This window comes from Lutra lutra, chromosome 12 (assembly GCF_902655055.1).
Source record: "Lutra lutra chromosome 12, mLutLut1.2, whole genome shotgun sequence".
NCBI lineage: Eukaryota > Metazoa > Chordata > Mammalia > Carnivora > Mustelidae > Lutra > Lutra lutra.
In genome coordinates, this window is record NC_062289.1 from 31,542,031 (window position 1) to 31,830,388 (window position 288,358).

A 288,358-nucleotide genomic window follows, 5' to 3' on the forward strand; every position below is an offset into this window, starting at 1 on the left:
GTTCAGCACTAAGTATTCTCAACTAAGCAGAAACACGTGGAAGTGGGAATTCCATGTCGGTTAACTTTAGGAAGACTGAGAATGGGGAGGGTGAGTGGGATGTCTTTTATATTGTAAGATTCCCACAAAGCACAAAATGAACTTTTATTTTGAAGTCCAAAGGGAAATTAAGATGTAGGAACAAGAGCACCATGTGTGCAAACCACAGTTACAACTCCTTTCCTTTTTACGAGAATGGGTAGGAATGGGGTTGCAAAATGAGGTCATTAGAAAAGTTGAAAAGATTACAAGTCGGCATTTCCTTGGCTAAGCTCAATTCTTCCAGTGCCAAGAAAATGCACTGCCTGGGCTCGTGAGCAGAACTGCTTGCTTTCTGACTGACTGAAATGCTCAAGAGGGCCAGCTACCCTGGCTGAACATTTAAAGGACAGGAGGGCTAAAGTAAAATTTAAAAAGATATTTGAAAAAGAAGAAGGAATGTTTGATCATGAGAGGCACCTTTCAGACCATCCCCCATGCCAAGAGGAAAGAACCCATGTCTCCTTTCCTCAGCAACCTGCATATCCCCAAGAGGAGAGTTTGGGAATTTGTTCGATGGCTGTGATTTGGAATCAGGGAAAGTAGCTTCCAGCAATAAGTTCTTGACACCAGATTTCAAAAATCCTTCAATCCTGAAGACTTCAGTGACACATATCCTAACACAAGACTACCAAATGTTTTCACTCCAAGACATTCTAGGTTCCTTGTCTTCCAGTAAAATGTTTAAGTCTAGAGGACAAAGATATCAAACAAATCAAACCAGACAATGCTAAGAAAATAACTTCAGGGGCACCTGGATGGCTCAGTGTGTTGAGCCTCTGCCTTCGGCTCTGGTCATGATCTCAGGGTCCTGGGATTGAGCCCCGGCACTGGGCTCTCTGCTCAGCAGGGAGCTTACTTCCCCCCACTCCCCACCTGCCTCTGTGCCTACTTGTGTTCTCTGTCAAATAAATAAATTTTAAAAATCTTAAAAAAAAAAAAAAAAAAAAAAAAGAAAAGAACTTCAAAAGTAATATTTTTAAATGAATCTGGGCAGGTCTAGTGATGTCAATAAGACAAAAACATGTGACCATTAGGACCTTCAGTTCCTAATGGTGGATCATAAAGCATTTATTAATATACACACCACAAACTTCACCAGCACAAGAGAATTACACAGCTGATATATAAGAAGTGACCATACTGTGTACACTACTCTACCATCTGTCACACCAGGAGCTCTAGGGAGGGGGGTCAGCTCTAGAGCTTGTGCCCCAGAACTTGCAGTCCCAGCACATTCCTGATACAAAGCATCCAAGGACTAAGAATTTTTCCAATGAATAAACAGACAAATTAGAAAAATATAGAACTAGAGAGGCCCACAGAGCAATGAAATGTCCTTTCGGATATGGATTAATAAAACTGTCCCACAAAGAAAACCTTTTAAGATTTTTCTAAGTTTTAAATGAGAGTGTATAACGATCCTTGGTACACACTTAGACATGACCACCAAAAATGATTTCCCATGTGCAAATGAGTGACAGTGATTCTCTTTAGATAGATGTTGCAAAGTGTTCTCTATTCAAGTCACACTGAGGTGTCATTATAAAGTAGATTTTGAAAGCAAAACCAACTACTACTACCATGAGTAGTTTAGGGGACCATCATTTTCACTCTCTTCTATATGCACACAGGACAGTCCATCCAATGCCAGGCCTCTCAACTGAATATTTTTAACTTTTTTTTTTTTAATATTTTACTTATTTATTTGACAGACAGATCACAAGTAGGCAGAGAGGCAGGCAGTGGGGTGGGGAAGGAGGCTGCCCGCTGAGCAGACAGCCCTATGCAGGGCTTGATCCCAGGGACCGTGAGATCATGACCTAAGCCGAAGGCAGAGGCTTAACCCACTGAGCCACCCAGGTGCTCCTACCATTTTTACCTTTTTTTTCCTCATCTCTTTCTTAGCTATACACTCGCACTGCCCTGTTAGCATAGACTACGTCAACATCAGAAATTCCATTATCTACAAAATCTCAGCGTCAGCTGTCCCACTTGGTGACTATCACCACTTAACCTTTCTATCTTACTTGCTCACCCCATGCCTACCACATTTTTCAGTCTCCTAAAGACCTCCAATGCACTGCCTCTATCATGTGTCACAATCTACCTCCTTCTCTGTCTTCACATCTCTGTGTGGAGCATGGATGTCATGCCTCATCAACTCAAGCTTCCCTGAAAAAGTTGTAACATCTTCACATTTGTGGAGCCAAAACCCAAGCTCTGGATACCTCCAATAATCTCACTTTTCCAAGCCTGAAAATGAAGACTGTTAAGAAAAAAGAAATTACCAACTCTCTTCACTTCATTTCATGATCACAAATCTTGAAGTGGCCAACCATATTGTCAATTATTTACTGGGGTAATCTCCTAGCCAGAGCGATGAAGCGAGAAAAAGAAATTAAAAGGATCTGAAATAGAAAGGAAAATTGTCTCTGTTTACAGATGACATAATCTTATATATAAAAAATCTTAAAAACTTCACCAAAAAGCCATTAGAGCTAGTAGGCAAATTCAGGGAAGCTGCAGGATAAAAATGCAACATACAGAAATCAACTGTGACTCTTTATACTAACAACAAATTATCTGAAAAAAAAAATAAAACAATCTAATTTATGATAGCACCAAAACAATAAAATACTGAAAAATAAATTCAGCCAAAGAGGTAAAAAAAAATCTATACACTGAGAACTATAAGACAGTCATAAGAAAAATTAAAGAAGACACAAATAAATAGAAAGACATCCTGTTTTCAAGAATTGGAAGAGTTAATATTGTTAAACTCTCCATACTATCCAAAGCCATCTACAGATTCAATGTAATCACAATCAAAAGTCGAAAGGCACTTTTTCTCAGAAATAGAAAAAAATCCTAAAATTCATATGGAGGCCACAAAGGACCCTGAATAGCTAACGTGATCTTGAGAAAGAACAAAGCTGGAGGCATTTTACTTCTTGATTTCACACTATAGTACAAAATTATGATGATCAAAATAGTACGGTACTTGAGTAAGAACAAGTAGGAACAGAATCGGGGGCCCAGAAATAAACCCACAGAGATATGCTCAACAAATATTTGCCAAGCAATTAAGGAACACTCAATGGAGAAAAGGCAGTCTGTTCAATCAATGGTGCTGGGGAAACGGGACATTTACATGCAAAAGAATGAAACTGGACCCCTACCTATACCACTCCTACAAATTAACTTAGAATGGATTAAAGAATTAAATATAAAACCTGAAGCCATAAAACTCAGAGAAGAAACATAGGGAAAAAGCTCCTTGACATTGGTCTTGACACTGATTTTCTGGATATGACCAAAAGTGCAAGCAACACAAGCACAAATAAACAAAAGGGACTAAAACAAACTGAAAAACCTTGCATAGAAAAGAAATGATCAAAAAACTAAAAAGGCAACCTACAGAGTGGGAGAAAATATTGCAAATCAGATATCTGGTTAATCAGATCAATTAATAAAATTCTTAATGTATAAATGTATTAGTTATTATATTTGTTATTATATTTGTTGATTATGGGATTAATATGCAAAAATATATTAAAAGTTCACACATTAGCAAAATAACAAATAATCTGATTTTAAAAGGACAAAAGACCTGAACATTTTCCCAAAAACATCCAGATGGCCAGGAGACACATGAAAGATGCTCAACATCAGTAATCATCAGGGAAATGCAAATCAAAGCCACAATGAGATATCTCCTCACATCTGTTACAAAGTCTATTCTCCAAAAGACAAGAGATAGTGCTGCTCAGGATGTGGAGAAAGGAAATTCTTGTGTACACAGAAACCCTTATGTTGAGAATGTAAATTGGTGCCATCACTATGGAAAAATAGTATGGAGGTTTCTCAGAAAGTTAAAAATGGAACTAATAATATGATCCAGCAAATTCCACTTCTGGTATATATCCAAACCAAATGAGATCACTACCTTGTAGAGGTATCTTCACCTCCATGTTCACTGCAGCATTATTTACAACAGCCAAGACAAGGAAAAACTTACACGACTGTGGATGGGTAAACGTATAAAGAGAACCTCTCTCTCTCTCTTTTCTTTCTCTCTCTCTCTCTCAAACACACACACACAGGAATGTAATTCAGCCATAGAAAGGAAATATTACCATTTGCAACAACATGGATGGACCCTGACAGGCATTATGCTAAGTAAAATAAGTCAGAAAAAGACAAATACTGTATGGTCTCATTTATATGTGGAATCTAAAAAAAAATAATAAAGAATAAAAAAAAAAGAACTAGAAATAGGGAGTAGGTTTGTTATTGGCAGAGGTGAGGGAACCCATGAAGTTAGTCAAAAGATACAAACTTCCAGTTATAAGATGACGAACTTCTAGGAATGCAACATGATGACTATAGTTAACAATATTGTATATTTGAAAGTTGCTAGGAGAGCATATGTTAAATGTTCTCAACACACACACATACAAAACCATAATTAATTGAGGTGATGAATATATTAAGTAATCTTATTGTAGTATTCATTTCTCAATATAATCTCTCCCACCAAACCTCCTACACTTTCCTCTTCTATCACTCTCAACTAATAACGTTTCCTACCATTGCACTGTACAGTTGAAAACTCAAATTAAAACTCCCTCATATTTATCAACTTTCTTATATCTCCCCAGGTCCCACCACTGCCTCCCACCCTTTACAATGGGAAAATCACTCTCCTGCCATCTAAAACCAATTTCTCCACCTGCCTGTGGGATGACATGCCTCCTCACTTTCCTGGGAACGTCACTCTTTTACTTACAGCCTCCTTTCCATAATCAGCTTCCTTCCTCTGACTCATCACCATCTTCTTATGGCTCTATTATCTAGTTCTGTGCTTTTTTTTTTTTTTTCTTTTTAAATCATCCCTTCCCCAATATCCTCTTCCATCTCTCTCCTCACCTACTTGCTCCATCAGTAGTCTGGAAAGAATTGTCTGCAATTATTGCTTCCTGTCCTTCACCTGCCTTCCCTCTACATTCCACTCCAGCTGGCCCTGGCTCTGCTGTCCCATACAAATTGATGGTCTTATCAGCTTGCCTTCAAGGTACTTACAGTCTAATGAGACAAAGATATTGCTGCTTGGTCAGACATAGTGGCCGTTTCCTCATACTCAATTTGCTCGCCTCTCAGTAACATTCTAAGACACTCTTCTAATTGGCCTGTGTCACCCCACACACTCATTTCTCTTACTTCTTGGGCCATTCCATCTCAGTCTCCTTGGCCCGTTCCTCCTCCCCTCCCCAATCTCTGAACATGGAAGTTCCTCACAAATCAGGCTGTGTACTTTCTGTTACCCTTTTATATTTTTTTTTTCAACATTTTCTCCGTAGGTAATCTCACCAAATTTTACAGCAGTTTTATTGAAATATAACTCACAGACAATAATACAGAGTTGTACAATCCTGACCACTACCTACTTGTGGAGTAGTTTCATCATCCACAAAAGAAATCGCATACCCGCTAGCACTCACTCCCCATCCCCTCCTCCACCCATCCCTTGGCAACCAGTAATCCGTTTTCTGTTTCTAAAGATTTGCCTATGCTGAATATTTCTTTTTTTTTTTTCAATTTTTTTATTTACTTATTTGACAGAAATCACAAGTAGGCAGAGAGGCAGGCAGAGAAAGAGAGGGGAAACAGAGAGCCCGATGTGGGGCCTGGGATCATGACCTGAGCTGAACGTGGAGGCTTTAGCCCACTGAGCCACCCAGGCGCCCTAAATATTTCATATAAATGGAACCATACAATATGTGGTGTTTGTGGCTGGCTTCTTTCATCTAGCACATTCTCAAGGTTTTTCCATGTTGTAGCATGTATCAGAATTTCAATGTTTTTGAAGATTTTATTTATTTGACAGAGAGAGATCACAAGTGGACAGAGAGGCAAGCAGAGAGAGAGAGAGGAGGAAGCAGGCTCCCTGCAGAGCAGAGAGCCCGATGTGGGACTCGATCCCAGGACCCTGAGATCATGACCTGAGCTGAAGGCAGAGGCTTAACCCACTGAGCCACCCAGGTGCCCTCAATGTTTTTGATTGATAGATAATTTCCACTGTACTATATACCACAATGTTTTATCCATTTGTCAGTTCATGGGTTTTGGGGATGTTCCTACTTTTTGGCTATCATCAATGACGCTGTTATGAACATGTGTGTACCGGTTTTTGTGTGGACGTATGTTTTCGTTTATCTCGGATATATCTAGGAGCAAAACTGCTAGGTCATATGGTACCCCTGTGCAACATTTCAAGGAAATGCTAAACTGCTTTCCAAAGTTGCCGAACTATCTTACAATCCTACCACCAGTGCATGAGGGTTCTGCTCTTCCTACATCCTTATCCACAATTATTGTTTATTATTACACCTACCCTGGGGGGTTTGAAGTGGCATCTCCTGAGTGACTAATAAGGTTGAGCATCTTTTCATATGCTTAGTGGCCATTTGTGTACATTCTCTGGAGAAATGTCTATTCAGATCCCTTCCCATTTTTCAATTGAGTTATCTGTCTTTTTATTGCTGAACTCTAAGTGTTCTTTATATTTATATTTATTTATATTCTAGATACAAGGCCATCATCAAATATATGATTTGCAAATATTTTCTACCATTAAGGGAGCTATGTTTTCATTTTTTCAATGGTATATTTATAAGTGCAAAAGTTTTTTCATTTTTATTTAATCCAATTTATTTTTTTCTTTTGTTTATGGTTTTGGTGTCAGCTAAAAAAGCCCTGGACTAACCCAAGGTCACAAAGATCCCTCCTATGTTTTTTTCTAAGCATTTTAAATAGGTTTAGCTCTTCCATCAAGGTCTATATCTATTTTGAATTGATTTTTTGTGTGTAATGTGAGGGGACAGCTACAACTTCATCCTTTTGCACAAGCACTATCCAACTGTCACAGCAACATCTGTTGAAACGACTCTTCTCCCCAGTCCCCACCGCCAATTGGATTTTCTTGTCAAAAATCAATTGACCATAAATTAATGATTAATATCTGTATCCTGAATTAGATTCCATTGACCTGTATGTCCTTATGGTAATACTATATTGTCTTGATTACTAGAGCTTTGTGGTAAGTTTTGAAACCAGAAGATTGAGTCCTCTAAATTTGTTCTTTTCCAAGACTGTTCTGGGCATCTTTGGTCACTTACACTTCATCAATTCTTATTCCTTAAATATCATTTACTAATAGAAAACCCATGAGATTATTTCCCCCAAATCCTTCACTGCAGCCGTGGCTCATAATGAAGCTGAGCCTTTGATGGGGAGCCCCAGCTGACTGTCTCACAGCTATCTCCAAGTGTGCAAACTACACTGAAAATTCACCCTCATAACTCCCCGCCAAATCCCATTTCTTCTTCTGTTTCCTATACTTAATCACTACAGGTGTCCACATAATTCATCCCATGCTCAGGCCAGAAACTGTTCTTCATCCCCACCCCCTTCCCAGGCACTCTATCAGTAAGTCCCATCTGTTCTTCCTCCAAACTAAACTTCAAATTCATTCATTTGTCTCTATATTCACTTTCAAAACCTTAATCCAAACCACAATAATTATCTCCTATGATAATTATTATGATAATAATAAATATAATTATAATAATTATGACCACCTGCTCTCTGATTTTTCCCCAAAGGTCCATTTTTTATACCAGAAACTAAGTAATAATTTAATAACTTCAAGGAGACCACTTTGGTCCCCTTCCTAAAAGTTTTAACTGATAGACTTTACACTTCAAATGAAATCTCCAATCTTCCCCATGGCTTATAAGGCACTGCAGGATTGGATTCCCACCTGCCTCATCTTTTGCTGTTTCCCCTTGCTCAAAGGTCCTAGACATACCAACTTTCAGAGTCTTGCACAAAGCAACCTTTTCTCCTGGCTTGAGGTCTTTGCACATGCTGTTCCCTCTGACTATAATGCTCCTCCTGACATACTGACACCACACTCTTCCATGGAGAGTTCCTTTGGTCCACCTTTTCTTGGCTTAAGTATTATCTGCTCAAAAAAAACACTTCTTTGGTGACTATATCTAAATTAGGTCTTTCTCCTGTATCCTCTTTCACTGCATACAGTTGTTTTTTTAAAAATATTTATTCCATTTTAGGCATTCATTTAATAGCCTATATGCTTGCTTATGGTTTGTCTCGAAGATCCATGCAGTAGGAACCTGATCTGCTCCGTCTAATACTGCATCTTCAGTGCTAAGCATACAATAAGTCCTGGTCAAATAAATCATCACTTGAGTAAGTATCTCCTTTTTAGCCATTTTGGAAAAATTAAGAATACAGAAGAATTTTATAATGCTTAGTTTAAGCCAAGCAGTATTACACAAGCTTCACATAGAAAATTTATTTAAACCTCACAACAATTTAATGAGGTAATTCTATTCTTTTTTTTTTTTTAAGATTTTTTTTTTTTTTTCACAGAGATCACAAGCAGGGAGAGAGCCAGGCAGAGAGAGGAGGAAGCAAGCTCCCCGCTGAGCAGAGAGCTCGATGCAGGGCTCAACCCCAGGACCCTGGGATCATGACCTGAGCTGAAGGCAGAGGCTTTAACACACTGAGCCACCCAGGTGCCCCGAGGTAATTCTATTCTTATCCCATTTTTTTTCTTTTGGAAAAGGCAATTATGGCACAGAGAAGATGAGCAACTTCCTCAGTGTCACCCAGGAACATATAAGCATCTGTGGAATTAGAACCCAGGCACTTGGGCTCTGGCGCCTATGTTTGTAACTGCCGTGCTACACTGATGTATGTACATCGAGAAGGCACAAGACCTATAGAAAAGGGGGAAGTGGGCTTTTGGTTTGACTTAGGGAAGGTAGCATCTTGTCCCTAGCCCTCACTGTGTGCAGACTTTGGAGACAGGATGGAACAGCTTGCTCAACAATCCCAAAGGACTGTGAGGTAGGAAAAAAAGCACCTGTTGCAACTCTGAAATTCTGAGATCATGGGAGTGTCACAGGATGAAAGTAGGTGCCTCCTAAAAGCCGCATGGCAGGGAGGGTAGCAAGAACCTCAGAGTAAAGTAGATTTGAAGGAATCAGAAATCTAGGCTGGTAACCTAGGATCAGTGCACAATACAGGTCAGGTGGCTGAAACAGTGAGCTCTTTCAGGGGAAGCTGTTGGTCTTAGGAGAAAATGACTGAGCCCGCCCAGAAGTACAGGAAATTATGAGTTGCAGGTGAATCAACACCACAATTAGCTATCACCTCACACTTGTTGGATGGCTTTTATCAAAAACACAAGATAACAAATGTTGATGAAGATGTGGAGAAACAGGAACCATGGGAAAGTAAATTGGAAAACTTTATAAAACATTATGGAAAACTGTATAACAGTTCCTCAAACAATTAAAAACTGAACTACCATATGATTCAATGATCCCATTTCTGGGTAAATGTCCAAAGGAACTGAAATGAGTATCACGAAGGGATACCTATACATCCATGTTCATCACAGCCAAGATACTGATAGAATCTAGAAACATATTATTCACGATAGCGCAGATAGGGAAACAATTTAAGTGTCCATCAGCTGATGAGTAGATAAAGAAAACATGGTATGTCTATATACTTATATATAATGGAACACTATTCAGCCTTAAAAAGAAGGAAATCCTGTCATTTGCAACAACATGAATCAACTTGGAGGGTATGAAGCTAAGTAAGGTAAGTCAAACAAAGAAGGATAAATACATCACTTTTTTGTGGAATCTTAAAAAAAAGAAAGAATTTATACAAGACAGAGCAGAATGGTGATGACCAGAGGCTTGGGTATGGAGGAATTGGGAAGATGTTGTTTACGGGTACAAATTGGTTACTGATCAACCCATAAGATCTGGAGAGCTAATGTACAACAGGGTGATTAGGGTCAACAATACTATATTATAAATTTCAAAGTTACTAAGAGACTAACTGTTCTCAACACAAAAAGATTGATGGAGACATGAAAAGAGTGTTAGCTAATGTCACTGTGGTACTCACATTGCAAACAGATGAATGTACCAAACCAACACATTATACATCTTAAATTTACAGTGTCATATGTCACTTTTATCTCAATTTAAAAATATTTTTTTAAAGAGTTGCAGATGGAGGTGCCTGGATGGTTCAGTCAGTTAAGCCTCTGACTCCGTTTTGGCTCAGGTCATGATCTCAGGGTCTTAAGATCAAGCCCCATGCTGGGCTCTGCACTAGGCATGGAGGTGCTTAAGACTATCTCTCCCTCTCCCTCTGCCCTTCCACCCCCGCTCCCCAACATGCACTCTCTCTCTCCAAAAAAAAAAAAAAGAAAAGAGGTAGAGATGGAAAGCTCCTAACAAGTACCACTGTGCTGGACCTTAACCTTCACACTATCATCCTCACGTCCCACAGGGTGCACACACACAGAGTTCCCTGACCTTTCAGGATGTACATAGGGTTTCTTGGTTAGAACACCACTGTTTTCTTAGAACACTACTGTTTTCTCTCTGCTTCCAAAGTAGGTTTCTGGTTCAAATGAAAGTGTGGTCTCTTAAAGCTGTCAGTGTCCCCACTTTCAGTCACAGACACCAACACAATTATCTTGTTCACTCTTTGAGCTTCCCTGGATCTCCCCGCCATGGCCCGTGGGCCTCCCAGTGTTCTGTGCTCACCGAGCACTGTAAATGCTGATGGAGTGGCATGGGCATGGGACAGTGAGAGATGCACAGATAACCTATCTCCTCTGCTCCTGCGCAGGCGCCCCCATCTCAATGGACTTCAGTTAAACAACACCAGCTCCAAGAGGAAATTACTAAGGCTCTTACCACAGCAACAGCAGAGCATTCAACTAGCCCGCGGCCCTTCTGAACGTGGAGTTTTGTGCAGCTGCAGAACTGACACACCCACCAAGCCGGCCCCAAGCATCAGCACATCACTCGTGTCTAACTCCACGGGATTGGATGGGACGCGGAAGTGCAGACAGAAAGCACAAAGGGTCCCAGACATAAGCACTGTGGTGCTTCAACATCTAGAGGTTGTTCAGAGGAGAAAGCACCCACAAAGGATGCTGAGAAAGAGCAGACAGGAAGAAGGACATGATAGTTAGAAATATCTGGACTTGATGCTATTAACTGTGTTTTCTGGGCCTTTCGTTCTGTGACAGACTAAATAGGACGACACTGATGTCTGAGGGGCTCACTACTGAGTTTCTGGTGTAAGGACCAGTACTGTGGTTGGGTATGGAGGAAGTGAGCCATTGCCTTGCAGTGGGGCTGGCGTACAAATGCTCTCGCAGGAAAGTGCAGTGACATTGGAGAACAAGTTCTAAGCAGGTTTTGGATTCAGAGAGAGGCTCATGAGGAAATTTGAGTTAGGTGCCTGTACACATGCACCAGATATTTGAGGATTAATTTTGCTGGCTCAGTGGCAGCAAGGTATATGTGGGGGGGGGTTTTCCTAAGGAAAGACAAGCCAAACCTCTACCTGTCAGTGGATGTAGCTACTGCAGCAGCAACCCTAGGAAATGGATTCGAACGGCTGAAAATTCCCAGCATGTATTTTGGGAAGGGAGAGAAATACCCCGGCTCCCAGAATACCAACTTGGGGTTCTCGTCTCATCACTTAAGCATCAGTTTGCAGGGATGCCCGGGTGGCTCAGTCTGTTAAGCGTCTAACTCTTGGGTTTTGGCTTAGGTCATGATTTCAGGGTCATGAGATTGAGCCCATGACCAGGTCGCACACTCAGCAAAGAGTCGGCTTGAGATTATCTCCCTCTCCCTCTTCCCCTCCTCTCTCAAATAGATAAATTTATTAAAGAAGCAGCAGCACCAATTTACAGAACTGAAGTTGCCACTCACCAGGAACTCACCACCCACACTTGCCGTCTATAAAAGGACTAACAGGAGTTACCTTTTTTGAAGGGAGTGCACTGCTCAAAGGTTATTCTCCTCGTTGTGGCAAAAGAGGTGGTGCTTCCTCGCTCCAGACCAAGGCAGCAAGGCCCCCAGAGAACTGCGTGGAAGTTTGGAGGTGTCTGCTTCCATCCCCTGCTTTGCCTCTCAATCTGACGGTCTCCTACCCTATTCTCCAGTCTCAAGGGTTTTCTGAACTGAAGATTCTCCATATCAAATAACGTATAGACTTAAAGCACCCCACTGTGTTTCAAGATCTCAGTCTCCTTAGCAAAGCGAATGTGTCATCTTGCACGGACTTGGGCCAGCTGGTCGGGACCCGGCGACCTCGCACCCAGGCCTCGGTTTCCTCCATCGCTTCCGCCGAGGCAGCCTGGGCTGCTCCTTCCCACCGGCCGTGCTGGAAAGCTGGAAATATGCAACCTGCCTGTTTCCGGGACTCGGAGAGCGGAGCTGGAAGAGGTGGCGTCTGCCAGGCTCTTGGAGGCTTATGACCTGCAACGACAGCCTGGGCGAAATCCGAGACCAAGGCTAGGTGCGGGTAGACGGGTGCTGGGAGCCGCGGGCTGGGGAGGAGTCGCTGCGGAACCGCCTTCTTCCGCCGCCCAGCGGGTGCGGAGGCGGAGCTTCCCACCCCATCCCCCATCTGCAGCCTCCCGTGAACTGGAAAGCCGGTGTCACCTTATCGTAGACCTTGAGTTGCCTTGGATCTCTTAAGGCAGGTTTCACGGAGGTGCCACTTAACGTAATTCTGTGGATTTTAGTAAACATAGTTGTGCAACCGTCACCAAAATCGTTTTAGAACATCGTCATTGCACGAAGTTTCCCCTCACTCTCCCTTTGTAGTCGGTTCCCGTTTTTATCCCCAGTGCCTGGAAACCTCTGATCTGCTTTCTGCCTCTGAAGACTTACTGTTTGTGGAAATGGAAGCTTATACTAGGTGGTATTTCGTGTCTGGCTTCTTGCACTTAATGGAACATTTCTGAGGTTTGTCCATATTGTTGCCCTGGGAGTAGGGTTTTTGTTTGTTGCTTAATAGTATTCCCGCCCTTGTATGAATGTATCATGTTCTGTTTAGATCTAGTCATCAGTGGATGGACCTTTGAGTTGTTCTACTTTGGGAGTTATTATGAATCATACTAGGGACATGTATTTACTTGTATGTAAATACAAGTCCTTGGGTAGACATGTTTTCAATTCTCTTGTATACGTTTAAGGGTGGGATTGCAGTTTTGTAAGCTAAGTTTATGTCCAGCTTTTTTTTTTTTTTTTTAATGCTAAGCTCCCATCTCTTTGTATTAGATTTAAATGAGAGATCAAGAATCTAAATGAAATTAAAGTTGGTGTTGGAAGTTCTACTATCTTGTTAACTGAGAACCATTATTTTACTCACTTTTGAAACACAGAGCTATAGACATTGTACTAACCATTCAGTACTCACTATAGTTAACTAAACATGACTCTTTTCTTTGATGACTTGTAATCTTATGAAAGATCATGATTATGAACGTAGCAGTCATGGTTCAGTGCCATGTGAAGAGAGTGAAGCTGAAGGTACATACAAACTTGGATATGCTCAGATTTTTTTCTTTACTTTTTACTGAATTCCTGAAACTTGGTTTTTTTTTTCTTCTAAAAAAAGAAAAAATATATACATCATCAGTATCTAGTTATACAGCACATAGGTAAACTTTGATGCTCATAGATTAATTTTGTTGACGACGGACCAAGGAAGTCCAAAGCTTTAGGAGATGGGATTGTCTAAAGCTGTATGGAAACGACAGACTCTGGTATAAGGAAATGACTTTAGGGAGGTCTGAGTGTCTTGTGGTGACTAACATCATCAAAGATAAAGAGCATAATAATAAGACTAGTCCTCATGGTCTCAAGGCAGATGGTGATGATCTAAAGCTGAGAACTGAAAATACAGCTAAATTCAAGTTAAATTCTATGGTTCATTCATATATGGATTACACTATTCTGAGCTTATTTATATCCATATCACCCTATTCAAACTCGAGTTTTAGAATGGCAATACGGGGCTGCTAAATTCACTTCTATTTTAGAAAAATCAGATATTTTATTTGGGGAGTTATCTGCTAAAATCAGATCAGGAAAGAACCAGCGCTCCTTGGAGAAGTGGCTGACTTCAGGGCTGAGGCAGAGAAGCTAGATGATGAGCCTGGAACATCTTGTGCAAAAAGTAAAAAAGGACTCAGAGAATATTGGGGCTATGTCAGGAGACACAGGCGCCAGCTTGAAGACAAGTCAGTTCTGGGGGAACTTTACCATCAAAATAAATAATATAGGAATGCACTGTATAATAGATAAAAATCCATTTTTAATATAAGCAAATGAATGCATAACTAATGCAGAAAGGAGAATTCTGTCTTACAGTAGAACACTAAACAAGTGTAGAAGCACAAGAAAGTTTAAAAAAAAACTATTTGGTTTTCACCATAATAATAAATTCAGGCAGGGATTATCAATCCATGCTACATTTGGTGGGTAAAAGTGTGGTAAAGAACAGGATATTTACATAGTTTCAAAATGCTTCCTCATAAAATTTACAAATTATTTTATGTGTCAAATACAAGTTAACTTCAGAATGGAGAAAGCTGGAAACTATCTTAACCAAGGGATAAAAGTTACCACCACCAGAAACAGACCAAATTAACGTCTTGTGCCTGCTGGTAAGATGCCTTGAGAAGAACTTGGCACTATTTAAGTATCTTACCAAAAATGAGTCAACCTTGAGGAAAATTAATATCACAAGTATCTGCTTTGTACTTTTAAAAATGTCAAGGTCAGAAAAGATGAGAGGGCTGAGGAATAATTTCAGGTGGAAGATTACCTTCTGATGCAGTTCACTTTCTCTGGTGGTCACCCAGGTGGGACATTCACTACCTTCTGAAGCTACTCATTCCTTTTTTTATTTTTTTAAACTACTACTTTATATTCTTTTAGTTTTTAGCTAATGTCCTTTCTCTTTTCCAGGATTCCATCCCAGTCCAGTAGTATGTATTTTTTATGGTGAAATGTTAATATATCAAATTATTCATTTTGGCAAACCAATATACTTTCTGTATTTAATTAAAGATAGTCCATGCTGTTTTTGCAATTTATTTTTTTTTTAAATCCTTTTAAGTCTCAATCTGGCTTTTTTTTTTTTAATTGCAATGTTAGGTCTATGCGCAAAGATATAAAGTACATCATGATTGTAGGTTAACAGTTGCATGGTTAAGATTTATATAACCTTATGTTTTTACTGAATGATATATGCCAAGGCAAGTATGAATATGTGGTGTGATGATACAACTCCATTTTTATAAATTTGAAATTCACTTCAATTTACTTTCTCAGGAATTTTTAATTTATTTTATTGATTACTGCCTATATCTTTGGTAACCCTGTTCAGGAAAGTAAACAAAATCAATAAATGAACAAACAAATAAATAGAATTTTGTTTGAGGGGATCCCAGTCTAATGGGCCACATTCACACACGTGCACATAATAAAAGACAGGGCTGTCACTACTGACTCAGTGAGAAATGAAGGCCAAGAGAATTTGATGGTCAAAAGTGTGGTCACTGGAATCTGAGTAATTCAACTTCAGATCCCAATTCTGCTCTCAAGTACAGCCTAACTTTGGGTTGATGGTTCAGTTGTCTTAAAATTCTGGAAAACGGGACACAATTCTATCTCATAGGACTGTTATATAGAATAATGGGATAAACACATGAAGCAATTGGCAGAGTCCTAATATGTAACAGTAAGGCCTTATAATGTCGACATTTGTTAGTACATTACATACTCAACTGAAAACTCTGTAATATAAGTGAGCTGGGGAACATCAAACCCTGGTGTATAGAGAATGGCAGAAATCGGGTGGTATCAACACTTTATTTAGGAATGTGAATCACATTTTACTTCCTTCCTCACCTTTGCAGCCCTACTCTCAGCGGCTGCCATCAACATTTTTTTCTCCCCCATTCAGAACTGTCACTCTGAATACTTAAAAGTATATGACTAGGGTACACACACTTCTGAATTAAAGCACCATGTCCTCACAAACATAGTTCTCAAAGTCAAACATTGACAGAATGTGAAAGGCAATGACAATTAAGAGACATAAAGACCACATGGTAAAGAAAGATCCCTGAACAAGAAAAACAATGGAGTTTGGGGAAAACAGTAGGAGGAAAGAGGTTGCTTTGAGCAATAGAAATTGGGACTGATAAATCACTTTTGTTTCTGATGTAGGCTCACCACCCGCATCCAAAATGCTCTCAGCAAAACGATGGCCACTATCTTCAAAGATGGTCTTTCTTTAGCCAATACTCATCTTCCTCCTTAGAAAACGTCGTCTCCCGTATAATTCTTACCAAGTTTGCACTGAATACAAGGTTATTCATGATCAACTCTCCTTAACAACTGTGTTGGCCCTTATAGAATTTTGTATTAGTCCAAAATAATTCAGAGAGGCATATTATAAACATACTACTATCTATGCAAACTGCAGTGGAGATTTATAAAGAGTAAGATGATAGTTTTTGCCTTATACTTAGTTCAAATGGATCAACAGATTAAGGCCCAAGGGTCAGATCTGACCAGGCCCATTTGCTTATAGGTTGTCTCTGGCTGCTTTTTCTTCTCTAACAGCAGAGTTGAATCGTTGTGATAAAGATTATATGATTTCCAAAGGTTAACATATTTACTACCTTGTTCCTTTATAGAAGAAGTTTGCCAAACCTCTGAAATTAAGATGCAAGTATAACAAAAACACCCACCTTTACTAAATGCCAATTAAAAAACTGTAAACAATTATAAGACGGATGCCAGGCTGGCACAGTCAGTTGATCATTGGAGTCTTGGTTTTAGCTCAGGTTGTGATCTCAAGGTACTGAAATCGAGCCCCAAGTCAGGCTCCACGTTCAGCATGGAGCCTGCTTGGGTCTCTCTCTCCCTCTCCCTCCACACGTCCCTCTTCATGGGCATGTGTGCGTTGTTTCTCTCTTTCAAATAAAAAATACATCTTTAAAAAAAGGAATTGTAAGAGTTCAGAAGGTTGGGGGCGCCTGGGTGGCTCAGTGGGTTAGGCCGCTGCCTTCGGCTCAGGTCATGATCTCAGAGTCCTGGGATCGAGCCCCACGTTGGGCTCTCTGCTCAGCGGGGAGCCTGCTTCCTCCTCTCTCTCTGCCTGCCTCTCTGCCTGCTTGTGATCTCTCTGTCAAATAAATAAATAAAATCTTAAAAAAAAAAAAAAGAGTTCAGAAGGTTGGCCACTTTCAATATGGCCATTTCAGGAAAATTTTTCAGAGCCAACAGAAATAGAGAAATAGGACTCAAAGAATGAGAATGCAGATGGGTTCAGAACTTCTTGGCAACAGAAAGTGATATAAACACGTCAAGCACAGAAAAAGCAAGATAGAAAATGGAGCTTCCAGCTCATGTGGGCATCACTCTCTTATGATGCTTTGCAGAGATCTTTTCATCTCTTCTGGTTTTCAAATCGGCATGTATGTTTCACACAAACCATACTCCATGAGCCTCTAGGTCGTCTCCTAATTATGCGCTTTCTACCCAGCTGGGAACCCCACTCTAAAAAGGGCCAAACTCCCAGATACAAGGATGTGGTAACAAACAAACACTGCAATTAAGGGCATTCTTTGAAACCGTGCCTCCATTTAACTTTCTAATCTTTTTTGTTATTGGATATTAATATTCAGCACCAAAAGAATGAGATACTGTTTTTCTTCCAAAACAAAATCACATGACTATGCCACACATTAATATGCAAGGATTATGATAGTGTTACTCTTCTATTTTTGTATGTGCTCTTTTCCTAATGTTCCATGAGGCAAGGAGGCTAGATGAATTAGCAGGACTTTTAGTCTTAAAAGATAAGAAATCATTTTGCTTAAATCAGAAAGGATGTATTACATTAACAGGTCTAGTAAAGCTATTTCAAAAACCTTTTGAAAAGTTTGCATCAAAAATGTATTTATTGCAGAAAGAGAATTTATGCTTACATGTATGTGTAAAATTATCTTGGGCTCAACAGTAGAAGCTGCTGTCATTATGACCTTTTGGCAAGTAATTCAGATTGCTACATTTACATATCCTGCTTTATGTACTTACAAGGTAGGAGAACTGTAAACTAACCATAGTTTTCAAATAAGATTTATATTTAAAAGTGAGAGAAAATGACTGTCTTATTTGACGTACATGTAGTAATTGTTGAACTGTAAAAGAATGAGCCACAATATGTAAAATTTCAAGTATTACAACTTAAGCAAAAACAAACGTGAGTGGGGAGAGAGAGGGAAATGGCGGAGGGAAAGACAAACCAAAAAAGTCTTCTTGACTGAGATAATCCAAATTCATAACTACTATTCTGATGTGAAGAGATTATTTTTTTTTAAAAAAAGGACATTCCAAACTCAAAGACTAAAATATTTTACTATTTCAACATAAAATTCTTCCAGAACTCTTATAATATGTACATGATCCTGGAATAAATTTCTCACTTCTTAGCTTATTAATAATGTGTATATTTGAAAATAAATATATACAATATTTCAAAACAAACCCTTTGAGACCATATTTAAGCAATGACATCCAAAGAAACTGAATTCAGGCACCATGTAACATTTAGGATATATGGTATCTTGAATATCAAATGTTCTCTTGTTACTCTGAAGTCTTCCTTATACAGAGGTTCCTTCTAAAGCAGTTTTCTTACAGAGCCAAGCATCCTGATGTGCCAAGCCCAATTTCATTTTCTCCAGTACTATAAAAAAAAGATAAACAAGTAGAAAGTAATTAACTTCAATTTCACAAAGAAAGACAAACAACAGAGTCTATAGTTCTAAAAAATGCTTAGTTCTTGGCATGACATTTTTAGCTACTGAAAAGCTGTTAACTTATTCCACAGAGTGCACCCACTTCATTCCAGAACTGATCTGGAATCAAATCAAAGACAGTAGTCCTGAAAGAACAAGGAGGCCCAGTCATGGATTGTGTGGTGGCCAACACATTAACAGTGTTTGATATTAAAATATCAAGTGGAAATGAAAGAAACCAATGTTTGTAGTACCTATTTTATGCTAGGCACCCCCACAGTTACCTCAGATATTGCTTATAAAGAGATGTGTAACACTGTACCTCTCTTCATTATTTCTCAAAATTAGCATTCAGTGAATTTCAGAGAATGCTACCCATTACTTCTGAGAACTGGCTAATATAAATTTAATCTGCAACAGTTAAAGGTTGTCTTTAACCTGTACGGATGCTGCCAGTCACCACTCTCAGTACGGACAACTCTTAATTGTTTGCGTGAACATAACTGAGTCATCCATAACTCATGCGCCACCTTGTTCAATAAAATATATGCTGGCAACATCTTGGAGGAAATAAGAATGCTGGACATGGGCAACATAATTTTGTTTCCATTAACTTTACCTCATTATTACTCTAAGAAAAAACAATGAAGGAGAAAAAAAAACTCACTGACAAATATTTGTGGGTATATGTGCATATTCATGTATATGTGTAAAAATGTGACAGATGTTGACTGATTTTAATCTGATACAATTTAAAGTGGTGATTCTAGCAATAATATGGTAAGATTCAGCTTTAATGCTTTTAAAAGGAATGTAATTTCTGATTTAAGAAGTTGTTTAAATATCTTCTAGAAGACAACAGAGAAAATAAAAATAAACTTCTCAAATGGTTGTTGGCATTTATATAAAATCACATACATTTATTTGGTGCCTACTTTGTGCCAGGAATGGCTCAGGTTTTTTGAGAGTCCCTGTGATACTCAAGACAAAAAAAGCCTGAAGACATATACAGCTCATATACAGGGTCACACTCATACACACACAAGTACATCCAAAAGTTGGGCAACGGGTGGGGAACTCAATCCAGGCCACAAGCAGAGGTGGACTGTTTGTGGGGGGTTGAGGGAAATATTGGGTATGAGAAAGAGCCATGGGGGTAAATCATCAGAGCTACAAAGAAGACTCTTTTTGAAGGCTGGTGGAAGATTACTGAAGTTGAAAATGCGGGTTAGAGCCAAACTGTGGAGGGTTCTCACAGACATGCTAGGAAGTCTAAATATCCTGGAAACAAGGAAATCCACACATGTGGATGCGTGTGTTTGTATGTGTGGGAGAAACACTACTACTGAACACTCTAACAGGTCACCTAAATACTTGTAAGCGTCTGTCTGCGGGGGGAAAAAAATCAGTAATACTATGTACAGAGTCGGTCCCAAAACATTCAACTCCCTAATGAATTTATATAAAAGAGTTTGATTCAACAGAGGGGCAGGGAAACAACAGCATGACAACTAACTTTCCTAAAAGCAGTTAATGAAGCAAACAGACAAATCTTACCACGGATTATACTCAAGTGTTTGAAAACTTGCCCCACAGAAGACAAGGAAATTAAATCTCTACAGATAAAAAATAAACTGCAGGGCATTTTAGCTGAAAATTATGGGGCACTCTACCGACTACTGCTATTACAGTAATTATTCTTAAGAATTTAAAACATTTGTAATGTCGCAAGTGCCTGTATGCTGTTTTTTAAACATGGCGGGTTCTGACGGCTACTGGCGCAGCAGGGCTGCCTACACAGCCACCCCAGAGCATGTGGGGGGCAATAAAATTCAGGACCAGCTTATGGCCAATGTGCAAAATAAACGTTACCCCACATTTATCTTATTTATCTGGGATTAACTAGTTCCAATGACTCCTTTTTATCGCACACTCTCTTAGCTGTTTGCATAGCTGTTTGGTTTTGTTTTTTTCCTTTTGAGGGGCAATGAAACATTAAGGAGAGAAAAGTTAAAGATCATTTTCTTAAATTTACAAGTATATTTTTTAAAGATTTTATTTATTTGTCATAGAGAGAGAAGCGAGAGTGAGCACAGGCAGACAGAGTGGCAGGCAGAGGCAGAGGGAGAAGCAGGCTCCCTGCCAAGCAAGGAGCCCGATGTGGGACTCGATCCCAGGACGCTGGGATCATGACCTGAGCCGAAGGCAGCTGCTTAACCAACTGAGCCACCCAGGAGTCCCTACAAGTATATTTTTTAAATCTCACAACTCACAACAAAATCCACTCATCTCTAATAAATTAAAGCTTAAATATACGTATCAAGAAAAACATGATACAGAAACTACTATTTCTACAACCTAGGGTCTGGGTTTGAATCTGAACTTTTGTCCCACATTAACCCTGAGACCATGAGTTATTTAATCTCAGCCTTGGTTTTTCTCTTCTGTAAAACAGGCCTGGTGATACACGCACAGGTGTGAGGATTAAACAAGGTTATACAGAGAAAGTTCTTTATGTAATTTCTCATACTTCTACGTGTACAGTAGGCTGTAATTATTACTATTATTATTGTTTCTTTGTTGTTAATTTTTATTCCTCCCAGCATAATTCAGATAAATGAGGAATAGATCTGGGACACAAAATGATACAAAATACTTTTGTATGATATAATGGTATTATGTTAGTTATTTACTTAAGCCACTGGTCTGGGAATCATCTATGTCTTTAGAAAGTTATTAACTAAATTAAAAAGAAAAGCTTGGTTTTTGAGAAAAATTTCTCTTTGGCTAAAGCATTCAATACTTTTTGTTTTGTTCAATTAAATATTTTACATTGTTGTTTTTTATTCCTAATGATAAAATAAGGTACATAACATAAACTCAGAAATAATGCTCTATTCTCTTCTCCTAGGTTATTTTTTGCATCTCTGCACTCTCAAAGTAGATCAGAGAGTAGAGCAGTTACAGACCAAACATCCTACACGGGGCTGAGGTGTTAGGGTCAGCACATAAAGGTAAAACAGGAACATAAACAAACAAAATTACTCAAACAAAACAAAATTAAAAAAACTCCTCAGAAGGCAACACATTACATATAGTCATCTCTCCAAAAGTTTAGAACAGGAAGCTTTTCCCTTACTACTAATGCAAAAAAAAAAAAAAAAAAAAAACCAACTAGGGTTTTTTTGAGCAGCAGAAGGGGCAGATGGATGGCCTGCACTTAGAAGCCCCCTTGTACAAAAAAACGAGAATCCCCAGTAACTGGAATCACACTCAGCATGGCAAGATGTCTTTTCATAGGAGACACCTGAGATCTGAAACATCCCTGAAGAAACTTTTCTCACCTTTATTAGGACATATGCTGTTCAAGAAAAACATCAGGCAGAATAACCACACTGTCTCCTTTCACTGTCTTTTAAATCACCACAAATATATATAGTTGAATTCTCTTCAGTTAAAGGCACATAATATATGACTGCACATTCATGTGCCTCTCTGGATCTGAGCTTTTCTCCCCTTGAACACCACGGGGGCTAATTAAGGATTCTCACCAAATGTAAAGCAGTAAGTGCTCCCAGTATCTTGAGCTGGAACTTCAGTAAACTTTCTGAATGCCGTCTGTTCTTACTGTTTTACTCTGTCTACAAAAAATACATCTTTAACCCTGGTTAATCTACCAAGATTCAATTAATTAGATCAGTATGTACTAAGATGAATGGAAACCACACCTCGCTCTTCAGCCTTCTCTCATCAATCAGTGGAGAGAGAGAGAGACAGGACAAAGCAGAAACAGAGAAGAAACGGGCTGTCATGTGAGAGATTACCAACCAAAGGCTAGTTTTAGAGCAGTAAATGACACAAACTAAGTGACCTCTACCTTTCTGTGCAGACAAGAGTAGAAAGCCCTTTAAAGATCATTTCAGTGGGGACAAGAGTTCTGATGATGCAATCTCAAAGACAATGACCTAAATAAAAGTGTTTTTCAGTGGAAAATTTGTATCACTAATAGGTGGGTGTTGCTAGGCAACAAATATTGCAGTGTTTAATCTCTACCCTTCCCAGGGAATGGTATGATGGAAGAAAATAAGCCTTTTCAGCATGCAACATAATAGTTGTATGTGGCAATTTTATAGTCTTCTTTTAGACTATAATTTCTTTTATGCTGAAACAACTACAATTTTTGTTAACATGTATCAATTACTTTACCTCCATTTTTAGAAAAATGTCCTACAATCCACAGTGATTAAGAGAAATACAGTAAAATTAGCCTAAATCAATTAGCAGTATACATCCTTATAAAAGTTATGAGTGACTAAAAAAATAGATGTTGATCATCCAGATTTGCACGTGCATGTCATTTATTCTAAGTATTACTTAGAATATATAGTCACTACTTAGAAAATATACAGCATCTAGAAGTGTCAGTTCAAAGAAAAAATAAACTGCAGAGATTCATTAAGAAATAGCTACGCTTCAGGGTGCCTGGAATGCTCAGTCAGTTAATCAATTCTTGATTTTGACTCAGGTCATGATCTCAGGGTCCTGAGGGTCTTATTGGGCTCTGTGTTCTGGACAGAGTCTGCTTTTCCCTCTCCCTCTGCCCTTCCCCTCATGCTCCCTTGCTTGTTCACTATCTTTAAAATAAAATAATAAATAAAATCTTTAAAAAAAGAAATAGCTATGCTTTGTAATTTCTTAATTTGAAAAGACTTACATGAGGTTAAAAACCATATTTAGTATCTCTTGTAATCTTCAATGCCTAAACAAATTCCAATGAAATTAAACACCCTTGGGTTACTCTGATTTTGATATTGTTTCAGCTGCACAAGAGTGTAAGCACAGGTAATGAGTACAGGCAGTGGTGACTTATTTAAGGAAACCCAAGCATTGTCAAGTTCATTTTTTAGGATGTAGAATATTGTGGGTATTCTGGTAAAGACTTGAATTTGGTAAGCTAGGAAACAACTTTTTATGTGGGTCAGCCCACCCATCTTTAAGCAGGGAAAATGTTAAAACTCACTTTTGTGGTTACAGTAGAGCTTATATAATGTTAAAAAAATAGTGAAGTACTGTATGAAATACACAGCTCAAATAAATAAGGTTATTGTCCCAGATACGATTATCTCTCACTGTAAAATGGAGCGCTGAGATATGATGATGTAAAAAATTTTGTCTATATAAATAGTCATGCTGTATTAAGTCTCCACTATTACCTATCTAGGTTGACACTGGTGGTCTCTACATTGCTGGCATCATCCAGATGGTTGCTCTTAATTCATATTCATGCTGCTACAGCCTTGATTTTTTTTCTTTTTTTAAAGATTTTATTTATTTATTTGACAGAGCGAGCACAAGCCGGGGAAATGGCAGGCAAAGGGAGAGGCGGAAGCAGGTTGCCTGTTGAGCAAGAAGCCCGATGCAGGACTCAACCCCAGGACCTTGGGATCATGACCTGAGCCGAAGGCAGATGCTTAACTAACTGAGCCACCCAGGCACCCCTTTATGTTCTTGATTTTAGATAAAAGTACTATTTTGTTATTAAGAATCTATCCTAGTCTGAGAGAATTTGTAATGACGAAGGCCAAAGTAATTTAAAATAACTATTTATCCAAGATTACTACATCTTATCTACCATATTAATGAAGAACTAAAAAACAGAAACCTAAGAAAGACTTAATATTTCTTTCCAGTAAATATAATCCTGTTAGTTCATGCTTATAAAATTATCTTTCCCAAGTCTAAGTTAAGAGTATATCCACCTCTATTACCAATTTATTAGCCATATTCATATTTTCTCTATGAATAGAAAAGGTATATGCGTTAACTCTTGGTTCTGAACAATCTTCGTAATTTAACCATCGGTGCTGAGGGTTTCATTTACTTTCAGTCTTGGCAATAGTCAAGATCAGCTTTATATGTGGAAAGCAATTAACCTTTGTGTATATCTCTGACAATAGATCAACTTTAGTTTCTATCTCAATGCCAATCACTTTACAGATGTGGAAACTGAGGCCCAGAGACATTGGTAAAGAAAGGTCCTTCTGTTACTACCTCTTTCAAATAAGATGTGGTCCCTTTTTTATCTAGCTTTTTCTCTCCTGTATTTTTAATACAAGGAATTTTAAAAAATAGTCCTTCTGGGGCACCTGAGTGGCTCAGTCAGTTAATCCATCGGACTCTTGATTCTGGCTCAGGTCATGGTCTCAGGTATGAGATCAAGCTCCACATCAGGCTCCCTTCTCACCAGGGAGTCCGCTTTAGATTCTTTCTCTCCCTCTCCCTCTGGCTATCCCGTCTCAGTCCCAGGCACACACTCTCTCTTTCTCATAAATTGACAAAACAATTTCAAAACTAAACTAAAGTATACCACTAATTCAGGGGCACCTGGGTGCCTCAGTCAGTTAACCATCTGCCTTCAGCTTGGGTCATGACTTCAGGGTCCTGGCATCAAGCTCCATGTCAGGCTCCCTACTCAGTGGTGAGTCTCCTTCTTCCATTCCTCCTCCCCCCTACTCATGCTCACTCTCTCTCTCTCTCACTCGCTCGCTCACTTTCTCTCTCTCAGATTAGTAAATAAAATCTTAAAATAAATAAATAAATAAAGTATACCACAAGTTCATTCACAGACCTTGCATGAAAGCTCAAACTTCAAGCTAGAATGTATTAGATGAGTGGCAGTTAAGTTTTCAAGGATGCCATACTTAATCCCTCACCAGAGTACACACTTCTCTTGTCCCTGAGAGCCAGGGCTGGCCTACTGACTTACTCTAAGAGGCCTGCTGCCCCTGCTTTCACATTCCTTGGGGGGACAGCCATCATCATGCAGGAGAAGAGCAGCCCTGGCTAGAGTAGGGAACAGTGAGAGAAGCAGAGACAGACCATCTAGAGCAGCTCCAAAGTGAAGGTATGTGAAACCTATTGGATCCTTCAGAAAAACCCAATTACCAGCTGAAAACCGCTAAATGAGTGAACCTACCTGACGTAACAGGAAACAAAAGAGTCATATAGGTGGGATCTGGCTGAAATCCTGACTGAAGAATCATAAATAGTAAATAATTATTGTTTTTTGAGCTAGTGAGTCCAGGTTTGTTATACAGCTACAGATAATCTGAAATGAGGTGTTAGGCAGCAGCATTAATTTTAAGTGTGGAGTTTTAGCTCTATTATACAATAAATGCTGAGGAACTAAAGGAGAAAATTGAGAAACTTGAAGTATGCAAGAATAAAAATTCTTGAAGGAGAGAAATTTGTTCAGCTGTAATAAGGACCGAGCAAAAATGAAATATAAATGACCAACTCTGATGGAAATGCGAAGACACAGAAGTTAGCTAACCTCAAGCATGTTAAAACTATCTGAGTTTTAAAAAAGAAAAAAAAAGCGTGTACATACAAAAAGGGAGAGGGAAAGTAAGTGGATTATGAGGGCTATGCCAGGGAAAGTTTCAGTAACTCCTAACATAATACAGCAGTAAGCAAGACACTGACAAGAAAACAAGTTTCAAAAAAACTAGCTATGGGAGTCAAAAGATTTGGGTTCACGTCTTGATTCTGTCCCTTGTTAGACACATGACGTTAGCAAAGTCATTATCTCATTCTTGGTTTCTATCCCCGATTGCTCCAAAATACCCTGCTGTGCTATATGGAGACTCAGATCTACCATTAGCTAGACAAATCACTTACCATCTGAATCAGTTTATTCCTTTGAGAGGCGACCGGTTAGGATTAATAACCTGGGAAGCAATCCCTGATTGGTCCCTATAATATGACAGGACCCAAACTGGTGTTCTGGGAGAAGAAACTTTTGTTAAGTCAACAAATGCTAACATTTACAGGAAGAAACTCCTTTACATTCCTTGGATATTTTTAAGTAGATAAAGCACTGTGCTAATATGTAAGTAACAGATAGAGCCCCGTCTTCAAGAAGTTTGTAATTTTAGGAGTTATAAAAAAAAAAGTATCCAAGTATCTATAATAGAAAGCAAAATATAAGTTCAACTCATAATAAAGATAAAAGTCCTATAAATATCCAGAGGAAGATCAAAGTGTCATTAAGAATAGATCTTAGACAACAGCTTGGATTTGGTAGGCAGAAGTTTACCAAAGATTCACTGAAGAAGATGGATATTCTATGCTGAATAAATGGCAGCTGCAAAGTAATCACAGAGACAGAAAAGAACAAAATATTCAGAGAGGTTATTAGGGAAACACCTTGGAGAGTAGCTTGGAATACAATATCCTAGAAAGCCTTGAGCTGCCAGAGAATGGACTTCAGTTAAGCAATGGGGAAACACTGTATACCTTGAAATTTAAAAAGAAAGAAAAAAAAAAAAAAGACATTATTTTGTGAAAATATATCTGACTGGGATATTTAGAAGGATAAAAAATGCTTAGAGAAAAAAACTACTACAGAAGAATTACAAAGGGTTTTAGTTATCCAAGGTATCTTAAAGAACAAAAAATGGATTAAGATGTTAGTCGGAGGGCTCCTGGGTGGCTCAGTGGGTTAAGCCTCTGCCTTCGGCTCAGGTCATGATCTCAGGGTCCTGGGATCAAGCCCCGTATTGGGCTCTCTGCTCAGCAGGGAGCGTGCTTCCTCCTCTCTCTCTGCCTGCTTCTCTGCCTACCTATGATCTCCTCTCTCTGTCAAATAAGTAAATAAAATCTTGAACAAAAAATTTTAGTCAGAAAATGACAGAAAAGGATAATTAAAGAAATGGTTAAACTACAAAAGAAACGTTGAACTGAAAAGGCTTAGTGACAGTAGTACTGGGTGAGGAAGAAGGCAAAGTAGACAGGCGATTAGTAAAATTAGATGATTAGTAAAATTATTAACAGAATAAGCAAAGTCAGGAAGGAGTGTGCAAGAAGAAGAGTGTGAGTGTGTGGGAGGGAAAGAGGCCTAATTTTTCTGTTTGCTTACCATTTTCATAATCATCCTCATTAGGAAATTCATAATAAAACCAGGTTTTAAACCTGGGGTTTACCATCACAAGCTAGTGTGAAAAGGTCTCCCTCAGACATCTGCATGCAAGATTCTACTAACAGTAAGTCTACAGATAGACTTTTTCAGTGTGTGGTATGCACTACTTTTCTCAGCTTCTATACTCCTTTCCTAGCACTTCTCCGTTTGTCAAAACGCAACAAGAGTTCAAGTCTCACTTGCCAAGGCCTCTGCTAGACTCAAGATCATTTTCAAGAAAGATTTACAATCACCATCGACTACAAAGGACAAATACCTATGCCGATACTCCACAGCCCAGTTAACAACCATGAAAATTTAAGTGGGATGATTCAGAGTTAATAATGTATGCAACACATTCACATCAGCTGGCTGATGTCAAAAAGTCTTGACAAAACGCAGAGAAGACATCACTAGCAGGAGAAAAGCATGACTCCCTAAGAACTCTGGGGTAGGACACAGAGAAGCTAAGATCAATTGCACTGCCTTCAGAGAACTTACCTGGGCAAACTTGTGAATCTGTTCTACCACTGCAGCAAAGAGAGCATGGACACTTTCGTCGATCAGACTCTGCATGTAATGCACCGCCTCTTCATCAGACAGGTCCAGTCGGAATTTATCCTGAACCTATGAGGTCACAGTAAGTTAGTCTTTTGAATGAAAAAAAAGGACTCAATTTAAAGAGACAGCATCAGATTGATATAGATGTTGTTACAATACATTATGACCTATTTCCATGACAAAGAAGTAATCCATAACTTACAAGAAGTTCTGAATATTATTATTCTTTTGAGTGAAGTTTATTGTTTTTGCTATATGCTCTTTAATCACCCTTTCTTTATTGGTTGTTAGTTTTATTTTAAGAAAAAATAAACAGTAAACATGATTCTGCCAGGTGCTGCAGATATAAGAAAATAAACATCAATTGTTCTTTTAATTCAAAAGTGTGCTTTATTTTCTTGCATTTTTTTTTCTCAAGTTTTATTATTTAAATAATTTCTATACCCCAGGTGGGGCTTGAACACACGACTGAGATCAGAGTCCTATGCTCTACTGACTGAGCCAGCTAGGGGCCCCTATTTTTTTTTTTCTTTGCACTTCAAAGCTAGAACTATTGTATAAAATTTAAAATGAGGCATATTTGTTAATAATCTCCTTCACTTTATCCCTGTTACTTATTATTAAATGGATATACCAAGGTGAGATTATAGTAATATTCTCCCACACCGTTTCAATGCCTCTACAAGAACAGGAATCATGTCAATCACTGGCAAAATTAAGATATTCCAGAATGCCTCCTTTCCTGCAGCAATTCCTTATACTTCTGCCAAGAACTACTTCAATTGGGTCTGCAATTTCCAAAGAGAGAAGAATTTTCCTTTAGACATACATGAGAATGGATTCTAAAAAATAAAAGCCAATGTAATTGAATGACTACTCTGTGCAAAACACTTCACATGCAGTATTTCACCTGACTCTGAGGTAGATAGTATCTCTACCTCTAAGATGCAGAAACAAAGGCAGAGAGAGTTTATGAAGCCAACCAACCCAGAGCCCCTTCCTTCACTGATGGCAAGGGTCTCCTGCTGCCAGACAATCTCATGCCACCGCACATAACCATTATAACTCTACCCCTTTCTCCTCTTGTAAGTGACCCAAATATACTTTTGAAAAAGCAGGTAAGGAGAAAATGTCTCTATGCAAATAAAAAGTAGTCACATTTAGTACTTCCTTTTAAGTACAGAATTTAACTACTAGGAAACTAAGAAGGACACAGTAGGACAACCCACGGCCCCGATTCGCACTTATTTCTTCACTAGCTTGGAAGTATGCCAGATGATCCAATAGCTCTGCAGCTTCAGGATGGGGAAGTAAAAAAGATGTGGATAAAAAAGATGTGTCCTTCACTAAAAAGTGAAGGACAGTTCAATGGAGGGATGTCTTAAGAAATATCTTGAATGAACTAGCTCTCCCACTTCTGAATCCCAATGGTGTATCAGTTCCTTGAGTTTAATCCTTTATTTTCTTTGATTTAAGATGTCTGACAATGGGGCGCCTGGGTGGCTCAGCAGGTTAAAGCCTCTGCCTTTGGCTCAGGTCATGATCCCAGGGTCCTGGGATTGAGCCCCACATCGGGCTCTCTGCTCAGCAGGGAGCCTGCTTCCCTTCCTCTCTCTCTGCCTACTTGTGATCTCTGTCTGTCAAATAAATAAATAAAATCTTTAAAAAAAAAAAAGATGTCTGACAAGTCTGGAACTATTTTTAAGGACATGAAAAAACTATAGGGCAGGAAAATCAAAACTTTAGCTTAATTTGTCAAAACTTACATGCTTCTATAAGTGCTGCAACACAGACTATGTATTTGCATAGAATATTTATATTTATATTTCATATTTACCAAATATGAAAAAACCATCCTTAACTGCATATAAATGGCTGATTTAGCATCATATATACTGACCAGGCTACTTGTTACTGTCCCATAGATCCTTAAGGTTCTAATCCTTTTCTTCAAGCTACCTTCTCTCTGCTCTTCAGGTTAGTTTAAGGTCTATTCATGTGTGTGCACACACGCATACACACACACAGAGTCTAACATTCCAATTAGTACTAAATATTAAATTTTGTCTTTAATAGCATTTTGATGTATATTCTTCTTGCATCCACATTCTCAGATGTGTAGAGCTATGGCCCATACAAAATCCTGCAACACATGTCTAGACTAAACTATACTGTCTTTCCTAAGGAACACAGAGATTTCATTTATACGTAATCTTTACCCTTTGTCTTTCAAAGCTCAAAATACATCATTACAAGACTAATTTAACATTCATTAATAAAGAAGACTCTTGCTTAAAATAATTTAGTATTTAGCATCTCTGAAATAAGAGTAACTTTCATTAAAACAATAAAGCAGACATTCCTTATTAAATATTTTTAATTCCAATTAGAATTTTAAATTTTTTCCTTGTACTCATTTCCTAATAATTTAATCACAGAAGTGATTACAACAAAGGAAAAATTTTCACTCATCAGAGAAAAAGGAAGAGTTTTAATGTAAACATTATTTCCTTGCTGAGTTCATTTGATTATATGAGCTGCAACAGAACAAAAAAATTCCATTACTTGAATAAAAACGAGAATTTAAAATAAAGAATAAGGGGTGCCTGGGTGGTTCAGTTGGTTAAGGGTCTGCCTTTGGCTCAAGTCACGATCCCCGGGTCCTGGGATCAAGCCCCGCATTGGGCTCCCTGCTCAGCAGGAAGCCTGCTTCTCCCTCTCCCACTCCCCTTGCTTGTGTTGTCTCTCTCTGTCAAATAAATAAAATCTTTAAAAAAAAGGAGGAGTCAAGATGGCGGAGAAGTAGCAGGCTGAGACTACTTCGGGTAGCGGGAGATCAGCTAAATAGCTTATCTAAAGATTGTAAACACCTACAAATCCAACGGGAAATTGAAGAGAAGAAGAACAGCAATTCCAGAAACAGAAAATCAACCACTTTCTGCAAGGTAGGACTGGCGGAGAAGTGAATCCAAAGCGACGGGAAGATAGACCGCGGGGGGAGGGGCCGGCTCCCGGCGAGCGGCGGAGCAACGGAGCAAAATCAGGACTTTTAAAAGTCTGTTCCGCTGAGGGACATCGCTCCAGAGGCTTAACTGGAAGCCCAGGCCGGGTCAGCGCGGCCTCAGGTCCCGCAGGGTCGCAGAAGGATCGGGGGTGTCTGAGTGTCGCAGAGCTTACCGGTATTAGAACGGGGAAGCCGGCTGCAGAGACAGAGCTGAGGAGTGACTCTCAGCTCGGGGTTGCCTTGAACCGGTCTCAGGCTCGGTCAGCTCGGAGCGTGGCCGGAGGCCAGGGTGGCGGGAGTCTTTGGGCGCTGTTCTCTGAGGGCGCACTGAGGAGTGGGGCCCCGGGCTCTCGGCTCCTCCGGGCCGGAGACCGGGAGGCCGCCATCTTTATTCCCGTCCTCCGTACTCTACGGAAAGCGCTCAGGGAACAAAAGCTCCCGAAAGCGAACCCCAGCGGATTACTCAGCACGGCCCCGGGTAAGGGCGGTGCAACTCCGCCTGGGGCAAAGACGCTTGAGAATCACTACAACGGGCCCCTCCCCCAGAAGATCAACGGGAAACCCAGCCAGGACCAAGTTCACCTACCAAGGAGAGCGGCGGAATTCCAGAGGAGAAGAAAGCAAAGCACGGAACTCATGGCTTTCTCCCCATGATTTTTTAGCCTTGCAGTTAATTTAATTTTTTTTTCTTTTTCAATTTTTTTTTCTTTTTCTCTTCTTCTGCTGAATTTTTTTTAACTTTTACCGTTTTCTTTTTTTAACGTTTTTTAAATAGTTTATCTAATATATATATTTTTTTCCTCTTTTTATATTTTTTCTTTATCGGCTTTCTTTTTTTTAATAGTTTCTTTTTTTTTTTTTTTTTCTTTCTTTCTGAACCCCTTTTTTCCCCTTTCTCCCCCCTCACAATTCGGGATCTCTTCTGATTTCGCTAAAGCATATTTTCCTGGGGTTGTTGCCACCCTTTTAGTATTTTACTTGCTCCTTCATAAACTCTTATCTGGACAAAATGACAAGGCGGAAAAATTCACAACAAAAAAAAAGAACAAGAGGCAGTACCAAAGGCTAGGGACCTAATCAATACAGACATTGGTAATATGTCAGATATAGAGTTCAGAATGACGATTCTCAAGGTTCTAGCCGGGCTTGAAAAAGGCATGGAAGATATTAAAGCAACCCTCTCAGGAGATATAAAAGCCCTTTCTGGAGAAATAAAAGAACTAAAATCTAACCAAGTTGAAATCAAAAAAGCTATTAATGAGGTGCAATCAAAAATGGAGGCTCTCACTGCTAGGATAAATGAGGCAGAAGAAAGAATTAGCGATATAGAAGACCAAATGACAGAGAATAAAGAAGCTGAGCAAAAGAGGGACAAACAGCTACTGGACCACGAGGGGAGAATTCGAGAGATAAGTGACACCATAAGACGAAACAACATTAGAATAATTGGGATTCCAGAAGAAGAGGAAACAGAGAGGGGAGCAGAAGGTATATTGGAGAGAATTATTAGAGAGAATTTCCCCAATATGGCAAAGGGAACAAGCATCCAAATTCAGGAGGTTCAGAGAACCCCCCTCAAAATCAATACGAATAGGTCCACACCCCGTCACCTAATAGTAAAATTGACAAGTCTTAGTGACAAAGAAAAGATCCTGAAAGCAGCCCGGGAAAAGAAGTCTGTAACGTACAATGGTAAAAATATTAGATTGGCAGCAGACTTATCTACAGAGACCTGGCAGGCCAGAAAGAGCTGGCATGATATATTCAGAGTACTAAATGAGAAAAACATGCAGCCAAGAATACTATATCCAGCTAGGCTATCATTGAAAATAGACGGAGAGATTAAAAGCTTCCAGGACAAACAAAAACTGAAAGAATTTGCAAATACCAAACCAGCTCTACAGGAAATATTGAAAGGGGTCCTCTAAGCAAAGAGAGACCCTCAAAGTAGTAGATCAGAAAGAAACAGAGACAATATACAATACCAGTCACCTTACAGGCAATACAATGGCACTAAATTCATATCTCTCAATACTTACCCTGAATGTTAATGGGCTAAATGCCCCAATCAAAAGACACAGGGTATCAGAATGGATAAAAAAACAAAAACCATCTATATGTTGCCTACAAGAAACTCATCTTACACCCGAAGACACCTCCAGGTTTAAAGTGAGGGGGTGGAAAAGAATTTACCATGCTAATGGACATGAGAAGAAAGCAGGAGTGGCAATCCTTATAGCAGATCAATTAGATTTTAAGCCAAAGACTATAATAAGAGATGAGGAAGGACACTATATCATACTCAAAGGAACTGTCCAACAAGAAGATCTAACAATTTTAAATATCTATGCCCCTAACGTGGGAGCAGCCAACTATATAAACCAATTAATAACAAAATCAAAGAAACACATCGACAAGAATACAATAATAGTAGGGGATTTTAACACTCCCCTCACTGAAATGGACAGATCATCCAAGCAAAAGATCAACAAGGAAATCAAGGCCTTAAATGACACACTGGACCAGATGGACATCACAGATATATTCAGAACATTTCATCCCAAAGCAACAGAATACACATTCTTCTCTAGTGCACATGGAACATTCTCCAGAATAGATCACATTCTTGGTCCTAAATCAAGTCTCAACCGGTATCAAAAGATTGGGATCATTCCCTGCATATTTTCAGACCACAATGCTCTAAAGCTAGAACTCAATCACAAGAGGAAATTTGGAAAGAACCCAAATACATGGAGACTAAACAGCATCCTTCTAAAGAATGAATGGGTCAACCAGGAAATTAAAGAAGAATTGAAAAAATTTATGGAAACAAATGATAATGAAAACACAACGGTTCAGAATCTGTGGGACACAACAAAGGCAGTCCTGAGAGGAAAATATATAGCGGTACAAGCCTTTCTCAAGAAACAAGAAAGATCTCAGGTACACAACCTAACCCTACACCTAAAGGAGTTGGAGAAAGAACAAGAAAGAAACCCTAAACCCAGCAGGAGAAGAGAAATCATAAAGATCAGAGCAGAAATCAATGAAATAGAAACCAAAAAAACAATAGAACAAATCAACGAAACTAGGAGCTGGTTCTTTGAAAGAATTAATAAGATTGATAAACCCCTGGCCAGACTTATCAAAAAGAAAAGAGAAAGGACCCAAATAAATAAAATCATGAATGAAAGAGGAGAGATCACAACGAACACCAAAGAAATACAGACAATTATAAGAACATACTATGAGCAACTCTACGCCAACAAATTTGACAATCTGGAAGAAATGGATGCATTCCTAGAGACATATAAACTACCACAACTGAACCAGGAAGAAATAGAAAGCCTGAACAGACCCATAAGCAGTAAGGAGATTGAAACAGTCATCAAAAATCTCCAAACAAACAAAAGCCCAGGGCCAGACGGCTTCCCGGGGGAATTCTACCAAACATTTAAAGAAGAACTAATTCCTATTCTCCTGAAACTGTTCCAAAAAATAGAAATAGAAGGAAAACTTCCAAACTCATTTTATGAGGCCAGCATCACCTTGATCCCAAAACCAGACAAGGATCCCAACAAAAAAGAGAACTACAGACCAATATCCTTGATGAACACAGATGCAAAAATTCTCGCCAAAATACTAGCCAATAGGATTCAACAGTACATTAAAAGGATTATTCACCACGACCAAGTGGGATTTATTCCAGGGCTGCAAGGCTGGTTCAACATCCGCAAATCAATCAATGTGATACAACACATTAATAAAAGAAAGAACAAGAACCATATGATACTCTCCATAGATGCTGAAAAAGCATTTGACAAAGTACAGCATCCCTTCCTGATCAAAACTCTTCAAAGTGTAGGGATAGACGGCACATACCTCAATATTATCAAAGCCACCTATGAAAAACCCACCGCAAATATCATTCTCAATGGAGAAAAACTGAAAGCTTTTCCGCTAAGGTCAGGAACACGGCAGGGATGTCCGTTATCACCACTGCTATTCAACATAGTACTAGAAGTCCTAGCCTCAGCAATCAGACAACAAAAGGAAATTAAAGGCATCCAAATCGGCAAAGAAGAAGTCAAACTATCACTCTTCGCAGATGATATGATACTCTATGTGGAAAACCCAGAAGACTCCACTCCAAAACTGCTAGAACTTGTTCAGGAATTCAGTAAAGTGTCAGGATATAAAATCAATGCACAGAAATCAGTTGCATTTCTCTACACCAACAACAAGACAGAAGAAAGAGAAATTAAGGAGTCCATCCCATTTACAATTGCACCCAAAACTATAAGATACCTAGGAATAAACCTAACCAAAGAGACTAAGAATCTATACTCAGAAAACTATAAAGTACTCATGAAAGAAATTGAGGAAGACACAAAGAAATGGAAAAATGTTCCATGCTCCTGGATTGGAAGAATAAATATTGTGAAAATGTCTATGCTACCTAAAGCAATCTACACATTTAATGCAATTCCTATCAAAGTAACATCCATTTTTTTCAAAGAAATGGAACAAATAATCCTAAAATTTATATGGAACCAGAAAAGACCTCGAATTGCCAAAGGAATATTGAAAAAGAAAGCCAAAGTTGGTGGCATCACAATTCCGGACTTCAAGCTCTATTACAAAGCTGTCATCATCAAGACAGCATGGTACTGGCACAAAAACAGACACATAGATCAATGGAACAGAATAGAGAGCCCAGAAATGGACCCTCAACTCTATGGTCAACTCATCTTCGACAAAGCAGGAAAGAATGTCCAATGGAACAAAGACAGCCTCTTCAATAAATGGTGTTGGGAAAATTGGACAGCCACATGCAGAAAAATGAAATTGGATCATTTCCTTACACCACACACAAAAATAGACTCAAAATGGATGAAGGATCTCAATGTGAGAAAGGAATCCATCAAAATCCTCGAGGAGAACACAGGCAGCAACCTCTTCGACGTCAGCCGCAGCAACATCTTCCTAGGAACATCACCAAAGGCAAGGGAAGCAAGGGCAAAAATGAACTATTGGGATTTTATCAAGATCAAAAGCTTTTGCACAGCAAAGGAAACAGTGAACAAAACCAAAAGACAACTGACAGAATGGGAGAAGATATTTGCAAATGACATATCAGATAAAGGGCTAGTGTCCAAAATCTATAAAGAACTTAGCAAACTCAACACCCAAAGAACAAATAATCCAATCAAGAAATGGGCAGAGGACATGAACAGACATTTCTGCAAAGAAGACATCCAGATGGCCAATAGACACATGAAAAAGTGCTCCATATCACTCGGCATCAGGGAAATACAAATCAAAACCACCATGAGATATCACCTCACACCAGTCAGAATGGCTAAAATTAACAAGTCAGGAAATGACAGATGCTGGCGAGGATGCGGAGAAAGGGGAACCCTCCTACACTGTTGGTGGGAATGCAAGCTGGTGCAACCACTCTGGAAAACAGCATGGAGGTTCCTCAAAATGTTGAAAATAGAACTACCCTATGACCCTGCAATTGCACTGCTGGGTATTTACCCTAAAGATACAAACATAGTGATCCGAAGGGGCACATGCACCCGAATGTTTATAGCAGCAATGTCTACAATAGCCAAACTATGGAAAGAACCTAGATGTCCATCTACAGACGAATGGATAAAGAAGATGTGGTATATATACACAATGGAATACCATGCAGCCATCAAAAGAAATGAAATCTTGCCATTTGCGACGATGTGGATGGAACTAGAGGGTATCATGCTTAGCGAAATAAGTCAATCGGAGAAAGACAACTATCATATGATCTCCCTGATATGAGGGAGAGGAGATGCAACATGGGGGGTTGAGGGGGTAGGAGAAGAGTAAATGAAACAAGATGGGATTGGGAGGGAGACAAACCATAAGTGACTCTTAATCTCACAAAACAAACTGAGGGTTGATGGGGGGAGGGGGTTGGGAGAGGGCGTGGGGTTATGGATATTGGGGAGGGTATGTGCTATGGTTGTGAAGTGTGTAAACCTGCCGATTCGCATACCTGTACCCCTGGGGATAAAAATATATGTTTATAAAGCTGTAAAAAAAAAAAAAAAAAAAAAAAAAAAAAAGAAAGAAAGAAAGAAAGGATGAATACCCAAGTTTTGTAGCAACATGGACGGGACTGGAAGAGATTATGCTGAGTGAAATAAGTCAAGCAGAGAGAGTCAATTATCATATGGTTTCACTTATTTGTGGAGCATAACAAATAGCATGGAGGACAAGGGGAGATGGAGAGGGGAGTTGAGGGAAATTGGAAGGGGAGGTGAACCATGAGAGACTATGGACTCTGAAAAACGATCTGGGAATTTTGAAGGGGTGGGGGGTGGGAGGTTGGGGCACCAGGTGGTGGGTATTGTGGAGGGCACAGATTGCATGGAGCACTGGGTGTGGTGCAAAAATAATGAATACTGTTATGCTGAAAAAATAAAAAAATTAAAAAAAAAAAATAAAGAAAAATTATAAAAATTGAACCCCTATCCAACTACTGCTAAAAGAGAATTAATGCTATAATTGTTTGTAATAAGACACAGGACTAATTGAGAAAAATAAAACCTACGTTACAAAAATTAAATGTGCATGGATGTTACGGCTTGTGTTTTTTTAATTTTTAATTTCATTTTTTTAGAGTTCTTTAAAATTAATATATAATGTATTATTTGTTTCAGAGGTACAGGTCTGTGACTCATCAGTCTTACACAACACACAGTGCTCACCACAACACACACACTACCCAATGTCTATCTCCCAGCCACCCCTTCCCGCCAATGGATTGTATGTTTTAATAAACAAACTTTGTAGGCACCAAAGGTAATTAAATTTTATAGTTCATTTGAAAGAGATCTTGACACAATTTGTAGCTGCTTGTAATATATATGTTTGTTTTAAAGTTTAGTCAAAAATCAATTAGAGAGGGGTGTTTGGGTGGCTCAGTCAGTTAAGCATCTGTCTTTCGGTCAGGTCATGGTCCCAGGGCCTGGGGATCAAGCTCAGCATCTGCTCCCTGCTCAGTGGGAAGTCTGCTTCTCTCACCCTCTCCCTCTGCCTCTCCCCCTGCTCATGCTCTCTAACTCTCAAATAAATAAAAAAAATCAGAGAAAGAACTCATCCATTTATTCTTCAACACAAAATAGTATTACCTCATTAAATTACTATGAATAAATTCATTACCACAGTTTAAAAGATTTCCTTATTACTGATTTAAAGAAAACACAAATGAAAAAGCACTATCAAGTAGTTATGTTTATCCATTGAACTACTCTATTCCTCTCCCTCACCCCATTTTTTTTAATATTCACCTATATCAGAAGCTAAGCAAATTTAAAACTCTCTGAAGATAGGCAATTGTCTTATCAATACACTCTCCCTAGTAACAAAGTTAATAATATGCTAGGAAATACAAGTTTTCTTTTCTTTTTCTTTTTTTTTAATCTTTTTTTTTAATTTATTTTCAGCATAACAGTATTCATTGTTTTTGTACCACACCTAGTGCTCCATGCAATCTGTGCCCACCACCTGGTTCCCCCAACCTCCCACCCCCCCACCTCTTCAAACCCTTCAGATTATTTTTTCAGAGTCCATAGTCTCTCATTGTTCACCTCCCCTTCCAATTTCCCCCAACTCCCTTCTCCTAACTCCCCATGTCCTCTATGTTATTTGTTATGTTCCACAAATAAGTGAAACCATATGATAATTGACTCTCTCTGCTTGACTTATTTCACTCAGCATAATCTCTTCCAGTCCCGTCCATGTTGCTACATGGGTATTCATCCTTTCTGATGGAGGCATAATATTCCATAGTGTATATGGACCACATCTTCCTTATCCATTCGTCCGTTGAAGGGCATCTTGGTTCTTTCCACAGTTTGGCAACTGTGGCCATTGCTGCTATAAACATTGGGGTACAGATGACCCTTCTTTTCATTACATCTGTATCTTTGGGATAAATACCCAGTAGTGCAACTGCAGGGTCATAGGGAAGTTCTATTTTTAATTTCTTGAGGAATCTCCACACTGTTCTCCAAAGAGGCTGCACCAACTTGCATTCCCACCAACAGTGTAAGAGAGTTCCCCTTTCTCCACATCCCCTCCAACACATGTTGTTTCCTGTCTTGCTAATTTTGGCCATTCTAACTGGTGTAAGGTGATATCTTGATGTGGTTTTAATTTGAATCTCCCTAATGGCTAGTGATGATGAATATTTTTTCATGTGTCTGATAGCCATTTGTATGTCTTCATTGGAAAAGTGTCTGTTCATATCTTCTGCCCATTTTTTGATATGATTATCTGTTTTGTGTGTGTTGAGTTTGAGGAGTTCTTTATAGATCCTGGATATCAATCTTTTGTCTGTACTATCATTTGCAAATATCTTCTCTCATAAAAACAGTCACATAGACCAGTGGAACAGACTAGAGAGCCCAGATATGGACCCTCAACTCTATGGTCAGTTAATCTTCGACAAAACAGGAAAAAATATACAGAGAAAAAAACACAGTCTCTTCAATAAATGGTGCTGGGAAAACTGGGCAGCTATATGTAGAAGAATGAAACTCGACCATTCTCTTACACCGTACACAAAGATAAACTCAAAATGGATAAAAGACCTCAACGTGAGACAGGAATCCATCAGAATCCTAGAGGAGAACATAGGCAGTAATCTCTTCGATATCAGCCACAGCAACTTCTTTCAAGATATGTCTCCAAAGGCAAAGGAAACAAAAGCCAAAATAAACTTTTGGGACTTCATCAAAATCAAAAGCTTCTGCACAGCAAAGGAAACAGTCAAGAAAACAAAGAGGCAACCCAAGGAATGGGAGAAGATATTTGCAAATGACAGTACAGACAAAAGACTGATATTCTTTTCTTTTTTTTAACTGAAGTATAGTCAACATACAACGTTACGTTAGTTTCCGAATACGTAGGTTTCTTATTTTATTTTATATTTTAACTTCCCTTTATTCACTAGGACAATCTACAGGAGTTGACCAAAAAGCTTTATCCATACCACATGTTCATAAGATATCTCCTTTTCATTTATTCAGAAAAAACTAACACACCCTACTTCGTGAGCCTTTCCTGGCCACAAATTTTAAAATTTCCAAGATCAATGTCAACTCAACATTTCATTTTCCTTCCTCTCTCATTTATTTTTTCTCTAAACACTAATCATGATTATTATGTTATATATTTTATTCATTTTACCCTGTTTCTTTTCTGTTTCCCTTATTAGAAGGTAAGCTCCATGAACGCAGAAAATTTTGTTTTATTATTACTATAACTCAAGCACTAAGACAGTGCTTGACACTTAGTAAATAGCTAAATAAATACTACTAAGTATTTATCAAAGTAAGTAAGTAAATCTTTAAAAAAAGAAAAAAACTAGTATGATCTATTTGCTCATTTTTGGAAATTAGTCTTCCACCATGCTTTAATTATACTAGTATATACTACTTTGCTTTATATTAATATGCATTATTTTTATTAGACTACTTGGGTAACTTTGTTCTAAATTATTAAAAGGATTCAAGCAACTTTTGTGGAAGCTTCCTATGGCACAAAGCAAAGAGCAGCACACTAACCTACTACTACCAGGTACTTAATGTTTGTGATTCATGATCATATGTTTTAAATTGTGATCCCACCTCAAATTTTTGGGCAATTGTGTTTTCTAAGAAATAAATAAATCTGATTTTAAAAATATCATGTATTCCATATGTAAGTATTCAATTTTTGAAAAATTAAAACAAAACTGATATATACTAAATTAAGTTATGGAGACAAGAAAATATTGTTGTACTTCGTTATGATTACTCAAGTAATTTAAATAATCTGAACTTCTCTCAGCCTCAAATATGCTACCTTATTTCTGTAGTTGGTTTTCATTCATGAGGTCAACACAAAAATTTTCCAAGTGGTAAGACTCTGAAGTAATGTTAGCAACTATGATTTCAACAAGGTATAAAAATCTGTACCTTTTTTTAAAGATTTTATTTATTTATTTGACAGACAGAGATCACAAGTAGAAAGAGAGGCAGGCAGAGAAAGTGGAGGAAGCAGGCTCCATGCTGAGCAGAGAGCCTGATGTGGGGCTCAATCCCAGGACCCTGGGATCATAACCTGAACCGAAAGCAGAGGCTTTAACCCACTGAGCCACCCAGGTGCCCCTAAAATCAGTAATTTTCTAAAAGAGAAACAGAAATAGAACAAAAGATCTAATAAGAACAACATAAGTTAACTAGCAGAAGAAATTGGAAGTCTGAATTTAACAAATACCACTAGAGAACTTTCATAATTGACTTCTGAACTTGAGTGAAATCAGGAAAAAGTGACTATATGACCAAAGATAAATGGATTTAAAGTACACATCAAAAAACAAGTCCTGAATAAATCAATGCAAAAAAAGGGGGGGGCCCAACAATATTTGGAATCTAGTACACCTATTAATTAGTCCATCTGGGCTGCTATAACAAGGGAAATTTTCATCAACCAATTATATTTCTCGATGAATGAGCTTTAGTCAATGAATAAAAAATAAATGACAAAAGGAAGTCATGCTAAAAACCAGTGTGATAACTAGTCTATTTCCTGTGGGGAGAAGGGAGTTTACTGAAACAGTGCTTGCTGGATAAAATAATAAGTGAAGTCTTAAAAAGAGCATAATTTTCTTAAATGGCTCAACAATGAAGTATTTCCATTAAAACCCCCTCTCAATATTTGTGATAGACTTATAAAACTAGGTAAAAGAGTTTCTTATTTGTTTGCAATGGTATGAATACCTGTGCTCCTTTCCCCCCAAATACATGTTGAAATTCTAATGCCCAATGTGAAAGATACTAGGGTAGAGCCTTGGGAGGTGCTTAGGTCATAGAGTGGAACCATTAAAGAGATCCCATAGAGCTCCCTAGGACTTCTGCCAGCTAAAGATACAAGAAATCTTCAACCCAAAGAGGGCTCTCACCTGACCACACTGGCACCCTGATCTTGAACTCCTAGATTCCAAAACTATAAGAAATAAATTTCTGTTGTTTATAAGTCATCCATTCTCTGGTACTTTCTTATAGCAGCCCAAACGGACTAAGACAGTGTTCAATCTCCAGAGAAATCTTTTTTCTTTTTAAAGATTTTATTTATTTATTTGACAGAGAGAGAGAGAGAGAGATCACAAGCAGGCAGTGAGGCAGGCAGAGAGAGAGGGGGAAGCAGGCTCCCCACTGAGCAGACAGCCCAATGTGGGGCTTGATCCTAGGACCTCGATACCATGACCCGAGCCGAAGGCAGAGGCTTAACCCACTGAGCCACCCAGGTGCCCCAGATGAATTTTTAAAATAATGTTCAGAGTCTACTATGTCAGAAGTCAGAGCTTTTCGGTCCCAATTACTACTTTCATCCCCCACAGAGACTCTATCTCTGAGACTGCTACTGTCCTTTAGTAATTATATATTTCTGCAAGGCAAAAATCTATACTATATTTCAAGTTCAATACTGATAATCACACTGATATTGAAGATCATCTTATGTTACCTTTGAATTTAAAAAAAATCCTTTCAGAGGGCAAGTACTATGATGAACGCTGGGTGTTATATTCAATAATGAATAATGAACATCATATCAAAAACTAATGATGTAGTATACCTTGGTTAATTGACTTTAAATTAAAAAAATTTAAAAAATTAAAAATTTAAAAAGTACTTTCTACTTACCACCTCCTACCCCACCTCCCCCACCAAATCAGAGAATCAGAAGCTAATTCAGACAAAAATCTTCAAATCCGATGCCCTTTCTCCCATCTCTTGTTAGAATTCATGATACAACAACTCTGAATCACTGTTCATCTACACGAAGACTATCCTTTTTTCTTTTCCTTGTAGGCCAAGTTAAAAGGCAGGTCTCTACTCTGCTGACACAGTAAGAAACCCCTGTAACCAAGGATATGGATGGGAAAGATAAAGAATAGGTTTTTTCCTCCTAGTTAGAACTATAATAGTTTGTCTTTGATCTTTAGCATGCATAGGGTAGGAATGCAAGGAATCAAATATCCTATCAGGAGTATTAAAGAAGAACTAGAAAAAAAGAGTAAGGGTGGTAGTAGTAGTAAGCTTTCTCTGTAGATACAATGACTTAGTCATGTGACTGTGGGTATGAACAGAACTGGCTTGACTGCAGGGACAGGAGAGGCTGGTACATTCTGGAAGGTGAAAAAATTATATGTTTCTTTCTTAATTTATGTTACTTAAGAGTCTAGAGTCAGGGACATCAAGGGGAAATCGATTATTAAAACCTTAACATCCTTTATATGTGAAAAGTAGACTATGACACCTAACAATGTATAAAAATTACCTTTTTCACAGTTTTATCTGGTTCAAGAGCAATATCTGGAATGTTTGCATCCACCATCAGGGAAAACAGGTTCAAAATCAGGTTAGAATACCTAAAGGAGAATGGGAAAGAGAAAAAACAGTAATACGTTAGTTCTGCAGTTCTTTCTCCTGCTAAGCATACTCCTAGAAGGAGTTGCACTGGATCTTTAGGATGACTCCCACAGAATATAGAATGTGCCGTTGTCAGCTGTCTCACTGAAAAGCAAGCCTTAAAGAAGTATCTTATTCGGGGATGTTGATATAATGCCCTTTCTAGGTTCTACACTACGGGATAAACTTTTGGAGTAGCCATCTAATGGCATTCTTTTCATTTTTACAGTAAGGATATTCTTTTTAGGAGAAATCTACGGAGAATCCACTTTATATCTAATTAACATTTACTAAACACTGGAGATCTGTCTTTGCTAGATGATGTTAAGAATCTGCTACCTTAAGACTACCTCAGCGTGTCATGGCTAAAGGAATGAAAGAGCTAAACAGTTATCCCACTAATCATTCAGGAATATTTCCCCAGGGATATTAATCACCATCTTGAACTACAGCAGCTTGTCTGGATATAAGCAATCCTAAATGAAGGAGAAAATAGCTAGTACTCTACTATACTAAGGATAGGCTAAGTATATAAATATATCATCTTTGGACTATGCTGGTTCCTATAGAAACTAAAGGTTTGTCCTCACCAGTCCTCAAACTCTTCCACTTCCTCTCCCTCTAGAAAGGATGGTATTATTCCAAATGCTCATTTCCAGAGGTGAAGCCTTGTGGGGAAACTTGTAACTATACTGGGGACAATTCACCTCCTCCTTCAAAACCCTCTCTCTTTAGAGAGTTATAATTTTTCTGGATGGCCCTTTCTTAGCACTGTAGTGATAAAAGACATTCAAGTTTGACTTTGGGGATGGAGGTGAGCAAATGAAGCTTTGTTTTTATGTAATAAAGCCTTTTAGCTGATCTCAGTAAAAGTTTCAACAAGTACCTTCATGTCTCCTCTAGAGATGGAGGTTGGGCATTAGGTGATATAGCACCTTTACTCTAGCCATCTACTTATCCACTATATAAAAAGGTACAACTTTTTACCTGAAAACTGGTTACTACTGAATTATAATGATAATGGAAGCTGCAGACAAAAATGATTATTCATATAAACTTCAAATTACCTATTTTATCAATATTTTTGAATTTTATATTGTCCATAAAAATCAAGAGGAACTATAAGTGGAAAAAAAAAAAAGAGGGACTATAATGAAAACGTATACCTTGAAGTCATCTTCTAATCAAATTAGGATAACTCACTTAGACTCGTACAGTAATAGCTAAATAGCCTTAACTTAGTTTTAAGTTATTCATTTCCTTAAGGGAATTTATTTTAAAAAAGCATTATCACAGATGTCATTCCATTTCTACTCATATAATAATTGTGTTTATTCAACCAACAAATATTTACTGAGTATTCACTCTATACATTGTTTGAGGCACAAGGAATATAGTGGTGAACTGAACCAACAAGGTCCCTACATTCATGAAGTTTACATTTTGGAAGAGAATGGGGACTCACAAAATAAAATGATAACATAATTTCATATCTGACTGACTGATAAAAAGATTTTTAAAAAAAGGAAAACTCAGGGAAATGGGTCACAGATTGATAGGTTAGGGAGAAGAACCATCTTAAGCAGGTATGATTTTATTAAAATGAGCTGGGAAGCAGCAACTGAGTGTAAAGTTCAGAGTGACACACTCAGATATACATTTTTGTTTTCTCTTTTTCAGGGGAAATATGAACACACTCCTCTACTACCACAAATTATGCAGTCGAATTTCCCACATTTGGGGGAATTGCAGGGGTAAGCATATCCAGAGTGCAATGAATAAGGCTTGCTGTAGGAAAATCACCTTCGTGATCATGGTATCTCCCCTGCCAGGTAAGTAGGAGATGTATTAAAAGCTTGCATTGGCCATCTTATGGGAATGGAGAATGGAGGTAGGGAAACTATTACACTGATATCTAGATAGAAAAGAAACAATATAGATGTTTCCAGGCTGTACTTTGGAAATGGAGTGGAAGACAGTTGTTGATGGTTTCAATGGAGCAGGGGAGAGAGGGCAGAGGAAATGAATATCACCAAGGATTCAACCTAAGCAATGGAAAACTACTGTTGTTCATCACAATAAGAAAGAGAATGAAGAAAGAGCAGAATTTGGGACAGGGAATCAGTAATATTCTGTTTTAGACATACGGAGTTTGAAGTGCCTACCAGATTCTTAGTCAGGATGTCAAGTAGACAGAGAACTCAGAGGGGTTACCAGGGCTGATGGCATCAGTTCAAAACATTGGCATCTGGATCCTAATTAAAGTCACAATTCTGGATGAAAATGCTGAAAGAGAGTTTGTGGGGAAAATGATCTAGAACAAAAAGCTTTATACTCACAATGGAACTTCTAGACAGTTGAATATGTAAAGGTCAGAGAGAAGAGGGAAGAAATCAGTAAAGCAGAAGTAGCCAGCAAGGCAAAAAGAAAAGGAGCAGGTTACACCAAATCTAAGAAAGGTTTTCAGGAACAAAGGAGTGCTCAACTGTGTCAAAGATGCTAGGAAGCAAAGTGGCCACTAGATTTGGTTTAGGTAACTGTTTATCTTGATAAAATTAGTTTTAATAGCAGAGTAAGGCTAGAAGTCTTCCTGGAGAAGGCTGAAAGAAGAAAAGGAGCCAAATTAGTGGAGACAGTGAGAACAGATCTTTTTAAAGCAGATGGGCTGTGAAAGAGAATAAAGAATTGGGCAGGAGTACAATGTCTAGTAATACTCCTGACTTACCCCACTAGACGCCAGTGGCACTTACCTAGTTGTGACAACCAAAACTGTCTCCAGACATTGCAAAATGTGCTTTGGGGGAAAGGGAAGTGTCAAAGAGCTCCGGTTGAGAACCACTATTGAAAACCAATGGTGATGGAGTGCCTGGGTGGCTCAGTCATTAAGCGTCTGCCTTCCGCTCAGGTCATGGTCCCAGGGTACCAGGATGGAGCCCCACATTGGGCCCCCTGCTCCATAAGAAGCCTGTTCTCCCTCTCCCACTCCCTCTGCTTGTGTTCCCTCTCTGTCTCTCTCTCTCTGTCAAATAAATAAATAAAATCTTTTTTAAAAATGGTGAGAACACCATGAATGCTGGCTTTTCTTTAGTGACATACAGCTGATGCACTGTAGGAAAAAGAAGACACACAGTTCTGATTAGAGATAAAGTATCAGCAGGTGAGGTTACAGGACTGGATAAAAATGTGCAAGAAAGTTCAGAGAAGGGCAGTGATCATAGTTTGAGGCCATAAAATTCAGTGGGGAAAGGAAAAAAGTGAGATTGTAAGGCAGATTTTATATGGTGGAAGGGCGGCAAGACTTGGATGTATGAGGTTGCAGAATTCCAGGAATGACTATAATGCAAAAATAAGCTGTAAGAATAAAAGATGTTGGTCAGAGAGTGGAAAGCTTGTGATTGAAATTTTGGAGGGTTACGTTAATGGTACTGATGAGAAGGAATGGACAAGTTTGGCTCTACATGAGGAGAAGAAGGCCCCCAGAGGTCAGGTCGTGGCTGGAGCACGCAACATATGAATGGTGAAGTCACAGCAGTAGTCATGAAGAAGGCAATATATATTTTCAAGGAACAGAGGGTGATGGGGAGATACATGATAGGTAGCAGTGGGGAGGATATCTGTTGGTGTGATCTCACGGTGTGTGTGCTTATGCTTTTCTTTAAGCAAGCAAGGAAAGAAGTGGTTTGGAAGTTGCAATAGAGAGCATGGAAGGCACCAAGCTTTGAGACATGTAGGATACGGAAACCAAGAAGAACCACTTGAAGGGCTGCAAGGACCATGGCATCAGCAGAGTATAGCCAGCTGCTATGTATTACATCATGAAAAAAATATGCTTTCAATGAACCCTCAATTATTTGCATTCTACTCTGTTGACTACACAGGTTTTCCCAATATTGCCATAAGGGAATCTCAGGAATATATCACAGGGTAGATTCACACAGTAACACAGGGAGGGGAAAACAAGGCTCAATTTTGTTTTTTATTTTTATTTATTTTAATTTTTTTTTATTTATTTGACAGACAGAGATCACAAGTAGGCAGAGAGGCAGACAGAGAGAGAGGGGGAAGCAGGCTCCCCGCTGAGCAGAGAGCCGATGCGGGGCTCGATCCCAGGACCCTGGGATCATGACCTGAGCCGAAGGCAGAGGCTTAACCCACTGAGCCACCCAGGTGCCCCAAGGCTCAATTTTGAAAGAGATATTTCAGAGGTTCTCAAAACAGGTTGTCCATTAGACTCACCTGGGAGCTTCTTAAAACTCAATGTCAGGGTGCTAGGGTGGCTCAGTGGGTTAAGCCACTGCCTGCACCTCAGGTTATGATCTCAGGATCCTGGGATCAAGCCCCACATCGGGCTCTCTGCTCAGCAGGGAGCCTGCTTCCCTCCCGGCTCTCTCTGCCTGCCTCTCTGCCTACTTGTGATCTCTGTCAAATAAATAAATAAAATCTTTGGAAAGGAAAATATATCAATGCCCTAGCCCAATCCCAGACCAAGTAAATCTGATGGGTCTCAAAACTATTTTTCCCCCTGAAATTCCCCCAGGTAATTCTAATGGGCAGCCAGGATCTATGATAAAATGTTTGCCTTCATGGACGCATATGTGTGTTTCTTTTTTAAAAGGCAAACATTAATGTTTTCTGGAGTATCTGTTGGTTTTAATTAAGCCACCCACGCTGCTATTATTGTAGCAAATGAAAACAAAATATAAATAAATATAAAATGGGATATTCCATAGGAAGCTTAAACATCCAATTATTTTGTAGAAAATCTGTCACTACCTTAACTGAATTAATCTTTTACATCTGTTGCTATGAAGCTGAATTTTCCATTTAAGATAGCACACATGACCCCCCAAAAGAAAGTATATGTATTAAATAGTATAGTCATTCAATATTCTACACAGAAAAATAGATTTAAAGTTTACTAGACATCTTTAAAACCTTATCAAAAGAAAATATAAGGTCATCTAAAGATGGTCTAAATTGTTCAATGAAAACCTTCAATACTAGAAAGAGAGATGCATTTAAGCACATCAAGTGAGGTTTCCTATAGTGTTCCAGGGGTCTATTTCCCCTACAATATATCCACTTTGCATGTAACAAATATCAAAGAAGAATCCTACAAAAAAGATTTATTTAGTAAGTGTAGTACTTCAAGGAGGGAGAACAATGAACATAATGATGAAAGGAAGTATGATCAATAAAGTCACGCCTATTTGGTAACTATGCAAACATTCTCAGACAATGTAAGAACTTTACTTGATACAGTCAAATGCATTCCTAATTTCAGTATTTTTACTGGAAAACTTAGGTTGTCTTTGTATCCTAAGTGTATTAATGTTTGGTATATACGTGGGTTAAGAGAAGGAGTTACGTTTTCCTTGAACACTTAAAATGTTTTAGCATTACTCTTGCCATGAAACAGTATTCAAAACCAAATTTACCAATAATTGGTGTGTTAGGTATTGATTAATAAAAGAGATGACAATGTATTCTGTTACATGAAAATCAGAACACCATAAAATGTATTGTGACATCTACACAATTGTAATCATTCATAAGTTAGTTTAAAAGGAACTGCTCTGGTTACAAGGTCCAATGTTAGTGAACGATTTCCTGCTGCAGAAAATGATCAACCATCCACAAGAACCATGAAAAGAAGGTGGTTTGTCATACCTACAAATCCTAATTTTAAAAAAATGCCAACTAACCTTAGCTCTAAACACAGTTTTAAGTATCAGGTTAACTCTTACAGTATAAAGGCAAGTCTTTACTAACAGAACCATGTTCTAAAAAACAGTATTAAAAAATTAATGTTGGGGGCATAAGTGTCCAACTTTTGATTTCTGCTCAGGTAGTGGTCTCAGGGTCCTGAGATCAAGCCCCACATCAGGCTCTGTGCTCAGCATGGAGTCTGCTTGAGATTCTCTCTCTCTCCTTTTGCCCCTCCCCACCACACTCTCTCCTTCTAAAATAAATAAAATCTTTTAAAAAATTGAAAGTACGAAAAATAAATGTAGATTAAAAGATTAGGGCCCAGTTGATCTTAACCAAAGTACAGTGAAATTTTAAAAAATAAAAAAGCAGTTTTCGTGAAGACTTAACATAAAACTATTTAGATTAATCTCTGTGATTTTTCTTAGTAGTGATGAAAGTTAACTTTGGCTTCACATTAATAACCTGCCTGTTTTTTCATTCTACTGAATTGCTACTAATCCATTATCAATGACAGTTTATAAAGCACATTGTTTTCCTTCTGCTTTCAGTAAGATAGAGCATCTTTGACATTTCTCTAGTTTTCATATCATTCTGTCTGTCTTGCCACTGAGAATGCCATGGTTCCATCTAGTTTTCAGTAGGCTTTGACTATTTTAAATTAAAATTTCCAGATATTAAAGTGGAACTCTGATCTCATTTCTCTGAAAGTGCTTCTGCATCAACAGACAAATCAAAGAGCACTGATCTCATTATTCTTTCAGCATCTGTGGTAAGTAGAACTGAGTCACTCTGCCACCTAAAGGATAAATAGTGCGGCTGTTTGTAACATGCACGTCAGAGTTCTTGACACATGGTACAGACTGAGTTAACAATGAAGGCCTAATGAGTCACTGCGGAGATGAAATCTGATTAATAGAGGACAGCCATTCTCCTAGGACAAGCAGGATCAATATCACCCAGGAACATAACCTCACCCCAGGTATGAGGCAGAAATTCTGGGGGTTCTCATTTAATAAACTCACAAAGTGTCTATGTTCTAACCACTGCATGAGTAAGTGAGGTTACAAAGACACAAGACAGAGCCAACGTGCACAGGCAACTTCCCTTCTACTAGTTACATATTTTCACTGGGAAGAGGTGAAAGAAGGTGTGTGTCCTGGGCTGGGAGTTTCCGCATAGTTAAGTTGGGTAAAGTGATCCTGCCATTTTTGACTAATGACTGGAGCCATGTCCTAAATTTAACAAATGTGACTTACTTTTTTTTCCTGATGATATATGTTAAGTCCTAAGTAAACTAGGATGAAGAAAGCAGAGATGGAGTGGCATTGGAGAAAGAAGAAAGGACAGAAAAATAAACTTTTTTCCTTTAGCAGGATGACTGATGAGGTGCTAAAAGACACAAAATCATATGTGACATTTATTCTTCCATCATTTAACAAACTTCTAAATGTTCCTTAAGAGCAACTGAAACTAAGGCTGATAAAGTTACTACAGAACAAAAATGAATGGATTAGTATCACTTTAAATAAACTAAATGCTTCATTCTGTGATAAAGAAGTAGGAAGAGAGCTTGGGAGAAGGAAAAGAACTCAACATCGTGATTATAATCCTTCAAGACTGGCTTCAGGGAGATGTGAATGGTTATGAAGCTTCTTTATCTTTTCTCCATCCCAACAACGTCAAAGTATACAGAGTATATTTTACTAAAATGATTTTAGCCCACTGATTTTGAAGCCTCCATGTTTGCCTAATCTTATGTAACGTTAGCTTCCTATTTGGTGGCATTTAGCAATCAAATAATTAATGGGAAAGAAAGAAATTCTTTTTTCTTTTGCTATCAGTTTATCAAAATAGATACCAACTGTGCATTAAGAAATACTCTGCCTGTGTCATTCTGGAAAAGAGTGATGCTAAAGAATGTATGCATTTGAACAACTCCTTTTCTTGCTCTATGAAATGAATTTATTCTTTATGTCAAGCAAATCAACTTACCTTCGAAGGTGGAGAAAAGCCGTGTAACACTGTTTACGGAACTCTTGGTACTGCTCACTCTGGGTGCCCCCCATTCCTTCTACCATTTCTTTATTCAGCTTCATTGGAGGAGGAAGAGGCTTCGGATCCCGACCCAAAATATATCCGAAGTCTATGTGGAAGAGTTTGCCTGGATGTTGATAAGAAACTCATTTGTTTCCAGAAATATCTTTAAAAACTGAGAAGGGGATATGTCATTTAACTGGTATAAACAGTGTCTTTTGATAATATTAATTCATGATGAAGTCTATTAAATTGTTTAATTCTCTAAACCCAGGCTTAGAAGTGGTCTTCAGAGCATTTTGCAGTTCATTTTAACTTACATTTATTTAGATGAAACTACAGTTAAAATAATCTCAGGGTAATATTAATTTATATTCCACTTTTAGATCTTCAGAACCAAAGATAGCCAAAGGCTAGATAACTTTTAAAGATATTAGCAGAAATCAGTATCTTGTAACAAATTTCTTATGCTGAAGTTTTACACAAATTCCATTCATAAGCAGAAGACCTCTTCTTTTAAGTATTCCTGAAATGAATCCTTTAACTTATCACTATTCCCCTTACCAAAACAAAACAAAATCCCCCAAATTTCAAAATCATATTCTTAGCTTCATCTGAACCATTTTTAACTAATCCATGTCACTTGGTAGCTGCAGACTAGGAAGCCGCAGTATTTATGTCTGCTGAAAGCGGACGACAGATGCAGTGCCCATGATGACAAACCCTAGGACAGTTACCTAAACCCACAGACAAGATATATAATAAGAATGTGACCGATCATTCACTTTAGAGAATGACTCATCATTTGAATTCATAAAGCATCCTGTGACTTACAAGTAGGTAAAAAAGAGGCATATATTTTAACAGAAAAAAGTAGCTCCCTGGATCCTACGACCCAAGCTCTATCAAGGAAGGGATTTATGCCTGTTTTGTGTATCCCCAGCCTCAGAATAGTTTCTGGCACACAGTAGGCACTCACTGTTGAATGAAGGAATGAATTCACTTAAAAAGCCAGCCAAGGGTGGCTGGGTGGCTCAGCCATTAGGCATCTGCCGGCCTGGGTCATGCTCCCAGGTTCCTGGGATCGAGCCCCCAAGTCGGGCTCCCTGATCCATGGAGAGCCTGCTTCTCCCTCTCCCACTCCCCCTGCTTGTGTTCCCTCTCTTGGCATCTCTCTCTGCGTCAAATAAATAAATAAAATCTTAAAAAAATAAAAGCCAGCCAAAAAATTTCCCTCATGCAATCTGCCCACTCTTATTTGTCTTGTAATACATTATATGACCTATTTTATGTGAAAACCTATCCTCCATCATGTATTTGGGAAGCTCAGGTATCCGCCCCCTGCCTCTTCAAGGGTAGCAGCCAAAAACTTTCCTTCTTCAAGTACATGTACTAAGTTTGGGTAAACTTTTGGCATCTTGCAAAATATTTTTATATATCAATTCTACCACTAACATGTTAGCTAAACTCTCTACCTCTTGCTCTGAGCATTATTACTATTATCTTTGAATGTTATACTCCATCTTTAGGTCATTGTTGGAAATAGAAAACAATGAGGGGCACAGAATGACTCCAGGTGTGGCCACAAAGTCCCAGGTGAACAGTGATGCACTGGGATGTGGTGTAACTGCTCTTTAGTACAACAGACACTTTCATGTTTCACTTGATCAGGTATGTGACCCTGACAAAGCACCTTAATGTTTCTAAGCCTCACTTTCTAAACTGCAAAATAGGTGATTACTGTTAATTACCTTATAAGACAGAAGTAAGAGATAATACATTAATATTTAGCACAGTACCAGATACACAGTAAATGGTCTAAATGTCTGCTGTCATTGTAACTATTTCCAAATAAGCTATAGATGAGTGTGTCGAGCAAAATAACTAAAAAACCTCAATTAAATCAAGAATGATTACATCCATAGCCTTGTCCCATTTTGGAAGCTATGACCCCTGAGGAAAAAAATCATTTTAGTCTGAATGTAAAGCCAAAGCTATCTAATATCTATTTAATAAGATAAATTAAGCTACTTAATATCTAATGGCCAGGTCTTTTAAAGGTGCTTACAAATGTTTATCTTAAATACTTCAAATACCACTTTAAAAAAAAATTTTTTTTTAAATACTAAACTCTGTTCAAAAATAAATATTAACTACCATCTTAAAGATGTTTAAAATATACTGAATTGGTATTTATGTCCCTTATACCTGAGACCACATCTGATAGGAATTAGTAAAATTAAATATTAAAGGGATAAGCAATCTTATTATTTGCAACTCTTCCCAGGCACTGTTCTTACAATGAAAAACTAAATAATACATTAAGTTGGAAATCCTATACAACTGTGAAAATGAGAAAGAACTTCAGATCTGCCAAGGCCAAGCAATAAAAAAAAAGTCCAAATGTAAGGCAATACTGATACCAAATTTAAGTAAAATTCATAGACACTGGTGCTATTTTCACACAACAGTAAAGAAAACTACGCTCAAAATGATCGGCAGTAGAGAGCAGACATTGTACTACATCTAGGACATGGAGCTCATATATAAAGAAAAAGAATAGTTTATACATGAATATGCATATTAACAAGTTTCCCAAGTTTTAAACACTATCATCACCCGGTTACGGAATAAGTGGCCATTATCAGTGCAATCACTGCACTGAAAACCAGTTTTCCATTTATCCATATCATCTCCTTGTCTTTTTTTTTTTTTTTTAAACTTATACCAGGTTTAAAATGTTCTGTTCAAATTGGGGGAACTGATGGAAATCTCATAAGAACTTTTTTTTTTTTAATTTTTTATTTTTTCAGCATAACAGTATTCATTATTTTTGCACCACACCCAGTGCTCCATGCAATCCGTGCCCTCTACAATACCCACCACCTGGTGCCCCCAACCTCCCACCCCCCACCCCTTCAAAATTCTCAGATCGTTTTTCAGAGTCCATAGTCTCTCATGGTTCACCTCCCCTTCCAATTTCCCTCAACTCCCTTCTCCTCTCCATCTCCCCTTGTCCTCCATGCTATTTGTTATGCTCCACAAATAAGTGAAACCATCATAAGAACTTTTTAAACAAATGTTTATCTATCTCGTATAGTAAATGACAGCTAGGAGGTGAGGGGAGAAAGAATTATAATTAGATATAGAGAGCAAAGGACCTGCAGAGAATTGAAAAAGGGTGTTGTTTCCCCAAAAACAAGTAAAAGCTTAGTGAAATGGTTCCTCTAGCTCACACCGGGGCTACCTACAAGGCATCCATCTGGCACGCATCTGGTAAGAAGTTACTAGTGAGGCTTTTACCCCACCTATTCACATCAAAAAAAAAGCTCAGCGAAGTGTGTAATGAAATTATATGTTCACTTAGCTTTCCGCCCCAAACTAAACTCTTTCTGAATCATTAAGAGTCTTACAATCAAGAACCTTGCTTTATTTATTTTTGTAGAGCACTGAAACCTAGGATAATGCCTACCAAGCAAAAGCACCCAGTGTGACTAGTTTGCATGTATTTAACCGATGATATCTCAATTTCACATTTACAGTTTAGACAACTTTTATAAACTTGTATTGTTAATACAAGAAATTTCCTTCTAGAAACCAGAGAGTTCTTGCAGGAAGTTGTTTTGTTTTAAAATTTTTGTATCTTTGTTTCCATGAACACCTACAAAAATTAACAGAGGCTGAATCTGGATCACCTAGATCCTTGCTACTTAGTACTATACTGTGATTTCACTGTTTTTGACTGGGTTGGTATTAAACAGCAAGGCTACTTCAATTGTTTCAGACTAACAGTAATAGAAGCAGAAGTGGTTGGTTATATCCTGAAAATATATGACACCATTCTGAACAAAGGTTATAAAGTAGTTCAAGGAGAGAAAAGCTGTTTAAGCATATTCACATGGGACACAATATTAACAGCACCTTGACCTCAAACTCACACTATACTATCTGCACCATATTCACCTTCTAAATGACAATTTAGTTTCAGCATTACTTCATCCATCACAATAATGTTGCTGGATTACATCTTGCTAGTCTGTAACATGATTTAATTTATAAATCTGTTTTTACCTTATAGTTAGAAGAATAGATGCATAAGAAGTTATTATCAGGTTTTATGTTGTACATAGTTTAGATTTTAAAATGTAATTATAACACAATGGGTTTTACTTCTATTTGAAACAGTTCTGTGTATTACTCATGACTGAAAACACAGTTTCTGAATTCCAAAATGTGTTTCAGAGGTCCCTAACCACAAATAAAATAGATTTTTGGAGAAATCCATAGACTTCACCAAATTCCCAAGGGAAGTCCATGATTCCAAAAGGATAAGAAACTACTTTTAGAGTAAGGAGTTTGATAATTGTAGGACTTACTGGGAAAGCTTCATCTCATAATCCTTTGAAGTTCAAGGGAGTATGCGATCATTTAATTTTCCGCGATTTGGTAAAAAGTCCCTGATCAACTTCTGTTAAGGATTTCACTGCCTTCAACTAAACATGTATCCTCTGTTCCGCTAATCTAAGCTCTTCATTTTGTGCTTTACTCTCACTCTGAGTTCCCATTTGTCTTCTACAAATTTGTTGGACAAATACCATTCTACCCTTCAGGACTTACAGAGATGAGAAGCTTATGATATTACAGGTACAGATAAACTTTCCTTGGTTTTATTTAATTATTTAAATAATGTTTTGTTTTGGGGTATCTGAGTGGCTCAGTTGTTTAAGAGGCTGACAGCTGGTGTGGTCTCAGGTCATGATCTCAGGATCATGGGATCCCACCCCCTGCTGGGCTCCTTGCTTAGAGGGGAGTCTGCTTGAGGGATTTCTCTCCCTCTGCGCCTCCCCCAATCTGCACATGCTCTCTCTCTGAAATAAAATGAATCTTAAAAAAAAAAAAAAAACATGTTTTGTTACCAATATAATTTCTAATGATACTCCACACTTGAGCAGATAACTTATCTGACCTAACTTTGATTCAAAACTGATTTTTTAAAATAAATCATGCTATCCTAATATCAAACTGTATTAGCCATCACACAAGGCTTATTTAATGGGATCCATCTCTTAATAGGAAACCCAACTTCACTTTTCTCCATTTCACTACAGGCATTACTGGAACTCCAATGTCAGCTCTGCATCACTGCTTGCAAATGGAGAGCATCCTTCTTAGAAGAAAACTCTCAAAGAACAGGATTACTGCTTAATTATAAGGCATAAAAGATTCAGTATCTAACAATGAAACCATTATTATGCTTTGCAAGTTCTAAGAGTCATGTATTCTGAGAAGAGGCTATTAATGTTTTAAGGAAATTCATCCTCGCTGGTACCAAAGGGAATGGCTCTTTCAAACTTAATGTCTAAAGTGAAACTTGTAATGATTTTAAAAATGCACTTCATGAAATTAAAAAAAAAATGTTTAATTAAGAAGTTCAGAAAGTATGGATTTACTCAAATCTATTAACAAATCTATTAATCTTAAACAGTCAAGAGATAAAGTGTACATAAAACAAACTGAATGTTGATTGTAATTACCTCCTTTTGTCCTTGACTTGAAATACAAAGGGAGTAAGAGGTGCTAATTAAGTTTCCTTGTTATCTGAGTAAGTGACATTAACTTATTTCTAAAATTGTGGTTCAAAGCATTTGTAGTTCTTGGATTAAAGAGAACAGATACTGCTGAAATGAACAGTATTTCATAGGAGAGTTTTTTTTTAATTTCCCTTTTGTCTATCCAATAATTACAATCAATCTCAAAATTGTACTTATTTCATTTTTTTACACCTCTGCTTAATCCTTCTACCTGACTCTCTTCTTCTGTTCCCCATAATCCAAACTCTATTTTTGAAAATCCTACACAATACTCAAATTGAAATATTCTTCCCTGCCACTCTACTTTATATTAAGTTCCCCACTCTTCAGTTTCTTTGCATACGACCTGACATTTCACTATTTTTTCCACAAAATGCCATTATTTCTTACATGAATGTTGTATTTTTCTTATGTGAATGTCTTAGCATGAAACCCAGGGAAAAAAGAAGGTGGTGAACCACCAACCACTTACTGATGCAATGGAAGCTGTATTTTTGGAATTAAAAATACTCCCTAAGCTACACTCCCAATACTCCTACTTAATAGTTAGTTAAGCCCTTACAATATCCTTAGTTAGAGCTATTTTCACTTACACAAAAGCATAGTAGTGATGAAATATTTTTCAGTTTTTCAGTTTTTGAGTAATGAAGAACAGTAAGACATACCTAAGTACAGATCAGTACAAACATTCCAATTATCTGCTAAGTATTTCCTATAATTTTTTTCACATTCAACTGTTAAGATCTTAGGTTTCTTATGAATAGGGACAAAATTAAGCTAACTAATGAAAAGGGGGCAAACTATTCAAGAAAAAACAATTTTTAAATGCCACACATTTTCATTTTCCCTGTAGTCATTAAAGTCATTAAAGGTTTCTCAACAAATTCTCAGACCCTACCATATGAACTGAATGAGAAACTGAGCCTGAGGCCCAGCAATTTGTAATTTAACTTGCTCTCCAGGTGATACTGATACAAGCCAAAGCTTGAGGACTTCTGGCCTACTTTATACTGACTAATACAACTCTCAACTGCAGGTAAGTCACTATAGAGGGGACACTGGCAAGAAGAATTACCTCAGTGAATTAAAATTCATATTCAATACTAATGGTTACAGTTTCCCTGTGTTGTATAACCCCATTACTTTAAAATTTGACACATTTTTATGTTCAAGGGGTGACTAAAAAATGTACTAACTTTTTATTAATCTAATTTATGGTTGCTAGTCTATGGTAGAATTTGAATGCTTTAAGGTACAATTTAACCCTGTCCAAAATCATTCATTACAAAAGAAAACAAATGCAGTGACTACCCAACTTTAAGAACTATATCACCTAATAAGAAAACTTAAAAAAAAAAAAAAAGAATATCCTAATCTACAGTTTTACTTCAACTGAATTAAGCTTTGTCATGTTAAAGGTGATACAAAAGGAGGTAGACTGATTTGTCTCCACAATGTGACTGACCTTCAACCAATCTAACCAACCTGTGTTACCCGCAAAGGCATTGCTTATTTCAGCTTCTGGGTATTTTTACTAGAATGTGTGCTTTTTTCCACTTATATCCCATAGAAACCCAACACATTCTTCATGACTCAGTCTAAGTTACTTTCTCCATGAAGTAATTTCCAGCCCCTTAAGCACAAAGAGTATAACACTTTATCACTCTCTATTACTTCTAATGAGAAGAAACGATGACCTTCTAAAATAAACTTATGCAAACAAACAAAAAAAAAAGAAAAACAAAGACCTTTACAACAACCATTAACATTTTCCCTATGACAGGTTTCAGTAAACATAAGAAGGATGACTTCCTGATACTGAATATTCAAGGACCTTTCAAAAACTCAGATTTTAAACAATGTCTAAAAAGAAAACTATTCACGTGAACGTAAGTCCTTCTCATTATCTAACCGTCTAAAGTAATGATTAATAAAGACTAAAAAAGTATTTATAGATTAAAAGGGGGTGGTCTCATGCACCTGGTTCTCTTTTGCATACATGAACAGAGAAAAAACAATCAAATTGGTAAAAAACAAATATTATGCCCATAGTCTATAGTAAAAATAAGTGTAGGCTGGAAACAGATTATCCTAGAAAACATAAGGATGGTTAAAAATACATGAAAAAACTTACTTCATTTATTCCTTTTAAAAGCATTTACTGGGTGCCTACTAAATGCATAAAACTTTTTATGCCCCCTTCTCTCAAGTCCCAGAGAATAAATAAGCACATTAAGAAAGTAAGTCTATATAGATTTAGATTTTACAGTATACTTTACCTACCAAACTAATTAACTTAAATACAAATAGCTTAGGAAGCGCCACCATTTGAATAGTTAACAAAATTCTTTCTAGGTAAGATTTTGAACTACTGTGTTATGCCCCATAGGGTGGGGGGAGAAAAACAAAACACAGAATCAAACATGTTTCTTTTTTTTTTTTTTTAAAGATTTTATTTATTCATTTGACAGAGAGAAATCACAAGTAGGCAGAGAGGCAGGCAGAGAGAGAGGAGAAAGCAGGCTCCCTGCTGAGCAGAAAGCCCGATGCGGGGCTCGAACCCAGGACCTGGGATCATGACCTGAGCCGAAGGCAGCGGCTTAACCCACTGAGCCACTCAGGCGCCCCTCAAACATGTTTCTTTTCAAAATCTCAAGGTTTACCTTAAAACACAAAAAGAATAAGATAAAATCAATGATCAAATTGGCTGTTTCTCTTTTATAAACCTTCCAATACTGGGGCACCAGGGTTGTTCAGTCTCTTAAGTGTCCAACTCTTAATTTCGACTCAAGTCAAAAACTCAGGGTCCTGAGATCAAGCCCCACATCAGGCTCCATGCTAGGCCTGGAGCCTGCTTAAGATTCTCTGTCCCTCCCTCCCTTTGCCCACACCCCTCTCAAAAATAAACAAATAAAACAGGCAAATAAACTAATAAATAATAAACAAGTAAATAAACAAATAAACCTTCCTATACTACCAAAATAAAAAGCCAGTCAAAACATAATTTAAAAGGCAGTAACCTTAAAAGAGTTTGGATTTTAGGATGGGGAAAAAGGAATTTTTGAAGTATTTTTTTTTTTTTATGTCTAAATTTATGACTCCAAATAAAAGCCAAAAAGGAAAACGTTCTTACTTCCTGGTAGTGAAACAAAGCCGTAACAGTTAGCCAGCCCCGAAGGAATGTTTACTATCAGCTCCAGATACACAAAAACTCGACCATATTATCTCATTCAACCCTCACACTACCACCAAAGAGAGATTCTGTTATTATCTGAACATTCAGAAAAGTGACTGAGTCACAGATGTAAGTGACTTACCCAAAGTAACCCAGTGGCGGAGGGGCAATTTAAACCCAAAGACTTTTACTTTAGAGCCTGAATATTAACTCCTATGTGAGAATGTTCCTCAGAATTAAAAAAGAAAGTCAGTCAATTTCATGTAAAATTAAAGAATGATAAAGAAGAAAAGTGCCCAACTAGGCTAACAATGACTTTCTTAACTTCAAGCTTTCCGACAAAAGATTCAGAGTATTTATTTCTCGGAAGTGCTGAGACAGACAAAAAGCCACCAACTCCTCTCACTACACAAAACGACAACTCCAGATTGGATGAGCCAACCTTGGGACCTACAAAGAACTTTTCCATTTACTACAGACACCAAGTTCCTAGTTCCACTTGTGAATGTTTTTCAGTTACTTAAATACTAATATTAAAAGTTAATCCTATTATGAAGTCTGTATATCATAAAGAACAAAGTTTTTCAGTTATACTGGTCTTGTTTTTTCCCCTCAAATTTTAGAAAATTAAAAAGCAAAAAACAAAACAAAAAAAACTTTCCCAAGAGTTGAGATAAACTCATATTATGTTCTATTTGAGCCCTGCCACAATTGAATTACCCTGGATAAACTTCTGAAAGCTTCCTCAAAGGACACCAACTCTGAAAAAAATAAGTTTTTCAATTCCATTGTAGAGCCTAAATTTTTAATTCCTTGCCCAGAAAATGCTATATCACTGGATTAATAAGTGAAACACCATTCACTCCCAATTTGCTTCAGGAAAACAATGTTGTAAGGGACCACATGGCAATACACTGACAAAGGAATTTCCAGACTTTCACATTTATGGTGGACACACATCGCCCTCTGCTGGACAAGCTAAGGATACTTCAACTATGCAAAAGTATCCACAAACCAATAAATACAGGCAAAAAAAAAAAACCAAAAACCAAAAACCAAAAAACAAAAACAAAAACAAACTTCTGGGAAATCTGGAATCGAGACTCACATTTTGCATTTTTGCACATTATTGTATAAATTTTACAATTCTTTCTATGTTGTGAAACACTTTCCTCCACACACTTCTAAAGTTATCAGTCTGACCTTTTTGTGTCTCATCTAAATTTATAGGTAGAACAGTATGTTGGGAGTAAATCCCTAAGAGATCCCCAGTAAAATGAAATTTAGCTGTCTTCTTCCTCTCTGTTCCATCTCTCTTACCAGGGAACTAGAAATAGATCAATCAGTGGAACTGTGATTACCATTTCAAACCACTTTCATCCCAAAGCAGAGACATAGACACTATATCTATTCAGGCTGGTAAATCAGAGGACAGAAGGTATTTTATTTTGAAGAATGAGAGAAATGTTGTCATTAAAAAAAACTGTTCCTCCAAGACTGAGATTGGAGGGTTATAGAAGAGAATCTCAAATTTTAACAAGTCACAGTCTGTGTTGAAGGCATAAGGGATCTAAAACAAACGAGGGAAGGGCTTCATGATATTTGAGGCATTTTAACTACAAGTACTGAAGTGTATTTCCTGCAATGAATCACATTCAAAATTCACTTCCAACATATAATAGTTGTGTAAACTATACAAAGTCTAGTTACAACATATATGTAATTAATATAACTTAATACCTCTTCGAAATACGGACTTTCAATAAAAAAGGCATATAAACACAAAAAAACTCAAAATAAATCATAAATTCTTAGAAGTCACAGAATGCATTTTATTTTCATTTGTCTTGACATATTTAGTGTTTCCTTACATAGTATCATTCAAACTGAACTTGAAAATTAAAAACATTTATGCTAGTAAGACTTAACATGATAACTGTATGATATAAATGGATGAAATAACTAAAGACAAGTTAAGAAAAAATAACTGAAAGAAATGCTGTTTCTTAAGAAAGAGTGTGTGTCTCTCATCTAGCACGCGGTAAGGTTTGGATTTTTAAAGCCAAAGTTGGAGCACCCTCTAGTGGAAAACTGGTGACAAGATGCTTAAAACCTGATTCTGAAATTTTTATACTTCTAATTCCATTAAAACAAGTAACTGTGATAAGTAACTGACCACAGAAGTATATTAAATTGACTCCGCTTTCCAAATCTTATTCCTAAAATATCCCTATCAAAATATACACACACACAACAGAGCAGTTCTCAAAGTTCAAAAGAAAGAGGTCTATTATTTAACAATTTCCAAATGAAGAGACAACATATGTGAAAATAACATTATAAACGTAATGCTACTCTATACAACAGATAATTCCAATGTAATTATCAAATGATTACAACACAAAAACAAATGGAATCACTCTGGTACTCTGATTCTTATGGTTAAAAGATTTAACTGAAAAAGGCAGTTAAGGGACAACACAACAACTTTTTCCAACTTACAGTTCTCTCCAAACACACTGCAGTATTTTATAAATATTCTTTGCTAAATTGGCAAATTTGGCAAGAACCTCTATGACATTCCTCAGTCCGGGTTAATAAAACTGCCTGGCCTTGACAGAGACATGGTTTCCACATGCAATTTCTTTTTTCTTCTTTTTCTTTTTTTAAAATAATTTATTTGAGAGAGAGAGAATGAGAGAGAGACAGAGCATGAGGGGCGAAGGGTTAGAGGGAGAAGCAGATTCCCTGGTGAGCAGGGAGCCCGCTGAGGAACTCAATCCCGGGACTACAGGATCATGACTGAGCCAAAGGCAGTCGCTTAACCCACTGAGCCACCCAGGTGTCCCCTCACATGCAGTCTCTACCATAGATAATTTTTCACACTAAGCAAAACTAAATATATGAAATTCCAGATGATGAAAATTAATAGGGTTAGTCGTATATAATAATTAGACTAATTTGATGTATGAAGCTACATTTGATGTGTTAAATTCTTGGTATCACATTTTGAAGGAATACTAACTAAAGAGAAAATGTTCTTACCTGAGAGACCATTTTAAGAGTAATTTAAAATCTATTTTCTGTGGAAGGCTTGAGGAACTTGAATTATTTAGCCCAGGAAGAAAAGACTACACAGAGAGTGCAATATTTACTCATTCATTAAGTCAACAGTGATTTATCAATTACTTTAGCTAGGGGTTGTTCAAGGCTCTGCAGGTACAGGAGCAAACCAGATGGACAAGGTCCCTGCTCTCATGAAACCTGCATCCTGAATAGGAGAGGATGATTAGAAGTCAACAAGGCCCACAAGGACCTGGATTTATGCCTGTTCTGTTCTTTTTGGTATCCCCAGTACCTAGAACAATACCTGACACACAGGAGGTGCTCAAAAAATATTTGCTGAATTATACAAAAAGGAGGGCTTTGGCTAGTGCTTAAGTGCTTTAAAGAAAACAAAACTATAATAGAGTAATGGATAAGGGCAGTGTGCAAGTATGCACCTTTTCAGATCAGACAGTTAAAAAGGTTCTTAGGAGATGCCCCCTGAACTTAGGCTTAATAACCAAAGATGGACTTGAAATGATTTGAGAGAAGAGCTTTCCAGAGAGAAAAACAACAGGGACATTAGCCTAAGGCAGGAGTAGTCTGACATTCACTCATTCAACCTGGTCAGTATGGGGAAGCCACAAATTTACCACAGTGAAGAGCTCAGATTCTATTCAGATAGTTTGGGCAAAAGGCGTTGGTGGCTTCAAATAGGGTCAAGGCAGTGGAAATGAAGAGATCGGGTAACTTAATGATCCATTTTGGAGAAGAGTAGACAAGATCTGCTAATAGGTTTAATAATGAGGTGATGCCAAGAAAAGAATTAAAAATGACTCTTAAGCCTGGGGCTTAAACAACTGGGTGGATGATGCTACAATTCCTGAGACAGAAAAAATGAAGTAAGGAGCAGGTATTATTATGCAGGTAATGGAGGAAGGGAACAACTTTTACAACCGGCCACCTACCTGGGATGTCAAGTAAGTGGTTGGATATTTCAGTCTGAAGCTTCATGAAATGGACTGAAGTACAGAGCTGTGAGTTTGGAAGTTGTGTGCTTAGAGATGGTATTAAAAGCAAGGGGCTCAAGAGTTAACAGGAAGAGAGGGATTAGAACGATTATTCCATGGAACTCCAAGGGGAAAAGCAAAAAATTAAAGATAAGGGTTAATGTGAGTTAAATACAGTTTGGTAGGAGAAAGAACATTCTGACATTCTAACTAGAGCTGTACGGTAAGAGACTCGACTACTTGCATACATTTTGGGCTTTCTACCCAAGGAGGCCTTTTTAGAAGTAAGGGCTAGATGACCACCTGTTATTACTAAAGTGATTCTTGTAAGGGATGAGAGTTTTCTTCAAACTTATCATATAAAGGAACTTTTAAGACATATATGATTAACTTCCACTTATGTAACTTATGTTACTAAGCAGATTTCACAGTAAAAATCACTGGCATATAAAATGTATGTATCTGCTAGTAGCCACTAGTTGTTACCTGTTTTTGTTAGCAAAAGGTTATCCAGATGTCTGTCTCCAACTCCAAGTATGTATGTAATCACACAATATCCAGCTGCAAAGTAACAGTTCAAAATGAAAAATAGTGAAAAACACATGCAAACCAGGTTAAAACACACAAATGAATATAAAAGCAGTCTGTGTTACTCTAATTTTAATTTGATGACTACTTTTTGATATCTCACCTAACTTCTCAAATATGGCATCTTCTTTGATTCTATGAAGAGTTTATCACTTGAAACTCAATATAAATTACTATTTGCATGAGAAATAACATCCTGTAGAATTCTGTCAAATTACAAAAGTCACTTGTATCAAAAGTTAATTCAGGCTTCAGCAGCCTTAATTATAACATGATTCTCCCACTTCTCATTTCAAATTGGACATGTTACAGATGACAGCGAAAAAGAAGTATCTACAGAAATACACATAATGAAGTCAATCATCCCACTACACTATTATCTATAAGATAACAAAAGTAAATGCAGGGTTTAAAAGGAAAATCTTTAGAGAAACAATTGTGAAGTGTCAGCAGATAGAAAAACAACAGAAATGTGAGTGGTAACAGCACTTAAGAAATTCAAAGTAGGGGCGCCTGGGTGGCTCAGCGAGTTAAGCTTCTGCCTTCGACTCAGGTCATGATGTCAGGGTCCTGGGATCGAGCCCCGCATCAGGCTCTCTGCTCAGTGGGAAGCCTGCTTCCACCTCTCTCTGCCTGCCTGTGATATCTCTCTCTCTCTCTCTCTGTGTCAAGTAAATAAATAAAATCTTAAAAAAAAAAAAAAAAGAAATTCAAAGTATAATCTTTTTTTTTTTAAGATTTTATTTATTTATTTGAGAGAGATCACAAGTAGACAGAGAGGCAGGCAGAGAGAGAGAGAGACAGAGAGAGAGGGACGCAGTCTCCCTGCTGAGCAGAGAGCCGGATGTGGGACTCGATTCCAGGACCCTGAGATCATGACCTGAGCCGAAGGCAGCGGCTTAACCCACTGAGCCACCCAGGCACCCCAAAGCATAATCTTCTTAAGTACTCAGAAAAATTACATGAGCAGAGCCAGGGGCAAAGTCACTCACTGACTCTAGCTTTATTCTTTTATCTTTCTCTTCTAAAAAGTCTGGAAACCTGTCATATATTGAAAATGCTCAAACAAAATAAAGCAAATAACACCTTTTTGAAGGTTATTTTCTTCCATTCTATTGCCTGAGAAGATATACAACTGGCAAACATACAGATGACTATACCAGTATTTACAAAAACATATTTATCTCAGTTAGTATATAGAAAAAAACACTGGACCTCCTGTTAATGACTAAATTAATTTTACTGGGTTAATCTTTAATTATTAATTAACTAATCACAGTTACAACTTATGGAAGGTTACTTAGGTACGCACATTACATCCATCATCTCTAACCCTTATAATGATGCCAGTTAAGTACTACACTACCATCCAAATGAAAACACCTTAGGCTCCAGAAGTTAGCAAGATTGCACAAGGTCACTGGGCTGGAATTTATTCTAAAGTCCTTGCTCAGGCCACTTCCACACTATAAAGCCCATGTTCCCCAAAGTGGCTATTAAGAGAGGTGCAGTACTCCCCAAGATATTTAAACTCAAGTTTATTTGTTTAGAATAACTAACCATATTCTACAGATAAAATTCTATAGTATATGTATTTGAAACTATATCCATATGTACAGAATGTAGGAAAGCATACTCTCATTCAAAGAATGCTTCTACTAACAATTTTCACTTAACTGTAACAAAATCAGTTACTCTCAAAATAGAGCCTGCAGTGTGACAGGACCTAGTCATTTGCCCATGCATTGTCCTCTCTATGCTTCTTCCTTAACACAAAACCAGGATGTGGGGGTCGAGACTGTGCCTAGGTAAGAGAATGTGTTTCCCAGCCTCGCCTGCACTTAGGCATGCCCAGGGAACTAAGTAAATGTAGCTCTGTGATGAGTGTTTTGAAAGACGGAGCAGACTGAGCCAAGGAGTGGGCCTTTTAGGCTTTTTTCCAGGCTAGCTAGACCGCAAACCTGATGACTGTGTTGGCAAAAGTCATTTAGGACCATAGGGAAAAGGCCAAGAGAATCACAAAAACCTTGGCCGGCCCTAACATCTGTAAGCAGCTGAAAGAAGCGCAGCGGCTGACATCTGGGCTTCCTACAGAAGATAATGACCTGTGTGTATAAACCACTACAGACTATGTGAACTTCAGCTCAGTTCAACCATTGACACACTGAGTGATCCACTGAGGAACTTGAGGGTCACTGACATAAAGGATGAGCAAATATAGCTTGATGGCCAAAACTGGACCCCTGTTTTTATAGTTTATAAATAAAGTTTACTGGAACTCAGCCACACCCAGTCACATATTTCTTGAGCACCACAATGGCCTGGTCAAATGGCTGTACCAGAGACCACGTGGCCTGAATCTGGGCTACAGTATTTTCTACATGGAGGGCTTGTGAGGAAAAGTGGTCTGACTCTTGATCTGCAGAGTGGCTTGTCAAAACATGAGACACAGACTGGAAGCATCACCCTCACCTAGAAGCCTGATAAAAACACAGATGCTTAGGGCATACTTCAGTCTTGCTGCATCAGAATTTCTAGAAGCAGTAGCCAGAGAGCGATGATTATATACAAGAGAAGGTTGGAAAGCCCTCTCTAGTACTTTAATGTACATAAGAATCCCCTGGGAATCCTATTAAAATGAAGATTCCGATCAAACCATGAGAGGCCAAGCACTGGGATTCACCAGCACAAACACGCTTCCAGACAAAGCCGAAGCTGCCGGTCTGTGGCTTGGACGTGCAGCAACGGCACGCTCTAACACTGCTGCGGAATGTGCAGTTCGGCAAATGACTACTGGCTCCCCACAGAACACCCAGGAAGTGACTTACCCAAGGATGCTGAGTCTGGTATTCACAAAGAGAACATATAAGCACTGAGTACACTGAGCTAAGATGTGAGTCACTTGGAAATCTGGTTTGTGGCTCAATACTTGTGAAGGATACAAACTCCTGCTGATAATGTGCTTACAAGGACAACTGAACCGCAATTTTCAAAAAGTACATCACTATGGGGATGCCTGGGTGGCTCAGTTGGTTAAGCAGCTGCCTTCAGCTCAGGTCATGATCCCAGCGTCCTGGGATCGAGTCCCACATCAGGCTCCTTGCTTGGCAGGGAGCCTGTTTCTCCCTCTGCCTCTGCCTGCCTCTCTGTCTGCCTGTGCTCGCTCGCTCTCTCTCGCTCGCTCTCTCTCCCTCTGTCTCTGACAAATAAATAAATAAAATCTTTAAAAAAAAAAAAAGTACATCACTATGTACCAATGCACTTGAGCTACTGTTTGGTACAATGTCCTTTTTTCTTAATTATAAATTAGCTTTGTCACTACTTTGTTTCAAGCTGTTTAGCCATCCCTACAGAGTAATAATGACTCATATGTGCAGCAATAGTACTTTTGACCTAGAAGTTTTTATGTAACTTGACATGCCATAAATTTTACCTGTCTCTATTGATAGGGCAAGATGTTTTGATAAACTATTTTCTATCACTGCATTTGCTTTCACAATAACATTTCGTTGTTATTATTGGATTATTTTCCAGTGGAAACGGGAAATGTATGGAAAAGCACCTTATACCCTGCCTCAGTGGGCTGGGGTCATAAATGTGTTCAATGGTCACTTCAATTGATGTTTTTTTAGGTCAAGTGAGATACCATATGATCTTCCCTCTTTCACATTTATATACATAGTGGGGATGTGAATTCAGAGTGTTCCAATAATTCAAACTGTCAATGCTTAAGAGAAAGAGTACATCCTGAAAAAGACATTTGAATTAAGAGTGGGATGATCCCCAGAAATTTTTAGGACACAGATAATAGATTCAGAACCATCTAGGATGGCACAGTGTAGATCAAGGGATTTTTAGAGGAACTGAAGCTATTCTTTAACTTCAGTGGAAATACTATACCTGTCCAAGAGAATCTTGTCCAAAGGATGCTGTCCATTAGTATTACGACCCCATGTGAAATGTATTCAAATTGTTTTTTTTTTTTTTTAAGATTTTATTTATTTATCTGACAGACAGAGATCACAAGTAGGCAGAGGCAGGCAGAGAGAAAGGAGGAAGCAGGCTCCCCACCGAGCAGAGAGCCCAATGCGGGGCTCGGTCCCAGGACCCTGGGATCATGACCCGAGCTGAAGGCAGAGGCTTTAACCCACTGAGCCACCCAGGCGCCCCTCAAATTGGTTTTTAATACAACTTTGATTTAAAGTAAAATACAGAGAAATATTAGACAACTAAGCAATAATTTCCCTTTACTTAGTAAAGATATGTGTGTGAAAGTAAGTAGTGCTCTCACATTTACTTGCATGATATAGACTTGACACCTTGCATAATCTGGAAATGTCACCCTAACTATTATCACTTTCTTCTTACACTCTGCCCACGACCCAAAACTTTACTTTCTAAAATGAAAGTTACACATACATCTATATGATAATGTCCAATAACCAGATTCTAGTACAAAGTAGCTAACAACTTATTAATCACTAATTCCTCTAATGAAAAATTAAAGTAATGACTTTCAACCTCTGATATAACCTGGAATGCTACCAAACTTACTGAAACACAAATGATGATTTTGTAACACAGCAAGATATATATGAAACAGAAGGCTACTCAAAATAAGATGAAGAGAAGGCCTGCCATCAATCAATTATCAGGGAAGGAATAAATGTGTAACACTGGGGGTAAAAAAGAGGTACAAGATCCAATTTGAATTTAAGTGTCCAAGAGGTGTAATTTAAATGGCTATTTTTTTTTTAATGAAAAAGCCAGTCATATTTTCGTTAGGTCTTGGGAAAAAATAGAACACTATATAAAAGGCACAACACTCTGACATGTATCCGCAATACACTGTTCTAGTAATTTTACTAAAATTTTCAAATTTTAGTCAATATTTATAGATATGTGTGTGTGTATATATATATTTCAACTAGAAAAAGTTAGCATTCTTTATCAAATAGATTTATGATGTAAAAAAGTTTGCAGTAACTATCTAAAAGTTCAGTAAGAAGACACAAGGTAATTGTTGGAAGGCATGTGAAATATCTCATGTAACAAGACACTGAGAACTGGATAAAGATAAAGAGAGAGGGGTGCCTGGGTGGCTCAGTGGGTTAAAGCCTCTGCCCTCAGCTCAGGTCATGATCTCAGGGTCCTGGGATCAAGCCCCGCATCAGGCTCTCTGCTTCTCTCAGCGGGAAGTCTGCTTACCACTCCCCCTCTGCCTGCCTCTCTGCCTGCTTGTTCTCTCTCTCTCTGTCAACTAAATAAATAAATAAAATCTTTAAAAAAAAAAAGAGAGAGAGAGAGAGAGCCACACATTCTTTAACACACTTTTCATTCAAGGTAGGAACTACAGTCCCTCCCTTTGGGTCCAGGCAAGCTCTGTGACTTTTCAGTCCAGGTCTTCAGAAACCAACAATTTCTACTTCCTGTCTCTTAGAGTTCCTCTTGGAACCCAGTTCTGAGAAGCCCAAGCCACAGAGAGGCCATGTACAGGAGATCTGACTGGCAAGCCTTGTTATAAAAGACAGTATGATCTGTCATGTGAGTAATCTTAGACATCCAGCCTGTCTTCAGATAATATGTAATTTTTTCAGAAAACAGAACTGAAGGTCTGAAAAAATAGGAAAGAAAAGAAAGAGGAAAAGGAAAGAAAAGAATGAAAGCAGGGAAGGTAGGAGAGAAAGATAAGAAAAATCCAGAGTGGGAGAGCAAGGGTAAGTAAAAAGAAAGAATACATTTTCTCTGGAATGTTTCAATTTTTTTTAGTTCTTAAATCTACACTGTATGTGGTCATTTTTATGGGTAAACACAGTTACACGTAACATGTTATATTCCTTCAGTAAAAATAAGATCAAACCGTAAAGGATTTTAATATACATACATATTTTATTTTGGTGCTTTTAAAGTTCCCAGGAATATTACATTTTCTTTATACTTCTAAGCCAAACCTACAACATCAAGTATAAATTTGGGGAGAAATTATGTTGTCTAAAATAATCTAGACTTCACAGGAACATTGTGAAAAATATTTTAAAAATGCCATGTATAAGAAGCAGTTTACAAGACATAAAATGATATGAAAGTTTAAATGTAATAGTTACATGTCTATAAAACCCCTTACTTGCTTCTCCCTAACTTAAGGGTAGGTATAAACAGGAACATAACCATAAAATTTTAATAAAATGACTTCTTATATACCATATCCCATCCAGGGCTCAAATCTAGTATCAACTCCTTTATTAACCCTCCCTTAAACAATCTAGTTACTAAAAACAAACAACAAACAAAAAAACCTCTTCAGAAAATCTTAAAAAAGTCCTCTAGAATATAAACTTCATGAGGATAGGTAGGCATAAATGATCAAAACATATGAATTAATCCCTATGGCATTCTACCACTTACTTATTTCCAGGAAGGCACCATAAAATAAAATATCTTGAGAGGCATCCTCCTAACACAGCTCTTGAGATTTATCTAAACCATAATTATTGCTGAGATTTTTCCCACAGTCTACTAACTGCAGTTATGCAAACACAGGGAAAATATAGGGGAAAATTAACAGCTTCCGGGAAGAGATAACTTGTAATTTTAGCACAGTTAACCCATTAAAGACTAAATAGACTTTACACCTTGTTACTACTATTATGTCAAAACATTAATGACTTCTTTTATCAGGATTTTGTATCTTTTAATCATCTTCTTATAGAGAATTTAAATCTGCCATGATCGGAATGTCTATGTCCTCCCAAAATTCATACAATGAAATCCTAATGCCAAGTGTGATGGTATTAGGAGGTGCTTACCATCCTAAAAACTAAAAAACAAGAGCCCACAGAGCTCCCTAGCCCATTCTGCCAGGTGAAAATACAACAAAAAGTCTTCCACCCCAAAAAGGCCCTCTCCTGACCATACTGGTATACCCTATCCTGGACTTCCAGCCCCTAAGCCAACCTCTGGTATTTTGGAGCCCAAAAGGACTAAGCAGCCCAAAAGGACTAAGATAAAATCCTACAAAGTGCTAAATGTAAATGTGTATGAATACGGCAACATTGGGATAGCCTATTTCCTTGACTCCAACATACCAATGGAAGAGTTTGAAAAACTTACCACAGCTTTTAACATATGTGTCCATAACTTCAGCACTAATGCCATTTGGCCCATTCTCACTTGGTGCATACTTTCTAAAGAAGTTCTGAAAAGATAAAATTTACATGTTTATGAATTCAGTATGATCCTTAAGCAAATCAGACATTTTGAAATGATAAGAAATGACCAAATGTGTAATCTAAAGCTTAGTCAGTAATTATAAAATGTGGACTTTAAAAAGTATATTCCAAGAATTAGTCTTATTACTATGTTTACTCACAGTTAAGATTAAAAAAAAAAAAAAGGTATGCTGCTACTTTCATATCTTAGGGAAAACATTACATAAAATTAAATAAATTTACTGCTATTTCTCTATACTCAATTCATCCTTTTCTTTTACCTTTCTTCCGAATGTAAAAAATGAGGGTTTTATGGTACCATATATTCCCCTTAAAATGAACATGAGTTATTAAAATTATCTTTTAAGTATAACTACTGTTAGCATTAAAAAACCTCCAGTTACAAAACAAATAAGGGGATGTAAAGTACGTCACAGGAAATATAGTCAATAATATTGTTAATAACTTGGTGACAGACGGTGATTAGACACATGGTGATCATTTCGTAATTATATATTGCTGAATCACTGTGCTGTACACCTCAAAACAAGATGATATTGTTATGTCAGCTATATGCCAATAAAAAAAGCTCAGTAAAATCACATTCAAATTTGTAAATTAATTAGAATGCAGTGCTAATTCTTACAGAAAATTAATGGAAAGATAAATACAAGAGAGATGTGAACTGAACAAAAGAATTACAGGGGGACAATAAATGCACTACAGTGAAAGAGTTTGGAATCAGTGTGGAAAACAGTGTTTTGTTTTGTTTCTGACTACCAACTGGAACTATTCCCTTACTTATTAAATGTTGAAGAAAAACAACTTATTAAATGTTGAAAATACAAGTAACATGCTGTTAAAAAAATTTTATCCTATGTTTCAGCTTTTCTGAAAGTCCTTTGACAAAGGACTATGCCTTGAATATATAAAGAATTCCTATACATCAATAAAAACACAAATAACCCAACAGTAAAATGAACAAAAGATGTAAACAAGCATGTCACAGAAGAAATAAATGGACCTATACATATATATTTTAAGTGCTCAACCTTGTGGGTAATTAGGGAAATGCAAACTAAAACAAAAATAAAATACCAAAATTTAGAAGTCTGACAATACAAAAAAAATTTAAAAATTAAAAAAATAATAATAAAAGTTTAATAATACCAAGATTAGGCAAAGATGTATAGCAACGAGAAATGGAACATTTTTTTCCAAAAACAACTATTTTGGAAAATAGCTTTTAATTATCTACTGAAGTTGAACATGAGAATAACCCATGACTTGGCAAAAGTATTTACAGAGATCAGATATGAAAACCAAGAATCAATATACATACAAACTGCCACTGGCCTTATTTTATTTAATAATAATTACACAAAGCAACATAATAACTGACAACTTTATTAAATAATTACTTCAGTTAGAAACTGTATTAAAGATCTACCTATACTTCACATCATCTTCAAAATAATCCTAGAGGGAGGTATTATTAATTATAACCTAAATTTTACAGATGAAGAAACTGAGGCCTGAAGGGTATGTTAGGGGTTCAAGGCCTCCTACATGTGTTACATGGAGTCACAGACTCAACATATGGTAGGTACCACAACTGACACTTACCACACACAGCAGATCCAGCATAGGACAAGTACACATGGAAAGTCTGGAGAAACCCACGTGTAAGCCTCCTGACTCTCTTCTATGAGGGGATACACTGATCATATTTATTACTTTTCTTCAACAATTAAAAAAAAAGGCAGTAATATGGGTGCAATATTTCTCTCCAGGAAAGCCTACTGGAGACATTACTCAAGGTTTTATTGGGAGCTGGTCATATAGGTACCCTCTGTCTAGCAACTGCCAAAATTCTAAAAGGAAAGCAAGTTGTTTGCTATAAATCACATATCACAAACAGTCTAGGCACACTGAACTACTCTTATCAGTTAGGCAACAGAGGAGCAACACACTGAAGCCAAGTTCCCAGATACCAGCCAAAGGCTACCCTAGCAAGTGGGCTTTTCCAATGATAAGACCCTCAAGTTGGCTATATTAACTCTTCTTTGCACAAAGGGTTAAGAAGCCACTCAAGGTTTACAGTTGAAAAGCTGCATGGCCAAACTCCAACCCCAGGCAGTTCCATGGTTTTTTTGTTTGTTTTTTAAAGATTTTATTTATTCATTTGACAGATAGAGATAACAAGTGGGCATAGAGGCAGACAGAGAGAGAGAGAGAGAGAGAGAGAGAAAGGAGAGGAAGCAGGCTCCCTGCTGAGCAGAGAGCTGGATGTGGGGCTCGATCCCAGGTCCCTGGGATCATGACCTGAGCCGAAGGCAGAGGCCTCAACCCACTGAGCCACCCAGGCGCCCCGGCAGTTCCATGTTCTGAGCATAAACTTTTTTCCTTTTTTTTTTTTTTTTCCATTTCCTCCCCACCCTACCTCCTCTCCAGTAACCATCTGTTTGTTCTCTATAGTTAGGAATATTTTTTTATTTATCTTTTTTTTCCTTTGTTCATTTGTTTTGTCTCTTAAATTCTACATATGAATGATATCATATGGTATTTGTCTTTCTCTGACTGGCTTATTTTACCTATCATTATGCTTTTTTTTTTCCCATTATACTTTTCTAGATCCATCTACATTGTTGCAAATGGCAAGATGTCATTCTTTTTTACGGTGGAATATTCCATTATGTATGGTGTGTGTGTGTGTGTGTGTGTGTGTGTGTGTGTGTGTATCCCACCTCTTTTTTACCCATTCATCTATTGATAGACACTTGGGCTACTGCCATAATTTAGCTACTGTAAATAATGCTGCAATAAACAAAGGGGTATATATACCCCTTCCCTTCAATTTAGTGTTTTCATTTTTCAGTTAAACACCCAGTAGTGGGATTACTGGATCGTAGGATAGTTCTACTTTTAATTTTTTGAGTAACCTCCATACTGTCTGCCACAATAGCTCTACCACTTTGCAATCTCACCAACAGTGTACCAGGGTTCTGTTTTCTCTAACTCCTTGCCAAGACTTGTTACTTGAGTCTGATTTTAGTCATTCTGATGGTGTGCAGTGGTATCTCATTGTGGCTTTGGTTTGTATTTTTCTGATGATGAATGATGTTGAGCATCTTTTCATGTGTCTGTTGGCCATCTGGATGTTGTCTTTGGAGAAATGTCTGTTCATGTTTTCTGCCCATGTTTTAATTGGATTGTTTGATTTTGGGGTATTGAGTTGTATAATTTCTTTATATATTTTGGATATTAACCCTTTATCAGATATGTCATTTGCAAAAATCTTTTCCTTCCGTATGTTGTCATTTAGTTTTGTTGGCTGTTACTATGAAGAAGCTTTTTGTTTTGACATAATCTTAACAGTTTATTTTTGCTTTTGTTTCCCTTGCCTCAGGAGATAGCTCTAAAAGGATGCTGCTATAGCTGATATCAGAGAAATTAGTGCCTGTGCTTTCCTGTAGGACTTTTATGGTTTCAGGTCTCACATTTAAGTCCTTAAACCATTTTGAGTTTATTTTTGTATGTGGTTTAAGGAGTGGCCCATTTTCATTCTTTTGCATGTAGCTGTCCAATTCTCCCCACACCATTTGTTAAAGAGACTTTTTCCCATTGCAAATTCTTGCCTCTTTTGTCAAAGATTAATTGACCACATAATCGTGGGTTTATTTCTTTGCTTTCTATTCTATTCCATTAATCAATGTCTATTTTTGTGCCAGTACCATACTGTTTTGATTACCACAGCCTTGTAATATAATCTAAGGTCTGGAATTATGATACCTCTAGTTCTGTTTTTCTTCTTCAAGACTGCTTTGTCTATTTAAGATCTTTGTGGTGCCACAGAAATTTTAGAATTGTTTGTTCTTGTTCTGTGAAAAATGCTGTTGGTATTTTGATAGGGATTGCATTAAATGTGATACTGCTTGGATAGTATAGACATTTTTACAATATTTGTTCTTTCAATATGAACATGGATTGTCTTTCCATTCCTTGTGTCATCTTCAATTTACTTTACCAGTGTTTTATAGCTTCCTGGGTACAGGTCTTTTTTAACTCTTTTATTTCTAGGTCTTTTATTTTATTATTTCTGGTGCAATTTTAAGTGGAATTGTTTTCCTAATTTCTCTTTCTGCTGCTTCATTATTAGTGTATAGGAATGCAACAGATTTCTGCATATTGATTTTGCATCCTGTAACTTTACTGAATTCATTTATCAGTTCTAGGAAGCTATTATCTCTCATGAACATAGATGCAAAAATCCTCAAAAAATATTAGCAAACTGAATTCAAGAATATATTAGAGGGCACCTGGGTGGTTCAGTTGGTTAAGCAACTGCCTCCACCTCAGGTCATGATCCTGGAGTCCCGGGATCGAGTCCCACATCGGGCTCCTGCTTTGCAGAGGTCTGCTTCTCCCTCTGACCCTCTCCCCTCTCATGCTCTCTCTCTCACTCTCTCTCTCTCTCAAATAAATAAATAAAATATTAAAAACAAACACATTAGAAAAATCATGCACCACAATCAAGTGGATTTATTCCTGGGATGCAAGGGTGGTTCAATATTCACAAACTGATCAACATGATATGTCATGTTGTCTTACTGTCACATCAGTAAGAGAAAGGATGAGAATCCTATGATCATTTCAAAAGATGCACAAAAAGATTTGACAAAGTACAACATTCCTTCATGATAAAAACCCTCAACAATGTGGGTTTAGAAGGAACAAATCTCAGCATAATAAAGACCATATGTGAAAAAAAACACAGCTCACATCATACTCAGTGGGGAAAAACTGAAAAAAAGTCTTTTTCCTAAGGTCAGGAGTAAGACAAAGATGTCTACTCTCACCACCTTCGTTCAAATAGTACTGGGAGTCCTAGCCACGGCAGTTATACAACAAAAAGAAATAAAAGGCATCTGAATTGGTAATGAAGAAGTAAAACTTTCACTATTTACTATATATTTGGGAGACCTTAAGGACTTCAGTAAGCCTGAGCTTTTAACCACTGCATGTGACTGTTCCCTAAACCAAAGAACAGAATAACCATTTGCTTTGCCAAGAAATCAGAGTAATGCTTTTCTGCAAATATAAACTCCATACTGAATTACTGTGACATGTTAAACTAAGAAAGATGAAAACACACTGTAGCAAATATCCTGTCAAGTCCTTCTCATATTATCTTTCATCTCAGGTATATCAGGTTTTCTGTGCAAATTACATACTTTTTTCCCACTGGAAAAAAGAAAAATCATATTTAAAAAACAACCAAAATAAACTATTGAGATGTGATAAGAAGTAATCCGTGTATTTAAAGTGTAAAAAATTTCAAAAACACACCTGTCATGATTCTAGGAACTGCTTACCTTTTCTTACATTAAAGGACAGCAATGAGGCTGGAGGGACATTTTTTTTTATTAACTATTTTTATTAACATATAATGTATTATTTGCCCCAGGGGTACATGTCTGTGAATTGTCAGGCTTACACATTTCACAGCACTCACCATATCACATACCCTACCCAATGTCCATAACTCAATTCAACCCCTCTCCCCTCAGCAACCCTCAGTTTGTTTTGTGAGATTAAGAGTCTCTTATAGTTGAAGACAGGATCTTAAAAACAAATGTTCAAACCATGTAGGAACAAGACTATGTAGTACTGTTCTGAATAACAACAAAAATTGGAAATAATCAAATGTTCAATTAGGATTAAAAAATTATAGAATTTCCATAATTTGGAATATAACCATAAACTAATATATTTTTAATTTAATTAATTCCTGCTTCCCTATTACATGCCAGGCACCGTTGAAGGAACTGAGCATCTGTATGTACTAACAAGAAAGAATTTCCACCTGTTAGCACTGTTTATGTCCAAGGAAAGGAAAACAATTTGAGGGAAAAATGGTGATAAAAGGAGACATTAATTTTTAACTGTATTTATTTTTTATAAAGATTGAAATTTTTAGAAAAGTTATATATTCATGAATTATATAACTCATTTAAAATTAGTTCTGTACCTGAATGCTTCCTTCTGTATCAAGAACTTCAGCAACAGGAACTGACTGGATAAACTGCATGAAGCCTGCACAGAAATATATGCATTGAATTAAGCACAACTATTGATTAAGCAATAAAAATAATGGTTCTATTAAGAATAAACCTCATTTTCAAATGCATACACTACATACCTGAACAACTTAAAGAGGTCTGTAAACAATATACTTAGACTGGCATTTAAGTCACAGGAACTGTAAGAAAACTTTTCTTTCAATTAAGCTGATTTATCTGTATGTTTCTCCAGGCCAGTTTCCATTACTTTATACAAGGAAGAGAAAATAATAGCTAAGCTTCCTAAATTGGGCACAAAAATTTCTTCTTTCTGTACTTTTGTAACATATACCAATTAAAAATATTCCTAATTTAAAATCACTTTAAGAAATCTTAAGTTACGGGGCGCCTGGGTGGCTCAGTGGGTTAAGCCGCTGCCTTCGGCTCGGGTCATGATCTCAGGGTCCTGGGATCGAGTCCCGCGTCAGGCTCTCTGTTCAGCAGGGAGCCTGCTTCCCTCTCTCTCTCTGCCTGCCTCTCTGTCTACTTGTGATCTCTCTCTGTCAAATAAACAAATAAAATCTTTAAAAAAAAAAAAAAAAAAAAAAGAAATCTTAAGTTACGTAATATCAATTGCCTAAGCCTAAAACTGAATTATGTTTATTGGCTTTTTTAATCTAATATTCCATTTTCTTTTTTTTTTTAAGATTTTATTTATTTATTCGACAGAGAGAGATCACAAGTAGTCAGAGAAGCAGGCAGAGAGAGAGAGGAGGAAGCAGGATCAACACCAAGGAGGGAGTCCAATGCGGGGCTTGATCCCAGGACCCTGGGATCATGACCTGAGCCGAAGGCAGAGGCCACCCAGGCGCCCCTAATATTCCATTTTCTAACATTTCCTAGAAATGACAGAAGAAGAAAGTATAAAACCCTTATAGTACCACAAAGAAAGGGAAGAGGACATTACATGGGAGAACAAGAAGGAGAAAAGGTAAGTGTAGTAAGTCTAGAAACCACAACAGTAGTATAAAACAACAAATCTATGAAAATATCAAAGTTGATTGAAGGAAACTACTGTATACTACTTTAGAGTAAGAAAAGTCTCATTCATTGCTGGATTACAAACAGGGAATAGTCTGCATTGATTCACTTGAAAGATATTTATTGTCTTTCTCCCAAGTATAGTAAATATGTGGCCACGTAAAAAGCATAGCTTTGCCCCTGCCTTTATAGACTGTACAAGCCTGCAAGTCTTACTGGGATAAATACTACGAAGAAAAGGGTTCTATGAAAGAGAAAAGTGTAGGGAGACATAAATCATCAGAGAGATCAGAGGGCATCAGAGATTTGGGCCATGTTTTGAAGGATAATGAAAGTTAATAGGTAAAGCTGTGGAGGAATGGATGCTAAAGATGATGACCAAATCATACATGAAAACTGTAAAGCTGAAGAGTGCATGGTGTGTTTGAGAAAATGGAAGGTGGCCCGTGTGGCTAACGCCTGGGAAGCAAGGGGGAGACTGGTAAAAGAGAGGCTTGAGAAACAGGCACAGAAGCATGTCATAGCAAGCCAGAACTTGTGAACCAAGCTAAGGCTTTTGTGTTTGTCCAAAGAGCAAAAGGAAGTGAATAAATCAATTTATGCAGGATAGTCAAAGAACATAAGTACACTTTAAACAAGATCATTTTTTTTAAAATTTTTTAGAATTTATTTGAGAGAGAGAGAGAATGAGAGGGAGAGAGGTCAGCAGGAGAAGCAGACTCCCTACTGAGCAGGGATCCCGATGTGGGATTCGATCCTGGGACTCCAGGATCATGACCTGAGCCAAAGGCAGACGCTTAACCAACTGAGCCACCCAGACACCCAACAAGATCATTCTGAGAGAAAAATGAGCAGAGGAATTATCCCACCAAAAAGATTTGAGGGTGGCCAGGGGAAGAGCAGGAAAACTAAAACAGATACTTTTGTTATTCCCAGGTACCTAAGGTAGAAGCTCTGAGAGTAACAAGAGTAGGGAATTTACAACGGGTTTTAGGTAAGCATTCATAAGGAATCGTCTATCGAAGTTCCAGAGGTTATTCCATCCTAGAAAGACTTAGATGCCATAAATCTATATTACAAAAATTAGTTAGTAAGGCATAATCTTTGCTGAGTGGCTTTTTTAAGCAGAGCACAATACAAAGCCACTTTGCATCAAATGATGCAAACTCTCAAATGATGATTCAGGACAAAAATTACTACGAGAGAAACTACTGTGAATTGTAACCAGGTTTGAAGGCAAATAAATACAGTACAAAGGTGTTAATTTTTTCCTTACAGATACGCTGTTTAATGTTTTTAAGAGGAAGAAAGGGAGAAAAGAAGAGGCACAATCAGTCTTCAGTGCTACAAATGAATTCAATCTCTAATGTTCTTAACTTTCAATTAAAAGAGGAAAAGCACCCTCATTAGATGCTGAAATAAAAAACCATGGTGTAACATAAACTTACCATGTTTTGTACTGGTGGCTAATACCTTGTAGGGTGTTAACTTCAAATCCAGATTTTCTTTCCGTAGCAGCTTTTGATCAAAAGATAAAATATGTTAACCAAATATAAAGACTGTTCTAAAAAGTTTTGTAGGCAAGTATTGTAATAGCTTAATATAAGAGATTTAGGCGATAAATCTAAATTGAAATTTAACTAAATTCATCAGTTAATTTTACTTTGATCATTGAAATAAACTTATTAAGCACTTACTTGATGGTATGCCAATTTTTTTTATCTTATTCTAAATCACTGTTGATAGATTTCAATGAACAGTAGGGTTCCTCCAACTCATTTAAGCAGTTCTCTCTAGTCACTAAGTATTTCAGAACTCACAAAAAGGAAAATGAGGGCAAATACATTCCTTTTAAAGACGGGCAGGGATGCAATTTAACGAATAAAAAGAAAAAAATAAAGAACAAAAAGATCTAGCAAGAGAAAGGGAATTACTAAACATGACATCGAAAGAACTTAGCTGAGAAGAAAGTTTTAATAAAAAGAAATGCATGCAATTTCATTTAATACTCATCACAAGAGTCACTCTGCAGTGTACAAAAACAACTACACTTGTTCAAGGTCAAGTAGAAACTGCTGAGCTTCCTAGGATTGTACCTGAATGTTAAAAATACTTCTGAGTCCATACACAGTGTATACACTAAACCACCATTTTCCAAAATTAAAAAATGTTCCCTGCCAACATAAGGTTATATAGTCACCTTGTCCATGAGTGAAATGATTTGAAGAATAAGTTGATCTTGCCGTAAATCATCCCCATGCTTAAATATAACTGGGTATTTGCCTCCATCTTCTGTCTTAAAGAATAACTGTGCAGGCATAAGAGCACTCTGGGAATAAAAATATTGTTTTCAAATTTGGATATAAATTAATGCACGAAGATTTACTATACACAGGAGGAAATGGTGACCTGTAAGGTAAACAAGTAAGTTACCAGAACCTAAAGAAACAAGATGGGCTGGCAGCAAGATGTAATCAGATACCCTGGAGAAAACAATCAGCGAGCTACCAGACAGAAGATTACAGGGCTTAAAGGACAAGAGCTCTAGGGTCAGTGACAGAAATCCAAGCTCCAACACATACTAGCTGGGTGATGGCTCACGTGTTCTTTAACCTGTCTCCTCACTTGTAAAATAAAGATAACTTTTCCTCTGCACAGTTCCTAAGAAATGTGACAGAGCAAATATAGTAAAATGTTAAGAAAAGTCAAACAGTAGGTACCTAGTTGTTCACCATGTAATTCTTTACTCTTTGCTGTATGCTTGAAAACTTTCCTATAAAATGATGGGGTAAAAGGTGTCAAAAAAAAAGCTTCAGTGAATTTATGTTCAGAACTTACAACCTCTTTTGGATTAAAACTCTGAATTTTAAATTATCTTCAATTTAGAGTATCCTCTTATCACCCCAAGCAAAAAATGTATTTTGTAAATTACCTCAAAAGCATTTGCAACCAAAAATGATTAAGAATTACTATGACAGAGTTATGTAGTAAATGACCTGTAACCATTAATCCTAAACTCTAACCCAGAATTTTTAAGAATGCTTATATACTTTAAGGATTGTAAGAAAAACAAACAGAAAGACTGGCAATCAGGATCAAAAATATGTCTCATGATAGTTTACTGACCATCCACTTTGTGCATTTAAGACGTAATTATAATACTACACACTTAAGAAGAAAATGGGTTCAGAATCCACCTAACAATGTGGCAGCTGTACACTCCTATACCACACTCTTACAACTCCTATTCTGTCTTAAATATTTTTTCCCATCTTGTTTCCAAAAAATGGTATAAAACTACCTTTTTGATTTACTGCTCTTGATTAGTCCTCAGGGAATGAGAATATTAGAAGCTGGTCTTGTTTGAGAGTTCCAGCCCAAAGGAATACTAGTTGTACACATGTATACCAGTTGTTACATGTCTGTGTGTAGCTTCTAAAATCTCAGCTTCTCGTGGGTTCTAAGCACAAACTAAGAAATATTTATTTGCATTTTATCTCCTGCTCCAGTGCTTTTCAAATTGCAGGTTATAATCCATGTATGAGTTTTAAAACCAAGTAAACAAGTTGCAAGTTATATTTAAAATGTAATGCACCAGAATAATTCTTAGAAGAATAGAAACTATCAGAGTCTATAACATGCAAAAAGGTTCAGTGCTACTTTAAAAACTTATGTTTCAGTTGTGTGAGCTGGGATGCCACAGGTTGTCTTTAAACACATCCTTGAAAAAAATCCGAACTACTTCTTACTATAGTCACATCCCTTTTTATAAGTGTAAGTAGTTGTCCTATGAGCTCTTTCATTTCTGGTACAAAGTAATATTCCAGCACAACATATGCCCTTCCGACACTAGAATCACAAAACGTAAAACACCATGTCTCAGAGACCTTTCTTTATGATGCCCAACAGAAAATGATGCTTCACAGATAATGATGCCCACCCAGTACTTTGGCCCAACTCGAGAAAGTGGCTACCATCAGCTTTTTCTAAATATCCAAGCTGTGGCCAACCAAAAGAAGCCTGACATGCTATCAAGGACTAAAGAGAATTAACTACTTGAAAACACAAGAAAAAAATTTAAGTCACAGTAATAAATATCAGAGCAAGAAATGTTAAAAAGGTTAACCGAGACTATAACCATATGAACTTATGAACAGAATAAGTAATACAAGTTTTGCAATTTTAAGGTTTTTTTTTAAAAGCTTACATTGAAAAAGTAGGTGTGGGTCTAATAAAACATTCAAAGAATTAAAGATTAAGAACAACCCACAGATAAAAAAAAATATTTGACACATTCCATAAAAGTATCTACAGGGAAATCAAAACACAATGATTAGGGGCGCCTGGGTGGCTCAGTGGTTAAAGCCTCTGCCTTCGGCTCAGGTCGTAATCCCAGGGTCCTGGGATAGAGCCTCACATTGGGCTCTCTGCTCAGCAGGGAGCCTGCCTCCTCCTCCTCTCTCTCTCTGCCTACTGGTGATCTGTCAAATAAATAAAAATCTTTAAAAAAAAAAAAACAAACAAAAACACAATGATTAGAAAAAGGTAATTTTTTATCTGGCACTTACTACATCAAACAAAATTACAGATATTATCTGCACTGTAATCATTTTGGAAGGGAGTACCTATGTTTTTGCTTTACAGAATTAGGTTCCAATCATATACATTAGAGATCCATCACAATTACCTTAAATAGTGTAGCTGTTTCTGGGATTATTCCTCTAATTTTCACCTGAGGTTCTAAAGGCAATGGGATAAGTTCCACATCTGACAAGTTCATCTTTTCATTGTCTCCAAGCAATGCCTGTAGTCTCTCATTCTAAGAGAACAAATCAGAAAGAACTGATTACATTAAAATGAAAAAGAAGTTTATAAACAGATGATGAAGACATAAAGACTACTCCTATTAACTTAAAATGTCTCCAAAGCACCATAAATGTAACACAAAGCAGACAGTGCACCCCTAAGAGACAAGCACTCACACTCGGAATCTGCCTGACGAGAGCAGTGGCACACTTCAAGAGGAGTGACTTGACTGTGAAGAGCTAGATTTACACAAGGTTAGGCAATACATTTCTCTTGCTGCAACTGAGAATAAGGAATACACTCATGACAGATTTTAAAACTCCATTTCTATTTTCAAAGGATGTGTGAAGCCACAAAGAGAAACTCATTTCATTTGAAGCTTAATTTTTTTTTGAGCTTAGCTTAATTTTTTTTATTATTATTTATTTGATAGACAGAGATTACAAGTAGTCAGAGAGGCAGGCAGAGAGAGAAAGGAAGGGAAGCAGGCTCCCTGCTGAGCAGAGAGCCCAATGTGGGGCTCGATCCCAGGACCCTGGGATCATAACCTGAGCCGAAGGCAGAGGCTTTAACCCACTGAGCCACCCAGGCGCCCCTTAGCTTAATTTTATATGATGAAATATTAAGCAAGAATTTCAGTATGTTGCTCCAGGGCATATTTCAGGTTTAAAAAGTAAACAATTCACTTGAAGGAACTTGAACCCTACATTTTACTGTTCATTGGATCTATCTGATCAACAAGAATATTATCATTTATTTTCTTCAGCTCACATGCATACTGCCACTGAGTCAAGAATTCAGAAACTGAAAATTTCAAGTCACATGGCTTTGTCATGTAGCAGCATCTATACTGCATAGATCAAGTCCTTCCAGTCAATTTCAAAAGAACAATCCACTTGAAAGCTTCGAGAGTCTTGCATTCTTTTAACAGGTGTGCTTGTTCTTTAAAGGGGAAAACCTGACCTGCCGATCCTAGCAACATAAAGCACTTCAACTGTAAAGCTCCTGAGAGGATACGGTGTCACAGGAGCAAACTCTGCAATCAGTAAGGTGGAAATTCAGAAAAATCATGTTCCCGGGACCACTAAGACAGAAAGTCAGATTCTTCACCTCCAGTAATATTCCAATTCTTCCTCTGAATTGCAGAAAGTCCAAGTTAAGGTCAACTGAAAACCGGTACAAACTTCTACACAGCCCTTATAAAAATCAGTAAATCTATTCCCTAACCCAATGTATAATCAGATATACAAATATGAAGTAACGTCAATTAACCTGAATTTCAAGTTATCCTACATGACCAATTTCTAATTGATGTACTAATAAACAATAAAATAACCAGAAAACAGATCAAAGAAGGGTGAGAAATCCAGCCACTTCTCACCACGTCCACTGCTCTAAGCCCTGGGCTCCAAGCTGCCCTCACTTCTCAGCTTGAATACTGCAGTAGCCTCCTGACGGCTCTTCTTCTTCAACTTTGCCTCTTACAGTCTCTTATCAAAAACAACTAGAGTCAGTTTTTTTGCTGCTAAAACCAAAGTCTGGTCATGTCACTCTCTTCTTCTAAACCCCCCAAAGCTTCTATGTGAACTCAGTGTTTAAGTTAAAGTCCTCGTGATGGCTTATAAGGATATATACTCCAATTCCTTCTTATCTCTGTCCTCAGTCCTCCTCTCCTACTACTCACCCCCGCCCATTCTCCCTCCACTCCACATACACTGGGCTTCCTCCTAGTTCACAAATATGTCATGCACACAACACACATATGCTCTCACATCAGGCTTCTGTCCTCGCTATTCCTCTGGCTGGAATAGTCTTCTCTAGATATGCCCATGGCTTGCTCCCTCACCTACTTCAGGTCTTTGTCCAAATGTCAACTTCCCAGTGAGGCCTTCCTGACCACGCTACTGAGAGGTAAAACACTGCCTTACTACTCAAACCCAGCACTTCCTGCTTCCTGTTTCTGCTTTATTTTTCTCCAGAGTATACAACAGTATCTACTCTATATTTCACTCACTTCTTCTATTTAATTTCTCCTCAAAAGCTCCCTTAAGAACAAAATTTTTTTAAAGATTTGATTTATTTATTTGACAGAGAGATCACAAGTAGGCAGAGAGGCAGGCAGAGAGAGAGGGGGAAGGAGGCTCCCCGCCGGGCAGAGAGCCCAACGTGGAGCTCGATCCCAAGACTCTGAGATCATGACCCGAGCTGAAGGCAGAGGCTTAACCCACTGAGCCACCCAGGCACCCCAGAACAGAATTTTTATATTCACTGCTGTATCCCCAGAACCTGAAGAAGTATTTGGATGCAGTAGGCATGCAATACATTTTTACAAACAAATAAATGATTGTCACCTAAAGAATCAAAAAGTGAAAAGAGAATATTTAACAACATTTAAAATGAAAGCTTTAACTAAAAGTTTTTAAAAGATTTAATTTATTTATTTGAGAGAAAGAGAGAGCTCATGCCCATGAGCGGGGGGAAGGGGAAGAGGGAGAGTGACAAGTAGACTCAATCCCAAGACCCTGAGATCATAATCTGAGCCAAAGGCAGACACTTAACTTACTGAGCCACCTAGGCACCCTAATTAAATTTTTAGAAAGTACTGATGGAAATGCATTTTTAATGAACTCCAATATCTAGACTCAGAGACCTCTTTCAGCAGAATTCTTCCTAAACTAGAGGTCAATACAGGAAAACACTATTGCAAAAACTTTATCATTTGTTTTACCCATGTTACTAATAACTCACAGATAACATTCCTATATATCTAATGCTGCTGCATTCACCATGACATATTTCTCCCAAACTCATTACGGAAATGGGGGGATGGAAAAGCACTACATGTAATTTCAAATTCTTAGCAGTAGTGAATTCATCGTTACTAGTAATAACACAAATAATAGTAGTAGACAGCCATCTTGGCATTTCTCCATGGTGCCAGGGCTTGTTTCTAGTAAATCTATATTAACAAAATTGTCTTTTAATACATCATTAAAAAAAAAAAAAAAGTCTGAAAAGATCTTTAGCCCAAAGATTGAGACCATATTTAGGATTGTCTGGTTTAAAACAGGATGTGTGGCAGAAACAAAATTTATTTTGGGAAGCTTTAAGTGATATCTTAAATGGGTATACAGCTAAAACTGAGGTGTAGCCAGATTCCTGTGAGTGACAAATAGAAGAGCATGCCACACAAACTGGTTTAAACACATGCCCACACTGACAGTCGCAGGGACCGCACTGCTGCAGGTGGGTGTGTGGGATCACACTGCTTCCTCACACAGGCAACTGTGGGGAGAGGGGCTACAGAATGAATAGCAGTAGGGATTTAGTTATTTAACCATGGTTTCTGATTTTTTTTCACAGCAATGACAAGAAAAGTCATCTCAATAAAAAAGTGTTTCTCTTCAGCCTATTTTCTCCTTCTTAACTTTGTGAACATTATTTTTTGCACATACATCTAGTAGTATTTCTCTTTAGACCTGATCCCCTGCCTTTGAGCTCCTGACTCCATTTTTCACTTTTTTTTCTCTCCACTTTTCCTCTCACAAGTCTGGAGAAGAACAGTAAAATGTGTTGTGCTCTTTCACAAAGGTCACCAAGAAAGATTTGCCTATGGCAGGATTAGTTAAAGAGAAGATATCAAGTGAATTCTTTATACCATTTGGACTAATGTTGAGGGAGAATGACATATGAAGAACAGATACTCAGCAAGCAGAAGCCTTATTTGAGAGAAAGATCCATGTCCTAGCCATTAGAACAGAAGCAAAACCAGTGCTGTTACTAACAATTAATTGTGCCACCCTGGGCAAGTCACATTGGACCTTTATTCTCTCAGAGTAATTCCAGTCTCCATGATCTGCAGAGGTTCTTTCTGCAACAAATACATTATATACTAAGATGCTAAAATTTTAAAATGAGACCCAATAAAGCATTATACATTAATAATACAGACTTAGAATGCCTGGGACCAAATCCCAACTGTAATACTTACTAGCTGAGGACGCTGGACAAATTACTTAACCCCTCGAACCCTCATACACTTGGTGAGAATGCAAAATGGTGCAGCCACTCTGGAAAACAGTATGGAGGTTCCTCAAAACCTTAAAAGTAGAACTACCCTATGACCCAACAACTGCACTACTAGGTATTTATCTAAAGGATACAAATATAGTGATTCAAAGAGGCACAAGCATCCCAATGTTTATAGCAGCAATGCCCACAATAGCCAAAATATGGAAAGAGCCCAGATGTCCATCAACAGATGAACGGATAAAGAAGATATGGTATATGTGTGTAAACACACACACACACACACACACACACTAAGTCATCAAAAAGAATGAAATCTTGCCATCTGCAAAGTGGATGAAACTAGAGGTTATTAGGCTCAGCAAAATAAGTCAATCAGAGAAAGATAAATACCGTATGATTTCACTCACATGTGGAATTTAAGAATCAACAGATGAACACAGGGAAGGGAAGGAAAAATAAAATGGAAATAGAGAGTGAGGCAAACCATAAGAGACACTAAACTCTAGGAAACAAACTGAGGGTTGCTGGAGGGAAGGTGGGTCAGGGGATAGAGTAACTGGGTGACTGGCATTAAGGAGAGCACCTGATGTAATAAGCATCGGGTGTTACATGCAGCTGATAAATTACTAAATTCTACTTCTGAAACTAATAAAACAGAATATGTTCACTAAACTGAATTTAAATAAAGAATTTTCAAAACATTACTTAACCTCTTTCCCACTTTTTTTTATAATTGAAATAGCATCTAACTTACAGAGTTGTTGTGAGGACTAAATCACTACACATATATGTACATACACGAATTCATAAAACAGGATCCTGTATGTAATCAGTGCTTGTAAGCTTCTCTATTGCTATAATTACATAAGAATTTCATAAAATATATCAACCCAGAGAGACAGTACCAAAATTCAGTATTTATGATACTGAAACATCATTAGTAATAAACAAAAAGCAAAGCCCATAGGTTTACCTTTTTCTTACGATTTCCACTTTCACGCTGCACTGCCTTCATTAGATGCACCAACCGATCTACAAACGTCTGCTGTGCAGCCAGCAAAGAACGCATAACTCTGACAGACTTATCACCCTGAAGGGATTCAAAGGAAAGGAAAATTAGTTCTGTGTAGCATAATGATCAGGGTTTCTTTAATAGCATGGATGATCTTTATTTATTCTTCTAATAGCTACAAACTTCAATACAAAGTGAAATTGAAAAAGATTAATTATCTTGATTCAGAGATAATGAGAAAGCTGCTGGCTTATTTAAACACTGCCAACTCTTCCACAGTTGAAAACTATCTGAGCCTTCAGCAAATACTGATCTATCAAAAACAGCACCTTTTTTCACATACAACCATGTGATAAGAGAATCCGTTCACCCAAAATGCATTCACTCATTCACTCAATAAATATCTGGAAGACTATGATGTCTTCAGAAACGCACTAGGCGTATGGCAGAAACAACATCATCTTCAAGGAACTAAAAAATCTACTGGAAAAAAAAAGAAAAGCATTCTCAAATAGTACCATAATGCATGCTTGCTTAGTAAAATATAAGTCATAAAAATTAAATGCCATAAAGTCTTATGCAGTGAATTCCCAGTTCATAAAATATTATAAAATACATTTTCTCACTTAATCTTCCCAATTACACTGATAAGGGTGGCTAGGCAACTGTTATTATCCTCATTTCAAAGGTGAGGAAGTTTAAGCTCAGAGAAAATGAAATTTCTTCACAGGATAACAAAAACTGTAAATGCAGAATTGAGGTTAGAAGAGAAGACCAACTACTTTATCTGCCAATAGGTGAATGCAGAGAAGCTCTGAGCTCTGAGAACTATAGAAAAGTTTAGTGTCCAAGATTTCAATGAGATTTAAAGTAGTAAAAACATGAAACATGTTTATCTGCAGTTGCAGATAAAAGATGCTATGAAGTTAATTATTTCTGTAGCAAATCACAGATCAGTGCGAGGGTCCTCACTACCCATGCCCCCTCTGCTGGCTGAACTGTGCCACCGCACTTTAAGAATCACAACACCAAAGAGGAAAAAATGGTTTTACATAGATTCTAAACACTGTTTAAGAAGCAAAATATGTTATGTCGTAAGTACCTGCAATATGAGCATTGTCAGATTTCTCAAAATGTAACTAGTCTTGATAAACAAAATGAGAGGGAAGAAATAAAAGAGCAAAGCTTTGGAATTTGTTCTTTATATAGGTTTATTTCATTAAATAAGAGGTCAACAAACTTCCTATAAAGGGCCAAGGAATAAATACTTTAGGTCTTGTTGGCCATACAGTTTCCATTTCAATTATTCAACCACTACTACAGTATATAGTGGCCATAAATATGTGAAAACAAATGAATATGATCATGTTCAATAAAATTTTATGCAGGAATACTGATATTTGACTTTCATATAACTTTCATATGTCACAAGATATTCTTCTTCTTCTTCTTCTTCTTTTTTTTAACCATTTAAAACATAAAAACCACTCTTAGCTCACGGGACATAACAAAACATGCAACAGGCCAGATCTGGCCCATGCCTGGTGTTTTTGCCAACCCCCATACAAAATGGTTACCTTCAACAATGCTTGGCTGAATCGTCTCATCACATTCAAGTACATCTCATGGGTCTTCGGGTCTCTTTGCTGAGTGTCTTGATCTTCACATTCCACAATCACATACCTTAAAAATTATGTTTAGTCATTCATAAGAGGTGAAATAAGAGTCAGATTCATTTTGTAAATATTTCTACTTTTCCACTCAATCAGGCTAGTTCACATTTGCAAAAATAAATAAATGGAAGTAATGAAACATATTTTTCATCACTCTTTTAAAAGTGAAAAATTAGGGCACACACACAATCATTTATAAAAGGTAAATTAATAATAATAGTGCCTTACTTTGTATAATATCCTAGAGTCTCTAAAAAGTTTGGGATCAAAAGAAGCATTTTCTCCTAATACGTTATGAGGTACACACAGCATTACCATATTCAGAAATCATCTAAGCTCACATATCTACCAAGTAACTCACAAATAGTATTTCCAAAATCTATGCAGCCCTTCTGTACAGCTCTCTTATTCTGAGAACTGCACTGAAGCTACTTCTCATTAATATACATCTGCAAAATGAATACAATTTTAAATTTATTTTTTCCCATCCAATCTCCCCATTTCTCAAAAATCCATATATAATCTCCCATTTGTGTATCATAAAATTGTGGTTTTAGAGGGTTAAAGAAATTTTAAATATATTCTTAAACCTGGACTGCTTCTACAAGTACCAAATCTTATAGGCAAGGATTTGAATTAGATCATAGAGGCCAATGTTCTCCAACTGTTCTGATAGCATCAAGCCATACTAACATATTTTCTTTTTTTTTTAAAGATTTTATTTATTTATTTGTCAGAGAGAGTACACACAAGCAGGCAGAGAGGCAGGCAGAAAGAGAGGAGGAAGCAGGCTCCCTGCCAAGCAAGGAGCCCGATGCGGGACTCGATCCCAGGACCCCCGATCATGACCTGAGCTGAAGGCAGCGGCTTAACCCACTGAGCCACCCAGGCGTCCCAACAAACATATTTTCTATCACAACTCAGGACACACAGCCACATGTGTGCACACAGATGCCCCCAAACAAAAAAGCTTCACAAGACAATATTCTATGTTAATATTTGCTACTCTCTTTTATTTCATTTTTCTTTAAATACTAGATGTGAGCCTGTAAATTGATTTCAGCAGATCACAACATGTAGTCTGAAAAACACAGATCTATCTAGACCAACTTGCTTATTTCATCAATAGTGAAACTTAAAAGGGGTTGTGTCCCGGCCACAGCACAATAATTAGTTGACTGTAGATCTGAAATCAGAGCCCAGGACTTTGGGGTTCCTGCGTCAGAACCCTTTCCGTCTTTCTAAGCTTACCCTCACCCTGTTTTATCTTTAAAAATCACATGAAACTTTTCAACTCCCTAATTTGATAATGCTTTTCAAATCTCAAGTCACAGCCACTTAATTATTTTCTTTTATATTATTTCTGGGAAAAAGTATGTGCGCCAGTAGAAGGTGATGTTCGTAAGAGCAGAAAGCTTACCTGCCTTGTTTACACTATACCCTCAGCACCTCCAGGCCTGGCTCCTAACACTTAATAGGCTATTGCTGAATTAATGAATGACTCAAATCTCACAGATCTAGCCATTATCTCAATGCTGATAATTCTCAAATATGAATATAGTCATACCAAAAGTCTGACTTTGCATTTCTTCACATGTCCTTTTACATTCAGCCATCCTAATTTTCAAGTAGCATACTCCTTAAGACACTGTCATTTTTACCTGAACCTATGTAATACTGAACTTAACACATTATATGAGTTATTTTTCAATCTCTATTGAATCTACCAATATTCCAGTCATTTGGACTGGGAATCCCACTGTAGCAGGGTTTGCAAACTCAAGTTTTCTCAAAAATCAGGTAGGAAACATTAATGTTTAAATCACCTGAATACAAAAAAAAGAGAGGCGAGGCAGTAGCCAGACCAGAGAACATAAGCTCTACCCAAAATCAACACTGGCACTTTGTGTTTCATTTGTGGTCCACGCATGTAGAGCTAAGCCTAGCTCCCACTCCCTTGCTTCAAACATCTATACTCAATTAGTCACCAGACTGTGTTGACTTTTTCTTCCCTATAAAATGCCTCTTACCATGGTTCTATACTACTAGCCAGTCCCATCTGGAATCAACCAGCAGATAACCTGTTACTTGGCCTCCCCAACTATAACAAGAAACCTGTTATTGCTCAATAAAATCATCCTAAATTTTTTTTTCTTTAAACTATCTTCATAATGTCCCACCTCTATTAACACCAATGATTCTCTTATCTATCAGTTTAACATAGATTTCGTGGCCCCAGCATTGGATTCAAACTTCCACTATCCTCAATTTATGCACACACACTGCAGTCAGGTCAGGCCCCTAACCACTCCTAGTATATGCATCCACTTGGAACTTTTGCTCAGGTTGCAATGATGTTCAGAAATACCTTCCCATCTCCTACTCACCCTTCAAGTACAGGAGACATTTTATCTCTTCTAGGAAGTCCCTCCTTCTCTGACTTCCTAGAAGAAGCTTAGCAGACAACTTGTGTTGAAGTTACCAAACTGTTTCATGTGTTTAACTCTTAGTTCCCCTCATATGTTATAAAGAAACTCATGCCACAGGCCACATCTTAATATTTTTCAATAGCCCCTGACATACCCATAACAGTCTTATACACAGAAATATTTTAAGGGCTCATAAAAGTAAAAGCCTTCCCCTCTTGACTTCCCACTACAAAGGTTTACCATGATACTAGCAGCTGTTTAAAGCCCTAGAGTTGTATAGTCTAGAATTCTCTGTAAAGTAGAATGAAGAACTGAACCATGACATTATTTCTACCATATCATGTTCCCAACAGGAGTTCTAAGTCAGAATTTCAAGAAGGCATTCTTGAATCTTGAATCAAGAAAGCATTCTAGAGGGGTACCTGGGTGGCTCAGCTAGTTAAGCATCCAGCTCTTGATTTCAGCTCAGATCATGATCTCAGGGTTGTGAGATCAAGCCCTGCATCAGGCTCCACACTGGGCATGGAATCTGCTTAAGATTCTCTATCTCCCTTTCTCCCCACTCTGAAGGGAAGGAATGGAGGAAGGAAGTGTGGATGGAAGGAAGGAAGGAAGGAACATATAACTATTTAAAATAAAGTTAATTAGGGGCGCCTGGGTGGCTCAGTGGGTTAAAGCCTCTGCCTTTGGCTCAGGTCATGATCCCAGGGTCCTGGGATCAAGCCCTGCATGGGGCTCTCTGCTCAGAGGGGAGCCTGCTTCCCCACCTCTCTCTGCGCCTGCCTCTCTGCCTACTTGTGATCTCCATCTGTCAAATAAATAAATAAACACTTAAAAAAAAAAACAAAAACAGAAATAGGGGCGCCTGAGTGGCTCAGTGGATTAAAGCCTCTGCCTTCAGATTGGGTCATGGTCTCAGGGTCCTGGGATCGAGCCCCACGTCAGGCTCTCCACTCAGCGGGGAGCCTGCTTCCCTTCCTCTCTCTCTGCCTGCCTCTCTGCCTACTTGTGATCTCTGTCTGTCAAATAAATAAATAAAAATCTAAAAATAACAATAATAATAATAATAATTTAATTAATTAAAATTAAATAAAAATTAAAAATTCAGTTTTTCAATCACACACTCTATATTTCAGGCACTTAGTAGCCATATGTGCAGCATTATAGATAATTTCCATCACTGCAGAAAGTTTCATCAGACAGCTCTATTCTAGATGAATAAGCTAAGAACAGTTAAGAGAAACTCTTTTTTCCTAGTTGCGGTATTCCAGAATGTTTGGTCATTTCAGGATACCACCTAGGAATGTTAAATAGACCGTGATTCTAAACAATGAAACTGTCAATATACAGTCCTATTCAACTCCTATTCAGACCTTTCCATCCTTTAAAGTCCTTGACTATCTCCATTACCTTAGTATATTGTCCTTTTCTGTGTTTACACAGAAATTCAGTTCTAAATGGGTAATAGAGATGACCAGAACATACAGGCTACACTGCTTTTGTTCAGGTCTCCCTGAATGACCATGAAGTTAACACAATGGTCACAGCTATTTCCTATGACTGAGGGTCTATACTGATGCTCATGATAAAGGTCAAAAAATCTTCCAAGCCAAAATTCTGCTGCATAAAGAAAAGTCCATCTAAAAATACAAATGACAATGTCATCTCCAAATATGAAGGACAAATTTAGAACAAGACTAAAAGACCTAGATTTGAATCATTTCTGAATTCTCAGTTCACAGCAGTAAGTAGATTCTACAAAGCACTCTAAGATATTCCCTTGAAACCTATCATCTTCAAGTAGAAATGAGACAGAACTGTCCAGGTACCCATTGTAAGATGACTGCAGTGGGCTACCTGCTTCCTGGCAATTCCATTTTGTGGGGTAAATAACCTTTATTACCTTGAAAGGTCTTAAAAGTTATAGAAAAACATGTCAAAGCATCCAAAGTTTACTTTCAATTTCAACATACTGGAACAGCTATAAAAATAAAAAACTGGAACGATTTATAGATCCTGATGCCCAACACTTTACAGACTGGAGACTATAACTCCCCTCTGTGGCTTAAAAGGTTGACACTCTTCATTTTAAAAGGATTGTCTACACAACTATAGGCCCCTAAGGATTCAGCTATAGCAGGAATCCCATTTAAATCACTGGAAAGGGAACAAATGAAAAGGGAAATTCAAAGGTTCAGAAAGAAACAGCACAATCAATTAAAATGTTTATTTTAATGCATTTGTTATAGTAAGAACACTCTTAGAATGAGAGCCCTTTAAATTGTTACACTTGATTAATATTTTTATACTACTCTGTCCATGTTCAAAGGAAGCGAATAACCATTTTAAGCCAACTACTGAAATTATTTTCTATATTTTCACCGGACACTCACAAAAGCAGTGTCTACCAATGTCAGAAGCCCACATCAATAGCTTTTTTCTCCCCATGAGTATTTCTGAATATGTAATATGCAGACTGTAAATACAGGAAAAGCAATTACTCCTCAGAGAAGGAGTAGACATAGCCCACGCTATTGCTTCAATGAATCAGAGATATAGCGGGAAAACACAAATCAAATCTAAGTTTGATGGAATGCTTATAAGACTGGGAGTTGGAGCTGCACTTTGTTTACTGTCTATGGAGAAAACAAAGCACTCTTTCTGAATGGAAACTGTTGCCTTGCTGGAAATTGCTCATCTAATAGGTTTCCTACTGTTTAGCTGCTTTCAGAATGGTTTTAAAACTCTTACCTACTTGAAATAAGAGATCAAAGGTTCTATCACAACTAATTTCAGATTTTACAATGAAATCTCTTCTACAGTCAAATCTGAAAAATACATAATTTTAAAACACCACATAATCAGTATATGCACACAGAGCTCCTACAGTAGTGACTACTCTAGACTATAAATTCTGAGCCAGAGAAAACTTTTCATGAATATTGCAAGAAAATAAAAATACCTATAAGGGAATTCTCAGAAAATGATTTTTTAAAATATAAAATCTTAATTTTAAAATACTAAGAAGCTCACCCCAAAACTCGGCAACATGCTTAGTGCTATTTTTTTTTAATTTCCTTTTAAATATTTACTTAAATGTTCATGAGTAAATATTCCATAACACCAGTGAATAGACATACACTTATGAATTCAGACTGGAATATGGAAAACATTAGGAAGCAAGAAATTACATTAAAAGGAAATAGTAGCTATGTGGTACTATGAGAATTGCCAAGTAAACTTTTCAAAGTAAAAAGAGTGATTAACAACTAATCAAAACATTCTGTGGGTCTTTTTCAAGGACAGACTGACATTTACTGTGAGGGTAATGTAGTTTTATGAATATTATATTAAACTGCTAAAATAAAGAGGTATTTTTCTTGCCATTACCAGGACCAAGAGGAAAAAAAAAATACAGATTCCAAGATGACAGATTTAGTTAAGACTGTTGATAGCAGTTTTCTTCATTATAAAGGGAACCATAAAGGTTGAAACTAAACAATTACTTATTGTGCATGTACATAATAGACAGCTGTGTTTGTTAAAAGAACCCTCTGATTTAGTTACATATTCCTTGGCTACATGGGCAGTATCCAGAAAAATGTCATGTTTGGAGAGTGGGAGAATGAAATTAACACTTGATTTGACCTGTAGGACAGTTTTCTAAAACTCAGTCTAAAACGAGACAGTTCTTTGATTAATTTCTTCATGAAAAGCAAAATGCCTCAAATGAGCTTTCAGAATGGGTATCTATCTATTCATTTCTATTGTTAAGTAAATCCAATAAATCAGGCAGGATTTTAGATCAGAAACAATTTCCACAGTTAAACACTATCAAGTATGTTGTACGTTTAAAAATGTTTCCAAATGTACAGAGGCTTTAGGTAGCGATTGACCAGCTGGCTCAGCTCTTCACTTGCTCTACAAAACTAGAGGAGGCTCTCTTGTCTAGTGTTTAATCCTAGTACTTTCTCTTATTGAACCAAAAATATTGCTCATTGTGACTTAAGCTAACTTGTCCTTTACCCTTAAATATTCTGTGACAGATAAAGGGAGCTGAGCCAGTCTTCGTATTACTTGTGTCTCAGGAAGTCAGTCAGCCTTTCTATGGTCTTAGTTGCTCTTCCCTTTGCCTCACTCAGGAAACCTTCTCATGTAAAACAGAGACACTTCTACATGCCCCATTTAACTTCATGAGGACAAGGGAGAAGAGGTCACTGAAAGTACTCTGAAAATAGCAAAGTGCTAAATAAACGATCTAATTCTAACTGAGATTCCAAGTTCACCTACATCATGCCTCTGCCTCAGTTTCCTCATCTATGAGAGAAGTACCTTCAAATTCCAGCTTCCTGTTTTTGCATGACTCCAATACTGTGGTAAACAATGTGAAAACACACACTGCTGAAAGATTGTGAGGAATCATACTTACACTACTTAAATAGCGTAAGAGGCAAATAGATATCAAACTGTAAAACCTATTACCTTAACCAGTTTTATCTTGGATCCTGGAAAGTCAGTGAAGGGAAGAGAAACCACAGTGCTAACAAGCATTTCCATGAACACAGTGGTAAAGAAATATAGCCAGATAGATGTAAATACTACCTTCAGGATTTTGATGACTTCTCATACCTTATTTTAAATTACCTTTATGTTTATAGTATGAGAAAAAATAGTCCTAACCAGTACAGAAAATAAAAAAGAAAGTTATTTCACATACCAGTATAAATAATTAGCCAGTGTTGAGTTTTTGCAGGCCCTTGATATCAAGAAGGTGCAGAGATCTTGCTGAAAGAATTAAAAGAAATGTGTATTTATTACCATCTGCTATTAACAAGGGGAAAAGAAAAGAGTCTACATTTGTCTATCAGTTTTCATCTATATATCTCTTGTCACAGATCAGATTTTTACACATCCATCTATCCCTCCATACTTACATCCAATATTTATTCTAAATTAGGCACTATATGAGAGGCTAACGACACCATGGTTCAAAGAGATACTTGCCCTACTTAAATTTAACATTTAATGGGGAAGAGAGACATCAAAGAAATTCATGGAAATAATTTAGATCGGGAGGTCACAAAAGGCAGCGATGGGAATGTGATATTAGACAAGACCAAAATGACACTATGGACAGAGGCCCTAAACTTGACTGTTCAAGAAATTTTAAAAAGGCCCACTGTAGCTAAAATACGGTGAACATGAAAGTAAAGGAGGCTAAAAAGGTAGGCAAAGCCCAATTGTGCAAGACCTTTAAGGTCACACTATTGAGTATGGATTTTGTTTGCAAAGCAATGGATACTGAACAAAAGATCTTAAGCAGGAGAGTGAGATGATCTGATTTCCATTTTATGAAAACGACTCCAGCAGCTCTGAGAAGTAGAGGCCTGAGATCAGTTAGAGGGCTATTACAGGAGTCTACAAAAGTGAACCTGGGGAACAGAGAAGGAGAGAAAAAGACAGATTTTTAAAAACATTTGGGAAGTATAATTAGTAAGACTTGCTGATGTTAAAGGAGGGAGGAAGGAAAGAAAGGAATTGAGAGCAACTCCTAAATTTATGGATTTAGCAAATGGGCTGATTTGCTATGTCATAGATGGAAAATTCCAACTGAGGAACAGGCTGGAGTGTGGAGAGAGAGTTGTATTTTGAAATATTAACTTCGAAATGCCTGTCAGTTATACAATGGAGATCAAGTAGGGTTTGGGATATATGAATTTAGAACTCAGATGAGAGAAATGTGCGAGACATATAAATTTGAGTTTATCAGTGCAGCCTTGGGCAAGAGTATAAATTGAGAATAGAAGAGGATCTAGAGGAACATTAAGATGTCAGGCCACAAAGAAAGTGCTGACAAAGTAAACTGAGAAGGCACAGCCAGAGAGCTGGGGAGGAAAACACAGGCCTTACGGTAACTTCTTAACCATGAGAAGAGTCCTTCAAGAAGGGAGCCATTTACTTTGCTGAATACTGCAAAGAGGAACTGAGTATACATAATTGCAAACATTAAAGTCATTTCCTACTTTAGCAAAATAAGTTTTCAGTTAACAATGGGAGGAAAAGGCCCGAATGATGTGGCTTGAAGACTGGGTGGGGGGAAAAAAGGAAGAATCAGTATGTACGAACAACTCCTTTTAGAAGACTGATCTTATTTAAAGGGAAGTAAGAAAATAAGGTGCTATTTCAAAGGATGTGGTGTCAAGGGAGAATTTTTGTTTTGTTATGTTTCTGAATTTTATTTGAATATTTCTACCAGGAGAAGAGAGCATATCTTTGAGGACAGTTATATTTCTTCTGTATAAGAAAATGGACGGAAAGAATGAAAAAGGATTAGGTTCCCATCTGGTGATGGGAAACAGACCATTCTTACCTAGTGACTTCTATTTGTTTCCATTAGTATGAAGCAGGGCATGAAGGACAGAACAGAAAAAGTACGACAGAGTCAATACAGAGCAGGGAGAGCAATCCACCCAGAGAAATATGAGATGGCACACAGTGTTGAGTATCCCCTTGATGTCTACGATCATGAATTTACAGTGATGCCAACATGCTAGGCTATGTGCTTCCTTCAGCAATAGTCAGGCATAGAGCAATTAGGTAATTCATTAGGCTTATCAAGGGCTGAGATTTCACCAGGGGAACTGAAAGTGCTTATAAAAGAATGATAATAAAGCTGAGCCATGGGATTAAAGCTATATTCAGAGGAAAGCAAATACTGAAGGGGGCTGATGAACAAAGAAAGGGGTAGAGATCAATGGATTAGAACTTTCTATGTGGTGGGGGTATTTCAGAAAGTAAGCTAAAGTAATAAAAGGTTATTATCACAAAGCATATTTGCCAGTGCTTTAAGAAGTGGCAAGAATCTTCTCTCTAATTTTAAGGCTAAAACCTTAGCACTAGATTTTAAATGTGAAACATTTAAAAGCCCAGTAGGGAGATGGCCTCAATCAGAAAGCCATGGTAATGAATCCATGAATTTAACAGGTAGAATCTAAGCCTAAAGTTTAACTTTGACTTTATGAGAAGGATATTACACTTTTATATAATTTTATATATGTTATATATATTTAAATAGAAAACACAGATAGCATTTGATACTATTTTTTATTAAAGAACTATTTATAGAGCATAGACAGGGAAGAATTAAATGTAAAAACATTGGGGCACCTGGGTGGCTCAGTCATTAAATCTGAGCGTCTGCCTTCAGCTCAGATCATGATCCCAGCATCCTGGGATCGAGCCCCACGTCAGCAGGGAGTCTGCTTCTCCCTCTCCTACTCTCCCTGCTTATGGTCCCTCTCTCACTGTCAAATAAATAAAATCTTTAAAAATAATAATTAAAAAAATGTAAAAACACCTGTGAAGGGAGCCTGGGTGGTTCAGTCGATTGAGCATCTGACTTTACCTCAGGTCATGATCTCAGGGTCCTGGGATTGAATCCCACGTCTGGCTCCCCACACAGCAGGAAGCCTGTTTCTCCCACTCCTTTGCCTCTCCCCCTACTCATGCTCTTTCTAATAAATATATAAAATCTTAAAAAAAAAATAAAAACATGTGAAACAAGAAACCCGTAATATAAATTTTTAGACTCAATTTGGGTGAGCAATTTTTAAAACTTTAAAACAACCAGAAGGAAAAAAATATGCTTTAGGAAAAAAGAAAATGATCTCATATTGAAGGTCAGAGATATAAAAAGAAATGGTAAAACCTCTAAATAGTTACTGATCATATACAATAATATTATCTAATTAGGGAGTTAAATAAGCTAGAACTAAGTCACTGGGTAAAAGTGACATACAAGTAGAGAGGTATACTATTTTGGCAAAGGAGAATATTTCTTACACCAAATTTAAAGGATGGATGTTAAAATATCTAGCATAGCCAATAAAAGAATTGATAGAGACAATATAACCTCCAAGCCGAGGAGAGAGACAAAGAATAGGGAGGGGATCCAGGCAAATACAGGCAAGAGAAAAATAGATAAGAATAGAAAGTACCACCATTTATGATGATAAAATCAATCCAAGTATAGCTCTAATCACAATAAAAATGGGGAAGAAGTTTGTAAAAGAGAACAGTGCTGGGGCACCTGGGTGGCTCAGTTAGTAAGGGTCAGCCTTTGGCTCAGATCAAGATCCAGGGTCCTGGGATGAGCCCCACATCAGGCTTCCTGCTCAGTGGGGAGACTGCTTCTCCTCTTCCCTCTGCCCCTTCCCCTTTCTGTGCCCACACTCTCGTGCTCTCTGTCTCAAATAAATAAAATCTTAAAAAAAAAAAAAGACAACAGTGTTACACTGTATTAAAGATAAAACTAATATATAAGGAGATATATATATATATATAAAATATATAAGAGATAACCTACATATAAGGCCCTAGAAATACTGAAATGAAAGGACTAAAAAGTTGGGCCGCCTAGGGCTCAGTGGGTTAAGCCTCTGCCTTCGGCTCATGTCAGGATCTCAGGATCCGGGGATTGAGTCCCACGTCAGGCTCTCTGCTCAGAAGGGAGCCTGCTTCTTCCTCTCTCTCTGCCTGCCTCTCTGCCTACTTGTGATATCTCTGTCAAATAAACAAAATCTTCAAAAAAAAAAAAAAAAAAAAAAGGACTTAAAAAGTATACCAATGTATACTAACCAAGACAAAATTCTATTACTATCAGACAAAACAGACTTTAATGCAAAAAATATGAGTCAATATATTATACTAATAAACAGTGATAAAAGATTCAATTTACTTGAATGCACCTAATAAAATAGTTTCAAAATATTTAAAGCAAACATCAACAGAAAAAGGAGGAGAAACCGACAATTCCACCATCATACAGGGGGAATTTTACCCTAATTCTTAAGAGATCAAGCACAGAAAAAAACATCAGGAAAGGGTTCATTAATACAACGAATGAGCTTGCCCTAGTGACATATGTACAATGTTGTACCCAAAAACTGGGGAATATATCTTCTTTTCAAGAATCCAGGGAATTTATGGAAAATGACCACATCTGAGCAATGAAACTTGAGTGTCTATCTTCTTTCTAATATTTGGCCACACATGGAGTTTTAGTGGTTTCCTAAAACTCCAAGAACAGGGAAAGGAAAGGAGGAGAAAGCAAGCCAATCCTCAGGTGTCAGAGAGGAGACAAGAATGTTGGTATCTGCAGTGATAAGCAGGGGAAGTTCAGCTTGGTCAGATACCACCTGATTATCTCCAAACACCGAATTGTTTACAGGTCTCTTAAAGGCGATGACTGCTTATACAATATTATTATTACTCTGCTAGGGGCAGTGGGGGGAAAAGTACTCAAAATGAATCCCAGTGCTTTCTCCGATAGCTTGAATTACTTAAACCCTTTATAGAACTATTCAGCTCAGAAAAGGCAAAATGGCTTAATCGTTGAGTAATAACAGGTTCAACAGTCACAAGAGAAAAGTAAGAAATAAATAAAAACTATTTTTATTTTTAGTCTAAAAGTTCTGAGTCACACTGTGTAAAACTGTATTCTGAATATAACATTCAGAATCCAATCACTTCAAACAATCTTCAATGTAAACTACCCTAGTTGAAGCCACCAACAAGTCTCACATAGATTATTTCAACAGTTTCCAAGTAAAAGCCATTTGATAACATGGCCTCCAAGACCCTGCTTGAATCCTACTCTCTCTGACTCATTCTTTTACCATGCTCCCTTCTGCCGCTCCCCAGAGCCAAGCATCCTCTGCTGTTTCTCACACTTAAGCTCTGGTCCTCAGTCCGCTATTTGCTGATCCCTCTGCCTAATATACTCCTTTCCCCAGACCACTCACATGGTTATCCCCTTACCGATATCACCTTTACAAAAGATGTCACTTTTCCAGGGAGGTCTTCCCTGACCACTTTTCAAAAATGCAACTGTCTAACCCTACCCAATACCCCCCAACATCCTCTGGTTTATTTTTCTCCTTAGAAAGAAGATATCATTATGTCCTCTACTATATATAAATATTATTGACTACTACTATCAGCACAAACACTAGAATGTAAGCTCCAGGAAGACAAAGATTTTGACCATTTTGTTCTCTACCTCCAGCACCTTGAATATTTCTGGCAAATAATAAGAGCTCAAAACATATGTGCCAAAGAATGAATTACTGAATCAGTATATTCATACCTTAGACTTGAAAAGGTAAAACAATTAAACTTGAGCTGAATGTCTTAAAGAGCTCCTTTAAGGATTCTATGACCCTGTAATTTAAAATTCTTTTTTCAATATTTTCTCTTGTATCAAGAGGTAGGCAGGTATTAAATTCTGGTTAACAGTTGCTGATAAAAGCAAGAGTCATTCAGTCATCCACATTAACTTCTGAAATTTGACTAAAAGCAATACATATATATATATTTTAAATCAACTTTACCTTCTAGTAGCAAAGCATATATTATTTGTTTTCAACATCAGAGGTGAGAAAGGTTCTCAAATTAGAAGTCTCAGGGAGAAATTCAAGAACATACTCTATCAGCTTCTGCAAATGTACTTCCAAATGTATCTCTCAGAGTAGTAATAGCCTATTTGACCTGTACACTCAAAAATCAGTCTAATTATTTAGAAAGCTTTCACTTAATTTTTCTCTATGAGTTAAAAACAGCAACTTAGTATATAATCTCTAGTATGAAAGTCATACATTTTCTACAGTGTAATCACAAACACCAACAATTACAGTAATGTTCATAAATATGCTAACAATAAATATTCTGAGTTTCCTTAATAAAATATTTAAGCCCAGTTTATTTTCATATTGCATATTAATCCATTTATATGCCCAAAGCACAAATAAAATGCCTTGAATGAAGATCATGGCACTTTTTGCCAAGAGGAGAAGTCATAAACATGTATCATAAAACAAGTTATTTAATAAAGTTGTAATATTTAGTTTATTAATCAAAATCAATTTTTAAAGACCAAGATAAAATGTTTATCTGTTAAGACAGCTCCTGTAGGAAACTTGAGAACTTCGTACTCACCTCTAGATTTTCGCCATCTGAACTATCCTTTGTTTTAGCTGCAGGAGGAGGAGAAGACACTGGAGGAAGAGGGCTGGTTATAATTTGGGAGCTGAAAAGATAAAGGAGATATCATTGATATGTCAAAAATTCTGTGTGTAAGAGAAGATACACATTTTTTTTTTAGCACAGTTTACCTCAGTTGTATCTGATTAAAGCATCGCTGCTAAAGCATGTTCTGTGCAACACTAGAGTCACATTATGTCCTAGAAAAAGCCTACAATCAAAATATATGGATAAAAAGCCTCTTGGAAGATTTTTGTGCAACCTGGTATATTATAGGTTTTTGATAAGTACTGCAGGTTTTTTTTAAAGCCCATTTTAATTTAAACCAGCATCTCCCAAACATATCTAGCCACAAGACCATCCCATCTCTTTTATCTTTTTAAAAAACATAAACTAGGGGCGCCTGGGTGGCTCAGTGGGTTAAGCCGCTGCCTTCGGCTCAGGTCATGATCTCAGGGTCCTGGGATCGAGTCCCGCATCGGGCTCTCTGCTCAGCAAGAAGCCTGCTTCCCTCTCTCTCTCTCTCTGCCTTCCTCTCCATCTACTTGTGATCTCTCTCTGTCAAATAAATAAATAAAATCTTTAAAAAAAAAATAAAAAAAAAATAAAAAAAAAAAAAACATAAACTAGTGACCAGAAGACCATAATCTGGGAAATACCAGGTTACATTTCACATGTTATTATAAAATCTTAAAAGACTTCTAGCAAAATATTTTTGATGGCATAAGGGAGGAGGAAGGTAAATAAGCAAGTATGACTAGAGAATGAAGGCCTCCAATGTATGGTGGGAGACAAAGCAATGGGGTATCTTCTCTTAAAAACAGAAAAATATAAAGCAGCCTAGAGAAGAAAAAAATGGTATTTCCCATTTTTCAGTTCTTCATCAAATGAAATATAGATGATAAAAAACAGCAGCATCATAATCATAATGAAAGATTCAGAAATACAATCGAGCTCATGTGATAATTATAATAGTTGGAGTAATTCAGGAAACCTGAATTCTAAACCTCATCTGTCATTAACAAATCTCATGACCTTCACAACACAATTTTTTTATTATTGAGCCTCAGGTTTCTCACCTAAAGGTTCCTATTTATCTCTAATTTTAAGACTTCATGAAAAACAAAATGGCAATACATTAACAACATGAGCTTTGGAGTCAACTCTACCATTTGCAGGATAGAAGACTCTGGACAATTAACCTCTTGTTCAGTCCCCCATCTCTAAATTAGGGATATGAACACCTACTTGAGAGGATTAGTGAAATGAGTTAATGTATGTGTACCACCTCAAAGTGTTTGCTACAGAGGTGTGACTTCTTAATTGTTGTTATTATTGTTAACAGCTTTTAATTCACGTATCATGATATTTTTTCATTGTAACTACTAAAAAGACGAAAACTAGCCAATAAAACATACAATAAAATATTTGAGCCCACTAACATGCCTCCTCCTCTTTATTTTTGCTTGAACGATAATAGTAGCTAACCCTGAGCAGTAACCTAAAGGCTTTATGTATATTAACTCATTTAATCTTCCAACAGGCCTCAAAGATCAGTTACTATTATTATATCCCCATTTTTAAGATGAGAAACTGGGGCCACACAGAAAATATGCACCTTCCACAAGTTTACACAGCTAGTAAGTGGCAGAGTGAAGATTTTCACTTAGGTATTCTGACTCCACAGCCTGCAAAACACTGCTGTGCAATACAGTAATTTGTGTTCTCTAAGTGCACACACCACACTCATTGGTAAAACTTTGAACTTAGTACCAACGAGGGTTTGGTACATCTGGGGAAAAAGGAAAGGAGAAGAAATCTGAAAAGGGGGGAGACTATTAGATTTGAAAATAAGTCCTCCTGGATATCCATACCTATCTATTTCTGCAGAATTTATTCCAGAATTTGACACACTCTCTGACACTGAACCCTGACTATCCTTCTTGGTAGGTTCTAATCCATTCTTTATGTCATCAAAATTTTCATATTTGAGAGCTTGGACCAGCTGTAATAGGTACATCAACAAATCCTGGAAAACAAACACAAAAAATAAGCTAATATTAGAAAAACAAATGCAGCAGGATTATAGACATCATTTATTCCTAAATATCAAGAGAACAGTTTAGTTTCATCTACCACTTATCAGCTGTGTTACCTTTGGCAAGTTACAGGTTATTTAAGCTCTTGGTGCCTCACTGGGTCCTCATCTATAAAATGGACATAATTATATATACCTTAGAGATCAGTTGTTAGGATTAAATCAGTTAATAGAAGAAAGTCATAGAATAGTGCCTGGCACAGAGTAAATGACCAATAAATGCCTTGTTAATTTTTTTTTTTATTTTAAAGATTTTATTTATTTATTTGAAAAAAAGAGTAAGAGAGCAAAAGCAGGGGGAGAGGCAGAGGTAGAGCGAGAAATAGGCTCCCTGCCTGAGTTGGCTTGATCCCAGGACCCTGAGGTCATGACCTGAGCCAAAGGCCCACACTTAAGAGACTGGGTCACCCAGGTACCCCTAAATGCTTTGTCTGAAGTAATATGCAAAAAGCAAAGCAAAAAACAAAAACAAGGATTAAGATGGTTCATGTAAAATTAAGAAATTAAAGAAGGATCCTTTTCTCAACAACAGATCAGATAACAGCATTTTATGTCTATGATTTCGTAAGAAACTCCAAATTTTCAAGTTCTAAAAGACTTTCTATTTCATATGCTTTTCTGGTTAGGACTTTTTTTGAATCTTGAGCTCTTCCCTCCCACCCCCCTTGAAAGCTCAGGTTTTGGAGAATTGGGGTTACTTCTCAAATGAAAAATCCAATAAAACAGACATTTTAATTTTAACACTCTTGGTTAAGGAAAAAGCTTACTTTTCTGCCAACTAGCAAAAATGGCTTAAAGAAAATAAAACCTAAGACTAAATTTCCCATACTGCTATTGACAATCAATGGGATAATTAGGACTCAAAGTGTTAACAAAGTATTTTTTACTTTTCTGAGTTTTCCTTTAATGTAAAAAGACTTTTCAGGTTTAATATTTTGGATGGAAATGCTTCCTGTCATACTCTCTATAAATGTCACACTCTCTTGGCCCTTCCCAATGACTGTTAAGAAAATTCCAAAAATTTCATTTTAAAAATAATTACAAACTGAAGAAATTCACAAAACTCAATATATGTCTTATAAGTATCATTACTGTTGCGTTTACGTTGTCACTTACCCAGTTAGCACCTCAAAACTCATGATTAGGGGTGCCTGGGTGGCTCAGTGGGTTAAAGCCTCTGCCTTCGGCTCAGGTCATGATCCCAGGGTCCTGGAATCGAGCCCCAAATCGGGCTCTCTGCTCAGTGGGAAGCCTGCTTCCCCCTGTCTCTCTGCCTGCCTCTCTGCCTACTTGTGATCTCTCTCTGTCAAATAAATAAAATCTTTAAAAACAAAACAAAACATAACAAAAAAAATCATAATTAGATAATTTTTGAGACTTGGTGACCACACCTCAATCTCAGTCTCCTCTTTAAGCCCACAAACCAAATAAAATCCCCTGTTAAAACTTGAGGGTCCACACTTCCCTTCACTATTTGTTACAAATACAGAATTTGTATTTATTTGCCACATTATTTACTCTTGGTCTTCTCCAGTTTATTACAAATGTCATGAGGACAAAGACCACTTCCAACAACCTGTTTCCTTTACTTAATATCATACTACACATTTTAATAACTTTTTTCTTACATTAATATAGTCAAAATTTTTATCACTTTCTAAATACTGACAAAGAATAATATACAAGATTTCACCATTAAATATGATTTTGTCACAAAAAAGTTAAATGAAAGGTTAACAGGTTTATTCATCCATATTCAAATGTACTGATGTCGGTGGCCAGAAAAAACAAAATGACTCTGTATCAAAGCACCTCTATAGTGTTCTGCAAAACCATTTTTTAATTGGAGCATAAACATCTGATTTCCTACAATTCTTCTGAGACTTATGACATCTAATAGCAATAGGCATGCTTTTTCTAAGAAAAAAAAGTGAATTAAATAACAGAAAATTGATTAATATATTTAATGACAAGTATCCTTCTCAGGAGGTATAAGTAACTAAGTTTCACTGCTAGCCTTCCTTACCAAGGCATGCTTCAAAAATACTACTGAATATATTACCTGTTATGTTTTCTCCACTGTAGAAGACTTAACCACATGAAATCAAAAAGGCTGTATCATTATTAAATTCCCTAGGAAGGAGGAATTCAGAAGAAAACCTTCCTCTTTTTAAGTCACTCGTTACTATCTGATTTGTTGGCATGGTATTCTATAGTCAAGCTGCTCTTCGCTTCATTTGTATAAAGTCTGTTTGCTCATTATACAGTCACATCTTGAAAAACATAAAATTCTTCTGAGCATGAAGGACATAAGCATCCAAGTAAAACAAAAGAAAAAAATCAGGTTTCCGACTGAGGCAACTCAGTAAAAATTTCCCAAGAGCTATAGAATATTATCTAGATAGTGATCACCATTCTTCTTGATAATATGTTAATTCTAATGCTTCAGAGTGCATAAAGTTCCATGTAAAAAATCGCTCACTTACTTCTCATTTCTTATTTAATTAAGAGTAATTTTCATATAGGCATTTACAGGTAGAAGGACATGGGTTCTGATCTTACTTCCTGAATAGCAAGCTACATACAACCCACATTCCTGTTAAAGTAAAATACTTTCTATTTTTCTTCTACTTTTCATTCTCTTTGCCGTTGCTCATACAGGTCTCTCCACTTAAAATGTAAATTCATGTCCAATGGTGAAAATTCATTCTTCCTTCAATATCTATCTTAAATGCCACTTCCTCCTCAAATTCTATGGAGTATCTCTCTTTTTGAGCCACACAGCAATAAGAAATATGGCTTTTAAAAAATTCCTAAATAGAGTATCAGCAAATTAAATTCAGAAAAGTATTCAAATATTGGATAAAATTTATTTTACAAATGTGTGGCTGTACAACATTCGGAAATTCACCAGCAGATTCCATATTTAGCATATATTGTATGCTGATGTTTTCCAGATAGCACAATGCCATACCCACAAAATATATTAAACCATCCAACATCTATAAAAACTAACAACAGAAATCAGTGAAGTGATTAAATAAAACATAAATATGAACACACAGTTTTGGGGTGCCTGGGTAGCGCAGTCGCTAAGCGTCTGCTTTTAATTTATCTCAGGTCATGGTCCCAGGGTCCTGGGATCAAGCCCAGAATTGGGCTCCCTTGCTCGGTGGGGAGCCTGCTTATCCCTCTCCCTTTGCCTGCTTTTCCCTCTCCTTGTACTCTCTCAGTCAAATAAATAAATAAAATATTTTTTTTAAAAAGCCCACAGTTTTTCATTTAACTAAGAGATAAAAGGGGTGAGGTAGTTCATAACAGTAACAATAATCATCAGGGAATAAATCTATTTTTTAAATGTGTAAAATTTGAAAATTTTAAGACTTATATGAATATAAAAATCATGTCTCCAGGAAGGAAGATTTAATATCATAAATTTGTCAATTTTTTGTAACATAATATATAAGTTAAATATAATTCCACTTAAGATTCTGGTGGAGTTTTGGGGCACCTGGGTGGCTCAGTCGTTAAGTGTCTGTCTTCGGCTCGGGTCAGGATCCCAGGACCATGATCCCAGGGTCCTGGGATCAAGCTCCGCATTGGGCTTCCCTCCTTCTCCTTCTCCCACTTCCCCTGCTTTTAGTCCCTCTCTTACTCTCTCTCAGTCAAATAAATAAATAAAATCTTAAAAAAAAAAAAAAAAAGATTCTGGTGGAGTTTTAAGAAAATGAAAAAATTATTCTTAAATTCTTGAAAAGAATAAATGGATAAAAATTATAAAGAAAATTATAAAAAAGAAAAACAGGAAAAGGATTTGTCTAATCATACTTAATGTTATTGTGAAGAAACTGAATTTTTTTTAAAGTATGATACAAGTCCCAAAATAAAAGATTTATAGAGGATTATCAGGAAAATGTAAAAGGAATGTGTCTCTTGGCCTAATAATTCCAATATAAGCTACTTCTTCAACAATACAGAGAAATATATACATAAATCTGTTCACTAAAATACAGTATAGCAAAAGAATAAAAATAACATACAAATCAAAAGAAGCTGACTGGTTAAATAAATTATAAATTAAATTTGCAATAAAATACTATGCTGCTGTTTAAAAAAAATAAGGTAAATCTTTAGGGGTCCATAAAATCTAGAAAGACAGTGGGGTTTTTTTTGCAGATTAAACAAGCCCTTGACATCATTTGCCTTGATATTTATTTGCCTATGTTTGCAGACTTCATGGAACCAAATACATTGTTGATAATGAGAAAATGTCCAAGATTATACTGCTCAGTTAAGAAGGTGAGTTTTTAACAATATAAATGATTTTAGTATAAAATTTACATAATATCAATATCATGCAATCTTTCTGCATATGTGTATGAGTACAGTTTTCAAAACTATGACCCACATAATCTTTCCTCATAGCTGTCAAATGACATAAGCAGCAATTATGATTATTTTTGGATAGGAAACAGAATAATATAAGATGTTCCCAAAGACATATATTTAGGTACACAGAGTCAGAGAAAAGACAAAATTCATCTTAATATACATCAGTAGTAACAGAATTAAAAGACCTTTTTTTAGCTGACTATATACAATTTATTACTGAACTAAGTTCAGAGAAAAGAAAATCAAGAGATAACTTAACCATCATACTATTTATGCTATCTAGATTTCTAAAACCTCAAAGAGCACCTGGGTGGCTCAGTCAGTTAAGCATCTGAGTCTTGATTTCAACTCAGGTCATGATCTTAGGGTCATGAGGACTAGGCTCTGGCCTAGGCCCTCAACCTGCTTCATTCAGCCGGGAGTCTGCTTCTCTCCTTCTCCTTCTCCCTCTGCTCCACCCCCTATCACCCACATGCTCTTGCACACAAGCTCTCTCTCTCTCTCTCTCAAATAAATTAATAAATCTTAAAAAAAAAAAGACCTCAAAAAACTACCATATTCTGCAATTTAAAATGTACACAATACTACCATTATCCTCTATCTCATAACAAAAATTATAAAATAGTCTAGAAATAGTTCAGTACCTACCAAATATGGCTATCACTACAGACAATCAAATACTTAGTTTATAATCCTGTGAGAGAACTTAAGACAGACAATAAAAAATGAGGACTTAAATTTTTCTATTTAAATTCTGAAACCACATTGAGAGGCTGTCTTGACTATAGCCCAAAGGCTTTTAGCTAAACTCTATGACTCAGTCAAACATAGAGAATTAATGATTTTAGTTAAATTTCTAATGAATTTCAAAATAAATATTTCAGTATTTCCACATTTCAATTTTTATTTGTGATATGGTAAAGACAATGAGGAATAGGATGTTTTTCACATCCTATGCTGAATCACAATGCTTAGGATTGCTCTTTAACAGGAAAGTGAAAAACATCCTATTCCAATACAATTATACAATATCTGAGATTTGCCTCCAAATAATCCAGTGGAGGGTACGGAATGGAGAAGAGGAAATAAGTGGTATTACAGCTGAAACAAAACCAGATATGAGCTGGCAAATGCTGAAGACGGGTAAATTATATGTGAACATCCACTGAACTATTTATTGTTTACATTTTACAATAATTAAATACAGACATACATCAACCTTATCAACCTTAATAAATGCTGTGTTTGCCACTATGAATTCAAAATGATTTTTTTAAAAAAAGATCTTTGATGGGGGCACCTGGGTGGCTCAGTGGGTTAAAGCCTCTGCCTTCGGCTCAGGTCATGATCCCAGGGTCTTGGGATCAAGCCCCACATTGGGCTCTCTGCTCTTCAGGGAGCCTGCTTTCTCCTCTCTCTCTCTGCCTGCCTCTCTACCTACTTGTGATCTCTATCTGTCAAATAAAAAAATAAAAATCTTTAAAAAAAAAAAAAAAAGATCTTTGATGTTACTTGTTGTATGGGGTCAACATTCACATATTTTATATTATATATATATCATATAAATATAATAACATATGAGATATACATATAATGACTTATGAGATACACACACAAACACATGCATGCATATATATCTATATCCATATCTATCTATCTCTATATATATATATCTTGAGGCTTGAAAAGAGTTATCTCATATCCATAAGTCCTGCAGGCTAGCATAAACTATTAGGTTATGTTTGGAAAAGACATCCACCATATAAAAAATATAAAAATTAATAATAATAATAATAAGTAAAAACAAAATTGCTGGATTACTCTATCTTATTAGCAATTACTAAAGTTCAAAATCTAGCAATGCTTTGTGTCGACATAGAGTGTTCCTCCTTCCTTTATATGTATATAAATAGCCAACATAAAGTTTGCAGTCTTTGCTTTCCAGAGGATTCAAAACCACCTTCAGGAAATCTACATATACATGTAATTGTCAGCAGCTGAAAGTTTAAAGGAGAAGTTTGAAGGAGAATAAGATGACCATGCATCTCTATGCTTTAAAGGCCCCAAGGGCTTTTCAAGGCTGCAATTAAATGTGGCTTGTTGTATACTGACTGATAGAGGGGATCTGAATTATTCCCTAGCTGGTGCTGCATTAAACCATTTTTCATTAGAATTCTTTTTTCCAGACAGAGCAATACAAGCTCTGCTGCCAGGTAAATGTCCTGGGAGAGATTGTCCTATCATGTAACAGATCAGGAAGTAAATTTTCATTTCACAGAAGAGTCCTTGGAGGAATATTTTAATTTTACTTCTGAAAACACACCTAGTATATCCTCTTCCCTTCTAAAAATCTCTCTCTCCCTCCCTCCCCACACACCCCCCACTCCTCCCTTACACACACCCACCACACACACACGCACACACACACACACAGGTGGCAGGGATATGCTATATAAGTCTATAATCAGGCTCTAGTTTAAAATGTACCCAGTCTGGGCCACCTGGGTCGCTCAGTCAGTTGAGTGTCTGAATCGATCTTGACTCAGGTCTTGATCTCAGGGTCATGAGTTCAAGCCTTACACTGGACTCCAAGCTGGGCATAGAGCCTACTTAAAAAAAAAAAAAGTATCCAGTCAAAGAGGAGTAATAAATAATAATGTACCTCATCATCTGCTTGTCGCAACCGGGCAACAGCATAACGCCTCACTGTTGGATTGGTGTAATGGGAGGATAACAGCTCCAAGGAGTCCTCTACATCCATTGGCTTCCATTTCCCTAGAAGTTCCAATGCCTGTTTGGCCTCCTGAGGTAGATCCCAATTAACACATTTCAAGAACTTTGTTAAAGCCTGAAATCAGAAAAGATTTCAAAATTAGAAACAACAGCCTATCACCTGGGGTAAGGAAGGTCAAGGGTGACTAGGCAGAGTTTCACTTAGTGCTGATGGCAGAGCCATGGAGTCGATGACAGACTCCTTGTGTAATCACTACACATAGTTATACATATGATCCTAGAAAAATACTACAGGACAGAGAAAAAAAAGAAATACATTCCCTGTAAACTTTACATTTTTCAGGTTAAACCACTTATAAAGCACTATGAATTTTTAAATTTCTTTGGCTTTTCATTTTCATTTTTTATTTTAAAATAGTGCAGGCCTTAAGACATGGAAATAAAGAGATGAGGCATATTCTCATGAGATGCCTTAAAGACAATCTTCATTTTAAAACATCAACATGTGATATAAAACACTGCAGCCAACGAATGAAGAGTCCAAAGTCAAGTGAGGGTAGAATCCCCAACACTAACCTTACTCTCAAACATCTCCCCAGATCACTGGGTTTCCTAGACACTCACACATGAGGGCTCAAACTACGTATGTACAGCTCTTACACCGAGAACTAACTATTTGAAAAGACAGTCAATCAAAAACTCCAGAGAAAGAAGCACATAGATAAATGCAGAAGCAGCAGCAAGTATTCTATGATTCAGCTGTCCGTTCATCGTGCCTTTCTGGAACCTCACTTCTTTAGACAGGCAGCATATTTATCTAAAGTTTTCACAAGATCGTCCCAGGTAAGTAAATGACCTTGGAGCATAACACTCATGGTTGCATACATAATAAATGCTCTTTTAAAAAGGCTGAACACTTGTTTTCCATAAGGAAAAAGAAAAAAAAAAAAAGATCTCTATTGTCACATCTTCCTACTGAGAACACTTTTCAGGCTGATCCCATTTTCTTCTTTCCCATGACTTCATCTTTTGAACAAAGATAACTTTAAAACTTTAAATTCCTACTCTGCCCAACTAAATCCTTTCATTAGTAAACTATCAAGTTCTCAAGAAAATGTCTCTGGACAATAAAACACAATTACTGGTTAGTATGACATAAATGAACCTTGATGCCCATCACCTAACTTACTCTTAATTTAACTAAATTAAGCAAAAAAGCACAATGGAGATTATCTAGTTCATGGCTCAAAGTGTATATCATCTCAGTTAAGTGGCTTACCTATCACCTCAAAATGGTGGACAATCTACATGCAAAATCCACATTATCTTAAGTATGGCATAGCCTTCTAGCTAAAAGCCTTAATACCAGTTTCACTTCTAATCATTTCATACAAACTCTCAGAAGCTCAAGTTAGAAGTGATTTTAGAATGACTCTCCAACTATCAACAGAAATTTATCTTCTAACATCCCTGCCAAAAAGAGACCTAATATTTAAGTAATTTCAGTGACTAATTTCCAAAGCACCCATTCTTTTTATGGACAGTGAAGCCATTTTTATTTTTTAACTGTAATGTACCAAAAGACAAATGTGTTTTCATATAACTTCTTCCCACTAATCAGTTTAAATGGGAAGAATGAGAGTAAATTTAACCCCACCACATGGACATCTTTTCTAACAGTTGATGATGACTGCCATATGGTTACAGTGTGGTGTCCTATTTATAAAAACAAACAAACAAAACCAATATACAAACATAACAACAAAACCTTGGCTTCTTTCCCAAAACCGATACTTTTCACCACAATCCTCTAATTCTCATTAAGTGACCTTTAATTCTCTTTCTATGTTTCAACCAAGCTAACCTATTTTTCACATGACTTTGTCTAACTCCCATCTATAAGCTCTTCACCCAAATAGTAGTGTCATCTTCAAGGCCAGCTTGTCAAAGACTCAACTTTTCCAGTAAGTTTTCAGCAACTCTGAGCTCTTCCTTTAGTAGCTGCCTTAATTGTACTCTCTTCATTCAAATGATGCTCTTCTAATTTGGCAGGCACTCTTATCTCTACAACGGGAGCCTGCATTGCGCAAGACTGGCTATCCATTTCTTCTGTACCTTCCACGTGCCATTTAGCACAGTGATCCCTTCTCCATGTAAGAACATAGACCACCCTTCTAACTTATTCTATGCATTTATTTTTTCACTTTTAAAATGTATTTCTATGTTGAATGTTAAAACAAAGCAGTATTTCTTAAATAACTACAATGAAAAATGTTCAATTTCACAGCACATCAGCAGTCTTAATAGAAATGTGTGGATATGTACTTATAAGCAAATCTCATAGCATGCTGATGTACTCAACTCAATAACTGAAACAATCTCACCCCCAGATTCTCAGATTTACAAATTTACTAGTAAGATTTATAGATCGTGCTGCTGCCAAGGAACTTAAGGCACTGTACAAAAAATTCACAACTTTATAATGCTGAATGTCACAGAGGTAAACAAAGAGGTAGTAGAATAAAGAAGGAAACAAGGAGAAGAGAAAAGAGAAAGGCAGGAAGTGCAAGAATTTGAAGCAATAATAATGATGATACTTAATCTCTGGCCCTTTAAAGATGTAAAGGTACAGTATTCAAATGATGCAATTTTATCCTTAGAGTTTCCACAGATAACTGGAGAGTACAGGCTTTAGAGCCAGAGTGTTTGGGGTCAAATCCTAATTCCCAACTCCATCAATTAACTAAGTCAGTAGGAGCACATTATTTAACTTTAAATAACATATCTTATAAGGTTGTGGTAATGATTAAATAAAGTTACTGAGTGTAAATGTTTAGAACAGTACTTTGTATATAATAAGCATAATACATATTTGATGTTATTTTATCATCTGATATTACTGTTATTCTATTTGATGTTGAGTCAACATCAAATGTTAATATTTACAAATTTATTGCCATGTTTCATATTAATGGGAATATTATATTAACCTCCCTTCTGATCTTAGAACCTCCCCACTATTATCTCCAACTCTTAGAATCATGTTCACAATCACTTCAAAGATGAAAAAACTATGTTCACCATATATATATGTCTAGTTTTAACATCTACCAAGTAAGTTATTGGAAATTTCTAATTTGTTGCTAAAGAGAAACCCATTCCTCTACTCAGAACACTTCTGACAACAAACGTGGTTTTCCACACCCAACAATTCCTTAATTTTCTGAGGATAGTAACTAGGTGTCCCACAATCTAACTCAGTTTGAAACTACCTGGAATTACTGAAGATTCCATAGATTAAAGAGTTGGTCTCACAAAACTGCTTCCCATTTCAGATGTCAATTGCAAATGTGGGATCCCCACGTTGCCCACACTGGTGTCTGACTTGGGTACAAATCAAAAGTTACCAACAACACATTCCTCAGGTTCAGGAATTTGCTCTAACAGCTCACAAAACACAGAGAAATGTTTTACTTATTATTGCCAATTCACTGTGAAGGATATAAAATGAATAACCAGATGAAACATTGGGTAAGGTGTGGAAGGATCCCAAGCAAAGGAGCTTCTGTCCCTATAAAAGTCTTGGGTATGCCACTCTCCTGTCACATGCATGCATTCACCAACCCAGAAGCTCTACAAACCCTGTCATTATAGGTTTTTATGAAGGTTCCATTATGTAAGTATGATTTCTCAAATTTCTGGCCATTCGTGATTAAAGCAATTCCTAGTCCCTCTCCCAGAGGTTAGGGGATAAGGGTGAAAATTCCAACTCTCTAATCACTTGGTTGGTTCCTCTAGCAACCAGTCCCCTCAAGCAAGAGTCACCTTATTAGGAAAACCTCCAGTATGGTTGAAAGGGACTTATCATGAGTAACAAAAGACACTCCTCTCATCCCTACCACTCAGGAAATTCTCAGGACTTTAGAAACTCTGTGCTAAAGACAAAAACCAAATATATATTTCTTATAATATGACAATAACACACTGGTACTTCTAAAACTTTAGACTGAAAACTGAAAATATCTCCTCACCCTGCTCTTTCCATTTGCCCTATTTCCATATTTTAGGCACTTAAGCCAAACTCCTGGGAGGTGTCACCAAGTTATTTTATCCATTCTCCTCTCCTTCCCTTGCCCTCCAATATCACTCTTAAAATCATACATGAGCCTCCTAATTAGGTCTCTTTTTTCATTCCCAGATCTCCTCCAATCCACCTTGGCTTGACTTCCTTAAAACAATTACTTCTTAAGACACATTCTGTTGCTGTAGTGGATTGTTTCCTACTGCCAGTGAAATCCAACTCCCAGGTGTAGAATTCAAGGCTCAAATGGACTCCATCTTTTCTGTTTCTAAGCCATTCATACAATTTTTTGTCTCTGAACCTAACACATTGCCTTACTCATGCTTTTCTTCCCCAGGAAAAATTATCATCAAATAAAAATATCATTGAAGCTTATTCAAACTTCAAGACCAATCTTTGAAATTTCCTTCATATCACAGCACAGTGTTTGTTCTACTCCACATTTCTATTATAGCAATTACCTAAACGTTTATTAAGAGAGTAACCTTTAATCAATTACACGCTTATGCTTCTCCATTTTAACTGTGTAGAAATATTATTTCCCTAAAACAGTTTCAATTTATATGAAGACAGAGAAATGGTATTTTGAAGCCCAGAGTCTTGAACGATACTAGGCCAAGAGTGGTAACAAACGCTTTCTGAACTGAATTCATTATTGCTATGGTTCGTCATCAATTTCTTGACAGGAAGCACAAATATGATTATTGTCCTGATGCCTCTGTCTCAGTAGCTACTTCAGAAACAGCCTCACAGAACATTCAGTGCATCGCTATTATCTTTACCACATGTGACTCTTCTTACTGCTTTTTCCCCCCAAAGATAATAAAAAGCCATTAAGAAAGTTATTTTCAATTAATATTTTTATAAGCAGAAGCCATTTACCACTCACTCATTTCGAAAGTTACAATATTCACATTTTGGATTTCATAAAAATAGGTCACTTCCTACATAGTATGGACCATAAATTTAAAAATTCTTCCTAAATGTCATTGGTTTTGCTAGACAAAGTGGTTATTGTGAACTTTTCAGGTGCAATATCAAATCCAGACTAGATGGTTTTCATCCGAAGTACCTAAGACAGGTCATTTAGAAAAAAGTAGGTGAGAAGACGAAATTTAATTAAAAAGTAATAAGAAACGTAACTTTGTAAGAACTAATTTCTATCAATTTGTTTTCTGAGTACTGTTTTCTCTCCAGGAAATCTTTTCAGCCCTGGGGCCCAAATGCCAAATAACCTAAATCAGTTTCTGAGAAACTGACACTGAAAGAATTTCTTAGAATAAATAAATTAAGGGACAAGGGTATCAGAGTATTTGTTTTCTACAAAACCCATTTTAAATTATTACAAAGATACAAATGCAGCTGTGTAAATAATTCCTCTGGTTACTTCAAGGCCAATATATATATTTGGTTTACTGAAAAGTGCTTCCCAAACATTAAAAAATATTGTTTGGTCTACTCTAGTGATCATAAGAATCCTATAATATGTCCTGAGAATTGAAGTTTCATCACCCACCTTTCGAAAACTTGAAATCAACTAGTTAAATGAAACTTGTCACACACTTTATATCACTTGAGCATTTTATTTCTTTTGCACATATCTAGAAGTAATTGAATTTCAGTGAGAAGTGACTACTTGTTTAAACAAACAATTTTTCTTGTAAGCCTTTCTATCTAAGGCAGTTCTGCTCTGTAAATCTTTTCTATGCTTCTTGAACCCATACATTCTAACAGGTTTAATTCAATATCTCACTGTGTATTTTAGAAAACACTGTGCTAAATTCAAGATGCAATTTCTGGGACCAAGGTTATTCTTCATTTAACTGAATATCATGTACTAACCCAATTTTTCTATAAAACACAGAATCATACCCTGAGTTTCTATTGATGAATATTTCCCTTTTTGCAGTGATGACGAGAATAACACTCAAAGTTATACTAAATTTAAAATTCTTCTCTCACTCTTGTTAAGGACATAAAGAAGAGTTAATATGACTTATCTACAAAGAATTTCCCAAGGCATCAATAAAAGATAAAGAAGAAAAGCTGAAGAGTTAAGATGAACTGCAAATGAATTTTTATCTTTACTTCAGAAACTAAAAGAAATGCAATTGTTTCAGAAAAGCAAGTTCAACAAAGTAGCTAAAGACTGTCTCATGAGATTGTAGAACATATTCATTCGTTCTCATAGAATTATATAATAGCTTTCTGACAGATATTAATTTTCTTAACACTTCTATGTTTTGTCCCCAAAACGTTGCAGAATGCCTGCTCAGGCACATGCATGACGTTGCAAATATTTTCCCTACAATCCACTTTTCTATAGCTTCATTGACTGAGTTCGCTTCTAACTCAGAGATATGAGCACATCAAGAGTTAGCATCTGTAAGTTCTGTGCTGCTGCACAGGTCTCCTCATCTGAAGAACACCAACATTAACACTGATATTCTGGGGTTGTTGTGGGACTGAAAAGATCCCTGGCACACCATGGCTGGTGAATCGATACTGGTTACTACTATCTTATCTTTAGAGTTAATCCTAGAACCTATCTAACAATTGACACAGTTCTAAGAATGGACAGTTCTAAGAATTAACATACTTTAAGTATGAAAAGAGACTTAGAAGTTCCCAATTATTTAATCAACTCATATTAAATGTGAAAAACCACAACTCAGACAGGTGAAATGATTGACCAGCTGTCAAAAAGCTTCTTAGTGGCAATAGTAAGACTCAGAACCAAGTCCCCAGACCCAAATCTAGTGCTAATTTATCATAATTCTCTCTCCAGAAACTTCATCAACTCCTTGGTTTCATTAAGAAAAGCAAATGTCTAGGGGCCCCTAGATGGCACAGTCAGTTAAGTGGCCGACTCCTGATACTCGACTCCTGATTTCGGCATAGGTCATGATCTCAGAGTTGTGAGACTGAGACCTGCATCAGACTCCATACTCAATGCTGAGTCTGCCTGAGATTATCTCTCTCCCTCTCCCCCTGCCCCTCCTCTCTATTTACACAAGCTCTCTCTCTCAAATAAATGAATATATCTTAAAAAAAAAAAAAAGGAAAGAAAAGAAAAGAAAATGTCTCATTCTAACCTTGCCTCCTGCATGCCAAGATGGATGCCACTCCACAAATTCAATTTACACATTTCAAATTACACTTCTCATACTCTCTCTCTAGCTACATCGCCTCCAAAATTCTATAGTCCCTTTAATAACATAAATAGTTGGCTAGTCATCTAGGCTGAAAGAGGTGAGAACAATGAAGACAGAAGTGAATCAACATTCACTCTGCATCTACTAAGTGCCAGGTACTTGGACAGTTTATTCACCAGTATTACCTCACCTGTGAAGAAGGGCTGGCATTATTAGAAAATTGAGGAAACCAAGCTTCCAAAGCAATTCTCCTAAACTTACATAGTTAAGAATAAGTAGAAGTGCCAGAAACTGAACCCAAGTCTCTCTGACTTAACCCATTCAAACTATGCATGTATGCATAATCTGTGCACCACGTAACTGGTACCTGTGTCTTTGTGCATATACCCTTTGTAATATTTAAAAAATAACATATCATACATATTCACCTATATCATATTTTTTATTTGACAGTAACACTCTATTTCCATGGGAATTTAACTTCATCTTATTAGCAAAAAGTTTACAGATAAATCAGATATATGAAAATATTCAAGATACTCACCTTTTCTTGATTAGTAAGATAATATCTAAACTTCCAAACAAGATCTTGTTCTTCATATGTAAGTTGCTTGGTTGGTGGATAACTCACAATAATCTACAACAAAGGATAAAAACTACTTTTGTCAAATATATTCTTCCTATTTACTTCCATTTCATTAAAAAATTTTCATTTATTTAAATATTTCTATAGTAGAACTTTTATAGAAGTAGGGAGAATGTACATGCGGCAGAGTAAAACTTAAATCTGCTGTACTTATTAGTCTAAAAAGAATATTATTGGAGTGCAGGGGGAGAAAAAGGCGAAATTTAAAAATTAACACTCCATATAAAAATCTGTAACTACAGAGCTCATTTCATTCAACCAAAATAAACCAAATAAAAATAGCAAAAGTCCACTTTTAGATAACTGAGTTTATAAACAATAAACATTTCCCCTATGAAGTTAACACACACAATGCATTTGTGCACACCAAGGTTTCTCTGAGCCAGTACCTTAGGGCCACTTTCTAAGACCACCATATCAAGAAAGTATATACTATTTGTAGCTCTGCCTCCAGGGTTAATATATTTTCTTAAAGCCCCAAAATGATTTAAAACAAAAACTACAGAAAAAACAAATCTGTTGAAATTACACAGATTTTATTACCCTGAGAAAAAAATATGCATCTGAACCACTTTCAAATGAGTGGCTAACATATCAGCTGCAACCAAATTACACATTTCTTTTTTTTTTATATTAATACTTTATAAATTCTCTTACATTTAGTTGATCTCTTGTGGCTGCATTAGGTTTGAGATCATGGTCAGACGGTCCACTTCGTAAACTCCGGGCAAGCTTGTGGTGTTTGCTCTCAACTAAATTCTCCTATAAATTATTTATAAATACTTATCAATAATGTAAGTTTCATCAAAAGGAATTTTCAACAGCCAATTAGAAATGCAAAAATAAGTAGTTGCTTACTCAAGACCACTTTATAACACTTAACATCTTATTCTTGTTACAACTTTTGTCCCCTATGTATTTTTTTTCAAATACCTCATCTCAGGGTCATGATTTCATAGGTCCTGAGACTGAGCCTCAAATCAGGCTCCACCCCTGGCAGGAGTCTGCTTCAAGATTCTTTCCCTCTGTCCCTCCCCCTATTCTCTCTCTAAAATAAATAAATAAATCTTAAAAAAAAAAAAAAAGAATGAAAATTAATTTGAAAAAGAAAAACACCATTTTGTGATAGGGAAACTAAACATGCCTTATGCTTCTCTAGTGCCGTAATAAGCATTTGCTGTTCCAACTTCTTAAAACGTCTCATAACACCCCCTATTCTCCATACAGTCAAGGTTTTCACATCCTCTACACACTCAGATAAAACCTTCACTCTATAATCTTCCCTGACAACCCAGGCTAAAGCATTCCCTCTTCCTACGAGCTACTAGTGACCTTGTGATATCACTGTACTATCATCTTACCAGTTTAACTTGCCAGTAGTGACTGAGGGCAGGGAAGATAACCATAAAGATTAAATATACACATATTTGGTGTGAACTATTCTACCTATGGCCAAAATCATGTTTTAATCATACTGTCTATGCTTAAAGAGACTTATTTTACTTATTTTTGCATCTGTGAATTGTATTCTCGTCTTTCTCTTTTCAATTGTTTCTTTGCTGCTCTGTCACTTGTTTTTAAGAATTCTCTCTATATTAGATATTCATCCCTTTGTCTGTGATTTATGTCAAGAAAAATTTCTTCAAGTTTGTCCACTGTCTTTTAATTTTGTTACAGTGTTTTGCTATGTAATTTTTAATGTAATCAAATTTATTAATTACTTCTTTTACTGCCTCTGGATTTTGTGTCATTGTTAGAAGTGTTTCCCTACACTGAAAGTAAAGTACATGTAAGGCCTTGTTTTTTTAATACTTAAATCCAATCCCTGATCTACTTGGAATTTTTCTTTATGTATGATGTGAAGTATGGGTCTAATTTAATTTTTTTTAAAGATTTTATTTATTTATTTGACAGGCAGAGATCGCAAGCAGGCAGAGAGGCAGGCAGAGAGAGAGAGGGAGGAAGCAGGCTCCCCGCAGAGAGCCCAATGCGGGGATGGATCCCAGGACCCTGAGATCATGACCCGAGCCGAAGGCAGAGGCTTTAACCCACTGAGCCACCCAGGCGCCCCGGGTCCAATTTAATTTTATCTTTTTCCAAATGGCTCATCATTAAGTTCCTCAGCACTATTTTCCAGTGATGAAATGTCACCTTTATGATATTTAGGATGTTTGTTTCCAAAAGATTCCCAAGTCGCCTTTTTTTTCTAGTTTTTTATGTATACTTTCTCCCCTGTCTCTTCCTTTGATGTTGGAACATCAGTCATTACTTCCTGCTTTAATGACCTGCATTTACCTCAATCATCATGCTTTTATCTTCTAATATATTACTTTAAATTCACTTTGGTCTGATTAAGAAAGTAACTAATCCAATTAGAAACATAAAAAAATAAGAATAAAATGGTTCAGGGTGATGTCATGAGTTGTAAGTGTGAATATCATGGTATTATGCTACTAAAAGGATTTTTTGCCTGAAACTTTCTAAATTTAAAGTCATCAAATTAAACCACTGTTGCAAAGAATTCTTCCTGCTTCACATCCCCAAACTATCACCTCAAAAATTCCATAGATGGGTATCTCTAAATCATCCAAGTCACCAAGATCCAAATTAAACAGTTCTAGTAGCTACAATGATCTTCCAGATTTTTCAACAAAATTAATCTCCCTAAAATTCTCATCCATTGAACCCAGTGTTACATCCTGGTATAAAAAACTCCCCTCCCAGTCTTTCAAATATCTGCTTCCCAAGTTCTCACTTCGAGACTACATCCCTTACTCTTCTAATAATTCAAATAAATGTTTCCCCAACAATATACTATCCTAACCGTATTTTTAGATGTTGACATTGTAAAGTTCCACCTGAACCTACTTCCAGTTAGCTAAAATGGACTTATAAGTCACTTTTGGATAACTGACTTAGTTACAAATATACTTTTTTAAAAGAAAGCGTATGCTGTAGATCCAAGTCATAATCACTCTGGAGAAAAGAACTTTTGTGAGAAATTTGGCAATAACTCACCATAGACATCTGAGGGTCAGGAACTTTTACTATCTCAAAGCTTGTTAAAATTGGAGATGACTCATCACCATCCTGGATTATAGTGTAGTAAGTTAAAAAAAAATAAACAAAATTTAACCAAATGGTAAGAAATAATACATGATAATGTACACTCCAAAGCATTTTAGTTCTATTTAATGAACATTATTCCTCCCTTTTAAAAAAGCATCTTCTTTCAACTGCAATTTAAAATACATATCCAATTTTTACCTGTTATTGCTAATGAATATTTGGGGAAAAATAAAATCTAACAATAAAAAACTTGTTATAGTTTTTAGATATATGAGGTCTAAAAATCAGTAGATTGTTTTTGTCAGTTATTTTTAACTCTGCTTATAACCCTAGTGGGCCAAAATAATAGTATCCTAATTTTCAAACTTACAACTAAAAACCACAAAGTATGATTAAATTATGGCACAAGGGATGTGTTGCATCATTTGCAAAAAATACTAAGTAGATGTTGGTAACTTTCAAATTACCACAACTGAGTTCCATTCAAAGAAGTTGGATTTTAAGCGAGGTGTTAATGTTACCTGAAATTTATACATAGCTAGAGACTTAGCAGCATTGCTTCTACTCAATACAATGGAAACTTGAATAAGAAGAATTAATCCATCAATTCTTAAGACACAAAGCTGCTTTACTTTGTTGGTATTATCATTTTTGGTAATTCAGCATAGTAAATGTCACTGCATACATACCAGAAAATGGTAAACTAATTAAGATCAAAATTCATTTCCTCACAACTGTATACCTCGCATCAAGCTTTTCTGTCAATTTCCAAATGCTAGTATTTCCAATGTTAGATACGTGCAGGCAAATCAGGAGAGAGTGAAAGAAGGGAAGTACCGGGACTTGACTTTAGTTCAGTAATTGAGTCTTACAGAAAACCACAAATTCCCACAGCCGTTGTTTAACAGGCTGGTTCTCAGTCACAACACCAGAAAACACATTTATCAGCCCAACTGTGACAAGTAATCTTCACTAAGGCTATCTGTCACAAAAGACAGGTGACAAGAAAGTCTATTTCCATTAGATTCAATACACTGGCCCAGCAATCTTTACACTAAGTGGAAATATGACAGGGTAGGTAGACAGGCATTAATTTATGAGCAATTTTCAAGAAGCAGCAGAAAGAGGTCAAGAACCTTTTCAAAAACACTTGAAATTCTTCCAATTTTTATTGTTATTATTTCATCTATTATCAAAGTTGTCTTTCAAAAGATTCTTCAAATCTCTTATGCTTCAAAGCACCATTAGCATGTTTTTGCAATACAAACCCTATATGGAGGAGAAATAATACTTTTTCATTACACATAGTGTAAGATGTAAAATGTTAGTTTATTAAAGTGACAAATTGTATTTTTGCAATACAAACCCTATATGGAGGAGAAATAATACTTTTTCATTACATATAGTATAAGATGTAAAATGTTAGTTTATTAAAGTGACAAAACAATTTGACTCACCTATATTTCCCCTTCTTTTTAATGTAGCTTTTCTAATGAATTAATAAGCAATGTTAGTCTATCTCCCTAACTTCTTTTTACCAAAGACTATCCTTTTCAACTAAAAGTTAACTTTTCCTAACCTTTTACTAAAGGGAAGGGATACAAGCTAAAGAGAAAAAAATGTGTTAACTTGAAAGTTACCAGAAAAATGATCATAAATTAACTACACAAACCCTAAAACTCCATTACGAAAACTTCTTTCAAGTAGTAACTTACATTTATGAAAAAATGTATATTTTAAAAAATCACTATGACAGCTTTAATAAATAACACTAAAGCATAAATATAATTTAGAAGTGTTGCTTCTAATAAACAAATATATTGCATATAAGCTTAGCTATATACTAGAAGAAATATTATTCCATTATGCCATGTATCAAAAGTCTGTCCTCACTCATACTGATTTAAGCACCTGTCTAAAATTATTTCCACAATAATACCCGGTTTATGCGATTCTGAACTACGTGTGCAATTATTTCTATAGTGCTTAAATTAAGACCCTTCAACAAGCATTTAAGGCACAGATATTTTTCAAGTAGTGACATATCAAACACAAAACTACTTTCTTTTGGATAATGAGCAGACCAGAGCCAATCCATTAAATGCATACTTGTTATCACTCAGCCTACTGAAAACATTTTTTTTTTAAATTCTGCATTTATTACATAAATACATATTTAGGAATTTTTTATAAGCATACATATGTTAGGCTCACACATTATATATACAAACTCAAATAGTAAATATGCCCTTAATTTTCAACAGCTTATCACTTAAAAACTGATTCCCTTTTTATTTTTCAAATGAATACTAATTGTTAATAAAGCTATTACTTTAATGTCCTACTTGCCAATTTGCAGAACAATTAATCAAAAAGTTTTTAATCTGTTGCATATTTATTGAATTCTGGAACCCAGAACTGCATTACATGAATGATAGGCTTTTGTAATCTTGTTGTAGCTGTATGATCTGATTTGTGTATTTACAAACAGCTGCAGCTGACAGCTGTCTGCTGCCATCCTGCAACCAAATAATTCATCTCAGCAGGTACAACAGTAATTTTTTTTAATGTTTCCCCTCCCCTCTACTTCAGAGACCATAAACAGTTCCAAGGCAAATACCTTTTCATAATAAACAATACCATATTCCTTATCATCACACTTGACACATCGAAACTCAACCATCAAGTACATGAAATTAGAACTTCGTTTCTCACTCTAAAAAAAAAAAAAAAGATTTTTATGAAAAATCTTGATCTTCAACATTGTCTTAAAGGATCAGTACATATCATTATTTCCAATTCACTAATACATGATCTCTCAAGTACAACTTAAAATATAACAAATATTTATTCCATTATTATAAACAACCTTCACAAGTTCTTCACAACTTACAAGTGGTCTTAAGATAACTAGAAATCATTTGTAAATTTTTGTCAATATACTTGAAACATATTGGGAAATAGTTCCTCTCTCTCCAACATAACAACAAAAAAGGAAACATGTAACAAAGTGAAAATAAAATGAAGTCTAAAAGGGTGATAAGTCTTAAACCAGTTTTTAAAATGGCTTTAAATCATTACGTGTAAAATCATAAAGGTCTAAAGAAATCACTTAAATTGTTCAGCTTTATGATACATATAATAGTCTAATTATGGTAATGGCAATGCTCTCCTACCTTTTAATGAGTGGGGGTAGAAAAAGTAAGTACGATTGGACAAAGTAAGCCCTAACACTGCCTTTTCTACACCAAAGGCTATCTAAGTTAAAGAACAGAAAAACATAAGTAAACATTTTGATTTAACTATTTTAGGAATGTGACTATTATAAACATTTAAAGAAGTAAACTTTTCTTCTAATTTCAGTAGATGAGAGTGTATTATGAATAAATTTAGAAAAAATGCCCAGTTTATTCATACTGAATATAAACAGCTAAACCAACTAATTTCTTTTTTTAAAAATGAACAATAGTAGAATTTAACTTTTATTAAGCGTTCATTATAAAATTAAAATTTTCTCTTTCAACCCAGTAAAAATCATTCAGAGAATATAAAATAAGTCAGTTATGCCCTGTGGTGATCACAATAAATTAGGCATATCACAAAAGTTGACATTCCTCTCTGCTAATGTGATTAAAATAATTGTTCTTTCTACTCTCTAGACACAGAACGTTAAGCCACACATCTAGTATTTCAGTGTAAATATATAGAAAAGAAAATTTTGTTCTAACTTTTGGAAAGTTTCATGGAAGCCATCTTTAAACATATTCTAGACCAATAAACAAGATCCAGAAAGAAATAAATTACTTTGAACCATGTAAGCTGCAGAGTCCTCTATGTAGTATACACACAGTATCTTAACTGGGGACAGGGATTACTAAGAATGACTTAGGGTAACTGAAGTAAAGGGCAGCACTATTTCGGAAGAATCCAACACTGAACTGAACCTAAACATAAGCTGCCAAATGGAGAGAGAACACACCAGTGAGGTCTCAAGCTTAACAGTGGCTTCACTTGTATAATACAAGTACACTTATGATGTCCACTGCCTTCTTCATGGTTCAATATAACATTAAAACATAAGAAAAACAGATATTCCAAGTTTTCCACTTATTAACACAAAACTCACAATTACAGGCTATTCTCAATGCTCTCACATTTATGAGATAACCTGGCAACAAAAGTGCTTCTCAAAAAATCCTGACTTAGACATCGGGGGAAGATATTTAGGGGGAGCAGGGGAAAGAGGGATACAACCCACCTCATTTATCATTTCTATTTCTCTAAATGTCAATCTGTCCAGCCAATCTACTTTCACCATGTGTCCTTGTCGATGAGCTTTAGTGAGCTGTGAATAAATTAAGAAAATTTTCACACAAATTTCACAGAAAGGAGGATTAAAAATAGTAATTATCATCAACAGGATATTGCAAGTACTAACTAATGCAATAAGACAATAGATTAAGAGAAAATAAATGGTATACAAATGGTGAAGAAAGAAAACTGTATTTGCAGATGACATGATCATCTATGTAGATTAAACAAAGAAAGGTCAAAAACTCCAGGAACTAATAAGCAATTACAACAAAGTTGTAGGATATAAGGTTAACACAGAAAGTCAATCTCTTTTCTATATACCAACAATAAACAAGTCAAATTTGAAATTAAAATCCAGTATCATTTACATTAGCACCCCCCAAAATGAAACTGGCATGAATCTAACAAAACATGATCTCTATGAAGAAAACTAGAGGGACGCCTGGGTAGCTCAGTTGGTTAAGCAACTGCCTTCAGCTCAGGTCATGATCTGGAGTCTGGAGATCGAGTCCCAAAACGGACTCCTTGCTCAGTGGGGAGCCTGTCTCTCTCTGTCTGCCTGCCACTCTGCCTGCTTGTGTGCGTGCGCTCTCTCTCTCTCTGACAAATAAATAAATGATAAAATCTTTAAAAAAGAGAAAACTATAAAAATCTGTGGAACAAAATCAAAGAACTAAATAAATGGACAGATATTCTGTTCATTGATAGAAAGACTCAAAACTGTCAAGATGTCAGTACTTCCCAACTTCATCTATAGAGTCAGTATAATCTCAGTCAAAATCCCAGCAAGACATTTTATAGATAACAATAAGCTGATTCTAAAGTTAATATGGAGACACAAAAAACCAAGAATTGCCAACACAATACTGAAGAAGAACAAAACTGAAGGACTGACACTACCCAACTTCAAGACTTAATATAGAGCTACAATAATCAAGACAGTTTGCTTTTGGCAAAAGAATAAACAAATAGATTAATGGAGCAGAACATAAAATCCAGAAATAGATCCCATAAAAAGAGTCACCTGATCTTTGGCAAAGAAGCAGGGGCAATATAACGGAGTAAAGACTTTTCAACAAATGGTTTTGGAACAACTGGAGTTCCCATACAAAAAAAATGCATCTAGACACAGAACTTATACACAAAAATTAAGTCAAATGGATCGTCTAAATGTAAAATGCAAAATTATTAAACTAGAAGATAACAAAGGAGAAAATCTAGATGAACTTGGGTATAGGGATGACTTTTTAAATGCAACACAAAGGCACAAGCCATGAAATAAATCACTGATGAGCTGGACTTCATCAGAATTAAAAACTTCCGCTCTGTGAAAGACAATATTAAGACACTAAGCCACAGATTAGGAGAAAATATTTGCAAAAGACACACCCGATAAAAGACTGCTATCCAAAATACACAAGAACTCTTAAAATTCAATAAGAAAATAAGTAGTCTAAGAAAAATGTGCCAAAGAATCTTAATGGATAGCTCATCAAAGACACATAGAGGGGCGCCTGGGTGGCTCAGTGGGTTAAGCCTCTGCCTTTGGCTCGGGTCATGATCTCGGGGTCCTGGAATCGAACCCCACATCGGGCTCTCTGCTCAGTGGAGAGCCTGCTTCTCCCTCTCTCTCTGCCTGCCTCTCTGCCTACTTATGATCTCTCTCTCTATGTCAAATAAATAAATAAAATCTTTAAAAAAAAAAAAAACAGAACAAAGAAGACACATAGATAGCATATGAAAAATATGTCAAGGAAATGCAAATTAAAGATATCAATAAAATAGCCAAAATCTATAGATACCTACAACACCAAAGGCAGATGAGGATGTGGAGAAAACGAAGTTTCACTGATTGCTAGGAATTCATTGCTACATTGGGAATGCAAAATAGTACAGCCCCTTTGAAAGACAGTGTAGCAGTTCCCTACAAATTAAATATGTTCTTTTACCATACAATCCAGGAATTGCATTCTTTGGTATTCACCCAAATGAGCTAAAAACATGTCCACACAAACGCCTGCACATGGATATTTATAGCAGATTTATTCAGAACTGTAAATTTTTGCAAGAATTAAGATGTCCTTCACAGGTGAATAGATAAATATGGTACATTCAGACAATGGAATATTATTCAGTGCTGAAAAGAAAGGTGCTATCAAACCATAAAAAGACATGGAGGAACTTAAAGTGCATATTACTAAGTGAGAGAAGCCAACCTGGAAATACCACGTACTATGTGATTCCACCTATATGACATTATGGAAAAGGTAAAACTATGGAGACAATAAAAAATAATCAGTTGCCTGGGATTAGGAGGAAAAGAATAATAAATAGGTGGAACAGAGAATTTTCAGGGCAGTGAAGCTACTCTGTATAATACTGTAATGATGGATAAGTGTCATTATATGTTTGTCCAAATCCAAAGAATGCACAACACCAAGAGCGAACCCTGGGGAAAACTGCAAACTTTGGGTGATTATGATGTGTCAATGAAGATTCATCAATTATAACAAATGTACCACTCTGGTGGGTATTGCTGATAATGGGGTACACTATGCAGGTATGAGGACAGAGGACATATGAGAACTCTCTATGCCTTTCCCTTAATATTGCTGTGAACCTAAAACAGCTCTATAAAAATAAAATCTTTACATGTCTAAAAAAAAAAATTGGTAATGTCACCTTCACATTTGATATATTTTTATATGTAACAAACCATATACAACTATCAGGATAAGAAATACAGCTGGCTAGACTAATCATTATATTTTTTAGAAAAAACAACTTAAAAATTTCCTTTAAAGGTCCACAGTCATTTAAACATATTAAAAAATAATCAAGGCCTTCCTAAAAGTATCTCCATTTCTCCATTTCTTATATTTTGATTATAAAGAGAGAGATTTATAATAAGAACAGTTTCTCAAATGGGAAATAAACTACTTTGTCTATTTCCTTCCCAGCTCTGAATCTTAAAAAAATTACAAAAAGTTATATACAGTAAGGCATTTCTCTGAGGCCTATAATTTAATACTCTAAGATTTAAGGGCATAGGTGTGCAAGTGTGTTTTAATTTTAAGAAGCAGTGATTAAAGGATTAACAATAAAAAAGAATTAGTAGTAAGAAAGTAAAAATTTCTGGAGTTGCAGTTGGTACAGCTCTCCAAAGATCTTACATACCGATCTACCCTTGGTTTCAGAAATCAAGTAATATATTCGCTTCAAACCCACAGAGAATTCAAGACAATTTCCAAGGTGCTCAAACTGAAACAAGATTTTTGTCTTTGAAAGTGTAATTTAAACACAGCATTATTCTTTTTCAAGACATTGTTTTCATTTTAAATAAGCTCACAGAGGGCGCCTGGGTGGCTCAGTGGGTTAAGCCGCTGCCTTCGGCTCAGGTCATGATCTCAGGGTCCTGGGATCGAGGCCCGCATCGGGCTCTCTGCTCAGCGGGGAGCCTGCTTCCCTCTCTCTCTCTCTCTGCCTGCCTCTCCATCTACTTGTGATCTCTCTCTCTGTCAAATAAATAAATAAATAAGCTCACAGAATAAAGCAAAACTGGGCGGCAAAGCCTAACACAATAGTTTGTATTTATCTGTTGCCTTCCTTTCCATTATATATGTTACGATGGTATTCCTACAAGGATGCCAAACATTTCTATCAATTATTATCTCTCAAAGAACTAAAAATCTTCACCAGCAATATTCTTTATCTTCTTCAACTAAGGAACTCTCATCACAACTATGTGGTCATACTATTTCAGAAGTGAAAAGAGTAACTTCATACAAAAGTTTGACAATTACTGGGGGCATGTGGGTGGCTCAGTGGGTTAAACCTCTGCCTTCAGCTCAGGTCATGGTCTCAAGGTCCTGGGATTGAGTCCCACATTGGGCTCTCTGCTCAGCAGGGAGCCTGCTTCCCTTCCTCTCTCTCTCTGCCTGCCTCTCTGCCTACTTATAATCTCTCTGTCAGATAAATAAATAAAATCTTTAAAAAAAAAAAGTTTGACAATTACTGTAATATAAAAATATCAGCTTAAATTTCTTCCAAATAACTAATTCCTTTTCACCTGAGGTAATTTCTTTTTTTTTAATATTTTTTAAATATTTTATTTATTTGACAGACAGAGATCACAAGTAGGAAGAGAGTCAGGCAGAGAGAGAGGAGGAAACGGGCTCCTGGCGGAGCAGAGAGCCCGATGCGGGGCTCGATCCCAGGACCCTGGGATCATGACCTGAGCTGAAGGCAGAGGCTTTAACCCACTGAGCCACCCAGGCACCCCAACCTGAGGTAATTTCTAAGTGAAAAAGAATAAGGAAACATAATTGCTTAGCATACTTCCTCATACAAAACAGGGACTAAGCATTTTGTTGGCTCTGGTTGAAGTTTAAACAAATACACTGCCATTGTGGAAAGAGATCAAGAATTAGTCACAAGTAAATCAAAAGCACATTTGACAATGTGACCTAAAGGAAGGGATACTAGAGTCAGAGCCAGAAGACCCAGGTTCCAATCCTAGCACTCCATTTTCCAACTCATTTTTTTTTTTTTTTTAAGATTCCATTCATTCACTTGACAGAGATCACAAGCAGGCAGAGAGGCAGGCGGAGAGAGAGAGGAAGGGAAGCAGGCTCCCTGCTGAGCAGAGAGACCCACGCGGGGCTTAATCCCAGGACCCTGGGATCATGATCCAAGCCAAAGAGAGGCTTTAAGCCACTGAGCCACCCAGGCACCCCCAACTCTCATTTTTTAATTGGAGTATACTTGACATACAACATCACATTAGTTTCAAGTGTACAACATAGTGATTCAATAAGTCTATACATTATGCTATCCTCACCACATTATGATATGCTACCAGTCTAAGTCTGTTGTGTTTCAACCCACATCTACAAAATGAAAGTATTAACTTCTATTCCTAGTCACAAAATTCAAAGAAGAAAATTGACGTAAAATACAACACGTAGTAACATTTCCTGTAGTTCATGAAGAATATTCTTGCTCACTTTGCAACATGTTCCAAACTGGTTTTTAAAATTACCATGGCTCCATATTACATGTTGTGCTTTTATGAACACAAGTAACAGTAAAAATTAGTAGGTAGACTTTATATGACTAGACATATATATCAAGAAGGAAGAGAAAAATAACATTTATTTACATACCAAATTTTTGGACCTTTTTATAACATAATCACACCATACAGTAGGTAGTTCTGACCCCAATTTGCAGGCAATTATCAACTACTATAATGAAGTGGGAGAACAAGGATTTAAATCCCAGGTCTAGGTCCAAGCTCCATCCACTAGTTTTGCTACCTTCTTTAGTGATGCACTCTTAGGAAGAGATTCAAGTTCAACTAATTTCTGTAATGCATTAAATACTAGTTTCCTATATATGGTTGAGTAGTTGATTCTACACCAGCTACCTTTGAGAAAGAATTAGCAATAGCAAATTAAGTTTGGGTGTGGGAGAATATAGTTGGGCCCTTTCTTTCCCTTACTGAATCATCAGACAAATCATAAATTTTCTGAGGTCATTTTCACTAATTCCAAAATTCATGTTTTCTGTTAATACATTTTACTTCTTATGCAGCAAAGTCCTAGCTTATCCATTTGAAGACTAAAGATGACCATTCTCAACTTTATAAATAGCCACGAAAGAACATCAGGGTCAAGATGGTAGTACCATAAACTGGTAAGGCCACTCTGGAGGACACGTTTAAATTATCCTGGACAGGGGCACCTGGATGGCTCAGTTAATTAAGTGACTGCCTTCGGCTCCAGTCATGGTCCCAGAGTGCCAGGATCAAGTCCTACATAGGACTCCCAGCTCCATGGGGAGTCTGGTTCTCCCTCTGACATTCTTCCCCTCATGCTCTCTCTTTCTCTCTCTCAAATAAATAAAATCTTTTTTTTTTAAGATTTTATTTATTTATTTGACAGACAGAGATCACAAGTAGGCAGAGAGAGAGGAGGAAGCAGGCTCCCCGATGAGCAGAGAGCACGACACTGGGCTTGATCCCAGGATCCTGGGATCATGACCTGAGCCGAGAAGGCAGAGGCTTAAACCCACTGAGCCACCCAGGCGCCCCAATAAATAAAATCTTAAAAAAAAATTATCCTGGATAAATGCACATTTGTGCTTCATTATTTGCAATACAGAAAATTTAGTCATAAAGAAATGTATGGTACACATACACTATGGATTACTGTATACCTGGATAGGGAAAAAAATCAAGGTTTCTGTTGAAAGCACAAGTGACTGCAAAAGAAGAGGTACCACTTATACTGTTATACTGTTATACTGTTTACAAGTTTGTCTCCTGAAAACTTGACCCTGAGATTGAGAGAATTTCTAGATATTTCTGCTTGAATTAGTTTTATAATTTCTGCAGAATTGGGAAGTTGTCACTCACAATGTCTACTAGCCACCTGTACTATTTATCTACCACTATGTAACAAAGCACTCCAAAACTGAGTGCCTTAAAACAATAATCAGTTTCTTATTTCTCATGATTCCTGGAGAAGTCAAGAAGCCATCTTCTTGTGGGATATCTAGATTTTTTTTTCCTATTGGCCTAACGGTCTCTCATGAGACCACTGTCATTTTGGTGGCTAGAGCTAGAATGTCCAAGATAGCTTCACTCACATTTCTAATACTTTTGTGGGAAAAGGCGGGTTCATCTGGGAAGTCAGGGTGGTTGGACTCCTCTCTTTCTGCATGTATGTTCAGTGCTGCTCCCTCTCCAGGTCGCCTTTCAACATAGGCAGTCCAACAGGATACCCAGACCTCTTACATATGGCTCACTGTTCCCAAAAGTGCAAAACAGAAGCAATCAAACTGTCTTAAGGTTTAAGCCTGCAACAAGCATAGCATCACTTTAGATGGGCTGTATTAGTTAAAAAAAAAAAAAAAAAAGTCACAGAGCCCCTACAACCCAACAATTGCACTACTAGGTATTTACCCCAAAGATACAAATGTAGTGATCTAAAGGGGCACAGGCACCTCAATGTTTATAGCAGGAATGCCCACAATAGCCAAACTATGGAAAGAGCCCAGATGTTCATCAACAGATGACTGGATAAAGATGTGGTGTATATATATATTATGTGTATATATATATATACACATACATACACATATACATACAATGGAATATTAATCAGACATCAAAAAATGAAATCTTGCCATTTGTAACAATGTGGATGGAACTAGAGGTATTATGCTAAGCCAAATAAGCTAATCAGAGAAAGGCAATTATCATATGATTTCACTCAATGTGTGGAATTGAACAAACAAATCTGTAAAACCCAAATAACAGCATGTCCAAGATACTGCTTCAAGTACCAACCATGTACTGATAGACTTAATGGGAAGGCAGAAACAATGTATTGCGGTCTTGGATGTTCAATACAAGTGCTGTACTGTATATCAACTAACCATAACTGGGAAAACAAACGTCAAACCTGACAGTTATCTGTGGGAATATAGACTTCCATGATCACTGCAACTCACAGATCATCTCTCCTTATATGTCTTACTAGATAGATTCATATTTGCCCTATTAGACTATTAGCTTCTTAAGCACTAGAGCTATAATGGATGATAGAACCCAGCACACATTCACTCAATGAGAATGTTTTGAAAGGCCTTCTAATGTAAAAGGGGGACAGATGGAAATCAAATGTTTCTATACTTCAGAATTTTGCTTAAACTTTGGAGAAAGGATGGGAAACATGGTATTGGGGGGAGGGGTGATACTCAGAAGGAAGCTGGAGAAAATGATTCATGCCCTTGGGTCACTTTTCTTAGAATTTATAAACCCTCAATGTGATTACATATTACTTGATTGCTACTGTAAGCTGCAAACTTCCATTAGGCCCTCTGTGCTGGAAGCAAGCACAGAAATGTTGAAAAAGAGATGCAAGTATCCTGCCCGCACAGAACTTAAAGGTAAGACCATAAATGACCATATGTGTATCTATAAATTGAAGCCATAATATAAAAGCACTGAACAGAATGCTGTGACACAAAAGAATGGGGGATCTTGAGAAGGTCTCTCAAGAAGATAACATTCAAGCAGAGACCAGAATGATAAAAGAATCAGCGAAACCAATAGAATATCTCCCAGGCAAAGGAAAGAGTTTGTCTGTCGGCCCAACAGTGACATTCATGTGCCAAGGGATTAAAGACAGATCAGATGGTAGTCCTCAGTAAATATTTAATTAAATAAACCAAGTTCTCTTGAAGGTGGAGGGTAGAAAGATCTATATATATGCTTACTTGGAATCACCATTCTTGAAGTTAATCATCATTTAGATTTTTCCTTATAGTAGACACTACACTTAAAGCCTAAAGAAGAAAAAGGAGAAGTAATAAGAAGGACTGAAAAATAATGTTTATTTATTACAAGTCTGCACAGAAATCTGTAGTGAGGTAAATGGGGAGAGGAGGAGAGGAGGGGAGGAAGAGACTCACTGACTCAAAAGGAAAATGCAGAGAAATGATTTCTGCTTTACAAATATTCCTTCGCCGGTTTCTTCCATATTCACATAGCTATTCTATCTTTACAAAAGACATCAATCAACATGTATTTATCAAACAATACCAGACACATGGCCCAAGTTCACAGATGCTATGAAAAGGGGTTATTCTTATTTGTTAAGAGATGATATGATTGCATAAAAAGTTTAGTGTCTAGGTGTGAAAATGAGATGAACAAATGAGACAGAATATAAATGATAAAACAAAAGAACTCAAAGATGTGTACCAAACTTTAATCCTGATTTTAAGCACCTTATGACTACATCTGATAACCTGGAAATAGAGTATATGAACAAATCAAATAAGCCATTTAAAAACAACTTAAAAGAACAATGCTCCTCTTTTATTTTTAAGCCAATAGAAAATTTAAATTGAATAATGGCTTTACAACAGCACAGAACTGCAAACATTTTGAATATTCAACCATAGAGGACTGCTGAAATTCATTACAGCACAGCCATCGACACCATGCAAATTCCTGCAGTCTTTACAAATCATGTTGCAGAAGTATCTTAAATGACCTGGAACAATTTTTAAACGCCATTTAAAAAATGTAAAATCACAATTCAATTAAACACACATACAGTATGATTCCAATTTAAAAATAGATACATATACATTTATATGCCACATATATTAATTTGAATACTGAATACATTATCAACTAAAATATTAATGATGGCTATTTCTGGGAAGAGGATTAGAAGAGATTTTTATAGTCTTTGTGCTTTACCAATCTTCTTTTTAAAATCTTCTACTTCAAAAAATGTTATTTAAAAGTCATTTTAAAAACAATTAATTGTGAGATTTCTGTTGAGAGAACCACTAAAGACTGGCATTAATCAAGATGATGCAAAGGGAGGAGTCAAGATGGCAGGGGAGTAGCTGACTGAGATGACATCAGGTCACAGGAGTTCAGCTAGATAGTTATCAAACCATTCCAAACACCTACAAACCCAACAGGAGATTGAAGAGGAGCAGCAATTCTAGAAACAGAAAATCGACCATTTTCTGAAAGGTAGGACATGTGGAGAAGTGAATCCAAAGCGAGGTGAAGATAAACCGCGGGGGGAGGGGCTGGCTCCCGACAAGTGGTGGAGCAACAGAGCACAAAATTTGAACTTTTAAAAGTCTGCTCCACTGAGGGACATCGCTCCAGAGGCTAAGCAGGGGTGGAGCCCTCATGGGGACAGTGTGGTCTCAAGTCCTGCAGGGTCACAGAAGAATCAAGAGTGTCTGAGTGTAGCAGACCTCGCAAGTATCAGAGTGGGGAAGCAGACTACAGAGACGGAACTGAGGAGTGAGCTCTCAGCTTGGAGTTACCTTAAACTGTGATCCATAGCACGGTGAGACCACTGCACTTTGAGCAGGGACCCCACAAGCGTCAGATCCAGGGAGACCCACCTTCATCCGCCAGAAAAGCAGAGCAGCAGGAATCTGCTGGGTTTGGAGAATCCAAATGGGGCTGTTGCCAGAGACAGAAACAATAGGTCACAGGCCGGGTGACCCCAAGTGCAGCCGGAAACCAGGGAGACAGGAGTGATTGAGCACTTTTCTCCGAGGGCACTCTGAGGAGTGGGGCCCCGAGCTCTTGGCTCCTCCAGGTTGGAGACTGGGAGGCCACCATTTTCGTTCCCACCCTCCAGAGGTCTACGGAAAGCATTCAGGAAACAAAAGTTCCCAAGAGTGGAACCCGAGATTACTTGGCCCTGCCCCTGGCAAGCGTGGCACAATTCTGCCTCAGGCAAAGACGTTTGAGAAACACTACAATAGGCCCCTCCCCAAGAAGATCAGCAAGAATATCTAGCTAAGACTAAGCTCACTGATCAAGGAGAACAGTGGAATTCCAGAGGAGGGGAAAGCAAAACATGGAATTCATGGCTTTCTTCCCATAATTCTTTAGTCTTGCAAAGTTAATTAAATTTTTTACTTTTATATTTTTACTTTTTTTTTACTTTTATATTTTTTATTGTAATTTTTTTAACTTTTCCTCTTTCCTCTTTTAACATTTTTAACTACTTTATCTTAACAACACCTTTCTTAAAAAAAATCTTTTTAAACCATTATTATAGTCATACTTGATCCTTCATTGTATCTAACTTTATATTTTGTATACATACAGGCTTTTTTCCTCTAAAAAATTTTTGAATAGAATTTTTTGTGATAAATCCAAATATACCCTAAATCTAGCACAGGGCTTTGTTCTAGTCTCCAGCCAGGGCAAATTCTCTCCACTTCCTTTTTCTTTCTTTTTCCAACCAATTTATTTCATCAATTCCTTTTTCAGAACTTTTTTTTACATTTTCATCTTTACAGTCATATTCTATCCCTTCATCATGTTTACCCTTATTTATGATTATATATAAGTTTTTCTTTCTTTAAAATCTTGGGACTTGGTTTCTTCTAAGAGACCAAAATACATCCAAAATCCAGTGGGTGGCTCTGTTCTATTCACCAGTCTAATATAGATATAGATATAGATATAGATATAGATATAGATATCTGTGTGTGTGTGTGTGTGTGTGTATATATATATATATATCTTTTTAAAAATTTTTAAAAAAATTTTTAAACTTCTTTTTACTCCCTTTCTTCTCCCCCAATTTGGGGTCTCTTCTGACTTGGTTAGCGTACATTTTTCTGGGGTTTTTGCCACCCTGATAGTATTTTATTTTCTCATTCATATATTCTTATCTGGATGAAATGACATGGCAGAAAAACTCACCACAGAAAAAAGAACAAGAGGCAGTACCGAAGGCTAGGGGCCTAATCAATACGGACATAAGTAAAATGTCAGATCCAGAGTTCAGAATGATGATTCTCAGGGTGCTAGCTGGGCTCGAAAAAGGCATGGAAGATATGAGAGAAATCCTGTCTGGAGAAATAAAAGCCCTTTCTGGAGAAATAAAAGAACTAAAATCTAACCAAGCTGAAATCAAAAAAGCTATTAACGAGGTGCAATCAAAAATGGAGGCTCTTACTGCTAGGATAAACGAGGCAGAAGAGAGAATTAGTGATAAAGAAGACCAAAGGATGGAGAATAAAGAAGCTGAAAAAAGAGAGACAAACAACTACTGGACCACAAGGGGAGAATTCGAAAGAAAAGTGATACTGTAAGATAAAACAATATTAGAATATACGGGATTCCAGAAGAAGAAGAAAGAGAGGGGGGCAGAAGGTATATTGGAGAGAATTATTGTAGATAATTTCCCTAATATGGCAAAGAGAACAAGCATCAAAATCCAGGAGGCAGAGAGAACTCCCCTCAAAAGCAATAAAAATAGGTCCACTCCCTATCATCAAATAGTAGAACTTGTAAGTCTTAGTAATGAAGAGAAAATCCTGAAAGCAGGCTGGGACATGAAGTCTCTAACATACAATGGTAAAAATATTAGATTGGCAGCAGACTTATCAACAGAGACCTGGCAGGCCAGAAAGAACTGGCATGATATATTCAGAGCACTAAATAAAAAAACATGCAGCCAAAAATACTATATCCAGCTAAGCTATCATTGAAAATAAAAGGAGAGATAAAAAGCTTCCAGGACAATAAAAAACTAAGAGTCTGTAAACCTCAAGCTAGCCCTACAAGATATATTGAAAGGGGTCCTCTAAGCAAAGAGAGCATCTAAAACTAGTAGACCAGAAAGGAACAGAAACAATATAAAGTAACAGTCACCTTACAGGCAATACAATGGCACTAAATTCATATCTTTCAATAGTTACCCTGAATGAAAAATGGGCTAAATGGCCCAATCAAAAGACACAGGGTATCAGAATGGATAAAAAAACAAAATCCATCAATATGCTATCTACAAAGAACTCATGTTAGTCCCAAAGACACCTCCAGATTTGAAGTGAGGGAGTGGAAAACAATTTACCATACTAATGGACATCAAAAGAAACCTGGGGTGAAAATCCTCATATCAGATAAATTAGATTTTAAGCCAAAGACTATAATAAGAGATAAGGAAGGACACTATATCATACTTAAAGGATCGGTCCAACAAGAAGATCTAACAGTTTTAAATATCTATGCAACATGGGAGCAGGGAACTATATAAACCAATTAACAAAATCAAAGAAACACATCATCAATAATACAATAATAGTAGGAGACTTTAACACCCCCCCCTTACTGAAATGCACAGAAAATCCAAGCAAAAGATAACAAGGAAATAAAGACCTTAAATGACACACTGGACCGAACAGACATCAAAGAAATATTCAGAACATCCATCCCAAAGCAACAGAATACACATTCTTCTCTAGTGCACATGGAACATTCTACAGGAGAGATCACATCCTGGGTCACAAATCAGGTCTCAACCAGTATCAAAAGATTGGGATCATTACCTGCATATTTTCAGACCACAATGCTCTGAAGCTAGAACTCAATCACAAGACGAAAGTTGGAAAGAACCCAAATACATGGAGACTAAACAGCATCCTATTAAAGAATGAATGGGTCAACCAGGAAATTAAAGAAGAATTGAAAAAAATCATGTAAACAAATGATAATGAAAACACAATGGTTCAAAATCTTTGTGGCATAGCAAATGCAGTCCTGAGAGGAAAGTATATAGCAATACAAGCCTTTCTCAAGAAACAAGAAAGGTCTCAAGTACACAACCTAACCCTATACCTAAAGGAGCTAGAGAAAGAACAGCAAAGAAAGCCTAAACCCAGCAGGAGAAGAGAAATAAGAAAGATCAGAGCAGAAATCAATGAAATAGAAACAAAAAAACAGTAGAACAAATCAACGAAAGTAGGAGCTGGTTCTTTGAAAGAATTAATAAGATCGATAAACCCCTGGCCAGACTTATCAAAAAGAAAAGAGAAAGAACCCATATAAATAAATCCATGAATGAAAGAGGAGAGATCACAACCAACACAAAATACAAACAATTATAAGAACATATTATGAGCAACTACACGCCAGCAAATTTGACAATCTGGAAGAAACAGATGCATTCCTAGAGACATATAAACTACCAAAACTGAACTAGGAAGAAATAGAAATCCTGAACAGACCCATAACCAGTAAGGAGATTGAAGCAGTCATCAAAAATCTCCCAACAAACAAGAGCCCAGGGCCAGACGGCTTTCCAGGGGAATTCTACCAAGCATTTAAAGAAGAATTAATTCCCATTCTCCTGAAACTGTTCCAAAAATAGAAATGGAAGGAACACTTCCAAACTCATTTTATATGGCCAACATGACCCTGATCCTAAAACCAGACAAAGACCCCATCAAAAAAGAGAATTACAGACCAATATCCCTGATGAACACAGATGCGAAAATTCTGACCAAAATACTAGCCAATAGGATTCAACAGTCCATTAAAAGGATTATTCACCATGACCAATAGGGATTTATTCCAGGGCGGCAAGGTTGATTTGACATCCACAAATAAATCAATGTGATACAATACATTAATAAAAGAAAGAACAAGAACCATATGATACTCTCAATAGATGCTGAAAAAGCATTTGACAAAGTACAGCATCCTTTCCTGATCAAAACTCTTCAAAGTGTAGGGATAAAGGGTACATACCTCAATATCATCAAAGCCATCTATGAAAAACCCACAGCAAGTATCATTCTCAACGGAGAAAAACTGAGAGCTTTTCCACTAAGGTCAGGAACATGGCAGGGATGTCCATTATCACCACTGCTATTCAATATAGTACTAAGTCCTAGCCTCAGCAATCAGACAGCAAAAAGAAATTAAAGGCATCCAAATAGGCACAGAAGAAGTCAAACTATCCCTCTCTGTAGACAATATGATAATTTATGTGGAAAATCCAAAAGACTCCACTCCAAATCTGCTGGAACTTGTACAGGAATTCAGTAAAGTGTCAGGATATAAAATCAATGCACAAAAATCAGTTGCATTTCTATAACATTTCTATATAACAAGAGATAACATCTATATAACATTTCTAATAACAAGAATAAGAAGGAGAAATTAAATATCCCATTTATAATTACACCCAAAACCATAGGATACCTAGGAATAAACCTAACTAAAGAGGCAAAGAATCTGTACTCACAAAGCTATAAAATACTCATGAAAGAAACTGAGGAGGACACAAAGAAATAGAAAACTGTTCCATGCTCATGGATTGGAAGAACAAATATTGTGAAAATGTCTATTCTACCTAAAGCAATCTACATGTTTAATGCAATCCCTATCAAAATCAGATCAATTTTTTTTCAAAGAAATGGAACAAATAATCCTAAAATTTATACTGAACCAGAAAAGACCTCGAATAGCCAGAGGAATGTTGAAAAAGAAAGCCAGTGTTGGGGGCACCTGGGTGGCTCAGTGGGTTAAAGCCTCGGCCTTCAGCTCAGGTCATGATCCCAGGGTCCTGGGATTGAGCCCCGCATCGGGCTCTCTGCTCAGCAAAGAGCCTGCTTCCTCCTCTCTCTCTGCCTGCCTCTCTGCCTACTTGTGATCTCTGTCTGTCAAATAAATAAATAAACTCTTTTAAAAAAAGAAAAGAAAAGAAAGCCAAAGTTGGTGGCATAGCAATTCCAGACTTCAGGCTCTATTACAAAGCTGTCATCATCAAGACAGTATGGTACTGGCACAAAAATCAGACACATACATCAGTGGAACAGAACAGAGAACCCAAAAGCAGACCCTCAACTCTATGGTTGGCAAAGCAGGAAAGAATATCCAATGGAAAAAAGACAGTCTCTTCAACCAGTGGTGTTGGGAAAATTGGACAGGCACATGCAGAAAAATGAAACTGGACCATTTCCTTACACTGCACACAAAAATAGACTCAAAATGGATGAAAGACCTCAATGTGAGAAAGGAATCCATCAAAATCCTGGAGAAGAACACAGGCAGCAACCTCTTCAACCTCAGGCACAGCAACTTCTTCCTAAAAACATCGCCAAAGGTAAAGCAAGCAAGGGCAAAATGAACTATTGGGACTTCATCAAGATCAAAAACTTTTGCACAGCAAAGGAAAGAGCCAACAAAAACAAAAGACAACTGACAGAATGGGAGAAGATATTTGCAAATGATGCACCAGATAAAGGGCTAGTATCCCTAATCTATAAAGAACTTATCAAACTCAACACCCAAAGTACAAATAATCTGATCAAAAAACGGGCAGAGGACATGAACAGACATTTCTGCAAAGAAGACATCTAGATGGCCAACAGACACATGAAAAAGTGCTCCACATCACTCGGCATCAGGGAAATACAAATCAAAACCACAATGAGATACCACCTCACACCAATCAGAATGGCTAAAATTAACAAGTCAGGAAATGACAGATGCTGGTGAGGATGCGGAGAAAGGGGAACCCTCCTACACTGTTGGTGGGAATGCAAGCTGGTGCAGCCACTCTGGAAAACAGCATGGAAGTTCCTCAAAAAGTTGAAAATAGAGCTACGTAGGACCCAGCAATTGCACTTCTGGATATTTACCCTAAAGATACAAATGCAGCAATCCAAAGGGGCACATGCACCTGAATGTTTATAGCAACAATGTCCACAATAGCCAAACTATGGAAGGAACATAGATGTCCATCAACAGATGAATGGATAAAGAAGACGTGGTATATATATATATATACAATGGAATACTATGCAGCCATCAAAAGAAATGAAATCTTGCCATTTGCAACAACGTGGATGGAACCAGAGGGTATTATGCTGAGCAAAGTAAGTCAATCAGAGAAAGAAAATTATCATATGATCTCTCTGATATAAGGAATTTGAGAAGCAGAGAGGGGAGTCCTTGGGGTAGGGAAGGAAAAAAAAATGAAACAAGATGGGATCGAGAGGGAGACAAACCATAAGAGACTCTTAATCTCACAAAACAAATTGAGGGTTGCCAGGGGGAGCGGGTAAGGAGAGGGTTTTTTGGTTATGGACATTGGGGAGGTTATGTGCTGTTGAGTGCTGTGAAATGTGTAAGCCTGATGATTCACAGACCTGTACCCCTGGGGCTAATAATACATTATATGTTAATAAAAATTAAAATTTACCAAAAAAAAGATGCTATATGAAGTTATTTCACCTCATAATTAAAAACTCAAAAAAGACCTATCTGATTAATTTGAGCTACTAAAATGGAAACCAGGTATCAATATAATTGTTCTCTCTCAAACTGTTTCTTCCAAAAGCCTTTCAACTAGGTCCAACTAAAAAACTATATAAATTTAAAACTACCATTTTTTATTACATGGTTACTAAAAACTCTTATATAGAAGGATTTATAGGCTTTATGTATCAAACCTTACTCATGTCAAGAATCCTTAAGAGGAGAGTTACAAGATAAATGGATTTTCCTTCCAAAAAAGTAGCTATAGAATAGATGATGCTTGGGCCAGATATACATATGCTCTCTTAGGGAAACTAAGGGGGAAAAAATGGCAAAGTTGTATTTTTTTTTTTCCAGCTGCTGGAATATTAAATGAAAAAAACAAGTCCACCTGTCACCAGAAAGAGAACTTTCAGATTCACAGAGCCTATGTGAAAGTTCAAAATTTCTCTCTTGAAACATATGTGAGAATACTGACCAATAAAAGTACTTGCTACTACCACACACAAGACTATTTTTCTCCAGCATGACTATATAAGTGCTGTTTAATTCAACTATTTCATTATCTTCTTCCTCTAAATTCCCTCAAGTTAAAGGCCAAAACATAACTCTTTCAAATATAACACTTCCCTGAGCCTAGACTGGAACTGAGCTAAATTAATAAATATTCATTGAACAGAATACCATTATAGGTCAGCTAATGCATTCACATGATGCACTATGGCTCATAAATTTCTATTGTTAAAATGTACAATTCTTCAATAAATGTAAGACAATAAGTGCTATTTGTATCAAATTAAATACAAGCTATACAATAATTTATAATTCAAGACCAAATATAGTTGTATTTAAGAATTCACTTAAACTACTAAGAATAAAAAAGGAGCTCTGTATGTGTGCGTGTGTGTGTTAGAGTCTTTGTTACATACGCATATGTATTTAATTTTTAGGAAGCACAGGAGCTTCTATCCTCTTGATTAATGAAGTCTTAGTTACAAATCTTCAATTTTACTTTGAAACTTTACATGTAAATCTTACTCAGGAAGAGTGGCTTTTGTATCATAAAAGTTTCATTCAGTTAAACTTCTCAGAGATTAATCTAGTCTTAAAAGCACGTTACTTCCTATTTTTCTGGCAGAAACTATAGCTGTAAAGACAGACAGCAGATTTATAGAACATCAATCAATATTCTTTTAGGGCTCAATCTTAACACTGACAAAAACTAATTTAGTCTATTTGCTACCAATGCTTTCAAGACAAATCTAAAAGCTTTGACAGCATTAGAAAACAGTAAGCAAACCAAAGTGATTGATAAAGAAGATTCTACCATGTATCATTAGGAATAAATGTATAAGAGATTCCCAAATCCTTCTTTATGACAAAAAAGAATTGCAACAGAGAATCAAATCAAATAAGCTATGTTTATAAAAGTTACACCTATTATTTATATAAAAGCCTATAGCTAAGAGGAATTTCTGATGATGTCAGTGGTGCCACTGAACAAGTTTCACAGCCTTGAATAATTTCAGCAGCTGTCATCATAATTCTGTTTATTATTGTCATTTACAAAAGATCTGAGGAAGGAATAAACCAAAGTGAGATGCTTCTGCCTAACTCAAATTTTACAGCAGGATTCTGTTCTTTCATTTTTAAAGTAACAAATCTCTCCATTAACACTTCTGACCACTGCTTTCCTTTACCCAAAATGTAGATATTTAAAAAACAGGAGTTTTTTGTTGTTGTTCTTCCTGGTTTCTTGTCACTAAAATGCATTATTACGGCAAACAAAAAACATGAGTGGGTGTCTCATTTTTTGAGAGCATGACATCACTTCTACTATACTCATTATTATTTGTTTTTCATTGTGATGATGATGATAATAGTAACAATAATTTCATTTTTATGATTCCTATAACAGAGAGAGTCCAACTAATCACTTTACCAATGAAAAATATCCACAAATATAGAAATAGCTGGTTATGCAATGAGCCACTGTGACAGCTATAATCTGGAGTTTTGATGGCCAGTCTTTCTACCCAGTTATAATATATCTCATTACTATTTAAATCTTCAACCAGTTTTGATAGGTCTATTAATTTTAAAAATATAAAATAAAAGATAATGCCTTCATTTTTCAAAACACCTCTTTGGATAATTGCATGTTTCTCAGATGTCTAAAACCTAACCAGAAAATACCCTTATGCAAAGTTCACATTTAAATCACCAGTTTGATAATGGGTCCTAGAATTTATAACCAGAAATGATGTCCAGTGTATAACAAAACTCATTTCTAAATCATATTTAATCATATTTCTAAAAACCAAAACACTTGCCAATCTTAGTTTTCCAATATAGGTTCTCTATATCTAACATCAAGAGCAGATAAGCAAATAACACTGGGTTTGAGTTCCAATTTCAATAATGTGAAAGACTAAGATAAAGTGAAAATCCTCATACAACAAACAGCTAAAACATATGAATAACAGTAAAATAGGTGTAACAACTTAGAAAGGCAAGCCTCACAAAAGGTAAGTTTCCAATCTACAATTACAATCCAATGAAAAGCTAAAGTCAATAGTCATAACAAAGAGTGGAACAAGTGATTTTACAATCTGGATCAACAAAGCCACTGAGATCAATATGACCATAATTATTAAAATTAGAGAAAGTCAAAGAAAGGAAAGCAATAGGTAATTCTTACTTATAAATATATATGCAAAATTTCAGCAGAAAATTAGCAAACTGAATCAAGCAATTAAAAAAAAAAATATCGGGGGGCGCCTGGGTGGCTCAGTGGGTTAAAGCCTCTGCCTTCGGCTCAGGTCATGATCCCAGGGTCCTGGGATCGAGCCCCGCATCGGGCTCTCTGCTCAGCGGGGAGCATGCTTCCTCCTCTCTCTCTCTCTCTCTCTCTGCTTGCCTCTCTGCCTACTTGTGATCTCTGTCTGTCAAATAAATAAATAAAATCTTTAAAAAAAAAATATATCGGGATGCCTGGGTGGCTCAGTTGGTTAAGCGTCTGCCTTCAGCTCAGGTCACGATCCCAGGGTCCTGGGATCAAGTCCCACACCGGGCTCCTTGCTCTGTAGGGAGTCTGCTTCTCCCTCTGCCTGCCACTCCCCCTGCTTGTGCGCTCTCTCTCTGGCAAAAAAGTAAATAAAATCTTTAACATACATACATACATACAGAACACATCAGGGCGCCTGGGTGATTCAGCCAACTGAGCATCTGACTCTTGATTTCGGCTTGGGTCAAGATCTCAAGGTTGTGAGATCAAGCCCTGCATCAGGCTCCACTCGAATCTCTCCCTCTACTCCTACCCCCGCTCATAGGCACTCTCTCAAATAAATAAATTAAATATTTAAACAAAACATATCATGATTCCAAGAACATAAGAAGAGTTTAACACAGAATACCTATTAGTTTAATCCTTTACATTAAGTGTATCAGGGGTTCCCAAAATCAGCAAATTCACAAGACTCAGAGGCAGCTGTAATCACAGCTAAGATTCATCACATCAACACAGTAAGAATATATAGCTAGATGGCTGAGTAAGAAAAAAAGACAAGGCAGGGTCTGGGGAAAATCCATACACAGGTTTCCTATAATATCCACAGAAAAGTCAAAAGAACCATTAGACAAACTATAACAAACAATGAGTTCAGAAATGTTACTCAATATAAGATTAATGAAAAGAAATCAATATTATTCCAAAATTCCTACTATTCCCTCTTTACCAATCTGAAAATACAGTCTTTAGAAGACATATACAATAGCAATAAAAACTACCTGAAATTTGGAAAAGAAAATGTATAGATGGTCATCTTTGCAATTTCACTCCTAAATTTCTACCCTAAAGAAATCACTTGTGGGCATAAGGTGGAATATGAAATAGCATTCACTTCAGCCCTGTAAGTAATACAAAAAATTGAAATTGTTGGGAGAACAAATAAACTAATCTACTTATCCAACGCAATACTATAGAGTAGTTTAAATGAAAGCACTCAAGCAAAGTACTGCATATACTGACATGGATAAATCTCAAGAACATCATTAAGTTTAAAATGTAAATTACAAAACAAAAAAATGAAGGAAGTTTTAACAAATATCTGTGATTTTTTTTAAATTTTTTAAGATTTTATTTGTTTATTTGAGAGAGAGCACAAGCTGGGTGGGGAGGGGCGGAGGGAGAAGCAGACTCCGCACTGAGCAGGGACCCTGCCCCCAATGCAGGGCTCGACTCCAGGACCCTGGGATCATGACCTGAGCTGAAGGCAGACACTTAACCAACTGAGCCATCCAGGTGCCCCTTTAATCTTTTCTAAAATAATGTGAAACAAGGCAAAATGTTAAATGTTCAATCTTGACAATGAATACACAGATGTCTATTACATTATTTTATGTGTTGAATTTATAAAAATTAATTGAATTCATAAAAAAATTTAAAAGTCGGAGCACCAAGTTTTCCCTGGTCAGTGGAAAGGCTGCTCCTCCCTCTCCCACTCCTCCTGTTTGTGTTCCCTCTCTCACTCTCTGTCAAATAAATAAATAAAATCTTTAAAAAAAATTAAAAACTTAACAGTACATATAATTTTAAAACCCAGGCATTTAACTTGCAAGGACTGGAAAAACTGAATGAATCTACAGTCTGTGTGTGCCTTCACACTACCTCTTCTCACCAGTCTTGGGGTTCAACTACCGCTTAACTTATTTAGTTGACTCCCTTGGGCTGAAGAATACTCTGATGAGGAAGATAAAACAAATTCAATTGGGTTATCTCACATAGACCCCTCCTTCCATATGATTTTAATGCTTTCAAAATAAAATAAAATTTATACTTAAAATATAAATATTCTGGGGCACCTGAGTGGCTTGCCTTTCTCCACTCTTGTTGAAATTGTTTTCTCAGAGTCCAAGACTAACCCCAAATTCAATCCATTATTCCATTCCTTGGCTATAACTGTTAAACTTGATGTATAATGTGATATCCTTAGTTTTTTTCCCCAAAGTTCCTATTTTCCCCCTTTCACCAACTGGTTCCTTCATACTGGCTATAATTTAGTGCTAGAGTAGCCACACTTTGTTTCCTTAACCTTCTAAAAAATTACCCTGTGATCAAGCAATTTGACAAAAGCCTGGGCTGAACAAATGAGACTTCACTGCCACTAATTTTCTAGCTGCATCATTTTTTGTGATCACACAAAGAAACTACCAGCACCTTTCCCTCCACAGCTCTAAAATATTTCCACAATTTTATCAGCATCTGTTTTCCTCTTTTATCTTTAGCAAAGGATTCTCACATCCAGTTGTACTCTGAAGTTCCTACCGTATTGTTTCTTTGAACACATACCCTCTTTCACTGTTACGTTTCTTTTCCTCCTAAACCTTAGTCATTTGAGGTCTGTGGGTGAAAGAAATCTTAAGAGTGACTGTTATTTATTGCTTTTAACCTATGCATTGGTGACAACTGAAGCCACAAGTATTGTTTATAACTCGGGGTGCCCGGGTGGCTCCCGGTTAAGAATCAGACTCTTGATTTTGGCTCAGGTCACGATCTTGGGGTCACAGGATTAAGCTCTACATGGGGCTCTCTGCTCAGCGAAGTCTCCTTATCTCCCTCCCTCTGCTCCTCCCCTCACTTACTCTTTTGAGTTCCAAAATAAATTTGTTTATAACTTCATTCATAGCACATGTCTGCAATGGGTACTCACTGGCCATGGGCAAATCCTTATTTACTAAGTTCCCAGGCACCATTTATTATGCCCTACATGTGGACCTCCAGGTACATATGTGCGGTTTCAAGCTCCCTCTGCCTTTTCCCCTATTTTCAATTTTTATCTCCCTGATAAGAAAACATATTCTCCATACAAACAAATTCTTCACAAGCCTTAAATCTTAAAAAAAGTCAGATACTTATCTTCGGAAAAACATTTACATGAAGAATTTAAAGACCTGAATTTAGGTCCTGGTTCAACTTACCAAGCATGATACCTTAAATGAATCATTTAGCTTCTCTAAGCTTCCATTTTCTCAGGAGTTTAAAAGAAATGTATGTTACAAGTCCAATCATTATATTCATTAAAATCAAATGAAAGCACATAAGTAAAACAACAGCTAACATTTGTTAGTGCTCAGTGATGTCTAGCAATATCAAATCCTTTAAATAGTTTATCTCATTTATATTTAGTCTTCACAATAACTCAAAAAAGTAGATGTTAACTATTATTACTATTGTACAGATGATAATTTCATGGCTTAGAAAAAGTGAAGTAGCTAATCTAAGATCACAAGAGACAAATGAAATCTAAACGAAAATCCATACTCAAAGTCATGATTTTAATCACTGCTCCATTTTAGTCCTCAATCTACACTAAAAGGCTTTATAGATATTAAAACACTTTATACATGCAAGGTGATTACCATTATTAGTATTATTATTACTCATAATGGCACTAATAGTAACAACAGCATCAACCTAGTAATACCTTTTTATCTCCAGCATACCAAAGTATGCCTTCGATAGAGCAGGTGATGGTGGTGGAGACAAAGAGGGATAATAAATAGTGTTGGGTGACTACACTTATCACGGTGAGCATTTCATAAAGCATATAAATGTCAAATCACTATGTTGCGCACCTGAAACCAATATAATATTGCATGTCAACTAAAATTTTTACTTATGAATGTTCCCAAATTTTATTTTGCCAAGTAAAGTCATTTTTTAAAGTGCTACTATCAAACGAGACATTTTAATACTCAAAAACACCAAAAGAACACAATCTTAGAATAAAGTCCTTTATATTGAATAAATTTTTATGAAAACATTAAAAAGAGGACTTTTCCACATATTTAACATAAAAATCCCCTCTAATTAATGCCTCTAGACTAGTACCCATTCAATGTAATCCATTCAATGTAAAATATTTTCTTTCAAGGACAAATGTTTCAGCAGGTCAAAGAGTACTATAAAATAATTTTAAATAAATAGCCTCAATCCCACTTCACAAAGTTATGTCATGAGAAAATTTCCTGTTATCTTAATCTCAATTTTAAAGGATCATTTTGTAACCATGATATTATGTCGGTGTTTATTCAACAGATAGAGTGTAGACAGCATATTCAAGTAATCCTATAACTAAAAAGATTCAAGAGAGAAAGTCCTTTAAGATTCCCCCGAACTGAAATATCTCACGGCAGTTTCTAGTTCCTTCAGGCTAGCTCCTTCATGGCTCACTAAGAAATCAACAATCTCCTGAAGACTAATTTAATTTCCAAGATGCCTTAAAAAAACGCATCCTTGGGGCGCCTGGGTGGCTCAGTGGGTTAAGCCGCTGCCTTCGGCTCAGGTCATGATCCCAGGGTCCTGGGATCGAGCCCCGCATCGGGCTCTCTGCTCAGCGGGAAGCCTGCTTCCTCCTCTCTCTGCCTGCCTCTCTGCCTACTTAATGATCTCGCTCTCTGTCAAGTAAATAAATAAAAAATCTTAAAAAAAAAAAAAAAAAAAAAACGCATCCTGGGGAGCAGACACAAGTAATATAGTTACCAGAAAGATAATAATATGGTTACTAACCCATTACTAATTAGTAAATTGGCACTCTAGACCAGTGCTGTCCAACAGACCATTTGGCAATAATGGAAATACTCCATATCTGTACTGACCAATAGCTGCTGGCCACATGTGGCAAATGAGCATTTGAAATGTGATTATAGTAACAAAGCAACTGAATTTTTAACCTTATTTAATTCTAATTAACTTAAATTGCCACATGCAAATTATGGCTATTATTCTGGTCAGTATAGCTCTTGATTATAAATAACCCTTCAAATCGATTGGCATAAGCCTATTCTCAAGACACTAATTATTCCTCAATGAACTAAAAACATCCAGTTTCTATTGCTATAAACCTGAAGTCTGGACCCTGGACCCAGAGACCCAGATTGATCCCATGCAGACAATATGAGAGTCAGCCTGAGACTTCACCTCATCTTACCACAACTTCACTATCGCACTGCTCACCTACATACTCAACTTGCCCCAACCTATCTGTGTCACACAGACCACAAAGCATTTTTCATCTAGTCGTTACTTTCTCTTTGCCTCCTCTTAATCAAATTGACAGAAACTAAAGCACATTCCAAAGGCATCAGGCAGAGCTGCTAAAATGAAAAGGAGACAGTGGAGAAGCATGCTTTTGCACTAACCTTTCATGTCGAAAGACATGGATTCAAATATAAATCAAACACTGAAGCTTGGTAGTCACATCCAAAACCCCAGGTGGATATGCATCCTAGTCATAAAACTCTTACAATATGACAAGCTAAAAAACGGAGCAGATGGGAACAATGGGCAAATCTGCTCAAGTAAGGCCCACAATCATTAAAAGGCTGGGTCATGGACAATGAAAGGAGAGTAAATGCTCCAGAGGTCTGGCCTTTGATTATTGTCACAAATCAATTCAAACAGAAAGATACTATACTTGTAAATATTAATTAGGAAAATTTAGAGCTGGGTTAAAAAAAAGATAATGAGGAAGAACTGGGTGGGGGGGTGAGTCTATTTTAATGCATTCATTTCTTCCTAACCCCTACTAAGTCTAAGAAATCTAACTTAGAAAAAATGAGAACCAAACTGAAGACTGCCCCATTTTGTTTCCTTTTCTCACATTCCTTTACTCAAATGAAAACTAGGCATAATGTAAAATCATCACAGAGGTTAATTCCACTAAAATCCTGCTGAAAGGATTTGACTTTTAAAAATATTCAATGTAGAAATCAGGCTTTTAAACCTCAGTTATTCATACTGCAGTTATAATTCAAGCTTCATAGCTGAACAAGCAATAAGTCAGAATAAGAACAGTTAGTCCAGCTTGAGTTTGAAGTTCTTTGCTTAATAATTATCTAACGCCATCTTTCCACAAGCCATTTAAATAGTTCATCTTCATTTCACAGTCCTCTTGTCCCATTATCCCCAGGCAGCCAAGACTAAAGCACTTCTGTAACTGAATAAACTTTCCTACACAGCAGTTTGAAAATTGTCACTATGCTATTTATTTTGGCTCATGGGTACAATGCATGGTAACTACACTTTGCTATTATTAAGATTTATGTATAACTTTCTACTCTGAGTCCAACTGCCTTCTCAACAATTAGAAACAGTCATAGTAAATTCACTGGCTGGAAAATCAAAGTACAAGAAATAAACTATTCAGTTCTAACCACTTCAGCCTCTTCTCATTTATTTCCTTAAAATGGTAGTGTTAGAAATAAGAATATTGTTAATCTAAAATCTGTTCCTTGGGGTGTCTGGGTGGCTTAGTCTTTAAGCATCTGCCTGCCTTTGGCTCAGGTCATGATACCAGAGTCCTGCATAGGGCTCCCTGCTCAGCGGGAAGCCTGCTTTTCCCTCTCACACTCCCACTGTGTTCCCTCTCTCGCTGTGTCACTCTCTATCAAATAAATAAATAAAATCTTTTTAAAAATAAATAAATAGGGACGCCTGGGTGGCTCAGTTAAGCAGCAGCCTTCGGCTCAGGTCATGATCCCAGCGTCCTGGGATCAAGTCCCCCATCGGGCTCCTTGCTCAGCAGGGAGCCTGCTTCTCCCTCTGCCTCTGCCTGCCACTCTGCCCGTGCGCTCTTGCTCTCTCTCTCTCTCTCTCTCTGACAAATAAATAAATAAATAATCTTTTAAAAAAAAATAAAATAAAATAAATAGATATAAATAAACGAAAAAAAATCTGTTTCTTTTGTATAAAAATGGAAACAAAAGCACACACATTCTTCCCTGGTTTTTAAAAATGTATTGTACCAGAGATAATTTCAAAGTGTTTTGAGGAAAAGAATCACAATCTAACTAAACAAACTTTTTGTGGAACCAGAAAAATTAGAGCGGAAGGAAGATGAGAGGAAAAGAGAGCTACTATGGCACAATTTAAGAACAAAACAAAAGGGAAGTATAATTTTAAGTTCAGACATAACAAGTATCAAAGTATACTTTCTCTGGTATAAGGCAAGGGAAACAGACTCAGGAAGCTACTCTGAAAACCTAAACTAAAGAAGCAGGTACTAATCAAACAACAACAACAAAATCAGATTTAAGAGCAGAGCCACATCATTCACACTAGGCAGATCCTGAGTAATGCTTTACTCTAAGCATACAGATTGCAGAAAAAAAGGAATGACATGAATACAGCACATTCACAACTGCAAATATATGATTACATGTTTATTCTCTACTAAGGTGATTACTATAAAATCCTGGTAGATATATAAAACTGTTATTCCAGTACCTTTCTTTTTTTAAAAACTTATTTATTTGAGAGAAAAAAAAGAGAGAGGGTGTGCACATGAGCAGGGGGAGGAACAGAGGGAGAGAAAGAATCCTCAAGCAGACTCCCCAGTGAGTACAAAGCGAAGCCCAACACAGGGCTCCATCCCAGGACCCCAAGATCAAGACCTGACCAGAAATCGAGAGGCAGACGCCTAACCAACTGAGCCACCCTGCTGCCCACCATTTCAGTACTTTGAAAATAACTGACTATGAATAGCTACACAGGACCCCAGAAATCATCCATTCTAAACTTCTGACTTTACAGGCTCAGAAATTATTTTCTGCGATTCAGCGGGATGGCCAAGTCCCTGACTCACACTACAGTGCTCTTCCCACTGAAAAGTGCTTCCAAGTACCCAAACTTCCAATTGCACCAAACCTAAGTTATCATTTTTTAAAACACATTCTTCCTCTACAGCAGCAGGGATAGAACAGGTTTCGAAACCTCACACAGCATGACCAACTGCTATACAGAAAAGAATGAAGCACATTAACCCAAAGTGCCAAGAAAGAGAAAGAGTTGACCTCAGAGGGGGAGCAGTTCCTTCAGCAATGCTACAAACATGATGTATTTTTCCATATAAGAAATGTAATTACTGGTTTTAATGGTTTCTCTTTAGTCTCTGGGGAACTTGAGGTAACACTAAAGCAAGGTGTCCCAGCAGAGCAAGCTCTGACGTCTCCAATCAGAAGTAAAAAGGACAATTCAGTAAGGAACAAAGAACTCTGGAGGGAGTTCATCTCCAATTAGCCTCAAAAAAGATGTTAAGAAGGCGCCTGGGTGGCTCAGTGGTTAAGGCCTCTGCCTTGGGCTCAGGTCGTGATCTCGGGGTCCTGGGATCGAGTCCCGCATCGGGCTCTCTGCTCAGCAGGGAGCCTGCCTCCTCCTCCTCCTGTCTCTCTCTGCCTGCCTCTCTGCCTACTTGTGATCTGTCTGTCAAATAAATTTAAAAAAAGAAAAAAAAAAAAAAGCTGTTAAGATGCTCATTCTCATTAATTTTTATTCCCATTTCAGAGGTCTATAAACTAATGAATAAAGACTTATTTGAAAACTGTTAACATACTCTGGGAAATACAGACAACATATATATGTTAATATCTCTTAAAAAATTAGGACCCAACTTGCCATATTCTTCAATACAAAGAACTGAGACTGCAGACAATTCCTACCAATTGACAAATATGTTAAAAAAGCTTCTTCCTGACACCTCATTTAGCTCTGCATATGCATAGACATCATTTCTAGAGCTGCAAATGTACACTAATGACTAATGACCAAATGTGCACTAATGAACCTTGATGAACACATGAAAAGCTTGAGAACTTTACTATATCCCGTGTAAGAATGTAAACAAAATCTCAGAAGGAGTAACCATACTGAAAATAAATTTTATTTGTGTAATTACAGAGGGGAAGTTGACAACAGTAATTTGGTTAGAAAGCTTATGAGGAAACTATGGCATCATTTTTACATAAAAGAGCAATACGAAAAGACGGAGAATGAACTTGACAGTAAAAAATTTATGTTGAAAAAAAAAAAGCCAAGCTAATGCAAGTAACTATTCTTTATAACTAAGATTTCTCCTATATGTAGGTTGAGGTAACAAGCTATAAAATGCTTAGCATCAAAACTTTCCCCAGGCATTAAAGAGTCGTTCATACAAATACGATTGCAAAGGAAATTTACATTAAGAATTAAAAGAGAGTCTCTTAAAAGAATTGTAAAAGGATCTTTACACAGTATCTGACATAGTGCTTTGTGAACAAATATTCACAAAATAAGTTATAGTGTTGTGATTTAAGCACATAATTGAATCTAGTTTTTCTTTCCTCCTAAATGAAAACACTACAATAAAACAATTTTTAAATAAAAAGGTAACAATTCAGTCTGCTTACAAAAAAAAAAAAAGTGGGGGAAGTATGAGAACAATTGAGATTGAAGAGTAACATAAACTGGTGATATACTGTTACTTCCAAGCAACATAAGAATGTCTAGCATGTAACACTGGCATCTTTAAGACTATGTCACCAAAAAAGGGAGGCAGTCATCTTCAAAGTATCACCAAACACTCTATGTTCTCAAATCTGGCAGAATTATAAACACAAAAGGCCACATATTGTATAATTCCATTTGTATGAAATGTCCAGAATAGGAACATCCACAGAGACAGAAAGTAGATTAATAGTTGCCAGGCCAGGGGCTGGAGAGCAGAGGGAAAGGGGACTGACACTAAGAGGTAGAGTGTATGGTGACATTTTTGATGAAAATGTTCTAAAATTCAATAGTGGCATGACTACACAATTCAACTTTTAATGAATTTACAAAAAAACCACCGAACTGTACACTTTCCAAGAGTGAATTTTACGGTATGTGAATTATCATTCCAATTAAATTATTATTAAAAAATTAAATTTAGGATGGCTGGGTGGCTCAGATGGTTAAGCCTTCAGCTCAGGTCACGATCCCAGAGTTCCAGGATCGAGTCTCGCATCAGGCTCCCAGCTCCACGAGGAGTCTGCTTCTCCCTCTGACCTTCTCCCCCATCATGGTCACTCTCTCACTCTCTCTCTCATGGAGAAATAAAATCTTAGAAAAAATTTAAGTCAAAAGAATGATCTAACAATTCCTAATGTCAATTTCTACTACAGCAGGCATCACTCAGAGCTTTCCACCTGTTTCGATAGTTTCTTTTTTACCTTGGCAAGGCGGCTCATCTGATCTTCGGAAAGAGTACTGCTTGTTCTGCCAGGAGTTTTTGTGGGTTCTGATCCATCTGCTTCTACATTAGGCCAGACTTTCAAGTCATGCATCCCTTGGCGAAACATGCTAGGTGAAAAGAGAATGTTCAGGGTAGAAGTAAATTAATGCAGTTCATTACAGGACATTTCAGTTCCCAAACAGAGAGAATTTCACAAAGGAATATGCGTATCTCTCTTGCCAACCTTGAAGCCTCCAGTGGGTTGTAAAGCAATTAATTAACTAAAATCCATGTAACACTTTTTTACAAGGTATTCTTTGTTCCTCCACATAGAGCTGTTACAGAAATTCTAAAGGTAGAGTAGAAACAGAAAGTTCAGTGATGGACCACACACTTCATTACTTCAGTGGAGATCCTAGAAAAAAATGAGACTAAATTCCTACCCAATGAAAGAATGTCACATTTATAATGACTGAAACCAAAATTTAAGTAATTTCATAACTCTCTACTTTAAATGACAATTCAGCATAGTAGACTGTAAAGTAAAAATGCTGAGATCTGAATCCCAGCTGTGCCATCTATCATCTATTACCTATGCGACCTTGGGTAAACTATCTAACCTATGTGCCTCAGTTTTCTCATCTATAAAGTAAGATTATAAAGAATATACCTGCATCTTGTTAGAAAAGTTAAACAGATGGGTAGAAGTAAAAAGAACTTAGAATAGTGCCGGCATTAAATGTTAGCTAAATGTTAAATGTTAGCTACTATTTTCTGTTCACTAAGTACAGGCTGATGTCTCTCCTGTCTTCTCTTGCCCAAGAGGTATGTCTTAAACAGAATACGATTACAGATTCACATGAGAAAAAGCTTCCATGTCTACAAATCAGAGATTTAACATACAGTCAAAATTCAGTCTGAACATGGAGATCCTATTTTAAAGTGAAAAATTCTACGACTGTTGATTGTCAAATTTCCTTCAAAAAGCTACCCAGAAGATCTAGAGTAAAGGTTGAGCAAACTTGTAAAGGAGCTTTACATGAACTTTTGAAATACGCTACTGTTTAGTATCTGTTTTTTTATTGGGGGGGGGGTTACAGATGTTCTTCTGTTACTGTGTTCTTTTTTTTTTTTAAGTGTTTTTTTCTTTTAAACAAGACCTTTCAAACAGTATAAATTCTATTCATATCCTCCCAAAATCAAAGAGCAAGCTGCTGACTGCAATGGTAAGAATAAGACTCGAGGTGTGCACAGGTGAGAAGGTAAGTCCATTTTGCACACTCTTGCATTTAATAATTTTTAAAATAAGGTATATGGTAGTTATAGTAATCTATAAGTTTTAACTGTAAAAGATTTACATAAAGTTTATAAACCATTACTATCATGTTCTAATAGAAAATTTCTTTAAGATTTTCCAAAGGTGGGGTGCCTGGGTGGCTCAGTGGGTTAAAGCCTCTGCCTTCGGCTCAGGTCATGATCCCAGGGTCCTGGGATCGAGCCCCGCATCGGGCTCTCTCCTCAGCGGGGAGCCTGCTTTCCCCTCTCTCTCTGCCTGCCTCTCTGCCTACTTGTGATCTCTGTCTCTCAAAAAAAAAAAAAAAAAAAAAAAGATTTTCCAAAGGTAATAAAGAGAATTTTCAGTGATTGTGTAATGTATGTAAGCAATGACACCATGAACAATTACAATGGGAGTGATAAAGTGATCGCTATAAGCTCATGAGCACAATAAGGTTAAGGTACAGCCGTACTTGTTGTAAGATCTCTAAGGCTGGCAAAAATAGGTGCTATCCAGCAACCATATCTGCAAAAGCTTCCAATGGAGGCTCAATAAAAAATGCACTGACTAGTTGTAAAGAATCAAAATTCTCAATATTTATTTATCATATGAAAGATCCAAAAAAAGTTACATTACAAAAAGCCCATATGCAAGCCTTTTACAAAGATCTTTCAACTCAGGGACAGATTCAACATCAAGTAGACCCACTTAGTATCTAGGAAACTCGGTACAGTCAAACAGTAATGCCACTTTTAGATGAATATCCTTAAATGTACCTGGAGAAGCAGAAGGCCTGCCTTCCTTCTCTCTACCTCTGTGTCCCCCAGTGGATACTGTGACTAGCTGAATGTAATTAAATCAAAAATAAGTACATTTGGCAGGAAGTCAGTTTACTAAATGATTTAGGTGCCTTGGGATGGATCTGGAGAGAAGATTTAAGGATATGGGATGTGGAGGGTAGGGGTGATGCCAAGTGACTCAAATAATCAAGTGAACATATTACTTTCTTTTGACACTAATGGAACCTTTGCAGAGTTACACAGCCTCCAAGTGGTAAGCCAGAGGATACTCAGAGTATCATGTCCACTTGGGAAAATAAGCCAAACAGGCAAGACAAAAGAAACAGCATAGGAGGATCTCCTTCAGACTCCAACAGAAGCCCCAGCAGCAGCTGTGGCTGCTGCTCCCACTCCCGGTGCCAAGCCACAACCGCAGCCACTGCCCTGACTTCCAAACTCCTATTTGGAAAAACACCTGCAGGAGAAATCTGCAGCTTGCCTGTGGTTCTTTGCCAATTCAACCCACTGATCAATCCATTCTTTAGCTATTTAGAAATCTCACAAGCTAAACTTCCAAAATGAAGACAATTTAGTTATTCTAGCTGTATCTTAAGAGATCAGTCTTTCAATTATTAATTATACTATACTCCAAAAAGCACTGTTTCACACAGACTAAAGTATAACAAAGAGACATTAGCAAATACAAAACTTGGTAGTCACAAGGTTCCCAATACTATGCTACAACTACTACACACTCTGAAGACCACTTTTTAAAAGCTACTAAGTCCATACCAGGACTATTCAGGGAAAAAGGTGGGGGAGCAAATGGTGTGACATCATTGTTCAAGAAACATCTGAAGAAACTATAGTCTAAAGCACTATTTCCCTAAGTCACAAAAAAACTGTGGTGGCCCATGACATGATTTTCAATAGTTGGTGGAAGAAAATTTGCACAGGCTTCCTGCTCAGGATACCCAGAAGACTGAGGCTTCTTTCTCTCCCTGAACGTCAGGACCAGCCTACAGAGAAGCAGCCATGACCAGCAGTCCAAGCAGACGTGTGCAGCCTGCCGCAGCGCCGAGAACATCCTGACCAGCGGCACAGAGCACCACTACCAGCAGCTGCACACAGAGTCCTGCTGCGTGTGAGGGACTCCTGGGCTCGGAGCCACTGCAACCCACTTCGCACCCTCAAGGAAAAGCCCCAGGACACACAGAGAAAAAGGAGTTCTTTCAAAATTTTATTTGACAGAGACAGAGAAAGATCACAAGTAGACAGAGGCAGAGGGAGGCAGAGAGAGAGAGGGAAGCACGCTCCCTGCTGAGCAGAGTCCCATGTGGGACTCAATCCCAGGATCCTGAGATCATGACCTGAGAGGAAGACAGAGGCTTAACCAGCTGAGCCACCCACCCAGGCGCCCCAAAAAGGAGTTATTTTAATTTCATCAAGTTTCTTATGCTTTTTTCTGAGGTGAAGGTCAGTATAAACATCAGGCTGGAGGGAAGAGGAGTAGGTGATCAAGCTTTTCTGCATTCCTTTGACACTCTTCAAAGTATCCAGAAATCTCTATTAAAATCTGATGTTATCATTTGGCTAACTGAGGACGTACAACCACGTACGAGCTGGACTGATTAACAAAGAAAATGTTGGTAAAAACCTTATCTTTTACCTTCAATTAAGCGACAGTGAGCTAAATATCTGACTAGGCACAAAAAGAACCATTCTAATTAAAGAAGGACTTTCTCTGCAGATATTATGTATTTTGCAAATCAAATACATTTACTATCAATTATATTTCACTGCAGTTTTCTTCCATCGATTTCTAAAACCTAATAACAGTTATTCTCATTGTATTTATTTTATTCTTACCCATCAATGTCAAATAATACTTGCTTCCCATGTGTATTAGGGATATTAAGCTTTTGTTTCAAACTAAATTAAAGTTAAAAAAAAGAAGTGAGCTGGTTCAAATAAAAAACCAAGTATGTAAGAGTATACTTAGTACAGAAATAAGGCAGGAATTCTGAAAGTAGTAAGTCAACAACTCCTATCTGAGAAACCCTGCTCTAAGTGAAGGAATGTCACAGAATCAGTACTACTCTCCAAAATGTTTCATGTTCATCTGACATCTCAGGTGTTCAGGACATGGAGGGACAGCGTGACCTATTGTCCAGTTAAGAGAAAACAGATGACTCTCTAAGATTCAAAGTCTTAATTTACTTAATATCGGAAGAGAGAATTGAAATTTAAGTCCCACTTATTGTTACTACTACATTCATGGAAATATCTGGGGTTTAATTACTTCATAAAGTAGAACAAGTACGACTGATTTATCTTCCAGGCACGTTTCCAGCATGGTCTGGGTGGGAGGTAAAGGAATTTGTCTTTTACTGGAATTCATACAGAAATACAAATAAAGCAAGCAATGGAATAAAGTCAAGAAAGAAACTGTGAAAACAACTGCAAGCCTATGTCCGACAAATACACTACTAAGAAAAGGTTATTGCAGTGTTTTGCAAACTGTGATCCACAGGTCTGCAGAACCACTCAGGATGCTTACTAAAAATGCTGAATCTCGGGCCGCATCACACTCTTAACAAATGTAAAGAGAACACAGGAAGACGCTTATCTAGTTAGCTTACCAGGTGCTTCCTAGTCATAGGTTGATTACTACTGACTTCATGTACTTCTCAAAACCTTGCCAAAAGTCAAGTCAAACTGCATCACAAATGTTAACCTAAGAGTTTGTTTGGCTTTAGGTAGTTCATTTCACTGCACTTCTGTGGAAATTCCAGCTGTCTCACACTTACCGGCTAGTCAGGGTGTCCTGAAACTATATCCTAAGGTCATCTAAAATGCACAAGTGTCCTGAAAGAGGTGCTTTTATGAGGGAACCTGTGGCTGATTATTCCAGAAGGTAAATCACTTATAAAAAAGCCAAGAGGAAAAACCAAGAGGTCTAGCTGGCAACTTCTCAAGAACATTTAACTACTAACTATATAGTAAGAGTAATAAACTGTTGCCCATTTTTCTTCTCTGTGGCAAGCAAAACCCACCCGAATAAAGTAAAAAGGAACAAACACACTGGAAAAGGAACAATACAGATTTAATATCATCTCCAATCTATTGTAACATACTATTTTACTCAAATTATATCTAATGTGTCAGACTATGTCTAAATTTGTTCTTCCATGTATTTCAATAATAAATATCTAATAGTTAAAATGTTAAACTAAAATACCTTCATATTACTAAGCAACCAAGCTATGCTAAAGGAAATTACACCTAGGTTTTATTCACGAGTTGAAGCCTTTCTGACACACCCTATTTCTGGATGGAAAAATTCAATATTACAAAGGTATCAATTTTTTCCTTAATTAACATATATATTTCAATATGATTTCCTAGCAAAATAACAATGAGCTTTTCTATTTGAGGAAATGATAAAATTTATCTAACAAAACAGAATATCCAGGGAAATTATAAAAGGCAGGTAAATAAGGAAGATCATCGCCATCTAGTATTAGAACATTTTATAGTATAATAGTATTCAAAACTAACAGAATAGCGCAGAAATAATAATAGCTAATATATACTAGACATTCATTAAGTTAACTATGTGTCTTCAGTGATTTATCATCATAAACTACTCTATAAGGTAAATACTATTCTTACATCATTTTACCAATGAGGAAACAAGTATAAGGAGATTAAGTAACCTGCCTAAAAATACAGACATTAAAGGAGTCGGGAGGTGAAGCCAGATAACCTAGTTAGACATCCTGCATGCCTAACCACCACCATCTGATAGACTATGCTGTTTCTCTTAGACTTCAGTACTTGATGAATTGAACATATAAGGGTACCATTTCAAAATATTTGGAAACAATGGCTAATTTAATAGTGTTAAGACAAATAACTAGCCATTTGTCAGATTTTTTTTTTTAAGTTGATTCCCAATACATCACTCCTTTGACAGGGAGTGTCTTTCACAAGACTTATTTATTTATTTATTTATTTATTTGAGGGAGAGAGAGAGGGAGAGAGAAAACATGAGTGGGAGGGGTGGAGGGAGAATCTCAGCAGGAGCACAGAGCAAGACGCAGGGTTCTATCTCAGGACCCCAAGATCATGACCTGAGACAAAACCAAGAGTCGGATGCTTAATTGATTGCGCCACCCAAGCAGTCACAAAAATGATTTTAGATGAATCAAATATTTAAAGGTAGAAGACTGAAGTCATAAAATCATACAAAGAAATATTTTTTTTAAATAGAAAAGGACTTTCTAAAACATTAAATTCACAGGCCATAAAAATAAAAGCTGATCAATTCAACATGATAATTGAAGATACATGAATAGCAAAAAAATATATACTAATTCAAAAAAAAGTCACAGGAAACAGTATTTGTAACATGTAACATGCAAAAGGTTAATTTCATTAATGTACAAAGACCCCCTACATATTGATGAGAGAAATAACAACTCAAAAACAAAACAAAACAAAACAAAAATCAGAATTTTATGGCATGTGAATTATATTTCAATTTTTTTTTTTTAAAGATTTTATTTATTTATTTGACAGAGAGAGATCACAAGTAGATGGAGAGGCAGGCAGAGAGAGAGAGAGAGGGAAGCAGGCTTCTTGCTGAGCAGAGAGCCCAATGTGGGACTCGATCCCAGGACCCTGAGATCATGACCTGAGCCGAAGGCAGCGGCTTAACCCACTGAGCCACCCAGGCGCCCCTATATTTCAATTTTTGAAAAAAATGGGAAAGAACATCAAAAAGCAATTCACAGAAACATATACACAAATAGTAAATGAACATATCAAAATATGGTCACATTCATTTACATTTAATAATGTGAAAATTAATTCAGGAGATAAAATTTTCCAACTTCAAAATCGAAAAACACTAGTTAAGTTCAGTAATACCAGATTTAGTTCTCTACCATTTCACCCTGAAAAGAATTAGGGCTCCTTGGGCACAGTCGTTAAGCATCTGCCTTCTGCTCAGGTCACGATCCCAGGGTCCTGGGATCGAGCCCCACATCAGGCTCCCTGCTCCGTGGGAAGCCTGCTTCTCCCTCTCCGACTCCCCCTGCTTTTATTCCCTCTCTCACTGTCTCTGTCAAATAAATAAATAAAATCTTAAAAAAAAAAAAAAAAAAGAATTAGGACTTCTTTCAGAGATTCCAGTTCTGGGGTGGAAAATTGACAAATGAGCCTGAAAGAGCTTGCCCACCAGAAAGCAAAGAAGCTATAAATGACTTCTGGAGTACTATCAAAAAAACATGGAATCAGCTTGAAGGGACTCTTACCAACCAAAAATGGGAGTTTTTGAGCATTATAAAGACTAAAGACAGCAATTAATTGAAACATTCCAGAAATGTTTAAGACTAAAAGTTCATGACAAAATTTAAAAACAAAAGAAAAAAAAAAAATCAAATATCCAAGTTACCAGGACACCAACTCATTCTTAACCTACTTGAGCCACCCAGGCGCCCCCAACTCATTCTTAAAACTGGTAAAGGGGAAAAAAATTAAACAGTCATCTGTCTTTCTTACATGAACTGTATACCAAAGTAACTCAATACTTGATGAATGACCATGTTCTTTAGTGGAAAATTCCAATTAATAAACACAGAAAAGAATAATAGAATTATCACCAATTCTCAGGGCTCCTGGGTGGCTCAGTCAGTTGGTGTCTGCCTTTGTCTTGGATCATGACCTCAGGGTCCTGGGATCAAGCCCCAAGTCAGGTTCCCTGCTCAGCAGAAAGTCTGCTTCTCCCTCTCCCTTTGCCCTTCTCCCACTTGTGCTCTCTCTCTCTCAAATATATAAATAAAATCTTAAAAAAAAAAAAGGAAATCACCAACTCTCTTAAGGTAGTGATCCTTCTGTTCCAAGAGAAAAAATACCCTCCAGGATTACACCTTTTTCCTTTTTTTTTTTTTTCTTACGATTAGCTCCTATTATCTGTAAATTTTTTTTTTTTTAGATTTTATTTACTTATTTGACAGAGAGAGACACAGTGAGAGAGGGAACACAAGCAGGGGGAGTGGAAGAGGGAGACAGTGTTCCCTCTCTCACTGTGTCTCCCTCTCAGCAGGGAGCCCGACATGGGGCTTGATCCCAAGACCCTCAGATCATGACTTGAGCTGAAGGCAGAAGCCTAATGACTGAGCCACCCAGGTGCCCCTATTACCTGTAAATTTTTTAAAAAACCGAGTTGACAACTCTTCTATTACAATCATTATTAGCAAATTTGTGCTTTTTAGCACTGCTTATTGTCCTGTCACTATTTTAAGAAAGCAAAAACCTTCTATTAACAATGAAGTTACAGAATACACCAAATAGCTTCTTCTTCCTAGAAAGATTCTAGTTTCTAATGACTATATTCAAATGCAAATCACAATACCAAACACTAACAGTAGGTTTCTTAACTAATCTATCTGCATATCCCGTAGGAAAATGTGTCAAATTCAGTCTTGAGAACGAAGGAATCATATGTACCAAACAGGTTTTCATTTCCTACAACACAGAGAATCAGACTGGGTATAAACTATTCAAGCTCTCGCAAAAAGAAAAGCTCTCCCAACACTCCTAGAGAGAAGACAAAAATGCTTACCCATATTTTCCAAAGAGTGAAACCGTTGTTCCTCCCACAGGCACTGCCTTCCCTGGTCCATATACATCCCATATTGTGAGGGCCACCTGGGCATTCCTGGGCAGGTCAGGGTACTTTACAGGCAGTTTCAGCCATTCATTCCAGCTATGGGAATAAAGTCAACATAAATATAACACTAAGAAAATAAAATATATATATATGTGTGTGTGTGTGTGTGTATATAAACTTCCTTTTAAATTAACAAACCATATAAGAAGATTTGTCCAGAGAAAATGTCCCAGAACATTAAGTTAATACTACAAAAAAATGTGGCACTTACCTTAATTTTAATGAAGGCAACTTCAAGTTTAAACACAGAACACATGAAAAAAAATCTTGAAAAACCAAGCTCATGAAAATTAACACTGGTAAATTCTTTAATCAAGAAATTCAGGGGCGCCTGGGTGACACAGTCGGCTAAGCAACTACCTTCAGCTCAGGTCATGTATCCTGCATTGAGCCTCCCAAGGTACTGAATAACACACACTGAAGGAACAACAAAATTGTACCACAAAATCTACCAAATAAGAAGAGGCAAGACTTTACATTCAGGACCCACAAGAGTGTTCTGGAAAAATGGGACCTTCATGTTCATTATTTATCTTGCATCTCAACGGTAGTTTGCTAACATACCATGCTCAAAAAATCATGAACTTTAAAAAAGTTAGTTTCATATTTAAAATAATAATAAAAATCTGATCCGAATAGATGACAACAGATGTGTTTTTGTTGTCTGAGAGATTTCATCAAATCTGAGCACCAAACAACAGGTTGGACAATTCAGACTATCTATCCAGAAATGTGCATGTGTTTGGGCCATAGGGTGGTAGAAAATGTAAAGATATTACATCTGTTTTTTGGTTTGGGTCATTTTGTGAATCAGTCTAGCTCCTACAAAAATATGTCAATATACTGAATACAAACATAATTCAAATATAAATCCACTTCTACTTAAATAGTATAATACTAGTATATATAAGACCTTATTCTATCTGAGTAGGTTACTGCTTTAAACTATTGGATCAATGCTTATAGGTCTTAAATCCAATTTTTTTTTTTTTTAATTTTCCTCTTGAATCCCTATCAAATCATACTTGCGACATCTATAAAGAAATGGGAGAATAGTCTGGAACCCACCATATGCAAGACACAACTTACTTCCATCTTGTACTAAATGCTTTGTAGGATGTTCTCACTGGCAAGGCCAGAGGCTTCCCTTCTGCAAAAACTTGACAAGTAACATAAAGGTCAGAGCATGTCTCTTGATACAGTCCTGAAAACTTCAACATTGGGTCTTCTAGAACAGCTTTATAACTCTTCTGTTCTCTCTTCCCTTCCAAACTTCCTCTGGAGGCATAAGAACAATAATGATTAGATGTATTTTTTTAAGCATATACACAACAAATACTAAGAACAGTTTATGGTTGTATCACAAAAACCTTTCGATACCTCAACATTTTCTTGCATATAAAATTAAAACAAACTTTACATCTAATAAAGGTAAAAATAAGTCCCAACATATCTAAGATCATTCCAATCTCCACCAACATATTTCTCTATTTTAGGCTTTTACTTTATTTTAAATCCTCTCAACAACTCTTGATCTACCTTCTAGACATCATCAGCTTTCCAGACCTTAGTTTCCCTTTATTAATTTCAAGCTGAGCACTTACTCATGTATTCATCCAACAAACATTCACTGTACTAGGCACAGAAGACCAAAAATGAAAGATGAGATAAATACAACATTAAAAGAAAATATTAAAACTTCACTTCCACTTATTTTTAACTGAATATTTTTCAATACTCTTTTAATTTCGTTACTGTGTAAATATATTATCTGGTAAGTTCTTTAAATTAAAAAAATACAATGTTATAGATCATAGAAGATATGTACAAGACATTAAAAAGGAGGTAGGAATATTGTTTGGACATCAAGATTATGTCAAATATTGTGCCAGAGATTTTATATATTCTCTCTTTTCACCCTTTTCTCATTTTATAAATAATGAAGCAGACACTCAGCGATCAAACTCATTATTCAAGTTAACAAAATAAGTAAGAGAGCTGGCAAAAGAGGCCTAAGTGGGGGGCCTAGGTGGCTCAGTCAGTTAGGAGTCTGTCTTTGGCTCAGGTCATGATTTCAGGGTCCAGGGATCAAGCCCCATGTCAGGCTCCCTGCTCAGTGGGGAGCCTGCTTCTCTCTCTGCCCCTTCCCCTGCTAGTGCTCTCTCTCTAAAATAAATTTTAAAAATCTATTAAAAAAAAAAAAAAAAAGAGGCCAAAGCCAATGTCCTTCCTACTACAGAAAGGCACACCAAAAAATCTCAGGAGCATGTAAACTTGCTTGGGAGCAAGAGCTTAGTATCCCAGATTGATGTCTGAAATGAGCCCAAACAATATACGAGAAATGAGAGCCAAAAAGGCAGGGAGTCATCCTAGAAGGAAAAAACACCATTTACAGATGAAAATAGAAACAAGAAGGTATGTTTGGGAAACTACAAGTTGTTTGGCATACCTAAAGCATAAAGCTCATGGGGTAAAGAAGCTAAAGATGAGAATAAAAAGTAGGTAGAAGATAAAGCTAGTAGCCACCATATTCACTACAGTGCCTGACACAAAGTGAACATTCAAAAATATGATAAAAAAATTATTTGAAGTGAGAGTAATGTAATCATAGTCGTACTTTTGGCAGGAATGTAAGAACATAATGGAGGAGGGACTGAAAGCGAGGAAATCAGTTAGAAGACTTTCAGTCCGCATTAAAAGGAAAAAGGTAGACTAAGGCCAGGGTTGTGGGATAAAAAAAAAGGTGGCATCAATCAACAATATGAAGGTAGATTCAAGACAATTTGTGAATGATTAAACAGAGAAGGTAAGAGAGGGATGTATGCAGAACTCAGTTTCCTGTCTTAACCAACTTGATTAATTATGCCAACAATCACCAAAATAAATGAGACAATAAAGGAAGATCAGAATCAGAAGAGTAGGCTAATGATATGCTAGTCTCAGACAAGTTGCTTTCAAAGTGCTTTGGCACATCCAAAGTGACCATGTCTTGCAGGCAGTTGTGACATCCAGTTATGGGGCTAGGAAAAGAGACTAAATTGCAACTTGTTAATTAAAACGGTCACAATAAAAAAACTAAAACCCTGGGGAGAATAAACTGAATTAAAGAATTCATTATTCTTTCATTATATGATTCTAAGCTGATACTCCCTGCCCCCAATGATCAACAACGGCAGCCTTAGAGGCTAAAAGATAGTATTAAATTTTGCCAAACTTCTAATTTATGCTTTAACTTTGCCTCAAAATACTGAATGTGTGTCTGTTAATGACAGACCAGTGTTTTTTACTTTTCTTCTTTCCTTCTAGGGTTCAAAGGTATAAAAAAAAAATCATTCCTATGTCCAAAAAAATACTGAGAGGAATGAGACTGAAGGAAAGCCCTTTATCAAATGAGAGCAATGCAGTCCTATATAAGCATGTAGTGCCACATGTTGCAGAAATTTCCTGAAATGGGTCTGTAAATTATTTTACAAAACTATAGTTTGGTTCTTGAAATATTATTTTTACCATCACCACAACATGGATAGTAAAAGATTTGTCAGAGTCTGAAGTAAGTAACTTCTGAAAATAAAAACAGTCCTTCAAAGGTGCACCTGACAGCTGAAAAAATGTATTCACTGCATGTATGAACATAAGACGAATACTGACTAAACATATAATGAATGATATGATTAATAATTTGTGATAGATTTCACATATGAAAACACTTCTTTAAGACTGCCTTAAAATGACATAATTTCCAACTCAGTCCTACCCACCCCCAATCTCGGTTTCATTAATCTCATCCCAAAATATCATGCCCTTGGCCTTTACTTCAACTGTAATGCTCCAAAATCTTCCTGCAAAGCCTTTTCTCCTATCTTCTGGTCCCTCTGCAACTGACACTCTCATCTTCGAGGGACTCCTAACTTCCCTGGCTAAACAATGCCACAATGTCCCAAGATTCAACCTAAGTCTCTAACACCCCCCGTGATGCTAATACTGTATCCATGTACTCATGTTACTCTCAACTACCAGATCTGCCTGTGTCTAATTTCTGTACCCTCCATTCCACCCGCCAGCCCGGTTCTAAAGATCTTCCGACTATTAACGGCAGGAGGACGACTTTACTGAAACTTGATTTCTTAATCTGTAAAACGTAAAAACCCTCAAAAGGTTGCTGTCAGCAGCAAAATGCTTTGAAGAAAGTAAAACACCGTGGAACTTGAGGGCATTTTCCTACTGCTATCCTTGTCCCAGAGACCTAGTGCTCAATCCCTTCACAAGGCTCCCCTCTCTACCTCCGGTTTTCCTCCGCTTCCCTGGCTACAGCCCTCCCAGCCGCCCCCAGGACGGTCTTCAGGCTAATAACCACCTTCTCCTCGCCAACCCACAGGCCCGCATCTCAGCGTTCCGAAGCCCCAGCAATCCCAGTCAGTGTCCCGATTCTCTTACATCTTAAGCTGCACGTTGATGTCCAGGTCACAACTGTAAATGTAGTGAAACTTCTCCGCTTCCCCCATGGCAACCCCTGCAAAAGCAGAACCAACCGCTGGAAGCAAGGCGCTGGAAAGACGCCGGGAGACAACAGGCTAAGCCCCACAACACAGGCGCTTCCGGTTCCGCCTCTCCCACCTGGCGCCACCAATCCCTGCCTGGAGCGCGACCCGGCGCAACGGAACTCCCGCCCAACTTTTCCTTCTGCGCATGTGCAAAAGGAGCCAAACGTATTGCTTAAGGGTAAAATTCCGGAAATACAGCCTATCTAGTTACATTCCAGGCTTCCTGTGTTTTTCTGTCTTAACGGAACTTTTTTTCTTTCTTTTTTTTTCTTTCTTTTTTTTTTTTTTAAGTGGCGCCGTTGTTTGAGCTTTAACTGTTTCTAAAATCAAAAGAAAATTCTACCCAAAGAAATGTTAACAGCCTTCACTGGCTGCAGGTTAAACAGAGAGCAATCACTAGAATTAGAATTTTGCCAAGTTTTATTTCTAGTGGCCTTTCCAAAAACTGCAGATTTAATCACTTATTTGCTATCTCAAGCTAAGATTTCCTCTTTGTACTGTAAAGAGTGGAGAAAGGACTAGACAAAGAGCAGTTTGGCACTACCGATATTTATGCACTTTGGGCAAAGCATTTGGTACTTGTTTACACTGGTAATATTCAGACCCAATGTAGTTTTCAAGACAGCCCTAGTTAGAACTAGAAACATCCAATAAGATCTAGAACTCAGTTTTCTGAATCATCTGAACTCCTAAAATGCTTGTTTTTAATAATATTTAATATTATTTAAACTCATAAACTTCATTTCCAACTAGATTCAATACACTTGGAAGGCAAGAGTAGTGTGTCATTTATTTCTATATCTGTCCCCATTAGTGCTTAATACATTTTTGAATTTAATAATTCCTATTTTTATTTTTGGTGATATTGAATAAAATTCTCCATTCTATATATGTTTATTTTGAGGTGCCACATTGTGACAAGGACATGGCTAGAGTTTGTATAAATTACAGTAATTAAGGGGAAAACCTTTCAAGGAAAGGTTAGAAGGAGTGTAGCTGTTGAAGCTGGAAAGGCAAAACATAGCTCATGCCCAATGTTTTGGCCAAAGTAAGTTCTCAAAAATATTTGTGAAAGTTAAGACTATGGAAAAAACATGATAGTTATCCTCCTGTAACTTTAAAGTTCCCACAAAAAGAGAACAGAATTGATATGTTCTTAAGCATAACTGCTACCAATGGTTGGAATTTATAGGAAAAATAGTATCAGCAAACAATAAAAATTAAACTTTCTAGTCATCAGAGGTGTCAACAGTAAAACAAATAGTTACAAATGCCCTGTCTATGGGATGATTCCAGCAATGAGTGTGAGGTTTGATGTGAAACAGGTTTATCAAAATTGAATAAAATAGTGACAGTTATGAGAAATTAAACCAGGGTCTCTTATACTAAAAAAAATTAAAATAAAATAAAATAGTGACAGTTTGTGAAGGACAAATTCTCTGAACCGGGTGTTGACCTAAATTACTTTTATTATTAGACCTAAGTAAAACTTAGTAAAAAGTAAAACTTAGGTAGGCGCATAGTGGCTCCATTGATTAAACACCTGCCTTTGGCTCTGGTCATGATTTTGGGGTCCTGGGATTAAGCCCCATGTCAGGCTCCCTGTCCAGCAGGGAGTCTGCTTCTCCCTCCCTCCCTGCCTCTCCCCACTGTTCCTGCTCTCTTGTTCTATTTCTCTCAAATAGATACATAAAATCTTTTAAAAAATAAAAATAAAATGATCATTAAAAAGAAGAAAGAAATGATTATATCATGAGGTTAAAATGACATAATTAATTCCTTTTCTTCAGTTTAAAAAAATGCTTTTACAAGTTTTCTATTTACTCAAGGTGTTTTAGAACCTAATTACATGATAGAACAAATAATGTCAGGAAACTTGAAAACTCCTACCTCATAAACCAAGACTCTTGATCTCTTACCAAGTTACAATGTGGGAAATGAGAAAGTCTGCTAAGATCCTGAGGAGGAACCCACAAGACCTGAACAGTTCTATTCAAGAAAGTAATTTTTATCTGCTACAAAATGGTAAAAAAAAAAAATCAAAAGCATGAGGTATTCTGGGAAATAATAAACATGTCTTACATATATAAATATTATCTTACATGAGTAATGTAATATATATTATTACATAATACTTCTATTATGTAATAGAAGAAGCTCTACTTTCTGTGCTACAATTGAGAAAAGAAAACTTGCAGTAGCTGAATGATATCCCTATCAAGAATCTCAGCTATAAAAGAGGAATGGAGTCCTATCTCCTATCCCTAGGAACATTGTTTACAGGGAGCTCTGTGTGTCTTCACCTTTCTCACTAGTAGGAGAGTGATCTCTCGTGTAGACCTTGGAAAGGAGAACTAAAAAACAGTGTGATAAATATCTGATTATTATTTATAGACTTTGAGTCAAGATTTTAAAAGATTTTTGGGGCACCTGGGTGTCTCAGTTGATTGAGTGTCTAACTCTTGGTTTTGGCTTGGTTCATCATCTCTGGGTCATGCGATCAAGCCCCCATGTTGGGCTCTATACTGGATGAGGAGTCTGCTTGAGATTTTCTCTCTCCTTCCCTCTGCTTCTCCCCCCTCATGCTCACTCATGGGGTCTCTCTCTCAAATAAATAAATAAAATCTTTTTAAAAATTTAGAGATTTATTTATTTGAGAGAGAGAGCATGCACAAGCATGGCAGAGGTAGAGGGAGAAGCAGGCTTAGCAGGGAGCCTGATGTGGGGCTTGATCCCAGGAACCCGGGATCATGACGTGAGCCGAAGCCAGATGCTTAAGCGACTGAGCCACATAGGCGCCCTAAAAAGATTTTTAACTCTGGGCTTTTATAAAATCACACTAGGTCCTGGAAGAGTCTCTAATCCCCTCCCCCCACCTCTGCCAGAGGAACTACTGTTAGATCTTTTCCCTGCAAGCCTAAGCTGGTTTCCTCAGAGGGAGACCTCCTCTGACCTCACCTTTCTTCCCAGCACTGATTAAGTCATCTCACTCAAAAATTCATCCCTCTTCGCATTCTTCACAAATTTTCAAGAGTTTCTGTCACAATAATTTGGTTAGTGGCTGTCTCCCCCAGGAGGCTACGAGCTCTGTAAGAGAAGAGTTATGTAGACTTTATTCAGCATGGCATCCTACTTCAGTTCCTAGCACATGGCAGATGTTGTATAAGCAAAGTAGGGAAGAAACTATCATTTGAAAAACTACTATATGTCAGATAACAGGTTAGGCAATTTCACGTGTATTATTTAATTAGTTCAACAATTTAATGAAGTAGGTGTTGTTACCCTATTTTACAGAAAAGTAACAATAAGGTAGATTAAGTGATTTGTATATCATGAATAACTTAATACGTTGCAGAGCTAAGTGGGTCTGACTCCAAAAGGCATGACATTTTTACTGAACTACACAGAAATATTCCAGAACAATTTCTGAACTTATTTTTTGCAACAGAAAATAAATTATTAATGTCGTATCTTTAGCATCCTCCGTGTTATTTAGCACTGCTGTTGATCCCTCTGCCTCTCTGTAGATTACTTTCTCAGGTAAGCATCTTGATTTATTACAGATTAACTCCATGGAGGGGGGAAATTTTGGTCCACTTAGCAACCTTGCAGATCATCCTTTTATGTAGTAAATATTTACTGAGTTCTTAAAATGTGCCATGAACCACACCAAGCATTATATTAGACATTGACCCCTCCAGTATCACCAGAGAGAAAATGGTATTCCCCATCTCTTTGTGATGCCACCACTGGCACCCCTCAGTATGAGATGTTCCCTATGTCATCATGCAGCATGTCCTGTCAGATCATAGGGCACAATGAGCTTTAATTTGTTCTGTGGATATTATGGGATGCCAATGGCTTTAGATATTCCTGAGAATTCACTGTTGTTAGGAAACCCATTGCAATGAGTGCATTGTCAGCTCGCATTATATTTGATCTGCAATTTTGATCTGCGTTCATTCTTTACGTGTGCTTCTACAAGCTCCACAGGACAGAGATGCTGCTCTTATTTTTGGCACTTCTTATTGCCTTGCCTGTGTGCATTTGTGTTTGTGCATGAATATTTAATCACAGAGAGGCTGCTGACCCGACACTCAGACTTGCTTCTCTGAGACAGAAGGAAGAGGAGCAATCAGGGTCAGAGTCCGTAGACAATAATTAGTGACATAAGTAATTCCTTGTGATCTCTTGAGTCATTTTAAGTCACTTTGCCACCTACCCAGATGCTGTAAATGCACAGGGAAAGAGTAAGAGAGACTCTAAAAGAAAAGGAAAGACCCTCACTGTGTTGTAAGAATTTATCTTTTAATAAGAAACAAAACAAAAAGCTTATGTAAACACTAAAAGAAACCCTGGAATGAAAAAGAAAGGCGGGGGAGTAGAAGGAGAAGCGTTCACTTGAGAGTCTGCCTGGATTTAAGCCATGCCTTAGTGTGAGAGCTCCAAAAGTTAATACTCTTTCCAGAACAAGAGGGATACTTGTCAGGCTGGAGGGGGTATTTAATAAGTGAACAGGCTTAAAACTCAAAGGAGAGAATGTGAGAAATAAAACACTGGGTCTTCCTCTTCTCAGAGAAACCAAGTCTAGCTAAGGTGCAGAGGCAAAACATTGTCTCTTTTTCTATCTTAAAAACTGTAGGAGGATGTCATGGAGAGGACGTGACCACTGGTTGACCCTGGAGCTGGCTCCAGGCAGTCACAGGCTCCTCACCCCCCATCCCCTGTCCCATATTATACGTTCCATATTATACGAGAATGCTCACCATTCTCATAGTGGGAACTGTTTGGAAAGATTCAGCCTTGTTGAGCAATATGGTGTTGAGACCCTCTGGACAGTACATGTGACTGAGCCCTGTTAAGGCCTCAATATAAACTTTCAAGATTCTAACAGACTGAGATCCACTCATCTTGAGACAGTCAATTACCTGTTGGTAATCCCTTTGCTTATGAGACCACAACTTCCCAAAACTGGAGGGGCCAGCCTCTTTCTTCCCATTTCTCCTGGCTCTCTGTTTTGGAGAGGGATGAAGTTTTGGATTTTCCCTGGGGACTCCCTGTTTGGGGAACCAACAAAGACAAAACAGCACAAAAGTGCTGTTCGATACTGGGGGTCTTCATGGCAGTTAAGAGGAAGCAGAGGCTTTCCAGACCTCAGAGACTATTTAAAATTGGAGCTAAGTTTCTGTTGTTTTGTGTAATGGTAATATTCTCTTTGTCTCTTAATGTTCACTTAAAGACATCAGTCTCAAATAATATCATTCCTATTATTCTATATTCAGATCGTACCTTTATCTTCACCCAGTAGGGGAACACCAATTCCTGTTATTTACAGGTTATGTTCTATAAGGTCACAGAGCCATGAGTTAGTGAATATTGAAATATTGCTCTTAGGGGAAATAAACGGTTATGTTCCTACAAGCCTCGGACCATGGCATTGTCATCAAACAATGAGTAAATAAGCTTCTTTGGTGTATAGGTCTGCTTAAAGACACCTTATTATATATATATATATATACATATATATATGTATATATATATACATATGTGTGTGTGTGTGTGTGTGTGTGTGTGTGTGTATCTCGTTGGTTTGTTAACATTGAACTCATGGCCAAAGCACTATAACTCACACCAGAACAAAGCTTACTACCACATGTATTTTCTCTAGGAGGCCCATTACATTCTTCTCATGTTAGAAACACCAGAGGGCACTTCAACACTGCACTTGGGGGCCATTTTAAACAAGGAAATCACCACTGCAAAACACACAAACAAACCACAGCATGGCACTAAAAGACTGCAAAAAAGACCATTTGTTCAAATTATGAGATGTTAAGAAGGCCCAGCATTGCCTTGTTTGATCTCAGCTGGGAATGTGTACATCAGGTGACTCAGACATTCCACTGCTCTTTGCCCATCTATAATGGCTGTGAATAGTCATTTGGGGGTTACAGATAAGTCTTAATGAGCAACCAAATACATAAATATGGAATCCATGAATAATGAGAATTGTCTGTATTTGTTCCCCCAAAGACAAGGAAAAGCCTCTCTAGATCAATGTGCATATGAAGTGCCAGGGAATCCTACTAAAATGAGGATTCTGATTCAGTGAGTGTGAGCTGCGGTGTCTGAGAGTCTTCATATACAATGAGTGATGCTCAAACTGTCTTGAGTAGTACTAATCTGCACCATCCATTTCTCTTCATTTAGTGACACAGAAATTGAGTTCTGGAGGGATGAAAGCTAATTGCTGGGGTCAAAATTATAGAGTTGGAACTGGAGTAAAATGTGCCTCTGTGCCCCTGGAGTACAGTAGATCTCTGGTGATGTTAACAGACACAAAATTAAATTTATGGTTAGGGCTTCCTCTGGCTGCTCTCTACTTCTCTCCTTTTCCACTCCTTTCCCAAATCTTTTTTGCATTTCCTGAAAGCCAACTCTATCTTATGGGGAGGGTTTTTTTGATACTTCTTAGGAAGAACTAAAGGTTTGGGGTACCTGGGTTGCTCAGTCAGTTAAACATCTGCCTCCAGCTCAGGTCATGATCACAAGACCCTGGGATGGAGCCCCAGGCTTCCCACTGAGCAGAAAGTCTGCTTCACCCTCTCCCTTTGCCCTTCTCATCACTTGTGCTCTCTCTCACTTTCTCTCACTCTCAAGCAAACAAACAAATTAATTAATAATATCTTTTTAAAAAAAAAAAGAAAAAAGCTTTCTAATAGGATTTCCATAAGCCCACCTAAGGGTCCATTCCTTTTCTTCTACCATGCCTACATTTTATTATATATCAAATTATTATATATCAAAAACCAAAAAGACCCACTCTTTGTGATCAAGGAAAATGGCTTACTACAAAAAACCACACTTCTCTCTATGATTTAGATAAAATTTGCTAATTAATCTTTGTATTACAGAACCAGACACAAACCCTCCAAATTTCCATTCTTTGTCTCATAATTAATTAAAGTGTCTATTGTCCAAAAATTAGCTACACACAGAGAGAAATATTATTTCCCATTTAAGTGACTAAGAATCCTTCTGATTATAGAAACAATCCCTACTGTAAAATCATCCTACCTATAACTTGTCTCCTTCTTCCTATGAAAGCCTAAGATGAAACCATCCTGCTAAGAAACTCTGATCTAGTGTTGCATAACAAATAGCATGGAGGACAAGGGGAGATGGAGAGGAGAAGGGAGTTGAGGGAAATTGGAAGGGGAGGTGAACCATGAGAGACTATGGACTCTGAAAAACGATCTGAGAATTTTGAAGGGGTGGGGGGGTGGGAGGTTGGGGGCACCAGGTGGTGGGTATTGTAGAGGGCACGGATTGCATGGAGCACTGGGTGTGGTGCAAAAATAATGAATATTGTTATGCTGAAAAAATAAAAAAATTAAAAAAAAAAAAAAAAAGAAACTCTGATCTACTCACCTGGGGTGTTCTCCCTATGGTAATTGCCTAAGTAAAAGTAATATCCCTCCTTGTTTGGTTTTGTCTTTGACAGGGACCAATCTCAGATTCCAATTGAAATTGGAATTAAATCCAGAATTTAAGAGACAACTTGTAGGTTCATTGAAATCATTATTTTCTCTTCAACTTGAGTTCCAATGTCAAGTCTATTCGTCTTCCCTTCTCCCATTCCACAGCTGGAGTCACCTCCTGCAGTTTTTGCATCTATTGTTTGAACATCTTTCTATTGAGAACCTCTGTGAGAGGGCTGACTTTTCTCTATAAAATAACCCCTTAGTAAAAATTAGAAAAATTTCACAGGCGCCTGGGTGGCTCAGTGGGTTAAGCCGCTGCCTTCGGCTCAGGTCATGATCTCAGGGTCCTGGGATCGAGTCCCGCATCGGGCTCTCTGCTCAGCAGGGAGCCTGCTTCCCTCTCTCTCTCTCTCTGCCTGCCTCTCCGTCTACTTGTGATCTCTCTCTGTCAAATAAATAAATAAAAATCTTTAAAAAAAAATTAGAAAAATTTCTTATTGGATTTAATTTCTTATAATTAAACTAAAACAATTAAAATTTATACAAAGAAATAGAAATAAAAATTCTGAAGGTAAATTATACAATATGCTATTTTGTCTTTACTGATACTTAAAGCATTAAGTTATTTAGTACCACGCAAATTTGCTGATACGCTTTTTAGTGCTCACATTCCCAGCTGACTTGAGGATTATTGAAAGTGCTTTTCAGTGTAAGGCACAGAAGCCTATGGACTCCCTTTTTCTATAGAAGGCACCCTGTTAAAACACAAGTTTTTCTTATACTGAGTTTAAAAGTTCAGCCATGGGGCACCTGGGTGACTGAGTCAGCTGAGTGTCTACCTTTGGCTCAGGTCATGATCTCAAGGTCCTGGGATTAAGCCCAGCGTTGGGCTCCCTGCTCAGCCAGGAGTCTGCTTCCTCTTCTCTCTCTCTGCCCCTCCCCATGCTCCCATGCTCATGCTCCCTCTCTCGAGTAAATAAATGAAATCTTGAAAAAAAAAATAAAAATAAAATAAAAGTTCTGCTGTGACTTAGAATCTGTCAGGGGGTTGTGTTTTTTTTATTGTTGTGATTAGCTTCACAAATGATCTGTGCAATAAAGGAAAAAGACCTCATCTTTTAAAATTTCATTTGAACCAGATGATTTGCATATTATGTGGATGAGGTGGCCAGCATTACGAAATAGCATAATGTATTTACAGGTCAGTATTACTATGGAGAAGATATAAGCTTTATTTCTACCTGTATGGAAAACCTAGAATGTGTAAGGTATATGCTACTGCCTGCTGGTACTTGTTTACTTAGTATGCTTTTTTTTCCTGCTATTTTTTCACATGTTTGCTTTTTCACCCCACACTGACCAACATGGCATATGATCTTTTTTTATCTTACACTTGCAAAAGGCCCCAGAACAAAGCCAGTCAAATATTGGCACTCAAAAAAAAAAGTATTGATGTTAAATTGATTATCTTTTGAGTAATTGCTTCCAGGTGAGTGACAGTAAGCATTTGCAAATCCCTTTTCTATTAATACACTAAGCTTTTAAATACTAAGACAAATAGTAGACAGACAAATAGTAGACAAAGTAACCTTGGGGCATCCCCACTGGAAGTAACTTAAATGAAACTTTCTTTAAATGTGAACCAGTATGTTCAGTTTTGCTAAAGTCCCCAGAGAAGAATAGTGATTAAAACAAGGACTCTCCCTTTCTGTTTTGCTTTATGGAAGAAGGAAGGAGTAGTGAGACTCTATTGCGCAAGTTCACTAGGTTGTTAAGTGAATAAATGCAGATGTAGAGAAAAGGGGGAGCAAGTGAGACATCAACACACTTTGCTGATCTCTGCCTTGCCTGGTTTTCAGCCTAAGGAGACTGGCAGGGCCCCTGACGTGATTTGAATCTGAGAGTGAATTCATAAACTCTCTTTGGTCTTTTTCTTTCCCTCCCCACACCCCATCAATCAGAGATTATATCTGCACAGAGGCAGTCTCCATCATTAGGAAGCTGGGCTGTTTCCCAATGTAAATTTGTATTTTAACAAAGACAGAAAGAGAGAAAAAGGGAAGGAGAGAAAGATGCCCGGGGCAGGTTCATTCTCTGACCCTAGGCAATCGTCCTTCCCAACAGAGCAGTCCCCAGACCCAGCCCGGGCTAAAACAAACATACCTGCCCCATCAAATGCTTCCTTGCCTCTTGCCTTTTGAAGAAGAGGCTTCTCTCCATGGCTGCCTAATGAGTGCTGCCTGCCACTCTCAGGCTGGCTTTTACAGCATGAAGAGCCCTCTGCACACCCATTGAGCCCTTCTCTCTACTTTGCACTTCAAGAACTTAGCAAGCTTCAGGGGATATAAGGATTCAGGATTTTCTTCTCCCTCCATTGTGATGAGCATTTGCTTTCCCTACAGGATGCACTGAAGGACCTTGAAAACTCAGTGCTCTTTCAGGACAGGGTACTCAGAGGCTGATGTCATGTGGTCTTCAGAGTGAGAACTGGAGCAGCACAGGGGATCCTTCACAACACTGGGCCATGAGCATCCCCACCTGGCATCCCACCCTTGGCTCACCCAGCCCTGCTACATAAATGAGAGTGGCTGAGGCTACAAAAAGGGAAAGAATAATGGCTGAAAGACCTGAAATGGTTGTACCCTCTTCAGCCTCAATTAATTGCTAGTCCTCTCTCTGCCATCCCTACCTCTTTCCACCAAAACTGCCAAGGCGCTCTGCTTGCAGATTCAATCCCTTCCCAATGTCTGAAATTATCTGGACCAAACAGGAAATATATACAATGTTCCAGCCCTTAGCCCTGTCCTTTTCCTTAGTCTTCACCCCCAGGTACCCACCAAATTACACAGCTACTTTCTCCAGTCCATTGGGGAGGTCTGATCTAAAAGGGTGGCCTCTTGCATTAACGCTGCAGTATGTACTTAAGCCAACTCTGGATATTAGAGTTTGGGTGGAGAGGAAAGTGGTCAACTGGAGCTCAGGTCCTCAGTATGTAAGGACAGAACCCTGGTCCTTAGATGGATTCGCAGCAGAGTAGAGGTGATGGACATTGACAGCAGGAGCTAGGGAAGAGCTAGGGGTCTAAAGCAGGGCCACATTATGACTTATCTGGGCCGTAGGCATATTAGCCCCTTCCTTCATAAAAAAACTAAAAAGTATATTCACAACTGTTTGAGTAAAAGATGAATACAATTCAGGTTGGATTATAGTCATTTTCTTCTTAAAATTTTAAAAGAAATGGAAATATTTTCCTAGTCCCCTAAAAGCAACACAGGCACTATGTCTACTGTGTCCAGTATGCTAAATGTATAAGTTAACCTTTGTCTAAAGGAAGATGAAGGAGAAATGGCTAGAAGCAGCTGTGGGGAACAGGTGAGTATCTAATCTACTTCCTGGCTCTAAGGAGTTGGGCAGGAGAAGGAAAAAGAAACAACAGCCTCCATTTGAAAGGGGACATGGAGTCCTCAAGAGACAGACACACTTCGCATAGGCATGGAGGTGAAGGAGTTTTTCAGAAATGGAGCTGAGGCTGATTGCAAAAAGTTGTTCCAGAAGGTCCAGGGAAAGAATTCAGGGAGAAGAGATGGAATTGAGTCAGATTAGGGGTGGTATGTCCAAATAGGAATGATATTTCAGGTGATGATGTATGCCTTAGATGCAGGTGGAGAGGGGCAACACACACGCAAGGCTTAATGTGGTTATAGTGGTCCTGAGTAGCTCAGAAGTGGGTGGACAGTTGGTCCGTGAGAGCTCTGCTCAGGCAACTCAGCTCACTGACATGCATGCTAACTTTAACCTCAGAAGGATGGTTCCTCTGCTGTGATCATCTACAGAATGACTGACAGGCTGCAGACTCAAAGCATGTTTTATGCTCTATCCAATTTAACCCTCATACCAACCCATTTTACAGAAGAGAGAACAGAGAAATAGAGAGGTAATTCTTGCCTAGGGACACTCCTCAATAATGATTCTCTGTGCCATGTGTGTGTGTGTGTGTTTTATACGTACAAATGTATGTGTATATGTGTATATCAGAGGTATATGTATAATTATAGAAGAATATATAGAGAAGTATGTATATAATATATATGCAAAAGTATACATGTATATACATATACACACACATATATATACTGATATATATATCGCATATTCCTGCTGTAGTTTTAAGTATAAATTGAAAAGTGAGGCCCCTAAGCAGTATTTTATGGTCCATTAATGTATAGAGTAATGTTTTTATTCTGTAGGCTGTATGTCTTTTATGTATCTGTGCTTCCCATAATGTGATTGCCCTAGATTCTAACTTCCAAAAGGCAAGAACCATTTCTAAGGCAATCTCAGTATACATAAGTGTGTACATAAGTGCTAAATAGTGTTCTGATGATACTGAAAAGATAGATTTTTCAGTTTCTTATATTAAAATATTGGCTGTCTATAGTCACAGTTAGTTATCACAATGGGGTGAGAGAAAGAGAGCTTCCTGTATTCATTTAAAAAATGAGTGAGGCATTACTGCTTGTCAGAGGCCTAAATCCTGGGGCTAGACTTGCCCCCACTAGCTGGTAACCCTAGACAACTACTTTAATTCCTTTTAATTTCTGTTTATCATCATGTAAAATTACTTAGCATAATTCCTGGGAATCAGTACTTGCTCAATAAATAAAAATTATTACCATCAAATTACTACTACATGCTAGGTACTTTGTAAGGCTTTAGGGATTCAAAGGTACTCTCAAGGAACTTATCAACAAGTGGTGAGACTTTAACATTAAAACATTAACCCTCGCCTGGCACACACACACATGCACACACACACACAAGGAGTTGTGCATGTTTTAATAGAGATAGGCACAATGGATATTGAAATTAGAGTGGAACTAACTAATTACCAAAAAGAGCCAGAGAACTCAGGAAAAAATGGTAGCATTTGGTTTAATTTGTGTGTTGGGTGGGGGCAGTCATAGTTATTGAGGACATCTGCTTTCTTCACTTGAGCTGTTTAAGATTCCCTGCTCAGTCCCACACTGATGGGAAGACTTAGTGGAAAACTGGTGTCTGCCATGGGGTGCCTGGGTGGTTCAGTCAGTTGAGTAATGTGCCTTCAGCTCAGGTCCTGATCTCAGCATCCTGATCTCAGGGTCCTGGAATCAGCCCAGGATAGGGTTCCTTCTACCCCTCTCGTCACTCATGAGAATATCTGGCTCATTCTCTCTCAAATAAATAAATAAAATCTTAAAAAAATAAAAATAAAAATAAAAAACTGGTGCCTGCCATTTATATTCTTCTCTGGATGAGCAAAGAAGCATGGAGGAGGAAGGAAGTAATACCCCAGAAGCGTGAAGCTCCTGTCCCATACTCCCTTCTGTCGGTGCTCTCCACACCCCAACCTTCTAGCAGCATTCATCCTGTGAGCCAGGTGCGTAAACAAGATACTTTGGTCATGAGATACCCAGGTGAACACAAAGAAGTTTTCTCTCTGTGCCTCCTTTTTCCCTTTTCTCTTTCTTTCTTCTTACTTTTGGTCACTTTATTTTTGCTAAATGAGCAGCAAGAATTCCAAACTTACTGTTTCTCAGAATCAACGGTCAAGAGCCCTGCACTGCTGATAATGTTTGGAGTTTTTCTCTCTCTGGGATTATAGGCCTTTTCACAATGCTGATGCACGTTTTTTAGCTATGTTAGTTCTGTAATGTTAGTTCTGAATGTTTTCATAATATTCCCTTGGTAGTTAGAAGCAGGGAAAGATTTATTTTAAAGGGAAAAAAAGAGATCATTATTTCAGCCCCAGAGTCACAAGTTAAGAAAGGAAACTTGGAATGTATGAATGCAATACTCCCAGCTCAAACTCCAAACCACCTCGGGTTTTGCCCAGCTCCATTTTTTATCATGTCAATTACAGAAGCGATCTGTTGCTACAAAGAGCCAGATTGTGTCTATTTTCTAAAGGAAGAAAAAACAGTTTAAGGCAATTTAATCTTTAAACTCTTTATGTGAATATTTTTTCTCCTGTCAAGCATTTTAGGAAATGAAGAACTTTACCTATAACTAGTTTCCTTTCATCCTCAAATCATCTGAACTCAATCTGGTTTTCATCTTTGGTGATACCCCTCATATCCCTTTCTATTGAAGGTTAATTACGTGCTTTACAGTGATAAACAGATTTCATTTATTTTTAAATCATATGATTCTTATAAGCCAAAGTTCTTTAAAAATTCCATTAATTTACAAGCTACCTACGGTCATCCTCAAACTGTGTGTTCAACAGTGTTTTTCCTAGACAACATTCAAGAAAAATTAATACAATATATTTTTTCTCATGATACCATAAAGACCTAAAAAGTCCATTGTGTTCAGGTATATTTTAAAGATATGTTTACTATTTCAGAGTAAAATACAATCTTCACACTTCAGAGGGAAAATAAATGTCATGTAAAAACCACTCATCATTAACTCAGTGTAGTTAAGGAGACCATTGAAAATATCACAAACTCTATTAAAGTATCTAATAACAAAGATGTAAATATGTGGTAGAAACATGGAGCTCACATTTTCCATAGACATGTATATATACTGTGTACATTTTTTTAAATGCAAGTACAGTTAACATACAATGTTGCATTAGCTTCAAGTGTACAACATAGTGATTCAGCAGCACTATGCATTATGCTGTGCTCACCACAAGTATACTTACTCTCTGTCACTATACAACACTACTACAATACCATAGACTATATTCTTTATGTTGTGACTATCATCCCTGTGACTTGTTCATAACTGGAAGCCTGTACCTCCCACTATTCTTCACCCATTTTGCCCATCTCCCCACTCCCCCACCCTCTGGCAAACACCAGTTTGTTCTCTGTATTTAAGGGTCTGTTTCTGCTTTTTTTGTTTGTTTGTTCACTTGTTTTTTTAGGTACAACATATAAGTAAAATCATATTGTATCTGTCTTTTCTCTGTCTGACGTATTCCACTTAGCAGAATACCCTCAAGGCCCATCTGGGTTGTCACAAATGTCAAGATCTCATCCTTTTTTAAGGCTGAGTAATATTCTATCTTCCTTATCCTTTAATCTTTTGGGGGACACTTGGATTGCTTCCACATCTTGGCCATTGTAAATAATGCTGCAATTAACATAGGGGTGTATATGTCCTTTTGAATCACTGTTTTCATATTCTTTGGATAAATAGCTAGTAGTGGAGTTACTGGATCATATGGTATTTCTACTTTTAATGTTTTGAGGAATCTCCATACTGTTTTTCACAGTGGCTGCACCACTTTGCATTCCCACCAACAGTGTACAAGAGTTCCTTTTTTCTCTGTGTCCTAGCCACTTGTTATAATATTCGTTATTTCTTGTCTTTTTGATACTGGCCATTCTGACTGGTATAAGGTGATATCTTGTGTTTTTGGTTTGCATTTCCCTGACAATTAGTGATATTGAGCATTCTTAAAAAAAGATTTTATTTGTTTATTTGAAAGAGAGAGAGAGAGCATAAGCAGAGAGGGGCAGAGGGAGAGGGAGAAGCAAACTCCCTGCTGAGCAGGGAACACTACAGGGGCCTCAATCCCAGAACCCTGGGATCATGACTGGAGCTGAAGGCAGATGCTTAAACAAATGAGCCACCCAGATGCCCCTGTTGAGCATATTTTTAGGTTTCTTTTTGCCACCTGTATGTCTTCTTCGGAAAAATGTCTATTCAGATTCTCTATCCATTTTTAAAAAATGAGATCAGTTTTTTTGATGTTGAGTACTATGTATATTTTTATAGCATATCAAAAATTCCAAAACTGGGATCTTAACTATTTCTCTACCTTTATTAAACAGATCAAAATACTATTTTTAACCTTATGGGATGAATTTGCTCTCCAAAATAAAGATTGAAGGTAACAAATCTGTCTTAAGGAAATAATCACAATTATATAAAGATGAACATTTATTTAAAAAATGATTCTTTGCAGCATGATTTATAGTAGCAAAATATAAACCATCTTAATATTCAGCAAAAGGGGATTATCCAAATAAATTCAGATTTATCTCTAAGATGGTAAACTCTGTTGCTATAAAAATAACCTTTCCTAATATTTTTAGTCTCATAGGAAAATGGTCAAGACAGTGTTAGATGAACAAAGGAGAATTTATGGGTCTGGTTAGTGCATCTCAATAGACACACAGAAAGACTGGAAAGAAACATCCCAAAATATTAAAAGTTAGTAAGATTAAAGGTATTTTTAGCTTTTTCTTTAAAATCTTCTATACCTTGAGGTTTTCTGTAATAACCGTGTACTGCTTTTCTAATAAAAATAAAAATGAGCTTTTCGAAAGTTAAAGTAAAAAGTCTTAAAAATCAGATTTGGAGACAAGCTCAGCATTAGATTAAAAATGAGGTATTTATTCCTTAAAAGCTTGAAATATAAACATTATAATTAGAGTGTTTTTATGTTAATTTGTCTAATTGTCTTAGTAAAATGTCTTTTTTTGTGTGTTAGAGTGAAAATAAAGGGTGATTATATTAAATCACATGAAAATGGATGACAGCTGGACCTTCTTTTGAAACCACATAGCAATGGCTAAAATTTTAGAATGTATGATATTCATTCATTCCTCTAAAGTATTTTTGCCTAGGAAGATTTCTGGTTGGGCTGGCTCCCGCCTGAGATTCAAGAGACTGTCATTGTCTGAACCAAAGTATCACATCCCAAATTTTTGTCCTGACCAAATTAGAGGTCAACTAAAAAACCCTGGACATAAGAGAACAAATAAACATAAGAAGACTCTGAAAGGTGGAAAGAAATTGACTGCTTAGGGACCTCAGGGCTTGAGAAGTCAGGGGAGTGTGTCCCCTAGGTTTCTTTATTATCTCTCATAGAGCCCCAGATTGGATCCAGGGGGTAAAAACTTCCAAACTGGAACTACTAATAGACATAGACTAAAAACCTCCAAGAAAGTCCTTTCTCCTAGCCAAAGAATATGGAAAAGGTGACCCAATGGAAAAACTAGCCCAGACCCCCAATGTAGTTTCAGCAGCGCTGAATGGAGAACTGCTCTTCCATCCCTTCCTCCCCCAGTGCAGTAAGCTCCCTGGACAGGGCAGTGGCAGCAGGGCCCTATATGGAGCTGAGCCTCCACCCTCAGCAGGCAACAACAAGACTTAAAGAGATGGTGCAAGGTAGGCTAGTGTAGGGGACTTCTGGGGGTTAGGGTGTCTTGGTGCCAGTATATTTCAGTCCTCTCCAGTCCAACCCACATCGGGGAGGTTTAATGGGGAGCTGAACCACTACATACACCTGGCTGCAATGAGACCGAATGAGGCAATGCAAAGCAGGGCTAGTCTACACTCCAGTCCCCCTTTTCCCCTTAAGCTCTCCTCCACATCCCACCCTCTCTCTCCTCTCAAAAAGCAAGACCAGGCAGGGAACCAGTCTCTACCAGTCTCTGGCATCTAACAGGGCAGAGTGAGTTGCTAGGAGGCAGAGCTAGTTAGCATGTTCTCTCCTCCCCTCTTCTGGTATCAGTGGAAAGCCCAGCTTGGAGCTGAGTATATACTCCCACTAGAGGCAAGGATGAGATGTTAGTGTCATCTCACTTTCTTGGGAATGTGTCAGCCAGGCCAAAGCAGGAGATGAACTTCCACTGCATACATCTGCAAAGAGGCAATAGGAATCAGGCTCTACTTTTGCAGGATGGTATGAGAAGCAGAACGTACACACCCACCTGGCCTCTCACTATACTAACAGGTGTGCTGTCTAAAAATAAATAAATAAATAAAGATTAAATAGGGTCCAGAGGGTCCTTGTATAATATCCAAAACATCCAGGATATATTTTTAAAAATCACTCATTATACAAGAACTAGGAAAAGCACAACTTGAATGAGAAAAGATTAACACATGCCAACACCAAGATGAATGATAGATTACAATTATATGGGATAAAGATTTTGGGGCACCTGGGTGGCTCAGTGGGTTAAAGCCTCTGTCTTCCGCTCAGGTCATGATCCCAGGACTGGGATCGAGCCCCGCATCAGGCTTTCTGCTGAGCGGGGAGCCTGCTTCCTCCTCCTTCTCTGCCTGCCCCTCTGCCTACTTGTGATCTGTGTCTGTCAAATAAATAAATAAAATGTTTTTTTAAAAAAAGATTTTAAAGCAGCCCTCCCTGAATGCTTCAACAAAAAAATTAAAAATTCTCTTGAAACAAATGAAAAGCAGAAAATCTTGTCGAAAAAATAGAAGTATTAAAAAAAAAACCCACCTGATAGAGATTAGTAGAACGGGAAAAAACTTGCGTGATGGGCTCAGTAATAGAACAGAAATGACTTGAATGAGGTGAACTTGAATAAAGATTAATAGAATTTACCTTACCTGAACAATAAAGACAAAATGGACAGGAAAAATAAATAAATAAATGGTGTCTCAGGGAACTCAACTAATACTTGTGTCATTAAAGTCCCCCAAACAGGGAAGAGAATGGAACTTGAAACTTATTCAAAGAAATAACAGCCAAAATATTCCCAAATGTGGAGAAAGACATAAGCCTATAGATTAAAGAGCTGTGTAAATATCACAATAAATCCAAATTATCACATATAAATGTCATCATTTATGACATGTCATCATTTATGACAATGTCATCATCACATATAAATAAATCCAAAATATCACAATAAATCCAAAGTATCACATCATAGGTATTAGTTAGGAAGGGCAAAAAACATTTGGGTTACAGAGAAAGGGCACATCTTACTGCTTAATGATTCCTACTGTTCTTTTTGAAAACAAAACAAAACAAAACAAAACAAAAAACAAAAACCCACTCCATAGGGCAGGTGGAATTCCACTTGGAACTTTATTAAGGTCTCATTACTCATCTGCATCTTACTTTTCAAATTTTTGTTTTTCTTCCTCCCTCCATTCCTTTCTTTTGGATGGTATGTTTATTTTATAAGGAAACATTTTGTTTTTTCTTTGTCCAAAATATTTATTGACCATCTACTGTATCTCTTCTATTCTGATCCTACAGACCATTAAAGGTCCAGGTAACATGAAAGGGGAAAAGGCAAATTATCGTCACCTTAGGGTTAAGGAGTTTGATGCAGGACACTAACATTGATATGACCATGTGCTAAGAGGGGCCAATAGAAGTGCCAGTTGGAGTAATGCTTACACTAATGTAGGTTTGGATTTTATAGAATAATATATATTTGAAAACATTAGTGCTAAACCTATTATCAAGTGATGGCAGCAAAGACTACTTAGATCACGTATGCCTTTTTATTTGCTGGCAGGTAGTAACATATGGTACTGGGAACAGGAAACTTAGATCAGTAAATAATTAAGGGTTGGCTTTATGAAAAGATCAACTTCCCACAAGGTGGCTTTGTGTAGAGCTGCATTCCAGGAACAGCTCTATCCAAGTTCAGGGTCTGATGTCTATGCTAAGACTCTGTTCCATCTTCCGCAGTGCAAAGCATCACAGGAAGGGAATGGCAGCAGAAGGCGAGTCCTTATCCGGCCTCCTAGTGGGATTGGTGCTACTCAGCCCATTATCATTGCTCCACAGGATGGCATGAGAGCTGGGGAGACATACATGTGCCAACCCCATCTTTGGTGTCCAGCCCGAACAAAATGATGCTTTCTAGTGTTGCTCAAAATGCTGTTTGTTAAATATGTTTAAAAATCAATACCCATATGAAGAAACAAAGACTCGGACTGCCTCAATTCCTTGTTCAAGGACTCCAATCCAAGAGAGGTGGAATTATGATTTCAGGGCAGGTATTCTAACAATCAGGCCCTTTCTACCTCATCAAACTGTCATTTCTTGTAGGATTGAATCAAAAGAGGGTATAAATTCTGAATGAAAAAATATATGAGAAAATATATTATTCATAGCTTGAAAAGTTAAACAGAAAACTCCTCTGACTTAAATGTTTAAACATAGGGGAGATGCCCATTATTGACCAGAAAGAAGGCATCAATGTTTCATTTACTAATGTTATGAGGTCTATGTATATTTATCTTTAAAATTTGAGGAACTGATTTGATTGGCTCCATTAAAAAACTTTTTTTCCTGTTACATATGCTTCTAACTGAATAAGAAATAGATTGTCCACACAGTATCAAGTCCTATAATTTCAAACAAGAAGCAATCATTATTGTTGATATGATAGAATTGAATTTTCCTGCATATTTACTTTTATTTTAAAATGACAATAAATTTTACTAGGATACATGTTTACCTGCATGTTTCTTGATCTATTCTGTCTCTGATCTATGCTGATCTTGATCTCGTCTTCTCAATATTACCAAGAAAATTTTTCTAAAATGGCTTTTATCCTATTATTTACATGTTTTTGTTGCATAATGTATCATATGTCAATTCATCTACGTTCTGTAACAAATAGGTGGGGGGCAAGTGCAGCCGCAAGGCCATGACCCTTCTGGAGACCCTTGATTCAGAGACTGAGCTCCCAGCATCCCTGAATGTATGATGTGATCCTCCTTCCTGGCTACAGCTGATTGGGTCAGTGGGGGACATCTGACTTGTACAGCACCCAAAGGTCATGTTTCCTGGGATGTGATGTTGCAATCCCGACATGACCAGTCTGTGCCTGAAATTATAACATGTAAATAGAAGCTGACAAAGCCAGTCTGCAGAGTGAATGAGAGAGGAGAATGAAAAAGACATGCCAAAAGAAAAAGTAGAGGGGAGATAGTCAGAGAAAGGATTTCTACCAGCTTTCCCGGATCTGGTTCTCAACCTTTTCTGAGCCTTGGAGCATTTGTCCATGTGGGTTCCTTTCAACTCCACATCATTTTAGTGATTTCCTCTATTTCACTTAGGCTAGCTCAAATCAGTTTGTTTCTTGCAGTTAAAGTATCTCATGTAATGCTTTGGGTTCAAGGACTGTGATATCTGGTCTAATACCATAAAGCTAACCATACTGTCTAATGTTTTCTATACATTTGTCATTCTCCTCTTTTACTCAATTGGATTTCACACCTCTCCTTCTGCTCACATTGCATATACTAGCCTAGAATTTTTTTTTCTTTCCAAGTAACAACCTTTCTTGACAAAGAAGCTGAATACCCTTTTCATACAGATTTGCTCCATCAAAGCCTATATTACTCAGGATTGGTAGGTTATGTTGTGACACTGAATATTAGACTTGAAATATGTCATTTAAGAAAGCTTCATTTCTTGTTCATGCTGCATTTCTAATAAAGGCTATCAAGGATTTTTCTTCCACACAATCACTTAGAGACCAATACCTGAAAAAAAAATAGCTGTACCATCTGGAACACACAGTAACCTTAATTGCCAAAATTATATTTGTTCCTTCCAAATAATTTCTGGAATATAATATCCCATTTACTTAGAAATAAGACTTCAGATATACTCAACCCTGTAGCATTATCTGTGAACCAATAAGTAAAGAACAGGGACCCTGAGATTCCAAGATATCTCTTGTAATATTTTAGCATTCAACAATCTGATTATTTTCTATCCATGCAAATGCAAAGGCTATTAAAGTTTTGTTTGCAATTATGTAACACTGAAGTGTTGGGAAGACAAAAGAGGGAAAACAGGTGGCAGCCAATTTGGGAGAAATTTTCTCCTGCAGATACCTTTTCCTTCCTCTAAGGGAAAAAAAACCAAAACCACAAAACAAAACAAAACAAAAACCCAGAAGCCAAAACTATGTCAATACTCAGGGTTCAGTGATGAAAGATGGTACATAATAAAAAATAATCCTGTTTGGCCAACATCATGCAACCAGAGAAATGCATTGATTTATTTAAGTTGTATCTTTAAGTAAGATTAAGAAGCTAATACTATGACAATTAATTCCTATACTTCTGCTTATGTCTTAGAAGAAAATAAGTCAATATAAGAACCATGCTCTTGCTTCCTTTGTGCCCCCTCATCTTCTAAAATCTCCCCACATTCTCCTACCCTAACATCTTTAAGGAGGGAACATTAGTGAGAAGGGAAAGGAGATAGGATTAGGGATCCTTGTGACAAAATGGGGCTGCTGGGAGTAACATCATATCTATTTTATGGGGATGAAGGTCTGGTGCCCATTCCAAGTCCTCTGGCTCTCCTTGGAACTGAAAGGTGGGGATCCATCCATTCTTTAACAGAGTCTACCATAAGCCATCAGTGCTTGAAGGAAGAAAGTGCAAATGCAAGAGCCTTCAAGTCTATCAGTTAAGCTGGGATACGATTGAGTTATGGGAGTGCAGGCCAAGTGTCCTTCATTTTCATTTTCTCTTTATAAAAAGGTCCCATTTTCCCCTCTAAAAGTGACTGATGTCAAAGACTTTGTTCAGTTGCAACATGAGGGAGGGCTTGGGAGAAATGAAATAATCCCTCTGTACGCCTATAAAAAAGCCTTCATGGAAGGCATTCTGCGATGACAGCAGAAGTGACTGTTGACAATCTGTGAGGATAGGATACTCAAAATCAACGAAGAGCCAGGTGGTGTATAATAGTGTATTACAGGAAATGGACATTAATAATGCTGACCCCAATTCTTGAAAGAAAGGTGGGTATAGTTGCTATTCTTTGCTTCAGAAGTCAGGGAAACAGCATTTTTGAGATATTTCTATCAAGTGTGATTAAGGAGAACACAATATGGGACTTGGCTGTGGATAAATTTCAGTTATTGTGTTATATTTACCTATATGGAATCTTTTTTCCTTAATAATGATAGGTGAATATTGTATCACTGAATTTTGATTTCCACAAAGGGTTTTCCTCAGATCTGATGAGAAAGAGAATACATTTTGTATTTAGAAATAAAACCTAAGAGAGAAACAGGAGAAAAATCAATATTTGGTAACAGGAGTCTTAGATTCATTATTGAATAATATTGAAAGAAATCTCATAAAATTCTCTGAACCAACCTCATGTATTCAGATTAAAAAATGTCTAAAAACATCAAGATAGTTTATAACACATTATCTTCTGGGACCCCTCTCCAACAATGCCCACATATTTTCTGGAAGCTTTCTAAACAATTCTAATAGGTTTAATAACTATGATAAGATATTCTTTGAAAATGTAACCCCCAAATTTCCCCCTTTTTACTATTTTTATTTCTCTCCTTAAACTTTTTAATAACAGCTTTACTGAGATATAAATCACATACTGTGACATTTACCCTTTTAGAGTGTATGTATAATTCAGTGGGTTTTAGTATATTCTGAGTTGTGCATCCTTCACCACTAATTTTAACACATTTTTATCATCTCAGAAAGAAACCTTGTACCCATCAGCTGTCATTCCCCATTTTCCTTTCCCTTATCCTTTGGCAGTCACTAATCTACTCTCTATTTCTATGAGTTTGCCTATTCTGGGCATTTTATAGAATGGAATCATATAATATGTGACCTTTTAAGTTTGGCTCCTTTCACTCAACATAATGTTTTCAAGGTTTATCCGTGTTGTAGCATGTATTATTACTTTATTCCTTTTTAGGGCCAAATAATATTCTACTGCATGACTATACCACATTTGTTTATCCATTCATTAGTTTATAGACATGTGGATTAATTGTACTCTTGCGCTATTATGGCTAATACTACTATGAATATTTGTGTCCAAGTTTTTGTATGAACATATCCTTTCAACTCTTTTGTGTATAAATTTAGGAGAGAAATTGTTAGATAATATGAGCAATTCAATCTTTAACCCTTTCTATTAAAAATATTTATTTATGGGGCGCCTGGGTGGCTCAGTGGGTTAAACCCTCCGCCTTCTGCTCAGGTCATGTTCCCAGGGTCCTGGGCTCGAGCCCCACATCGGGTTTTCTGCTCGGCAGGGAGCCTGCTTCCTCCTCTCTCTCTTTCTGCCTGCCTCTCTGCCTACTTGTGATTTTTATCTGTCAAATAAATAAATAAATAAATCTTTAAAAAATATATTTATTTATTTGAGAGAGAGCATGCATGCATGTGAGTGAGGAGAGGGGAAGAGGGAGAGAATCTTCAACCAGACTCCTTACTGAGCATAGAGCCTGAGGTGGGGCTTGATCTCACAACCCAGTGAGATCATGACCTGAGCTAAAACAAGAGTCAGATGCTCAACTATCTGAGCCACCCAGGTGTCCCCCTATCTATAACTCTTTGGGGGAACTTTCACACTGTTTTCCAAAGTGGTTGGACCAATTTATATCCCCACTAGCAAAGAATGAGGGCTCCAGTTTCTCCACATTCTTGCCAGCACTTGATATCATCTCTCTTTTAGATCATAGGTATCCTAGTGGGTATGAAGGGGTATCTCATTGTGGTTTTATTTTAATTTCTCTAATGGTGTTGAACATCTTTTCATGTGTTTATTGCTCCTTTGAATATTATTTGTATATTTGTGTCTGTTCAAATCCTTTGCTTATTTAAAAAAGAGGAACTGTCTTTTTATTGTTCATTTGTAAGAGTTCTTTATATATTCTTGACATAAATCTCTTATTATATATATAATTTGAGGATATTTTCTTTTTTTACGTTCTTGATGGTAGCCTTTGAAACACAAAAGTTATTAATTTTGATGAAATCCAATTTACCTATATTTCTTTCATCTCTTGTGCTTTTACAGTCATATCTAGGAAAGCATTGCCTAATCCAAAGTCACACAGATTCCTATTTTTTCTAAGAATTTTATAGTTTTTAGTGTCAATGAAATATTTTGAGTTAATTTTTGTGTATGGTGTGATGGTCCACTTGATTCTTTTCCATGCAAATATCTAATTGTCTTAGTACTATTTGTTGAAAAGACTATCCTTACCTCATTGAATGGTCTTAGCACCCTTGTTCAAAACTGATGGTCCATGAATATAAGGGTTTACTTCTGTTCTCTCAATTCTATTCCATCGATCTATATATTTGGCCTTATGCCAGAACCACTATGTTTTGATTACTCTAGTTTTCTAGTGTTTTTTCTTAAATTTAACACAATTTCCTCTTCCTATCCTAGAAAGAACAACTTGACTGGCCCACCCCATCATGATAGGTTCTTTTCAGTTATTAAATATTTCAGCTAGAAAGGAACTTGATGATTAGCTGGCCCAGCTATTTCATTTTATACTTGATAACTATAAGCCCCAAAGGTTTGTTTGCAGAAAGTGATTATGTGGGCCTTTCTGCATACATAGTACCAACTTTAAGAAATCTCATCTGTTTGCCTATTTGCTTCAGACTTTTTTTTTTAAAAGACTTTGTTTATTTGTTTATAAATAAATGTGCGTTCACAGGAGGAGTAGAGGGAAAGGGACAAGCAGACTCCAAGCCCAGTATGGAGCCCCTTGTGGGGCTCCATCTCACAACCCTAAGATCATGAACTGAGTGGAAATTAAGAGTTGGATGCTTAACCAACTGCACTAGCAAGGCACCCTTTGCTTCAGACTCTTTAAAAAGAAAAATCAAACATCACAGACTCTCCATTTCTGCCTGATTGTATTCTTCTAAATCTCATCCTTGGAAAAACCTCCACCCTAAATCTAGTGTGTATCATTTCATGATTCTGTACTTTTCCAGGACCAATACAGGTAGTATATTATTTTTTAATCATTCAACAACATTCTTTTCTCATTTTACCATTGTTTTGTTAGGTTTATCCAGGTTGATAAATGTAACTTTGACTCAGTCATCTTAAATGGTCTATCATATTCCATTTAACAAATAACTTTCATATATTCATTGTTCTGTTGAGAGACATTTATATTTTCTCTTTTCCTCCACTGAAAGCAATATTTGTGCATGTGGCTTCATGTTCAGACACATGGAGAGTGTCTCCAGTGGAGAAATCCCACAGGGGAGCAGTAGAGGACCTGCAGCTTTTTAACTGGATATTGCAAATTGCTTTCCCAAGTGCTTCTCATAGCTCCTGTTTCTCACATCCTCACTTGTATTTGATATTGTCACACTTTTTAATTTTTGTCAATCTTATGTGTGCATAATAGTATCACATTATTTAATTTGCATTTCCCTGATCACTAGTAAAACTGAACTTTTTTTTCATATGTTTATTGGCCATTTGTTTTTTCCCCTTCCATTAAATGCTTAAAAAATACATTTCAGAACATTGTTTTTTTCCTTTCCAGTATGAAATTGCTGCTTTGTATTTAGCCTGTCGTTACATATGACTCCCCAAAGCCCAGTCTACTGCTCCTGTTCCTGCTGTCTTACTTCTGCTGCTGCCACCGCTGCCGCCACTGCCATCACCAATACCTCACTACTGCTCTTCGCTGAGTGGCTACGCTGAGCCTGGAATATTTATTATTCTAATTCTCACATGACATTTGTAGACACATATTGTAATTTCCATTTTGAAGATAAGAAAACTGAGGTTTAAAAAGGCGAAGTATTGTCTATAAATTTATATAGCTAAGAAGTGGAGTTTTATTCACATTCAAATTCATTTTCTTGAAAGTCCCTTTTCTCCCTCAAAGCTGTTTCTTCCAATCTAGTTCTTTCTTTTTATTTTCTCTACATATGCCTCCTTGTCCCATTGATTTTTGTCCTACTTAAAGGCGATTTGCCCAATTTCTTGGGAATGCTTCAAATTTTCTTTCTGTCTTCCAACACTTACTTCATGATACACTGAAATTTCTAACTACTGTGTTGGATTTCTGAAAAGAACTAGTCATTGTTTTCCACAAATAGACTGAATGGAATGGGTGCTAAAGATGTGTCATTTGGGCCACTGTTTGAAATTGCCAGATGAAGAGTGAGTCATTTCTTTTTTTAAAAAAAAATCTTTAAAGATTTATTTATTTGGCACAGAGAGAAAGAGAGAGAGAGAGATTATAAGCAGGCAGAGACAGGCAGAGAGAGATGGGGAAGCAGGCTCCCCACTGAGCAGAAAGCCTGATGTGGGGCTCGATCCCAGGACCCTGAGATCATGACCCGAGCCAAAGGCAAACATTTAACTCACTGAGCCCCCCAGGTGCCTCATGAGGGTGAGTCATTTCTAATTCCATGAAACATGTATCTTTTATTTGTGTGATCTATGCTTTATCATAGGAGGAAGCGAAACTAGTCCAAAATGTTATGTTCTTCTGGAGAACACGTTGATGTTTGCATATTTTATGCACAAAATAACTGCTACATGATTGATGACTTGTTCTGATATTTCAGGCCTAATCTGGCCTAATCTGTCTTTATTCATTCATTCCATTCAACAAACACATATCTAGTTCCAATTATGTGGCAGGTACTGCGCTTGGTTGTGGGGATAATAATCCTCTATGTAATACTATTAAGGCATAGGCATAGGTGTTTTATATGAGCTCATCTCATTTAATTTTCCCCAGACCCTTACAGGGTTATTGACCCAATTTTACAATGAGAAAACTGAGGCTTAAGATATGAAATGACATGCCCAATGCAACCAAACATGTAAATGGTGAACCCTCAATCAATCACACATATTACTTAGTTAACTTATATGTTAAGCAATTGCCAATCAGGCCAAATCCTTGTGTCTGCTGACCTATGTCTCGAGAGAAAGGAATGAGACAAGGAAGTACTGACAGGGAGGAAGAAGGCAAATGCTAAGGTATAACTTGAAGCACCTGAGTGTGGGCTCCTGGGAAGGCACCAAACATCATGAGAATGTTGGGACTTGGCAGTTAGGGAAGTAAAAGGTAAGCTTATTTAAAATTTTGCTTGTGACAAGAGCTGCAGTTACCTTTAGTTGTTGGAGGCAAGTGAAGTAGAGAACAAAGGCCTGTCTCCTGGAATGAAATTGAGTAATATATATCTCTCTCTTTAGATATTTGTTTTTTTTGGGTTTTTTTTTTTTTTTGCTATTAATTAACCAGAGACTTTATTTACAATAACTGATTTTTCACAAAGAGCAGCGTCGTGGTCCATAAGCAATTATTTTCAGACTCACTCGTTGGAAGCCATCCTCTGACCTACATGGCTCTGCAGTGTGCGCTGAATGTGGTACAAATGGATTTAATCATTATTAGCATCACTATTTTTATTAAAGGTGAAATATGACAAAGAAGATCCATGCTTGTCAACAAGGCTACTTAGCATTTCATGGTTTTCCTTTTCAAATGTGCTTTTGCAAATATTAAACAGACAAATGGTTTTACTGTGATGTGAATAGAAGCCACACAGCTGTAACTCCACGGACTCTGTGAATATGTTCCCTGCAATGTCAATTAATTTTGCTTCCTGAAGCATATTCTTTCATGTATAGTTTCATCCATGCTGTGTGTTCTGCCTGGAATGATTAGAGGCCTGCTAAAGTGGATAAAAATAACAAATTAAAAACAGAAAAAAACAACAAAACATAATAGCTTTTCAGGAGTGAGGCCAGAACTCAGAGACAGTTTTCTTTCCATTTTCTATGTTTTAATTTATAGTGTAAATTAATCGCCTTTCTCCTACCCCTTGATAAGAATGGTCTTTTGCACTCTATTAACCCCAGGTTCTAGAGAGAGGCAATTTCCTAACAGGTGAATTAACACTAGATAACATTACCTCAAATGCCAAGTCATTTAATGTGTAATTGAAAAAAAAATTTTTAGGAGGAAGTAAAGCAGTGTCTTAACTTAAAAAAAAAAGTTATAAAGAGTCTTTACAAACTAACTATAGACTCCCTACCTCCTGCGAGTGATTTGCCTATTAACAAAGCACAAGAACAACTCCCACTACCCGTACACAAAGAAATAGCCCCAATTTCCAATTACTTTTGCCGCTGACAGTTCACTGGACTGTTAAGGCGCATTCGGCACCATTGTGTGGATGTGGTGAAGCCAGGCTGCCGTGTGCACCTCTCTTTTTGATTATGCAGTAATTAGACTGTTCCACTAATGGAAGGAGGGAAAAAAAGTTTCTAGAGAAAATGACATCTAGTGAAGCTCGCTTTGAAAAAATCACGGGCACAAAAGAATAAAGAGTAACCTTTTTGTCATAAACACTGTGAAAGGTTTTATGTTAACTAAGCTGCATTAAAAATGAAAAGTTGGAATCTCAAATTAGCTCAGGCATAATTGTATGTTTGCTTGCAAATAATAAAGCAAATAGGTGATTCAGACAAGCTCATTAGTCAATAATAAGGCCTTTCAGCGATGTACACAGGAGACTTTCTGGACGCAGACAAGCATCTCTAAGAATTCCGGATTCTGTGTCTCTGCTCCGTGAATTCATTGAAGATCCCTTGACACTGTTCGGAGAGTGCGAGCTTGCCCTTTTGTCCTTGAACTGGCTTCACCTGAGAACTCAGCTCTTCCTTTAGGTTATTAATGTATTAGTCACCCTATAAAAGTTCCCTTGATTTATCTTTCTAGTGAAGAATTTAATTCCTTCTCCTCTTAAAATTAAAAACTCAATTCAGTCCCTGCTCTTTCAGTCTGGCCCCAGCACCCACAGCCTTCTTTTCCTTTTCTCCTTTTCTTCCCACTTCCCCCCCCCACTCAACTTTGTATTTTTAGTATTTTGTGTGAATGTGACATTTTCCTTTTTACCTATAGAATTCCCCCATTCTCTCTCCCCAGTGTGAATTGAAAACGGCAATTCTTTATTCGGTGCACTGCAAATGACTGGCAATCTCTTGCAGGTACGAATATAACCAAATGTCTCCCTTTTTGGTCTTATAAATTCTTAGAAGCTTGGATGCCCTTTGCATTTCTTCTCTCTTTTTCTTGTTAACAGACGTAGTAAAAAGAGTTTAGAGATGAAAAACGTTAAAGTTATCAGTTAAATGCATTGCTCTGATGAAACAGAATTTTTATTTATGTGGGTTTTCAGGTATTACTGGTTTATACCTAATTAAATGTCTGTACAACAGTTCTCTGGTTCTGTTTCTCATTTATATGGCAATAAATATAAATTTGTTAATTGCCATTAACAAACATTATATTTTTAGCTATTGCCATGGTGACCATATTTTTTAGACAAAAATTCAGGATTCAGAATTTGACAAAAGATTTTTGTGCCAATTCTGCCATCGAGAATCACATCGTTAGATTTAGATTGTGAGATTGCGACAGACTTGAACGCTGGGATCTTTCCTTGTTTATGGGACGACAGGGCATTTAAAATGAGGATCTATGAAGGTTTTCAGCATGGAGCTTGGTATGGACAAATAGAAGGGCTTTCGGTACAATTTTTAATGTACTCATTATATCATCATTTTTTTCCCTCTCTCAGGAGAGCATATTTGAAAGAAAATGTGTGAAAGTGACATTGTTCATGGTAGAACCTCAAAGAGACTCTATTTTGTCAAAAACCATATTTTAAAGTATTTTCCCTATTAATATCTCATTACTTGCATCATATGCTAAGATTGATTTTGAAGTATTCCATCGTTGTTATGAACAAATGAGTATGTCATGACACCTTGGTTGAGAACTGGTGATTTAAGTTATGGTTCCCTGTGTCAAGGAATATAATGTAGTTTGAAATTATTTGTGATTCTCTACCTATTATTGCCAATGGAGAAAGGCGAAAAAATAAAAGGAAAAAATGACAATTTAAAAGGGCGCATTTCAAAGATGAGATTTTTCATTTTGGCAGTCTTGACTACCTTTCCCATCAACATTATTACTGTCATTAACATCATTAGTGTGATCACCACCATCATCAGACCCTGCAAATCTGGGAATAACAAAAAAGACACCCTGTGTCTCTGCTCTCGAATGCCTTTGTTGTTGCCCAGCATTAAAAAAATACCCCAAAGTTAAAAAAAAAAAATCTTTCAACTAGTACTTGGAAAATGAACTTTTAGATTCGTTAAATTACCCTTGAAATAAATGTTCTCAGACTTCTCTAGTATGTATTTTATATTGCATACTTCATTCATTTTTAAGATATATAACTTGTAAACTGAAGTCAGAAAAGCAGTTTCAACAACAACAAAAATAGAGCTGCTTCTCTTTATGAAATATTGGTGTGAGTTAAATTTTTATAAGTAGAAGAACATTTTAATTGAAACATGCTTTTACATGAACTGGACTGCTCACTTTTAAATTAACCTTGTAGCAAGTTATCTATTAAATAGGACACATTTTTTTTGGCAATAGAAATAATTGCTTCCCCATCTTTTTAATAAATGTTTTAGAATTTTTTATCCCTATTTCCTTATATTGGATTTTCTTAAAGTTTGATATCCACTTGATGTGCAATCTTTTTGCTTTATTGTATAAGCAAAGCATATGTAAGAAAATATATACATGGGTAGGGTTATGATATTAATTCCCAGAACTGTTGAAGGATATTGTAACACTTGTGACCCAGAATATAAGTATATATTTATGAATATATTTAAGAACCCAGCTGAGGAAGGTTGACTTTTAAAATCTTCTTTAGTTTACATCATACCATCTCCACTACTTCATGCAAGGCCTTTTCCATCACTGTACCCTACTCCTATAATTATGTCCTTCTTCCACAGCTACTTTATTGAGTTTAATATATATCTTTTTGTTTATATAGATTTTTATAAGATACATGTTTATTTGTATATGAGTATGTTTAATGTCTACAAATGGTGTTGGCATAACATTGTGTTTTTTTACTTTTCCACTAAGCACTATCTATTAAAGACCCATTCATTTTGCTGTGAAAATGGATTGGGTTTAAAAGTTAGGAAGGAGCTGGCAAGCAAGCAGCCTTCACTCTTCTGTAGAGTAAGAGAAATGTGGTGACTGAAATATAGAAGCAGGTGCAAATTAGAAACCTAGATTGATACACAAACATACAAAAGTCATTATATCATTAAGTACCCAGATATGAAATACATGGTAATATTTGGTAAAATTTCAGAGCGGGAAATCAGTAAGGGATGGAGAAGTATAAGACATCTAGAAATGGAAGGATCCAAGATTTGAAAATGCATCAGGAAAAGAGATCCGAGTGCTGCAAGTGGGCTGAGGGGAGAGGAGTGACAAAAAAACAATGCAAGTGAAGGCATGAACTTGGAAGGTGAGGGATACAGGGGAGTGAAAAATAACTAAAATGATGTACTATAGATTTATAGCAAGATTGGAAAATTGGTTTTCCTATGGACTTGCTTTGCCTTCTTTGTGCATATTTGCTTCTTTCTACTGAGTGTCTTCTCTCTCTGCTATTATAGACAGCTATCCTTATATGGTTAGGGAAGATGGGGGCTATAGTCCCAGCCCAAATCCTATGTACAAATGGTGATCCAAGAAGAGGCTGTTTTCTTACTAAGAGTCTGTTCATATCTAAATTCATGGATAGGGGTGCCTGGGTGGCTCAGTGGGTTAAAGCCTCTGCCTTCAGCTCAGGTCATGATCCCAGGGTCCTGGGATCGAGCCCCGCATCGGCCTCTCTGCTCAGCAAGGAGCCTGCTTCCCTTCCTCTCTCTCTGCCTACTTGTGATCTGTGTCTGTCAAATAAATAAATAAAATCTTTAAAATTAATTAATTAATTAATTAATTAATTCATGGATAGACTACTCCTAGTTCTTGGATCCATTGCTGAAAAGCATGAGAATGGAATACCAAAATTGATCCGTCATCTACCACATGCCCAGGTTTGAGATAAGAAGAAAGCAGATCCCTATGATGGACAGTCCCCCAGGAGACACGCAGTTGGAGAAAAGGCACAGTTCCTCCAAGGGAAGAAGGAATCAGACAGACAAGAGTGGCAGATATAAATTTTCCCACCTGATTCTCGCAACAATTCCAAATGGCAGGTGGGAAAGGAATTCCCATTATCATTAATAGATGAAGACATGATGGCTGACCTGAAGTCAAATAATTTGGAAGTGATTGAGCAAGAACTTGATCAAAATACACTGAAGATTTTAAAGCAGGGAAGTGAAATGATCAAAATGATATTTAAGAAAGATGAACAATATAGAGAAAAGCTCTAATAGCTACATTTTATTTCCTACCATTCTATAAGTTTGCTTTCTTTCTATAACCTACAACCTATGAATCCTATAATAGTTCTTTGAAGATAAAATTCAGAAAATCAATGCCAAAACCTTTTCATTATTTAGAAAAAATGTATCTAGGTCTTCAGCACACACATGCACACATGTTCACACGCTCTGTTTCACACAGATTTAGTCCTACTATGTTTATTGAGAGTCTGTTCTATACCAGGCACCTCTCACATGTCTTACCCATATTATTTTACTTAACCCTCACACAGTGACCTTATGATGCAGGCTCAACCATAATTCACATTTTATAGAGTCAAAGAGAGGTTAAAAAATTTGCCCATGTTCATGCAGATAGGTGATGAAGCCAATATTCATACACAGTCTGGTTGCCAAAATAGATGTTCTTATCCACAAACCATACAGGTAATAATGTATGCATATGCAGAAAATATTGTGTATATATTTTACTCTATAGATATATTTTACATAATTTATTATTATTATTAATGCCAAGTAATCTACAATTAATGTAAACCACATTTTTATTCCTTCAGAACTCAAAAAATTCCTTGATTTAGTTTTCCACTGTTCACTAGAATAAGTGGACACATAATTCTGGACAAATGTAAGTTTAATTGCCAATAGATGACCAATTCCAATTCTTCCTACATAAAAAAAGCCCAAATTGATCACGAGGGGAAATTTCAGATGTCAAATAGTATGATATTCACAAGTACATTGCCCTATATACCATTTTGTGACTTTATCTGTTATACAAATACCTCTGCCAGGACTGAAATCTTACTAAATGTATTTTTCATGTTTCATTCTGAATATACTTATTCTTGAACTATAATATCAAAGACCAGCACCTAGCAGCTGGAAAATAACATTTTGTTGGTAGCTGAGACCTGGGGGGGGATAAAAAAACCCTCTACTACAGATCCTGTCAATATTCAGCTGACAGAGACTACTCCTGTGTGTTTCAGGGGAAGATTTTCAATCTGTCTGCGACTAGCTGCCAAAACTTTTGGATGAATAGGGAGGAATACAGTCAGTCACCCAGATGAGGTCTGTAGGAGGCCATGCACCTAACTATTTAGAAACAATCAGGTGTCTGGAACATGAAGACAACACATCTGGAGGGTGTGTGTGTGTGTGTGTGTGTGTGTGTGTGTGCGCGCGCGCGTGCGCACGCGCACACACGTGCACTTGCGCACGTGTGGTTGTATGAACTTTTTGAGGAGATATATAGATGTCATGTAGAAACAATTATTAACCCCTCTTGCACCCAACTTCGAGAGAGAGCATGTAAGATACAGTTTAGAGGAATGTTTAAGTATAGTCCATATTATATGTTGGTCTTATTGACAAGATGTGAATAATTCTATCTCCACATATGTCTGAATGCTGATTATCTAATGCCTAACCCTATTTTGATATTGCATATAGTATACTTCATCTAAACAATGGTTAATTAAACAATATACCACTTCTAGTTCTTCTTGGCTTCCCCCATCTCCATCTAACTTCTTTTTTTTTTTTAAAGATTTTATTTATTTGATAGAGAGAGACAGAGACCACAATTAGGCAGAGAGGCAGGCAGAGAGAGAGGTGGAAGCAGGCTTCCCGCTGAGCGGAGAGCCCGATGCGGGGCTCGATCCCAGGACCCTGAGATCATGACCCGAGCCAAAGGCAAAGGCTCAACCCACTGAGCCACCCAGGTGCCCCTCCATCTAACTTCTAACACTTTATCAAGGTCATCTAGTTCTAAACAAATTCAAATGACTAATAAATATAAGAAAATATTCCCAACCTCTTTAACAACTCAGGAAATGTGAATTTAGATAACAGGATATGTTACAGGGATTTTAAGTAGGGGATATGTTCTAAATATCCCCTATTTAAATAGGGGATATGTTTTAAATAGAGGATATGTTCAGAATGGTTTTTAAAGGTTTAGCTCAGGACATAAATCATACAGATCTGAGATTTTGAAAAACACAAACAAAATGTAGTAATTTTGTACATGGAAATATCACAATATTCTGGAATAGTGAAATACTGAAAGCTGGTGGTATAGCTCTAAGATGCATTGGGATATCAGAGTCCCAATCTTAGATGGATACAGATAATTAATGGGCAGGTGGTGAAGACAGGAACATAGGATAAGAAAACAAGAAAAGTGTACTGTTACCAAAGTTGGGCATGAAGGGAGGAGGTTGGAGGGGTGCTGACTGGGCTTAGGGTCTATGCTGAAGCATACTGCAGAGACTGGTGATACGACTTTTGGTAAGGAGTCAACTGGGAGCTGAGGGTTCCAGAGAGAGTGCCATATTCTGCAGTGGATGTACTGTAGACCCTTGGACAAGTCTCTATACAAAATGTCTGAGGTCCAGATATTAGCAGTCTCTCCCCCTAACTCAGAATGAACTTATAATGGCTTTAAAGTTTTGCTTTACAGTTGGAGACAGAATTCCACTTAGAAAAAAATAATTGTTTAGAAAAGTGCCTTGGTAAGATTCAAAGAGAAAGGTGAAATCCTCACCTGAGACGGGGTCTGCAGGAGCCCAACACACAAGTGAAATAACTACATGTCTTAAAATTAGAAATAAATAGAAATTGTGACAGGAGAGAGAAGGTAGAAGAGTCAGAAGAAGGAGAGAAGAACCATTGAGAACACACAAGACTGAGGCATCTTAGATGAAGTAGCCTGTTTAAAAAAAAAAAAAATCCCTGGTGTGGGTTAAAAGTAATTGAGAGAGCAAGGCTAACATTCATTTTGAATTTTGTTTACAGTTCTATAATGCGAGCTTCCCTTTCCCCCAAACCATTGACAACATTTGATGGGATTTTTAGTAGTAACTGAGGAAGGGGTTTATCTTCATGCCTGGGTTGATGTGGTGTAGAATAAAGTGTGTACCCTGACAAGATGAGACGAACTCCAAGCAGGAGATCATCATTAAGACATATCCCATCCACCTCCATAGCCTCAAGAATTTGGAGAAAATCTGCTAATTGCTTTGGATTTCCATAGGACATTGAATGGAGTTTGAGCCAATCAAACAAGTTCTAGATAAAGATTCTAAAGAGCAAGAAGCCATAAGCTGATCTAGGCTACTTTGTAGGTCTGGAGCCCTATTCTCTTCTTGTTAAAATAATAAACGATTTTTCTCCTTTAAGAAATAGATTTAATGCAACAGCTGAGCACTGTGATAAATTGTCTGAAACTAGTGTGGACCATCTGGCTGTCATGAATAGTCTTAAATAAATTGAATCCAAAGTAGGAAATCTAAGGAGACAGTAGATTCCATCTTAAGAGAATGTGCAAGGTTTGAAAAACATGCTCTGGTTTTCAGAGACTTGTTCCACAAGGGCTAGTCATAGGTGATAATGACACCATGACTAGTTCTAGATAGTTGAAGCAGAAATAGGATTATCAAAGGACTCACAGATCTCAGAATACCAGAGAGACTCTCCAGATGACTAATTACTCTGTCCCTATAAATTTGTACTCAGACACTCCGTGTTTATTTGGCATTAATGAAAACTTAGTGATATTAGAACCACTGTCTCCTGATGATTTCTTTTTCTTATAGGCCCAAATTTTAAAGTATTCATTAATTTATTTATTCATCCATTCTCAAGCATTTACTGAGTATTTCCTTTGTGTCAAACACTGTAACACAGTACTGAGAATATAGAGATCAATAAAATATGTTCCCTATTCTTAGGAGCACAGAGCCTAATGAAAGGACAGCAGGTAAACAATTTTAATGGAATTCCAAGTCATGAAGCCTAGGCGAGGTTTCAGTGGGAGCACAGTAGAGAGACTTACTGACTGGCTGAGGAAGATGGAAATAACTTGAAAGAGGTTATGCAATAAAGAACAATATGAGCAGAATCAGGGGCTTCCGGTATCTCCTAGGAAATAAAATAGGTTTCTTGAGGCCAACTCTCCTAGGAAATAAAATAGATTTCTTCAGCCCAAACGAAGCACAGGCATATGGAAAGCTTAATTTTATCAGTGGCCATTTTATTTTTCTTTACTACTCTAACCACAGAAAAATAATCAATTTGGATGAAGACACAAACCTTAAAATCACATCTTCCATCAGTATGTAGCAATTATATTAGTTAATGTAGGCTAAGCTGTTGTAATAGATAGACCCCACATTCAGTGGCTTAAGGAATATTTTATTTCTTGCTCATGTAATTCCAAGGCAGGTATTCTAAGATCAGAAGATCAGATTCTAAGATCTCTGCACAGAGATTCAGAGAACCAGGCTCCTTTTGCTTATGGCTCTGTCATACCCAAAGATCTTTTGTCACCAGTATAGTTAGTATGGTCGACAGTTAATATGAGTCATGATGTTCATGTTCAAGAGTAGGAGGGAATGCAGTAGTCATGCTGCTGCCTTAAAGTCCCCTGAAGTACTATAAACTCTCTTTACTCACATTGAGTTGGCTGGAAATCCATCTCAGAGATGCATCTAACTACACATGGGGCTGGGAAATGTAATCCAGTCATGTTCCCAGGAAGAAGAGAATAGGTTTTGGTGACCTGCAAGTATTCTCTACCAGAGATGTAAAATAAAAGTTGATAAAAATTTAAACAGTGGGATCATTATAAAGCAGTATAAACCAATAAGATAATTTTTTTCAGTATAGTATGTAAGTTCCTTCCTTTAGCCTAAAAAATTAATTGCACAAGTACAGAATAGGAAACTAAAGTAAAAATGCTCATACAGGAAAAAGTTGGAGATGTTTCTTGAAGACTAATTCAGTATAAGCCTGCAGTTTGATGTGATTCTGAAAAACAAGCAAACATAATTGCAAACAAAAAAGAGGATACAATTGTAGGCTGCATCAAAACAAAACAGTGTACAGGAAAGAAATGAATTCTGATCTAGAAAGATTTAATTCAGAATCCTTTAATAGCATTCTGGTGCTATTTTTAAGAGGCACAGATAGTGAACAGAAAGAGTCTAGGATGATAAGGTGACATGGACCTAAAAACTATGTTATTTGAGGATGAGTAGTGAAAATGTCAGGTTCTGTCCTAGAGAAGAAACAGCATGATGAGGGAAGGGTGTGTGTGTGTGTGTGTGTGTGTGTGTGTGTGTGTGTAAGTAGTGAAGGGTATGGCTTAAAGCGGTCTTTTAAACTCAACAAATTTAAAGATTTTGAAGATTTGATGCTTGGGGGTTAGCCATATGGAAAAGAAAGTAGATTCTTTCTCTTTTGCATCATGAAATCAAGGAAGGAACATTATGGCTTAATATGATGAACATCTAATAACTGAAGCTGTCTAAAAATGGTAGAATGGGCTTCTTCGAGAACTACTGAGATTCATGTCACTGGAAGCACTTGGTCAGAAGCTGAATGATCTCATGTTAAGCCTGCTGTAGAGAAAATTTTCTCATAGAGTAGACTACATGACATCTAAGATATTTTCTAATTCTGTGATTTCCTAAATTTGGCATTATTACTATGGCTCTTCTGGATGATTCAAGCCAAAATAAAATTCCTGTTGAGATACATGAGTGAAGGCTACCACTGTTAACTTGGCCAAGATACACAAAAATGTAGCCAATATTATAGATACTCTCTTTCCTATTTGAAAAACACTTTGAAATCATGTTACTAGCAGCTTTTTTCATGAGACCCATTTTGCTTGAAATCAAACACTGACAGACAAATTATGGTTATTCAGACTTGATAATTTGGCAGACATTTTTTGAAAACGAACAATGTGAATGTGTCACTTCAAGAAAACAATGAAAAATATTGATTGCCAATGAAAACATTTGAGCTTTTAAGCAAAAATTGGCAGTATGGACCTCTTGTATTTGCCACATGACCATGATAGATGTCTAATACTCAAGGAATTTTCTGATGAAGTCAGTGGTGATATTATTAATAAACGTGGGGGTTTTATATAATGAAATTATCATATAATGTTATTATATAATGAAATATATCAACATTTAGATGATCCATTTAGCTCAGTGAGCCAGTATTTTCCAAATGATGAATATAGAATGTTAAAAAATCATGCATGGATGAAAGATCTACTCAAAGTATACAACACACCAGTAGATTTTTATGTAACAGAGTATGAATATCATTGATAAGGTTTCAGATTTCATGTTGTAACTAACTTTAAGGAATACCACTTGCTGAGTTTTGGTGTAGTATTAAAGAATAACCACAATGATCTGAAATTGCTAATAAAATATTCCTCCCCTTATCAACTACATATCTATTTGAGGCCAGATTTTCTTCATGTAATAGAAACAAGATCACAGATTGCAGTATTGAGTGCAGAAACAGATATAAGAATCTAGCTATCTTCTATTAGGGCAGACATTAAAAGAATTCATTCAAAATGAAAAACTATCCCACCTATCTCCCTGAATTATTTTGCTTTGGAAAATACAGTTATTTTTCATGCTAAAAAAATACAGTTATTTTTATGTAAACATGTAATGGGTTTATTGTTATTATAAGTGAACTAATGTTTTAAATATTTTAATTTCTAAAACAATAAATATTAAATTTTTTTCATTTGCAGTATCTCATCTAACACTTTCAATTTCAATGACACTTTTAATTGAAATACATATTTCTATATTATTATCATATTATTAAATACATATTATTAAATACATGCATATTATTATCATATTTTACTTTTGGTGAAAGGAATAGAGGGCCAGAGAGCTTATGGGACATGCTCAATATTATATAGTAAGTTATAATTCCAATTCATGTTTTTTAGCTTTAGGTAGACTTTATGATTTCTTTTAAGAAAAACCCTAACAATCCAGAGAAGGAAAAGAGGGCAGTGACTGAAAAGGCACCTGGGACAGCTGTCCTAAGCAGAAATTTTTTTTTTTAAGATTTTATTTATTTATTTGACAGAGAGAGATCACAAGTAGACAGAGAGGCAGGCAGAGAGAGAGAGAGAGGGAAGCAGGCTCCCTGCTGAGCAGAGAGCCCGATGCGGTACTTGATCCCAGGACCCTGAGATCATGACCTGAGCCGAAGGCAGCGGCTTAACCCACTGAGCCACCCAGGCGCCCCTAAGCAGAAAATTTGAGGAAATAATTACATTGAACTTGCAACACTCAAGAGGCATAATTACAAAACAACTTGCTTTATTTCTCCACCACACATTCAAACATGCGCTGTACACATGACTAGTATTTACCTTACCTTTTGAGTGAAGACTAAAGCATGGTCCAATACTCTTGGAAAGCTGAGGTTATAAAAGTGGTTCCCACTAACTCCCAGGAATTAGTATATCCAGTGTAACAATAAAAAAGTAGAACTTCTCTTAAAATTACAGCTTCTCTGCCTCCCTAACTCAAGATTAGGTCTGGAGAAGACAAAAAAGAAACTATAGGTCTTTTTCCTTCACATAGTCCTCCTGCTCTTTGTTCATCTTTCTGAACATGAATTATCTTGGTGGATTGAGGGTTGGAGAGGAGACAAAGGGAGTCAGTGGCAGCAGGAAAGTTCTTACTTCACTGGTGGTATCTCTATGATCTGGGTTTCTTCTACCAAAGACTGATTCTTTTTCTCATGAGGGGTGTATCTATGTCTCTTTGGAACCCTGCCTCCAACCTTTTCCTAATCTGAGCATCTTTGATCATCAGGTGCCTCACAATGGGTATTTGTACTCCTTTTCCAACTGGTCACTTGACTTCCAGGCATCCCATGGTACACATTATGCTTCCTTTTGCTTGAGTCCTTCTCAAGGCTGTCTAGATGGGGATCCAAGACAACCTTATATCATCTCTTTAAAACTCTTAGTTCACATCTCTTCCACAGGAAGCCTTGCACTTGTGACCCATCATTGGTGGGAGTTCAGTGATTTCACAAACTACAGTACTTTATCCAGCTGTCCTTACTTCATATTTATCCTGATTGAGTCAGACAGCAGTTCACAGCATCCTCCAGATTTTAGGAGACACATTTCAAGCTCTTTAAGAAGTCTCACTGAATTACTCTTTGTACACTTAGGTTAAGGAAGGCACTTGTTACCCTTTATCTTGGGGTGTGTGTAGAAGGGAGTGTTAGTTATATTCAAAGCCTGGTACCCTATCTCTCTGATCCCTAATTCTTGATGAGAGCAAGGATTTAGGAACTGCAAACCTAGTTTCAGATAGTTCCTTTTAAGTTCTACAGAGGGACTCTCATGTCGTTTAGAAATATAGATCTATGGAGGCCTTGAGACAGGCTGACTGCTAAAATGACCATTTTTCTTAATTTCTCTGGTATTTATATTCTGTACAAAGTGACTTTGTAACTCATCCTATCAGAAGGCGGAGTCTATTTCTTTCTTTCTTTCTTTTTTTTAAGATTTATTTATTTGAAAGAGAGAGAGATTAGGGGCGCCTGGGTGGCTCAGTGGGTTGAGCCGCTGCCTTCGGCTCGGGTCATGAAAGAGAGAGAGAGAGTGAGAGAGCACATGAGCCTGAAGAGCAGCAGAGGGAGATGGAAAGAATCTCAAGCTGGCTTCTGGCTGAGCATGGCAGGAGGTGGGAGTGGGGTGGGGACCTGAGGTGGGGCACAACCCCATGACTGAGATCATGATCTGAGTCAAAATCAAGAGTCAGATGCTCAACTGACTGAGCCACCCAGGCGCTCAAGAGGTAGAGTCTATTTCTTTGTAATTTGAACTGTTCTTGTGATTTTTCCTTGGCCAACAGATTGTAGTAGAAGTGACAGAGCCCCAGTTCCAAGTCTGGAACTCAAGAAGCCATGAGTGGTTCTGCTCTTTCTGGGTACCTTGTTCCACTATGTGAGCAAACCCCGGCTAGCCTACTATATAGGAAAGCACAGAGAGAACAGTCTAGTTGTCAGAGCTCTGACCATCTTAACTAATTAAACAGGAAACTATTTTCCTGTAGTTGTCTCGGAACATTTTTGACATCAAAACACATGGGATTTTTTTTTTCCTTCAATCAATCAATTCTCCAAATCTCTGGATACTAACTGGATATCCTACAATTTAATTATAACCTTAAGGTTAGTGGTTTGGTCCCACAAGACTGCTCTCCACTTCAGACATCAGTTGCAAGTCCCATGTTGTCCTCTGTACTTCTGACCAACTGGCTATAAATTGGTGTTCCCACAATCCTCTTCTCAGGTTTGGTCATTTATTTTAAGGGCTCACAGAATGCAGGGAAACACTTACTTACATTTGCTGGTTTATCAAAAAGGACAGAGATGAATAGCCACATGAAGTGATACATGGGGCAAGGTGGGGAGGGTTCTGAGACAGAAGCTTCTGTCCCTATGAAGTAGAGGTGTGCCACTCTCCCAGCACATGGATGTGTTCACCAACATAGAAGCTCTCCAAACCTGGTAGTTCAGAGATTTTTATAGAGGCTTCATCACATAGCCATGACTGATTATTAATTCAATCTCCAGACTGGAAGTTACAAGCATCTAATCATGGCTTGGTCTTTCTGGTGACTAGTCCTCATCCTGAGGCTATCAGGAGCCCACCAAGAGTTGTCTCCTGAAAATAAAAGACTTTCCTATCACCCAGGAAATTCCAATGGGTTTAGGAGTTTTGTATCATGAACAAAGACCAAGACGAAATATTAGAACAAATGATGCTCCTAGGACTCCTATCACTCACTTAATTCCAAGGGTTTTAGGAGCTCTGTGTCAAGAGCCAAGAACAATAACCAAATATATATTTCTTATTATGTCACACCAACAGACATGTAAAAGAGCTGGACCAGGAATAGGAGAGCTGCCCACATGACCCACCACTGAGCACAGATGCATAAGTAAGCCTAGTTGAGGCTGCAACTACCCAGATAACTCATAGGGTTGTGAACAATAATTAATATTCTAGTTTAAAGCCACTAAGGTTTGGGGTTATTTGTTATACAGCAATAACTAATTAAATATAGATTTCAATGTGATACAAGACTATTTTTTAGTCTTGATATCCATTTTGATATCCTATTACAGTAATATATAACTTGAAGAATGAATAGGATTGAATAAGCAGGGAGAGGAGAGAAAGAATATTGCAGACTAGGGGAAGGGGCAATAGTAAGAAAATGAAGAGAGGCTAAAATATATATTTATTCAGGAGTCAATGAATAGGCTAAAGTGGAGATCAAACTTTGTACCAGGGCACAGAGGACAAAGAGGCCAGAAAAGTGAGTCTGTCTTAGACTTTAGAGATTTTGATTTGGGTGTGGTAGCTTCTGTTGTTATCATATATGCAATGGGGAAACACTGAAGGTGATGACTGTCGTTGGCTCCTCCCAATTTCTTGCTTATCTTTCATTCTAGTCACCATTCATTCCTAACATGTTTGCTAAAGTTGAGTACAATGTTAATATAGAAACACCTCGATTTTATTCCACAGAGTAGTGACTGGTGATAAAGGAGACATTCTCAATGTGTTTCCTTGTGAATAAACCCCAGCCTACATTTTATGGCTCGAAGCACATTTTGACAGAAAATGAGCCAAGATGCTTCTATCACAACCAAAGAGAAACAGATGGAAGAAATAATTCCTTTAAGAAAGAAGGCAAATACAGAAAACTTGTCCCGTTTAAGTAAAAAAAGATAAAAAAACACTTTTGGTTATTCATGAAAGGCTTTAAGTCTTTCTTTTCTGAAGAGCCATGTTAATTTACTGACGACCACTAGATGGCACTTGTGTACAGCATTTGAAATCGAGTCCAGTCAAAACAAGAGTACCTGTGGGGCTGTCAGAATAGAATCTGAGGTTTTCCTCTTAGGCAGCCTGTTTCCTCCCCTCACCCCCCCTTACAACCCTGAGTCAAGAGGGGTATAGAAGAGAGGGCCTAAATCTCTTCCTCGCTTTTTTGACTTATAAAGAAAAATGAACATGGCAGAAGCGTTCCTGATTAGATTGGGAGAAAAAGGATGATGTATTCTTGCTGGATGAATCAGGAGAGATGATACTCTGTCATTCTTTAGATATAGACCTGAAATACTAACTTTAAATTTATGGTTGCTGGTAGGACCTGCAGTTTTCTGTTTATCCAGTCAGTGCATTTGGGTGAAGCATGAATAGTGTGTCTTCTAGTTGGTTATTTTATCACATTGATGATTTCAGAAGATATAATAACTCTTACCCTTTTGAGTGAAAAACATGGATCTCACAAGGCTTCTTATCAGATCACCATGGTTTGATTCATCTTTATGAGAACTGGCTGCCTGGTTGTTCATTACTGCCTCCAACTCATCTGGACATTTTCAGATGATACAAAGTGCGATAACAACTGTGAATGTCATCCATGACTGTATTGAGACCAGTGTAGGACACATCTTCAAGAAAAAAAAAAATAATAAAGACAAGCATACATGCAGGCAACCAAAATCTCAGTAATACAAGACATCCCAGTGAAGGGCCAGAGGAACTGACAGTCTTGTCTAATCTGTGCCCCCCATTTCTCTGGGCCTGGAACTACAATCAACATTTAGAACCACCTTGCAAACAGGACGCCATTTCTGCAAGGTAAGATGCTGGCAATCTGCCAGTTACAGCTCTGCCAGTCCTGTTAACTTGTCACCACGGTGCTGATGCTGATCTCTTCTGGGTCTCATCTAATCTGGTCTTTCAGGAGCCTCAGTTTCCTACTTTTGAGCCTACACTGGTGTTAGTACATGTTTTGAAGCATCAAATCACCCAGATCTGATACGAAAGAGACATCTGTCCTAAGGAAGATTAGGGTGGGGTCAAGTGTCCCAATAAGGCAAGAAGAAAACAGCAGATTGTGTCATATGAGTAAAGGGAAATCAGAAACAGAAATGTATGTGCTAGGGAAGTACAACACCAGAGACAGGAGCCCTCTTTAATGTCTGCCGTCCTGTGGTTTTGACCTCTCAGATGGTGTCTCTTGGTCCTCATTTTGGTTACTTGCAGGTTTTATGTCCTTTTATTCTCTTGGGAAGAGGATTGATAAACCAATTCCAACTGAAAATTGCCATTTTGACCGTAAAGAATCTGATAAAGCCACAGAATCAGATTCTAATGGTAGAAATGCAAGTTTTGGCAAACAATGTCAGAGATACCTCCTTCTCGTTTGTGAAGCCACCATTAAGGCTTATTACTTTTGTGTTTTTTACAAAACTATCCCTGGCCACATACATTCATGCATGACTGGGAGCCTGGTTAGCTCCTTGGTTTTGACAGCACCAAATATGCTCAATTTGATTAGGAAATAAATAAGGGCTGAATTATTGGTGAAGTGCCAGAGTTGTAATTTAGGGAGGGACACATATAAGAACATGAAAAAGCATATACAAAGAACATTATGCATGAGAAGCTCAAGGATCACGTGGAGGTAGAGACAGCAAAGGCCCTTGGGGGCTAGGTGAGTTGACGGAATATGAAAGGTGCCAGAACTCCATGAAGGAAAGAGATAGAGCTCATGGAGGGTTATGGCAGGAAGTCACAGGTCCAGAAGGCATTCAGGTTCCAGAGCTGACAAAGTTCCGAGTAAGGTAACCCCAGTGATGGCAGGCACTGTCAGGCATGATGAACTGACCCAGAACAGAGGCTTGTTTCCTTGCTGCTCTGTTAGTCTTTCTAGTTTTCATGGTGCCCTGAACCTGTAGGCATTAATCACTGTCAGAACAAAGTTTGAAGATTTGGGTGATACCTGCTACTGTTGTCAGGGGCAAACAAAGAGATGACCACAAAGTTCTTAAGTAGATTGAAGTGGGTTTTTATGATCCAAAGGAAGTGGTCATAGGCAGGACTTCTTGTGCTGGACACTTTTTTAAAAAATCTGCTCAGCATACCTTTCCTCTTTCTTCTAGTATAAATATGTCCCTTCCTTTGCACAACTGACTTTTGAATCTGCCAAACACAGTATCTCAATCTTCTGCTTAAGCATGTTATCAGGCCTCATTAATCATAGTAATACCTGGCTTGTGATCCAAAACTGGCCAATCAGACTTCTTCTTTGGGATTTTGTATATGAAAAAAATGCTGTCTCTTGAAGAGCAATGCTGGGATGATGCAACTGGACCTCTTGGTGGAGCAAGACTGTCTGAAGTCACAGAGAATGAGGCTCATGTGCAGAGAGAAGCAAAGGTGTGAGCTGAGCAAATAGAGAAATGATGAAATAGCTGTTTTGAATATCCTCCCGGTTTGATGGCCCAATGCAGTCCCTTTTTAGCTTAAACTATTTGAGATGGGTATCTTTCCTGGCTACCATGAGAATCTTGAGTAATATATTCCACCAACCAACCCAACTAAGTCTTCTAGTATAACATATACTAGGAATTTAATTCAATAATTAATTTAATAATACAAGGAATTTAATTCAATTATTTTATATCTCTAGCTCAGCTTACCATCTGGCTTTAAGAGAGACAACAAACAGTATCTTTAGAAAATATAACTGTAATTCAAATTTTGGTCATCTTGACTCAGGATCATTTTATGACCTGAAGCCCATGTATTTAGCTATCCCCACAAGAGGTATTATTTAGGACCAAACAAATAATATTTACAACAATTTACCAAATTTTCATAGGTGAACCTAGAATGAATGTATTTTTCATCAACTCCTGGGCTTAAAAAAAAAAAAATACTGTGATGACTGGCAGTGTGCTGAGCTGACCAACATTTTTCTTTTATGTTTTCTCCTAACAAGGGCCAAAAGTAGAATGTTAAGAAAGATTTGTTGAGTTTCTAAGGCAGTTTAAGCCTAATAGCAACAAGATTAGAGGAAGGAAATGCACACATCAGCAGGAACTCGAATATAACCTATTGCTTTGGTCCCATAGGCTATTCTCCTTACCCCCCACCCCTCCTCAGTAGAAATGCAGGGACCTCAGTCCAACTCCTTTATTTTGTAGAAAGGAAGACCTAAGAGATTAATGGAGTCATCTAGGCAATGTCACAAAGCATGTTCATGAAGAACCAAGACTCTTCATTCTCTTAATATACTAAACTGCATGTATATACGTGCTTTAAGAGAAATTATTTGCTATCATTTATGGTGGTTATTTCCTCTAATTAATGAGTCCCACAGAGCAGATAAAGAAAAAAGTTAGGTGACCTCTATACAAACATAAAAACAAAAATGGTGCATTTATAGCCTGTCTTTTTTCCAAAGTACCATCACTCTTTTTTCCCCTTGTATCCTGGATATGCCTTAGTTTTGGAACCTATGCCACTATTTTTGTTGTTTGCTTGTCTTGGAATTGCCTTCCTATCTCTTAGTTTGGTTCTACACACACAAAGAATGTGGTGAGCACCTTCTTTATGTCAGACACTCTCAACATTGGTGCTGTCTGACAGAAACAGAGTACAAGCCACATATGAGAGTTTAAATTTTCTAGAAGCCACCTTAAAAAGAAGGAATAATAGAAATTAGTTTAATAATATATCCTATTTAACCCAATATATCCAAAATATTATCATTTCAACCTATAACTGATATAAAAAATTGTTAATAGGGTGTTTTTAATTATTTTCTTTGTACTAAGGCATCTACTTCTGGTACACATTTAACACTTATTGTACATCTCAGTTTTGACTAGCCACATCTTAAGTGCTTAATTGCCGCTGACTATCTCATAGAACAGTGTTGATGAAGAGTCTTGGAATAGACTCATGGTACAGCTTAATCTTACCAGTTTCTCAAGATTAACGTCAAGCTTCATTTCCCAACTGTAATTTTTCCTCTCTTTTGCAGGGCAAAAGAATTTCCTACTCTGAACTACTCTTTCTATAATTGTGAAACTTTCCTTTTGCCATGAGTACAAAGAGCCAGCATCATGCTAGATCTTAGGAAAGTCTCTCATTATTCCTTGAGTCACTGGAACACTTTGCCTTTATCTCTTGGGACACTAATATATTGTTATACTTTATCCTATGTATTTTCTTCACACGTGCACTTTAGTAGAGTGGAGGCAATCTGCCTGCAGGAGCTATCTCTGACTTATATCTGTATATTCCATCCTGTCTCACCTGTGGTGGACCATTAATACAACATTGTTGAATTGTAGGAGTGCCTGGCTGGCTCACTTGGAAGAGCATGGGATTCTTGATCTCTGAGTTTTGTGTTCAAGCCTCATACCAAGTGTAGAGACTTCTTAAAAAAAAAAAAAAAAAAGGATTGGGGGTGTTAAATTGTATAGATGGGTTGGAATCAAGTCCTGTATGTTTTGTCTTCCTACTCTTGAGGGAAGGGTCCATATCTTTTTTCTGTGTGCACTCAGAAACTCATAAGAAAAATATTTATCCAAAAATATGCTTGCAAAATATTTACTGATTGGTTTTGTTTTAAAGATTTATTTATTTGGAAGGGAGAAGGGGGAAGGGGCTGAGGGAGACAGAAAGAGTGTCCCAAGGAGACTGCATGCTGAGCATGAGCCCCACATGTAGCTTGACCTTGTGACCTGGAGATCAGGACCAGAGCTGAAACGAAGAGTTGGATGCTCAACCAACTGCACCACCCAGGTGCCCCTACTGATTGGTTTTGATTTCCACCTAAAGTAAAGGCAGGTGTTTTCCTATCCTGAAGCATGGTACAGATGAAAGGAGATGAAGGGCCAGTTTTCACTAGATGTTTACCAAATAGGCTTATTACCAACCACTCCATGTATCTGTGTAAGATGATTAATTTCCCAGCAAACTTTTTTTTAAAGCCAGAATTTATTTCTATTTCAAATGTTCAAAAGGCTGCAAAAAGGCCCAAAGGCCCAAAGATGTCTGTATATAATATAAGATTATACTGAGGTGGCGACTGTTGGTTCCTCCGTTGCTGAGTTTTAAAAATTTTCTATCTTATAAAATTAGATTTGTATGGAATACAGATTTAGTGAAAGGAGCAAGAGCTTCAAATTGAGAAAAACCTGGATTCTAATGTTGGCTTTGCTGCCTTCAACTTACATAGTTGGGTTCATTTATTTAATCTTTTAAACCTTCATTTTCACATCTGTAAAATGGGATTCATGATATTAATGTTAGTTGTTCTAATGATGACAAGAACCCATGGGCTCAATCAAGGCTATGTTCTTTCCTTATTTGTTGCCAGAAGAAACGCAATTACTAAATGATAAGCTGGGGTTACAAAAGAGGTCTAAGCTCTGATGCTATATTATTTCTCTTTCTTATAACTTCCCATGTGGCCTCAGGCAATAGTGCAGCTACAAGATAAATGACCAGTAAGCTGGAGGTGAATCTTTTGGAGCAAGTCTTGGGGCTCTGTCCAGGATTTTGCCTAGTGTCTTATTGAAGACCTAGTGAGGATAGTGAGAGAATGCTGATAAAATTTGTAAGTGGCACAAAGCTAGGCTGAATATCTAATATGTCAGAGGTCAGAATCAAGGCTCAAAGAGGTCTTTAGATGCTGGTATAATGTTCTAAATCCAGTAAGACAAAATTTACAGGGAATAATGTGAGGTCTTGCACTTCAGTCTGAAAACTCAATTGGGGGAGATGTAACTTAACAATAGATCTGTGAAAAAAAATCTCAGGGGGGTCTTAGCTGACTATAAACTTGATATGAATCCATAGTAACAGGATTGTTCAAAAAGAAAAGTCAGTCTTATGTTGCATTTCTGGATGTTTAGCATCTAGGATGGAAGTAGTGATCACTCTGATTCTCTGTTCTTGCTGGACAATCCCCAGGTTTTACACTATTTCGGGTGCCACAATTGAAGAGGAAAGGAGATAAATGAGGATATGCTCCTTATAAGTCAAAAGCTTTTGGAACTATTTGTTCATTCACATACTCATTCAGTACATCTTTACTAAGCGCCCACTGTGTTCTAGGCACCTCCCTTGGCTTTTGGGATACAAGAGGAATTACAAGAGGAATTAAAGACATGTAATTCATGAGAGAACTCTGGAAATTTAGTCTGTAAAAGGGAAAACTTAGCAAATATGTGCCATCTCTTTTCTAATATTTGATGAGCATAGCGTCCTTCTGGATGATCACAGAGCTAGTACTAATGTCTGTATATTAAAAGAGAGTAGTGACTGGGCCATGACTTTCCACCAATTAAAAGCATCTGCTGGTGGAATTGGTTGCTTTGCAACTGAGGTATACAGCTTCAAGTTGATTTATCTCTTAGAGGCCATAAAAGGGAGTCAAATATAGTAAAATCCTGTGACAACGAGCCCTATGCTAACAGGAATTCTAATATAATGTACTTAACAATTGGCCCCTTTGTCCATTCTCTTCTTCTAGAGAGGTTGGCTAAATTTTTAAATTTCTTAGGGGTGAAGGGAATGGAGAGATCATTGAGACGTGAACAGGGGAGGGATTTTAAGTAGGGAAATAGCAGGCAACCCCATCTAGCGAAGCAGGTCTCTGTTCTCCAAACCCAATCTCTTCTGACTAGGCCTACAGAACGGTGTCATTTCATTAAATGATTCTTGTAATTGCTATAGGAATCTTAGAAGTCCCAGCCAGCCCCAAAACAATGAATAGTCCTCATTAATATTAATCTGGAAGAGATAACTACCATCAGGTGGTACCAAACCATATCTGGGATCTGAGTAGATACAGATTATACCACCAAGTAAAATGCCACACTTGTCATTTTATTAACTTCATAATAATCAACCTAGACATTTTATGTGATTAAAAATTTTGAGCCCACTTTTCAAATGATGGAGGGATTTTACAATATCAAATGCACTGCTGGACCGCATCACCAATAAACTTCCATCCAACTTTCTGTTTATCTAACTGCCCTAATTTTGTAGTGACCCACTCATCATTCAGGGCTCAGTTCGAATGTTATGTTGCAATATGTGATTCCTCCAGTCAGAAATGATTTTTCTTTATTTGTATTTCTTTTGAATTTTTCATGTTTATCCTCAAACAGTTATTAAATTGCATTACAATTCTCCAGCCCCAATACATTCATCAGTAAATATTTGCCAAGCACCTGCTCTTGCTTAAGCACAAGGAGAAGAAACTGCTTCTGATTTAAAGGGCTTTCAGGACTTTTGGGCAGATCAGATCTGAACAGCATGGGCCCTCAGACAGCATTGCTGCACCAGACTCCATGAAATGGCACTGAGATTGTGCATTGCTCAGAGATGGGAGAGGCTTGTGGGGACAGAGGAGAAGGGAAGACCCCCGAGGGAGCCAGGCAGGATTCATCATTGCTCAGATTACTGTACTTGGGGATGCCCAGGTCTTTCACAGCATTATTCTACCATGTGACCTGATTTCTCCCAAGTTAACAGTGGACTAAAGTGGTGTTAGATAAGAATATACGTATTTCAACATTTCAGTGTATGAGGTCAGGTTTTCAGGGCAATGTCACAAAGTTATCATATGTTATATCCTAGCAACTATAGTTCCATTCCAGAACAAAACTCACCTGCAATCTACGAGTATTATTATCTTGATAGTTAGAGAAAAGTGCCAGAAAATCATTGTCAACATAGCTGCCTTTAAACACAGATATTTGAAACAGGATCATTTTCCCACACACCTGGCCCTTTAAAAAAAAAAAAAATCAAGACATTGGCTTTATCTTTTTATATTAATTTATTAACTGTGTACCTCTAAGCCATTTTCTCTCTTTGAGTCTCAGAGTTATCTCATACAAAAATATTACCCTACCTTTCAGGGCTACCAAGAGCGTCAAATGTGATGTTTAATATAAAATTACAGAATAAATGATCTTCTGTGGGTATCTTCTATACAGGGCAATTTTTGCCTCAGTTCCCCATTTTCTTAGTGCTTATTTCCTTGCTTTTGGCCTGCCGTTGACTTTGCTTGATGAAGTTTAATTGCTGTTTTTCACGATCAATTGCTGTTGGCAAATCTCTCCAAATACCTCATTTTTTTTCCATCAATAAATAAGGGATTAAAATTATTTCATTGAGTGCAGAGCAGTGTATTGGTCTTTGGGAGGGTTTTAGATGATCTAAAGAAGACTCAGTCCTTGCCCTCTAGAAGTCAATAGTCTTAAGGATGTATTAACCAAGACACAAAATTTTCTATAAACACATTTCTATAAACACATATTAAACTCTGTGTTCCATCCACCTAAAATTTATTCTAGCAAGGCATTAAAGAAGAGGTTGTGGGAGCCTCCGGCTCTTCTTAGAGTTAAGGAGTTAGGAACATTTTTCCAAATACTCTGATTCTTTTCAAGAACACCTTTAGATCTATTATCTATGAATTCATATCAACCACTTTTGAGCTATTTTTAAATTTCTAGCTCATGTTACAACTTGTGAGATACCAGTGACAATTGTGAAAATGTATTATTTATTATGTTTTACTATTCTATATGCTTCACGGACATTGTCTTGTTTTATCCTTATAGAAACCTTGAGAGGGATGATACTCTGATAACCCCCATTTTACAGACCATCACACTGAGACTTTTTGGAAGGTTATTTGCCTTAGAACATACTTAGAATAAAAGTGAAAGAGCCAGAATTCTAATTCAGGCTTCTCATTGCAGAATTTTGTCTGCATGATGGGTTTGCTAAACGGACTTAACAACTTTATTCATCTTTAAACTGCTTCTTTCAATTTTTAAATGTTTCTCCACTCTGCCTTACCCAATTCTGATATTCTGCAATGTCAAAAATCCTCTCTTCCACCCTTCCAAACCTTTCATGAGAAAGGAGCTGCAGTGCCATGGAAGCACATTGGGTTAAAGATTAGAAGACCCTCTAATTTTGGCTCCACTAACATCTGTCTGGATAAATATGAGAAATACACAACTCCTCTGATTTTACTTCTGCCTCTGAGAAATAAAGATGAATAATGTCTTTAGTATAGGCTGTGAGAAGCAATAACTTGACACACATGAAACTATATTGTAAACTGTAATAGATAAAACTAATATAACATGTAATTAAAACCATAATTGATTTCAACTCTATCTTGTCAGTTTTTTAAAAAAGTTATGTATTTATTTTGAGAGAGAGGGAGAAAGAGTGAGAGAAAGAGAGAATGAGAGGGGGGGTGCATCAGAAGGAGAAGCAGACTCCATACTGTGCAGGGAGCTCCTGGGAGTCCCATGTGGGGCTTAATCCTGGGACTCTGATCCTGGGACTCTTGAATCATGAGCTGAGCCAAAGGCAGATACTTAACCAACGGAGCCACCTAGGCATTCTCTACCTTGTCAGTTCTTATCCTTCCTTTGGATCCTTGTAGATTGATATTACAGAGGAACTCTCCGTTTCCTTAGATATCTTCAATATCTTTTCTGGATCTTTCAGAACAACATGAAGCACTTCAGAAGTACATGTACTAATGGAAAAGATATTGTCTTGTTTTTTTCATTTCCTGTCTTATAAATGTGCTTTTTTTTTCATTCCTTCGGAAGATTCTGAGATGGGCTGAGTAGGTGCTAAAACACAGAAGGGTCATTTTGCATAGCAGTGAGAGATGGGAGTCATTTGGGTTGCCTTATAAATGGCTGTTGAGTGTTTCATAGTCAGTGATAAAAGCAAGAATCAACTGGCTTTTTGTGAGATGTGGGTCAGCGATGACCAAATAAAACCATTTCTTCCCTTCATGTATACAATTATTGTGCTATCCAGGGAGAATTCCAAAGGGTATTATGGTTTAACAGTATGGACTCCCGTTGCTGCCTACACCTTCAGGTCTACTTTTGTATGAGGAATAAATGGATCTTCCGGAAACAGTGGCACTCATAATCTAGCCCTAGTGCTGAAATTCTTAAGCAAGCAGTGTGTAAATGACCATTCTTATATGGGGAGATGGAGGTTCACTGATTTTTTGTTCACTGATTTGGGCCGGGATGATGATTCAGTTGGGTGACAAAGAATGGTTTTTAACAGTGTATCATTTTAAACTTGTGTATATTGCTGTCTCCCTAAGAATCTTAGTCCTGCAGCCATTCTTTGCTAGCTATGCCCAGGACCTATGAAATAACCAGTGAAGAGAGAAAGAAGAATGTGGGAATGAGAGGTAGGAGGGTTTTTACAATCTTTTTGTTAACAGGGATTCTAAATCAGAGATTTTATGATGGCATTCGCCATGGGTTTATGACATCTGGAAACTTTGACTTAAGATTCTTGAGTTCTCTGTTTGGTAGGAAAAACAGACTCAGATCATGGGATACTATGTTACTGTTCTTACTTCATGCACCTCACCACCACGGGTAGATACTTTTTACTACCTACAGCATCATCTTGGAGAGTACTGGAAACATTGTTTATGAGAATGAATTGCTGTGAGTGACAATTATAAAGTAGGAGGTTATTTGTATTAGATCAATGTAACATAAAGCATAAGTTTCCCTATTTACTGTAAACTTATGAAGATTATGACAGAGGAGGGCATTAGCAAAAATGCTAAAAGAGCAGTTGAGGGCTGATGTAATAACCCAGAGAAAAATCATCCATGACATGAAGGAACCATTCGCCAAGGCAGAGGGTCACCTTTTGAATATAGGCAGGGAGGCTGACTGATGAGGAGAAAACACCTCCACTCTCTGCTGACTTATTGTAATATACCCAATTGAAAAGACAGGACTATGAACAAAACTTCTCAAAGATGGAGAAGCTTCCATGTCAAAATTCTGAGAGGAGCACTTCTGCTATTTGAGCATCTGCCAAAGGGCACAGTGGCCTTTCCTGTCACCTCTGGCAGTGACAGAGTACCTTATTTTATCAGCAGAATAGAGCCTAAGAGCTACTGGAGGAACTATATACATCAACATACCATTCTTCTCTGTATAGTCTTGTCTTTCCTTTTCTCTTTATTTTTTTTTTAATGTCTTTCTGTTTTTCCTTTCTCTCTTTCATGTTAACTTCTTTTTTCTGTGTGGAGAACAAGCCTTTATAAAGTTAGGGAATCTTATTTAATAAGTTTTGAAATTCAAACCCAAGATAAGGGGTCTGTTCTAAGTCTTGTGTTTTGGGAAAATACAGGAGGTAGCTTGGAAAGTTGGGATAGGGACAGGGGATTCTCTAAGCACAGATGATACTAGAGTAGGTTCCAGAAAGATAAGCACTGTGTTTAGTGACATCATATTAACAGCTTAAAATTAACTATGGTGGATGTATTTTCACCATGGAAATCAGTAGACTCTACAAATCAGGTTTTGATTTATTATTTTTTAATTTTTTTGATTGTATGGACTCCAAAAGATTAAACCCAAAATTGTGTTGTCTCCATAGTTATTACATTGTGAATGTGATAAAATTTGAGGAAATGTTCTTCTACTATTCAAAACTATTATTGAGCAAAGAATTCTCTCATGAGTGAAGTTCCAACATCTTCATTTTTTCAGTATCATCTTACTCATTGACATTTAATTAATTTTTTTCCCTAGAGAACCAGATGGTTAACCTTTATCATAACGTCACTGCTCTCAGGCTATCATTCACTAAGAAAGGCACTATCAGAGAACCTAGAGGTTGGGGGGATGAGGGACGTTGGGGAAGTAGTTTTATACATTCCAGCATAAGAAGTAGGCAGTAAGAAATGAGAACATGACATGATAAGTTTAATAAGGGAGATAGAAAATGCCAGGGAGGCCATTGTTAACTGAAGAAAATAGGGCAAAGTTTATGGACATTTTCATTGAGGCACACAAAAAAGGATGGCCTTTTGATGGAGATGGTAGGAAAAGACAGTTCAGATTGAAAGAGTGGTGAAAACAAAGATATTTAGTTAGAAGAATGTAGGATGATTTTAGGAAACAGTTAAAAGTCAAATTGACCTAGAAATTAGAGTAGATATAATAGGTAAATTTGGGAGATCTTATTAGAAAGGTAGACTAGGATAATAATAGAGGGTGTATTGATCACCAGTATGAGGTGCCTACTGAAGAAATATGAGATGAGATGAGATAAATCACAAGTAAGGTATTTTTCTGTAAAATGGACAGTGTGGGGTGTCTTCAATAGATTTCTAAATTTATAATTTTAGAGCTGGAAGAAAAATTATTCATTCAGTCCTATTCCCTATTTTTATATAATAAATAAAAATATACACAGATTTTTAAAAGTCAGATTCAAATTCAGAACCTCAGCTCCCTGGTTTAGACTGCTCCCAACTGAAGCTTGCAGGTTTCTAAACTCTGTTTGCCTCTGTGTTGAATTATTTGTTTACATGGGATGCCTACAATCTTACTGGCATCCAGCACAGTTCCTGGCACATAGTAGCAGCTCTATAAATATATTAGCTGAATAAATGCATGAATATCATGGGAATGAGTGAAGACATATTATATATATATGGAGAGCCAGGGAAACCACCACCAAAATAATAATAATAAGAAGAAGAAGAAATGAGAAATTTTGGTGAAATGGTAAGAGTAAATCAAAAGCTTATGCCTCTAGCCTGATAAGTGGTTAAAAGTGAAAGAAACACAAGAAAAAAAAAATAAGGAAGGAAGAAATGATTTTGCCAGCAGTAAAAATGGTGGTTTGGATACCAGGAAGAAGCCACCAAAATAAATAATACGTCTATCCATATGTACATACATGCATACATACATGGCTTGATACAAATTTACTGTTAGCTAGGTGAGATTGCTCCACTAGATATGCCTGTGAGATGTCAAGAAACCCTTGAGGGGTGGGAGTTTATTCAGGGCTGTCATGGTGGCAAGTCCCGACTCCTCATAGTACAGGCTGTCAAATAAAACCAGTATACAGAAGACTTGGCAGCTTGATTCAAATGCCAACCAGAAGCCACTTCATGAATTTAATTTAGGGTGAGCACGGAAATGGTGATTTAGTGTCAAATACTCTATAAAAAGCTTTCCAAATTGAAATTAGAATTTGCCTCTAGATTACTAGAAAGGATTTGGTAGAATAATTTGGTTCATAATTAGACAGTAATAGAAGCAGAGATGGGACCTCTCAGAGGATAAATATAGGTACATATTATGTTAATATGTAAATATATATACATTTTGTCAGTGGGATTTTTCCAGGTTGCTGACATAGGCATCCGAATAGAGGGACAGAACTCCTCTTGAAAGATTTTCCATGAGTCATAATTCTTGATATTCAGGAGGTATTTCAATACATTTTGGTTAAATTTCATTAAATAAAAGACTTCTGTACCTATAACAAGCTGGTCTCCCATGTTACGCTATTTCATTATTCCTTTCCTAATACATTTTAAAAGTATCTGCTTACTGTATGTTAGATGTTGTGTTTAGGTGCTGGGGAACTGAAGATGAATACTACTTTCTTTATGATGTTGGCTGAAGTTTCTTTCTTTCACTTGCTGAGTTGAGTAGTGGAAGGCAGGGTTTGAGAATCAGATACAGGTTTTGGAATCAGGTATGGTATGGCCTTGGGAAAGTCATTTCATTTACCTGTCACTACTCTGCCTCCTTCTTCCCTTGCCTCTAAAAGTTGGGCTATTTACTGGTGGTACAGATGCTCCACCTCCATGCCTTTGCTCATACTGTTTTTCTTCCTTCCATAGGCACAAGTGATGTCCTCCAAAACTAGGAGAGTTGAGGGAAATTGGAAAGGGAGATGAACCATGAGAGACTATGGACTCTGAAAAACAATCTGAGAGTTTTGAAGGGGCAGGGGGTGGGAGGTTGGGGGAGCCAGGTGGTGGGTATTATGGAGGGCACATATGGCATGGAGCACTGGGTGTGGTGCATAAACAACGAATTCTGTTATGCTGAAAAGAAATTAATAAAAAAAAAAGAAAAAAAAAAAAACCTAGGCTCCATGCCACGTGATTTTCCTATAGGAAACAATCTCTTACTTCTCCCTGAATTTCCACAACAAAGTACTTGAAATTCTTTTAGGGCACTTACATGTTTGTTTACAGAATTGGATTAGTTTGTTTACCTGTAAGCTGATCTTCCAGAGAGTCATCAGCTGAGGGGTCCATGTAGAGGGGTGGGGCTTGAGATATTTAATGGATTATAGTTCTCAGGATAATATTATATTAACCTGTTCATTTTTTTATCCCTGTTCTATTTCTTCACATTTCTAGGCACTTACCTGGTTTTACATTTCAAGACAGGACAGACAGAATAATAATATGAAAGCAGTCAACAGTTTTTGAGCACTTAGCATATAGTCAGGCACTATCTAAATGCTTTTCTTTTATCTCATTTAATCCTCTAGACAACTTTGTGAGGTAGGTACTATTATTGTCTTTATTTTACACTTGATGTTACTAATTTAAGTAATAAGGATCCAAGTTTCCTTCCGCTTCTGCCACTTTTGAAACATTGATTTTGAGAATAAAACAAACTTCTTACCATCCCCCCTTCCCAATTTCTTATCCTTATAATTACATAACACATGTGACCTGTCTCCCTAGTTGGTTCTCTGGTCAATAGTTCTTGCTTCAAGTGCTTTGTGAAATGTCTTGATCTTTTGTCTTTGTATGCATTTTATAATCCTGAATCCAGTGGATAATATCATTGTTGCTTTCTCTGGTTAGTGAGTCAATCAATCATTAAGTATTTATTGGATTAGTACATACCTTTTGACCTTGGTCTCTGCTGGAGATATCCTAGGTTTGGTTTTTGTTTTGTTTGTTTGAGGGAAGAAGTTACTTTTAATTTCTATAGAGAAATTTCTCTATTCTACAGAAATTTCTCTATTTCTATAGAGAAATAGAACCAGTAGAATGTGTGTGTGTGTGTGTGTGTGTGTGTGTATGTGTGTGTGCATGCACACACGCATGCATATGTATGAAGAGATTTAATATAAGGGATTGGCTCATGCAATTACAGAGGTTGGCAAGTCCCAAGATTTGCAAGGTGGGCCAGCAAGTTGAAGACCCAGGAGAGACAGTGTTCCAGTTTGAGTCTGAAGGCCATCTGCTGTAGAACCAAGAAGAGCCAATGTTGCAGATGAAGTTCGAAAGCAGTCTGCTGGAGAATTGTTTCTTACTCAAGGGATGCTGGTCTTTTTGTTCTATTCAGGCATTCAACTGATGGATGAAGCCTATTCGTATCATAGATGGCAATCTGCTTTACTTGAAGTCCACTGATTTAAAAGTAAATCTCATCCAAACACACCCTCAAAGAAATAGAATGATGTTTGATTAAATGTCTGGGCACCCTGCAGCTCAGCCACGTTGCCACATTAAATTAACTACCATGGGAGTATTCTAAATATTTTGAACTAACGTTTATAGAATGTTGGGGGCTCCTAGCAGAAAGAAATGAAGGAGACTGGTCTAGTAGTTTTGGAGGGGATGTCGACTATAGTAGCTGCATTGGCTCCTATCCCTCTGGGGGAGCCAGAAATAGAAAATATCCAGTATAAATGGCAGAGCTAACTCAAGTTCAATTCAGGCTGATGTCAGTACACAAACAAGATCATTTAATACCAGCTGAAAAATGACATTACTTCCTTGTGTATTTATTTATTATCTGCCTCCTCTACTGTGCATATTAAATTTGTTTGTGTGAATATTACAGTACCATCAGTAACTGGTACACAGTAGTGCTCGATACTTTTTACTGTTGTTGAAAAATGGAGGTATGGTGGAAAGTACAGGTTTCTTTGTAGCAGCAGATTGTAGTTTCTGGCCCAGGGCTGTAGTTCAAAGTTTAGAGGTCTGTCCAAATTAGGACAAGGGATACCAGACACAGGGGCTAGTCCTGGAAGAAAGGGCCAGGCAGAGTGGAGTAGAGACACTCAGGACCCCAACTGTCCACTTGGGGGTCTATAGCAAAGGCTTCATTCATGGTGTAGGTAGAAGCAAGAAACCAGGCTAGAACTAGACTAGAAGCCCAATGAGATGGGTTAAGAATTGGTTGTATACAGTCAGTGTTAACTAAGAGAAACTATAATGTGATACTCTAGGCATTGCTAGTTCCTTAACAACAGAACCCCAGACCTAGGGCAATAGTCTATATCCTGACTTATTAATTGGACATGTTTACCTATTGGGCACTATACAACTTCACAAGCTTTGGAATCAGATTGAACACCTCCACCCTTATTTCCTCTTCCACTTTATTTCCATGTAATAATGTAATTAGTATTGCCTTTCTTATCACAGCAATCACTGAAAAGAGCATCACAAAGATATGATGTCATTGAAATAAATGTGTGATTTAATGTTGAAATTGCAGTGTCTGATGTGGAGTATTGTTGTTCCCCTCAAAAATTAAAAAAATGTTGGGCACCTGGGTGGCTCAGTCAGTTAAGTGTCTGCCTTTTGCTCAGGTCATGATCCTGGGGTCCTAGGATGGAGTACCATGTTGGACTCCCTGCTCAGCAGGGAGTCTGCTTCTCCCTTTCTCTCTGCCCCTCCCCCAGCTTGTGCTCTCTTGCTCACTCTCTCGCTCAAATAAATAAATAAAATCTTTTTAAAAAAATAACAAAATATACCAGAACATTCTTTTGAGTTTTTAATGGAGCACATTTTGAGAATTGTGAAAAAAAGGGTTTCAAGCAGGGCATTCACATGATGAGCCTATGTTCTGAAGAAACCAACCAGCCAGTTGATTGGCCAGAATAAAAGCAGAATTGGGGAAGATGAGTTTGGAAGCTCTTGGAGTAGAGAAGGTAAAATGACAGAGGCTTAGTCTTGCATAGTGTTACTAGAAATGAAGAGGTATGTGTGAATATTATTTAAAAGCCGTCAAAAGCCAACAAGTTCTGGAACTAAACTAAGGGCAAGGAAAATAAAGGATTTGGATCCAGGATTATTTACTTGGGATACAAAATTTTTGAAACATGCTCTGTTTTAATGAACTCTGCCTGACCCAGGTGCAGAGATATATTCTCTAGGTGTCTCATGTTTCAGACAAATAATTTGTTAATCTTTTGTGCATAAAAATTGTCTGTAAATTTTGGTTTCCCCAGACCTCTGCAACAGGATAAGTCAGGATTCTTGGGTTATGTAGAGAGGGCTCTGGGTAGTGTCCAGCTCCGTAGTGGCTACATGTGTTATATCTTGTGCTAGAGGAATGGGCTATTTTTCCACTTGCCTTTCTTCCTAGCATACTAAGAACTCCATTAAGGTTGTAGAACAGACCAGAGTCTCAAGGCTGCAGGAGCTTTCATCTTGACTACCTGGACTCAATTTTCTGAACCTCAAATCTGTATCAGTCTTCTCCTTTACTTCCTTGCTGACCTGGAGCTCTTGCCAAAACATCTCAACTGCAGTAACAGGGCTGTGTATCACTGTCAGTGTGACAGGTCTTTCAGCCAGCAGTGGTCAATGAGGGTTCTCATTCCAGCTCTTTGACCCCCAAAAGTTGGTTTTGATCTTCTGGGTTATTGCTCCCTCTCAAGGCATGTGGGGGAGGAAGGGGTCTTCATTGGGAACCTGTCCTCATGCCCTGGGGTATCTAAGAGAGATGTCACCTTAAGAATTCTGACCATGACTGAGGCTCAGGCAGGGCCATGCTCTATAACATCTTCCTTTGAGCCATGTGGCTGCCCGCCTGGGCATTCATGCCTGTGGCTGGGGACCTTTACAGCCTCCCTTTTCATGCAAATGTCTTGGTCCTGTGGTCCAGTGACTTAATTATAAGATCCTGAGTGTTCCTCATGGCTTTCTTAGAGGGTCTGAGGATCTATCTCAGGGTTTCACAATCCCCAGTAGGAAGATAGGGATTATGCTGCTCTACTATGACCCTTCCCGAAAGTTTGAGGAAAGTACAAATTAATTTTGTCTCTCCCAGAAGACAGATTTTCCAAGTCCTGTGCCAAATACACTCCCTGGTGCTTCTATTTCTTTCTTTATTCATGCTTAGAGACTTATTTTCTCGGAATATTTGGGGCTAGAAGTTGGAATGTCACAAACACAGCTATCTTCTAAATGTAATAAAATATTTAGGGATGGATAGTAACTATCCCCAAACACCAAACCACCCTTAATGCAAAAAACTCCTGAACCTATCTTAAATCCATAGTGCTCACAAGAACTGGACCTATACTCCAATTTATGGCGTTATGTTTATAGGAGAAAGTTACACAATAGATACCTACACATGCATATGACAACTCCCTACAAATGTGCGTCTATATGCAACCTTTTAACTGTGATACCTTTTTTTTCTTCATTCAGCATTAGAGTAGGGATGGCAATCTCATTGTGTGGTGTGGCTTTGTAAAAGTCTGCTTGTGGCCAAACATAGCTCCTTTGAGAGAGCCTTGGCTCTGAAGCATAAGGAATCTGAAATGGTATTTGCAAGATGGAAGCAACCAACATTTCAGCATTTGTGAGGTGCAGGAAAGATGACTTCAAGCTGCAAAGCTGGGCCTAGACAGACGGATTTAGCACCATTAGCAGTGGCTTGTTGAAAAACAAAAATGACTTCAAAACTCTTCCCTCTGAACCAGAATGTTACATTCATCTCTTCGTGAAAACATCCGTTACTTGCTGACTTGTTTTCTGTCACCCCCCCACCCCCCAGCATCTTACTCTTTTGTGTCAGAGCTAATGTTCCCAGCGTCTACACTGCGTAGGCCCTGATTATTTGTGAGACAGAGTGAGTTAATGCAGATTTGCAAGCTGTTCCCATTTGTTAAATGTCAGAAAAACACATGCAAGTCACTGGCTTTAGCACTTAGCTGCCAGCTGGCTCTTCTGGAGGCAGGGGACAAATGACAGTCTATCACACAGCATGCTTTCAAAGAAAGAGGGGACCTATTCCAGAACCGCAGCATCGGAGCGGCTTTTAACAACATAAGCAAAATAAGAAGCCAACATCAGTTTTTTTCCTTCCTTATTTCTCCCCCTGTTGTTGAATGAATGGCAGCACAACATTTGGGAGCTTTTTAAAGCCTTGGGAATATCGATTCCACTGCCCACCATCTGAGAGAGTGATGGGATAATGGGAGCTTGCCAGAAGTGCTGCACGCTCTCTGATGAGTGACGGCAGAGATACCCTTCATGCCTTGAGGGAGAGGGTGCACCCCACCTCCCTCTGTCCTTCAGGTGGTGGTAGCCCCCGCCTTCCCTCTGCCAAACTCTCTGCAGGTGTCTGGATTAAAGTTGAATTTCTGCCCCTGTCTTCTTATTGGCATCATGCTGCAGTCCTTGTCTGGTCCTAGATTCTGTCACTCAGAATCCCCCACCCCACTCCTTAAGAAGGCAAAAGTTATAGGATGGGAGTAATGTAGGAATTTTTCTGTAATTCATTCACTCATTTTTCTATCAGGTATTCACTAAGTAGCTAGTAGATGTCAGGTATTGTGGGGGATGAAAAGAAGTAGGAGACATGGATTGTTCTTGTTTGCAAGAATCTAATAGGGGTTTTGGGGATTAAGAAAAAAAAATCACTCCAGAAAGTACAAATGGGTGCAAGTGATTACAGAGGAAGATGAAATCATAATTTTCTGGTATCCAAGGAAGAACTCATGGAATGAGCAGGTAATGCACTGAGCTGGGAAAGACATGAGAGATTCTAACAGCCTGAAAGAAACAAAGGGCATCTGAGCTGGGGACAATGCTGGACAGAGGAATGAGAATGAGAAAGTGGGAATAAGTGTTGGCTGTGAGCGTATCAGTCTGTTTAGGGTAGAAAGTTAGTGGGGGTGTGGTGGGAGAAAATGAAAAACCAAATTGAAACCAAGCTAAGGAATATGGGCTTTCAATAGAAGGTTCTGAATTTGAGAGTGTCATTTTGGCAGTGGGGTTTCAGATTTTTTATCCACTTTTAACCACTTTACCCACACGAGATCAAATTCAGTGCTCTAATATACCTCATCGATTTATGCACAAAACCAAACCAGGTTTTCTCCATGGTGAGCCCCAAAACAGCATGTTATAGAGGACAATTCCATGGTTTGGATAGAAAAGTTTGGGGGGGGGCATCAATGTCCTTGGTAAAAATCTGATTTCACCTTAAAGCCACCATCACCCTTCTTCTGGCTGAACTGCTTATCTTCTGATAGTTTGTCAGCGTTCTGTTAATTCTTCGGTGTTGTTTCTAGGTCATTACTCTTCAACTATTGTGGAAAACAATTCCTCCCTTTTTAGGTTCATGCAACTGGATGGCTACGCTTTGCCACCTCTTTTCATTTAGGACTTTGATTCCTGCCTTAACTTATTTGTTCTTCTCTCTAAAGCCCTAGGTGACTTTAATATCTACGTAGACAGCCTAGGCAAGAGGTGGCAAAAAAATTGTCATAAGTTTCTGCTTTTATTGTTTCAGGGTGGCTATTATTTATTGTCTATGTCACCCTTTTCTATTAAGCCTAGGTGAACCCCTAGAATCCTTATCAACACAGCACTTCATGAAACAAAACATTTTTGACCTTCTTGCTTCCGCCTTAATACTTGAAATAATATTTATCCTTCTACCTCTGGCTCATAATTCCAAGATCATACCTTGGGTTTTCATTTCTCTTAAGCAACTAAAATCTTATGCTGTCTCAATGGCCTCTGATCCTTCTTCCATCCTTCCTAATGTGATAGATTTCCAATTCCCTCCCCGCCTTTTTTTAATTTCCAGCCTGCTACCTGGCATGATTTCACCTCCTTCCCTGGCCAGCCTACCCCTCTGGTAAGGGTTGGCATCCCTACAAAGGGAAAACCTAGTCCTGCATTCCCAAAGCTGTAGTGTCCTGAAGAGTCACTTCATCATGTCCCCGAAGTTCCCAGCTTCAAATCTGCCACTGTCATATCAGGTGACCTTGCCTTTTATTTTCAGAGAAATATCTACATTTATCCAGGCTCCCCACCTTTCCTGAGGGACAGGTAAATCCCACCAGAGCTGCTCATGATGCATCCTACACTTCTCCCCTCAGACCTTGTTATTTTCTGCCTCTCTTCTCGTTTCTAACCTTTCTTTCATTATTGGTTATTTTTCTTTATCCTATAAATATGTCCAAGCCTCTTCTATTAAAAAAAAAAAATCCCCTAAAGGGTCTCTGTATTCCCCACTCCCCTCTGTTTTCCGCATTCCCCTCTCCTCTGGATGAAAGTCAAGCTTCTTGACCTCACATTCAGTCGTCACCCCACTGCCTTCTGATTTCCATCCCTGCACTTCTCTTCAGCATTTCTGGGAGAGAGTGTAAAGGAACAACTGAGACTCAGTCCATAAGACTTTTCTGGCCCCTCTTACGTGACCTCTGAGGAATGTTTAACCTTACTGAATATGCCTGAGGACAAATGACCAGATTTCATCAATTTCCTCCTAATGCTGATGATTATGGGCTTGGGCTGGTAATAGGAATGATTTGCAAAAGCTGCCTCAGTGTGAAGACTGGCTTACTTCATATAGCTTTTTGAAAAGCCTACTCTTTGGGCTGGGCTTGAGATGTGGTCTTGTTTACTTCCTTAATGTTTGTGTATATCACAAAGTAGGTGCTCAGTAAATACAGGCTCTATAAATGAATGAGATCATCAGAGAATTTACATAATGGATAAACTTGTCAGACTCATTCTGCCTTCACGATCTTAACTCTAGTGGTTTCCAGAGGCTACAAATACTGAATATAGGGCTGGAGGGAGTGGAGTCTGGCATGACTAGAAAACAAGAGCAGGGGACCCAGAATGGCAGTGTACCTAACACTGAAACTGAGTCTTGGAGGACAAGTAGAAGTAAGCCAGGGAAAAGGGCATTTCACAGAAGAAAAATATGTGTAGAGGGCATGGTTTATGTGACATCATTGTTTCCTGACTCCCTTCTTACTTCATTCCTCTCAATCTCTGCAGGTTCTTCTCTTCTACCTGCTCTTTTTTTTTTCCATTTTATTTCTTTTCAGTGTTCCAAAATTCATTGTTTATGCACCATACCCAGTGCTCCATGCAATATGTGCCCTCCATAATACCCAACACCAAGCTCACCCAACCCCCCCATCCTCCTCCCCTCCAAAATCCTCAGTTTGTTTCTCAGAGTCCACAGTCTTTCATGGTTTGTCTTCCCGTCCTATTTCCCCCAACTCACTTCTCCTCTCCATCTTTCTTACACTGTTGGTGGGAATGCAAGTTGGTGCAGCCACTTTGGAAAACAGTGTGGAGATTCCTCAAAAAATTAAAAATAGAGCTACCCTATGACCCTACAATTGCATGACTGAGTATTTACCCTAAAGATACAGATGTAGTGGGAAGAAGGGCCATATATGCCCCAATGTTCATAGCAGCCATGGCCACAGTTGCCAAACTATGGAAAGAACCAAGATGCCTTCAACGGACAAATGGATAAAAAAGATATGGTCCATATACACAATGGAGTATTATGCCTCCATCAGAAAGGATGAATACCCAACTTTTATATCAACATGGATGGGACTAGAAGAGATTATGTTGAGTAAAATAAGTCAAGCAGAGAGAGTCAAGTATCATATGGTTTCTTCTACCTGCTCTTTAAATGTTGTAATAATGAAAACAGCAACATTGATGAAATCCTTATTCTATAATTTGCATGCATTATATAATTTAATCATTAAACCATTAGTCCTTTGAACAAATATTGACTATCAGCACATATCTGACATTGACTTTGGTTCTACAATATGAAAATGGAAAGACTAGACTAGATCATTCAGCAAACTCATGGTCTAGAACTCAGACACATACACCTATGTGCCATATGATGCAGCTAATTTATGCCTAGAACATAGTACGTACTCAACCAATGTTTGTTAACTAAATTATTGATACAGTTCAATTATTTAGAAATTGTCAAACTGGCTTCCATTTTTCATCCTAATCCCTGCTCCCACTGCAGATTCATTTCTTTCTGGACATTAGACACGTATAATAAGTACAGACTCTAAATGAATAAATGAAAATGAAACTTGAGGAAAGAGGTTTTGCCAAACTCTCTTTCTTAGTCAGATATAGCTGAACCTTTACTTGGTCCAGCCAGCATTCTGACGGTGGTGCAAATGATTCTACTTTTTTTTTTTTTTTTTTTTACCAATTTTACCTCTTTACCATTTGCTGTCCAACATACAGAAAATATACCACCTCCTTGAGTAAGCTCTTTCTAATGAAAGGCACGGGTTATTTACTCAACCTTATAAAACTGAAAGGAGTATATATTTTGACTAGAAGTTATTAGGAAAGGTAAGATCAGTATAAGAGAGTATAAATGGTCTTGATAATCTCAGATTGCAGACATTCTGTCTCTATCTCTACTTCTCTACCCCTACGTACACCTATATCCACATCTACATCTGTTTTTATATATCTATATATGTAAATCCATATCCACATACATCTAACTATATATTCCTATTAATGTGGCTTACACACTTGTCTTCATAAATTATTCCAAATGCCTCACCTCGACTCCCAAAGAATCAGGATGGCTTGATAATTCTTTTAACATATGACATATGTTTTCCATTCTCTACATAAGTACAAAAGAACTTTTCAGATGCAGCTGAAGAAAACATAATATGGTTTTCTCTTCTGCATCATGCATGTAACAGCACACTAGGCCAAGACGAAGTTAAGGTATAAAATGTAAGAAATGGACAAACAAAAGCTCAGGATGGTGTGAGGGAGAAGAAAGAGTATCTAATTGAATTATTTTCCAGAGATAAGAGACCAGGAGAAGAGAAAAATTGCAATCTATACATACAGTCAATACTATTGGTCTTTCTAAAAGGATTATGTCATCATGACAAATGCTGGGTAGATGGCCATGGATGCTCAAGTCTGGAGATGAGTCAGAGTACATGGGCAATGCTGGTTGCCACTGGCCACTTTCTCTGTGTTTGTAACCAGTGTACTCTCCAGGGGAAGAGAATCTTTGGAGCAGCTTCATGAGGGAAATTAACTTGTGGTGGCATTTAATAATGATGACAAGGATATTTGGCCAGCATTTTATTCTTTTCAAAGCTTATTTTAAAACATACTCCTTTTAAAGAATAAATTATATTCCATATTTATTAAGAATATTCCTATTTTTGTACTTTACCTCCTATTTCTTATTCTATAAATAGCTTCCATTTCACCCCAAATTATTCTTTTCTGACCCTTAAAGCTGGTTTATACTTTTCAGCCTTTTTATATACCATCTTATGTGCAATGCTTCTTTTCTCCTTCCTATCTTCCCAAATTCTTATAAGCATGGCTCAAGCTCCATCTTCTCTGGAAATTCTTACCTTGACCTTCTACCCTGAGTTCCCATAACTCTTGTTATCTGTATATCTCACTTGGCAGGTGTCTCTACATATTAGTTAACTCTCTTTCAGTTATAAGTGTTAGAAACCCAACTCAAACTATCTTAACTAAAAGAAGGAGATCTTTTTTGAGAGGTCACAGAACAGATAAATTAAAAATGTGGATGTAGCTTTAGGAGCAGCTGAATTTAGAGGTTCAGTGACATTGTGGGACCCCTGCAGTTTCTGTTTCTCTCATCCTGGCTTCTTTCTCAGACAGGCTCTCTCCATGTGTTGGATAAATTGCCATTGGCAGCCACTCGCCCTCATTCTCCAAGTTTAGGAAGTTTAGGACTTCCCGGTGATAGAGGGGGATTTTCTTTCTTTCTTTCTTTTTTCATTTTATTTTATTTTATTTCTTTGCAGTGTTCCAAAATTCATTGTTTATGCATCACACCCAGTGCTCCATGCAATACGTGCCCTCCATAATATCCACCACCAGGGGGATTTTCTTAGGGAGATCTCCAGCATAAAATTCCTGGAAAGGACCCTAATTTGCAAATTTAGATCACAGATCACTTCTACATTAATTGCTGCAGCTGCTGGTATGAGTTTTTGTGGGGTCATTTCTATCTGAACCACAGTGAGAATATTCCTTATTAGAACAGAAAAATGAAGGAAGAGAGGCAAAACCAAAGGACATCCCCAGCATCTAGTAGGATAATGTTTTCATGCATTTAAAGGTTTTTGCTCTAACCAAGAATGGAAGACTTTAAAGCTTGAGACAGTGCCTCAAAGTCCTTTGTTTCCCTAACTTTTTTTCCCATACACGTTTCCTATACATGTTGTTCAAATATATATTAAAATAATTTTGAAGTAATCTGCAATATGTCTGCAGCTTGTCATTTTAATTGGTTATAGAGTGGTTTTAAAGAGATCAAACTGTGGAGTATTACCCAAACAAAGGCTAGTTTTCCTGTACATTTTTTCTGGGCCACAGAGTATACTCCTAAGACCTCAGAAAGCTGTCTTAAAAATACAGCCATTGGATAGGGGTGGGGGTGGGGTGCAGATGAGAGCCTGGAAATGGATCACTGCAAATCTAATCCCTTTGTTGGAAAAGCAATTCCGTGTGCACATTCTGATGGTGTATTATCTTCACAAGAGAAAAACATGATTAATAGTAGAACATAATATATGACGCTAGGGTGGCTGGGAAAAAAAAGCCAATTTTCTGTTCAGCACTTGGACCCCCTTGGAAGTAAGTTGTATTGTAAATTCAAAAGAGTCTTGTATAAATCTGGTAAAATTTCTATTGGAATAGATGACCTATTTAGTCTATTACATCTCTAGTTTCTACAATTCTGAGATTCCTTGGGGCGTGTGCAGAATGGAGCAATCGAAGAACAGCAAATTTCACAGTATGGTCCACCATCTGTATAGGAACAGCAAGAAAACTGATGGGATTTCTCTCCCTGGTAGATATTTATTTCTCAAGTGCCTTTAAAACAGGAGGTCTGCAAAATTCTTCATGAGCAGTTAAAACATGAAGATTGATTTACAAATGTATATTTACTAGGAAGAAATATTTCACAATGTGCCTGAAATTTCCATTAAAAAATCTAACCAAATATTTCTAGCTTCTCCCCAGACTCCTTAGCTCCCACAATTTTAATAAATCAAGGAACATTTGTAAGTGCTAAATGTTAAATGGTTATTCACAGTTAATTTTTAATCAACTAACAACAGTTATGTGTTAATTGAATGCCATTAACAAACCATAACTTGATGCATTAGCTCTTTTGTTATGCAAAGAAACTTTTCCCTACAGCTTTTATATATTGTCTGACTTCCTTCTAAATAGAACATCAATATCTGCAGACTGTGAATTTAACAAGAGTGTTTCTTGACAGTTAGGTGTGTGTGAGTGTGTATGTGTGTCCCTGTACCCATTTAAAACAAATCAGAATGTGCCAAAGGACTGAAAATGAAAGAGAAATCCAAATTTAGTCCCGTGGAAGGAATTAGATAAGTAGCAGCCAATTTGACATTTTGGGATTTTAATCTTAACTCATTGTTGCCTAATACTTCTTTGGCTTTTTTTTTTTTTTTTTTTTTTTTTTTGCTTCTATTTTTAAGAACTACTTTTGAAAAACAGATACATTGATTTTGATTTTGATAGGGCATATTTCCTCATAATTCCTTACAAATGATAGGACTCACTATCTTCATATATTTCTGAAAAGTTAGAGTGGCTTTGTGATCAAAAAAAGGTATAGCCAAGGTCACAGCAGGGCAAATTATCATGGCTCCAGTGCAATAGACTGGAGTCCTACCAGGGCCTTAAGAACAAGGTCCAGTGGGAGATGAGGAAAGAGCTCAGTCCTCATGCATCTTGTCTAAAGAGCTAGACCATGAGTATAGCCATGGTCAACTCTAGCCAAAACACACACCATTGAAAAGTACTAAATTGTGAAACTTTTTTTCCCCCTCAGTTTATTCTTTCTGCTCACACTTATGCTCCATTGTCCCATCAGACTAACTTATAAAACACAAAATTCAAAGACAAGATTATTAAGAATAATAACAAGGGCATTAAACTACTTGTGAGGCCTTTCTGAATGTGGGACCCTGTGTGACTGCCTGCAAAGGATGACTACAACCCTGGCCTCTCATTGGTTCTAAAGATGTATGAGAAGTCTTCAGATAATGGTAATCCTTAGGAAGAGTTGGGATGGGGTCAATTAAGGGAATGGGAAGCATTACATTGAAACTGAACATACTGTTAGCTTGATCCTTTGTAATATCCTCATAATAAGTTTAAAGTCTGCAGTTATTACCAGTCAATCTGTTATTTAACTGACCAGCCTTAAGATTCTCCAAGACTCTTTACAGCTGCATTTGAGGTCTTTCAAGCATGTGCAAAGGAGAATAAAATGTATTGTGCATTGTATTTATGTTGTAATTAGGAAATACATTGGTTTTATTTACATATAAAGGAATTCTAGCCTATCAGAAGTATAGAGAAATATTTCTTGGTTGTTCTTTCTGAAAGCATTTGCAGTATTGTGTCCATCTAAACACTTCTTGAAGGATCAGGGTGACCTCCCACCCCTACCTCACACTGTGCCTTAATTTTCACACTGGTTGAAAGGTGTACACAGTGACCCAGAGGCCAGATGCACCTCACAAATGTACTAGCTCTTGATTTCCAATTTTAGGTAAATATTTATTTTCCTAGACTATAAGGTCTTTTCAGGACACACTAATTTGATTATGTGTCTTGCTAGATGTGCTAGATGTGCTAGTGCTAGATGGCTTCCACCAAGCATGCTGGGCACACTTCCATAATAATGATGATAATGAATATTTGTATAGCTCTGTGTAGGACTTTTTAAAAACTTATCTAGTTTTGTTCTCATAACCCTTTCAAAGCAGTAGTAAAAATTTCCTCATTTTGTAGATGAGGAAACAAGCTAAGGGAGGTTATATGATTTACCCAAGTCACTCACATGTTAAATAATGAACTCAGTTCCGGGAGTTGAGTCTAATTCTCTCTACTACTTTCGAGCACTAGGTTGGGGATTCAAGGGTACTTCAAGGTTTCCTCTTATTTTCAGTGCCTAAAAAGTGGAAAAAGGACAAAATCTCCAAGGCCATGTAAGACCCACCTCGTAAATTCTCACTAGTTTTCTTCATCCCAGTCAACAAGGCTCTTCACAGTCCTGTAAAAATACATTGTATATCTGCTTCTGTGGCCACCTTTAATGCATCATCCCTCATCTGCAACTCCTGAGGTCTACCTTGCCCTCAAGTTTAGGTTCAGATTTGGTGACACATTAACGATGAAGACTTTCTGCAGTAGAAATCATGTCCTCCTCCCTACTCCAAACACATATTCAGGGCTTAGCTTCTGCTTAGACCTCCTGCCTGGACCTTCTCTCTCATCCTATTAGGGTTATCTGTGTACCGGGGCCATGTTCTCTACTAAGCTAAAAGTGCAGCAAGACTTCCCTCATACCTATGCTGCCGTGGGTTTATCAGAGTTCAATGACTGTTGGTTGGCCACACTTCTAAACCATAGCCATTGTGTTTCTTCTGTTGTTAAGGTTTCTGTCAAACTTGTCTCTATTCATTTGCTGTCCCTTAAAGGAAAGAAACGCATTGAGTGCCTGCATGGCTCAGTCCATTAAGCATCAGACTCTTGATTTTGCCTCAGGTCACATCTCATCTCCATGGGACGAACACTGTATTGGGCTCCATGCTTAGTAGGCAGTCTGCCTGAGATTCTCTTTCTACTTCTCCCTCTGCCCCTCTCCCCCAAATAAATAAATAGATCTTCAGAAAGGAAAAAAAAAAAAAAAAAGGAAACATATACCTTAAATTCCCTTCTGCACTTCATAGCAGAATTTAACACAGAATAGGTGTACAATTAATACTTGCTGAAAGAGTTATTAAGCTTATATCAGCCTATGTTTTTCTTGGGGACCATACAAAGTCAACTATAGCTCAAATAAGGAAATAAGGCAGCTTGTGTTTTGTGTCCTTTTTTATCTTTTTCCCTTCAGTAATTCAGCTACTTGCTCTCCTCTAGTTGTAATCTGACTTTAATAGAACTCACCCTTATGTTACCTTTATGTTTGCCTGCCCTAGGCAGCACCCATGGCTTCAGGTTTTACTCTTCCAAGCATGGGTTGTATGTTAGATTTCTTCAGGGTCCTGCTATGCCCATGCATTAATAACTGCTACCTGATTCACGTTTTAGACTTTCCTAGAAGTAGCATTATACTAAGTAGCATTAGTTTTCTGAAGACAAAATACTTTACATTTTAGTGTTTTGGGAACAATTTTCTAATGGTAAGAACTTTAGACACCATGATAGGCAAATGATAGAGAGGTTTCAACGCACAAAAGTACTTTAGTTCTCATAAACTGCACATCACAGGCATTTGCCAAAGTATGAATGTGGCACGGCCATCATTCCTGCCTTTTAAAGAAAAATAGGAGGATGTAGGAGAGATTCCCTGTAGCCAAGTTTACCATGGGAAATGGGGTTTTTATATCTAGATGAAATCCTTTATGGAGACAGACTGCTTCTTTTTCTAAGTTGTCTGGAACATGGGAGTCTTTCCCAGGAGGCAGTAGGAGGGAGTAGGAGGATACAAGCCTGAGAGATTGGGGTCTGGCTGTGTGACTCTGGATGATTATTTTGCCCAATTTCTCTCAGTTATAAAGTACACTCTGTTTTAGGCTTCTAACAGTCCAGGCCATTAACATTTTACCTAATCCATGCAACAAAATCTTGCCTTGGCTTTGTCCCAGGAGGGGGTTGGATTGCTGATCTTTAAGACTTCCTCCTGCGATAAACTTATATTTATTTGAAGACAATTATTAATTGCCCTTTACCTTTCTCTGGCTTTATCATTTGGGGATTAATTCTTTGTTAAGATTTGTTTCTTTGTTAAGATTAAAAAAATTCTTTGTCTCTCTGTTTAAAATATTTATGAAAATATTTCTAATTGGATATTTTTCAAGCTACTAATTACAAAATTAAAGATGAAATATTTAGGCCTCTCGCTTGACAATGTCTCTTTAAATTGCTTTTTCCTCCTGCACAGCTAGATCCACATCTGTAAATGTCTGAGTCGTGCTGCCAGCCAATCTTGCCTACAGCTACTTGATTCTGGGAGAGACTTCCATAAAACTGATTATAACATTTCCCTGCCACACAGTGAAAAAACAATGTAGTGTGATATGATAAAGCAAGGATTGAATATGGGGGATATGAAAGTGTCTCTCATCAGATCAGAAGGGGCAACAAGAATGGCTTTCTTCTTTCTCTGGGGTGAGGTGGGAAGAGAATTGCATAGATATTCAGTGGGATAAACTCCCTGGTCTCTCCTGAGAAATCACTTTGTTATCAGAGCTTTGCCCCCTTTCACCTATCAGTGAATACTGTCAGCTTCCTAGAAGTGTGTGTGTGTGTGTGTGGTGTGATAGGGAAGACAAAAAATGACAGAGAATTAGTATTTGCTAAATATCAACTTACTGATTGTTTCTATATATGTTAATTGAAAGCCTACAGTCTTGGTAAGGGTCTGGCATCTAGTAGGTGCTCGATTAAATTATTGAATGAATAAAAACATAGGTTTTTAATTCAAGGAAATAAAATTTAAAACAAGATGAATATTTTATTTTGGGGTGAAATGACAATGCATTGACTGGGATTAAGGTTCTGTGAATGGAAGTAGCAGGGTCCTGGTCATTTTCCTCAGGGAGCTTATAGTCCCATTGAATAAAAGGGTCTGTATAAGGTCTAGTAACAGTTTGAGAAAGTAATTCAAATGACAATAAAAAAGCTGTTCTAAGACAATGAATTGTACCTGTTGACTGGGTAGGTGTGGCAGTAAAGTGGGGATTCAGAGTAGAGAGCTGTTCCTGGAAAGGCAGCAGTGGGTGGATACAGGACAAGATGCAAAGGGGGGATATATTTCAATTAAAAACATTTATTTTGTAGCTACCATAGGCCAAGCACTCTGTTAGGTCCTGGGCATGCAACAGTGAGATTTAGCTCATGGAAAAATTCAGAATTTAAATTAGTGGTTCTGAAACTTTCAGAGACTTAAAATTCATTGGGGATACCTGTGACAATGCAGGTTCCCACAACCTATCCAAAGAGAAGTCTATATAGTAAATTCGGAGTGGGACTTTAGAAACTGCATTTTGATGATCCCTTAAGATGACTGGGTACAGATTGTCTGGGGAGTATGTTTTGGGAAACACTGATAAAGGGGAGTACTCAAGGCATGATCTCCAGACCAAAAGCAAACTGAGAATTTGTTAGAAATGCAAATTCTTACAATTCACCTTAGACCTACTGAATCAGAATCTATGAGATGGGCCCAGCAATTTGTGATCTGATATTTACTGAAGTATGGTAAACAGGTCTAAGTGCTGTACTAGGACTGGAGATAAATTCTGCCTCCTACCTAAGTCCTCTAGGCACATCAATGAATAATGTTTATCCCTTGAATACATGTTTGTATTATTCAGTTCAATCCAAAAGCACAGCGTGGTGTCAAAAATCCAAGTCTGCATGAGATTAAAATATAGAAAACTGGCCTAGATTAAAAAAAAAATAAGCTTAACTGGAAAGAACTTCATAATACCAAGTATGTGTTCATCTGCTAGTAAATAACAGATCAGATGTCTATTAAAGCGCAGAAGAGCTCAGCCAGCAAGGACAGTCTTTTTTTTTTCAACTGCCTTCCACGTTTGTACTTTTCCCTATGTTGATAAATTTTTTCTCTCGCCCCTACTGTCAGAGGGACAGTGTGATAGGGGGCGAGCATGGGACTTGAGAGAGAATGCTTGAAGTACATGGCCTTTACTAGCTGTCACCCTTTGCAACTAATCTAATTTTTCTCCACCCCAGTTTTTCTCTTTAATGTATAAATAATGTGTGCCTTATCTACCTCGCAGGGTGATTGTAAAGATGATAATAGAAATAGCTAACATTTACTGAGGGCTTACTCTGTGCCAGACACTGTGCTAAGTGCTTTACATGAATTATCTCTTTTAATCTTCCCAAGAACCCTATTATCACTGCTGTACAAATGAGGAAATTGAGGCTTGGCAAGATTAAGCAAATTGCCTGAGGTCACACAGCTGGAAAGTAGTAGAGTCGGGATTTGAATTTAGGCTGTGGCTCTGAGCTCAAGCATATAACAGCCATACTGGACTATAAAGTTCCAGATGAGACAACATATATAAACTGTAAAGTGTAGTTCACATAGTGGAAAAAGAAAGTGTCCATGTATTTTACTCTGTTTATTCATAGTATCATCCAATGATGATGTGCACAATGTGCACATAATAGAATTTCAATAAAAACAAGTTGATAGATGACAATTCTGTGTTCTTTAACTTTTTTTTTCTAACCAGGTCTTACCTGATTACATTCTCAATGTTATGTAACGGGCTATAATTGGGAATGAAACCGAGAAGCTTAGAACAGTAACATAGGCATGGAGGATATTCTCTGAAGTTTCTGCCCAGCTATTGGCTTTACCATCTTCAATACATGTCTGGGGCAGATTGGGATATATGTGGTATGGTTCTGTCTCCTTAACATAATTAGAACTCTGTGGGTTAATCTTTCACATCTAAGCTTTTATACCTATTGAATAATCATCAGTAAATCTGTTGAGCAACACTGATTGTTTTCTTATACAAAGAACTGTGCTAAGCCCCATGGGTTATGAAAGAAGTTTATGTCTTGGAACTATGGAAATATCCTTCTATTGGGAAGATGAGGTAGAGGATAAGGTATGCAAAATGGAAACACAGTTACCAAAAGCACTGAAAATAATTCTAGAAAAGAATCTATTTAGTAGGAGCTTAATAAATGTTCATTGAATGAATAAATAGATGGACAGCTAAGAATTCGACTTAAACTCTTGTTATAGTCTTTATTGTTATTGGTATGATTTAGAAGGAGTTACTTCCTCCTTTGAGGCATCATTTTCTCATTTGCAAAATGGTAAAATGATGCCAAACCTAGCACCTTACAAAGTATATGATGATAAATAATATGCAGCAGTACTTTGTAACTGGAAAATGAAATATAATTTTAAATTGTTTGCAATTTTAAATGTTTACATAAACATTCAAAAATATTTTAGATCACTGTTTTAAAATGTGTTATACAGGGGCACCTGGGTGCCTCAGTCAGTTAAGCATCTGACTTCAGCTCAGATCATGATACCAGGATCCTGGGATCAAGTCCCACATTGGGCTCCTTGCTCCGTGGGGAGCCTGCTTCTCCCTCTGCTTCTGTCTCTCTGCCTCTCATGAATAACCAAATAAATCTTTAAAAAATGGGCTACATATGCAATAATGGTAAAATGCATAAATGTATAAAGTGTATAAAAATAAAAGGAAGTAAAGCTCTGCAATAAATTCAAGCCAATGGGCTTCTTGACTGAGGGTCGAGGTTAAGGGGTTTAAGAAGTAGTAATGGTTCCTTCCACAGAGCCTGAGTTCTGCTGCCTCACTGCATGACTAAGGGAACCAAGCTCATACCTGTGTCAATATCAGAACTTAGGAAGCATTTCAATGTAATTTCAGGAGTCCAGTATCTTTTGTCTAAGAACTGTTCTTAAAAAGTCATCTTCCAAAGCAAAGCAGACAGAAACAATAACCATCTGATAGCAACTCCTTGTTTCAACTTTAGGAATTTAAATAAAAATACAGAACACTACACTGATATTTTTTCCTCTATAAATAATTATACAAGTGGTTTATGAATTTTAATTCTTTTCAAAGAGAAAAATTAGAATGGTGAAATAAAGTTTCTTTGCCCACCTGGTCCTTTTCAATTTTCAGTTCTGGTCCTTTGTCCTCCTTATCATGTGGAACCACTATTGTGAATTTGATGTGTGCATCCTCAGCTCATTTTAAAAAGAATTTGTTTGTACGTCTTTAACATCCACATAAATAGCAAGCAGTATATATTGTTCTATGATTTTTTTTTTCATTTGCTGATACATTTTTGATTTCTAGTCAGTGGAAATAAAAATAGTTAGCTAATTTTCTTTAACTAGATAATAACCTAATAAAAATGTTTTTTAAAACTGTGTCTGATTTTTGACTCCCACCTCCCCCCCACAATGGGCTCATTGCATTTAAGAAAAGAACACTTTTAGCAGAGCTCCAGGACAAATTGTATCCTATTTCCAATAGGACAGGCAGAGCCTGACCAAAAAGGTGAAGAACTACTAAGGATGATTCGTAATCAATATCATGAAACGGAATTCAAACAATGGCCTGCTTCTGAGAGCCACTGTTCAGTTGACCTGAAAATACTCTCTCTGCCACTCCAAGCCTGGCTCTGTTCTCTGCCCATCCATCCCCTCCCCAGAGACTTTGTGTGCTGAATCCAAATGAGCTGAGTTTGAGCTCTAACTGCCCTCTCAAGAGTATTATTATTTTTCCCCCTTTAAACTTAAGGGTGTTAATTAATGTTGGAGAAGTTATATGCCAAGTTTGCTTTGCCTGTGGTTTCCTTAGATTAAAGGCTACTGGCAACTCCAGCTCTGTCAGAAGGGCCGGTGCTGTATTCTTATCCCCTGAAGGAGGCTTCAGCTCTGCTGACTCAAGAAGACTTCAGCTTTTGATTTGGAGTTATTGGATATTGACCCATCACTCACAGCAGAGTTATGGGCCTACTGCCCTGGATCCAGGGAACTGGGCTCTGGCTTAGCCTACAGCATCCTCCACCCCTCCCTTTTTGGTTTCTGTTGAACCTAAGCCTGCAAATGTCAATTTCATTTTGTAAAGGCCAGGCAGTTGTCAGTTCTTCCAGGGGATTCAGGGAGAAGGAACTCAGGACGATGTCCTCAGCAACATTTTACAGCAGCTTCCAACTATTGCCTCTCTCTCCTTCCTTCCCTGCCATAGCCTCACCCAACCCATAATCATATTCCCTCACTTGGAGACCATCAGTGAACCAGCTTTTCATTTGACCTGACTGCGGGTATAACCAGTTTCAAACTACTCTAATGTCTGGCAGATCTATTGTCATACAATTTCAACACAAAGCAAGTTTTTTTTGTTTTTGTTTTTGTTTTTTAAGATTATTTATTTATTTATTTATTTGACAGAGAGAGAGATCACAAGTAGGCAGAGAGTCAGGTAGAGAAAGAGAGAGGGAAGCAGGCTCCCCGCTGAGCAGAGAGCCCGATGCGGGGCTCGATCCCAGGACACTGAGATCATGACCCGAGCCGAAGGCAGCGGCTTAATCCACTGAGCCACCCAGGCGCCCCCAAAGCAAGTTTTAATACAAAGAATGTGAAGCTTAGAAACAACTTCCTCTTTATAAGAGACTGCTCTTGATTTATTTAAAAAAAAAAAAAAAATCCTAGTTGACCAAACAATGAGATTCATCAAGGATGGTAATTCTAATCATCTCAAATAAAAGGAGATCCTTTTAAGTTAAATTTTAGCTTCACAACTAATCCACAGACATTTCTTTTTAATTATGATCCTGGTAAGATCCCAGTTCAAGATGAGATTTTTACATGTCTATGCCTATTAAACAACTGGATTTGAGGATATGCCAGCATGAATTTTGTGAAAGCTAAGCAGTCTCTAAGCAGAAAACTCATATTAAGGGATGAAGAAACTAGGCATATTGGCAAAGCCTTGTGTTTGGAATGATGCTGAAGGTCATAAATAAAGGAAAGAGTGGTTCCATCTAAATCTCTGTAACACAGGTAATATGAAACCCCACTAACAGACTTTGGCACAAGAATGAAATAGAAGGGGCGCCTGGGTGGTTCAGTGGGTTGGGCCGCTGCCTTTGGCTCAGGTCATGATCCCAGGTCTGGGTTCCAGCCCCGCATCGGGCTCTCTGCTCAGCAGGGAGCCTGCTTCCTCCTCTCTCTCTGCCTGCCTCTCTGCTTACTTGTGATTTCTCTCTGTCAAATAAATAAATAAAATCTTAAAAAAAAAAAAAGAATGAAATAGAAGTCTAGAAGCCTTTCTTTTCCTAGTCCCCTTCTCTCTATCAACCTCCCACTGCCACCCCCCCCACAAGTGTTTTTGCTCTTTAAATAATCCCTGTACCAGTAAAGGTACCTGGTGGGAAGTACAGGTAATAGAAGGGCAGCTGTAGGGACAATGGCCTCTGAACAATGGCCCAACCTTGTGGAAAGTACTTCTTAGACTTGTCCACAATGTACAACAAATGTGGGCACTATAGCTGGAGCAATGGAACCCAGCCAAAGCTGCCTCAGTGCCTACTGGATGTGGTGAGACCTTGCAGAAGGGCTATGCCTTCTAGTGGGGCTAGGGAGGCATAGCAGAAGTAGCAGCATTGCCCAGTGTAGGCAGATACCAGAGGGAACTCAGTATCAAACACCACATGCAACTGTCTTCTATGGCAAGCAAAGCCATGGGAAGAGGCCATACCACTGGCATGGGCGGGTGGTGGGGTTTAGGCTCTGGAGGGCTCAGTGGAAGGTATCACTTAATGGGGCTGGAATAGGAGTAGAGGCCAATGCTGAAGACCACCGTTTCATGTTTAAGTGGACACTTTTGGAGTATCCAGCTCACAGTGACCTGCTATTCCCTAAATTTTGATCAACAAATGACTCCCCCCTTTTTTATTGTTGTTTAAATCAGTGGTGAGCCCATGACCTAGGTCAGACTAATTAGTCTTCATTATCTCTCAATTTGCAGTTGGGCTCCAGGAGTGATTTATTCTTTCCTGGTAGCTTGATTTGTGTATTACACTCTCCAAGGCTGTCAGTTCTCACATGGACTGAGGAAACAAAGAGCCCACTGTGGAGAAACCAAGCAATGAGGAAGAGGCAGGGGTGGAGAGGAGCCCAGCATGATTCAAGCCCTGGGTTCTGTGGTCCTTCTGTGTTCTTCTAGAATATTCCACTAATGTTATTTCACAAGGTAGACTGAGATGGTTTATGTTATTTGCAAACAGAAGAGTCTTAAATCATGGAAGATCTGAGGTCAAGTAGGGAGTAATGAGGAGTCCTGAGAATGGAGAAGAAAGCTCTGTGGACACAAGTGAAAAAGGGCTAGGGAACCAAGAACAAAGCAGAATCTCCCGGAACCTTAGCCAGAAGCTGGGAACTTATGCCTGGGGAAGATTAGCAGCAAGGATTGAATGCTGGAAGTGCTTGGTTATTGCCTTTCTCAAGTCCAGATAGCCCTGGGAACGGAGCGAGAGGAGGGGCAGAATGTATGGGAAGGAAGGGTGGAGAGGGTCAAGACGCCAGCAGTGGAAGTGAGGAGAAAGTCCAACACTGACTGGCATACCATGAACTGCTGAAATCTGATAGTGAATGTCTGTTATGTGCTTCATGGGTTTACATGCAAGGCTTTCACCTAATTATGAGACAATAAAATGTCCCAGTTCTTAATCATTTTATGTAGAGACCAAGCCACCAGGAATCTCTTGTCCCAGCTCTGAGAGCAAACCTATTCTCAAGACACAAGATTATGTCAGCTTTTCTACCATCAGAGCATTGTGGCTTGTATCTATATGTGATTAAAAGATATCATTCTATTTTTAGATGGGTCTAGTTAATTGTGGATGATATTTTAAAACATACAATTCCTAGAACTTAAAGATAATAAAAGTAAGCATGAGTATAATAATAACACCTTATTTCTTGGCCACATTTCTTTTTACATTGTAGAAATTTCTGTTTTAATGAATATTTCATTTAATCCTTATAATAATCCTGCAGGGAAGGCAGTATAGAAGTTTTTCTCTTCCTCATTTTGAAGATGAACTCACAGAGAATTTGAATGACTTGCCAGAAGTTACTTAGCAAGTTAGTGTTAGAGGCAGACTAGATTGCAGTCCCCTGAGAGAAGGGAGACGTGATCCAACTTCTGTCCTCTGTGGACCACATATCTACTTGTGACTTTACTTGGTCCCTGCAACAGTGCTGCAAGGCAAGATTTATTATTCCTTTTTACAGGTGAGGAAACTGACTGTCAATGAGATAAAGCAATTTATGATTACCCAGCTACTTAAGGTGCAGAGATGAGTTAAACCTGGATTGATCTTTCTAGCTTGAAAGCTGCCCTCTTTCTCCTGTCCTCTTGGTTTTCAGCTGTCCCCAAAGCTGAGGGAGGAAACACTCATGTATTATAGCTCTAACACTGTAGAGGATTCCCTTCAAGGGTCTGGGATGCTGGTGAAGCAGAACTGGAATTCAGTGGAGCAGAGCTGTGTATAAAAAATGCCAACAGGTTTAAGTTTGTAGGAGAAGCCGGCAGGAGCAGGGATGTAAAGCATGGTTTGTGAACAAATTTAGGAGCTGAGGGGATGTGGGGGCACCCCTGAGATGGTGACCTCAGACCATGCCTGGATGGGGACAGAAGGGTTGTTAGCACTAAGCACTTACCCAGTTGTACAATTCGGAGCCTGGAAAAGTTCCCTACTGATCCGGGATCGGCTTAAGCCCCGAAGCATGAAATGTGAATACCTTTTGCTCAGCATCCATTAAATAAATGTTATTCTTCTTCCTGGCAGAAAACAAAAATTTCTCTGTTCAGAGCCACCGTGTAGCAGAAGGAACAGAATTTACAATATCCCTCTTTACGATAATGGCTCTCACCTTCCAAGGAAATGAGCTTGGAGGAAAGGAGCACTATTGAGTGCCCAGTGACAAGTTGGCTGGGCTCGCTGCTGCTGCTAATTATCTGGCAGGGAGGAAAGGCTGTGTCCCTGGAATACCGAGAAGGGTCTGTGAACTTTGGAGAATGGGCAAGGTACTTTGGTGTCTGTGTCATGCAAACTGGAGAATGGCCCCCACTGGGTTGTGTCTGACCTTTACCTCTGTTTCACTACCGAGCAGACATTTTTGCCAATTATGATCCCAAACAGACTGAAAAGTACCTTTGGCCACTGACAGTTTGCAAGGGAGAAGCAATGCCTCTAGAATAATACCATGCCCAGGACAAAGAGGAAGGGTAAACAAAGCATTACTTTGTGTTGCAAATAGATGGCTTTGTTAAATACTGGAGAAATCCCCTCGGTGTCCACCTTATACAGCTCTGATAAAAATGCATTTGCAATACGCTCAGTGTCAAGAAATCACATCTTACTGGGCCAGGGAGGTTAAGAGCATCTCCCCATCTACAGAATAAAACTCATTAAAAGAGTCTTTCCAGCAGGAGAAGACCCAGTTTGCTGCCTTCTCTACACCCTCCCCTTTTTTCTTTTCAACTAATGTATTGCAGAAATAGAGACATGGTCAAAATAGCACAAACCACATTTGTATTAAAAAAATAAGCTTGATAACAATGGGAAAAAATAATGGTAAACAGTATCAGAAAACAGAGGTGAGGCAGAAGTTAACTTAACAGAACATACTTGACCGGCAGGTAACACATTAAAATGCTATTTCAGCAGATGAATTGATAGCAGACTTGGTGAAAGAAAATCCGCTCGGAAAAGTCGACAAATACAATCCTAATCCCCCTTTTTCCTGCCACATGCTGCAGATGAGTGAAGCCCAGGGGGAAATTCTTATTACAGCAAATAGGTGTGAGTCCAGAGGAAAAATTAAGTCAAGTTGACAATTTACAAATTTCCTTTCGAGCATGAAGGGGAACTGAAAAACAGGCTTTTATTTATTTATTTTTAAATCCCAACCCTGGAGTTTAGTACCTGTTAATATGGCTAACTGAGATTTAGGGATATAGGAAAAGGGTCATTACCAACTCAGGAGTCATCTCCCAGAAATAAAGCCAGAGTGAAATAACCTTTGTTAGACGAGCGATATTAGAAAATCTAATATTGGAAAGAGACATTTTTCCTGCTGCCTGGTGGGTATTGACAGATCGACTGCTTGGATTCAGTTAAGGCACCGCTGATGGGAATCAGAGGGACAAAGCACAAAGTCTCTGGGCAGTTAATACACAACTGTCAAAGTGATGCAACCGCCTCAAGAACATTTGTCTTCAGATGGGGATATTTCTCAGGATCTGGGTAGAGTCCCAATATTCACAGGTGCTTCTGCCGATCTTGCGTAGCAGGTATCTTTGCTTATCTAAAGGAGAGCACCTTCGACTCTTAGTGAATTCTCTGTCAATAGAATGTCACAGATGTGTTGGAGTCCAAGCCCCAAAATGGGCCAACTGGAATATAGAGATAGGAAAGAAGTAGAAGAGAAAGGTATATATTCTTAGCTTTTTTCTGAGAAATAAGCGTGAACATGGACCCAAAGTGAAATAAATTTGAATCACATAGGTTGTGACATGGGTCAGTGAAGAAGTCTGGAGGCTGAAGTTCTAGTCCCATTTTTTGGTATTTGTAGTCTCTCTCTCTCAAATGTTAATCTTCTTTGTTATGTAAACAATTCCTTTTAACTACAGGGAACATATATTTGTGTATGCCCCGGTTTATGTCTAATGTGACTATCAGTAATCCCCCTTTTACTCTCATTTTGGATGAAAATTATATGATCATTCTACTTATAAGCTCTCTGGGGCTCAGTTACCATATTTGAAAATAAAGATATTTAGAAAATTCTACCATCACACACATACCGGCATTTGTTGTGTTCCACTATGTTAAATATGCTCTTAATCAGTTAGTATAGTTGACAAGGGTCAACAAATAAACTGCACTGAATTAGGATATTGCCTCTAGCAAGAATATTTACCTTTTAATAAGGGACTTTTGAAAATAAAGTTTTTGTAACTTAAAAAACAGAATCTTTAATGGTGAAATTATAGGCAACTTTAGCTCCCATCAGCTGGTTTTTTTTTTTAAAGATCTATTTATTTGAGAGAGACAGAGATAGTGAGAGAGAACATGAGTGGGGAGGAGAGAGAGAAGCAGGTTCCCTGCTGAGCTGAGAGTCCTACACGGGGCTCAATCCCAGGACCCTAAGATCAGGATCTGAGCCAAAGGCAGGTGGTTAACTGACTAAGCCAACCAGGTGCCCTTGTTTTGTCTTGAGAATCACAAAACACTGAGCTGGTGGCCTTCATTAGATAGTCCAGGAGATCCAAAAACCAGTTCTGGGCAGGTTGCATTCAAATAACCTGGTGAATTAAAACAAAACATGTTCTTGGGCTCTAATGCTCAAGATTTTAGTGAGGCCCCCAAATAAGATTTTTTTTTAAAAGCTCCCTAGGTATTTCAGATATGCAGCTGGCTCGGGGGGACATAGCTCTATCTTCATTTTACAGATTGAAGGATTGAGACATGGAAGGCAGAGCAAAAGCAATGGCTATTGGTTTGGTTTCTTTTGTTTATCAACTTAATCAGTGAACAATATTTCATTTAATCCTCATGGGGTTTGAAATATTAGCCCCATTTTATAAGGACAAAATAAAAGAATGTGCTCAAAGTTATACAGCTAGTTAGTTGGCAGAATCAGAATTAGTGTTCATGTCTCCCAATTCCTATTCTAGGTCTATTTCTGTTATCCCATAACAACTCAGGTTGTTTGGGAGAAGCTTGCCTTTCCTTAACTAAAGTGCTCAGTTCATTTTCTTTCCTTGTTTTCCAGAGAGATACACATTTAGGAGGTTGTTGTTTTCTTCCTGGTCTTTTTTTCCTCTTTTTTTTTTGATGAACATTTAGTTCTGCTCTCCTGTCCCTATGTGTGTACTGGGCTGGCTGGCAGAGATGGCAGGAGATGTTTTCATGGGCAATCAAGGGCGTAGATGCATTGGCTGCCAGCCTCAGGCAGGGACACAGACTTGTCTCCCACCAGCAGAGCGATGATGCGTTTCCCCAAAATGTTCCAAGAATGGCCTGGAATGTGACTAGACAAGGTCCATGCGGTCCCATGAATAGCTTCACACTGCACCAGCTAGAAAACAAACACAACAGTAATTCTTGGATTAGCATGAAAACACTTCCAAAGGGGGCTCAAAGACAGCCTTTTGTCCCTTTCATAAAAGAGAAGAGATGAGGTGTGACAAATGGCCTGTTGGATGGCTTTCTGTGCCAGGCAGAGGTCATCTTCGAAGGGCACCACAGACACAATCAGTTTAATAGGGAAGAAAGGGAAGCAAAGATAAAAGACAAAGAACATTTCAGAAGAGACAAGGTGGTGTCTGCAGAAGACAATTTAAATTAAAATAGGAAAAGGAGATAGCATGACTCATATATTTAAAAAACAACAACAACAACCCACTGTCTTTTGTGTTGAGACATGGTGCATGTAGTGTTAACAATGTGGGAGTTTGTAGTCAGGAGACGTAGGTATTCCAACCTTAGTCTAGATAGCTAAAATAACCTGAAGTTCTGGGCTTTCATTTTGCATCTATATAATAAGGTTAATATTATCTACTTTGCCTGATTGCTGTGAGGTGAAATGAGATTAGAGGTAGGAAGTCAGGAGGATGTGGATTCCTGACAAGAACAGTGCTGGGACATGGATGACTTGGGCTGGGATCCTTATTTTGCCGGGACTATGTAATATGGGCCAAGTCATTTTGTCTGAATGGCTCTCAAATTCTTCAAAGCTTTTTTGGTGTGTCTTTGGAACCAGAGATTAGCATAATAATTCTTAAGCAAAACCCCAACATATAAAACAGATGGGGAGCTGGCCCATTTGAAGCACTGGTGGGTTGGGAAGAGATGTCTAGTCCTCACACCCCCATCTCCTCCTATCTCTTCCCAAGACCATGCCTAAAACAGCTCTTCCATTCCCCTGCTCTAGGAATTGGCTGCTGCTAGTCTCTGCTGCCTTTCTGGATCTTTCCAGCATGAATTGGGAAGTAATTCAAAACCTTTCACTAAGTCTTCTGAAACTTCAATGGTGTGGCCAAATTTCCTCATCACTAATGATTGTAAAAATAAATGGAAAAAGCAGATCCAGGTAAATGAATATCTGGATGACAGAATAAAACACCTCTGATCGACTCAGCGCTGCTTCTCCGATCATGGGATTTAAAAAGCATCTCCAGATTCACAGACAAAAGATCATTGTTATTGTTCAAAATGCTTATTCATTTTTAGCAGAAAGAGGAGTAAGAGGCAATGTAAATATCCTAGCTTAGAAATCACTTAGAACGTCAGCTGACCTAAGTGGCTATGTAAATGATGAATCCCAATCTGAAGTCAATAGTACCATTAAAAAATAAGTGCAATTTTCAGTCTTTCATTTTCATAGCATGGTCTATCACATGTTGCCTTTCTGTTATTTTACATTGATATGTGCATGTGCATACATGTGTTTGCATGCACGCACATGCACATACACACACGTTGCCGCAGCAAGCCCTCTAGCACAATCAGGAACACCAAGCCAGAGTTTCATGAAATTTGAATGAATCTGTCAGAAGTTCTCAATGATGTCATGCTACTTCAAAAGCATTTTCTTTGTGTCTGCTTTAGGATCTATCTATGCCTTTATGAAGATTAGATAAACCTTCAAAGCTTTGAAGATAGAGAAGGAGAATTACATATTTTGAGCCATTGCAAGAAAAATAAAGGACACTTACTCTTTGCATCGTATTCAGTAAATGCGTGTTTTTCTTTTTTAGAGAATAACTTACTTATTGAAAGTCTAGTAACTTAAATGTTAACTTAATCCTATGTCATGAGTCCTGGTTCTACCATTCTTTTACTATTACTGGATAGTCACTTTGAGCCAGTGTGGATCAGTTATCCTCATCTATAAAATGCGAATAAATTATACCTGTGAGGATCAAATGAGATGACATATAAAAGGGTTTTTTTTTTTTTTTTAAACTGAAGTGTAGTAGGCATACAATATTAGTTTTAGGTGTACAACACAGTGATTCAATATTTAGATACATTAGGAACTGATCACATTATAAATCTAGCTGCCATGTCCCACCGTACAAACTTGTTATGATGTTATTGGCTATATTCCCCATGCTGTACATTGCATCCCTGTGCTTTATTTATTTTATAACTGGAAGTTTGTACCTTTTAATCCCTTTCCCCACTTTTACCCATTTCTTCATGCCTCACCCCCCCAACCCCCTTCTTGCAACCATCATATTGTTTTCTGTTATCTAGAAGTCTATTTGTTTTGTTTTGTTTGTTCATGTGTTTTGCTTTTCAGATTCCACATATACGTGAAATCATATGGTATTTGTCTTTTTCAGTTATGTTAGGTTTTGGAAAGTATAAAAATGCTATTCAAATATGATCCTTAGGTTAAAAAATATAAAATATAATTGTTCTTATTACTTGGATAATATTTTTTTTATGTAAATAGTTTTTTTTTTAAATTTTTATTTTTTCAGCATAACAATATTCATTATTTTTGCACCACACCCAGTGCTCTATGCAATCCGTGCCCTCTACAATACCCACCACCTGGTGCCCCCAACCTCCCACCCCCCACCCCTTCAAAATTCTCAGATCGTTTTTCAGAGTCCATAGTCTCTCATGGTTCACCTCCCCTTACTTGGATAATATTTTTTAAAAATAAAGATATAAAGGGAGGCCTGTTCCTCCTCCTGGTAATAACCTGAGCAGCATAAACTCATAACTAGTAATAAACGGAATCACTGATTTTCAGCACATGCGGGATTTCATTTAAGATTAGAGTGTTTACCTGAAGTGGCTTGGAATATAAGCACAATGTTCTGTTGTTTGGTGGAGTAGTCTGAGACCTCTCTTGTTAATTAATTCCTGGTTGGATCCAGGGGACTTTGACTTGGTCAGCTGGAGTTATATTCCACAGCAGTTGCCCGTGATATCTGGTGGAAAGTCTTGGGCTTTTCTAGTTGTAAGCTCTCATAAGCCTCTTGGGTGATATAATAGTAAAACTTCTTAGCATCAGCTTCAAACAAAAGAAAGGTGTATATTTGGGGTCCCCAGTTCCAATCCTACCTTCAATGTGCCTGCCTTCCTGATGGTCCTATTTCTCTTTACTGGAAGGAAAGCAATCTGATAAAATCATCTAGTGCGCAGGGTTCACAGCTAAATGTGAATCTAAAAGGAGGATGCATGGGGCTGAGAGTGAGGCCAAATCCACCCAAACCACATGGCTGAAAATAGGAGTCACTCAGATGACTCAAAGGGAATTGGGGTGGTACTAGGAAGCAGAATGGCTGCTGGACAGTTTCAAAAAACCAAACACTATCTCTGATTTGTTGAGTTATGAGAACTCACAATTTTTTTTTTCCTCTGGTACCATTGTGAGCTGGGTTTTCAGAGCATTCCAGAGTCAGAAAACAGGAGCTCTGGTTCTCACAGGTCACTGATGAGCCGAATGGCCTTGGGCAGTGTCATTTTACCTCTCTAGCTCTGGCTTTCCCTTTCTGTTAAATGAGTTTGGAAATAGAGATGTTTCAAGGTGCCTTCCAGCTCTAAATACTGTAATTACTTCATTTTCTATCTATTGAGTTGCTTGAATGGTGTGCAGCTTAATTGTGATATGTAGGTTACTACTCAAAATAATGGGGAGAGGAGAAGCGCTGCAAGGGAAGTTGACCACTGTGTGAGTAAGTGTCCTTCCTCTGGTTTCTTTTCACCCCCAACGTGGGAGGGCAGGAGTGATATATTCTGTGTGTTGCACAGTTGAGTATCTAATATCTGATTTTTGATTCTTTTAAGGGATGTTCAGATCAGAAGCACTGAAGGGAGCACAGGATATCACTGGGAGAGGAATGTTATTGCTCTGGGGTCTTTCTCCACTCTTTGAATTACATGAAATGTGAAAACAACTCCTCTCTGGAAATGTAAATTGAGGGAGTTGACTACTTTCCCTCTTAAATGTCTTAGGTGGCCGCCTCAACCAGAGACTGGAAGGGTTGACATCTGGGAGTCCTGTTTTAGTCCCGCCATTCTCCAAAATGCTGGCCTTGAAGGAAAAGTGTCACATATCCTCTCACATGTCCTGTCTCACACTGAGTGATGTTGCCCCTCTGCCCCCAGCGGAACGTTTTAATGATAACGGCTGTCTTCAGGGACAGATTGTGACTTGTCTTTTAAAGGAAGATGAAATCTATTAAGACAGTGAGGACAGAAAGGAAAAGCGATGTCCCTGAGAGGGAGGGCTCTAAAGGAGAACATGGTTAGTTCCTTTCCCGCCCCCTCCCTCCATCTCTTTCTCTCTTTGTTAGAGTGTACCCTTCAACTGCTCTGTTTTGTGTCTGGATTATTGTGGTTGTTGCTGTATAAAATTGTTGCGGTGTGTATAATTTATAAGCTCTAAAAAATGATAAATAGTCTCAAGTAAGAAGACTGATTTGTGTTAAAGTCCTCAGGGTACTTTTGTAAAGGAATTTAATTTCTTAGGGGAAATTGTCTATAACTTCGTGTGGAATGTTAGTTAACTGGTTCATAGCTGGGATTTATTTTCTGTCATTCTTTTTCTTTTTTTTTCCTTCTCATTATTGGTTTGGATAGGTTTACCTGGGCAAATGAGATTATATAGCAAAGTCTTGATGCACTGGGAAGCTTAGGGAAATAGAGAGGCTAGTTTATTTATTTTCTTAGATTCTGCACTGTGGTCCAGTTCTTCTCAATGAGGGGCGATTTTGCCATCCAGAGGATATTTTGCACTATTGGAGACATTTTGGGTTTCACAACTAGGGGGTTAACAGTGGCATCTAGTAGGTAGAGGCCATGGATGCTTTTCTACGTCCTCTATGCACAGAACAGCCCCACCCCAGCCCTGACAAAGAATTATTAGGCCCACAGTGCTAATAGTGTCAACGTTGAGCAATTCTAATGTTGTCAGTAGGTTCCAAGGAACATAATTCAGTGTTCTTTTTACCAAGAAATTTCTACAGAATCCCACTATTACTTTTCTCAACTGGACTTCTCATCACCAAGAATGGAGATAGGCAACAAGAAGATGTTGTATCTGGGCTAAATGTAATGAGTCCCATAGTACATAGAGTCCATCTGCTTTTTCTTTTTTTTTCTATTGTTTATCATGGGACCTGAACTCACGACCCTGACATCAAGACCTGAACTGAGATCAAGAGTTGGATGCCTAACTGTCTGAGCCACCCAGGCATCCCTATTTTTCTTTGTTTTAAAGATATATATGACCACATAAAGTATCCTATTATTGTTTGATTTTTCCTTAATATTTAAGTTCAATTGCTTGATTGTAATAAAAAAAATTATGGTTACTTGATGTAACTGGTAAAAAGGATTTCAGTTATTTATTACCATGATAGACTTGTTACAAATACTTCTCAACACAGAATGGTCAAGCTTTGAGATTTGTGGCCTTACCCTTGCATTGTATGTATACAAATATGGTGATTCAGATCAAAGGTTGAGCAAGTGTTTAGTAGTGGGGGCAGGACCTCAGGTGGAAAGATCGCAAGGCCAAATACCCTTCGTATTTGCCCAGCATTAAGCCTGGTGGTTACTGTTGAGATAATGGACTGACTCAAAAAGCAATATGCACCATCTATATGTCAGTATTCAAGTATGCAAATATGAACAATCTTACACTGCTTAGGCTGGTATTCCAGATTCTCTACCATCTGATATCCCCTCACTTCTAACTTCCTACTTAAGTCTCCTGCTCTAGTCATAGTTTTGTACCCAATGCCTCATAAACCCAACTTGTATATCCATAGATGGTCATATACCCAAACTGTTGTTTATACCAATTCCTTTTCCTACTGGTCATTAACATTTCAGCTATCCTTCAAGAGTGAGATAAAATTTTATCTCCTTTGTGAACCAGCCAGCCAGAAATACTATTCCCTCCTTCCAATCTCCTCCTTCCTTCCATGACAAAATGATAACATTTATTAAGTGTTGGTGGTTGGCGCAAATTTTGTTTTGTTCTGAGTTTTTCTATATTGAAAAAAAAAAAGTGTACAGCGAGTTAAGGAACTCCCAATTCCAAGAGCACACTGACAAAACTTGTTGTCTGACCCAGAACAAGTCACTTAACCTCTATGACACTGAAGTTTTTTTTTTTTTTTTTACTTATAAAATAGATAGAATAATATTTATTCTACTTCTCTTGCAAGGTAGTTTTTGGATTAATAAGGTAACACAAAAAAGCCCTTTGAAAAATATAAAGAACTACATGAATGTAAGACATATTATTGTCATCAGTATACAAAACCACAAAGAATCCCACAACGTGCTAATGCTGTATATATTCTGCAAAGCACTTAGCTGTAGTCTGCACTTAATAAATGAGAGCTCACACACGTGAATTGTTCCACAGTTAAGACAGACTGGCAGGAATAGCAGTTAGAGACAGGAGGCTGGGTAAGAGGTTACTACCTGTATTGATAGAGAAGCTATTAAAAGCAGAATATGATTTTTAACATCTCCAGGACCATGATAGAAATGAATAAAATTTTGTGCGCTTTATCATTTGTGACCCAGAAAAGAGAACCCTGAAGGCATGAAAAGTCTTAAATTATTTGTGCGCAAAGGGAGGCAACATATCCCACTGATTTGACAATTTCAGTTTCTCCATTAAGGGTACAAATATGAGATGAGGTCACTTAAGCAAAATGCTCCCTCATTTGTTAAAGCCCATCCTGACTAGAAATTAATAAGTCTGAATTCATTTTTGTGACTCACAACTAGCTTAGGGTCTAAACTTTCCTTGTTGGTTGGTGGAGGAAGGTAGAATTTACCTGGATGGGTCTGGGAGTATGGTCTGGGAAGTGGCCAGAGCTGGCCTTTAGTCACTCATCATGGAGCCAAGGGAACAGTTTCAAAGCCAGTGGAAGCTGCAGGTGGCAGGAGTGGGGGAAACAAGAAGAGGTGATGACTCATGGCTAGGTGGTAGTGAGCTACCTAGAGGTCTGGTAATTTAACTAGCAGACATTTCCTGAGGCAAAGTAGGAAGTAATTTTTTTTTTTTTTTTTTGACAGACAGAGAGCACTAGTAGGCAGAGAGGCAGGCAGAGAGAGAGGAAGGGAAGCAGGCTCCCCGCCAAAGCAGAGAGCCCAATGCGGGACTCAATCCCAGGACCCTGGGATCACGACGGGAGCTGAAGGCAGATTAACACACTGACCCACCCAGGCACCCAGTAGGGAGTATTTTTATAAATTGCCTGTATCTCACCCTTTCCCAATGGTTGGGAAAGAGCTTTTAAGGATTTCTAGTTGTAAGGACATTGAATGAACAAGAGAATGATCTATTGCCTTAGAACCAAGTGTTGTTATATTTTGGCTCAGTAAATACCATATGAAAGAGATAGGATAGTGAGTGTGAAGAGTTTAGACCCTAAGCCAGACTGCTTGTGTTCAATTCCTGTCTCTGCCATGGATTAACTAATTGATGTGACCTTGAACAAGTTATTCAGCCTCTCCAGGCCTCAGTTTTCCCATCTGTAAAACAGCAATAACAATTCTGGGGTGCCTGGGCGGGGGCTCAGGCAGTTAAGCTTTTCACTCTTGGTTTCAGCTCAGGTCATGATCTCAGGATCCTGGGATGAAGCCCCTTCTGGGGCTCCCTGCTCAGTAGGAGTATAATTCTCCCTCTCCCTCTGCCCCTCCCTCTGCTTACATGCATGCACACACTCTCTCTCCAATCTCTCTCTCTAAAATAAATAAATCAATCTTTTAAAAAAAGAAATAATAATTCCTACTTCACAGGGTAAAGACTAAAGGAAATAATAAAAGCCATCACTGCACCTTGCACAATGCATGGTAGAAAAAGAGTCCTCAGGAATTGTTAACCATTATTATTGGATAGTTAATAGATTATAGTAGCAGAATAACAGAAGCCGGCAAAGTCTCTTTTTGTATTTCTTGTCTAGCTATGTTTAGCTGTTTAAAGAAATGCTTAGGACTGAAGCATCTTAAGGGTTTCCCGGCTATGTGTAGCTGTTTAAAGAAATGCTAAGGACTGAAGCATCCTAAGGGGTTCTTTTCTAGTTTTATTGAGCTAAAACTGACATATAACATTGTATAAGTTTAACATGCACAATGTAATGTCTTGATACATGTGTATATTGTGAAATGTTTACCAAAATAAGGTTAGTTAACATACCCTTTATCTTGCATAATTACCATTTTGTTGTTATAGTGAGAACATTAAAACTTTACTCTCACATCATTTTTCAGGTATACAATGTAGTATTTTTAACTATAGTCACAGTGCTGTAAGGGATTTTGAGAGCTAGTGCCTTGCTACTCAAAGTATGCTCCACAGACCAGTAGCTTTGGCACCTCCTGTGAGTTCATTAGAAATGCAGAATTTTAGCCTCATCAGCCAGACCTGCATTTTAACAAGGGCCCTGGTGATTCTTGTCTTGATTGAACCTGGTAAAGTACCACCTAGAACAATGACACAAATGGGGCTTTTTGAAAGGAAGTCAGGGGGTGGGGGAAGGAGATATAAAGGAAGAAAAGGAGAGGAAGGAAGGAAGGGAGGGAGGGATAGAGGGAAAGGAAAAGGAAAGGGAAAGAAAAGGAAAGGAAAGAGAAGTCATATGCTGATGAGCACTTTGAGACTCCTGATTGGTCCCAATATATTAGAACAAAACATCAGAGTAAAAGGCTAGGATAAGGATGAGATGTAAACAAGCACAGCCAAGACTGCAGTGAGGTTATGATAAGATTTGGTTAAGGTCGATATGAAACATTGAGACCTACAGAGGATATGGCTTGCTAGAAAATTTTTTTTGAAGTCCACTTTCTTTAAAATATTAAAAAAATGTATAAATAGAACAAAAAGTAAATTAAACATTTTCATATTTGGTTACACCACTATCTACTTTTTAAAAATTAATTTTACTATTCAAACAGTGGACAGTAGCTGACATTTTAGGGATTGGGAAAAAGATAAAACCAAAATAACCCCAAACTTTTCTTCTACCATATTTATTGTACACTGTGTATAGCTGTGCTCATAGAGACAACTTCTTTTATTTCTCTACTGCTGAGGAATTCAGTTGTATATAAAATTGAACCTGCCCAAAAGCTGAGGGAGACTAGAAGTGATGAGTCCTTACCCTGGGGCATCATCATACAATTCACGCAATAGAGCAGCTACCAGCTTATAATTTTTAGGGTCTGCAAACAAGGTTTCTTCCTGAAGTTGAACTAAAAACAACTTATTATATTCTTTAGGTTGTGTAATATATGCAGAAATGCATGGATATTGAGGAGGTTCAAAATTTGGGCTCTGCCAGTTACCAAAGCAATCATCAATGATCTTGACAGCCTGGTGTCGTGCCGTGAAGCCCTTTAGTCTTTCAACTTCTTTGCCTGGGTGAAGTTCACCACTTAACTTGGTAAAATAAAGTTGTTCTCATCTGTAGCAGTAATGCTTCGTCCAGCAGTCCTCATGCACAATCAGAGCTCCTTCTATGACCCTCCTCTTCCCAACTTTATAAAATTCCTCACTCGTGCAATGAAATCTAGCTGCAACAGCGCTATCCTTATAAAGGGAATTTTTTATACCAAAAGTATAATTAGTAAGAAAGTGCAAATTGATGATGCAACCCAGGGTGAGGGGTTTGGTCAGCTGGATATACTTGTTGCCAAAATTATTGACACCTCCTCTGGCCCTTTCTCTCTGCCTGGGGCCAGGGAGTCTACAATTGCGAAGCACCATGAACATGCTTGTAATTGCAGGCATTGGTGGTGAGCTAAATGGGGTAGGCCCAGAAACTTTCCCTGTGCTGGGAGTGGTATTCTGCATTCTTCTCAGCAGTAGCCACCTTCATTAATATAAGGACATCAGTAATGTTTGATTATAGTGGATGCTTATCAAATATTTATTGATTTATTGATGGACTTTTGCCTTTACCCAGTAACCGAGGTCAAAATGTTGAATCAAATAGCTGCTAAATGGGCATGAGCAATACGTTTTTTTCTGCTAATCTGAAAGTTTTTTTTTTTCCTGATAATCCTTCCTCTTTTTCAGAGAAACAGTGAAATCTCCATACTATAGTATATGCTGTTTACTCCCTTTGGCACTTAATGACATTCGTTTGCATTTTTAAAAAATACTTTATTTTTGAATAAGAGAGAAAGTGAGCACAAGCAGGGGGATGGCGGGCAGAGGGAGAAGCAGGTGGCAGGCAGAAGGAGAAGCAGACTCCCTGCTAAGCAAGGAGCCCAACATGGGACTCCATCCCAGGACCCTACCATCATGACCTGAGCCAAAGGCAGCCACTTAACCAGCCAAGCCACCCAGGTGTCCCTTGTTTTCATTTTTTTTTTAAGATTTTATTTATTTATTTGAGAGAGAGAGAGACAGAATGAGAGAGCATGAGAGGGGAGGTCAGAGGGAGAAGCAGACTCCCCATGGAGCTGGGAGCCTGACGCAGGACTTGATCCCAGGACTCCGAGCCAAAGGCAGTTGCCCAAACAACTGAGCCACCCAGGTGCCCCTTGTTTTCATTTTTTTTTTAATTATTTTTTGTGGTTGTGTTTATCTTGTGTCTCCAGGTGGATAGCAAACTCTTAGAAGGTGGGAAAGTTATATTTTTGGTAGTTCCTCAACATCTAGCAAAATACTATAAACATATATTAAGTTCAAATATTTGTAGAATTAAATAAATATACATCTAAAAGAAAATAATTTTACATTGGTGTGGCTTATGATAGGAGTTTGTATTGATAGGAATAAGGATTTCACTTTACTGAATATTTACTTTTAGGTATTCTGCTAAGTGCTTTACTTATGAGGTCTTTTAATTCTCTTAACATTATGAAGTAGCTGCCTTCATCCCTTACTTTACAGAGTGGAGCTCAGAAGAGTCAAATGACTTTCTCAGGGTTACACTGTTAGGCATGTTAAAAGTGAGATTCAAAGATATTGGGCACATACACTATTCCTCTTCTTAAATAAGAAGTAGGTGGGATTCTAAGTTTACATTCTCTATTTCCCATGTGGGGAACTCATAGGAAAGACACCACTAGCATTAGACCCTAGCTGAAAAGATCAAAGAAAACTAGAACTCTCTTGGGAGAGCCTGTGAAGACATTTTATTTTCCTCAGGTTATTTATTTATTTATTTATTTATTTATTTATTTTTAAAATTTGGGTTACATATGACCAGTTCCTATGGGCTTTGGGTGTTTACAAAGCCTTTGAAGCCAAGACACAGCTTCCAAATGACATTACATTAACGTTATAACAAAATGGCCATATTTCACATTAGCTAGTGAGATCAGGTTGAGGCTCATGCTTTGAACTCTACTTTTTAAAAAATTCTTTCCTGACTCTCTCCCTGCTTTGATCTCTTACTCTCTCTCTAGCATGTTCTGGCATTTATTACATATATATTTTTTAAGATTTTATTTATTTATTTGACAGACAGAGATCACAAGTAGGCAGAGAGGCAGGCAGAGAGAAAGGGAGGGGGAAGCAGGCTTCCTGCCGAGCAGAGAGCCCGACGTGGGGCTCGATCCCAGGACCCTGGGATCACTACCCGAGCCGAAGGCAGAGGCTTCAACCCACTGAGCCACCCAGGCGCCCTTACATATTTGATATAGACATATACTAGACTTATATCACTAGATACATGGAGAACCCAGATGTCAGCATTGGTCTAGGTTGGCCTATATTCCTGTTCCATGCCCTACATAAAATACATTGCCCTCCACCAAGATTTTCAAGAGTTCAAGGGTAGGTTATGTTATCAAGGTCAGTGTCTAGCTCTAGCTTCTTGTCTTCTCTGAATTCCAGATTTTCCATCTTATGTTTTCTCCTGGTTTATTTCTACTACGGCTTTTATCCAAGCCTGGATCTTAGTCTATTTTTCTCATTTCCACAAAAATAGCAGTTTTTTGGTTTGTCGTCTGCGTTTCGCAGACTTTATGGAAAGTTTAGGGGGAAGAAGGGAGTTCTATATCCTAGCAAATCAAAATCTTAGAATCAAATATTAGGCTGTTTCTCATCAAAAGTCCTTCTCACACTTCTGTAAGTTGCTGAGCCATTCTCTCTCTTCTTCCTTCTAACTTCTCTCTGCCCCTATCCCAACAAAATCTGGTATCCACCCCTCCCTGCACTTTCTTATGTAAAAAAAAAAAAAAAAAAAAAAAAATCCGCTCTTGTCTGTCCATATTTCCAAATTCAGGTCTTGGCCCTACTTTGCAAAGCCAAACACTCTCTACAGAGCTTTTTAATTACTAGATTCTTTTGGAGAAAGCAGATACTTCTATTTTCGGTTATTTATTTATTTTTAGTTACTTATTAATACAAATACAAATTTTCACTCCTTATTTACAGGCAAATTTCCTTAAGTGTAAGGACAGAATTTTCCTTCTTTGCTACTCCTAGAGAAAATTTAGTTCGTTTGTTCATACTTGTTTGGCTGAATAGACAGATAAGAAAGAGAAGTAGGATTAGATGTGAAGTGGAGAAGGAAACAGAAAGAGAAACGGATGGTCTCATCCCTTCACTTGTTACATGGCTGAGCCTGGAGGCCCTATCTAAAAGTGTCCTTCATGTTTGGGTGAGGGTAACTGTAGCTTAACTCCTTTTCTGCTCAAAATGCTTCCTGCTACCTCTCTTGTTGGATTCCTATCTTTTCAGGTTGGTTTCTGTCATCCTTCCTGTTAAATGTTTCGCATTTTAGATATGAATTTCTCTTTTTCTATGAGAAAGTGGAAATCTGAAGATCCAGAATGAGAGGCCAGAGAGTCATCTGAATCAAAGTGGACTAGAAATTAAGTTTTGAAGTCAGGGTATGTAGCTGAGAATTTAAAAATGAAATAAACCAGGAAATGCAAAGTGATAACCTTGGTGGAAGGAAGAGGTCAACATTATGGGTTCCAAGCAATTTTTAGATCTATTGTTTTTCATAGGTTTGTTTTGCTTTGTTTTTGGTTATGAGCTGGACAAAAGGTATTTATGTTCTAGCTGAAAGAGTACAGGGTAGTATAAGTATTGGTCACCCTTTATTTTGAAGAATATAGATGGAAAAAATGTTTATTAAAAGCAAACGATGGGGGTGCCTGGATGGCTCAGTCATTTAAGCCACTGCCTTCGGCTCTGGTCATGATCTCAGTCAGGGTCGTGGGAAGCCTGCTTCCCTTCCTCTCTCTCTGCCTGCCTTTCTGCCTACTTGTGTTCTCTCTCTCTCTGTCAAATAAATAAATAAAATCTTAAAAAAAAAAAAAGAAAAAAGAAAACCATGTCCTAGAAGTTATGTGAGATTTTTACTCTTTTTAACACAAAAAATATGCATACTTATTTAAAAAGTTTAAACAGATCATATAGATTATATGTGCATGCACGTGCACACACACATACACAACAGAAATATGAAGCAAAAAGTTCTTCAACTAAGTACCCTTCTTCTATCCCAATCAGTTTCCCTTATGTAGAGCCTCCACTGTGAATAACAATGTTACTATTTCTAAGACTCAGCATATTCCATTTGTTTGATGCTAGAAGGGATACATTTTTCTTTTCTGATCACTGGAGGGGACTTGTCTTGTTCTTTCATGAAATAATCTTCTCAAAGTTTCCTTTACTCATGACCTGTGTTTTCAGACAACAAATGTACTCAAATTCACATCTTTGGGCAGTCCTTAATATATGAAAATTGTGCATGGTCTTCTGTGCTATTTCGTTTGTTGTGACATTGCAGGTTCTATATGGGTGGGACCAGGCTATTTCATGCCGTGCTGTTTACAAAGGGAAATACTGGGATCATGGGAGGGTCAACCAAGCCATAGCATATAAGCGCTACTCTACTGATGTCTTATTATGAGCTACTGACATAGAATAAAAGAAGTGATTCTTTTAATGAAGATGAAATGCATGGTTCATTGAAGGAAGCAGAAATTTCACTTGCTACTTTCAAAACTGGACCATTTGGTTGAACATTTGTGTTGCTTTATTTGCTGCTTATAAAAAGATTTAGATAGGTCTTGCAAAGTCCTTACTGAATTTGGGAGTGTCACTGTAGAAGAAGAAAGTTAAACAAGCAAACAAAAAACCAAATAAAACTTAAGAAACAAATTTATATCTAGAAGTCTTTGTGATTTCAAGAATGGTCAAGCAGGTAACATAGTTGGTGGGGGAAGCAAGTAAACCTGAACTAAGAGACAAAGAAGAGCTAATTGTGCAGAACCCCAAGCCATAAAGCTGTTATTCAATCTCTACAGTCTTCATGTACTACTCCCTGCTTCCCTCCAAGTGGTTTGTTAATGTCTGATTGGAAGCTTTGGATTTCAGTATTTCTTATACGCAATCTAGAAACTATGGATAACATAATTGCACTTCACCTCCATCCTTCCTAGAGACCAAAGAAATTGATTTATATCATATGAGTGAATTAAGTTTACTAGATGCTAAACTTCTTCTTTTTTTTTTTTTAAGATTTTATTTTATTTATCTGACGGAGAGATAGATCACAAGTAGGCAGAGCAGCAGGCAGAGAGAGAGGGGGAAACAGTCTCCCCACTGAGCAAAGAGTCCGATGTGGAGCTCAGTCCCAGGACCCTGAGTTCATGACCTGAGCCGAAGGCAGAGGCTTTAACCCACTGAGCCACGCAGGGACCCTAGATGCTAAGCTTCTCGAGTAAGGACTTGGGCTTTATTTATTCATTTTTTTTTTTTTTTAAATTCACCTCACACTTAGCACAGTGATGGGCCCCAGATAGACAATAACATAAAGAAGACTGACTGACCATTTGATTAACATGGATTGAGAACTACTCAAAAGCAAGCAAATTCACATTAATCTGAGATTGTTGAGGTGGGTGCTATATGAAGTCTGTGGAAAGAGCCAAATGTCCATTCAAACTCTTCTCTCATCTAAAGAGTCTACTAGTCAATCTAAATATTATGAGAAACTGTGTAATAGGAGGAAACAATCATAAAATGACCCTTTTCCAATTGCTTCAGAGACAAGCAAATTAACACTTTGTCACAGAGCCATTTATTTTAATTGTTCTCTCTAGGTAATATCAAAAAGTCAACATGGGTAGAGGAAACAGAAAAAAAAACAAAACAAAACAATTTGTTCCTCATTAAATGTTAGAGAAGTCCAAGATAAACCTATTTAAAATTGATCTGATAAGCCCTGAGTACCGTGATGCACTGATGTGTTTTCCTCGGCTAATGGTCTTCAGCTAATATTTATCCATTGCTTTGAGTAACCATTAATCTCTTGTGTTGAGAAACTCCATAAATGCAATTTCTAGGGCATTTAACCTTTCCATGTCTGCTGTCTCTTGAGTTTGGGTGACTTGGTTGTGGTGTATATTCAATTTCATTTAGTTTTCTTGGGTCCCAATTGCCAAGATAATAGCACCAATTTCATTTAAAATTAGTCTTTCTTCTTCTACAACACAGCGATATGTTCCTGAGGTGTAATGAAGTTAAATTTATTTTGCCTTCCCATACTTACATTCTTATCCATTACTACCTTTTCTTCCCTAAAATGCATTCCCTGCTATTTTCTCCTCTGTAATTTGACATCAGGAATGGCCACACAGGAAACAGCTGAGCAGTGTAAATGCCTTTCTAATGATCTCAAAGCTTCACCACAAGCTTAATAATATTAATGTCCTTGGTTCAATCTTTAGTTGTTATATTTTTACTTTTTATTTTTTTAGTTTATTGCTGTTGAAAAATTCTCATCAGCTTAAATATGCAGCCAACTTAAGTTCACTTTTTAACCTAAGGATGTCCGTACCACCTTTTCCCTCCTTCCTCTCCTCTTTCCTTTCTCCAGTTACCCTAGTCTGGGTCTGACAAGAAAAGCTCCTGAAAAAATGACCACGGCTCTGAACAAAGCCTGTTGTTGCAGGTAATTGTTGAAATATCAAGGGTATTGTGTCCTCCATTACTTAAGCTCTCATTTGTGGTTTTCATGGTTTTGAGGAATGTTTATGGCTGACAGTCCCTTCTTTACAGCTCTATCCTTCAAGCCCCGGCTGATACTGCTGAGAATGACCGCTTGAGTGACTGATAAAATGTCAAGATGCCATTATTTCCAAGAGAGTGTTTGGGAGCAATAAGATCTGTTTCAATTTATCTCATCCACCTGAATTTAAGTTTTCAGGTTTAACTTTGTTGGCTACTACAACCAAATTGTCTCTGGGTTTTTGAGAGAACAGCCATCATGGAATGCAGAGAGGGTTATAATGATGGTCACGCCATGACATTTGTGTTGTATTTCACTGTGCACATTGGTGCAATATTTTGGACTTAATTAATACTCTCCAGGAACCTCAGTTTATGGATAGCAATAACCATATTTTAGATCATGTGAAATACTGCAACAAAAATTCAATTCATAAGGCAGATGGCAAAGCCTGGTTTGAAGAACAACAAAACAGGAAGATTTACAGTGAGTTTCAGAACTCTTCAACTGGAATCCAGCCGCTGCCAAAGCTCTGTTATTTCACTGGAGGGTAACAATCTGTGAGGGTCATTAGTGTCCTCATAAAAACCGAGATTAAAAAGTAGTCAAATGAAATGAATAAATAGTTCAGGCTTTTTCTGTGCAATAGAAGTGGAGTTGTTTAAAAAGCAAGGTTTACAAATGTTTTAAAAAAATCATTCTGTAGTCATTTGTTTTCAACCTGGAATTTACTGAAGTAATAATTTTTAATGGAATGAGAAGGATCTTGTTATAGTCTTAAGTATGCAGCATATAAGAAAACATTTCAGAAGCAGGCGTCTTTTCTCTCTGTCTCTTTCCTTCAGACCTAAGAACTCAATGTGGAAGCTGTTATGATGGAGAAGAAATGCTAATGAACAGAATGCCAATAACCCCACTGCCTAGTTGCCTTGGTGTTTCTGATTTTGCCACTGCCACAAGCACCATAAAAAAATAAAGTATGGTTCATATGGTTTTAATCAGATGAATCACAAAGTTCATAAATAGTTTAGATTCCTTTTAAGTTTTCTGAGACAAGCTAAGGAAGGCTACTGAGGTGGAGATTTGACCACCCACAGACTCAGCAAGCACTCTGCCTCTGCCTAAGGGCTAAAGAACATGGTACAGTGAAATACATTTTTAAAAATTATTACAGTAAGTGAAAGCCAGGCAACATCATAGGATTTTAATTATTTCAGGATGGACTTCTATGATTGCTTTTGTGTGTGTGTATGTGTGTGCACGCATGGAATTTGGAGCAGTTATTCACATTACTATTTTTTCTATTTTAAAAATCACAATTCTGTTTAGTTATAATAAAATTTAGTAGAAGGGGAGGTGAAAGTGGGATAGAACAATGATTTAAATTTCTACTTTTGGAGGCCAGAGATTTTGGATGAATCTGAAAAGTATAGACATTAAGTAGTTATACATAAGACAGCCAGAAATTTCTTAGGCAAGCACCTGTTGCATCTCATCAACTCTATTGCGGACCATTATACTTTTAACCACTACCCCTGACCAACTGGCCAAGGCAATACAAGTACCTTCTGGAGAGTCAGATATTCAGATGTTATTCCTATAAAACTGCTATTTGATGTGTGTACCCTAGACCAGAGTGCCCCCTTGATGTGTACCTTGCCAACACTGAAATACTGTGAATGTGATATAGGTGTGCCAAGATATTGATCCCACCTTCTTGGTGGTCAACCAGCCTGAGGTGCCCCCAGATGATTGCTTTTAGCTATGATCGGCCTTTACAGATAATCCCATTGTTTCATAAAAATGTGTTCACTTTCGATGTTGTCATCACATATACATAGTTGGCAAGTGCTACTCTAGACCTCAGTTTCTTATGAAATGAGGGGGATTGGACAAATTGATTCCCATGGTCCATTCCATCCCTATAATTCTGTGAGCATATATCAGCAGCAGTTAAAATACCCAGAACTCCCTGTTCCTTTAGTCATAGTTCCCTCAGCCACAGAGGCTCATAAAAATTGAATTAAAAAACATGGAAAAATGTAGTAGAATATATTTCATGTACTGGAAATCTGCTACCTGATTTTTATTAGACTCTGTGCACAAGAGGCAATCCTTGTTTTTGTGGTTGCAAAGGAGCCCAAGGAACTATAACATGAGCTATTATTTAAAAGTACTGTTATATTAAAAGACTTGTGACATATCTCTGTGATCCATCCAGTCCTCTGCCTCTTCTATCTGATTTGTTGTTTTTGGCCATCCTCAGTGGTTAGCTAGATGAGTTCCCAAATTCTATGCAGAGAAGGGCCTGGAAGGAGAAAAAAATAAGTATTTGCCCATTTCATTTGTCACTCTGGTGAGCACATGAGGAAAAAAAGGAAGACAATGGAACTGGTTGACCCCTACATGGTCAATAGCAGTCTCTTTCTAAGATATCAAATTTAATTATTTGTTGAAACAATGTAATAATTTTCTTCTAGATTCAGTCCAATGGAGAAAATCTTTTTGGTCTTTATTTTACTTTTAGTTGCATTTCAGAATTCCATGTCAGGTTTGCAATCATCTTCTGACATCTTCAAGATCCTGCTTATTCCCTTGGAGAGACATCGTTCTTTATAGATCTCATAGACAAAGACAAAATAAGATAGTGTCATTTTCACTCAACAAAACTTCACTTTAGCACACAATTACTCCTGAAGTCTTTCTTGACTGGTTAGAATAAAGTTGGTAATTCATTCCTTAATATATAACTCCAGCATTTTTCAATTACTGTGTTCCTTAGTGTATCTTTTTCTAAGGTAAATGACATAATACTTATGAAAGGCCTTTGCAAACCATATAACACATTACAAACATAAGACTTCATTATTATTATCATTTAGTTAATTAGAACATAAATATAATAAAATACTATATTAATTTGTTCAATATTTTTCCTCATTTTGCCATCATGCCAAATTCCTTTACACGTTATTTTGTAATTATGTTTTTAAACTTTTTAAAAAAGATTTTGTTTATCTATTTGTGAGAGAGAAAGGGAGAGAGGGCTCGCACACACAAGCAGCAGGAGGGGCAAGGGGTCAAGCAGACTCCCTGCTGAGCATGGAGCCTGACTGCCCTAGGGATTGATTCCAGGACCCTGAGATCATGACCTAAGTGGAAATCAAGAGTGGGCTGCTTAACCTGAGCCACCCAGGCGCCCCACTGTTTTTTAATTATTTCATGTGTCTTTGTTTATAAATATAGTAAAGGCAAGGGCAAATTCAAGACTCTTACAAACTGTCTGGTCAAGTATTTCTGACTATGTTCTTATTGCATGCACAAGAGAAAGAAGTGTGTTCACTGCCCTTCTAACCCACAATGATACGTTTAACTGAGAAAAAAGATCAACGTATATGAAACCATCTTAGAAAACATGAGAAATAATTGATAAAGTTCTAAAGTATCCTGAACATTTCATGTCATGGAAACCTGAGAAGACATGATGACTTAGAGAAAGCTGTGAACTTGGGGGATGGATCAAGGGAGATCCCTCTTTTTTTTTTTTTTTTAAGATTTTATTTATTTATCTGACAGAGAGAGATCACAAGCAGGCAGAGAGAGAGGAGGAAGCAGGCTCCCTGCTGAGCAGAGAGCCCGATGCGGGGCTCGATGCGGGGCTCGATCCCAGGACCCTGAGATCATGACCTGAGCCGAAGGCAGAGGCTTAACCCACTGAGCCACCCAAGCGCCCCAAGGGAGATCCCTCTTAAGTTGGTGCTGAGCTAGTCTTTAGTGGAAGAATAGGATACATATTTACAGATGGGGGAAGAGGAAATGCTTTTCTTGAAAATACCATGATATACTGTTGTTACACAAATGTCCATTCATTACATAAGAACCATGTCTTCCCAAATTGCTACATATTCATAAATTTTTTGGAAAGATTAGTAACAGTAGTGCCGCCAGAATGTGAATTAAGAATCTGTTAAAGTCAACAAATACTTTCAAGCACTCACTATACATAAGGGACAGCATGTTAGGAGAAACATAAAGTTACAAATATAACAATAGAGTACCTAATCATTTTATTAATGAGCTAATAATCTAGGAGTTTAGAAATATTATTTTAATATAATAGAGAAAGTGAGGAATCAGTTAACCTGAATTTTATCTCAAAAACTTCCCTCATGTGTTGTTAGAACATGGGGAAAAGCTCTTATCTTTCTGAGGTTTTAGTTTTCCCCTTGCAAATGCAGGAGTTGGGTTAGATTAATTTTCCTTCCTATCATCACGGCCACAGCTCTTAGGCAGTTTCTTGCCATCTCTGGGATGGACTATTACCACAGATGCCTCAGATGTTCTCCAGACATGCTCTCCTTTTTTCTACATTCTATATGTATGCCATGAGAATAAATTATAGCTCTAATATGACCATGGCATTCTCCTCATCACTCTTAAGGCTCTCTTTAGGGTCTCTGTGGGGCATAATCCCAGTACTTTAGCATGGCACAGGAGGCTCCCTATAATCTATGCCCTTCTTCAGTTTTCTAGTCTTCTAAAATTTCTGGTTTACATCTGGTAATACTGAAATACCCATAGTTTCCCAGAAGGGCCATTTTGCCTTTCACTTCTGGGTAATTTGTTTATGCATGTGATCCCTTTTACAGAGAACATCCTTCCTTTTCTCTCCATGCTGAGCTCACTTATTTCCTGATTCCTTCACCTCCTGCCACCCTTTCTGTTTCCATGAAGTTCCACAACTACTGAGCCTCATCTTGTCTATATCTGTCCCCCACTTCAGTCAGTAATTTCTTTCAGGTTGGGCACTGTATTGTATTCATTTTTTCTTGGTACATAGAAAGCACTCAATAAATATTTTGGAATGAATGAATCAGCGAATGAAGAATATGTATTCTATATGCTATAATAGTGGAAACTCACAAAATATAGGTATGGAAAAATTATTATGAGACTAGAATGAAGATAGTGGTTCCTGTTGGCTAGAGGACTTGAGTCAGTTAAGTTCTGATGAATGAGTGAGATTTTAAAAGGCAAAAATAGGGCGGAATAGAAATCCAAGCAGTTGAAACAGAAATGAGAGCAAGCATATTTAGGGCATTTGATTTATTCTGAATCATCCCCAAACTCAGTGGTTTAAAAAATAGTTTATTGTTTTCTATCATGGTTCTGTGGGTTAACCAGGCTCTCCCAAGGAGTTTTGGTGGGGTATCTAAGGCAGTTGTCTTTAGAGAATAGCTGGGGCCAGATCATCTGAAGGCTCAACTGAACTGGCGATTCAAATGCGTGGCATTTCACTCACATGTCTGGAGCCTCAATACCTTTCAAGTGCCTATCAGAGTAGCATAGACTTCTTATACAGGCTGCGAAAGGCAAGAGTTGGAAGATGCCATTCCAGTTAAGGATTATGCCAGGAGGGGTCACATCACTTTGTCCTATTCAATCAATCTAAATTGCCATAGGGTCCCTCCAGATTCAAGGGGGTGGAGAAATAGACTCCCCCTCTCATTGGGGAGGGGCAAGATCATGCTGCAGGAGAAAACAGGGATAGGAGATATTGCTGCACCCTCTTAGAAAATATTCAACCAGAGGCATTTTTTCTGAGAATAGTAAGGGGTACGTGTAGGTCACAGAAAGGGGAATATAAGCTCTTACATAGGAAGGAAAGTTAGCTGGAGCCCAGAGAGCTTTGCATGCATAATCTCATTAAAGTTTTAATAAAAGGTGTGCCATTCTACAGTAGGCAGTTCATGAGGTTTTTCATTCTGCTGGAGTAGTTGATCTCTTTCAACCCTCTTGAAACTTTTTGTTTTAATATGGGTTTGTTCTACATTGACCTATTTTGCTGAAATTGTTTACCTTATAATAGGATATCAAGATGTCTCTTTATTTTTTATTTTTAACACAGTCATTCATCTTGAGACAAAATGGAAGCTGAGCAAACTTATCAAATAGTAATATCTTCTGTATATTTGATATTTTTCAGTGAAATTTAGTACACATATAGGGGTTGTAGAAATAACAGATTGCATTGGGGGATGGCTACAGTTCATGGAACTGCTAGGGTAGCTGTCTCTGAAAACCTTCCAAAAAATTGTTTGCAGTAATTGATGCCCTGGGAGAAGCTAATGTACTGGTGGAGGGAATAAAAATTTAAGAAAACTATGTAGTGATTTGGTTGATGACATAGCCAGACTATATAAATTTAGACACGACTGCCATTTTAGTGAAAACAGGTTTTGGGTTTGATTCCCCCCCACCCCCCCGCTGCCAAAGTTTCTAAATAATTTTATCTCTACTTCATGGTATGTAGATAGGTATAGCTTCTGGGTCCAAGAAATCTTAGGAAGAGCTTCAAAAAGCCTGAGCACTGTAAGTAACAGCCCATCTGTCCCCTAATTTTAGAGTATTTTTTTAAAAAAGAAACATCTCTTTCATTTTTATGCCCACCTCTAAACTGTAATACCAATGATTCAGCAGGCTATCCTGGTAGATGATAAACAAATGTTACCTGCCAATTTCCTGTTCTATTGTCTCATGTATCCACACAAGTAATGGTAGAACCACAGAAAATGCTATCCCTATGTTGAACTTTAGTGCTGTGTCAATAAGCACACTGACTTTCTAGGAAATAGTCCTATGAAAATCATTAATGCTTCCATAATGTGAAAAAAAATTTTTAAAAGATGTTCACTGCATGAGAGTGTTTTTTGTGAGGATTCTGCTCTTAGAAGAATCAATTTCTCCTGTGCACATGGCTTGGGTTTTATCTTCCAAACATTAAGTGATGTGACTGCTAGCTTCCCTTTTTCATTGTAGTTCTCTTGGAAGCTTGGAGACAAATTTGTGTCCTATTTCCAGTAAGTGCATTGTATTAAATTATGTATACTTTTTGAATTCTACTTTAAATCCATCTAGGGACAACCAGGTACAAAACAAATAATCAATCACATTGTGAATTTATCTCAAGTCGACTGAACCAGGATTCATTTGCCATAACAGTTTTTAACCCTACATGTGGACGTCAAACTCACAGTCTTGGAAATTAGGAAGTGGCAATCCCCCTCCTTGATTCATGTAAGTTCATTCAACTTTCAAGTGAAACAAAATAGAAATGTTTGGTTAGCCTTCACCCTAATAATGTGTGGTGATGGTGATGGTTTAGGAAAATAGCCATTGTTTGAAAAATTGTATGGGAATGTAATTCGAGTTTCTGGCTTTTCCACACGGGTACTTTACTGCCAAACTGACTTCAGTTGGTAAATATTATAGAAAGCTGAATCTAGCAGGGGCTCTGAATTACTTTTCTGTTCATTGACAGAATGTCTACACTAACCCATGTTTTTTATGGATTGTCTCACATATCTCCCCTGCTGAGGCTGTCAGGGAAATCTGTGAGATGCAAGACCAAGAATGGTATCTTCTGCTAAATATGTGCCAAAGGAAGCAGGGGGAGTTTTGAAGCACATATATTTAATTTTTGCTCCATTAACAGAGGTGAGTGAGGAAAAAGTTCAAATTAAAGAGAACAAACCCTCTAAATAAAATAGCCAAACTTGGATACCAAAATATAGTACTCATTCCCAAGTTGTTTAACCTATGGTTTTATGCACATTGTAAAAACAACAAATAACAATTTATGATGGAAATAAAGCACAAGATTTGTGGTTCACTACCACCCAAACAATGATGACACTGACTCTCAATCTCTTTGACTTTGGATTCAGAATATAGTGACAAATGCTACCCCACTGTCTGTCAGAAATAAATTTCTGGATTAAATCAACCGGGCTTCAACTCAATCTAGATAAAATTGCGGCAATGTTGACAGCATAAGGGCATGACTCTGAGGAACTCATCTGAAATGCATCCTTATCAAAGACGCTGGCAGTAACATCTCAGAGAACCAAGAAAATCCAAGAGAGTCTGGGTTAGTTTTCTGGATGAGCAAGTGAATACATCCCCCTCTCCACCTTAATCCTGTGTTCCATAATAGGGAACATGCACTGTTTCTCTGTGGAAATCCCTTGTGTGTGGGACATGAGTAGACCTCAATTAATTACTCAAACAATGACTAAGCTGTAAGTGTCTATCAGGACATAACAGACAACTCAGTGGCTGATACAAACACATATAAGACACTATTCTTCCCTTTGATCTGTTTAACATCTACTTGGGAAGATGAGCTATGGACATAAGATAGAAGCAAATTAAAATAGTACTGGGAGGAAGTCTCATGGAAGTTTAAAAACAGGAGAGGAAAAACCTGGCAAGGCAATTTGAGTTATGCCTCACAGAAGAGAAAGTGGGTTTTTCTACACCCCTGCCATCTTGCCCTTGGTTCACTGATGCTGAGGGATTACTTACCTCCAAACTTCTTGTGAAATAAGCACTAAATTGTACCCTTAAAATCTGAGCCACTGGGACGCCTGGGTGGCTCAGTTGGTTGGATGACTGCCTTCGGCTCAGGTCATGATCCTGGAGTCCAGGGATCAAGTCCTGCATCGGGTTCCCAGCTCCATGGGGAGTCTGCTTCTCCCTCTGACCTTCTACTCACTCATGCTCTCTCTCACTGCCTCTCTCTCAATAAATAAATAAAAAAATCTTAAAAAAAAAATCTGAGCCACTTTTAGTTGGGCATTCTGTTATTTGCAGATGAAAGTGTCCTCCCTTGAATACCAGCTATTCTAGATTTAATCTCATGAGACTTTTGATGTATTCTGGCTTGTGTAGAGTCATCTTAAACATTCCCCTGGGATGTTGCCATTTTTTAAATACTTTGTTCTTTGACTCAGAGTGTATATTTACTAATTCATAAAATACACTTTTATTGAATTATCTTCTGTGAGATAAGCCCTGTGCTGGGCACTGGAAATTTAAAGATTAATGAGATGTCCTTCCCTTCACAGAGCTCACAAGCTACTGGGTGTGGGGTGAGGTGAGAGGAGACACAGAAGAAACTTATTTTAAAGAATTGTGCTAAGTCCTGACATAAATATGAGGAATAAAAGAGAAAGAAATGGAGTGGAAGGGAAATAGTGAGAATGGTTTCCCAAGAGAAAGTTTCTCCAGGGTATATTAGGAAGTCTTTTTAATGATGGGAATTGTAGACATCATGGCAGAATGGAGCCATGATTTGACAGCATCCTTTCCTCTGTTCTACAAATAATGCTTTGTGCAGGGCATATGGAAATATTTTCCTTCAACAAAGAGAGAAAGAACCTTCGGAGATGAGGAGAACCTTGAATACAAAGTTATGAGGTTGGTTCCATCTCTTCCATTCACTTACTCTGTGATGGTGGTGGTTACTTCTGTTCTTAGGCTCTTCTTCTCTCACTTTTTAAGATTTTATTTATTTATATGAAAGAGAGAGAGAGAGAGAAAGAGAGAGCGTGAGCAGGGGGAGTGGTAGAGGAAGAAGCAGATTCCCTGTTGAGCAGGGAGCCAGATGTGGGGCTCAATCCCAGAACCCTGGGATCATGACCTGAGCTGAAGGCAGATGCTTAACCCACTGAGCCACCCAGGTGCCCCTTCTTCCCTCACTTCTAAAGAGAAAACCATTAAGACAGCACTCAGGTGCAGGTGCAAAGCTGGCCTGAAGGAAAAGAGGGGATGCCAAAAAGGTGTTCCTAGTGACAGAAAGAGGTTCAACTGGGTATGAGTATGAGCATGAAAACTGCAAGGAGAAGAAATAAGCCAATTAAAATAATAAGAGAAAAGGCCAACAGAGTTTGCCACATGCCATGTATTTACCTAGACCCTTGACATATATTAACAAATTTTGGCTTCACAATTATCTTTTGTGGTAGATACCGTTCATATCTCAGATGGGAAACTGAGACCCAGGGATATTAAATATCTTACCCCAAGTCACACAGTAAGTATTTTAACCTAAGCATATGGGCTGCATTGTAACCTAAGTATTTGTAACACTTTTATGCACCATGAGCTCTGGTTCACTAATACCATGAATGAAGTAAGACTGTGAATGAGACAAAAGATAAATCTCCATTACAAAATTAAGGATAGCAGAGTGAGGCAGACACTGTTTTGATGTTCTTGAACATCTAGCTTCATTTTTTTTTAAGATTTTATTTATTTATTTGACAGAGAGATCACAAGCAGGCAGAGAGCCAGGCAGAGAGAGAGGAGGAAGCAGGCTCCCCACTGAGCAGAGAGCCCGATGCGGGGCTCCATCCCAGGACTCCGAGATCATGACCTGAGCCGAAGGCAGCGGCTCAACCCACTGAGCCATCCAGGCGCCCCATCTAGCTTCATTTGTAATCTGTAAGCAATCTGAAGATCAAGGTAAAGTAACCACATAGAACTGTAACATGTTTAGGCTGATGAAAATAATTTGGTTACATGAAGAAAGCAATGAGTTCATTCTGGATCTCATTCTACTCTATCTTCTAAGGGTAAGGAAGTAGTCCAGGTGATGAAGGAAGATGGTAACCTGAATTAAGGTATCAACAGGGGGATAGAGAGAAGTGGATGGGTTTGAGTTACAAAGGAAGGAAAAGCAACACAGTTACAGAGGAAGGATTTGGTGACTGGTGAGGTGGGAGGAGAGTAAAAGGAGAAAAAGAAGAAAAATTATGGATCACTGTCAGGTTTCTGATTCAGGTAAGCGGACACATGGTCTTATGTTTCACAGAGATAAAGAATACAAAAGAGGTATGTGTTTGGGGAAGTGGAATAATGAGTTCATTTTCATACTGGATTTGAGATACCTCTAAGATGTTCAAATGGAGGTGTTCACTATTTGATTCTGGAGCTCAGGACAGCTGAGCTAAGCTGGAGATTGCAAAAATCATCAGCACATGGAACTTCTGGAATCATGGAAATAGATTAATTTTCTCAGGTAGACAAAGTAAAATGAGAAGGGAAATGAAAACAGAACCTAAATATTGAAGTAAAATAATTTAAGCCCTTGAGGAAATGGCCAGAGAGGTAGAAGAAAAGCCAAAGAATGAGATTTCCAAGAAGCCAAGAAAAGTGAGCACAGTGTTTCAGTGGAGGAGTGAGAACAATATTTGTCGCTGCAGAGAGGACATGTACCATCACTGAGTAAAATGTCCACTGAATTTAGCCACAGAGACCACTGCTGACCTTTGGGCTAATAGATTCACTGGAGCACTGGTGTAAGGAGAGGCTGGAAGTTGAAAGGAAGTGAAGACAATGGTTGTGGACAACATTCAAGGTACTGTGTAGTGAAGTAAGAGACAGGGAGGTATCTTGATGGAACAGACTTGGGCATATTTAATGCTGATTAGAAGAGTCAGTAGCAAGGGAATTTTTAAGGATAGAAAACACAGAGGAGTATTCTGAATAATGAGAAAACAGCTGTGAAATAAATAACACTGACAAGTAAAAAAACAACTTATTTTTATATATGCCTCTGTATCCAGACATAACAAAAAAGGGAGACTTCTGTCCTGGGACTGCTTCCCTGAGTGCCCCAGAAGGACTTGTAGGAATGGTACATTACCATGCTTTAGGGAACACAGTTTCTCTCTCTGAAGAATATCAGAAAACTCTTCCCCATCCCCCACCCCCCATATTCATGGTCTTCTCTATGGGAGTTAAGGAGGTTGAGAGAAACCTTCCAGAATCTACAAAGATGAGTGCAGGTAAGAAAAAAATCAATATGAGCAGGGGTGCCTGGGTGATTCAGTCAGTTAAGTATCTGACTTTGGCTCAGGCTGTGATCTAGGGGTCCTGGGATCCAGCCCCATGTTGGTCTCCCTGCTCAGTGGGGAGTCTGCTTCTCCCTCTCCTTCTGCCCCTCCCTACAGCTTGTGCTTTCTCTCTCTCTCTCTCAAATGAATAAATAAAAATCTTAAAAAATCAATATGAGCAAAGCTAGTTTATTAGCAGAGCTGACTAAAACAATAAACAAGGAAAGGGGATGTGTAAAACTATCAAGTTTAATGAGTCTGGTCAGGCAAACCTTGGGTCTGTGAGGTAAAGCGTAAATTGTGTTTCTTTGGCAACCAGAAGATATTCCAGTGGGCTGTGTATGTAAAGATGGCTTGGGGGGAAAACAAATAAAAGAAAAACAAACAAAAACAATCCCACAGGCCCTGGGATGGAACACTAACTCCTGAGCAGCTGTAATATCTCTATTTTTAAGAGAAGAGTGCTAATCTCCTCCTTTTCCCTCACTTACTCATTCAAACCAACATTTAATCTGGCCCCCTACTGCACTGTGTTGGATTCTGAGGACTCAAAAATTAATAAAGCCCCATCCTTATTTTTATGGGGTCACAGTTTCTGGGGAAAGTCAGACATAAAGATAGTCCCTTTGCAATTTGGTAACTGCTGTATGTAAAAAATATATGCAGAAGGATAGGAAGGGTGCCTAATTAGGAAGGGTGCCTAATTGTTCCTGGGCTAAGGAAAAAATTCAATGGGAGGCAAAAGATCTTCCCCTTATTCCTCTTCCCCTTATTTTGAAACTATAGAAACAAATGAGTCTATTTGAGACATGCTTTTTCATAAAGGCGCTTTTCCTATACTTAAAAATACATATATATTTTTTTATCTCCATGAGGAACTTCTTACCCCATTTATACTTGCTAAGCATGTTGGCATGAACGTGTTTATTAAAGGACCACAGAAATCCATTGCTGGATGAGACCTGAGCAGTCATTCTAACCTCTGTACTATTAACTGAAAAGAGTCTGTCATTATTCAAACTGTTATCATCCATATAAATGAGCCATTACGAAACTACTCCAAAATGGTTAATTCAATTATTGTGTAGTGTTTTCTTATAGACACATGTATTTGTATGGTTACTGAAGTAAAAATACAATAAAATATTTTTCTATGTCTGTTTAACATTGATTTAGATTTTTTCCATATTATTATGGTTTGTATAATTTCCACTAGAATGGCTGCATGGTAGTCTATTGTCTTGATCTACCTTAAGTTACTAAAAAATTCCTGTAATTTTGGATTTGTACAACCACTTCACTTTATAGATAGAGAAACTGAGGCTGGTTAAGGTGCTTCATGCTTTAGGTCTCTATGAGTACTTTCTTTATACCATGTTGTCACTTTCATATACAAGATGAAAGTTTTAGCTGGTTCAAAATTATTGGCAAAAAGTCCTGTGAGGTTGGTTTCCTTAATGCTGGGGTGTCATTTGGTATTTGTAAAAGATCAAGTCATAATGAAATGCAGGTATCTGCTGAAAATTGAGGAGACTGGTCAACAGACCAGGGAATATGGGTCACTTTTTCCTCTGATCCAACAGTAGCTTCTTTTGCCATATTGGACAGATTCCATAGAGATCCCGTATTCTCATATATGCATGATAATGGACAACATGAGCTTGCCTCATGCCTCAAGTACTTAAAGCAGTAGCAGATTTCTAAAAAGCTGGGATAAATAGGGGTAAGACTGAAAGCTGTTTTAGGAGGGCATGTCATGGAGGAAGAGAACACTACTATGGGGGGAATGGAGGGTGCTGGAAACTTAGATATGGAGTTACTTAAGGGAGGCCCCAATCAGACCCCAGCTAGTAGAATGTTGGTATTGGAAGGGACATTTGAGACAATTTTCAATTCATCAAATGCCTAATTTGATGACAGGGGTTGAGCTAAAACTCAGATACCACAATGTCAAGTTGAGCGCAATGTTACCTCAAAGGATGAATAATACCAGTGACAAACTTTTCCTCCTTTAATTACTAAGGACTTTCATATACAATTTTAATTTCTTTAAATTTAAGTTGCTGTACTTCTAATTCCAGATGCTGGAAGAATGCTTACGGTCTTCTTCCATTTATTGGAGACAGAGAATCCAAACTGAAGAGTCCATGATTATTGTCTTCAGCTTTGCTTCAATATGTTTCAAAATACATGTTTTGAAGTGTTGATCAGTTAAATAGTCTAGTGGTATTCTCATTCAGTAACACCTTTCTAAATCCTACTTCTGAAAATGCTGAGCTAATTGGGTCAGGTTTGAAGGAATGTGCAGATAAAAGTTAGAAGCAGGAGGAAAAGGAGTAGGAAAAGTTCCCCTTCTACCATCCCAAAGGATGTGTGCAAGTAAACAAGAGAATCATAAAATTGTACTTTTAGAATTACTATCAGAAAGCATTTTATAGATTGAAAAACTGAATCTTAGACTTGTTTGGGTTTCAAGAGCTTATCAACAGCAACATAAATCCATGCTTTCTCTTTGACTCCAATCTAGTGCTTTTTGTCAACTAATGAAATAATTATTGTTACTACTATTGCCATGTGAAGTAGGATGAATATCACTGTGTCCAAAAGCAGGAAACATTACTATCCTTATGACTTCACCAATTTGGATTGCATTGGGAGAAATACAAAACAGGGCTTGATCCTGCATTCAGCTGGTGAGTCTGAGAGAAGCTAATAGAAGGCTGATTTGGAAGAAGTGGACCTTGAGGAGGTAGGACCTGCATTAATCCCTAAAGGACAGGATTTGAATTGGCAGGTGGTAGTTGAGGGAGTGCATTTCAGGCAATATATATTAGCATTACCACAGGAAGAACCGGTGACTACAGAGAACATTCACTGCATTCTTTACAATAGTTTTAATATTCTCATTTTAATCCATGTGAATAACTTTGGGCAAGTTACTTAGCCACTCTTGTCCTCTTTTTCTTTAGCAGCAAGGAGGGAATAACAAAGCAGGGCTGCATTACAGGGAAACCAGGAGGCATCGTGAATATGAAGCATTATAAAAGGTTTTATTCACATAAAGGGGAAGGAGAATATGCTCCACAAAATTCTACAGCCAGAATTTCAAAGCATCATTGTTGCCTAATGATGGTTTTAGCTTTGCCCTCAGTGAATATATAGTTGGAGTTTTGCAACTAAAAAATATCTTTGTTATGTTTTGCCTGGATCAAAGCACACATAAAGCCTGATCAAATGGAAAAAAAGGCACAAGATACAGGCGAGCGCCTCAGCATGACAAAGAGCGGCCCTCAGGTTTTTGCTAATGCCCTACCCAGTTAAAATGTTCTGAAACCTTTGTAAGCAAAGACTGAAAATCCAACAAAATTACCATATATGTATCTTATCCAAAACAGTTGCTCACGTATTACCGGAGATCAGAGTTACCACAGATAGAAGGACCTGAACTGTTCTCTCCAACAGGGTGTGAGCCCATGCCCCCAAAGAAGAAATATCTGTTAGAAGAAAAGTCAAACTAGAAAAACTCAGAAGACTGTACGAGAGGGTGAAGATAAGGAAATTGGTTTAAATAAAAATGAATCAGTGTAACAAAATCCAGATTTTTCAGTCTTAGGTACACAGTGGACTCCTTAAGATAAGTAAGTTTTATAAAGAGAAGTATTTTATGAGTAATTTATCAATTGTTTGCCTATAAATGAGATTTTAAAATGAGAACCAGAGAAACTTTTCTTAGAATGAGTGAAGTTGGTGTTTCTGTTAACACTGGGTCCAGGGACAGCTTGTTTTCCTAAGCTATAGTTTCTAATGGCACCCATACACACTGAAGTTATTTTTTATCATGATTTGAGACAGAAGTGAAAGGAGTTGTTACCATTCGTTCTGTAAATTCCAACTAAACCTGGCAGAATCATACTGTGATGCATACTTCTAGCATTATTTAGCATCTTATCTTCTTTAAAAAACTAATTAATGTCTGGTTCTTATCTTTGTCTTCCTGAAGCTTCTCTTTATCAACAATTCTATTAAGATCATCTGGTGTCATCACATTTCTTTTTTCCTGCTTAAAGGACAATGCTTTGGGGTCCTGAGGTCTCTTTGCTACTTATGGGTTACGTATAATAGGACAGATGGAAAAGTAGGGAATTCAGTTTAGAAAAGATATATGGTTCTTGAGCTTAACACAAAAAACAAAATGAAACCCACCTAATTTGTCTATTTCTTTTCTCACTGCAATGACTATTTATATAATAAAATTCAACTGTACTAT

At 37.5% G+C, this 288,358-nt stretch overlaps 1 protein-coding gene, 1 long non-coding RNA gene, 1 other non-coding gene and 1 pseudogene across 3 annotated transcripts; 1 reads left to right on the plus strand and 3 right to left on the minus strand.

Moving 5' to 3' along the window:
- Nucleotides 1-17,973: 17,973 nt before the first annotated feature.
- PIK3C3 (phosphatidylinositol 3-kinase catalytic subunit type 3) lies at nucleotides 17,974-171,843 on the minus strand. The gene is made up of 25 exons (XM_047697611.1): nucleotides 171,686-171,843; nucleotides 168,341-168,529; nucleotides 167,144-167,287; nucleotides 158,456-158,585; nucleotides 128,753-128,839; nucleotides 127,115-127,210; nucleotides 124,444-124,515; nucleotides 122,083-122,187; nucleotides 121,324-121,416; nucleotides 113,473-113,658; nucleotides 106,195-106,349; nucleotides 104,276-104,366; nucleotides 97,998-98,065; nucleotides 90,756-90,861; nucleotides 89,140-89,256; nucleotides 84,016-84,147; nucleotides 81,529-81,657; nucleotides 80,777-80,846; nucleotides 78,257-78,321; nucleotides 72,128-72,212; nucleotides 64,916-64,990; nucleotides 51,567-51,735; nucleotides 43,732-43,822; nucleotides 28,293-28,418; nucleotides 17,974-18,780 (listed from the first exon to the last, which is right to left on the minus strand). Exons 1-25 carry the CDS (start codon nucleotides 171,751-171,753, stop codon nucleotides 18,766-18,768), a joined length of 2,664 nt encoding a protein of 887 aa, XP_047553567.1. The 5' UTR covers nucleotides 171,754-171,843; the 3' UTR covers nucleotides 17,974-18,765.
- LOC125082793 (U1 spliceosomal RNA) lies at nucleotides 45,539-45,702 on the minus strand. The gene has a single exon (XR_007122108.1). It is a non-coding gene; the product is annotated as a U1 spliceosomal RNA (small nuclear RNA).
- Nucleotides 52,832-58,235, plus strand: LOC125082225 (uncharacterized). The gene is made up of 2 exons (XR_007121920.1): nucleotides 52,832-53,279; nucleotides 56,717-58,235. It is a non-coding gene; the product is annotated as an uncharacterized LOC125082225 (long non-coding RNA).
- A 93,681-nt stretch (nucleotides 171,844-265,524) lies between the features above and the next one.
- On the minus strand, nucleotides 265,525-266,280 carry LOC125081738 (cleavage and polyadenylation specificity factor subunit 5-like; annotated as a pseudogene).
- Between the last annotated feature and the right edge of the window lie 22,078 nt (nucleotides 266,281-288,358).

What these genes read in the sequence shown, in the direction of transcription:
- PIK3C3 (XM_047697611.1), bottom strand. Translation starts at nt 171,753, where the DNA reads ATGGGGGAAGCGGAGAAGTTTCACTACATTTACAGTTGTGACCTGGAC. An exon ending in TGCGACAAGCAGATGATGAG is followed by an intron (nt 106,350 to 113,472) that starts GTACATTATTAT and finishes TTTGTTTTCCAG; the next exon opens with GATTTGTTGATGTACCTATT. An exon ending in CAGATAAAACTGTGAAAAAG is followed by an intron (nt 28,419 to 43,731) that starts GTAATTTTTATA and finishes GTGACCTCATAG; the next exon opens with GTTCAGGATAAATTCCGACT.